A 288,358-nucleotide genomic window follows, 5' to 3' on the forward strand; every position below is an offset into this window, starting at 1 on the left:
TACTAACGTCTTACTATTAACCTGATGGGTCAAACAGTTATATAAGCACGTGGTAGTGGTCTCGCAAAGTACACCCCACGTGGGTTGAACATAAAGAAAAGCATAAAGAAAAGTTGCTATATTAAAAAAAATATTCTCAAGACGAGACGTTATAATCTCACGCACATTCGGATTTAAGATTGATGAACTTAGTTAGAGTTACTGATCAACACGTGGTTCCACTTTACTCACAAAGTAGTAACAAAGCAACTACCGCAAAATAATCTGAATTTAACACGAGAATTACACTCCGCTGCACTTTAAGATAGCATTAGATATTTTAGAGCTAAACCTGAAATCAAGGTGATTAAATTTTCAGTTAGGCTGAACTTAAGAAATCCATTGTCCTACGGACTTAACAGACACGCGCTTAGCCGGAGATCTTACCACTTCAGACGCTCGCCACGGCCACACTGCAACTGCCCTACCGCCGAGCATGCTTCCTGGGGATGGCTCACAAAGACCAACGGAAGTGGCCAGAGGGGCAGCTTCCTATACCAACATGACAACGGACGGACAGGACCATCCTAAGGATAGAAACCTCTTTGCTTTTAGGAAGCGTAGCTACCTGTTCCGACATTGGTCCTACTGTTCTCTAGCAGACAGCCTTGTCTGCTACCCTCAAGCATGCAACTAGAAATACATATGCTCATTCATCCTCTCACACAAAAGGGAAGGGGGATGACAGTATCTTATCATATACAGTATATAAAAGAAAGCGGATGTAGGTTCCATATGAGACTGTGTGACATGAATTACATATAAGAATTACATATAAACTGTGCTTTAAAGTGTAGTAGTGTGACAGATCGTTCTTGTTTATGTGTAAAAGTAACACGTTCCACTGCTCAGTCTCCTCCCAGATAGTCAGAAACGCCACAGTACATTTAGAAGAGGAATTTATTCCATAAATGTCAACAGATTTAAGAAATTAAACATGAAAGGAATCCAACAGAGACCTTTCATAACCCCAACGCTCCGGGAAAAGACTGTGCAGGGAATTTTCTGGCCATGCTAGGACATTCCCAAGCAGGCTTCTCACACCCTACTTAAACCAAAAGTGTAAAAGAAAAGGCAAAAGGACACCAGCTACTTGCTAAAACACAATAATTTCAACACATCTTTAGAATCTACCAATTTCAAACAGAAAAAAAGAACACAATCTGTGACACCTATTTAAAAGGTAGTGTAGACCTAATTCGGTCAGCAAGTAAAAACAATGGTTCCTGTGTCATTAATATGAAAACAATTTCTGGTTGTTACCCTTATGGAGTTCACCAGTATTTGCTCATTGCAAGAGCCAACTGATCACAGGAAAATTTATGACTGTTTATTAACAAGCAAAATTTATGAAAATAGCAAAGGTGCCACAGCAATTAAAAAAAGAACATCAAATAACATCGGTATTAAAAAGCAGAACATAACAATGCACAATCTGCAAAAGCAACAAAATGATAAGAGAAAAAAACATGTTTCACAAAGTGGTTATCGCAAAAAAATTCTATATCGTATAAAACTAATAATTTGTAGAATTAAAATAACTATGTGGCACTCATTTAATCACTCTACTATATTTCAATTAGCTAGCAAACAATGAGCACTGCCATTATACTGAAACTACAATAATTATGTGATTGTTACCCTTAAGGGGTTCCTCACAGTAAATATGCCCCATGCAAAGGCTAATCGATCACAGTTCAATGAGAATAAAAAGCTATCTGACTGATAAACGAAGCAAGACCACAGCAATGAATTTACGAAACAAAATATCACAAATCTAATACATCACACAAAAACAAACATTGATAAATAAAACAGTACAATAGACAACATGTAAAACAAAAAAAACACCTATAAATAAAACACCTGCAAAATACAAGAGTCAAAGTCTAAAAAAGATAAATAGAACACCTGCAAAATACAAGAGTCAGTCTAATAAACACCAATAAATCGAACTCCTGCAAAACACACGAGTCAGAGTTTCTCTGACAGAAACACACGTATATGCACTGGACTAAGAACCGTATAATCACTGTTCACTGACACACTCAGTAGTTCCACTGTTCTGAGGCACAATATAAGGGAAAGGGGGGGGGGTTCGTCGCCGCAGCTGTCAGTAGGGATTTTTGTCCATCTGTTGCGTGCGATCCCGCCGTCTCTGCCCTCTCATGAAGTTTCTCTCGTGTCACGTACATCTCGATTTGGTTCCATGTTTGTATTGTCAAATTCGTGCGGTATCCTCGTTTGACACGCCAGGTTGATATTCTCGGGCAAGGATGACACTTCATGGCTCTTCTTTTGTGCCACCCTTAGCGACCAGAGAACATCGAACCAAGATTTACTGTCGCTTGACAGTAGGCATCCATCAGGAAATGTCGATAGGCGTCGTTGACGTCTGCAAGTTTCTCTGGGCAGTACCTGTCAAAAGGCTCCACGCCCCTTGTGTTGTTTCACCGCGGCCGTCTCGTCACGGTCGCGTGCGTGTGGTGCGTTGCCAGCAGATGGATTTCCGCACGGTGGACCGCTCGCCCATCTCAGGTCATCGCCTCGAGGAAAGGTCGCCCGGGGCGGCCGCCCATTAGCTCCAGGTACAAGGGAAAGTGTTTGCCGCTTACTCTCCTTTTGTTGTCGGCCGCGCTCCCAAAGTGGCCCGGATGACAGCGTGTCCCGCTGGGAAACCCGCCAGTTTACAACTAGTCTGGCTGCTACCGCTGTCTCTTAAGAGTTTCGCCGGTTAGCTTTCACGTTCTCAACTGCATTCACAGAAATTTTTCATCATCCTTATGTGATTACACAATGTCATACATAATACCACTTAGTATTGTCTTTCACAATTTTTAAGAACAAAGTGAGACTTAATATATTTTTTTTAAATAAAAAAATTAGATGAATCGACAATATAAAATAAAATTTAAATGACTTGACAATGTAAAAAAAATAAAAGTGAAATGACTTGACAGTATAAAAATAGAAATTTAAATGAACTGACAATATAATATTTAAATCCACATCACTAATGTGGTTCACTTACGTTTTAATAAATCAAATGCTATTTATTAATTCACTAAAATGAATAGGATTATGCCTTGCGCAAGTATAGGTCAGGACAGCATAGGGTTCACATGTTATTTACACACACATACATGCACACCTGTTGTCTATTCTACAAACTAACTACCCATAAACATGCATTACTCAATATTCTACTTCTATCCGCTACTAGTTAACCCAATAAGCTACTTCAATGCTATTTCAACACCGTGTATATACCACTACAACATTGTTCTAATTCGTCCTCTTCTTGACGCTCGTGGCATACGTCTTGTCACATGATAAATATGGAGAACTTTCCTTAAACACACACATTAAAAAGAACAATGGTTATTTACATGCCAAAACATTTATACCAGTTCGCACACCTGAAAAGAGACTCGCAATTATACATTTATGATACTCATATATTCACACACAAAACAGTAAGAAAATTTCACCTAAAATTACGTTATCACAACAATTAATCACGCAGATGACTCTGAGAAGGTTAAAAATATTTGCATTATACAGGTTATATTACATTTTCTTACCCATTTTGCTGCGATTTCGTTCCTTCTTTACGTTACCTTTCGCTTCCAAATCAGTTATTTCGCCTGTGGTGGTTATTCTGGATTCATTTCTCATGAATGGCAAAATTGTGGTCACCTCTATTCTGTAAAACAGTATCATCTTAACATATTGAACTTACAACAGACACAAAAGATCCGAATCCTCCTGTAGTTTAAATGACAAATGTTTTGCTTTATCCTTATTACCTTAAACCAAGCTTTCCTTTGTTCCCATAATCAAAATTATTTAATCATCCTCTACCTTCAAGAGGGAAATTTCCTCAGTACAAATCATATAGGCTGCAGTGCATCCCGCACCAGCGAAAACAGTAAGCTGTAATGCTCACAGCATCAGCAAAACACATAAACGTCGCTTTTCTAGGACAAGTATTAACGCAGAATAATTTTTTTAGGCTTTGGCTCAACATCAATCAAGACTACAAAAAGGATCCATATTTCCGTTCCAGTCTCCATTTGCTGAAAAGCTGCTCGTATTTGACTACCACAATAATATTTCAGAGCCACGTAAATTACACAAACCACAATTCTTCTTTCACCTTGAAGGGAATCAATATACTTACGAAATCCACAGACAGCACTTTACACACTCATCTATAAAGAACAAAAAATACATATATCATCAATATTAACATATCATCGCATATTGGGAAGCCATTGGTTAAACAATAGTATATCGCATCCTGTTTTCAAGATTCCAAACTTACTCATTCCTTTCTCAGAGTTCTCCTACCTTAAAATATTCATACAGCACGCATACTATAGTAAGAGATCCTCATTTATACTGACAGATATAGAATAGTAATAGATAGATAGTAGCACTGAAAACAGAAAATCGGAAACACGGCTACTAACAGCTGGGGACCTGGGTTTGCCAGTCCCATAATACCCACAGGTCGGATATTCCCCTGAGTTTATGCACTAATTCAGCAACGATCTTGCTTTCCTCAGGAGCGACTCTTTTCAATTTACACACAAAAAAAACATAAACAGCATTTTACTCGTTCACAAAGAAACATTTTATCTTCACGTTTGAATCAAACTAAATCCTAATTGCACAAGGAGAGAAAAAAATTAAAACATCACTTCAATACATCACACAGAAACATCTTTATCATTAATTTTTACCAACATATTATTCAAAATGCATTCGTCACAAATTTAAACTAATCAATTCTTTCTCCTCACCGTCCTCTCTACTTCTCACTGTCCTTTCTAGTCATTTGCCATGTCGCTCATTTGTTCCGATTGGGCGCCTTCTGCGCTGATCGTTTGTCATTGCCGGTTTCGTTCATTTCCATTTGCTGGATTATGTCTAGGGTTAGCCGGCCGAATTTCCACATCATGAGGTGCTCCGCCTACAGTCCTATTCCCACCGTATTCATCATAGTGTCGATTCTGGTTGCCGTACCTGTAGCGTTCACGATTCTGTCTACGTCCTCGATCATTTCTGTTGTTCCACCTGTGTTCGCGACTGTTACCCCAGTTTCTATACGGCCTGTCCCGATTATTGTTCCGTTCGCGTCGCGACGACCAGTCACGCCGTTGATTAGTACTACGGCCACGACTGCGATCGCGCTGCTGTGCCCCGTAATAACTTTGTGCCTGATTAGGCGGGCATTCTCCTGTATTGTATTCCAACTCTTGGAGAAGCGTCTTAAACGTTTCCACGTCCTCTTTGCATCGTCCCGCAAGAATGACGTGCCGCAAGTGCATCGGCAATTTGGTGATGCATATCCTAATTAGTTCCGCAGGCCCGTATGGGTCGTATAGGAATTGATTTGCCTGCAGCATGTGGTCGAATAGGCGTGCAGGGCTGCCGAAACCAGACTGGTTCAAATTTGGCAGCATAATTATGCCATGTTTGACCCTATCTTGTGCCGCTCCCGACCAATAGGCGGACAGAAAGGCTTGTCGAAACTCCCGAGTGGAGTTGCAGTGACGCGCTGCCGACCTCATGCGAATCGCCGGTTCGCCTTCCAAATAGCCACACATATATTCTATCTTATGTGAACTTGCCCAGTCGGGAGGAAGACAGAACTCAAATTGCTCGAGCCATGCTCGTGGATGTATTCCTTTTTGCGAATTTCGGAATATTTCAAACTTTCTCACCGTAAGGAAATGTTTGAAATCAAATCCCCGCATTTCCTCCTGGCGAGGCCCTTGAATGTTTCTATTATTCTCATTTCTGCCCCTCAAATTACATTCTTCCCTGTCGTCAAAATCTCCCTCGTGGCCGGAGTCCCTCTCTGCACTGTTCGTACGGCTATTTTTAATGCTATTGACGAGTTCGGAATCACACGCCATGCGGTTTTCCAGATGCGCCACGCGTTCTTGTAATTCGCCTGTTACAGCTCTGTTTTGCCTGTTCACTTCGAACTGTCCCTTCTGAAATCTCAGAAGAGAACGCACTTCTTCGGTCTCTGCGGCCGCTACCGGTGTAGTATTGTTCTCGCTTTCCGTCAGCTTCATCGTGCCTACAGTGTCCGCTAATGCCGCAATCTTATCATCAATTTGTCTCTTGTCCTCCGCCCCAGTCTGCTTCAATTGTTCTATTTGCTGTTCCAACGCGTGGATCGCTAAACTGTTGTCCGCTATTGTGTTGCTAACGGACGTGGGACAATGCGTTTCCGCCTCTTGGACCATCGAGATTACCTGCTGGTGTTCCCTTTGGCATTCTTCCCTCAGCTCTTGGAAATTCCTAAGCAGCCGTTCTTCGCTTTCTTTAGATTCGGCATCGCCCCTTCGCTTGCTCTGTTCTAAGGCTTGCAGACGATCATCGATTTGTTCAAATGTACGGCCTAATTCTTTCATAATATCACTTTTTATCTCACTTGCCAGATTGTTTATTCTTTGTGAGATATCATCGGACACTCTCTGCATCGACTTGTCGACTTTATTTGTCTGCTGGATTAGTTTTTCGTCTATTTGTTCCCCTAGCTCCCGGATCGATTTTTCAGATTTCTGCGTCATTTGTTCGCCTAGCTCGCGGATCGATTTTTCGGATGATTCTTTTTGTTCTCGGAACGATTTTTCTGATTTCTCTGCGTTTTCTTTATTTTGTTGCAATAAGGCTTTCATAAGTTCTGCTACATCAATTTGGTTAGTTAGAGGCAAATTAATTTCTGGCTCTGATGTGAGCCCGTTCGTGCTGTTTTGCATTTCGTCTGAAGTATTTCCCATTGTATTTTCGGAACTGTCCGACGCATTAATATTCGAAATCAAATTATCCCCTTGGTCCATGTTGCTTATGTTGTTGGACCGCTTACTTTTAGCTTGGTTACGTGTTTGCATTAGTGCAATTTATACTCAGTACGCAACACACTAATCACAATAAAAGTGTCCCCCAAAAATTACGACAGTCACACGAAAGATACCCAACCTAGTACACACTTTTTCACACGCAAAACAAATTTTTATCTTTGATCGAAACAGTAGAATTTACAAGCGAGAAGAAAAAAAAAACACACAGACATATAAAACACACAAATATAAAAAACAAAACAAGACAAACAACGCAACGCCGATCAACAACGCCGTGAATCTTTTGAAAGTCTGCTCGGAAACAACGCAGAAGTTGTTTGAGCGCTGTAGGGAAAAAAAATTAAGATTATAACACGCTCGCAATCTAACATTTCAGAGATTCCAGAGTCTAGCGGAATCACAGAACAGGGTCGCCATGTGTAATATTGTAACTTTAATTTTCTTAGCTGAAGTGTAATGTTGTAACTTTAATTTGGTATGCTGAAATCGGTGCTAATTGACAATGAAAGTGGGTTAAAAGCCGTGATCTGTCTGGGGACGTTAACCGTGGATTACTGGGCAACTGTTTCATCAGATATTTAGTCTAGGTTTACCAAGTAGACTAACATTAATGATAATCTTTTAATAGTCATACAAAACCGGTAAAATATATATATATAAAAAGGAGAATTTAAATAAAAAGAAAGAAATCAGTTTATATTTGGAAATTTATTTTAAGATTGTTCATTGAAATTTCAGCATATTATACGTGAGTTATAACTGAGCTGGTGCCTTATTTACGATTGAAAAGAATGTGAGATTGTAATCTTACGGAACACATAAAATATGGAGCCAAGATTTGGAAAACTGCATACAACACTCCATTCATAAAATAACACACGAAGAACATTGAAACATAAGCAAGAAGAAATTAACCACAACCAACAGATTCAGTTTTTACCCAAAGAAATTACGTTCATACCACAATCCTGTCCGTCATGTAATTACCACACACACTGGTATACTAAATTCATATTAACTCTTTGTGAAGTCTTCGCAAAAAGAATAGCTGAGGGCTACTTTGATGATTACACCACATGCTCCACGTGGTCAACTTGGTTTACACAAAGCGTACAACTCCACAATAATTTTGATAATTAAAATACATTAGATCGAAAAGCAATTGACAAAAGAAAAACCTTGAACTGGTTACTAACGTCTTACTATTAACCTGATGGGTCAAACAGTTATATAAGCACGTGGTAGTGGTCTCGCAAAGTACACCCCACGTGGGTTGAACATAAAGAAAAGCATAAAGAAAAGTTGCTATATTAAAAAAAATATTCTCAAGACGAGACGTTATAATCTCACGCACATTCGGATTTAAGATTGATGAACTTAGTTAGAGTTACTGATCAACACGTGGTTCCACTTTACTCACAAAGTAGTAACAAAGCAACTACCGCAAAATAATCTGAATTTAACACGAGAATTACACTCCGCTGCACTTTAAGATAGCATTAGATATTTTAGAGCTAAACCTGAAATCAAGGTGATTAAATTTTCAGTTAGGCTGAACTTAAGAAATCCATTGTCCTACGGACTTAACAGACACGCGCTTAGCCGGAGATCTTACCACTTCAGACGCTCGCCACGGCCACACTGCAACTGCCCTACCGCCGAGCATGCTTCCTGGGGATGGCTCACAAAGACCAACGGAAGTGGCCAGAGGGGCAGCTTCCTATACCAACATGACAACGGACGGACAGGACCATCCTAAGGATAGAAACCTCTTTGCTTTTAGGAAGCGTAGCTACCTGTTCCAACAATGGTCCTACTGTTCTCTAGCAGACAGCCTTGTCTGCTACCCTCAAGCATGCAACTAGAAATACATATGCTCATTCATCCTCTCACACAAAAGGGAAGGGGGATGACAGTATCTTATCATATACAGTATATAAAAGAAAGCGGATGTAGGTTCCGTATGAGACTGTGTGACATGAATTACATATAAGAATTACATATAAACTGTGCTTTAAAGTGTAGTAGTGTGACAGATCGTTCTTGTTTATGTGTAAAAGTAACATGTTCCACTGCTCAGTCTCCTCCCAGATAGTCAGAAACGCCACAGTACATTTAGAAGAGGAATTTATTCCATAAATGTCAACAGATTTAAGAAATTAAACATGAAAGGAATCCAACAGAGACCTTTCATAACCCCAACGCTCCGGGAAAAGACTGTGCAGGGAATTTTCTGGCCATGCTAGGACATTCCCAAGCAGGCTTCTCACACCCTACTTAAACCAAAAGTGTAAAAGAAAAGGCAAAAGGACACCAGCTACTTGCTAAAACACAATAATTTCAACACATCTTTAGAATCTACCAATTTCAAACAGAAAAAAAGAACACAATCTGTGACACCTATTTAAAAGGTAGTGTAGACCTAATTCGGTCAGCAAGTAAAAACAATGGTTCCTGTGTCATTAATATGAAAACAATTTCTGGTTGTTACCCTTATGGAGTTCACCAGTATTTGCTCATTGCAAGAGCCAACTGATCACAGGAAAATTTATGACTGTTTATTAACAAGCAAAATTTATGAAAATAGCAAAGGTGCCACAGCAATTAAAAAAAGAACATCAAATAACATCGGTATTAAAAAGCAGAACATAACAATGCACAATCTGCAAAAGCAACAAAATGATAAGAGAAAAAAACATGTTTCACAAAGTGGTTATCGCAAAAAAATTCTATATCGTATAAAACTAATAATTTGTAGAATTAAAATAACTATGTGGCACTCATTTAATCACTCTACTATATTTCAATTAGCTAGCAAACAATGAGCACTGCCATTATACTGAAACTACAATAATTATGTGATTGTTACCCTTAAGGGGTTCCTCACAGTAAATATGCCCCATGCAAAGGCTAATCGATCACAGTTCAATGAGAATAAAAAGCTATCTGACTGATAAACGAAGCAAGACCACAGCAATGAATTTACGAAACAAAATATCACAAATCTAATACATCACACAAAAACAAACATTGATAAATAAAACAGTACAATAGACAACATGTAAAACAAAAAAACACCTATAAATAAAACACCTGCAAAATACAAGAGTCAAAGTCTAAAAAAGATAAATAGAACACCTGCAAAATACAAGAGTCAGTCTAATAAACACCAATAAATCGAACTCCTGCAAAACACACGAGTCAGAGTTTCTCTGACAGAAACACACGTATATGCACTGGACTAAGAACCGTATAATCACTGTTCACTGACACACTCAGTAGTTCCACTGTTCTGAGGCACAATATAAGGGAAAGGGGGGGGGGGTTCGTCGCCGCAGCTGTCAGTAGGGATTTTTGTCCATCTGTTGCGTGCGATCCCGCCGTCTCTGCCCTCTCATGAAGTTTCTCTCGTGTCACGTACATCTCGATTTGGTTCCATGTTTGTATTGTCAAATTCGTGCGGTATCCTCGTTTGACACGCCAGGTTGATATTCTCGGGCAAGGATGACACTTCATGGCTCTTCTTTTGTGCCACCCTTAGCGACCAGAGAACATCGAACCAAGATTTACTGTCGCTTGACAGTAGGCATCCATCAGGAAATGTCGATAGGCGTCGTTGACGTCTGCAAGTTTCTCTGGGCAGTACCTGTCAAAAGGCTCCACGCCCCTTGTGTTGTTTCACCGCGGCCGTCTCGTCACGGTCGTGTGCGTGTGGTGCGTTGCCAGCAGATGGATTTCCGCGCGGTGGACCGCTCGCCCATCTCAGGTCATCGCCTCGAGGAAAGGTCGCCCGGGGCGGCCGCCCATTAGCTCCAGGTACAAGGGAAAGTGTTTGCCGCTTACTCTCCTTTTGTTGTCGGCCGCGCTCCCAAAGTGGCCCGGATGACAGCGTGTCCCGCTGGGAAACCCGCCAGTTTACAACTAGTCCGGCTGCTACCGCTGTCTCTTAAGAGTTTCGCCGGTTAGCTTTCACGTTCTCAACTGCATTCACAGAAATTTTTCATCATCCTTATGTGATTACACAATGTCATACATAATACCACTTAGTATTGTCTTTCACAATTTTTAAGAACAAAGTGAGACTTAATATATTTTTTTTAAATAAAAAAATTAGATGAATCGACAATATAAAATAAAATTTAAATGACTTGACAATGTAAAAAAAATAAAAGTGAAATGACTTGACAGTATAAAAATAGAAATTTAAATGAACTGACAATATAATATTTAAATCCACATCACTAATGTGGTTCACTTACGTTTTAATAAATCAAATGCTATTTATTAATTCACTAAAATGAATAGGATTATGCCTTGCGCAAGTATAGGTCAGGACAGCATAGGGTTCACATGTTATTTACACACACATACATGCACACCTGTTGTCTATTCTACAAACTAACTACCCATAAACATGCATTACTCAATATTCTACTTCTATCCGCTACTAGTTAACCCAATAAGCTACTTCAATGCTATTTCAACACCGTGTATATACCACTACAACATTGTTCTAATTCGTCCTCTTCTTGACGCTCGTGGCATACGTCTTGTCACATGATAAATATGGAGAACTTTCCTTAAACACACACATTAAAAAGAACAATGGTTATTTACATGCCAAAACATTTATACCAGTTCGCACACCTGAAAAGAGACTCGCAATTATACATTTATGATACTCATATATTCACACACAAAACAGTAAGAAAATTTCACCTAAAATTACGTTATCACAACAATTAATCACGCAGATGACTCTGAGAAGGTTAAAAATATTTGCATTATACAGGTTATATTACATTTTCTTACCCATTTTGCTGCGATTTCGTTCCTTCTTTACGTTACCTTTCGCTTCCAAATCAGTTATTTCGCCTGTGGTGGTTATTCTGGATTCATTTCTCATGAATGGCAAAATTGTGGTCACCTCTATTCTGTAAAACAGTATCATCTTAACATATTGAACTTACAACAGACACAAAAGATCCGAATCCTCCTGTAGTTTAAATGACAAATGTTTTGCTTTATCCTTATTACCTTAAACCAAGCTTTCCTTTGTTCCCATAATCAAAATTATTTAATCATCCTCTACCTTCAAGAGGGAAATTTCCTCAGTACAAATCATATAGGCTGCAGTGCATCCCGCACCAGCGAAAACAGTAAGCTGTAATGCTCACAGCATCAGCAAAACACATAAACGTCGCTTTTCTAGGACAAGTATTAACGCAGAATAATTTTTTTAGGCTTTGGCTCAACATCAATCAAGACTACAAAAAGGATCCATATTTCCGTTCCAGTCTCCATTTGCTGAAAAGCTGCTCGTATTTGACTACCACAATAATATTTCAGAGCCACGTAAATTACACAAACCACAATTCTTCTTTCACCTTGAAGGGAATCAATATACTTACGAAATCCACAGACAGCACTTTACACACTCATCTATAAAGAACAAAAAATACATATATCATCAATATTAACATATCATCGCATATTGGGAAGCCATTGGTTAAACAATAGTATATCGCATCCTGTTTTCAAGATTCCAAACTTACTCATTCCTTTCTCAGAGTTCTCCTACCTTAAAATATTCATACAGCACGCATACTATAGTAAGAGATCCTCATTTATACTGACAGATATAGAATAGTAATAGATAGATAGTAGCACTGAAAACAGAAAATCGGAAACACGGCTACTAACAGCTGGGGACCTGGGTTTGCCAGTCCCATAATACCCACAGGTCGGATATTCCCCTGAGTTTATGCACTAATTCAGCAACGATCTTGCTTTCCTCAGGAGCGACTCTTTTCAATTTACACACAAAAAAAACATAAACAGCATTTTACTCGTTCACAAAGAAACATTTTATCTTCACGTTTGAATCAAACTAAATCCTAATTGCACAAGGAGAGAAAAAAATTAAAACATCACTTCAATACATCACACAGAAACATCTTTATCATTAATTTTTACCAACATATTATTCAAAATGCATTCGTCACAAATTTAAACTAATCAATTCTTTCTCCTCACCGTCCTCTCTACTTCTCACTGTCCTTTCTAGTCATTTGCCATGTCGCTCATTTGTTCCGATTGGGCGCCTTCTGCGCTGATCGTTTGTCATTGCCGGTTTCGTTCATTTCCATTTGCTGGATTATGTCTAGGGTTAGCCGGCCGAATTTCCACATCATGAGGTGCTCCGCCTACAGTCCTATTCCCACCGTATTCATCATAGTGTCGATTCTGGTTGCCGTACCTGTAGCGTTCACGATTCTGTCTACGTCCTCGATCATTTCTGTTGTTCCACCTGTGTTCGCGACTGTTACCCCAGTTTCTATACGGCCTGTCCCGATTATTGTTCCGTTCGCGTCGCGACGACCAGTCACGCCGTTGATTAGTACTACGGCCACGACTGCGATCGCGCTGCTGTGCCCCGTAATAACTTTGTGCCTGATTAGGCGGGCATTCTCCTGTATTGTATTCCAACTCTTGGAGAAGCGTCTTAAACGTTTCCACGTCCTCTTTGCATCGTCCCGCAAGAATGACGTGCCGCAAGTGCATCGGCAATTTGGTGATGCATATCCTAATTAGTTCCGCAGGCCCGTATGGGTCGTATAGGAATTGATTTGCCTGCAGCATGTGGTCGAATAGGCGTGCAGGGCTGCCGAAACCAGACTGGTTCAAATTTGGCAGCATAATTATGCCATGTTTGACCCTATCTTGTGCCGCTCCCGACCAATAGGCGGACAGAAAGGCTTGTCGAAACTCCCGAGTGGAGTTGCAGTGACGCGCTGCCGACCTCATGCGAATCGCCGGTTCGCCTTCCAAATAGCCACACATATATTCTATCTTATGTGAACTTGCCCAGTCGGGAGGAAGACAGAACTCAAATTGCTCGAGCCATGCTCGTGGATGTATTCCTTTTTGCGAATTTCGGAATATTTCAAACTTTCTCACCGTAAGGAAATGTTTGAAATCAAATCCCCGCATTTCCTCCTGGCGAGGCCCTTGAATGTTTCTATTATTCTCATTTCTGCCCCTCAAATTACATTCTTCCCTGTCGTCAAAATCTCCCTCGTGGCCGGAGTCCCTCTCTGCACTGTTCGTACGGCTATTTTTAATGCTATTGACGAGTTCGGAATCACACGCCATGCGGTTTTCCAGATGCGCCACGCGTTCTTGTAATTCGCCTGTTACAGCTCTGTTTTGCCTGTTCACTTCGAACTGTCCCTTCTGAAATCTCAGAAGAGAACGCACTTCTTCGGTCTCTGCGGCCGCTACCGGTGTAGTATTGTTCTCGCTTTCCGTCAGCTTCATCGTGCCTACAGTGTCCGCTAATGCCGCAATCTTATCATCAATTTGTCTCTTGTCCTCCGCCCCAGTCTGCTTCAATTGTTCTATTTGCTGTTCCAACGCGTGGATCGCTAAACTGTTGTCCTCTATTGTGTTGCTAACGGACGTGGGACAATGCGTTTCCGCCTCTTGGACCATCGAGATTACCTGCTGGTGTTCCCTTTGGCATTCTTCCCTCAGCTCTTGGAAATTCCTAAGCAGCCGTTCTTCGCTTTCTTTAGATTCGGCATCGCCCCTTCGCTTGCTCTGTTCTAAGGCTTGCAGACGATCATCGATTTGTTCAAATGTACGGCCTAATTCTTTCATAATATCACTTTTTATCTCACTTGCCAGATTGTTTATTCTTTGTGAGATATCATCGGACACTCTCTGCATCGACTTGTCGACTTTATTTGTCTGCTGGATTAGTTTTTCGTCTATTTGTTCCCCTAGCTCCCGGATCGATTTTTCAGATTTCTGCGTCATTTGTTCGCCTAGCTCGCGGATCGATTTTTCGGATGATTCTTTTTGTTCTCGGAACGATTTTTCTGATTTCTCTGCGTTTTCTTTATTTTGTTGCAATAAGGCTTTCATAAGTTCTGCTACATCAATTTGGTTAGTTAGAGGCAAATTAATTTCTGGCTCTGATGTGAGCCCGTTCGTGCTGTTTTGCATTTCGTCTGAAGTATTTCCCATTGTATTTTCGGAACTGTCCGACGCATTAATATTCGAAATCAAATTATCCCCTTGGTCCATGTTGCTTATGTTGTTGGACCGCTTACTTTTAGCTTGGTTACGTGTTTGCATTAGTGCAATTTATACTCAGTACGCAACACACTAATCACAATAAAAGTGTCCCCCAAAAATTACGACAGTCACACGAAAGATACCCAACCTAGTACACACTTTTTCACACGCAAAACAAATTTTTATCTTTGATCGAAACAGTAGAATTTACAAGCGAGAAGAAAAAAAAACACACAGACATATAAAACACACAAATATAAAAAACAAAACAAGACAAACAACGCAACGCCGATCAACAACGCCGTGAATCTTTTGAAAGTCTGCTCGGAAACAACGCAGAAGTTGTTTGAGCGCTGTAGGGAAAAAAAATTAAGATTATAACACGCTCGCAATCTAACATTTCAGAGATTCCAGAGTCTAGCGGAATCACAGAACAGGGTCGCCATGTGTAATATTGTAACTTTAATTTTCTTAGCTGCAGTGTAATGTTGTAACTTTAATTTGGTATGCTGAAATCGGTGCTAATTGACAATGAAAGTGGGTTAAAAGCCGTGATCTGTCTGGGGACGTTAACCGTGGATTACTGGGCAACTGTTTCATCAGATATTTAGTCTAGGTTTACCAAGTAGACTAACATTAATGATAATCTTTTAATAGTCATACAAAACCGGTAAAATATATATATATATAAAGGAGAATTTAAATAAAAAGAAAGAAATCAGTTTATATTTGGAAATTTATTTTAAGATTGTTCATTGAAATTTCAGCATATTATACGTGAGTTATAACTGAGCTGGTGCCTTATTTACGATTGAAAAGAATGTGAGATTGTAATCTTACGGAACACATAAAATATGGAGCCAAGATTTGGAAAACTGCATACAACACTCCATTCATAAAATAACACACGAAGAACATTGAAACATAAGCAAGAAGAAATTAACCACAACCAACAGATTCAGTTTTTACCCAAAGAAATTACGTTCATACCACAATCCTGTCCGTCATGTAATTACCACACACACTGGTATACTAAATTCATATTAACTCTTTGTGAAGTCTTCGCAAAAAGAATAGCTGAGGGCTACTTTGATGATTACACCACATGCTCCATGTGGTCAACTTGGTTTACACAAAGCGTACAACTCCACAATAATTTTGATAATTAAAATACATTAGATCGAAAAGCAATTGACAAAAGAAAAACCTTGAACTGGTTACTAACGTCTTACTATTAACCTGATGGGTCAAACAGTTATATAAGCACGTGGTAGTGGTCTCGCAAAGTACACCCCACGTGGGTTGAACATAAAGAAAAGCATAAAGAAAAGTTGCTATATTAAAAAAAATATTCTCAAGACGAGACGTTATAATCTCACGCACATTCGGATTTAAGATTGATGAACTTAGTTAGAGTTACTGATCAACACGTGGTTCCACTTTACTCACAAAGTAGTAACAAAGCAACTACCGCAAAATAATCTGAATTTAACACGAGAATTACACTCCGCTGCACTTTAAGATAGCATTAGATATTTTAGAGCTAAACCTGAAATCAAGGTGATTAAATTTTCAGTTAGGCTGAACTTAAGAAATCCATTGTCCTACGGACTTAACAGACACGCGCTTAGCCGGAGATCTTACCACTTCAGACGCTCGCCACGGCCACACTGCAACTGCCCTACCGCCGAGCATGCTTCCTGGGGATGGCTCACAAAGACCAACGGAAGTGGCCAGAGGGGCAGCTTCCTATACCAACATGACAACGGACGGACAGGACCATCCTAAGGATAGAAACCTCTTTGCTTTTAGGAAGCGTAGCTACCTGTTCCAACAATGGTCCTACTGTTCTCTAGCAGACAGCCTTGTCTGCTACCCTCAAGCATGCAACTAGAAATACATATGCTCATTCATCCTCTCACACAAAAGGGAAGGGGGATGACAGTATCTTATCATATACAGTATATAAAAGAAAGCGGATGTAGGTTCCGTATGAGACTGTGTGACATGAATTCCATATAAGAATTACATATAAACTGTGCTTTAAAGTGTAGTAGTGTGACAGATCGTTCTTGTTTATGTGTAAAAGTAACACGTTCCACTGCTCAGTCTCCTCCCAGATAGTCAGAAACGCCACAGTACATTTAGAAGAGGAATTTATTCCATAAATGTCAACAGATTTAAGAAATTAAACATGAAAGGAATCCAACAGAGACCTTTCACTTGGCAGTTGTAGACAGTCTCCGCCGTCTTACGTCTATGAGGGATATTGTGGCTTTAGCCAAGGGCTTAATAAACACCGTAAGGCTAGGCGCAAATTGAGACGCGTATAGCACGTGTGACGTGACACGACACTATAGCGCTACACGCACGTGCCGCACGGGTCGCGCGGGTCCAGCGCATATTGCGACGCGTACACCACACTTCGCACGCGCCGACTGTCGACGCTCTGCGCTGACAGAACCGAAGCACGTGCAACCTGTTATCTTCCTCAAACGATTTTACAGAAACTATTCACTGAAAATATTTGATTTTTGCCTTACTTGTAGCGTTATATGTCAGCTTCGTGGTGAAGTGTCCATCATCTCGCTAACGACCATTCTTATAGTGGTGTACACATTTTAGTAAGACACTACGCAAAACTCAAAAAGTTTGCAACGAAAATTAGGGGTCGGTATGATTTTGCGTAGGGTGTTTGAGGTTTGCTGATGACATGGTTCTTCTAGCCACAGTGGAAAAAGAATTACAGGATTTGGTGGACACCATTGCAACTAACGGAAAAAAATATGGAATGAAAATTAACACAAATAAAACAAAAGTATTGGCACCAGGAGGAAATAAGGAAATAAAAATTATGCTGAATGGAGAAATACTAGAACAGGTGCAAAATTTTAATTATCTTGGAAGCAGGATAGACACCGCCTGGAAGTGCACCACAGAAATTAAAACAAGGACAGCAATGGAAAAAGAGGCGTTTTATAAGAAAATGAGAATTTTCTGCAGCGGTCTGGACAGAGAACTCAGAAAGAGACTCATAAAATGTCTTGTATGGAGTGTTGTTCTATATGGCGCTGAAACATGGACTATGAAGAAAAAAGACAGAAAGGCTGGAGGCTTTTGAGATCTGGACATGGCGGAGGATGGAAAGAATAAGTTGGATGGACAGAGTAAAAAATGAAGAGGTACTGAGAAGAGTGGGAGAGAAAAGACAGTTACTAGATGTAACACAGAAAAGAAAAAGAAATTGGATTGCGCATATATTAAGAAAGAATGACAGACTGATAAAAACAGTTTTAGAAGGTTATGTAGAAGGGAAAAGGAAGAGAGGAAGGAAGAGATTCCAGATATTGGATGACATGATGGACGGTACAACTTACAGCAGCCTTAAGCAGGAAGCAATGGAACGCAGAAAATGGAGAGGAAAGGACCTGCTAATATAGCAGATAACTGATGATGATGATATGATTTTGCGTTTGGTGCGTATTACACCATATGTTGCTGCGTATGAAATTTAGCTAACACGTTGAATTTTTGTTTAGGCTTGGGAGGAGGGTTCTATCTGCCTCCGATCTCGAGAAAATGGATCCTATGTAGAGCGCTCGCTTCCGATCTCACGCCCGCGAGAATGAAATACTCGCAACATCTCTCATGTCTCCTAAACCACTCGAGACATCGAAACGAAAGTTTGGCGAATGATAGCACACAGGGAGGAGAGTGTTTTGCCAATTATTAAACACGAAACTTTCTTATCTACGGTGATATATCAGTACTTATACTTCACTTTTTATTTAGTTCATTCCAGCGACTGTAATTTTTTAAGAGTTATCGACAGCTAACGAAACAAGAGCTTCCTAGTATGAAAATAAGCATGAATTTTCTTCTTTTATGTAACTTCAAATCGACACTATGAGGTTTTTCGTAAGCTATTGAGCTCTGTGATTGCCAATTACTTGTTTAATGAGGCACTCTCTTTCAGAATTTTTTCACAATAGCTGCTGTGAGATGAGTTTGTGCAAATACACTGTGTTTTGACAAAGGAAGTACAATTAAACCAGTCACCAAGAGAAATGTGGCCGTTACTCCCAAACGGTGATGCTTCTTCGAATGAGAAAAGGGTAACAACTCACACAAAAATACACTCCTGGAAATGGAAAAAAGAACACATTGACACCGGTGAGTCAGACCCACCATACTTGCTTCGGACACTGCGAGAGGGCTGTACAAGCAATGATCATACGCACGGCACAGCGGACACACCAGGAACCGCGGTGTTGGCCGTCGAATGGCGCTAGCTGCGCAGCATTTGTGCACCGCCGCCGTCAGTGTCAGCCAGTTTGCCGTGGCATACGGAGCTCCATCGCAGTCTTTAACACTGGTAGCATGCCGCGACAGCGTGGACGTGAACCGTATGTGCAGCTGACGGACTTTGAGCAAGGGCGTATAGTGGGCATGCGGGAGGCCGGGTGGACGTACCGCCGAATTGCTCAACACGTGGGGCGTGAGGTCTCCACAGTACATCGATGTTGTCGCCAGTGGTCGGCGGAAGGTGCACGTGCCCGTCGACCTGGGACCGGACCGCAGCGACGCACGGATGCACGCCAAGACCGTAGGATCCTACGCAGTGCCGTAGGGGACCGCACCGCCACTTCCCAGCACATTAGGGACACTGTTGCTCCTGGGGTATCGGCGAGGACCATTCGCAACCGTCTCCATGAAGCTGGGCTACGGTCCCGCACACCGTTAGGCCGTCTTCCGCTCACGCCCCAACATCGTGCAGCCCGCCTCCAGTGGTGTCGCGACAGGCGTGAATGGAGGGACGAATGGAGACGTGTCGTCTTCAGCGATGAGAGTCGCTTCTGCCTTGGTGCCAATGATGGTCGTATGCGTGTTTGGCGCCGTGCAGGTGAGCGCCACAATCAGGACTGCATACGACCGAGGCACACAGGGCCAACACCCGGCATCATGGTGTGGGGAGCGATCTCCTACACTGGCCGTACACCACTGGTGATCGTCGAGGGGACACTGAATAGTGCACGGTACATCCAAACCGTCATCGAACCCATCGTTCTACCATTCCTAGACCGGCAAGGGAACTTGCTGTTCCAACAGGACAATGCACGTCCGCATGTATCCCGTGCCACCCAACGTGCTCTAGAAGGTGTAAGTCAACTACCCTGGCCAGCAAGATCTCCGGATCTGTCCCCCATTGAGCATGTTTGGGACTGGATGAAGCGTCGTCTCACGCGGTCTGCACGTCCAGCACGAACGCTGGTCCAACTGAGGCGCCAGGTGGAAATGGCATGGCAACCCGTTCCACAGGACTACATCCAGCATCTCTACGATCGTCTCCATGGGAGAATAGCAGCCTGCATTGCTGCGAAAGGTGGATATACACTGTACTAGTGCCGACATTGTGCGTGCTCTGTTGCCTGTGTCTATGTGCCTGTGGTTCTGTCAGTGTGATCATGTGATGTATCTGACCCCAGGAATGTGTCAATAAAGTTTCCCCTTCCTGGGACAATGAATTCACGGTGTTCTTATTTCAATTTCCAGGAGTGTAGATTGCCAATTCTGTTGGAATTTTGGTGGAAGCCCCGTAACCCATCGCAATTTTAACACTGAGCGACTGGAAAGGAGACTTACGAAGGATTTTATTCCTTCTCTTGATCTGAGCAGTATTAAAATAATGACGAGCGTTCCTTCAGGCAGAATGATAGGCACATGCCAGATTTTGGTTACTTACCTACGGCTTGCCAAATTGACAATGTGTGATCGCGAATAAAGTAGTTGTTATTGAGAAAAATAAACAATTGATCTGTCGCACAACACAATGTCAGTGTATTGTCAGCAGCGGAGGATAATGCGTACGACAGGAATGCACAAGCTAGCCATGTGTGCCTTGTGAGTTGGAGTTCAAGTAGATCTGCCTTTGTCAGCAGTACATTCCAATAAATTAATTATATGTAATCATGAGACTCTTTTAGGATATTCCTACTTTCGTAATAATACCGACCATTTTCTTCATTTCTGTAGCCTGTTGTATCATTAGTTTATTAATGCTGATAATAAGCATGCAACAACTGAAATCATTTTTCTCATCACAACGAACCAATTAAAATATTGTTATTTGTGATTGATTTTCGACTGTTTCTAGCTTGCAGTGGAAATGTGATGTTCACATGCATGTAGTACAGTGTGTCGCATTAGATTATTACATCCACATCCAAGTAATCACAGTGAGACTTCTATACTTCAGATCTTGGACGCTTTTTACCAGGAGCACACACATGTGGAGATTATCCTTTTCTAAATTTTTGTAACAGATCGTACAGATACGCCAGCATACTAGGCAGCGACAAGATAACCTTATTCTACTTTCCTCCCTTGCTTCTTAATCACATGATTTTATAATATTCCTTGCTTCCTTATTCACTACCCTCTGTCCCTTCTTGCGATCTGAAAACATCGCAGAGGAATATGATACAATTCCAGCGGCCAATGGCTCACCAGTTACTGAAGTATGCATTTTTCTTGACACAAGAAAAACAAAACAAAACTAAACAGATATAAATAACAAAAATGTATAATGTACTAACGAAGAAATCTGGAGCGTTTAAATGGCGAAAAACGAAACATTGGGCCTGGCCCGCCGGACGCCCCAGCGGCCGCTCCACACAGGACTGATCCCAGGTTGAAGACCCAGGCTATGGCACCGGTTCATGACAGGATAGAACGTCAAGAACGACGATCGACAGGCGCTATTCGACCGCAAAGACTACACACCACACGACGAAACCGTATTCGGACGTCGGCCATACGTCACATCACGACGGACGCAGCAATGAAGACGACTGCCAGGACTACGTCAGGAGACTCGATATATGTCGGTAGGAGGACAAAGAAACGCTGAAGGACATACAACGCCTTATCCGCTATTCACGAGAAACACAAGAGCAGGATAACGACACATGTCTGGCATCTCCATCTATGGACTCAGATGTCTAATCACCGACGACACGGAGATGGCAGCGGCCTTTCCAGCAGAAAACGACAACGACTCCCCACATGCGGAGGGGGACTTTATACGCTCGTACACAACAAACGGCGCAGAAGCAACGCATTAGCCAAGGACTTAGCCAACCCGGCTAAGAGACGAACAAAGACCATCCCCACGACGAACCGATTCGCCCCACTGTCACCTGAAGCTGCGCCTCCCTCACCCACCAACAAGCCACAGGCACAAACTTCTAATGCCGCAGAAGCCGTGAACAGACAAGAATGTGCTTCGCACAGTGCGCCCAGTCACTATTTATTACACAAAGGATTACGTTCACCTCAATGAAACGCTCAACGGACTTCTAGAGGGCAATCTTAAAGCTACATACCAAAAGGACCGCATCAAAAACCACTTTGAGTCCTTCAAAGACCAAAGGCGTGCAATAAAATACTTCACGAACCACAGTTTCTCCTATTTTACGCATCAAGCACCAGACGACAGGGAACTGAAAGTAGTTGTCAAACGCCTACCGGCGGAAGTTACCGAAGAACAACTTAACTATGCCCTCAAGGAAGAAGGCTTCAAAGTGCTACAAGTCTACCAATTTAAGGAACGCGACGAGAAGACGAAACAACTGATACCGCAACTTGTGTACCGAGTCACCCTCCCACCCGGAAAAGACAGTGACAAGATATATGTCAAGTGCCGGTTCTACACACGAGTGATAATAGAAACCTATAATAGTAAAGGAGGACGAGTCCAGTGCCGACATTGCCAACGTTTCGAGCATACAGCGAACTACTGAAGCATGCCAGCCCGCTGCGGTGGCTACCACAAATCATCGAATTGTACCCATCCTAGGACGGCGCCCCCAAAGTGCGCCAATTGTGAACAAGAACATCCAGCGACCTACCGTGGCTGCCCCAAATTTCAAGAACTCCTACGGAAATATACTAGAAGGACACCAAAGAAGTCGACCCCACAACGGCCTATAATTGTTAAGAATCCGGCCATGGCAGCGTTTCCGGCCACCCAACAAGCGGTACCTCTCCCTGTGGAAACAATGGCTTCTCGACCACAACCGGCATCCAGAGTGATTCTACGACAGACAAGACAACAGCGCCCTTACGCCGAAGCAATAAATGTCCATCCACCGACGCCAACGCCAGCGGAGACATCATCTGCCTGGTCGACCACCTTTACACCAGCGTTAACAGAAACTCAACTACTCACCGTCCTCCAGCAGAAGCTGACGTCTATCCTCTCGCTTGTAGAAAGCGTACTGACAGCTTTTCAAACACCATAAATGGATAGACGGCATCACACGAGGAATCTTAACTTCTGCATTTGGAATGCCAACGGCGTGAAACTGAAGAAAATAGAATTCACGGACTTCTTACATCGCCACAGGATAGCAGGATAGACGCAGCATTTGTCTCCGAAACACATCTCCGCGAATCAACCGACCTCCGCTTGAGGAACATGCACAGCTACCGGACGGACAGACGGGACCAACGGGGTGGAGGGACCGCAGTTACGATCAAAACATGCATTCGTCACCACCAATAACATTTACCCCAACTCCAGACTTTAGAGGCCACGGCAGTAACAGTCCACACGACGCTCGGAAACATTACCTGTTATGGGACTTACCTTAGCCCAAAGAAGCCTCTCCAACCAGAAGATCTTTATGCTATTACGGAAGGTTACGACAAAATCCTCCTGGGAGGGGATCTTAATAGTAAACATGTTGCCTGGAATTCCCGTAAGACTAACCCAAAAGGACATATGTTGTTTGCACTGGCTGAGGATTTACATGTTTCCGTCCATGGCCCACGGGAACCGACGAGGATACCTTACGTCCAGACACAAGACACTGATGTTCTAGACATCGCCATAATCAAGAACATCAACCCGAATCTCCATCTGCGGACGCTGGATGATCTTTCGTCGGACCACAGACCGGTGTTAGGACTCATAGAGAGGGCTACTTTGCAACTCCCACTGCCGACGACAAGAACTTACGACTGGCAGCAGTTGCAAACGTACCTCAACAACAATGTGCGACCAACCCAGGTTGTTACTACCACAGAAGTAATTGATATGGCAGTCGCAGTACTCACGAAGAAGATTAGCAGTGCGAAACAACGAGAACTCACGGAGCGCCTGCAACCAGAAGTCAATTGTGACGAGTTTCCACCACCACTGCAGGAACTTAAGACAAGGCGCAATCGATTTCGGAAACGATGGGTCCGTTACCGCCATCCGGATGAAAGACCCACAGACTAACCCGGCGGAAGGTTCAGGACTGTAAGCAACACATGGGATAACTCCGAATGGACAACTTTCTATTACGCACCAAAGATGAATGGCGAATAGTTAAAAGTCTCAGACAGCAACAACCCCGCAAAAGGGCAATTCGAGGACACCATGGCCTCTTGTACGACTCACCGGCACAGGCGGAGCTGTATGCGGACACATACCAACGACAGATGACCACGCCCCCCACGGAGGATGGAGATGATGCACTCCACCGTGCAGAGGAGGACACAGCGGCGGAATGGGAAGCTATTCGGGACGCCCCGACTAACACTATGCCCCGGCTGACAACGCCGGAGGAAATTCGTAGGATTACCAAGTATAGCAAACACACCTCACATGGAACAGATAGAATCGGCAATACGGAATTGAAACACCTACCGAGAAAGTCTGTTGTGCTTCTCACCCGGATAGTGAACAGCTGCCTGAGGACTGGATACTTCCCAGAGGCATGGAAGATTGCCAGAATAGTGCCAATACCAAAACCGGGCAAGGATCTCTCACACCCTGACAGCTACAGGCCCATAAGCTTACTGCCGACGCTGGGAAAGGTACTGGAACGTGTCCTACTGAAACGCATGCTGGACATCCTTGTGGCACACATCATCATCCGACCGGAGCAGTTTGGCTTCCAGGCGAAGCTATCGGCTGAGTTACAACTACTACGCATCACGGAATCTATCCAAGCCAATTTCAACAAGAAAAAATATACCATTGGAGTCTTTCTCGATATAGAGAAGGCTTACGATAAAGTATGACGACGCAACTTAATCGTGAAGCTCCGACGTACCACTCCCCTACCAGACCACTATTTAAAACTTCTCTACAATTTTCTTCAGGATCGCAGATTATATGTTCGCATTGATGACAAGAATTCAACAACACGGCTTATCCTTGAAGGACTTCCACAAGAATCGGTCATCTCTCCACCGCTGTTTAATTTATATATTAACGACCTCCCGACGGTGCCACATGTTACTGCCAGTTTCTATGCCGACGACACAGCGCTCCTGACTGCAGGCACCAGAATGGACCACCACGTCACACGGATGCAGCGCCAATTAGATTTAGTGGACCACTGGACCCACAGGAACAAAATAACGGTCAATGCATAGGAAACCAAAGTTATTGGCTTCACACGTCGGAGACCCATTGTCAATGAACGCCTACGGATATCAGACCAGCCACTCCCCTGGGCAACAACTGTAAAATACCTTGGAGTGCATCTGGACGCCAAACTGCTGTATAGTCATCACATTATGGAAAAGAAGACGTCTGGCCTCAAAATGCTGGGAGCTCTCCTCCCATTTCTGAAGAGATCGTACCTCAGCCAACGCACGAAACTCCAGTTGTACCACGCCACAGTCGAACCATCTATTTAGTATGGATCGACCTCTTGGGGTACTACGTGTGCCACTAACTACAAGAAGTTACAGGTTATACAAAGCAGATGCCTACGATGGATCACAGGAGCCCAATGGTGGATCCGAAATCATGATATTCATCGAGCCTTAAGCGAATCTTACCTCTCAGACAAGGTCAAGGAGAAGGCACGAACCTTACTTCGGAAGTTGGACATGATACGCGACAGTACAGCACAACTCACCACAGTAGGTACGGTAGAACCCTTACGCAACCACAAATATAAAGTACCGAAGGCGATAGCATTTGAGCCTCCATAAATGTTATCCCTCCGTAATTCTCCATAATTTAAGGACATAAAGTCCTTTAGCACTTCTACCCACATGTTTTCAAACACACACGAAAAGCAGAGAGTTAAAGGACCCTTCTGTGTGCCCAAACTAAAGTGAAAGAAGAATAAATAAATAAAGCGAAAATTTTTTCCCTTTCCATTCCCTACAGAAGAAAAATCAACGAAGTTCATCAGACTTCACCACCACCACCACAAAAAAAAAAAAAAGTGGTCAGACGAAATTTCATTCGTCAGCGCCATCTACTGTGTCAATGAGCATTTCCGGACACATTCATTCATAGGATCTTCTTTCCTCCATTCCCAGTCAGGAATCCGTCGCTACAGTTTGTCGGTTTTATTCATTTTCACCCTGTATACCTGCAGTGTGTGTGCGTTCCATATCAATTTGAGATCTAGTAGTATGAGTGGCGGTCTGACTGAGCGTACTTATTAACCCCGTCACTGAGTTTATGATGGAAAATGTAAATAGCAGCAGCTTCAATGTTATTCAATACATCTCCGGCGGCACTCCGCAAGGATACCGCCCTTCGATTGTGCCATTCCAGCACTAATCGAGTCGCTAGGTTTCAGGTGCCAGCCAGCCAGCCAGCCAGCCAGCCAGCGTTCCAGCCAGCGCTCCAGCCGAGCAGCAGTCGTCCCGGCCAGCAGCAGCGGTCCCAGCCAGCGGCAGCGGTTCAGCAGCAGCGGTCCAGCCAGCAGCGGCAGCCAGCCAGCCCTCCAGCAGCGGCAGCGTCCCCGGCCCCGGCCCCGGCCCCGGCAGCAGCAGCGGCAGCATTCCTGCCGCCCATCGTCGAGTAGGCGCCAGCGCCAGCAGCGTGGGACTCTGGTCTTCGTCCGTCCTCGTCTTCCTCCGTCTCCGTCTTCTTTCATTCTCGTCTGTCCCCAGTTTTTGTCCTTTCTTTTTCGTTCTGTGCGTTTTTGTTTCTCCCCATCGTCATGTCAGCCCCCACCACCACTACCACCACTACTACCACAGCCATCGTTTATACTTCCCCCTCCGCCGCCACCACCACCATAACATGGTGTGCCCAGTCACACCCCCCTGTTTCCATCCCGCCTTTTCTCACTCTCCCTTCGCCCTCGCTCTTTGTCGCCCCCTCTCCAGCTTCTTCCTCCCGCTCCTCTCGATCTGATCCTTTCCCCCCACTCCCCCAGCCGGTCACTGCAGCTCCGGCTAGGGTGGTGGCCCCTGTCCATGCCCAGCTCTCCCCATCGCCTTCGCCATCACCGCCGCCACCGTCACCGTCGCCTTCACCGTCACAATCTCCAGCGCCGACTGTTGCGTCCACACCGGGACGTGTCCTTTCCCACCACCTCCCTATAGCTCCCGTCCCTCATATCACCATCCGCCCTTCTGCCGCCATTAAACGCCCTAGTGGCACCAACACCTCCTCCGCACCCAAAAATGCCCCGCCCCGTCCTCCTTCCTCCCCCCGGGTGCCATGGATGTCTCCCCACCTGGCCCTGCTCCCTCCACCTCTTCCTCCTCCTCCTCCTCCCCCCCCTCTTTCTACAAATACCTCCTCTCCCGTCCCGATCCTTCCCTTCTTGAGGCCCGGAATCTCTCCCTCCTCCTCCGCCAACACTTACCTGGTGCACCCATCTCTCTCCTCACTCCCAGACGGGATTCCATTCTCATCTCCTCCCCCAGCCTAACCCTCCATACTGACATCCTCTCCCGCCTCCCCATCACCCGTTTTGGCCCCAACGCCTCCCTCACCCCTGCTCCTTCCCGTTCTCCTATCCGCCAACCCCAACCCCCGCATTGCCCACCGAACCTCACCACCGCGATCACTCGGCTCAGTCCGTCGATCATGCAGGAGGAGGTGTTGGCGGAGCTCAAGGCGCATCCCACGCTGGAGGTGCGGGCAGTCCACCGCATTTTCAACTCGGCTGGCCCCACCCGCCTTATGCGGGTTTTCTCCGAGGATGCCCCCTCCATTGACCGTCTCCTGAAGGAGGGTGCCCTCCTCTTCAACCAGCACTACAAGGTCGACCCCTCCCGTTCCCCTCCTCAATCCCTGCGCTGCCAGAGGTGTCTGCACTATAACGCGCACCCCACAGCTGAGTGCCGCGAGGCCCCCACCTGCCCGCATTGTAGGCAAGCGCACTTCCTCCGGCAGTGCCCTAACCTTCAATCCCCATCCTTCCTGCAATACCTGCAATCTCCCTCATCCAACCTACTCCCAAAAGTGTAAAGCCCGACCCCCTCCGAACAATCCTGAACTCACCGTCCCTGTCCATCCTCTGGACGCCCCCACCCCTCCTGGAAATTCCCTTCGTCCCCCCCCCCCCCACCACTGAGGACATCATCAGGTTCCTCACTATCGTACTTCAGAATGTCCATCCCTTTCAGTGCCCTCACACCCTCCAACAGGTATCCCTCGCCGCCCGTTCCATTTTCCAACTCAAAATGTACACCACCTACTCCAACAACCAAGCCCATTTCACCTTCTCCCGCCTTGACACCCTCATCTAAATCCCTATCATGGCGCGACAGCAACGTATCCTTTTGAACAATATCCGCTCCCTTACCGCCAACAAGAACCTCTTCCTGCACACCCTTGCCACCCACCGCGTGGATGCCTTCCTCCTTAATGATACCTTCCTCCAACCCCACCACACCATCCACACTTCGCCCTATCTCCTCCACCGCTCCGATAATCCCCTCCCAATTGCACGTGGCAGAGTTGCCATTGGTCACCACCGCCAGATCCCCGTTCAGCTCCAACCTCTCCTTCCCGACCCCACCGAACACCTGATCCTTAGTCTCTTATATCTCGGCCTTACCGTTACCTGCGCCAACATCTATGTCCGGACCAACGCCCCTATTCCCTTCGACTTCCTATCCCACATCGACCGTACCTTCTCCTCCTACGTGATCGCCGCCGACCTCAACATCCATAGTCGTTCTGCTGCCCAGTTACGGCGGTGGCATCAGTTCCTCTCCTCCCTTCAAGGCGACCTCATCCCCATCCCCCAGCACACCCGTCCCAAATCCAACTCCACTCCCGATGTTATCCTCTCCTCCCCCAACCTCCTTGGCCGCATAACGGTGGATGTCCTGGAGCCTATTGGTAGCGACCATCTCCCTGTCCACCTCTCCAATTCAGACGGTCGTCGCCCCGCCCCGACCCTCGAAATGACCCTCCCCCTAAGTATGTCCATGACTATTCCTGTGCCAACTGGAATGCCTACCAGGATACCCTCTCCACCCAGGTCGATAGCCACCCTTTTACCTACCACCACCCCGACGATGTCACACATGCCACTTCCTTTCTCCAGCAGACCTTGTCTGAGGCCGTGGAGGCCAACGTCCCTACTGTCGCCATCCACCCCCACCGTCCTACCTTACCCCTGCAGGCCGTCCTCCTCCTCCTCCATGAATCCCGCCGTCTCTACCGTGCCTTCCTCTGCACGCGTGACCTGGACACACTACGACGCCACCGGCAACTACAGCGACACATTCGAAATTTGCTCGCAGCTAAGAAACGCCGGGACTGGCGACAGACATGCACCTGTTTAAATGCTACCCTCCCTATCAACTCGTCCAAGTTCTGGTCAGACTTCCGTCGCCTTACCGGAACTAAACCCTCCCCCTACTATCCTCTTCTCCATGATGATCGCCCCTTCCCTGACGCCCAGAGTAAGGCCAATCACTTTCCCTCCTACCTCTCCGATGTATTTTCCATCCCCGATGATCCCCAGTTCGATTCCTCCCTCTTCCCGGATATCCGTGATCGAACTGTCACCTCTGTCCATCCCGCGCTCCTGGTTTCCAGTACTTGGACAACATTGCACACACGGAACTCAATGCCCCTATCACTACACAGGATCTCCTTGCTACACTCCGCACAAAACGCACCACCGCTCCTGGTCACGATCGTGTCACCTACCGTCACCTTCGTGAAGCTCCTGTCTCTTTCCTCTGCATCCTGGCCAGGCTCTACAATGTAGTCCTGTCCACCGGTTACTACCCCGACCTGTGGAAAACCTCCCGTATCCTCATGTTCCTTAAACCTGGCATACCGCCGTCCGCTGTCTCCTCCTAGCATCCCATCAGTTTTACCTCGGTCTTCAGCAAGGTCCTGGAATCTATCCTCACCCGCCGCATCCACCTGCATCTCTGCCAGCACCGCCTCCTTCCCATTACCCAGTGTGGCTTTCGGCCGTCCTCTTCCGACGACCTTCTCCTTTACCTCACTCATCTCCTTTCCGACCAGCTTAACTCCCGTCGCTCCGCCATCTTCCTCTCCCTGGACCTCGAACGTGCTTATGACCGTGTATGGCATTCTGGTCTCCTCTTCAAGCTCCAAACCTTCGCCCTTCCCATTAACTACGTCTGTCTGATCGGCTCCTTTCTCTCCTGCCGTCCTTCCTATGTCACCATCCATAACACAGATTCCTACACCTTTTTGCCCTCCGCCGGTGTGCCCCAAGGCTCCGTCCTCTCCCCCCTTCTGTACCTTTTGTACACGGCGGACATGCCGCCGCTGTCACCCCCCGTCCACCTCCTCCAGTTTGCCGATGACACCGCCTTCCTTGCCCTTGCCCCCACCCTGCAACGCTCCCAACACCTTCTCCAATCCCATCTTGACCGGTTCACCGCTTGGTGCAACCAGTGGTTGCTCAAGGTCAATCTCTCCAAAACCCAGGCGATCATTGTAGGCAAAACCACCCCTTCCTTCCGCCTCGTTCATTTCTATCTCACCATCTATGGCCGTCCTATCGCCATCGCCCCCACCCTTAAGTACGTTGGCGTCACCCTCGACCGTCGCCTCTCCTGGACTCCCCACCTCCGGACAATCCAAGCCAAGGCACGCTCTCGACTCAGTCTCCTCAAGCTCCTCTCCAGCCGTACATGGGGTCTGGACCCCTCCACCATCCTCCACACCTATAAATCCCTCATCCGCCCTATCCTTTGTTATGCCCATCCGGCTTGGATCTCCGCCCCCCCCTACCTTTTACAAATCCCTCCAAATCCTTGAATGTCATGCTCTCCGCCTCACCTATCGCATCTATCTCCCCTCCCCCACGCGATTCCTGTACGATCTCATCCCCTTCCCCCACCTCCTCCTTTTCCTTGAAAGGATACGGATCCTGTACACCTCCCGAAAACTCGAACCTCCTCACCCGCTCGTCTCCCCGATCCTCTCCCACCCCCGCCAGCTGCCGCACCTGTATTCCCACGTCCCACCCGGTCTCCATCTCTCCACCCTCCTTACCCTCTCCCAGGGTGGTTTCCGCCAGCTCCCTCTCCCTGATGATGCCCTCCTCCCCTCCATCTACCCCTCCTACCAACTTTGATCCTCCCACCCTCCTCCTGTGCTTGCTCCTCTGGGCACCCTCCCTCCTTTCTCTCCCTTTTCCCTCCCTCCTCCATTTCTCCCCGCTCCTCCCCTGGGCTTCCCCTCTCCTGTCCCTCTCCTCCTGCCCCCGTATCCTCAGCCATTGGCATCCTTGTTCTCCCCTCTCCCCCACCTCACCCCTGTTCCCCTCTTGGCAGGTCCCCGGACTCGCACACGCTACGTGGACATTCGCGCGCCGGAGATCACCGACATCAGTGTCTCGTGTGTGCCGTCATGCTTAGTGTTCAGTGTTCACCGTCACACTCCATCGTTCACCAGTGCCATCGTCTTCTTCAGTGTTTGTGTGTCGTATCAACAGTTTGCAGAGTGAATTCCCGTCGAGTGTGAACGGCTTCGTGTTTGTCTTTATGTGTCTCCTGTTTTATTGCCCACCGTTCTGTAACTTATGTGTCTTCTCCGTGTTTATCTCTCATTGTGTACCCTATGGCTGAAGAGCAGCGTAGAATGCTGCTGACAGCCTGCGTGTTGTGCAGGTTTAAAATAACAATAAAGAAAAAAATGTTATTCAAAATATGGATTTCATGTGAAGAACTAACTAAGGATACCTATTAAGCCCATTTTCTTTCCCACCTTAAATATAGGGACATATTCTGGGGTAATTTGGCAGCAATTGAGTGAGTTTTCAGAATACAAGAAAACCTTTACCGTGTATTTACATTATGGTGACATCCGTGTTTTAAAGGTAACGTAATGGGCAACGAATAGCAGACTACTTAAACAATGAGTCATCACCACATGTGTTGTTGTCGTCGTCGTTGTCTTCAGTCCGAAGATCGGTTCCTACAAACAGCGTGTAGAACATTTTAGCCCCAGTGTAGTGCATGGCCCCAGTACGAGGTGGAATCCAAAATTTTCGGGATTGGTGCTGCCATCTGGAAAGTAGGAGTAGTAGATCTTTGTACCGCTAGGTGGCGAGAGCTGCATATCTAATGAGTCAGTGTGCGGAGTGGTATTCAGCTGGGTGAACGTGTGTTTGGTGCGGCGATTTTACGATGGATCCGCGAACAGAACAGCGCGTGTGTATGAAATTCTGCACGAATCTCGGGAAAAGTGCTACGGAGACTCTTGCAATGATTCAACAAGTGTTTGGGGGACAAAGCATGAGCAGTACGCGTGTGTTTGAGTGGCATGCTCGCTTCAGGGTCTGCCGTACGGATCTCGAAGTTGATGCTCATACTGTAAGGCCCGTCACCAAACTTCAACAACTGGTTCGGGCGGATCGACGACGCACCATTCCAGACCTTGTGGATGAAGTGGGTATTGGTTATGGGAAATGTCAACGAATGTTGACTGATGAATTGGGCATGCATTGTGTCGCTGCAGAATTTGTGCCAAGGATCTTGACTGCCGATCAGAAGGCACAGCGTGTTGAAGTGTGCACGGACCTTCGTCAGACCGCATCTGATGATCCAGCCCTCTTGTCAAAGGGTTATCACTGGCGACGAGAGCAGGATTTACGGTTATGACCCAGAGACAAATCAACAATCGTCCCAGTGGAAGAGCCTGGGCTCTCTAAGACCCAAAAAAGCGACACAGGCGAAGAGCAAAGTGGAGAGCATGATCATCGTTTCCTTTGATACCAAGGAATTTGTGCACAAAGAATTCGTCCCGTCCAACCAAACAGTGAATTCGCGTACTACTGTGACGTTTTGCATCGGCTCCGTGAAAATGTGCGGCGGTGACGGCCCGAGCTTTGGCGTCAAGGGAACTGGCAGCTGCATCACGTCAACGGGGCCCTGTCACACGTCCTTGTTCACCAGCACCTTTTTGGCAAAAAACAACATGGCGGTTGTACCCCACCCGCTGTACCTTGTGACTTCGCGCTATTACCAGAACTGAAACTCAAGTTGAAAGGCCGTCGGTTCGACACTCTAGAGAGGATTCAAGAAGCATCGCTGGCGGTGATAAACACCTTCAAAGAATAAGACTTCCAGAAAACGTTTGGCCGGTGGCAGAAGAGCTGGGACCAGTGTGTACGCGTGGATGGGAACTACTTCGAGGATGATGGTGACCATTACTCCAAAGGTAAGGTTTTCAACAGATGGCAACACCAGTACCGAAAATTTTGGATAGCACCTTGTATGTCACAGGAAGAACTCTGCAGAAATATTGAGCCCTGCTGCTTCTATAACCATCCATAACTGCGAAAGTGTTGACGGTGCATAATTCCGTGCATGAATTGACCTCTCGATTATGTGCCATAAAAGTTCGATGGGATTCACGTCGGCCGATCTGGATAGTCAAATCATTCGTTGAAATTTTCCAGAATGTTCTTCAAAAATGGAAATGAACATATGACATCGTTGGCTGGGGGGCCCATCCGGGGAATTTCGACCGTAGCCCAAAAACGCCAAATTTGTCCTAACGGATAAGTTCATCGTATGTCCCAAACTGATTTCTGCGGTTATTTCATTCAGACTGTGTGGCTTGTCTGTTAGCATAATCGCCGTTGTTCTCGGTCGTCCAGTGAAGCCCATTGACCACAGAATTGTTCATGATGAGAGGTAATCCCCGAAATTTTATATTCTCAGCACACTCTTGACACTGTGGGTCGTGCAACATTGAATTCCCGAACAATATCTGAAATGAAGTGTCACTGAGCATGCGTCAGCTCTGTCCGCTGGTCGGCCAGATCGCAGCCAGGACGTTGTTTTGTTGGGTGTCTAATTGCTGTTGTGTTGCTTACATCTTGCGTACGAGAAGATTGTGGTAGTTTTTAAATGGGTAGTGAAAGCATTGTGCAAAAACTATTACGCAGTTCTTTTTCCTTACTGTCTTACACAGAGAAGAAGCAAATCATTGATAATGGCGGATCATGTCCTAACTTAACAGTGCCAGCGTATGTGAAGGCAAAATGTGGTTCTATTGGGAAGGGACCTAGAGTAATTTTCGTAAGGAGTTGTACGAGTTATCAGGGTCTGACACGCAGTTTTCTTGGTTAAAGTCATTATTCTTTATACACGTCTCCAAGAATCGAAACATACATAAATTAGTTACAAATGTATCCTGTCGTCCGTGACCACTTTGCGCCGCAATTTTCTACCTACACTCGGGAACAAGTTTTACATTTAACGGCACTGGACCGGGAGCCTCCCAACATTTAACGCTATTTAGCATCACAGATGAGTTTCCTCTGATTTTCACTACAAGAGGGCTAATGTGTAAAGCTTAATAGAGTATTTTCTCTTTGCCAATACCTTAAGATCCAAAATCAGAAGAAGCCATTGTTTAGAACTGGCCAACAAGAGGTGCTGTGAATCACAACAAACAGTATAATGATTTAAGAATCGGGAGCTGCGGCTAAACCAGTTTGACCGAGCTACCAGGAGCAGATAGAAGGCTTTACGTCCGGAATTTCACCTGCAACAGACTCTTCGTGACTGACACCGGCTCCACGGTGAGGACTACACCCGCTCGTTTTTTCTTTATATCGACGCATGATTGTCGGACGAATAACTACGCACCGCCAACGACACCCTCTTCAAACATTTCGGGAGTGTGGAACAGACAATAGATAAAGGTTCAAAACTGGTTCAAATGGCTCTGAGCACTATGGGACTTAACATCTTAGGTCAGCAGTTCCCTAGAACTTAGAACTACTTAAACCTAACTAACCTAAGGACATCACACACATCCATGCCCGAGGCAGGATTCGAACCTGCGACCGTAACAGTCCCGCGGTTCCGGACTGTAGCGCTTAGAACCGCACGGCCACCGCGGCCGCAATAGATAAAGGGCTATATGGGACAGTTATTTGGCAGCTCGTTACATTCGACGTGTGCGACCAACACAGGGGACGGACATCCTACGGAATCCCTCGACTTGGCAGAGGATTCCTTTACTAGACCATTAGCGGAGAATCCGTGTGAAGGCACGTCTGTTTCCCTCCGACTGGCGAAAGGGTTACTACCCTTCGCGACACACAACGCGTGCTAGAATACGACCTGCAGAATATGATCATGAAATACGAGGAAAGTAAAAGAGATTTTCTGTGCTCACTGAAAAATCGGTCATGAAAGAAAAATTACGTCTGTTGCAGACAAACTTCAACAAACGAGCTCACGTCGCACAGTTACAACAATCCTAGCAGTTACAACAGCATCACGTTCATCAGCATCATCTACACCACCAGAATCAGACAGTTTTTCAGCAACTGTAGCATCATCAACAACGGCAGTAGCACCTGTCCCCGAGTCCACAGCAACAAAATTGAAAAAAAGGCGACACACACATCACCGAATGCTTAGGTCAGTTCTGTGTACGACACTACTAGGGTGCATGCTACTCCCGCCAGTGAAACCCCTAGCACTCTACATCTGGATCTACATTTATACTCCGCAAGCCACCCAACGGTGTGTGGCGGAGGGCACTTTACGTGCCACTGTCATTACCTCCCTTTCCTGTTCCACTCGCGTATGCTTCGCGGGAAGAACGACTGCCGGAAAGCCTCCGTGTGCGCTCGAATCTCTCTAATTTTACATTCGTGATCTCCTCGGGAGGTATAAGTAGGGGGAAGCAATATATTCGATACCTCATCCAGAAACGCACCCTCTCGAAACCTGGTCAGCAAGCTACACCGCGATGCAGAGCGCCTCTCTTGCAAAGTCTGCCACTGGAGTTTGCTAAATATCTCCGTAACGCTATCGCGCTTACCAAATAACCCTGTGACGAAACGCGCCGCTCTTCTCTGGATCTTCTCTATCTCCTCCGTCAACCCGACCTGGTAGGGATCCCACACTGATGAGCAATACTCAAGTATAGGTCGAACGAGTGTTTTGTAAGCCACCTCCTTTGTTGATGGACTACATTTTCTAAGGACTCTCCCAATGAATCTCAACCTGGTACCCGCCTTACCAACAATTAATTTTATATGATTATTCCACTTCAAATCGTTCCGCACGCATACTCCCAGATATTTTACAGAAGTAACTGCTACCAGTGTTTGTTCCGCCATCATATAATCATACAATAAAGGATCCTTCTTTCTATGTATTCGCAATACATTACATTTGTCTATGTTAAGGGTAAGTTGCCACTCCCTGCACCAAGTGCCTATCCGCTGCAGATCTTCCTGCATTTCGCTGCAATTTTCTAATGCTGCTCACCCTCCGTGTGACCAACTAAACAACGTGGAGTGATTCTCGACACTGTTCATAGAATCAAAATCACACCCGAACCGCCTTCGTAATCGAAGCGCAGTGCCAGGCGCTTAAGAGAATACGCGCCGGTGGAAACACAACAGACGAAATTCTACGGGTGGATATCGTCAAGCTATCAAAGAGTTCATGCTTCTCACCCGTCCACTTGATAACAAGGGAGGACGGTTCTTGTAGACTTTGCGGTGACTATTTTTTCGCTAACACACTCACGATACCCGAACGGTACCTAGCTCTTTGGCCGGCACAACCAACTTCAGCGCCTTAGATTGCCAAAAGGCGTATTTAACAGATTCCAACGGCAAGTGAAAATGTGCCAAAAATGGCTTCAAATGGCTCTGAGCACTATGGGACTTAACATCTTAGGTCAGCAGTCCCCTAGAACTTAGAACTACTTAAACCTAACTAACCTAAGGACATCTCCCACATCCATGCCCGAGGCAGTATGCGAACCTGCGACCGTAGCCCAAAAATGTGTCCAGAACTGCCATAACAACAACGTTCCGATTATATGAATTTCCCTGGATGCCGTACAGTTTCAAAGGTGCTGCCCAAACTTGGCAGCATTTTATAGACAAGGTACTACCACAATTCCCTTCTGCTTTTCGTATCTCGACGACGTCTCTGTTTTCTCGTTACGCCCCTAAAACATGAGATACATCGTAACCGTGTTTTCGACACACCAGGAAAGCACCGTTTTGTGATAAATAACGACAAATGTCATCTCTGACAGAAAGAGGTTATGTTCCTTGCTCACTCCGTCAAACAGGCCGGACTTTGCCCGATAGTCGAAGGGACTGAACTATTACGCTCACTCCTGCGTCGAAGCAGCTATGAGCTATTAACTTATACAGAAGGCATTTACCCCAAACTGCAGCGAAACAAGTTACCCCAAACTGCAGCGAAACAAGTTTCGATTACGGACGCACTACTGAGGAAAACTCAAGCACGACAAGAAAGCTCTTACATGGACAAAAGAGATGCAAAGAGCATCGGCAATATCAAACGGTGTCTGCAACAAGCCGTCACCTTCGATCAACCTATCGAGGACGCTCCAATAGCTACCACAGCTGATACCAGTGAAACTCTCGTGGGTGGTCCTGAAACAATTGGTAAACGGACAACAGCTATCTTTACGAGTTTTTCCGCAAAAACTTACTCTTGCACAATGCAAACGGTTTGCATTTATCCGGGAGCCTTTGGTCATTTGCAGGGCCGTGCGGCACTTCAAAGCGGAGGTGGAGGGCAGGCTGTTTACAATTTATACGGACTACCGTCCATTCGTGGATGCCACAAGAAATCCGAGTAATGATTGCCCTCCTAGACCCTATCGCCACATCGATTATGTCAGCCAATTTTCCATCGACGTTCAGCACATGAACGGTGCTAAAAACTTACAACAAACCACCGCAGTGCGAAGCCGCAAGTCCAATCTTTAGTAAGGGCCATGTTAACAATTGGGAGAGGAAAAATATTAGCTACTAATATCTCACTCTGTGCATCAGGAGGGCGACAAAAGATGAGAATCCGGGAGATGCTGAGATACATCTTCTATAGGATATATGTATTACACTCTACAAAATGGGTGCTCGTCGTCACACAAGAAATGTTCGGACCAATCATGAACACTGAATGGAAAATGGCGGGCCACAGTGATCACAAAGGTTCGCACCATCAAGATCGAAGGCGAACTCCTTGGGAGTTACATACCATGCAAGTATCCACTCTTAAAGAAAGCATGGGATGCGGTGAGATGAGATTGTTTATCTCATCTAAAACTTTTCAGGCCGATTCCCCGTTTCCTGTTGAAACCTCCCCTTAGAAAAATTTTGAATTACTATGCTGGTAAACCCCTTACGTTATTTGATTTTTCAAACAGCTGAGCAAAACTGAACGTACTCAGACATTTCTCTCCTTACTTATTCTGATCATCACTAAACTGACACACAATATTTTTAGCGCAACGCAACCTGACTTTCAAAAATCCCTACAAAAGAATGGCCCTGACTAACAATAACCTATACCTTTCATGAATGACATACCTCACAAAACTCTTCGTTACTGAAACTACTGCACTGAGCGAGGTGGCGCAGTGGTTAGCACACTGGACTCGCATTCGGGAGGACGACGGTTCAATCCCGCGTCCGGCCATCATGATTTAAGTTTTCCGTGATTTCCCTAGATCACTCCAGGCAAATACCGGGATGGTTCCTTTGACAGGGCACGGCCAACTTCCTTCCCCATCCTTCCCTAATCCGAGCTTGTGCTCCGTCTCTAATGACCTCGTTGTCGACGGGACGTTAAACACCAATATCCTCCCTCCTCCTCCTGAAACTACTGCAATACAGCGTGCGCCAATACTGCCACCTGAATAAAAGCTACTGAAGGCACTAACTGCTCATAGGCATAGTTAGCAGATGAAAGATTTTGATAGACAACAAACAATGTATTTACCCTAATAGTGTTCAAAAGTCATTATATATATATATATATATATATCAGTTTATGACATCCAGTCTTACAAATTTACTGTCTCACGGCCAGATAATGCGCTATCAAAACTGCGCCATCTCTCTCCCCACATCCACCACTGCTGGCGGCTCACCTCCAACTGCGCAACGCTACGCGCTGTTAACAGCCAACTGCCCAACACTACAATAGCTACTATTTCAACAATGCAAACCAGCCACAGACTGCAAACACCACAGTCAGTGATTTTCATATAAAGCGTTACGTGGCGTTACCAACATAAAAACCTAAACAGCCTACTTACATAGCCCCCGTGCTCCCCACAAAAAAATTACAAATTGTTTTGGGCAGTGGCGAATGCAGATTTGAAAAAAAAAATTATAATTACAATAACAAAGATATCCAATGCACACACTTATTGATGCAATGTTGGTCAAAAGCAAAAATTGTTCTCATAAAGACAGTCCTTCTCGGCTTTTTCCGCTGTCGGATCTGCTTCGTCACCAAGGCTGCCCGCAGGCCAACGATTGGCGAGTATAAGGACCACTCGGCCCTTCTCCGCCACTTCAGAGGCTGCACGACCCGGAAACGACTCCCGTTTTCGAGTGCGAGTTTTGCGGCCAACGCGACCCGCGGCTGAAGACGCTGTGCGCCCATCTGCGGATCTGCCACGCAGCATCCGCTACCCCTGGCGCTGCCGGTCGGGGGAGAGTAAGTATGGGACACGATGCCATGCCCGGCACTCTGGGACACCCAGAGAGGTCGGCCGGCGGGAGGTCACAGGCGAGGGCCCCAGAAGCTAGTAGGACAGGCCCTTCGTCCTTAGTGCTGAGCGAAAGCCACAGGCGACAGCGGCCCGGAAGTTGGTACCACAGGCCGCCTGGCCTTAGATAATAGAGAGGGGCTATGGCCACAGCCCTGTCCGGCCCCGAAGCTAGTAGGACAGACCGGCTGGACTTGTCCTGACCCGCAGCAGCGTGGTGGGCTCACAGGCTGCCTTGCCCTCACCATGTGTGTGTGTGTGTGTGTGTGTGTGTGTGTGTGTGCAGGCGTCTGCGACACCCAGGAAGGCGGTGGTTGCTGCCCCCGAATCGTGCGAGCCGTGTGTGCGCACGCCGAGGAGGTCTGGCATCCCCCTGCCGATACGCTCTGTGACGTCAGCCGCGTCGCCACGAGTGCCGACCGCAAGTTCGGGAGGTGAAGGCAGCACGCTGCCGACGCCTGCCGCCGAACGCGTCGCTCTGGCCAGAGCCGCGACTCGCCGTTGCTTGCGCCGGCCTCTGTACCCAGTGGTGTACGCTGGCCACGTTGTGCGGCTGCTGCAAGCGCCTCCCGCCCGCCATCTGTCGGGAGCATGGGTACCGGCCTGGGACTGCCGCCCGCGCTCGCTACGCTGCCAACAGGTGGCTCTGCGATGCGGGTGGACAGTGGCAAGCAGGCTGCCTCGCTCGCCGCGACCGGTGGTGCTATCACTCGCGGCGCAACCGCGCCGCTGATTGATACATCAAAGGACGCGCGCTCGGCTGATGCACAGGACGGTATGGCGCTTGTGCGGTCGCAGACGTACACGCGCATTCCCTTTGCCCTGCCGACGGTTACGTCGAGTGGCCCCAGTCACTCCGTTTCCGCTCAGGCAGGGAGTGCTATTAACAGAAAAGCCTCTGTTACAGATAACGAGTGGCACATAGTCACCCCACGGAGAGACAAACGCCGTACTGCAGGCCGCAGGCCACTGTCTCCGGACCAACGGCGCATCATACCGCCCAGTCCGCGCAACAGGGGTCCGGCGCGAGCCAACGCGTTCGGCGCGGGCTACACCTCGTGTCTCTCGCGCCGATGGCAGGGCGCGGGCGACCGCTGGGCCATCTGTTGGCGGCGCGGCGACCAACAGCCGCAGTACGCCGGGTCCGAGCGCCAGGCCGGCGCGAGCTACACCGACCACCACTGCGCCACCTGCTAGCGATCGTCAGGCACCCAGTCCGCGTAACGCCGTACACCACAACTCACCACAGTATAGTCTGATTTAAAGTAGTTGTCACTTGACAGGCAACGGGCTGCAGGGCTCCCGCCACCAATAAACCAATGGCAGCCGGCGCTGTCGGCTGCCACTGCGTTGCCACTTCGCTCTGCTGAGCTGACTAAGGCATTGTGCCAGCCAGTTCTCAGCGAGCCGTTGTAGACGTGCGGGTGAGAGATTTGAGTGACTTGTAGCTTCGCGTGTTTACGATGTCTCATGAAAGCAGTCGCAAGAGAGGGAGGCCGAGGCTGCACACTCCTCGGAAACCAAAAAGTGGCGGACATGGCGTCGTTATACGCAGTCAGGCGTGTGAATACGTGTGTTCTTAAGTGAGTATTTTGAGAGAGAGAGAGGGATGCAGGAGGGCCTCTCGTTCCTTTGGATAAGGTGGTGGAGCAAACTGCAGCTGCTCTGCAAGTTAGCGAACGATCAGTAATAAGAATCTGCAAAGAGAAATTCACGAAATAAGGCTCAAGTGAATCATCTAAATTGGAGACACCTGGGAAAAGAGGCGACTAGAGAAGAGGGTCACAAAACTTGACTCTTTTCAGGAAGATGCCATGCGTCGTCAAATATATGCATTTTATTCGAGCAAGGAGTATCCAACACTCAAAAAACTACATGCTACCCTCACAGCGGCTGACCTGTTTCAGGGTAGTAAATCGTCTTTGTTACGAGTCGTGAAAATCTTAGGATTCCGCTATAAATCCATCTCTGGCAGAAAGTTACTAATGGAACGCCAAGATATAGCAGCCTGGTGATGCCACTTTCTTAGAGAATTAGTGGGGACATATTTTGATGATATCGTTTGGCTTGATGAAACGTGGGTGAATGCAGGACACAGTTTAAAAAAAGGCTGGACAGACGGCACCATCAGCGGTAGTATGGCAGCTCCGATCGGCAGAGGAAAAAGGATAATTGTAGCACATGCCGGAAATTCAAATGGATTCATTCCAAATTGTCTGCTGCTATTCAGTTCAAATAAGACCTCCGACTACCACGAAGAGATGAACCACAATACTCTTGTGAAATGGTTTGAAGACGGTGTGCTCCAGAACTTAATAAAAAACTCTATCATTGTTATGGATAACGCTCCTTATCACTCAGTAATACAAGATAAAGCACCCACAAAGGCAACGAGGAAAAACGACATTGTTAGCTGGTTACAGAAACATAAGGTACAGTTCGACAGTAATTTGACAAGGGCAGAATTATTAGAACTTGTATCGCAACACAAGCCAAAGAACCCGACTTACATTGTTGATGAAGTAGCAAAAAAATACGGGCATAAAGTGCTCAGATTGCTTCCTTACCATTGCCATTTCAACGCAATAGAGCTGATTCCATTTCAACGCAATAGAGCTGATTTGGGCTCAGGTTAAACGGCATATTGCTGCAGAAAATAAGAAATTCACATTAACAGAGGTGGAACGCCTTTTGAAAGAGGCAGTTGAAATTGTGACATCGGAAGACTGGCAGAAGGTAATGCATCACGTGAAAGGAGTGATACAGGACGCATGGAACAATGAAGGTATCTTACAACAAAGTGTCGAAGACTTGATTATATCTGTCAATACGAGCAGCGACACGGATAGTTCCACTGACTCTGATTCTGAATTAAGCGGTGTTTTCGCATTGTCTAATTAGTGTGTAGTGTACTTACTGCCATTAAATATTGTGTTTGTGAATTTATTTCGATTAATTCTTATTCTTGTTGTGAGACTAAGAAATACTGTTTGGCCAGCTCCCGTCATCTCCTTACGGTAAGTTAGACTGAATTTTAATTCTATTTCATTTTGTTTATACACCAAGATGTTATTCAATGTGTGTAATAGTTTTCGAGATTTGCAATCTAAAGAAGAAAAATTTTCCGGACACGAAAATTTCTCACACTACAATAGTTAATGTGACAACGGCCATAATTAAATTTAAGAAAAGATATTTGATATGCTTATAGATACCACTGAGACAGATACTGTATGTAAATTACAAAATGTTCACATAATATTTGTAGGAGATAGAGATTTTAAACGTCATACTCGTTTCGACTTCAGTACTGATAGGGTTGCTTAAAAACGCTGTTTTCAGAAATTTGTATACAGGAAACGTAATGCACTACGAAAACTTTGAAGGATTCTTTGCCGAGTGCATTATTTTGGTAATGAATGGAAAAAAATATTTTGCTGTGACACTGATACTTTTTCAGTAATGACGTGATAAGTTAGAAGCTGTTTGCGAATTCGAGAATTTAAATGGTTTCAAACAAATTAACGTAACTCTTGTCCTAATTAAAATTAAGAATAGATATTTGGCAGATTGAGAGACATTGTAGAGATATACATCATATGTGGGTTTGAAATTTTTTACTTACTTTTTGTAGGAGATACAGGCTTTAAAACGATTTTCTATCGCCGGGGGTTGCGATGCGCTGAGGCGGCTGCCTCCAGCCAGTGCTTGACGTGACAACGCCGCAACTTCGCAGCGCAAACGTCAAGTGACAACTAGTTTAAATCAGACTATAGGTACGGTAGAACCCTTACGCAACCACAAATATAAAGTACCGAAGGCAATAGTATTTGAGCCTCCGTAAATGATATCCCTACGTACTTCTCCATAATTTAAGGACATATCGTCCTTTAGCACTTCTCCGCACATGTTTTCAAATACACACCAAAAGCAGCGAGTTAAAGGACCCTTCTGTGTGCCCAAACTAAAGCTGAAAGAAGAATAAATAAATAAAGAGAAAATTTTTACCCCATCAGAGGGTTGGATCCCCTCATTCGAAGGCGTCCGATTCCAAGGCCTGGGATACTCCCTGGTTGGAATCTCCGCTTTCGAAGTTTGTGTTCGTCTGTCTGTCTGCCTGCCTGCCTGCCTGCCTGCCTGCCTGCCCGTCGCTTCCTGCTGTCGCTGTTCGTCCGTCTGTCCGCCTGCCTGCTCGCTGTCCACCGCCGCCGCCGCTGCTGCCTGCTGTCCGTTCGTCCGTCTGCCTGTTCGCCGCCATCTGCTGTTCGTCCGTCCGTCTGTTCGTCGCCGTCGCCGCCGCCGCCGCCGCCGCCGCCGCCATCCGGTGCCGCCTGGTCGCCGCCGTCGCCGCAGTCCTGACCTTGGTCTACGGCCGTCTTCGTCTTCCTCCGTCTTCGTCTTCGTCTTTGTCTGTCCCCAGTTTCTGTCCTCTCCTCTTCGTTCCGTTCGTTATTGTTTCTGTCTACCGTCATGTCCGCCCCCACCACCGCTGCCACCGCTACCACCACCGCCATAGTTTATACTTCCCCTTCCGCCGCCTCCACCACTATAACTTGGTGTGCCCAGTCCCACCCCCCTCCTTCCATCCCACCTCTCCTCACTCTCCCTTCACCCTCTATCTTTGTCGCACCCTCTCCCGCTTCTTCCTCTCGCCCCTCTTGTTCTGATCCTTTCCCCCCACTCCCCCAGCCTGTCACTGCAGCTCCGGCTCGGGTGGTGGCCCGTCGGGCCACTGTCCACGCCCAGCTCTCCCCGTCACCTTCGCCATCACCGCCTCCACTGCCACCGTCATCGTCATCGTCGCCGTCGCCTTCACCTTCACCTTCACCGTCACCATCTCTGCCGCCGACTCCGGCCCCGGGACCTGCCCCTCCCCGCCACATTCCCGTTGTTCCCGTCCCCCACACCTCCTCCACCGCCGTCAAGCGCCCCAGTGGCACCCCTGCTTCCTCAGCTTCCAAAAAGGCTCCGCCTCATCCTCCTTCCCCCACCCATGATGCCATGGATGTCTCCCCGCCTGTCCCTGCCCCCTCCTCCTCCTCCTCTACCCCCTCCTCCTACCGCTACCTCCTCTCCCGTCCTGATCCCTCTCTCCTTGAAGCCCGGAACCTCACCCTCTTCCTTCGCCAGCATTGTCCTGGTGCCCCCATCTCCCTCCTCACTCCTCGCCATGATTCGGTCCTCATCTCCTCCCCCAGCCCAACCCTCCACACATACCTCCTTTCCCGCATCCCTGTCACCCGCTTTGGCCCTCATGCCTCTTTCACCCCTGCTCCTTCACCACCTCCCTCCCACCAACCCCAACCTCCGCATCGCCCACCAACTCTCACCGCCGTGATCACTCGGCTTAGTCCAGTGATCACGGAGGAGGTGTTGGCGGAGCTCCAGGCGCATCCCCATTTGGAGGTGCGTGCGGTTCGCCGCATACATAACGCTGCCGGCCCCACCCGCCTTATGCGGGTTTTTTCTGAGCACGCCCCCTCCATTGACCGTCTCCTGAAGGAGGGTGCCCTCCTTTTTAACCAGCGGTACAAGGTCGACCCCACCCGTTCCCCTCCTCAATCCCTGCGCTGCCAGAGGTGTCTGCGCTATAACGCGCACCCCACAGCTGAGTGCTGCGAGGCCCCCACCTGCCCACATTGTCGGCAAGCGCACTTCCTCAGGCAGTGCCCTAACCTCCAATCCCCTCCTTCTTGTAATACCTGCAATCTCCCCCATCCCACCTACTCCCAAAAGTGTAAAGCCCGACCCCCTCCAACCACTCCTGAACTCACCGTACCTGTCCGTCCCCTGGACGCCCCCACCCCTCCTGGCAATTCCCTTCGTCCCCCCCCCCCACCGCTGAGGACATCATCAGGTTCCTTACCATCGTCCTCCAGAATGTTCATCCCTTTCAGCGCCCCCACACCCTCCAGCAGATCTCCCTTGCCGCCCGTTCCATATTCCAACTCAAGATGTACGCCACCTACTCCAACAACCAGGCCCATTTCACCTTCTCCCATCTAGACACCCTCGTTTAAATCCCTGTCATGGCGCGACAGCAACGTATCCTTTTCAACAACATACGCTCCCTTCCCGCCAACAAAAACCTCTTCCTGCACACCCTTGCCACCCACCGCGTGGATGCCTTCCTCCTCAATGAAACCTTCCTGCAACCCCACCACACAGTCCACACTTCGCCCAACCTCCTCCACCGCTCCGATAATCCCCTCCCGATTGCGCGTGGCGGAGTTGCCATTGGGCACCACCGCCAGATCCCCGTTCGGCTCCAACCTCTCCTTCCCGACCCCACCGAACACCTGATCCTTAGTCTCTTCTTCCCTGGCCTTACCGTTACCTGCGCCACCATCTATGTCCGCCCTAACGCCCCTCTTCCCTTCGACTTCCTCTCCCACATTGACCGTACCTTCTCCTCCTACGTGAACGCCGCCGACCTCAACATCCATAGTCGTTCCGCCGCCCAGTTACGGCGGTGGCATCGGTTCCTCTCCTCCCTTCAAGGCGACCTCATTCCCATCCCCCAGCACACCCGTCCCGAATCCAACTCCACTCCTGATGTTATCCTCTCCTCCCCCAACCTCCTTGGCCGCATAACGGTGGATGTCCTGGAACCTATTGGTAGCGACCATCTCCCTGTCCTCCTCACCGTTTCAGACGGTCGTCGCCCTCGCCCCGACCCTCGTACTGATCCTCCCCCTAAGAATGTCCACGACTATTCCCGAGCCGACTGGAATGCCTACCAGGATACCCTTTCCACCCAGGTCGATAGCCACCCTCTCACCTACCACCACCCTGACGATGTCACCCATGCCGCCTCCTTTCTCCAGCAGACCTTGTCTGAGGCCGTGGAGGCCCACGTTCCTACTGTCGACATCCACCCCCACCGTCCTACCTTACCCCCACAGGCCGTTCTCCTCCTACGTGAATCCCGTCGTCTCTACCGTGCCTTCCTCTGCACGCATGACCCGGACACACTACGACGCCACCGGCAACTCCAGCGACACGTTCGTAATTTGCTCGCGGCTAAGAAACGTCGAGACTGGCGACAGACATGCACCTGTTTAAATGCTACCCTACCAATCACCTCGTCCAAGTTCTGGTCAGCCTTCCGTCGCCTTACCGGAACTAAACCCTCCCCCTACTATCCTCTTCTCCATGATGATCACCCCTTCCCTGACGCCCTTAGTAAGGCCAGTCACTTTGCCTCCTACCTCTCCGATGTTTTCTCCATCCCTGATGATCCCCAGTTCGATTACTCCCTCTTCCCAGATATCCGTGATCGAACTGACACCTCTGTCCCTCCCCTCGCTCCTGGTTTCCAGTACTTGGACAACATTACACACACGGAACTCAATGCCCCTATCACTACACAGGATCTCATTGCTACACTCCGCACAAAACGCAACACCGCTCCTGGTCACGATCGTTCCACCTACCGTCACCTTCGTGAAGCTCCTGTCTCTTTCCTCTCCACCCTGGCCAGGCTCTACAATGTAGTCCTGTCCACCGGTTACTACCCCGACCTGTGGAAAACCTCCCGTATCCTCATGTTCCTTAAACCTGGCAAACCGCCGTCCGCCGTCTCCTCTTACCGTCCTATCAGCCTTACCTCGGTCTTCAGCAAGGTCCTGGAATCTATCCTCACCCGCCGCATCCACCAGCATCTCCGCCAGCACCGCCTCCTTCCCGTCACCCAGTGTGGCTTTTGGCCGTCCTTCTCTTCTGACGATCTTCTCCTTCACCTCACTCATCTCCTTTCCGAACAGCTTAATTCCCGTCGCTCCGCAATCTTCCTCTCCCTTGACCTCGAACGCGCTTATGACCGCGTCTGGCATTCCGGTCTCCTCTTCAAACTCCAAACCTTTGCCCTTCCCATTAACTACGTCCGTCTGATCGGTTCCTTTCTCTCCCGCCGTCCTTCCTATGTCACCATCCATAACACAGATTCCTACACCCTTTTGCCCTCCGCCGGTGTGCCCCAAGGCTCCGTCCTCTCCCCCCTTCTGTACCTTTTGTACACGGCGGACATGCCGCCGCCGTCACCCCCCATCCACCTTCTCCAGTTTGCCGATGACACCGCCTTCCTTGCCCTTGCCCCCACCCTGCAACGCTCCCAACGCCTTCTCCAATCCCATCTTGACCGCTTCACTGCTTGGTGCAACCAGTGGTTGCTTAAGGTCAATCCCTCCAAAACCCAGGCGATCATTGTAGGCAAAACCACCCCTTCCTTCCGCCTCCTTGATTTCTATCTCACCGTCTATGGCCGTTCTATCGCCCTCACTCCCACCCTTCAGTACCTTGTCGTCACCCTCGACCGTCGCCTCTCCTGGACTCCCCATCTCCGGACAATCCAAGCCAAGGCACGTTCCCGCCTCCATCTCCTCAAGCTCCTTTCTGGCCGTACGTGGGGTTTGGACGCCTCCACAATCCTCCACACCTATAAATCCCTCATCCGCCCTATACTTTGTTATGCCCATCCAGCCTGGATCTCCGCGCCCCCTACCTTTTATAAATCCCTCCAAATCCTTGAACGCCATGCTCTCCGCCTCACCTATCGCATCCGTCTCCCCTCCCCCACGCGGATCCTGTATGATCTCATCCCCTTCCCCCACCTCCTCCTTTTCCTTGAAAGGATACGGATCCTGTACACCTCCCGTAAACTTGATCCTCCTCACCCGCTCGTGTTCCCGATCCTCTCCCACCCCCGCCCGCTGCCACACCTGTATTCCCACATCCCACCTGGTCTCCATCTCTCCACCCTCCTTACCCTCTCCCAAGGTGGCTTCCGCCAGCTCCCCCTCCCTGATGATGTCCTCCTCCCCTGCATCTACCCCTCCTATCAACTTTGATCCTCCCCCCCCACATCCTGTGTCCTTTCCTTTAGGCACCCTCCCTCCTCCCCCTTTTCCTTCCCTTCTCTTTCCTTTCCCCCCTCCCTCCTACCCTCTCCTATGGGCTTCCCCTCCCCCTTCCTCCCTCCCCCTCTCTCCTTTGCCCATGGTATCTCTGCTCTCCCCTCTCCCATCTCCCCTTCCTCCTCCTCCACCTCCACTCTTGGCAGGTCCCCGGACTCGTACACGCTGAGTGAACATTCGCGCGCCGGAGGTCATCGCCATCAGTGTATCGTGTGTGCCGTCGTGTTTAGTGTTCAGTTTCGTCGTCACACTCCATTGTTCACCAGTGCCATTGTCTTCTTCAGTGTTTGTGCGTCGTGTCAACAGTTCGTAATGTGGATTGTCATCGAGTGTGAACGGCTTCTTGTGTTTTTATGTTCATGAGTCTACTGTTTTTTCCCGCCGTTTTTCTAAGTGATGTCTATTCTCTGTTTATTTCCTTGTACTCTCTTCGGCTGAAGAGCAGCGTATTGTGCTGCTGCCAGCCTACCTGCTTGCTCAGGTGTCAAAATAACAATAAAGTAAAAAAAAATTTACCCCTTCCATTCCCTACAGAAGTAAAAATCAACGAAGTTGATCAGACTTCAGCACCACCACACACACACACACACACAAAAAAAATCACTGCTGTGAAAGTTGTTACCATTTGACACTTCAAATTCTTTTTTTTTTTTTGTGGTGGTGCTTAAGTCTGATCAACTTCGTTGATTTTTTACTTCTGTAGGGAATGGAAGGGGTAAAAATTTTCTCTTTATATATTTATTCTTCTTTCAGCTTTAGTTTGGGCACACAGAAGGGTCCTTTAACTCGCTGCTTTTGGTGTGTATTTGAAAACAAGTGTGGAGAAGTGCTAAAGGACGATATGTCCTTAAATTATGGAGAAGTGCATAGGGATATCATTTACGGAGGCTCAAATACTATCGCCTTCGGTACTTTATATTTGTGGTTGCGTAAGGGTTCTACCGTACCTACTGTGGTGAGTTGTGGTGTACTGTCATGTATCATGTCCAACTTCCGAAATAAGGTTCGTGCCTTCTCCTTGACCTAGTCGGAGAGGTAAGATTCGCTTAAGGCTCGATGAATGTCATGATTTCGGATCCACCATTGGGCTCCTGTGATCCATCGTAGGCATCTGCTTTGTACAACCTGTAACTTCTTGTAGTTAGTGGCACACGTAGTACCCCAAGAGGTCGATCCATACAAAATAGATGGTTCGACTGTGGCATGGTACAACTGGAGTTTCGTGCGTTGGCTGAGGTATGAGCTCTTCAGAAATGGGAGGAGAGCTCCCAGCATTTTGAGACCAGACGTCTTCTTCTCCATAATGTGATGACTATACAACAGTTTGGCGTCCAGATGCACTCCCAGGTATTTTACAGTTGTTGCCCAGGGGAGTGGCTGGTCTGATATCCGTAGGCGTTCATTGACGATGGGTCTCCGACGTGTGAAGACAATAACTTTGGTTTTCTCTGCGTTGACCGTTATTTTGTTCCTGTGGGTCCAGTGGTCCACTAAATCTAGTTGGCGCTGCATCCGTGTGACGAGGTGGTCCATTCTGGTGCCTGTAGCCAGGAGCGCTGTGTCGTCGGCATAGAAACTGGCAGTAACATGTGGCACCGTCGGGAGGTCGTTAATATATAAATTAAACAGCAGTGGAGAGATGACCGATCCTTGTGGAAGTCCTTCAAGGACAGGCCGTGTTGATGAATTCTTGTCATCAATGCGAACAAATAATCTGCGATCCTGAATAAAATTGTCGAGAAGATTTAAATAGCAGTCTGGTAGGGGAGTGGTACGTCGGAGCTTGACGATCAAGTTGCGTCGCCATACTTTATCGTAAGCCTTCTCTATATCGAGAAAGACTCCAATAGTATGTCGTTTCTTGTTGAAATTGTCTTGGATAGATTCCGTGATGCGCAGTAGTTGTAACTCAGCCGATAGCTTCGCCTGGAAGCCAAACTGCTCCATCCGGATGATGTTGTGTGCCACAAGGATGTCCAGCATACGTTTCAGTAGGACACGTGCCAGTACCTTTCCCAGTGTCGGCAGTAAACTTATGGGTCTGTAGCTGTCAGGGTGTGAGAGATCCTTGCCCGGTTTTGGTATTGGCACTATTCTGGCAATCTTCCATGCCTCTGGGAAGTATCCAGTGATGAGGCAGCTGTTCACTATCAGGGTGAGAATCACAACAGGCTTTCTCGGGAGGTGTTTCAACTCCGTATTGCTGATTCTATCTGCTCCAGGTGAGGTGTGTTTACTATACTTGATAATCCTCCGAATTTCCTCCGGCGTTGTCAGCCGGGGCATAGCGGTAGTCGGGGCGTCCCGAATAGCTTTCCATTCCGCCGCTGTGTCCTCCTCTGCACGGTGGAGTGCATTATCTCCATCCTCCGTGGGGGGCGTAGTCATCTGTTGTTGGTATGTTTCCACATACAGCTCCGCCTGCGCAAGTGAGTCGTACAAGAGGCCATGGGGTCCTCGGATTGCCCTTTTGGGGGGCTGTTGTTGTCTGAGACTTTTAACTATTCGCCATTCATCTTTGGTGCGTAATAGAAAGTTGTCCATTTTGAGTTCCCACGTGTGTTGCTTCCAGTCCTGAACCTTCCGCCGGAGTTCGCGGGTTAGTCTGTGAGTCTCCCGTCTATCGTCCGGATGGCGGTAGCGGACCCATCGTTTCCGAAATCGATTGCGCCTTGCCTTAAGTTCCTGCAGTGGTGGTGGAAACTCGTCATAATTGACTTCTGGTTGCAGGTGCTCCGTGAGTGCTCGTTGTTTCGCATTGTTAATCTTCTTTGTGAGTACTGTGACTGCCACATCAATCGCTTCTCTGGTAGTAACAACCTGCGTTGGTCGCACATTGTTGTTGAGGTACGCTTGGAACTGCTGCCAGTCGTAAGTTCTTGTCGTCGGCAGTGGGAGTTGCAAAGTAGCCCTCTCTATGAGTCCTAACACCGGTCTGTGGTCCGAAGAAAGATCATCATGCGTCCGCAGATGGAGATTCGGGTTGATGTTCTTGATTATGGCGATGTCTAAAACATCAGGGACTTGTGTCTGGACGTAAGGTATCCTCGTCGGTTCCCGTGGTCCATGGACAGAAATATGTAAATTCTCAGCCAGTGCAAACAACATATGTCCTTTTGGGTTAGTCTTACGCGAATTCCAGGCAACATGGTTACTATTAAGATCCCCTCCAAGGAGGATCTTGTCGTAACCCTCTGTAACGGAGTAAAGATCTTCTGGGTGGAGAGGCTTCTTTGGGCTAAGGTAAGCCGCAATACAGGTAATGTTTCCGAGCGTCGTGTGGATTGTTACTGCCGTGGCCTCTAAAGTCTGGAGTGGGGGTAAACGTTCTTGGTGGTGACGAATACATTTTTTGATCAGAACTGCGGTCCCTCCACCCCGTTGGTCCCGTCTGTCCGTCCGGTAGATGTGCATGTTCCTCAAGCGGAGGTAGGTTGACTCGCGGAGATGTGTTTCGGAGACAAATCCTACGTCTATCTTGTGGCGATGTAAGAAGTCCGTGAATTCTATTTTATTCAGTTTCAGGCCGTTGGCATTCCAAATGCAGAAGTTAAGATGCCTCGTGTGATGCCGTCTATCCATTTAGGGTGTTTGAAAAGCTGTCAGTACGCTTTCGACAAGCGAGAGGATAGACGTCAGCTTCTGCTGGAGGACGGTGAGTAGTTGAAGAATATCTGTTAACGCTGGTGTAAAAGTGGTCGACCAGGCAGATGGTGTCTCCGCTGGTGTTGGCGTCGGTGGATGGGCACGTATTGCTTCGGAGTACGAGCGCTGTTGTCTTGTCTGTCGGAGAGTCACTCTGGGTGCCGGTTGTGGTCGAGAGGCGATTGTTTCCACAGGAGAGGTGCCGCTTGTTGTTGGGTGGCCGGAATCGCTGCCATGGCCGAGTTTTTAGCAGTTATAGGCCGTTGTGGGGTCGACATCTTTGGTGTCCTTCTAGTATATTTCCGTAGGAGTTCTTGAAATTTTGGGCAGCCACGGAAGGTCGCTGGATGTTCTTGTTCACATTTGGCGCACTTTGGGGGCGCCGTCCTAGGATGGGTACAATTCGATGATTTATGGGATCCACCGCAGCGGTCGCAGCGTGCTGGCATGCTGCAGTAGTTCGCTGTATGCTCGAAACGTTGGCAATGTCGGCACTGGACTGGTCCTTCTTTACTATTATAGGTTTCTATTATCACTCGTGTGTAGAGCAGGTATTTGACATCATATATCTTGTCACTGTCTTTTCCGGATGGGAGGGTGACTCGGTACACAGGTTGCGGTATCAATTGCTTCGTCTTCTCGTCGCGTTCCTTAAATTGGTAGACTTGTAGCACGTTGAAGCCTTTTTCCTTGAGGGCATAGTAAAGTTGTTCTTCGGTAACTTCCGCCGGAAGGCGTTTGACAACTACTTTCAGTTCCCTGTCGTCTGGTGCTTGATGCGTAAAATAGAAGAAGCTGTGGTTCGTGAAGTATTTTATTGCACGCCTTTGGTCTTCGAAGGACTCAAAGTGGTATTTGATGCGGTCCTTTTGGTACATAGCATTTAGGGTGCCCTCTAGAAGTCCTTTCAATGAGGTGAACGTAATCCTTTGTGTAATAAATTGTGACTGGGGGCACTTTGCGAAGCACATTCTTGTCTCTGTCCACGGCTTCTGCGGCATTAGAAGTTTGTGCCTGCGGCTTGTTGGTGGCTGATGGAGGCGCAGCTTGAGGTGTCAGTGGGGCGAATCGGTTGGTTGTGGGGATGGTCTCCGTTCGTCTCTTAGCTGGGTTGGCTAAGTCCTTGGCTAATGCGTTGCTTCTGCGCCGTTTGTTGTGTACAAGCGTAAAGTCCCCCTCTGCGTGTGGGGAGTCGTTGTCGTTTTCTGCTGGAGAGGCCGCTGCCATCTCCGCGTCGTCGACCGTTTGGTGGGAGTGCTGTGATTCGACATCTGAGTCCACAGATAGAGATGCCAGACAGGTGTCGTTATCCTGCTCTTGCGTTTCCCGTGAATAGTGCATAAGGTGTTGTATGTCCTTCAGCGTTTCTTTGTCCTCCTCCCGACATATTTCGAGTCTTCTGGCGTAGTCCTGGCGGTCGTCTTCATTGCTGCGTCCGTCGTGATGTGATGTATGGCCGACGTCCGAATACGGTTTCGTCGTGCGGTGTGTAGTCTTCTGCGGTCGAATAGCGCCTGTCGATCGTCGTTCTATCCTGTCATGAACCGGTGCCGTAGCCTGGGTCGTGAACCTGGGATCCGTCCTGTGTGGAGCGGCCGCTGGGGCGTCCGGCGGGCCAGGCCCAACCGACCGACCAGCGGCTGACTCCGGCGCGTCCGAGGCGGCTGCCCCGGCCGCGCGCGCTCCGTCCTCGCTCTTCGGCATCGCGAACTCGACTGACACTTCAAGTGACACTAGAGCCCCTAGCGGCCAGGAAGCTCGCCTTCCTTTGACGGCAGATGTGACGTAAAAATAATGTTTATTTTTAATTCGTTTTGTACGTAATTTACAAAATAGTTAGTATATTTTTACGTCACAAATGTTAGGAGAACAGCGAGAGACGTAAATGATCGTGAAATATAAGTAAACAGAGCACAAACTACTGAATGAAGTTACATAAGTTGCAACATATTCTTGAAGAAATAATGAAGAAGCAGCATACAATCGCACTTATTCCACTGAAAGTAAGAGAATACACACTGTATATCCCACATATGAAGGATATAGATGCTCTTCCTTGTGTAAAAATGAAGCGACATATCACTTTTCATTACGTTCTGTTTTGCAGGAAGCCTGCTTCCAAAAATACAATTTCCATCTTATTCTTTGTGGTATCAGGTTTTCTCAATAAAAAGCATGACTGTTTTAAAACTTTATTATATCCCATTGATACATTTACAGAAAATAAAATTAAATGAATGAGGCAGTCCCTAACACTTTAGCAACCCAAATGAGCCAGCATCATCACTTTTTTATTTCTTCTCTTCCTCCTACAGACTAAGTCTGGATTCCTGAACTGAATAATGTAAAAGAGCCTCACTTTCACAAACAGCCTTATTAACAGCAGCTTGGTTTCAGCACAGGACCCAGGTGTAAAATTGGGCATGTCCATCAACATGTTCACAAAGAAAGCACCACAATTACTTATGTGAGCATATTCATCAAGAGTGGAAGTCATCTTAGTCTCACAATGAGTTAAAAGTTCTTTGACATCATCTGTACAAATAAAAAGGATTCCAAAGTTGCCTTCATAACGTTTAAAATGACAAACTTTGTCATTTGCATCTAAGTCTTGGCTGCCATCTACAAGTACTGTCCTACGTTGATATCAGTCATGAGCTGTAAGCAGTTTCTTTAATACATAACCAAACACGTACCTCATGCAGTTTGCCTCACCGAGGTCTGTTTGAACTTCCACATTTGGTAGTCTGATCACTGAACTCGTGTCACTGATGTCCAACAGTGGTGAAACAAGTCATTTGGGCGCTGCTTTCATATCTACTATTGCCTGACGTTTTCCAGTGGTTCTTGATTAATTTTGCGTGTTAATAAATATAACGTGGTTCCATCCAAAACATCATCAACAAACAAAGCGCTTATGTTACCCAGAAGTCCATTAACACACTTAATCCTAGATGAAAAATCCTTCCCATCAACGTCTACAAATTTCCATGACTGTATCCATTGCTTCATTGTCTTTAATATTTTCAAATGTCTTGAGGCACTTGTAATGCAGTTCCTTAACGATACAGGCCCTTTAACACTGTATGCATTAAATATGTCAAAAATATCGTTTACTTTTTGGCAAAAATCTGCAGTAGCAGTAGCAAATGACGATATGGCGCCACAAGCAACAAGTGTCTCAATGCCTGTTGCTACTGTATGACTCAACACACGAACTGCAGTGCTTACCTTCATTTTTGGAAATGCTGGCAGTTGGACAGCTCTTTTAGTGAGCTTGGGGGCCAACTTGTACTTCCTTTCACAATCACTTGAGTAGAACAGACAAATGTCATTCCATGAAGCAATGCCAATCCATCCTTCATCTGTTGTGTGGATAATGTTATACTTGAATAAATTATTACGTATGCTTTTTATCAAGTGTGGGGTATCATAAGAAAAGTAGATCTTACTCCCTTCGTGTACTAAGCATGGATTAACTGGTGTGATGCCCAGTCTGTGCCTCCACTCCACAAATTTCGAGCCTTGGTCAGTCACACATGTTTTTACAACCAAACCAATCACTGTGAGTTTTTTGACTACTTCAAAATATATGCGCGTCAGATGGGTGGCTCCTACTGGTCCTTTGGAGAAATAATATACTAATGGCTGTTTAAAATTTGAGAATATGCCATTAATCATTATAACTAATGCAGTATTGGCAACCACAGATATACGTATGAAACCCATGTCTTCAAATCCAATAACACGATCCCTAGACCTGTTACATATCAAATCTTCCATTAGTGACATCTCATCCAAAGACAAATCAACAATTATATCTTTTCTGGTAACTGCTGCACTTTCTGCTTTAAAAGATGAAATATGTTATTTATACCACAATTTAATTGTATATCTTCCACAGACCTTTGTAAGGTACGTACTGATGGAAGGCTAAAACAGTGTGATAAAAAACTGTATGCATGAGTACTATAATACAACAAATTAAGTGCAAATAATTTAGTTTCATATTTCCATCTCGTACCACGTTTTCCATTCAGTGGTATACTGATTTGGCTTATCAATAAATCGAGAGCATCTTTTTTCAAGTACTTGGAACTAATACTTTTTAAAATGAGCTTGTCCTTTTGTACTTGTGTCCTGTGACGTTGTTGTTGCAGTTTGCTATTACGATGGGCACTTTCCTTGTCACGTAGTAATCTTGTACTAAGTCTAATGATTTGCACGTTTTTACATTTCACACAATTTTCCAACAGGCGAATAATTTCACGTAATCTAAGCATTTCATCTTATAAAGATGTCTGTGTTGCAGATTCCGTTGTTACTGATTTTATATATGTCTTTCGTGTAGGAACACTTGTGGTAGCTGTTTCTTCTGTGTCAGGAGACAGTTTTATTGTTTTTGCACTTTCACGTTTGTATGGCAACTTTCTCTTCATCGTCACTAGTTGTGGCTTATTCGGCACGTCAAATAACGTAGGAACTTCATTCCATTCCAATGTCTTCGTTTCCGCGCTCATGAACTGGTTTGACTCGAAATGTAACGCACAAAACTTCACGTTATTGTGCAAATAAAGGACATCTTTTTGCAGCAGGTCCTGTCTTCTACTATTTATTAACCATTTCTTGCTCCTAAAAAAGAAAAACAAATTCAGTAATTCAATACAGTTTTAAAAAGGTCGTAATTAAAAAGCGCTATAATGTGAAGTTTCATACCTACCAGGGTCCTTAGGAAACCTGAAGAATGACAAATGTGGTGTCTTCTTCCTATTATTACTGCAACTGACTGCGCTACATACGTTGCCTTTCGTAAAAGCCATGTTAAAAATTAATATAAACGATACTGTTTACATTTACTGAATACCGTATTCAGCAGCGTAGCTTCTCCAGCGCTTGGGGCGCTGTTGTCGCGGTGTATAACAAAAATCAGCGAGTTATTTTTTTTGAGATATGTTACAATACAGCATCACCGGTCTATTGCGGTCTAACTGTGTTGGTGAGGCAGTAAATTTATCCACAGGGCAGTGACTGCGTCACTGCAACTCACTTTGGAGGTGTGGCGGTGGGACTTGTAGTCCCGTACCACCCTCTGACGGTGACAGTACTACATGAGTCAGGCAGAAAAATTTAGCCTAACGTGGGCAGGTATGATTGGAAAGTATTGGACGTAGAATGGGGGCTAGTCCCGCCAAATGATGCGTCCGTGGTGGGCGTGCCAGACCTATCGTTAGCCATGGTCGGAATCCGATTCCTCTAGGATGGTTAGGGGAACCGGATGTCGATGCCAGCGGCGTGGAAGTGTGGTCCCAACGTGGCGTAACCCATGGACAGTGTCCCACAAGGCATCCACTTTCTCATAGAGCCGCCGCGCGTTGTTGCGTATGGTCGTCTTGATGAGGACGATATCCGCTTCCTCGTGGAGAGTGACAATTCTCGTGAGTGGCGGGGCGTGCAGGCTCCACCTGAGCACCTTGTTCTGCAGGCGCTGCAACGTCCGCATCCTAGTGACACTAATCGTGGCCCATGCAGCAGATCCATACGTGAGGGCAGGCAGGATAACTGTTCGGTAAATGCGGAGCTTGGTATGCAGGTTAAGTTCCCTATTTCGGAAGAGTGGGTACAAAGCCCTGGTTAACTTTTGCCCCTTGTTGGTGACATACTCCGCATGACAGTGGAAGAGCAACTTGTGGTCCATCTGGACCCCAAGATAGGTGGTTGTCGGGGACCAGGGCACCTGCACACCTGCAATCGAAATATTGCGGCGGAGGACTGGGCGCCGTTTCGTGAAGTAGACTGCCGTAGTTTTGGCGGCATTGAGTTCTATTTTGTTTGTCCGGCACCAGGTGTTGGTGGCGTACACCTGTCGCTGGAGGCGGGCGACGACGGCGTCAGTAATGCGGCCAGTCGTGTATAAGTGCTGTGTCGTCAGCATATTGTGCAATGTGGCACTCGGGGATGACCGGCATATCATTTATATAGATATTAAAAAGGATGGGAGATAGCACCGATCCTTGTGGAGTGCCTGCCGACAATTGGCGAATGCCAGAACGCATTCCCTGTTGAGCCACTAGGAAAGTCCTACCACGGAGGGAGTCGTTCACGATCTTGACATAAATATCCGGTATAGGGGTCTGTGTCAGCATCTTGTGTACGAGGTAGTCTTGCCAGATCTTGTTGTAGGCGTTTTGCAAGTCCAGAAAAACGGCAGCTGTCGACTTGGCAGTGTTGAAGCCTTTGCTGATGTGTTCAGTGATCCGTAGGACCTGAAGTTCGGCAGAGAGGTGCGAAGTGAATCCAAACTGTTCAGGACGGATCGTCCCAGCTGCCGCAAGAGGTTGAGAAAGTCGGTGAAGGATCACAGATTCAAGGACCTTCGCCATAGTATTTAGGAGGCTGATGGGCCTGTTGTTGGTGGGGACCGTAGGGAGCGAGAGTGTCGCGACTGTATATTAATATATACAGTCGCTACACCTGAGGTCGCGGGGCCGGCGCGAGCTGCGCCGGCTACCGCTGCGCCACCTGTCAGCAACGCGGCGACTGAAAGCAGAACTGCGCGACCCACGCCAGATGGCAGCACGGCACCACCACCGACGCAGACGACGGAGCGGCGCGACATGAACGGAGGGACTGCAGTTTAGAGGTGGGCCAAACGGTTATTCTGGAGTAACCGTTATCTCAGTTCCAGTTATTCTCTGATAACCGTTATTGTTAACGGTTATTAATAACTGCCAAGTTATTTTTCGCTAGCGAATACCGAATACTCCGAGAGTTAAATAACGACATAGTTGGAATCCATCAGTTTAGTTATCAGTATAACTGCGAGTAGTGTGAAATGGCAGGAATGTCGTATGAATCGTGTCATAAGGTTAGCTTATTAACTCCGGGTACATTTTAGTTGTTGTTAGAACGATTATTAGTGTTTCATATTATATGTTTGTAGGTTATCGGTCGCTATTAGAAATATTATCTTCGCAGCTGCATCAGAAAGTACGCAGAACTTCGCCACAGCACTGTTTAAGTAAAATGTTAACAACGTGCGTTTTTAAGTATGAAGTAATATGTAAACTTAGTACTGTAGGTTAAATTCGAAGCTTAATTTCTTGTGCTGCTCACATAATAGAATAAAGTGTACAGCCTTGTAATACAACAAAAAATCTACGTAATGTGACAGATTCGTTTACTTCTGTGCTGTAAAAGATAGTCCTATTGGGGAAAGTGTGAGTACGCTAATCCAAGTTTTATGTGAGATTTGGAAACTGCTCGATTTCTCCAGCTACAGCACGTTTATAACATATGAAGACATGCAGATCGAAAAGGTTGACAGTTTTACATTTCTGGGACTACAACTCGATAATAAATTCAGTTGGAATGGGCATACCACATTTTTTCACTCTATTATTTCATAATGCAGCATATTCTGTGGTAACTCATCAACCATAGCAAAAGTTATTTGCTTGTAAAAGCGTGTAATAAAAATCGTTTGTGGTATAAGTTCAAGAACATCATGTAGGAACCTGTTCAAGGAACTTTGTATTCTAACCACTGCTTCCTAGTATATTTATTCCTTAGTGAAATTTGTTGCAAGTATTTCCAACCAATAGCTCAATACATAATATCAATACTAGAAATAGGAACAGAAATCTACATAAAGACCTAAAATCACTTACCTTGGTCCAAAAGGGGTCGAATATTCACGAAGATGCATTTTCAATAAACTGCCAGAGTCAGCAACCATTAAAAACTTGGTCTCAGATAAAGCACGGTTTACAGTGTGTTTGAAAGACTTTTTGATACAGAAGTGTCTGATTCCACCCGTCATCAATATGCCGGAAATGGCTATTTTAAGTGTGTCCATGACATCACTACACACACACACACACACACACACACACACACACACACATGGCAACAAACACGAAGATACATATAAATAATACAATAACATCAACCACCAAAAATACAATCAAACCAACGGGACAACTGCGGGAAGTTGGGGGTTTTAGGATGAGGACAAGCTAGTAAAAAAAACACACCATGATCCCAAAACACAAAATGAAGAACAAAAAGAAAAAAAATACAGCATTCTGCTACACCAACAAAAATCTGCAGGAATCAGACACTTCCCTTGAACACTATAGGTCAACCATAGGTGACCATACCAAAACACCAATACCCACAACTAAAAGCACGAAAATTGGAATCGGACATTTCCCTTGACCTACATAGGTAAACCCCAGATGACGATAGCAAAACATCAACACGTACAACTATGAAAATGGGAATCGGTCATTTCCGGTGACCTATATAGGTCCACCACAGCTACTGATGCCAAAAAACCAACACCTACAACTGCGAAAAATAAATCCACAATCCCAAAAGTCCACAAATCAATCATCCCTACGTAAATTAAATCACATTCAAACTCCATAAATACACAAAACATCACAGCTAGAAAAAAAAATTAATTACCACCAGCAAATTCCGGCACTGCCAACTAGATCGGCCAGCCCCCCGCCCCCCACCCACACACACAAAAACCAACTCATAAACACCGTGCCGTAATGACATTCACACACCACAACACGTTTTTACGTCGAAGCAGACGGGTGGAATCGGACGCTTCCACTGACCCCTCCTTCTACTCTGTAGATGAATATCTTAACAGAGATTAATAGACCAGCTTAGGTAAAAATTCTGCTATATTTCAGTTTTGACAGCACTTGGTTGCAACAGTCAAGATCGGGTATTCTGTGTATGATAAATTTATTAAAAGTGCGTAACTGTGTTTCATTCTGACAGTGTATCACTTCTGTAAATATTAGCAGTTACTGTAATATATTCACATATTTTGACAATCTCCTGACAAATGATGAGGATAATAATTTTTTTTTTAATATGTTGTGGTGCTGAAGTCTGATCAACTTCGTTGATTTTTACTTCTGTAGGGAATGGAAGGGGTAAAAATTTTCTCTTTATATATTTATTCTTCTTTCAGCTTTAGTTTGGGCACACAGAAGGGTCCTTTAAGTCGCTGCTTTTGGTGTGTATTTGAAAACATGTGTGGAGAAGTGCTATAGGACGATATGTCCTTAAATTATGGAGAAGTACGTAGGGATATCATTTACGGAGGCTCAAATACTATCGCCTTAGGTACTTTATATTTGTGGTTGCGTAAGGGTTCTACCGTACCTACTGTGGTGAGTTGTGGTGTATTGTCACGTATCATGTCCAACTTTCGAAATAAGGTTCATGCATTCTCCTTGACCTTGTCTGAGAGGTAAGATTCGCTTAAGGCTCGATGAATGTCATGATTTCGGATCCACCATTGGGCTCCTGTGATCCATCGTAGGCATCTGCTTTGGACAACCAGTAGCTTCTTGTAGTCAGTGGCACACGTAGTACCCCAAGAGGTCGATCCATACTAAATAGATGGTTCGACTGTGGCATGGTACAACTGGAGTTTCGTGTGTTGGCTGAGGTATGAGCTCTTCAGAAATGGGAGGAGAGCTCCCAGCATTTTGAGGCCAGACGTCTTCTTCTCCATAATGTGATGACTATACAACAGTTTGGCGTCCAGATGCACTCCCAGGTATTTTACAGTTGTTGCCCAGGGGAGTGGCTGGTCTGATATCCGTAGGCGTTCATTGACGATGGGTCTCCGACGTGTGAAGACAATAACTATGGTTTTCTCTGCGTTGACCGTTATTTTGTTCCTGTGGGTCCAGTGGTCCACTAAATCTAGTTGGCGCTGCATCCGTGTGACGAGGTGGTCCATTCTGGTGCCTGCAGTCAGGAGCGCTGTGTCGTCGGCATAGAAACTGGCAGTAACATGTGGCACCGTCGGGAGGTCGTTAATATATAAATTAAACAACGGTGGAGAGATGACCGATTCTTGTGGAAGTCCTTCAAGGACAGGCCGTGTTGTTGAATTCTTGTCATCAATGCGAACATATAATCTGTGATCCTGAAGAAAATTGTCGAGAAGTTTTAAATAGCAGTCTGGTAGGGGAGTGGTACGTCGGAGCTTGACGATCAAGTTGCGTCGCCATACTTTATCGTAAGCCTTCTCTATATCGAGAAAGACTCCAATAGTATGTCGTTTCTTGTTGAAATTGTCTTGGATAGATTCCGTGATGCGCAGTAGTTGTAACTCAGCCGATAGCTTTGCCTGGAAGCCAAACTGCTCCATCCGGATGATGTTGTGTGCCACAAGGATGTCCAGCATGCGTTTCAGTAGGACACGTTCCAGTACCTTTCCCAGCGTCGGCAGTAAACTTATGGGTCTGTAGCTGTCAGGGTGTGAGATATCCTTGCCCGGTTTTGGTATTGGCACTATTCTGGCAATCTTCCATGCCTCTGGGAAGTATCCAGTCCTGGGGCAGCTGATCACTATCAGGGTGAGAAGCACAACAGGCTTTCTCGGGAGGTGTTTCAATTCCGTATTGCTGATTCTATCTGCTCCAGGTGAGGTGTGTTTGCTATACTTGATAATCCTCCGAATTTCCTCCGGCGTTGTCAGCCGGGGCATAGCGGTAGTCGGGGCGTCCCGAATAGCTTCCCATTCCGCCGCTGTGTCCTCCTCTGCACGGTGGAGTGCATCATCTCCATCCTCCGTGGGGGGCGTAGTCATGTGTTGTTGGTATGTATCCGCATACAGCTCCGCCTGCGCAAGTGAGTCGTACAAGAGGCCATGGGGTCCTCGAATTGCCCTTTTGGGGGGCTGTTGTTGTCTGAGACTTTTAACTATTCGCCATTCATCTTTGGTGCGTAATAGAAAGTTGTCCATTTTGAGTTCCCACGTGTGTTGCTTCCAGTCCTGAACCTTCCGCCGGAGTTCGCGGGTTAGCCTGTGAGTCTCCCGTCTATCGTCCGGATGGCGGTAGCGGACCCATCGTTTCCGAAATCGATTGCGCCTTGCCTTAAGTTCCTGCAGTGGTGGTGGAAACTCGTCATAATTGACTTCTGGTTGCAGGTGCTCCGTGAGTGCTCGTTGTTTCGCATTGTTAATCTTCTTTGTGAGTACTGTGACTGCCACATCAATCGCTTCTCTGGTAGTAACAACCTGCGTTGGTCGCACATTGTTGTTGAGGTACGCTTGGAACTGCTGCCAGTCGTAAGTTCTTGTCGTCGGCAGTGGGAGTTGCAAAGTAGCCCTCTCTATGAGTCCTAACACCGGTCTGTGGTCCGAAGAAAGATCATCATGCGTCCGCAGATGGAGATTCGGGTTGATGTTCTTGATTATGGCGATGTCTAGAACATCAGGGACTTGTGTCTGGACGTAAGGTATCCTCGTCGGTTCCAGTGGTCCATGGACGGAAATATGTAAATTCTCAGCCAGTGCAAACAACATATGTCCTTTTTGGTTAGTCTTACGGGAATTCCAGGCAACATGTTTACTATTAAGATCCCCTCCAAGGAGGATCTTGTCGTAACCCTCTGTAACGGAGTAAAGATCTTCTGGGTGGAGAGGCTTCTTTGGGCTAAGGTAAGCCGCAATACAGGTAATGTTTCCGAGCGTCGTGTGGATTGTTACTGCAGTGGCCTCTAAAGTCTGGAGTGGGGGTAAACGTTCTTGGTGGTGACGAATACATCTTTTGATCAGAACTGCGGTCCCTCCACCCCGTTGGTCCCGTCTGTCCGTCCGGTAGATGTGCATGTTCCTCAAGCGGAGGTAGGTTGACTCGCGGAGATGTGTTTCGGAGACAAATGCTACGCCTATCTTGTGGCGATGTAAGAAGTCCGTGAATTCTATTTTCTTCAGTTTCAGGCCGTTGGCATTCCAAATGCAGAAGTTAAGATGCCTCGTGTGATGCCGTCTATCCATTTAGGGTGTTTGAAAAGCTGTCAGTACGCTTTCGACAAGCGAGAGGATAGACGTCAGCTTCTGCTGGAGGGCGGTGAGTTGTTGAAGAATATCTGTTAACGCTGGTGTAAAAGTGGTCGACCAGGCAGATGGTGTCTCCGCTAGTGTTGGCGTCGGTGGATGGGCACGTATTGCTTCGGAGTACGAGCGGTGTTGTCTTATCTGTCGGAGAGTCACTCTGGGTGCCGGTTGTGGTCGAGAGGCGATTGTTTCCACAGGAGAGGTGCCGCTTTTTGTTGGGTGGCCGGAATCGGTGCCATGGCCGAGTTCTTAGCAATTATAGGCCGTTGTGGGGTCGACTTCTTTGGTGTCCTTCTAGTATATTTCCGTAGGAGTTCTTGAAATTTTGGGCAGCCACGGAAGGTCGCTGGATGTTCTTGTTCACAAATGGCGCACTTTGGGGGCGCCGTCCTAGGATGGGTACAATTCGATGATTCATGGGATCCACCGCAGCGGACGCAGCGTGCTGGCATGCTGCAGTAGTTCGCTGTATGCTCGAAACGTTGGCAATGTCGGCACTGGACTGGTCCTTCTTTACTATTATAGGTTTCTATTATCACTCGTGTGTAGAGCAGGTATTTGAAATCATATATCTTGTCACTGTCTTTTTGGGATGGGAGGGTGACTCGGTACACAGGTTGCGGTATCAATTGTTTCGTCTTCACGTCGCGTTCCTTAAATTGGTAGACTTGTAGCACGTTGAAGCCTTTTTCCTTGAGGGCATAGTAAAGTTGTTCTTCGGTAACTTCCGCCGGAAGGCGTTTGACAACTACTTTCAGTTCCCTGTCGTCTGGTGCTTGATGCGTAAAATAGGAGAAACTGTGGTTCGTGAAGAATTTTATTGCACGCCTTTGGTCTTCGAAGGACTCAAAGTGGTATTTGATGCGGTCCTTTTGGTAAGTAGCTTTAAGGGTTCCCTCTAGAAGTAGGTTGAGCGTTTCATTGAGGTGAACGTAATCCTTTGTGTAATAAATTGTGACTGGGGGCACTTTGCGAAGCACATTCTTGTCTCTGTCCACGGCTTCTGCGGCATTAGAAGTTTGTGCCTGCAGCTTGTTGGTGGTTGATGGAGGCGCAGCTTGAGGTGTCAGTGGGGCGAATCGGTTCGTTGTGGGGATGGTCTCCGTTCGTCTCTTAGCTGGGTTGGCTAAGTCCTTGGCTAATGCGTTGCTTCTGCGCCATTTGTTGTATACGAGCGTAAAGTCCCCCTCTGCGTGTGGGGAGTCGTTGTCGTTTTCTGCTGGAAAGGCCGCTGCCATCTCCGCGTCGTCGCCCGTTTGGTGGGAGTGCTGTGATTCGACATCTGAGTCCACAGATGGAGATGCCAGACAGGTGTTGTTATCCTGCTCTTGCGTTTCCCGTGAATAGCGGATAAGGCGTTTTATGTGCTTCAGCGTTTCTTTGTCCTCCTCCCGACATATTTCGAGTCTTCTGGCGTAGTCCTGGCGGTCGTCTTCATTGCTGCGTCCGTCGTGATGTGATGTATGGCCGACGTCCGAATGCGGTTTCGTCGTGCGGTGTGTAGTCTTCTGCGGTCGAATAGCGCCTGTCGATCGTCGTTCTATCCTGTCATGAACCGGTGCCGTAGCCTGGGTCGTCAACCTGGGATCCGTCCTGTGTGGAGCGGCCGCTGGGGCGTCCGGCGGGCCAGGCCCAACCGACCGACCAGCGGCCGACTCCGGCGCGTCCAAGGCGGCTGCCCCGGCCGCGCGCGCATCGTTCTCGCTCGTCGGCATCGCGAACTCCTCTATGTGTGGATAATAATTATTATATTCAACTGTATTATGTTATTCTTCCTGACACGTTATTTGTCATTCGCGATGGCCAGCGGCTGTTTCCGAAGAAGTACGTAAATATTTGTTCGCTCCAGTAACTATCGTCTCTGAAATATCACCGGGGACTAAGACTGGAGTCTGTGTCAGGAACACAACCACACAGTTATTTCGTTACCAACTTCCAGGTTACCTGTAATGGTAGCCCGATAACTGCGAGAGAGCGAGAACTGTGAGCCAATAACAATAACTGCCAGAGGAAAATACCGATCTGTGACAGTTATTTCCATAGTCGCTCGAATTCCTTATGGTACCTCTCTTTATACTACCCGTCCAAGCTAAATTGACATATGAGGCGGTGGCTTAAGGGAACGACCGTACTTGTTAATGCCTGTACTGCAGCTCCTATCAGCCACCGCTCAGACATTAATTTTATTTAATTGTTTGTGCTAAAAGTAACGAAGACGCACTATATAGTACACAGTTCTTATCAACAGATGGCGCGCAGTCTCACAGTTATTCCCATGGCCTATAGAACGCCTTCCAAATGGTCTACCCTCTCCCTAGTTCCTAGTCAGATCTCCGATGAGTTGACGGGAAAGCGTAGTACGATCTTCGGTCAACAGATGGCGCGAGGCACTGTTGACATTAGACAGTTATTGAAATAACTGCCTGTATCAGAGGAACGGTTATCGCAGTAACCGTTAATTCTCAGTAACCGGTTATTTCTATCAGTTACGTTATTTTTTGCCACCACTACTGCAGTTGCATCTCCGAGACCCGGCAGCAACAACAGGAGATGGCGACGTCGTGCTAACCGACCCCGTCCCAGTCCCAGTCCCGACCTTCCGACGCAGAACGCCCGTCCACCGAACCCGACAGACCCTTCTGTACCCTCCCAACAGAGCTCGACCGAGGTAGCTCCGCCCTCCCCTCCTCTGGCCGACGCTCGGCTAACGGAGAGGCAGCGGCGCTGGCTGGAGGCCCCGGACAGCGTCCACGACCAGCCATGGGACGCATTCGCCGGGATCCTCGAGGACTTCATCTTCGAGATCGCCGAGACGAAGCCGCAACGCCAGGCAGCCGGAAGTCTACAGGACGGGCAACCAGCAGCAGCACACCGCGGCCAGAGCCGCGCCGGCGCTGCTGCCATCCCCCTCGCCCTGCTCATGCACGCGGCCACGGTAGGTGGCGCGGTGGACGTGGCGCACGGCGTGCGGCAACCGCCGAGCGTTCTGCCGGCACGGTAGCTCAGCGTGTTCGGTCAGAGGGTTAGCTGCCCTCTGTAATAAAAAAACTGAGTTAATCGATCAACAACGAACCTAAACGGATGTCTTACGACGTCCGCCCCGAGCAGATGCAACGAACGAAACCGAACAAAATGACATTTAAAAAAAAAAGCGTAATGAGTAGCGTCAAAAAAAGCGTCGGTACGATGCGAATGCAGCGTCTGAAATTCAGAAACTGTACCGCGCGGACCGGCGCAAGGCGATGCAGCGCGTCCTTGGCGAGACGTCGCCGTACTGCCAAATCGATGGCAACGTGCTCGCGGAGCACTTTAGAAAAACCTACACTAAGACTGATTTCTCTGTTTCGGATGCACCAGCCGCTGTCCCGGATTTTGCCGCCACCACGCCTCCTGATGTCAGCGAGGAGTTCCTGCCGCCGATAACCGCCACAGAGGTGCAACAGCGGCTCCAGAAGGCGAGCACTACTGCTCCTGGGGCAGACGGAGTCACCTACTCGGACTTGCGACGTGAGGATCCTGGCTGCCATGTGCTAGCTAAGATCTTCTCGCGCTGTTGGAATGAGCGTAAGACTCCAGTGGAGTGGAAAGTATCCACTACCGTCCTCATCCACAAGAAAGGGGACGTCTCGGACGTGACGAACTGGCGGCCTTTAGCACTGATCTCCACCATCTCTAAGTTCTTTGCTGCAATCTGGGCAGAGCGTCTGAGCCTGATCTCCCCAGAACAGAAGGGTTTCCGCACTTTCGAGGGCTGCTATGAGCACAACATCATTGGGCAGACGACAATTGATGATGCAAGGCGCAGGGGAGGCCAAGCATGCTTTGCTTGGCTTGATCTGGCGAATGCTTTCGGCTCAGTGCCTCACGCTCACCTCCCCGGAGTACTGAGCAGGATGGGACTACCAGAGCAATTGCATCAGCTAATTGTCCATATCTACAATGATTGCTCCACCCGCGTCCGTACATCTGACGGGCTAACGGAGGAGATAGAGATTCAGGCAGGGGTCAAGCAGGACTGTCCACTGTCGCCCATCGTCTTTAATCTCGCACTGGAGCCTTTTCCATATCTGTGATTATATGATGTCCAGACAGCCATAGTACATTTATTCCACCTTCAGTTTTTAAATCTTCTAAACAAACAAGAAGCTCATCTACCTTGTTTTTTAATCCCCTGATATTCTGATGCAATACGCTAACATTATTTTTCACTGTACTTTTATGAGAATCCTGTGATAATTTAAAACTTCTGATACCTGCCTGTCTGAGGTTCTCATTAAGCTTAATTTCATTCAGTGTTGAATCACTGGACACTGATCTTAGCCTAAAAGAAAGAGGTACTCCCATTAGTTTCAGTGTCCCCCCTCCCCCTTAAGTATTTTGCTATCATCCCTGCCAATTTACCCTTTCCTTTCTCACTTAGATGCAGGTCATGTCTTGTGAATTCCCACGTACCAATAGTAGCAACAGGTTTGCGACATTCTGTAGGAAGCCCTGGCGCAGTCTGCACATGCTAGAATATTGAAATCGTGGAGATAAGTAGTTAATTCTGAAATAACTGTCAATTAAGTTATTATTACACCGTAAGGAAGTTAAGTAGAGTCTGCTTCATTTTATCTATTGAATTTTTCGCTTGTTTCAACTTATTTATCGAAAAGAAATACTAACGGCAGGTTTCCACGTACTTTAGACGAAAGTTTTCATAGAAATTTAAGTCATTTGCGTAAGTATTAAGCCAAGCATTTAGGTTGTTTTCGTTACACATGTAATTAGTAGTCCAGTATCTACTCGGGGAATTAAAGGTTTTAAGTTCTACTTTTTATTTCTTTTCAAAACGCTTAAATTCCATATTGCTCATACGCGATGTTTGGCCTAATTTTTTGGGTATACAGGTTTTGAGTTTTAACGTTGTTTTAAGTGAATTACGTTACTATATTAATACTATACAAGTATATTCGTGTTCCACATATCTTTAATGACTAGATAATTTTTGTAAACACCATGAAAGAGAAGTGTTTGATCTGCCACAGGAAATTTAGTTCTAGGGTTCTATGCACCTGTTGTAACAGATGGTTACATTGGTAGGAATGCAGTGGCATGGGAACTGGCGAAGTAATTGGGTGTCTTATATTGTACTACAAAGTATGTTTATGGAAAAGGAAAATAGCTGAAGAGGAAGGGGACATTAGAGCCCGTAAGGCTGAAATGGATAGTGCTAGGGAGGAACTGAAGAGGTTAAGGGGAGATAAAGGTGGAAATAGGTGGGAATTGGTAGCAAAGAACAGGGCCACAGAAAGAAAACAGTATCTGACAGTTTCATCATTGGCATAAACAATAGATTTGCCTTGCTGCCGCAGCTAATGAGGAGGCTCAAGCAGATGCAAGTTTAGTTAATACTCAACAGACTTTCACCAGGAAACCAACTGTTTAAAAAAAGTAGAAAGTAGGAGGAAAGATCTGTTGTTAGGTAGTAGCCATGAAAGAGATGTGGACCAAATCTTGCAGGAAAAATTAAGTGACAGGTACTAGGTCACAAGTATTTTTAAGCTCAGTGCCTCTCTCAGCCAAGTGATAGAGGATGTAGGATCATTGAGTTAGGGTTTCACAAAGCAGGATCATGTTGTGATAGTGTGTGGAGCGGTAAACAGTATTGTTAGGGATTAGGGCGACAATATTGAATGTGACTTGGATAAAATAGCCTCTACAACGAACACTACAAATGTTGGCTTGGTTCCTGTTTTCATGCAGTATGATCGGCCCCAAGTGAACAGTTCTGTCAGAAGGGTCATTATGGAGTTAGATCAGCTGCTTCGGATAGATACTCTGTCAGACGTGGGTTTGGTTCCTGTTAGCTTATTTCTCTCATTGTGACAATGAGATCGTACAGTCTGACACGTTATTCTGTTAGGGTAAAAATTTCCATTTGCGCTTTTTAATTTGTATTCATCAACAGGGGTTCTGGAGTTCAGTACATCAAATCCATTTTTTATGACTTTTACAACCGAACTCAGGAGTGTTGTGATAAATGGCATGCGCTACAGTGATAGAAAGCAACTCATCTGGTTTCCTTACGTTTTGCCTTTCCATAGCAGCAATAAACAAATGCTTCGTAGTTACTGTATGGGTATAATGTAAATCTACGCCAGTGTTTTGAAGTTCAGCTACCTTAATGAACGGTTATTTTGTGAGCAAACTTCCAGGTTTAATCGATAACCATAGTAAAGCATATGATTCCGTAAGAATTTTAAGGCATAAGGCGGGCCACAAAAACCCTTACTTTCCTTTTTGCCTTGATGGATTTTCTATCCCTAAGTTATCAAATGTAACTTTTAGATTCTCTATAGCTCTTCTGTTTGATGGTCCCAGATCACGCACAATTGCTCTCACTTTAAATTGAACATTTTCTATTACTTGAATTGTTTCAGTCAACAAGTTTTTAGAAACGGCTTTGTCAAAGGTATAGTAAATGCATAGCATCCAATTTCCTACCAAACTTCTGATGGCCATAACTTCAGCAAAGTTGTGTGGTCCTCTGATAATGTCCTAAGCCTGGTCAAAACATAGATCAGCGTTTACTTTCATTTCATCACAGCTAAGAACTAAGTCTTTTTCAAATTTTGTTATCAATTTTGATTTAGTTTTCAGAACATTGAGGCTTAAATCAGTAAAAACTTCTCTTAATAGCGACTTCATTAGGAAGAGAATATTTCAATACGACGCTGGCAAAACATAACACTTCATAAGATAGGCAACGTAAAGTCGCAGCCTTTAGAATATCTTCAGATGGCCGGTTAGTATATCATCCTTTCATAACCACTTGTTTATGACAGTCAGTAAAAGAGCCCAGCGTCACTTTTGGAACATGTTTTAATCTCAGTAACTCAGCTCTGCATCGATACAGACGATCCTATAAAGCTGTATTCTTTTGCCTAAATCTTTTATTGCTCTTTCCATAATTTCGACTGGTGGCGAAAGCACACATTGTCGCATTCACAGCAGTGTTTGTTGTCAAGGCTTACTTTTTCTCTAGTAGACAGTGCTTCATTAGTTAGTAATATATATATACCCGTGAAATATGTTCAGTTTCTTTACGGCAGCTTTGCCTTTCGAAGGAATATTCAACAGTTCACTTTTCAAATCCCTTTCATAACGCGAATCAGTAAAATGTAGCGGACACAAGCATTTTCAACTGAAAACGAATCTACACGTTTAAAAGCGTTTATCCATTTACGTTTCGTCTTATTTTTTCATTTCTTTTCTTTTTTTTTAGGAAATATATGAAACCTATCTTCTTTAATTCCTAACTTACTTTTTTGTCTGTTATGATTAGTACAACTGGCGATCGTGCAGGAGACCATTATTTTTTACTTAAACTCTTACTCTAAAAATCCCTCAGTACACTGATAATTACAACATAACTTTGTACTCAATCACCAGTCACTAATAAAAATTCGAACTACCGTAAGCAACGAATAAAGTCTTCTCCGTTTCCAAGCAGCGTCAGTTCGAAATTGACGCGGCTTGAAAACCGAGAATATTTTATTCAGACATGCCGCCGCAAAAGACCCCGAGGACACATGCCGTAAACGCGCTCGCAAACGCGATCACAGCATAATACTCTATGGTAATTGCAGGCTACTGAGCGCTGATCGGGTTCACTCTAACGTCATTGGCGCGGTTTGCTACTGCGCCCTTACCTATTATCCGTAGTGTGATCTAACCAAGAGTTCTATACAAGTACATGCGTGACGCCATTTATTTTGAAACATTTTGCTATAAGATAAATGTGATGAAGAACACACTGTATTGCTAGTATTTTCTGCGGAATATCAACTTCTTCCAACTTTTATCTCACCAAAGCAACGACACCGGGCTTGTGACCAGTCATTGCTGGAGCTTTGTTGTGATCTAGGAAAGTCTTTCCTAACAAAGGTCATGTTTGTCATTCTAATTTCTAAGCAAGAAAATATATCATCAGTCATGCCATGCACTGGGGTCAAACCAAGGAGTTCCTCCATCACATTTAACTCAGTGTCAACATCTTTCACAAACATGGTAGATCACTAGCAATTTCATTTATCCATGACACAAAATTCATGTAATACACCTGTCACTCTTTTCTCTGACACCTACTTCACCGAATAATATATATTTGTAACTTCCTGGCAGGTTAAAGCTATGTGACTCTAAATCGGGGCCTTTGCCTTTCACGAGAAAGTGCTCTACCGACTGAACCAGCCAAGTACGACCCACGAGTCGTCCTCATAGCTTTACTTCCGCCAGTACCTCGTCTCCTACTTTCCAAATTTCACAGAAGCTCTCCTGCGAAACCTGCGAGACTAGCATTCCGGGAAGAAGGGATACTACGGAGACACGGCTTACCCACAGCCTGGGGGATGTTTCCAGATTGAAATTTTCATCCTGCAGCGGAGTGTGCGCTGATATGAAAGTGTCATATCAGCGCACACTCCGTTGCAGGCTTAAAATTTCATTCTGGGAACATATATTTTTGAAATTTTTTGGGAATGAGCTTCCCATTTTCTTGGTGTAAGGGATAGTTTTAATCTATCTGATGAAACCCTTCAGTATTTTCCACTTCTGTCTGTGTTGAAAATCAGTAACTGGACTGTGACTGTATGTCATATTATGTCGCAGCTTGTGCATGGTATTTTTATATAATTAGTTACCAAACAAGTTTCATATTAGTAGTTAATCTATACTTACGAGATTTTCAAGAAGGGAAAACAGTTAAGTGAAGTGGTGTAGGTTTGCTGAATTTGTCATTCAAATTGTCTCTTGTGGATTTTGAGATTATCTGTAACATCCGCAATGCAGCTGAGCTAATGTTCCATGACTAATCCCTTCAATTGCAATGATGAATTGAAGTCTAACTTTTCTCTTTCACACTGATTTCAAATTCAGAGGCAGATTTCAAATGCCTGTCTAGTCATCAAGATTAAGATTTCCGTAAACGTTAACCTCAAATGCCAAGATGATTCATCAAGAGAGGACATGGCTAATTTATCTGTCCTTGCCCTATCTGAACTTGTGTTACACATCAACAGGACATTGAGAAGGTAGCCGAGAATATTTACCATTACATCCTCATACTTTTTCTTTCTTATGTGCATTGTTCCACAGAACATTGCTCTCTGCCAAAGCAATAGAAATGTTTACGTGCATTATGCCAAATACAAGAATGGAAACCACTACATATTATAAAATCTTCCCACACGATGTAAATGCTTAATTTCTAGCAAGTCAAGTGATTTCTTTTCAAAACAAAATGATTGTAGTTTCTATTTGACTGATCTTGAAACTGCAACTGATTGAGGGAAAATGAGTTTACCAAATAAATTATCATCATAAACAGTTTTACGTTTTTCAAGACCAAATAATTTAAGGTTACTATAATGTATTTTGTAGATGTGTTACCATTTGTAGATGAGTTTTTGAATGCACATGTACCAGTTTTGTATTACCGAAAGCACACCAGGCGATTTTTATTCTTCTGTTTATTTCATTCCCTCTCCATCCAGTAATCTTCAACTCAACTAAGCCGGCCGGACTGGCTGAGCGGTTCTAGCCGCTACAGTCTGGAGCCGCGCGACCGCTACGGTCGCAGGTTCGAATCCTGCCTCGGGCATGGATGTGTGTGATGTCCTTAGGTTAGTAAGGTTTAAGTAGTTCTAAGTTCTAGGGTACTGATGACCTTAGAAGTTAAGTCCGATAGTGCTCAGAGTCATTTGAACCATTTTGAACTCTACTAAATAACAAAACATCAGCTGGATAGACTTCATTGTTGGTTTGTTTCCATTTCCTTTTCGGTGTATTCATAAATTATTTAAATCACGTAATTGTTGACTTAATGGACCTTACTCTGTTGTTCACCACCCACAGCTGTTCATTTTCTAATTGGTGCACAATTCTAATCGACAACATGATTAAATGGCACGGAAGGGTATCACACTCTTATAGTTCTCTCCTCCTGCGCCAAGTGCAACATTTCTATGTATCCCCAACTCTTTCGTGTCATTGTACGCATAAGAAAACTATCTTTACTTGGTATATTTGTTGTATTATTTCCAGAAGACTTAAGTACCATTCCTTTGTCTTGATTGCATCATAATCTCGATAAATTAGTTTTAGAAAATACTGAAAGCCAGAGAAAAAAGATATTGTTAACTATGTGTGTAGACCACATTCATTTTATTATCAGATTAGATTTGGTAAAACACACTTCATGTTTCATAGATTCAAGATGAGGAGATGCTAAAGGATTTAGAACTTCTCATAAAACGAGAATACGCAACAGATATCCACAAAAAACAATAGATTTGCTTGTGTCCCTTCCTCAGATCCTAAGTGTAGTTATCCTTATGGATTTGGAATAAGTCAAAAAATCTTAAACATATTTTCTCTAAGAAGTAATAACAAATGTGTCACAAAAACATGTACATGTACAATACATTGAGTTCCATGCGATAATTCTGCGGCTGTTGTACGCACTCACCATCAAACAGAAATCAGTTCACAACACTTGTTTACAATGATCTTATTACTGCACTACCGCAAGTCAGATTTTACGCAGTTACAAGAGGGAATTGTGCGACATAAACAAAAGTCTGTAGGCGTGTTTCTACATCAGAAATATGATGTTGTTGTTGTTGTGGTCTTCAGTCCAGAGACTAGTTTGATACAGCTCTCCATGGTACTCTATCCCGTACAAGCTTCTTCATCTTCCAGTACCTACTGTAATCTACATCCTTCTGAATCTGCTTAGTGTATTCATCTCTTGGTCTCCCTCTACGATTTTTACCCTCCACGCTGCCTCCCAATACTAAATTGGTGATCCCTTGACGCCTCAGAACATGTCCTACCAACCGATCCCTTCTTCTAGTCAAATTGTGCCACAAATTTATTTTCTCCCCAATTCTGTTCAGTACCTCCTCATTAGTTATGTGATCTACCCATTTAATCTTCAGCATTATTCTGTAGCACCACATTTTGAAAGCTTCTATTCTCTTCTTGTCCAAACTATTTATCGTCGATGTTTCACTTCCATACATGACTACACTCCACACAAATACTTTCAGAAACGACTTCCTGACATTTAAATCTATACTCGATGTTAACAAATTTCTCTTCTTCAGGAACGCTTTCCCTGCCATTGCCAGTCTACATTTTATACCCTCTCTACTTCGTCCATCATAAGTTATTTTGCTCCCCAAATAGCAAAACTCATCTACTACTTTCAGTGTCTCATTTCTTAATCTAATTCCCTCAGCATCACGAGATTTAATGTGACTACATTCCATTATCCTCGTTTTGATTTCGTTGATGTTCATCTTATATCCTCCTTTCAAGACACTGTCCATTCCGTTCAACTGCTCTTCCAGGTCCTTTGTTGTCTCTGACAGAATTACAGTGTCAACGGCGAACCTCAAAGTCGGATTTTAATTCCTACTCCGAATATTTCTTCTGTTTCCTTTACTGCTTGCTCGATATACAGATTGAATAATATCGGGGATAGGGTACAACTCTGTCTCACTCCCTTCCCAACCACTGCTTCTGTTTCATGCCCATCAACTCTTATTACTGCCATCTGGTTTCTGCACAAATTGTAAATAACCTTTCGCTCCCCGTATTTTACCCCTGCCACCTTCAAGATTTGAAGAAGAGTATTTCAGACAAGATTGTCAAAAGCTTTCTCTAAGTCTACAAATGCCTTTCCTTAATCTATCTTCTAAGATCATTCGCAGGGTCAGTATTGCCTCAAGTGTTCCATAATTTCTACGGAATCCAAACTGATCTTCCCTGAGGTCGGCTTCTACCAGGTTTTCCTTTTCGTCTGTAAAGAATTTGCGTTAGTATCTTGCTGCTGTGACTTATTAAACTGATAGTTCGGTAATTTTCACATCTGTCAACACCTGCTTTCTTTGGAATTGGAATTATTATACTCTTCTTGAAGTCTGAGGGTATTTCACCTGTCTCATACGTCTTACTTACCAGATGGTAGAGTTATGTCAGGGCTGGCTCTCCCAAGGCTATCAGTAGTTCTAATGGAATGTTGTCGACTTCCGGGGCCTTGTTTCGACTTAGATCTTTCAGTGCTCTTTCAAACTCTTCACGCATTATCATATCTCCCATTTCATCTTCGTCTACATACTCTTCCATTTCCATAATATTGTCCTAAAGTATGTCGCCCTTGTATAGACCCTCTGTATACCACTTCCATCTTTCTGTCTTCCCTTCTTTGCCTAGAACTGGCTCTTAATGTTCATGCAAGTGGTTCTCTTTTCTCCCAAGGGTTTCTTTAATTTTCCTGTAGGCAGTATCTATCGTACCCCTCGTGATACGTGCCTCTACATCCTTACATTTGTTCTCTAGCCATCCCTGCTTAGCCATTTTTCACTTCATGTCGATCTCATTTTTGAGACATTTGTATTACTTTTTGCCTGCTTCATTTACTGCGTTTTTATATTTTCTCCTTTCATCAATTAAATTCAATATTTCTTCTGTTACCCAAGGATTTCTACTAGCCCTCGTCTTTTTACCTACTTGATCCTCTGCTGCCTTCACTATTTCGTCTCTCAAAGCTGCTCATTCTTCATGTACTGTACTTCTTTCCCCCATTCTTGTCAATCGTTGCCTAATGCTCTCCCTGAAACTCTCTACAACCTCTGGTTTAGTCAGTTTATCCAGGTTCCATCTCCTTAAATTCCCACCTTTTTGCAGTTTCTTGAGATTTAATCTAACTGAAAGATGATGTCTGTTCAAATTTCGGAGCAGTCATATAAGAGTGGCGCTAGTAGCGTCATTACTAGGATGAAAATCAGGTTTGCTATAAATACACGCTCTAACGGTCATGAGCGTTAGTTACCTTTAAGATTGGACGTGGTGAGTTGCTGTCAGTCACGAATGCCTTTAAGGCTACAAAGACGCTGTTAACCCACATCACCGTGTTTGAAGAGGCCACATAATAGGGCTCCGAGAAGCTGGATGTTTCTTCTGCGATACTACAGAAAGACTTGCGAAGAATGTTGTCATTGTACACGACTGCTGGCAGTGGTGTTCACGAGAATGTACGGTCGCTCCGGACGGTCATGTGGCACTACCGAGAGAGAAGACCATCGTGTTCGGCGTATGTCTCTGGCGCATCGTACTGTATCTCCACTAGCAATCTGAGCAGCAGTGGCACCATAGTGACACAACGAACTTTTACAAATCGGTTACTTAAGGGATAGCTCGGAGCCAGACGCCCTGTAGACTGCATTCCACAGACCCCTAAGCACCTCCATTTGCGACTTCAGTGGTATCAAACGAGAGCTCATTGGAGGGCAGGGTGGGGGTCTGTTGTGTTTTCTGATGAAAGCTGGTTCTGCCTCGGTGCCAGTGATGGCCCTGAGGTGGCTAGAAAAAAGCCAGTAGAGGGCCTTCAAGCAACCTGTCTGTGTGCTAGACACACTGGACCTACACCTGCAGTTATGGTCTTCAGTGCGATATCATATGACAGCAGGAGCAATCTCATGGCTATCTGGTGATTCGACCTGTTGTGCTACTATTCATGAACAACGTTCCAGAGGCTGTTTGCCAAGACGATAACGCTTACCCATATACCGCTGTTGTAACCCAGGATGCTGTACAGAGTGTCAACATGTTGCCTTGGCCTTCTCGGTCTCCAATCGAGCACGTATGGGACATAATGAGAGTACAACTCCAGTGTCATCCACAAACTGCATTAACCGTACCTCTATTGACCGACTAAGTGTAACAGGTATGGAACTCCATCCCACAAACTGAAATCCAGTACCTGCACAACACAATGCATGCACGTTTGCATGTTGGCCTTCAAAATTCTGGCCGTTACACTGTGTATTAATGTACAAGTCTTTCACATTTGCAATGACATATGTCGCGCTTACATTAACCTGTAATCTTGCAACAGTAATCAGTTAAATATGTTGCCTAGACAAATGTTCTACCGATATTTCATTACTCTATGTTAATTATTTTTTGGAGTTTCAACTTTTTCCCGTCACTGTATTATTAATCATAAACCGAAGCGCCAAAGACACTGGTATAGGCGTGAGTATTCAAATACAGATATATGTAAACAGGTAGAGTACGGCGCTGCGGTCGGCAACGCCTATATAAGACATCAAGTGCAGTTGTTAGATCGGTTACTGGTGCTAGAATTGTATTGTAATTCTATTGTATTGTATGGTGTTGAACTGGGGACCTAGAAACGACGGAGAGGCTTCGTCCCCGCCGTAGCCCTCAGTGGTTCACAACACCACAACAGGCTACAGCAGTCCACTCACCCCACCGCCGCCACATACCGAACTCAGGATTATTGCGCGGTTCGGCCCCCAGCGGACCCCTCAGGGAACGTCTCACACCAGACGAATGTAACCTCAATTGTTTACGTGGTAGGGTAATTATGATGTACGCGTACGTGGAGACAGTGTTTGCACAAAAATGCCGACATAGTGTAACTGAGGCGCAATAAGGGGCACCAGCCCGCTTTTGCCGAAGGAGATGGAAAACCGCCTTAAAAACCATCCCACAGACTGGCCGGCACACTGGACCTCGACACCACGGACCGGCACGCCTTCCCGCTCGGAAAGCAGTGCGTTAACCGGTCGGGCGCTGCTAGAATGGTAGGTTATCAAGATTTAGGTGAAGAAGAACTTAGTGTCATAGTCGGCACACGAGCGATGGGAACAGGGACACAGCATTTCCGAAGTAGCGATGAAGTGGGGCTTTTCCCGTACGACCATCTCACGAGTGCACCGTGAATACCAGGAATCTGGTAAAGCATCAAATCCCCGACATCGTTGCAGCCGGAAAAAAGATCCTGCAAAAACGGGAGCAAAGACTACTGAAGAGAATCGCTCAATGTGACAGAAATGCAACTCTTACAAGTGTCAGCGTGGGAACCATTCAACTAAACATCGATATGAACTTTCGGAGCCGAAGGTCCATTGTGCACCCTTGATGACTACACGACACAAAGCTTTACGCCTCACTTTGGCCCCTCCACATTGACATAGGACTGTTGATGACTGGAAACACGTTGCCTGGTCAGACGAGTATCGAGCGGATGGACGTGTAGGGGTATGTAGGCAACCTCATGAATCCTTGGACCCTGCATGTCGGCAGGGGACTTTTCAAGCTGGTGGGGGGCTCTGAAGCGGTGTGGGGTGTGTGCAGTTGAAGTGACATAGGACCCCTGACACGTATAGACTCTGACAGGTGACACGTACGTAAGTATCCTGTCTGAACACCTGCATACATTCATGTCCATTGTGCATTCTGATGGACCTGGGCAATTCCAGCAGGACAATGTGAAACCCCACACGTCCAGAATTCCTACAGGGTTGCTCCAGGAACACTCTTCTGAGTTAAAACACTTCCGCTGCCCACCAAACACCCCAGACGTGACCATTATTGAGCACATCTAGGATACCTCGCAACGTGCTGTTCAGAAGAGATCTCCATTCCCTCGTACTATTGAGCATTTATGGACAGCCCTGCAGGACTCATCGTGTAATTTCCCTCCAGCAGCACTTCAGACATTAGTCGAGTCCGTGCCGCATCGTGTTGCGGCTCTTTTGTGTGCTCGCGTGGGCCCTACACGATATTAGGCAGGTGTACCAGTTTCTTGGGCTCCAGTGTATATACATATGAATTGGTTCTACCAAGAAATTCATCAATGGAGTAGCAGTAGTTAGCTCTTAATAAATGGCTGACCTTCATTAATAGATAAACTTCTTGTGCCTATTGAATAGTAACTGAAAAAGATTTTTCATGAATAATAGACACGCTTTTGGGACGAAGTGAGAGAATTTAAATCTTTATGTAAATTATTCTTATTTTTAGCGAGCTGAGCTGTTAGTCTGAAAAAAGAGATATATTATTTATGTTGAATTTCATTAAGTAATATAGTATATATATTGCAGAGCAGTTGGTAGCATTCCCAGTTCCTTGAACAGGCATTGTAGCACGTTCTTGATTTCACATCACAAATAATTTTTATTGTATGCTTTTGGAGTCTGTAAACTATAGCTAGACTTGATAACTTATCCCCAAAAATAGATTGCATATAATAAACAGGGAACATATCAACCAAAATACCATTTCTTGCCTTCTGATCACAAAACAAAATATTATTAAACTACAGTATACAAACGATTTTAAGCTAGAAGCACTACACTTGTGTGGCTGTTTTACTGGAAAAAGAAACCAGAGAAGTGTGCTCAACCAAGATGCACACAGAAATTACCCCATCTTATCTTAGCCACTGCAAGAAGGAAGACAAGCCATTGTGTTCCATCTAATTACATTGTCCTGTCCTCCCTCACGTCCAGCCACGATTTCTCCCAGCAAAATAACAACCTATGCCTGAACAAGATTGTAGCATAAAAGGTGGCAATACAATATGCTGCAAAGTCTGCCTGCAAATGCACTTATCTGTTAATTCCTACATAGACTATTACCCAACATAATGACTCCTCCTCCTATTGACTTTGTTCGCACAAACGTTAGTTTCATACAATCTGAGCTAGTTGCCTGAAGGGCACTGAAATTTGTAGCAGATGAGAAATTTAGTGGTACAGTTGAACTTCATTTGCTGTTTAAATGCATTCCGACTTGCTTCTTCCTGTAACCCAGTGAATGGAAAATAATTTTTTGTCCCCTTATAAACCATATTGCAGAATAACTGAACCTACGATCTAAAACAGTGATTTAATCTGTAACAAGTGCCAATATGCAGTGTGTTGTGTGGAAAGCTGCTCACAGATGATTTATGAAAGCTTGCTTAATTGATGGTCAAGCAGTAGTAGAAGAAGGCCTCGTTACTATGGGATATATTACTTGTAGAAACTCATGTGTCCACCCTGGGCATGTCGTATGTTCTCCACAATATTTCGGCAAGCAGAGTCATTGCCATCTACAGGTGGTTTCCAATGACTGCTGGTCCACTCTGGTCGCCGTTCTATGCAGATATTTTCCTTTAAGGTTTTTCTTTCAGACATGTCTGAAAGAACAGACACCATTCAGAATACACAGCTTTGAATCATTATATGTAAATTGGAGGGAGACCACTGCTCTCAGCTGCAGCGGGTCATTAAGCGGAATCAGCGGCGACGAGGGAAAATGTGTACCGGACCGAGATTCAAACCCGGCATCTACTGCTTACTAGGCATGTGCGATAACCACGGCGCCATCCGGGACACAGCGTTATTTCAACTGCGCGAACTACACTACTGGCCATTAAAATAGCTACACCAAGAACAAATGCAGATGATAAACGGATTTTCATTGGACAACTATATTATACTAGAACTGACATGTGATTACATTTTCACGCAATTTGGGTGCATAGATCCTGAGAAATCAGTACCCAGAATAACCACCTCTGGCCGTAAAAAAGGCCTTGATGCACCTGGACATTGAATCAAACAGAGCTTGGATGGTGTGTACAGGTACAGCTGCCCATGCAGCTTCAACACGATACCACAGTTCATCAAGAGCGTATTGTATACCACAGTTCATCAAGAGCGTATTGTGACGAGCCAGTTGCTCGGCCACCATTGACCAGACGTTTTCAATTGGTGAGAGATCTGGAGAATGTGCTGGCCAGGGCAGCAGTCGAACATTTTCTGTATACTGAAAGGCCCGTACAGGACATGCAACATGCGATCGTGCATTATCCTGCTGAAATGTAGGGTTTCGCAGGGATCGAATGAAGGGTAGAGCCACGGGTCGTATCACATCTGAAATGTAGCGTCCACTGTTGAAAGTGTGGTCAATGCGAACAAGAGGTCACCGAGACGTGTACCAGTGGCACCCCATACCATCACGCCGGGTGATACGCAAGTATGGCGATGACGAATACACGCTTCCAATGTGCGTTCACCGCGATGTCGCCAAACACGGATGCGACCATCATGATGCAGTAAACAGAACCTGGATTCACCCGCAAAAATGACGCTTTGCCATTCGTGCACCCAGGTTCGTCGTTGAGTACACCATCGCAGGCGCTCCTGTCTGTGATGCAGCGTCAAGGGTAACCACAGCCATTGTCTCCGAGCTGATAGTCCATGCTGCTGCATACGTCGTCGAACTGTTCGTGCAGATCGTTGTCGTCTTGCAAACGTTCCCATCTGTTGACTCAGGGATCGAGACGTGGCTGCACGATCGTCACAGCCATGCGGATAAGATGCCTGTCATCTCGACTGCTAGTGATACGAGGCCGTTGGGATCCAGCACGGCGTTCCGTATTACCCTTCTGAACCCACCGATTCCATATTCTGCTAACAGTCATTGGATCTCGACCAACGCGAGCAGCAATGTCGCGATAGGGTAAACCGCAATCGCGATAGGCTACAATCCGACCTTTATCAAAGTCGGAAACGTGATGGTACGCATTTCTCCTCCTTACATGAGGCATCACAACAACGTTTCACCAGGAAACGCCGGTCAACTGCTGTTTCCGTATGAGAAATCGGTTGGAAACCTTCCTCATGTCAGCACGTTGTAGGTGTCGCCACCGGCACCTACCTTGTGTGAATGCTCTGAAAAGCGAATCATTTGCATATCACAGCATCTTCTTCCTGTCGGTTAAATTTCTCGTCTGTAGCACGTCATCTTCGTGGTGTAGCAATTGTAATGGCCAGTAGTGTATTTCAGCACGCTTCACGGCCGATTCACACTCCCACCAAGCGCCACCTTCCGCAGTACCTGTCCATTTTACTCCCTTTCGCTACTCAGAGATTCCAACAGGAGATCGGACGTATTTGTGCATTCGCACTGAAGAAAGTGGATCCATGTCCGAAACAACAGAAACCACGCATAGTTATAACTGATAAGCCTAGCTGGGCAGAGGTAGTCCGCCCAGTTGCGATAATGCTGTGTCCAGGATGCGCCGTGGTTACCGCGCCTACACATTTTCGCTCGTCGACGCTGATTCCGCTTAATGTCCAATTTACATATACCTTTAAGGTTTTGTATTTATACCTTTAGAACGATCAAACTAACTCTCTAAGCAAAGAGAAGAGTAATGAACGCTGGGAAACAGATAATATTATAATTGATCAAGTGCTACAGGACCTTTTCTACACAGCTAGTGTAGCGCACAAATCGAAAAGGATGATTTCTCTCTCCTTAAATTGTATGTTTTGCGACATACTGTATTGGATATGGTCATTTCCAGGAACAGTTTCCAACTCTCAGACAACGCAGAATCTAGTTTTTAAAGTGTTTTTGGAACCTATGCTGTAGCCATCTCTCCATAAAAATTACTGGAGATAGGACGATGGATCCTGAATTTTTGGTGGCGATATTTGGTTTATGTTCTCTAGTCTGCAGTTGCACGCAAATGATTGATGATTCCACAGTTAGTTTGACAATATACATTTATTGCAGCCTCGCCACAGAAAACTAATGTTCCACCTATGGCAGTAATAACAGAAATGACAGAATGTGAGCGCAAGAAATAACATATGGAACTTCAAAGAATGTCAATCCAATATTCATTGTAGCACAATTAAACAGTAGCACTGAGTGCCAAGGAAGGCTGCTGGTAGCCGCTGTGCGACGTAACGTAGCGTTTCGGCTTGGTGCAGAGGTCGGCTGATGCTGTAACAGACGGGTCGCCGTAGGCACCGGTGCGAATTGTCTCAAGCGGAGCTGCATCTGCAACTGGCTGCTGGAGTCGCAGTCACAGTTATGGGCGACCAAACAAAACTCGACCTGTCACAGGGTAAGCGCCGAGGTGCTGTTCCTGCCTTTCTTGTCGTGGTAGGGGATCGTGGCCTATCGTGCTGGATCGGTCGCAAGTTATTCGAGGAGGTTGATCCTCATGCAACTGCGGAGAGTGTCACTCTGGCAACAGGTGCAGCCAATGCATAGTCAGCCGGTGATTGTGTTGGTGCCCCACGCTGCTGAAGAGCCGGTTGCGAGAGAGGCCTGCCTTTTCATAAAATGTATGGGCTGTTTGTCGGAACCCCTCAAACTACAATGGGTGAACCGCATCCTCATGGAGCTGGTGCGTGGGGTAAAGCAAGGGAAGGTTTCGGTAGGATAGAGATGTGGGAGTCGACAGCTTACGCCCGCACCACTGTCGCGTTCTACAACACTGTACGAAGCAGTGTCACATAAAGTGTGAGGCCATGTAGAGGGGAAAGCGTCGATTCGGGGTCGCGCAGCGGGTAGAGCGCGTGTAAACGCCTTACAGTCCTGTCTATGATGTCGCGTCTATACGGCAGCCAGGTAAGACGCTAATTGATTTTTACTCCGAGGTAGGCAGCCGTCTTGGTACACATGATGGGGCCTCCCATGATGACTGATGGTAGAGACGGCGGCACCTTCCATCTGCTAAAGACGACGGCTTGAATCTTCCCAGCACTGATTTTGAGCCGCCATTTGGTGGCCCAGGCGTCCAACGCAGCACATCCAAGCTGGAGGCTGCGTGCCATAGTGCGACGTTCATACTGTGGGTGAACGGGGCCGTGTCGACAGCATAGAGTGCCAAACACACGTATGCAACCGACGGCGCGTCGGCGATGCATAGTAAGGGGCCGAGTACCGACTGCTGCTACACCCCTACACATATGGTTTTCGCAGTCGACGTTGCTTGTTTCGCCCTAGCATAAAAGGTCATGCCAGAGAGGTAGGATTACAGGAAGACTCCGAATGACGTCGAAACCCCGTGCACAGAGAGTTCGTACACGAGGCCGTCATGTCACACCAAGTCGGAGACCCTAGACACATCCAGGAGTACCGCCCCGATGTACTCTCTCGTCTCCAGTGCTCCCATGGCTAGATCCACCAGGCGCAGCAGTTGGTGAGAGGTGACATGACACTCCAGAAACCAAACTACTCATCTGGAAGTAAGCGTTACTGCCTGACGTGCTCCAGTAGGTGTTTCATGCATGGCCTCTTGAATATCTTCGAGAGGGACTGGAGCAAGCTGATAGGCCGGTAGTTCGACGCCAGCCGAGGCTTCTCGTTCGTCTTCGGGATACCGACCACTTCTGCGTGTTTCCACCCGGAAGGTTGGGTCCTCCAAAGGAAAACTTGGTTGAAGATGTCGGCCAGAAGCCGATGGACCCCCTGAGGCAAATTCTCGAGGAAGATGTTTGTGATCCCATTGCTTCCTCCCGCCCTTCTGGTTTCGAGAGACTGGAGTCGCACTGCAACTTCCTCGTCTATTATTGGCGCGATGGTGTTATTAGTGCCCCAGCGGCCAGGAAGGTAAGCAGCCATTCGGTGACGCACCGAACGTGGTCGTCATCGACGACGTCAGCCACTGGGGATAGCTGCTGGAGGTTGCACCGCGGCCGCAGCCGAGGAATATCCTTGGGCTCTTGATGATGATGTTTGGTTTTGTTGGTCGCTCAACTGCGCGGTCATTAGCGCCCATACGAAGTTCCAATTTTTCACACAGTCCAATTTCTTTACTCAGTCCAATTTAGCCACTGTCACGAATGATGATTATGCTGAAATGATGAGGACAACACGAGCACCCAGTTCCTGGGCAGAGAAAATCCCCAGCCGGGAATCGAACCCAGGACCCCGTGATCCGGGGGTAGCAAAGCTATCCACTAGACCACGAGCTGTGGACTTGGGATCTTGATGACCACTTGCCCCGCGGAGGGAGGGTGGAACCCGATAGCAGCGCTGTCGTAGTTGCTGCGTTGCTACCTATGAACGATGCTGATGGTTAAGCCTGTAAACAGAGCTTCTGTAATCAGTCAAATCCAAATACTCGATGTACTAGCGAGGTGCGTAAACTGTCTCCAAAGGAGGACCAGCAGCCCGCATGGTGCAGATGTGTCAGAAACAGGAGTGACTGGCTACGTACGGGCCCGTCCCTGCGCACGCTACAGTTTTAAATGAAATATTTTGTAGTTGTTTTGGGCAATGTCTCCGAGGTATTTTTTGGAGACGTCCCTGAATGCAGCAGTTATTGTTGTGCTGCCATCTTACTGATGACTTTTCACAGCTCTATCAGAATAACAAACCCCCCCCCCCCCCCTCTATCAGAATCATCAAGTCCAGAAGCACTTGCTATGACCTCTTGTAAATTTCCCTGATTTTTTTCTGTTCTTCCATAGACAGAAGATATGTAATGTTCTCTGCTGATTACCAGCAACTGAGCTGTTTAAATGCCTCATGCCTAAGCTCAATCAAAATGCTGAAGTATATGAGACTACGTGTATAGAAAAGATAAACTCCTCTGTCAGCTTCAGATTTCTGACAGTGCAACCCTTGGAGCAGATAGTCATAAAACCCCAGGCCAGTAACGTCTATTCAAGGGATATAAGGTAAGCACTGCTTTCTGCGTAAATTGGAAACAATAACGAAACTGAAGGAAAAATTAAATTTTAAATGCGTTCCTCACATGGACTGACAAAAGTTATGTTTTTTTTCCCTTTTTTTGGATTTGTACTGCTAATTTTTCAGAACCGTTAGCAAAATTCGTAAGTTCGCGCTTTCTATAATTTAAGATTTAGGTAAGGTCTAATGTTTTCTGAACAGGGTGTACAAATGGCAACTGGAGCTCCGAGATGTGTGGCTGACCACCAGCTTACCATGTCTCGCAGTGGACCGACTGGGGATCTTAGTGTGGGGTTGTAACAGTTAAATGTTGTAATAACTTTCCTGGTGCTACGGAAAACATACCCTAATTTCACATGTGGTTTGTAGGTTCATGTTACGTCAACGCTATGAACAGCCTTAAAAGTTTATAATAGCCATCACACAGGCGTGCTGTTGTTTGCGATAGGATAAACAAGCGGGCCCGTTTCGTATCGTACACTGAGCAGCAGAATCATAAAAATCGAAGCGGGGCAGTCCAGTGTGATTATGGGACTCCGCTGAACAACTTTGCTGTCCGCAATTTCCAAGAGGCGAATGATATAATACAAATGGATAGACTTACAACTGAATCGTGCATAATAACTAGAAATCTTGTATATGGTATTTCATTGCATAACTTTACAACAGCAACGAGTCGCTTTGAGGACGCCCTAATACGCAAAATCTGATTAAACAACAATTATGTTGAACTTCTGTCGCGTCTGAGTGAAAAGCTGAGCCACGCGGGATTAACCGAGCGGTCTTTGGCGCTGCAGTCATGGACTGTGCTGCTGGTCCTGGCGGAGGTTCGAGTCCTCCCTCGGGCATGGGTGTTTGTGTTTGACCTTAGAATAATTTAGGTTAAGTTGTGTGTAAGCTTAGGGGCTGATAACCTTAGCACTTAAGTCCCATAGGATTTCACACACACACATGAAAAGCTGAAACACCATTTATCACATTCTTCTGTATTTACAGAACTGTCAGACATACTACAAAATGACTTGACTGTCTCTATTTCAGACACAGTCGTGAATAAAATAAGAAAGGAGAAAAGTCAACCAAATATTCCCTCAGTTAATCTGGGTGAAGCAGCTGATGTGTGTAATTTCTCGCAGGTTTCATCGATTCTCCACTATGTCACAGCTGTTAGTCAAGTTCGTTAAATGATTCCAAAATTCACGAACATGCTCACAGTTACGATGGAACGGTGTTTGGCTCGTCATTTGATTGGACTGTAATCGAGAGCGATAAACATTTTTTGTGTTCGTTCACTGTTTAGTTCATCGACTAAATTCAATACTATCGTATGCCGTGTCAAAAATCGAAGAGTGCAGAAATTTTTCTTCGCTTCGAATAGTCATGCTACTATTTTTTTTCAAGTCAACAGAAAGATCTTGGACTCTAGAACAACAGTAAAGAAATGGTTCTCTGGAGTATATGCTAAGCAGTGGAGTTGTGCATCCCTTCTCGTTAAAATCTAATGGTACAGTGAACTAGTTCCACTTTTAAAGGCTGTGATAAATCAAAATATGTGGGACGAAGTAGCATATATTGCTACTTGTGGATTTGAAATCACGATGCAGAATGTAAGTTTAAATTTCATTCTACACACTTTTGCAGATAATTGCCCTCTTACTGACATCTTATTTGATATATTTCAAACCAGGGCTTATTACATAGGCTATTGACTAACAAAATTAATGAATCCGAATAAATGTTAAAGACAAAATGTAACGGATCTGAAAGAATGTAGGAAAGAGTCATTCATGACTAGCATATGTTTGAACCAGCAATTAAACATCCTAGGAATAATAACCCTACTGCAGTCAGTTTGGAAACAAACTTCGGAAGAATTGCCCGTGAAATTTTGTACACAGTGCTGTGACAGTTACAAGATGGATACAGTAACTTGGACTCTTTGTTATTTTTGCAACTTTTAAGTGTACGTAATTTTGATCAGTATAAACAATACCCTGAACCTGGATTAAACCCACTAAAAGACTGCTATGGATTGGTTTCAGGTTTTTCCTGTTTAGTACCACAGCTAGTGGTTGCATATATTTCCAGAGAAATGCATCATAGAAGTGTTGGTGATTTATAGAAATTTATTGTCAAATGTACCCAGATTGCATACTGTGAAATTGTAAAACTCTTTGAAGTTATTCTGATTATTTCTGCATCTAGTGCTTGACCTGAGACCAGCTTTTCAGACATAAAAAAAGATAAAACACTTTATGTATGCACTTTATACTCTCAATAATAGCTCTGACATTAATTGAAAATGATCTCCTGTTGCTGTTGAAGTATCTTACGACACGATGATTGACGAATGCGCCAAAAACGTAAATTAATATTAAAAAATGACATCGTATTCTATTGTAACTGCTTACCTCAACGAGAACTTCAACACACGCCACTGCACTTTGTGTATAAGGCGCACTAAAACCACCTATGAATGCGGATAGCATGAGGAGATTTAAAACCGGATCATTGTCTTGCTGTGGAGAGCTTCTTAGAATGGAAAATGTTATAAACTGTAATATTAAATAGAATGTGCACTTGTATAGCAACATCATAAGTGTTAGATCATCCTTCTTTCAGTAGTGGTTGCGTCGCAACATAGCAGTGCTGACGCTGGGTTTGAAGGGTCTCCTGCAGACAAAAGCACAGTGATCGTTCTGATACTGAAAGTTGCAATTGCTTTAGTTTCAACTATAGAATGGAAATAGTTTGCTGAATAGGTTTATTTTCTCTCCATGTCTTCTCCCCATTCTCTCCTTTGAGACGGAAGATCAAGCTGTTATCGAGAAAAAAGTAAACTGAATGGATGGCAACATGGTTTCGTCCAAAAATTTGCCTGAGATTTCCAAACTGAAATTCCAAATTTCCCTGAACTAGTTTTGGTTGAATGTGAAAGATAGGTTTGGTTTCCTGTTTCTATGGCTGCAAATAAAAATGTTTTGACTTGCCATATCACGTACTAGTCATTATTGCAATTTCAGGTATGATTTACGTACTGTATTATCAACATTTCTGTAAGTTATCACCGCGCGGGACTAGCCGAGCGGTCTTAGGCGCTACAGTCATGGACTGCGCGGCTGGTCCCGGTGGAGGTTCGAGTCCTCCCTCCTGCATGGTTTGTCCTTCGGATAATTTACGTTAAGTAGTGTGAAAGCTTAGGGACTGATGACCTTAGAGGTTAAGTCTCATAAGATTTCACACACATTTGAACATTTTTTGTAAGTTATAAGCTCTTGGTGCCTATGGGAATTCCTTCGTTATCGTCTGTTACCACTCCGTGCCATACCTAGTCACTGTGTGATAACCTCAAGCATATGTCAAATCCTTGCCGGAATTCGTTTCAAACTGTTGTTACTGGAACGTAATATTAACAGATTTCGATAACAGTGACGTATCACGTTCCAAACTAGATGCTCTACACAGTATGGCCACTGTTAACTTGAAGAATGAAAGTGTGAGAAGGTAAAGTATTAAAGCAAACAGTCGTTATTTCGAAATTGGGTAAACCGAACATTTGATTAACCCATAATTACATCGAAAAACCTACCGCTTAAACCGAATTTCAGATGTTTCGTACTAAAAACAAAAATTTGGTCTCCACATTACGTATTACATATCTTATTCTTCGTCTAAACCGGATAAGTATGTACGAGGGGCGTTCGAAAAGTAATGCGACTCACTTTTTTTCTGAAATCGGGTTGGTTTTATTCGGGATTCCAGTACACCATATTATTCCTCACCCTTTTGGCGACAAAACGCTACTTTTCAACATAACCTCCGTCAGTGCGACGGCCTTACGCCATCTTACTGGGAGAGCCTGTATGCCCGCATGGTACCACTCAACATCGGAGTCAACGTCTTGCTGCATCAGCAACCTCCCCATAAACCCGATACTGCTTCCCGCGGAGTGCATGCTTCATTGGGTCAAACATATGGAAGTCGGACGGTGCGAGATCCGGGATGTAGGGTGGATGAGGAAGAATAGTCCAATGAAATTTTGAGAGCTTCTCTCGCGTACACAGTCTTGTGTGATGCCTTGCGTTGTCATGGAGAAGGAGGAGATCGCTTGTATTTTCGTGACGATGATCACGCTAAAGTGATTTCTTCAATTTCTTGAGGGTAGCATAATACTCTTCATATTTGGTCGTTGCTCCATGAGGGAGGACATCAAACAGAATAATCCCTTCAGAATCCCAGAAGACTATCCCCATGAATTTACTGGCTGAGGCAGCGACTTTGAACTTCTTCTTCAGAGTAGAGGTAGTGTGGCACCACTCGATGGACTGCCGTTTTTTTTCCGGTTCGAAGTGATGGACCCATGTTTCATCCCCTGTCACGATCAGCCACGTAATGCGCAAGAAAATGTGTGCAGATGGTCCTCCGTTGCTATTTATGGTCTTCTGTTTGGCGCCGAGGAACGCAGGGGGTACACACCTTTGAGTACCCCAACTGGTGGACGAGTGTGTCGGCACTACCAACAGAGACGTCCAGTTTGTGCAGCTAGGTGTTTGACTGCAGTCTGTCGATCATCTCGGATGAGAATGTCGGTACGTTCCAACATTGCAGGAGTGTGCGGCCAGCCGGTACGTGGGAGGTCGGACCGGTTTGCGCGACCTTGTTGCGTTGATGACAGACGCCTTGCTCAATGACTCGCCGTGCTTTTGTTTACTGCCAGGTCTCCGTAAACATTCTGCAAAGGTCTATGAATATGAACGATGCTCTGGTTTTTCTCCAAAAGGAACTTAATGGCAACTCTCTGCTCGGAACTCACTTCCGTTCAGACGCCATTTTGAAGGTTACATGTCGTGTCACCACCTATCGGAACTTCATGAAACTATTAGGTCTGAAGCGGGAATATTTCACGATATTCCAGAATAAATTCCGCATTTTTTCAACCGAAATTGGTCAAGAAAAGAATGTGTTGCACTACTTAATGAAGGGCCCTTGTACATATGTAGTGCCGTGCGCTGCGGTAGTTCCCATTATGCATTTCACATACTTTTTCTTATTAATGTACTGCAGTGTAATTCCGCAACAATGACCCGACTGCCTGGTTGCTGGTCACGTGTCACTACCACAGCGTAAGACGCAATGGCGGAGAAAGAGAGGAATTGGTAAGAAGATTGCACACAATGTGTGACACTCAACAACGTGAACGGTGAATGTGTTTTCCGTCCTTTCGCTCCACCACTCACAATATGCCGTCGAAACAGAAACGAGCTCTGACTGTAAAACAAAATCAGAAAATTACATATCGTCGACAATGGAGTGGAGATTTAAAATACAGGTTGCAGAACACTCTCATATTTCGAAGTTTACTCTGTCATCGAGAATAACTGCAAGACGGAAATTATAGGCAAGTCCTGCAAGCTGTTCATTTAGCGGCAGTAGGAAGCGCATGAGGTCAGCCAAACATGAGGTAGTGGAGGATTCTCTGTTTGAATTGTTCCAAAACATACACTTACAGCAAATTCTATTGTCCAAGCTTCAAGAAAAGGCTCGGGAGACCATCCAGAGAAAGGGCATTTCTGTGTCTGTGTGTTCCGAGGGCTATGGCGTTTTCAGAAGAGGCATAAAATCAGTGCTGTCGGTGTCAGTGGGGAGGCACATAGAGTAAAAGAGAATGTATCACCCGAGAGATGTGTTTAATATGGCTGAAGCTGGCCATTTCTACATCTTGATGCCCCTAAAAAACGTATGTTGAGAGCGAAAACCGTCATGGAGGAAAACGCAGCTGGGAGAGACTGACGGTGGTCTTGTGTTGTAATTCACATCGTTCTGATTGTCAGATGCAAAAATCCACGTTGTTTTAAAAATTTCAAGCTATTCAATCTACCATGCCACTCCGAGAATAGTAATAATGCTTGGATGACCAATTCTCTCTTGATAGTTCAACAAGAAATGGCTGCGAAGAAGAGAAATCCTTTGCTAACTTTTGACCGCTGCTCTGCCCATCAGTGTAATCTAACTACAACAAACAATTTCACATTGGAATGTACTGCAAGCTATCTGTAACGTATCTCCTGCCTCGGATGAAACCATAACTAACTGTTTAAAGAAGACCTGGACAGCAACTGATAACGTAGTTGAAACTGAAGAGGAAACTTATGATCCAACTTTTGAAATTATTCGTAATGCGGATACAATTTTGGATTCATATGCTGCTCTTCTGCTGGCTTATACCGGGCTGGTGCCCTCTTATATCGTCAATATGGAAGTATCGACGCAGGCTGACAACATCTTTGCTGCCGAAGAACCGGTCATCAGCTCTGACTATGATAGAGAAGAGAATGATAATGTTTTGTTTTACTGCTATTTTCTGAGGAGGAACATGAAGATATGACACCGGAAAGTCGCGCTTAAGTGGCAGCTGCAGCCGCTGTTCTCCAGAGATTTGTTGCCTCCTCTGATATCTCTGTGCCATTTCTGATGTCTCCATGGCATTTCAGGCTTCTCCGGATTTGGTATCTTCAGAGAGTGCCATAGTATTACGACCAACAATCCAACAAATAATAATTAAGATTCCTTTCCCAAAATTAATGTATACAAGTAAAATGTGTAATGTATAAGAATTGTTGTAAACTAAAGCATGTGTTCTGATTGTAACTTAGTGTGCTGAAGACGCAGCACTTACAGCAAATTTTATTGTCCAAGCTTCAAGAAAAGGCTCATCAGACCATCCAGAGACAGGGAGTTTCTGGGTCTGTGTGTTCCTAGGGCTGGCTATGGCGTTTTCAGAAGAGGCATAATATCAGTGTCTCTTAAGATTATAGCTTTTTCTATTACATGATGCACTAGTTCGATGGATACAATACTGTTCCACAATATATGTGTAGGCTTAACTGCACTGTTTACAAAAATGATAACAAGCATTTGACAATATGTACATATACTTCATCAGTTACACAAATGCCAGAAATACTTTTTGTACATGTACAGTGTAGTTATTTTCATTAATTTCTTAGAGCTTATGGAAACAGAACACCCTCTTTCGTTGGTGCCCATAGGAAGACAGAAAGTAAACTGAACAGTCGTATATTTTTACCAAAAAAATCGTTAATTTAAACTTTGTTAAACAGAATTGACTACATTCTGGCCTCTTGAAATTAGGTTAAATGAGCGCTACTGTACTTTGTATTGAAAATGGAGTATTCAACACTGTTCTAGCGAACGTTCGTGTTCGAATACCTGACCGTATTAATATTTTTTAAAAATAACATACAAAAATCACCTTTGTTTTTGAGCAAATGACGAATTAAAAGTTTAAAGATAAATTCTCTTAGGCTTGTTACACACCATCAGAGTCTGTCATGCAATGAGAAATGTAGCTGGAGCCCGAGAACCCATGGACAGTTGCGAAGATTGGCAGAGATGATTGACGGCTCGATCGAGCAACGTACATTACAACAGTTCAATGCAATTTCCTTTTCCTTACTTGACTGCGTAACCGATTGTTTCTGAAGTAGACAATCTGGGTAATGTGTAATAAAATAAATAAGAACATTTCTTTTCATCAACAAACAGTTCAACACCTCTAGACTTTCTCAGAATCCAGCTATCCTGATGTGAATTTCCATAACTTTTCCCAAATCACATGAAACAAATCCTGGGATGGTTCCTGTTAACCGTTGGAACTCCAGTGGCTTCTGCCGGAATTACCATTTTGTTAAAATTTTGTTTTGAACTATCAGTGCCAGAGAGAGAGAGAGAGAGAGAAAGAGAGAGAGAGAGGCGGCCCAATGGTCCTTTCTGTGCGGAAACACACACACACACACACACACACACAACACACAACACACACACGTACACCTAAACTCCTAAGGGAATCAGCGATGGCTACGAGTAATGAGCGTAATGGGCAGGGGCACTACGTTAGTACAGCGGAACCTCGCGTACTGAGATAATTACTCGTAGTGCGGAACACTTGTTAAGTGCAACAATTTATCCCATACAAATTAATGTAAAATACGACAATGCTTCCCATGCAGAAAAAGTGCTAAAAGTTATATTTTATTCATGCCGTTTATTCGAAGAAAATTACACATACAGTATTATGTACTTTATTATTCACGATACCAATTAATTCTTTTTCACTAGAAAGCTAGCTACAGCCTTTTGTTCTGCCGACGCTTTAACACTTGCAGAAAATGCGACAGAGTATTATCGTCAAATAAATTTCTAGCGCGCATAGCCACTGCTTTAGTGGGATGATGACTTTCAATGTACGATGCAACTGTTACCGCCTCCTCCTCTCCCTCTGAACAACTCCTCTCCACAACGTCCTGCTGTGAAACACACTGTACCTCCATAAGCTCTTCGGTTGTCATTTCTTGGCTGTGATCTTCCACAAGCTCATCGATATCATTGTTATCCACTTCTAGTCCCATGCTCTTGGCCAAAGATACAATCTCGTGAACTACAGGTGGTCTTGTAGGCCTGGAGAATGGGCAGGACTGTTGTCCATAACAAGCAAGAAAAGTTGGGTTGGGTTGTTTTTTGGGGGGGGGGGGGGGGGAGGGGCGGGGGAGACCAGACAGCGAGGTCACCGTCCTCGTCGGATTAGGGAAGGACGGGGAAGGAAGCTGGCCGTGCCCTTTCAAAGAAACCATACCGGCATTTTGCTGGAGCGATTTAGGTTCAAATGGTTCAAATGGCTCTGAGCACTATGCGACTTAACTTCTGAGGTCATCAGTCGCCTAGAACTTAGAACTACTTAAACCTAACTAACCTAAGGACATCACACACATCCATGCCCGAGGCAGGATTCTAACCTGCGACCGTAGCGGTCACGCGGTTCCAGACTGAAGCGCCTAAACCGCACGGCCACACCGGCCGACGGAGCGATTTAGGGAAATCACGGAAAACCTAAATCAGGATGGCCACACGCGGGACTGAACCGTCGTCCTTCCGAATGCGAGTCCAGTGTGCTAGCCACTGCGCCACCTCGCTCGGTAACAACCAAGACATGGGGTGTCAGATTTATCTCAAGCAATTGCCACAGAGTCACATTCGACAACGCACTCCGGCCAAAGCTTCTTCGAAACAGAAATGAGAGTTCTCTTGGCGGAGGCAACGATGTTGAAGTATTTCCAAAACTCTCCGAGGGTAAGATTGGTAGCTTCAGTCAACTGAAAGCAGTGCTCGATGAGTGTAGAGCTTCTTAAAGTTAGAAATAATCTGCTGGCTCATAGTGTGGAGTAACGGAGTGATGTTGCGAGGCAGAAATTGGATCTTGATGAATTGAAACTCTTCAAGGAGGTGGCGTTGTAGGCCTGGAGAATGGGCAGGAGCGTTGTCCACAACAAGCAAGACATGGGGTGGCAGATTCATCTCAAGCAAATATTTTTTCACCGAAGGATCAAACACTTCACAAATCCAAAAAAAAAAGGAAAAATCACCTGTCACCCAAGCCTAGTTGTTGAACTTCAACATCACATTTAACACGTTCTTCTGTACTTTACACTTCTTGAAGGCTCGTGGAGTTTCCGAATGGTAAAGAAGTAATAGTTTAATTTTCAAACTGACGCTTGCATTGGCACAGAATAGAAGAGTGAGACGGGCTTTCATTGTCTCGTGACCGAGCAATGCATTCTCCTCCGCTGTTATAAATGTACACTCTGGCGTGTTTTTCCAGAATAGACCCGTCTCGTGACAATTAAAAACCTATTGTGGCAGATAACCCTCAGAATCTACGATCATCTTGAAGTGGCTGACGAAGTTCTCTGGTCAGAGCTGGCTACTTCGCCGTGCCTCACAACGCTGTGGATGCCGGTTTTTCTCTTTAGCCGGCCGGTGTGGCCGTGCGATTCTAGGCACTTCAGTCTGGAACCGCGTGACCGCTACGGTCGCAGGTTCGAATCCTGCCTCGGGCATGGATGTGTGTGATGTCGTTAGGTTAGTTAGGTTTAAGTAGTTCTGAGTTCTAGGGGACTGATGACCACAAATGTTAAGTCCCATAGTGCTCAGAGCCATTTGAACCATTCTTTTTTTCTCTTACACTTGTTGAAACACCCACGGCTTCTTCGACCGCTGATGATCCTGGAGTCTTCTTAACGAAGTCGGCGAAAGTCATTCTCGCCTTTTCACAAATGATGTTCTCGTTAGTAGTGCCGCCGTGCAATTGCTTTTCATTTATCCATATAAGGAGCATCGTCAAAAATACGAAACAGTTGTTTAGATACTCTCGTCACTCCCTTTGAAACATCTGCCTCCTTAATCTTGTCCTTGTTCTTGAGGATAGTGCAAATAGTTAATGCAGACCGATTGTATGTGCGTGCTAAATCAGCAACGCTCACACCACGTTCACGTTTTGCAGTGATTCAACGTTTCATTTCTAGGGTAATTTTCTTTCTCTTATGGTCGTCTACTTGCTGCTTTATATTCGGGGACATTTCTACGAAGGTTATTAAAATTTTCACACAAAAACCACTGTGTAAACACGAGTTTAGAAAAATCACAAGCTGCACTATGATGGTAGCAGGAAGAGCGCTAAACCGAGATTGCCGTACGCACAAAAGACGTTGGTCATATGCCGCTGCCGACAGTGAAAGGTGTTCATATTGTTGAACGTTTCCCCCAGCACGCGCGAACGGTTGGAGACGCCACACTAAATCGTCGTCACTCGTTTTGCGATACAACGCTGTTAATGAAGTCATTTTTTTTACAATTTGTTTTGATCGTTATGGGAATTGGGCGTTATGGGAGGTGCTCCTTAAGTGAGGTTTCGCTGTAGTGTGTCGTAAAGTCGTAAATAAGGGTCGGCCAGGTTGGTTCAAACGGCTCTGAGCACTATGCGACTTAACTTCTGAGGTCATCAGTCGCCTAGAACTTAGAACTAATAAAATCGAACTAACCTAAGGACATCACACACATCCATGCCCGAGGCAGGATTCGAACATGCGACCGTAGCGGTTGCTTGGTTCCAGACTGTAGCGCGTAGAACCGCACGGCCATCCCGGTCGGTCAGGGACCGTGTCCGGACGGCCTAGGCTGTAATGGTGACCGTCCACGAGAAACGAAGAAATCTGTGTTCGGTCTCGGTCCGGTACGAATTTTCTAACTTCCCACAATGCTGCAGTCCGGAACCGCGGGACTGCTACGGTCGCAGGTTCGAATCCTGCCTCGGGCATGGGTGTGTGTGATGTCCTTAGGTTAGTTAGGTTTAAGTAGTTCTAAGTTCTAGGGGACTTATGACCTAAGATGTTGAGTCCCATAGCGCTCAGAGCCATTTTTTTCCCCACAATGACATAATTCATTTCGCAGTAGCAGCTACTACCATTATTCCTTTGATTAACTGTCGTATAAGGCTGCAGGATCAAGTTTGGTGTCTGCTCTTTCAGGCATGTCCGAAAGAACATTCACCACATATACGTATACAAATTCAAGCAGTCTGCCAAAGACAATGTCGCCAAACTTTTACTTCGTTTGGTTTCCTCAAACTGAGCAACCGTAGCTTTTGCTCCCGTAGTTTAAATTTATGAACTGATTTGATGGAACTACATTTTGTTGGAGACATATGAGCCTCAACGTAATCTGTCATAAGAATAGAAGGTGAAGTAATGAATTAAAACTTGCCTTACGGCTGAGACTTGACCCTGACTCTCCTGCTTACTACGCAGATGTGCTAACCACTACATCTCTGTGGCACTCTGGCTCAACAGTTGCACGGATTATCCTAGTCTAATCCCCTCCCTAACACAAACCTAAAAAAAAAAAATGTTCAAATGTGTGTGAATTTCTAAGGGACCAAACTGTTGAGGTCATAGGTACCTAGACTTACACACTATTTAAACTAACTTATACTAAGAACAACACACACACACCCATGCCCGACCGGCGGAGGTTCGAGTCCTCCCTCGGGCCTGGGTGTGTGTGTTTGTCCTTAGGTTAATTTAGGTTAAGTAGTGTGTAAGCTTAGGGACTGATGACCATAGCAGTTAAGTCCCATAAGATTTCACACACATTTGAACAACAACCCATGCCCGAGGAAGTATCAAAAATGGTTCAAATGGCTCTGAGCACTATGGGACTTAACATCGATGCTCATCAGCCCCCTAGAACTTAGAACTACTTAAACCTAACTAACCTAAGGACAGCACACAACACCCAGTCATCACGAGGCAGAGAAAATCCCTGATCCCGCCGGGAATCGAACCCGGGAACCCGGGCGTGGGAAGCGAGAATGCTACCGCACGACCTCGAGCTGCGGACCCCGTGGGAGGACTCGAACCTCCGGCGGGAGCGGTCGCGCAGTCAGTGACATGGAGCCTCTAACCGCGAAGCCACTCCGCGCCACCACACAAACCCTTCAGCACATTTTCCACTTCTTTAAACGCCAGTATTGCCGATGCTCTCTGATATTGGAATAGCACCCCAGCTTTGTACGTAATGGGGAATCCCACCTGTACCACAGGGATAGGTGATCTATTGATCTGATGGAATTACATTCTCCTGCAGAGATATGAGTCTCAACTTTATCTTCGATAAGGATAGAAGCTGTGTGAGCCACACTGCCACGATGGTATAATGGTTAGCATATCTGCCTGGTAAGCAGGAGACCTGGGGCTTAAGTCCTGACCTTGGCACAAATTTTGATTCATTAATTCAGTTTCTATCCTCATCGAAATTAAATTTAGCGTTTTCGAAAAAGGCACATTTTAACTCATAATGAGCGTTTGAACAAGTGGTAACTCAGAGAGCCCCAGATGTCTGGGTATTAACGTACTTTAGTGCTTAAACTTGGTCGTGCAACGCCGGCCGGTGTGGCCGTGCGGTTATAGGCGCTTCAGTCTGGAACCGCGTGACCGCTACGGTCGCAGGCTCGAATCCTGCCTCGGGCATGGATGTGTGTGATGTCCTTAGGTTAGTTAGGTTTAAGTAGTTCTAAGTTCTAGGGGACTGATGACCACAGATGTTAAGTCCCATAGTGCTCAGAGCCATTTCAACCATTTTTTTTGGGCGTGCAACGACCTGATTGTCTAACTTCAATGCTATATGACTCATAAACGGCACAAAGTACTGATTTTTTTTTCTTAAGAGTTACGTCTCAGAACAGTTCCCCTGCGCCACCGTTAAAAGCTTTTCAGACTATTTCTAAACACTCTGTGCAGAAGGCAGGAAAACCCTGTCTGAAAAACATGTTTCTCTCAGAAAGTTTGAGACAAATCTTACTAGTCCAATCATATCTGCTAAATAAGGAAATTTGAATGTGTTACATCTAAGCACTGATGGCATGTCCAAAAAATTAAAAACTTGCTACAACAGTAACGTCAGCGTTAGGATGCCGAAAAGACAAAACTGACCACTTTCCTCAGCGGAACAAGACAAGAGGATGGTGCAAAATCTGCAATAAACATAATATTTTTGTCAAGTGTAAAAAATTGTAAGGATTTTCTTTTCTTCAGCAAAGGTAGGAGCTGCTTTAGAGGATTCAGTTACTAAAAGAAACCTCTATACATAATTGAATTGTTACATTATATACTGTGTTCTTTAGCAAATCGATTCTGAACACAGAAATTTGATTGTACATTAATCTTACCCGTGCCCGTCCCGTTACTGTGAACCTAAATGTCCATTTGTGTAACATATTATAAAAACCGGACTAAAAATGAAAACGCTGATAAATATTTATTCGTGCTCCACTCTATAGTTAAATGTAAATAATGCTCTGCTAATAACAATCTAAAATAAATATTAATTGTTGTGGTTCCCACCTGGAAGTTTAATGTTAATTTGATCACAAGAAAAGGGGAGTTATTGTGGATATTTACTGCTGTTTAAATTTTGCGATTAACTCACAGACTCAGTTGCTCTGGGCCACGTAAGTCGAGAAATGTAATCACTCAGTTCCTTTCAGTTTTATTCTCGCACAAATCAACTCAAATATGCCACCAGATTAACCTGAATAGAGTGATGGAGGTTGGTGTCAAAAAGGAGTCATGTAAAGAAACCTGATCTGCCTCTAACATAGACAAACAGATCAAATGATTTAACTAACAAGACTTCTCCGACATTAGGCGCAACTGAAAAAGTGGTTATGTATTACTTCTGGTGTTGTGGCGTAGCAAGACAGCCACACCACTCGGAGGTAGCCGAAATGCACGCTAACTAATGCAGACGGGCGTGAAGTCTGAAACAGGATAACTATTGAATGGTAGCAAGAAAAGTACGTAGTTGCTTTATACTTAACTTTTATTCTCTGATGAATACAGCGTTCTTCTTGAGACATTTATACTATAACTCTCAAAGTAGGTAAGGCTAATGGCGCCTTGCTAGGTCGTAGTCATGTGCTTAGCTGAAGGCTATTCTAACTGTCTCTCGGCAAATGAGAGGAAGGCTTCGTACGTCTAGTCGCTAGCAATGTCGTCCGTACAACTGGGGCGAGTGCTAGTCCGTCTTTCTAGACCTGCCATGTGGTGGCGCTAGGTCTGCAAGTACTAACAGTGGCGACACGCGGGTCCAACATGTACTAATGGACCGCGGCCGATTTAAGCTACCACCTAGCAAGTGTGGTGTCTGGCGGTGACACCACATCTGGAATGGGTGATAGCAAATGGGAAGCAAGTGAAGCATTGCAGGACTGTGTTGATACTTACTGCACGGGAATACATCCTGTACCAATGCTAGTATACACAAAGGAAATAAGAACATTGATTAAGCCCATAAATCACACTCATTAAAACAACTTCACCTTACAGTTCATAGGCAATGGGCAACATATCATGCAAGTAATATTGTACTGGTATCCGATGCGTAAGGAAAATCGAATTAAAGAATTTTAGGAGGCACTCAGTCATACTACGTCAGTTGGAGAAAAGACTCACTAGGCTAATACGCGGGCTAGGGGATCCTAGTAACAGTTACTATCTCGGTACAGGAAAAACAGGAAAAGCATGCATTCAAATCTGCAAAACATCGGTCGTTTCTCCGATCGAACTGATCAACACTATCTGATCAAAAGTATATGGACATCCGTATGTAATGCGGAACTGACCGTTCGATCAGATGTCTGCATGTAGAGATTGTGCTCGCTCGACTTGCTCGGTGCATGTAGTTCGGCAAAAGTGAAAGTCCGGCAGATGTCAATAAAGCCACTTCGCGCTCGGGGAGCAACTATACTCCCCCTTACAGAACAACATACTATACTCTACTTCCCCGACGCTCGTTCGAGCAAGCCATGCTCGAATGGCCCAACCGAGTATGTGAGGACTGTGGCAGGGAAGGCAAATGGTCTACTTCGGTTTACTGGGAGAATTTTAGGAAAGACTGGTTCACTTGTAAAGGAGACCGCATAAAGGACTCTGGTGCGACCTGTTCTTGAGTTCTGTCGAGTGTTTGGAATCTGTACGATGTCGGTTTGAAGGAAGACATCGAAGCAATTCAGAGGTATGTTGGAACAACACGTGACCGTTGCGGAGAAGCTTCGGGAACTCAAATGGGAATCGCTGGAGGGAAGGCGACGTTCTTTTCGCGAAAGACTATTGATAAAATTGAGAGAACCGGCATCTGAAGCTGACTGCCGGACGATTCTGCTGCCGCCAACATACATTGTGCGTATGGCCCACGAAGATATGCTACAAGAAATTAGGGCTCACATGGAGCCATATAGTTAGTCGTTTTCCCTTGCTCTGTTTGCGAATGGAACAGGATAAGACGTGACTAGTAGAGGTACAGGGACCCTCCGCCATGCATCATACGGTGGATTGCGGAATATCTATGTAGATGTAGATAAAGACAAACTGGTGACAAGAATTCGATACAGACAAGCTTGAAGTTTAGACTCAGTGGAACAGCTTCTTTAGATTGCTACATTATGTACCGGGTGATCAAAAAGTCAGTATAAATTTGAAAACTGAATAAATCACGGAATAATGTAGATAGAGAGGTGCAAATTGACACACATGCTTGGAATGACATGGGGTTTTATTAGAACCAAAAAAATACAAACGTTCAAAAACTGCCCGACAGATGGCGCTTCATATGATCAGAATAGTAATAATTAGCATAAGACAAAGCAAAGATGATGTTCTTTACAGGAAATGCTCAATATGTCCACCATCATTCCTCAACAATAGCTGTAGTCGAGGAATAACGTTGTGAACAGCACTGTAAAGCATGTCCGGAGTTATGGTGAGGCATTGGCGTCGGATGTTGTCTTTCAGCATCCCTAGAGATGTCGGTCGATCACGATACACTTGCGACCTCAGGTAACCCCAAAGCCAATAATCGCACGGACTGCGGTATGGGGACCTGGGAGGCCAAGTATGACGAAAGTGGCGGCTGAGCACACGATCATCACCACGTTCAAATGGTTCAAATGGCTTTGAAAACTGTGGGACTTAACTTCTAAGGTCATCAGTGCCCTAGAACTCAGAACTACTTAAACCTCACTAACCTAAGGACATCACAAACATCATCAAGTGACGCGCGCAAGAGATCTTTCACGCGTCTAGCAATATGGGGTGGTTCTAATAAAATCCCATGTCATTCCAAGCATGTGTGTCAATTTTTACCTCTCTATCTACATTATTCCGTGGGTTATTAAGTTTTCACATTTATACTGACTTTTTGATCACCCGGTATTCAGACAGTGCAACAAAAGCAAGGAATTGCTTGTGGAGAAGGACGTCTTTAAAAATCTTATTGGTTACGATAATAACACTGTAAATGAAGTCGTGACGTTTTTAGAGCCATTCAAAGATGCAATAGAAGTACTCGAAGGCAAGAAGCAACCTATAGTCAGTTTGTCTCGTTATGGGTGCGTAAAATGAAAACTCATACTAACGCAGTGTCTGAAGATACATAGGCACGTTTAAATTACTGTAGAGCCAGGTTTCTAGTCTAACACACGCTGTGTGTCCTGCAAATGAAAGTTGGACTTAACTGCTAAACTCTGTTTCACTGTAATTGGTATTTTGTCAATATACCAGAACTGTATTATCGTCTATTAACTGTAGATAGTACGAGCACCGACAATGTGCTGTCTCCGTTTCATAGAGGAGACAGTCGTAATTCGGAAGTTACACAATATAGTATCATCTTTGTGGCTGCCCTTCAGATTATGGAAAATTACGTCCGTTTGTGATAAAGATGAGATGTTAAATATTGTGCTTCAAATCTGTGATGAAATATCACTTCCAGATCCGCTAGAACAAAATTATAGCGACACAGTAACGTCTTACTCTGTTTTGTGAGAGAAGGTCAGTCGAACTCACGAGGAAAAAAAATATATAAAAGGTATGTTTGACCATCAGATGCTTTTTTATGTAAAACCCAAATATCGACCGGTTTCAGTTACAGACCATCTTCACGGATTAGGGTTAAAACAGTTTAAGCTATAACATAACATCTGTCATTACATAAATAATGGCCATGTCTTATGGTTAGAGCACGTCATCAATTCCAGCATAATACACAGGACTTTGGAAGACATCCGTACTAATGACATGCATAAACAGAGCAGTAATCAACTCCATCCAATTGCAGGTGTGCCCCAAGGTTCTCCTGTCCTGCATGACATCTGTACCGCCGATATGCCTCTGCCCTTTCCCCCTCTCATCTCCAGCAGAATGCCGTTGACTCCGCCTTCCTCCTCCTCTATACAACTTTACAGAAATCCCAACGATCCCTCCAGTTGCTGTTGTTGTTGTTGTGGTCTTCAGTCCTGGGACTGGTTTGATGCAGCTCTCCATGCTACTCTATCCAGTGCAAGCTTCTTCATCTCCCAGTACCTACTGCAACCTACATACTTCTGAATCTGCTTAGTGTAGTCTCCCTCTACGATTTTTACCCTACACGCTACCTCCAATACTAAATTGGTGATCCCTCGATGTCTCAGAACATGTCCTACCAACCGATCCCTTCATCTAGTCAAGTTGTGCCACAAACCCCTCTTCTCCCCAATTCTATTCAATACCTCCTCATTAGTTATGTGATCTACACATCTAATCTTCAGCATTCTTCTGTAGCACCACATTTCGAAAGCTTCTATTCTCTTCTTGTCTAAACTATTTATCGTCCACGTTTCACTTTCATACATGGCTACACTCCATACAAATACTTTCAGAAACGACTTCCTGACATTTAAATCTATACTCGATGTTAACAAATTTCTCTTCTTCAGAAACGCTTTCCTTGCCATTGCCAGTCTACATTTTATATCCTCTCTACTTCGACCATCATCAGTTATTTTGCTTCCCAAATAGCTAAACTCCTTTACTACCTTAAGTGTCTCATTTCCTAATCTAATTCCCTCAGCATCACCGACTTAATTCGACTACATTCTATTATCCTCGTTTTGCTTTTGTTGATGTTCATCTTATACCCTCTTTTCAAGACACTGTCCATTCCGTTCAACTGCTCTTCCAAGTCCTTTACTCTCTCTGACAATTACAATGTTATCGGCGAACCTCAAAGTTTTTATTTCTTCTCCATGGTTTTTAATTCCTACTCCAATTTTTTCTTTTGTTTCCTTTACTGCTTGCTCAATATACAGCTTGAATAACATCGGGGGGAGTCTACAACCCTGTCTCACTCCCTTCCCAACCACTGCTTCTCTTTCATGCCCCTTGACTCTCATAACTGCCATCTGGTTTCTGTACAAATTGCAAATAGCCTTTCGCTCCCTGTATTTTACCCCTGCCACCTTCAGAATTTCAAAGAGAGTATTCCAATCAATATTGTCAAAAGCTTTCTCTAAGTTTACAAATGCTAGAAACGTGAGTTTGCCTTTCCTTAATCTTTCTTCTAGGATATCCTAGAAGAAAGATCCCTCCAGCTCCTTCTCAATTAGTTCACCTCCTGGTGCAACCAGTGGCTCTTCGAAATCAACCGTACCGGAACCCAGGCAATAATAATTGAGCGTACCACCAGCAGATTCCATTCCGACAACTTTTATCTTACGATTTACAACCGCCCTATCCAGTTAACTGACACACTAAAATACCTCGGACCAACACTGGATCGCCGACTAAAATGGAAGCCCCATCTACTAACCATTCTACAGAAAGCCCAGAGCAGACTAAAATTACTAAAACTACTATCCAGCCGAAGATGGCGATTGCATCTTTCCACAATCCTCCATAGCTATGTCGCTGATCCGACCCATTGTCTGCTATGCAAATGTGGCATGGACTTCCGCTCCTCCTTCCTCGTATCACGCCCTACAGATCCTAGAACGCCATGCACTCTGCCTAGCCTTTCGAATCTGCTTACGCTCCCCGACCCGCATCCTCTACCAATGTATAAAATTTCCCTCCCTCCTCTTCCATCTTGAACACTTCCGAATACCCTACATTACCCACAAACTCGACACTCCTCACCCCATAATTTCACACTGCTCACTGCTCCTGGTACTCTACTGCACCTCTAACACCACATTCCCCCAATACTACACATCCACACTCTCCACATTGTTTCATAACGAAATTTTAATCGCCCTCCCTTACACGACTATGAAATACGCCCTAATATATACCTAGCCTTCCTGATCTAAACAGAAACCAACGTGCCTCATCTGGTCAGGAACCCCTCCCTCTTCACTCCTCTCCACCCACAGCCTACGAATTGGTGCGGAACGGCATCCGTCTTCACTCTCTCGCATTCCTCTTCCAAACATCCGCATACACAATCACGCTCTTACGCACTACCCCAGCTGCTAAATTCCCATGATACCCTTCTTCTTGGCAGTCTAGGCTCACTAATCATTCCACTCATGTATGCCTATATTCAACGGAGAACACACCGACTTTTTACTTTTTAACTTTTACAACTGTCCCTCTGTGGCCGAAGAGCGGCGACTTCTACCCGCTGATAGCCCACTCCGCCTACATCCCGCCCCGCCCCCCCCACCCACCCCCACCCCCCACAAATACTAGGCGAGGCGAATGAATGACAGTAAAGGAAAAAAAATGAGTACACGGTGATAACAGAATGGCATAGCCAGGATACAAAGTCACGAAGGAGGTATGCGACCATGTCGAAATATATGTCTAGTCTGCAAAATACTGAATAAGTCGCTGAAGGAAACGTCACTGACTGAATGCAAAATGACTTTATATTAATCCAGTATTACGCGTTTCAAAATGGTTCAAATGGCTCTGAGCACTATGGGACTTAACATCTTAGGTCATCAGTCCCCTAGAACTTAGAACTACTTAAACCTAACTAACCTAAGGACATCATATACATCCATGCCCGAGGCAGGATTCGAACCTGCGACCGTAGCAGTCCCGCGGTTCCGGACTGCAGCGCCTAGAACCGCATGACCACCGCGGCCGGCATTACGCGTTTCATCCGTTAAAATGTAATAAATCACAGAACAGTATATGAAATAAAAATCGGCTACAATAGTGTCATATACGTCTAATAAAACAGTCACAATCATAAAACGACACGTACCCTGTAACTTCAAGTAACCAGTGGACATAACAGTTACGTTATATTGGTAAAACACATGAGCAGACTGATAAGAGATTATTGACAATTAAACGACTACACAAATGTTGAACACCAGATGGCGTAGCAAAAGTGGGGGAGGCGCTGTATAGCGCCATCATATCAATTACACTGAAGTGACACAAGTCATGGGACAGCGATATGCATATATACAGATCGCTGTCCCATGACTTGTGTCAGCGATATGCATATATACAGATAGCGGTTGTATCGTTTACACAAGTTATAAAAGGGATTCACCTGATTCATGTGAAGGGGTGTCCGCCGTGATTATAGGCACACGACTGGAACTAACAGACTTTGAAAGCGGAATGGTAGTTGTAGCTAGAGGCATGGGACATTCTATTTCGGAAATTGTTAGGGAATTCGATATTATGAGATCCATAGTGTCAAGAGTGTGCCGAGAATACAAAATTTCAGGCATAGCCTCTTGCCACGGACAACACAATGGCCGAGGGCCTTCTCTTAACGACCGAGAACAGCGGCATTCACGTAGAGTTGTCAGTGCTAACAGACCAGCAACACTGTGTGAAATAACCGCAGAAATCAATGTGACACATAACGTACGACGAACGTGTCCGTTAAGACAGTGCTGCGAAATTTGGCGTTAATAGGCTGCGACAGCAGACACCCGATACAAGTGCCTTTGCTAACAGCTCGACACCGCCTGCAGCGCCTCTCCTGGGCTCGTGACCTTATCGGTTGGATCCTAGATGACTGGAAAACCATGTCCTGGTCAGATGAGTCCCCATTTCAGTTGGTAGCAGCTGATGATAGGGTTACAGTGTGATTCAGATGACACGAAGCCGTGGACCCACGTTGTCAACAAGACACTGTGCAGGCTGGTGGTGCCTCCATAATGGTGTGGGCTGTGTTTACATGGAATGGACTGGGTCCTCTCGTCCAACTGAGCTGATCATTGACTGGAAATGTTTATGTTCGGCTACTTGGAGACCATTTGCAGTCATTGTTGGACTCCATGTTCCTAAATGACATTGGATTTATTATGAATGACAATGCCCCATCTCATCAGGTCTTAGTATTGCTGGACGATAATGCTCGACCTCATAGAGCACGTGTGGTTGATGTTTTCCTGGAAACGTAAGATATTGCACGCATGGCATGGCCTACTCGCTCACTCGATTAGAATCCTATGAGATGCACTGGAGACACGGGTTGCATCACGTCAGCATCCACCAACCCACTTCCAAGACTTACGTGCAGCTCTGCAGGAAGAATGGGCGTTATTGCCTCTCCATGACATTGATGACGTCATTCACAGTATGCCCCGTCGTTTGTCATGTCTGTATTTCTGCCAAGGTGGTCACACCCCATATTGAGCACATTAACCAGTTGTCGAAATGTGTGTGTAAATTCCTAATGTTGGCAAAAAACTGAAAAACTTTTTTTGTCCACCGGTGCCCTTCCAAAGAAATCATCTTGGCATTTGATTAAGGCAAATCACGGAAAGCCTAAATCAGGATGGCCAGATGCGGGTTTGAACCGTATTCCTTCCGAATGCACGTGCAGTATGCTAACCACTGCGCCAACTCGCTCTGAGTTTACGTTCTGTTTTCTTTATATTGTCTCTACTTTACTATCATCTGATTATACTGTTTTGCGGAAAAATAGAAGCAACCTTGCAAAATTTCTGTTTGTTGGTTTAATTTTGGACACCAGTGTAGTTATGTCTACGGCTTTCATTTTTAGTCTTGACCAGGAACCTCTGGTCGTTTTAATATTGTCTTGTTTGTTATACCTAAAATGTTACACAGTGTCTGTTCTGATTATTATGGTTAATTTCAGTTGTACATGTTTCTATAAACGTTTCTTATTTTGTTTTGTTGTGATAATATGTCAACAGTAAATGTTTAATTCTTTGTAACTATTTACGCCATGCAGCACATGAGACTTTATTAGCATTTAGGTACGCTACTTTTTGTTTAGAACAGGTAGAGAACTGTACTGTTCATGTTATTTGTTTTATTTATTTTTTGCTTGTCATCTGCAACCCATGCTTATTTCTCATAGTGAATGCCCTTACTTTTTAAGTAGTATACTTGTATATACCACCAATTAAAACTGTGCCACTATGTAGCGTCGTACTTTTACGTGCAACACCCTCTGGGGTCCAACACGTGTATCCTCGTCAATAGACACACCGGGAATGCTGTAAATTATGTTGTGTAATTATTTTAAATTACGCTTATCTTCTGTAAACTTTTCTCACTTTTATTGTGAATTGCTTTGAATTATCTTGGTTTAATGTTGTTTGTAAGTCATATGAAATTCATACGATGTTGCTGTAGAGCGGCATACCCACTTTTATAATCTTACTCGTGTTTGTTACCAGTATAACATGTAACTATTATGTCCATTGGTTACTTGAAGCTCCAGGATACGTCTCATGATTTTAACGTTTTTATTGTATGCCTATGTTGGTTTTGTAAACTACACTCCTGGAAATTGAAATAAGAACACCATGAATTCATTGTCCCAGGAAGGGGAAACTTTATTGACACATTCCTGGGGTCAGATACATCACATGATCACACTGACAGAACCACAGGCACATAGACACAGGCAACAGAGCATGCACAATGTCGGCACTAGTACAGTGTATATCCACCTTTCGCAGCAATGCAGGCTGCTATTCTCCCATGGAGACGATCGTAGAGATGCTGGATGTAGTCCTGTGGAACGGGTTGCCATGCCATTTCCACCTGGCGCCTCAGTTGGACCAGCGTTCGTGCTGGACGTGCAGACCGCGTGAGACGACGCTTCATCCAGTCCCAAACATGCTCAATGGGGGACTGATCCGGAGATCTTGCTGGCCAGGGTAGTTGACTTACACCTTCTAGAGCACGTTGGGTGGCACGGGATACATGCGGACGTGCATTGTCCTGTTGGAACAGCAAGTTCCCTTGCCGGTCTAGGAATGGTAGAACGATGGGTTCGATGACGGTTTGGATGTACCGTGCACTATTCAGTGTCCCCTCGGCGATCACCAGTGGTGTACGGCCTGTGTAGGAGATCGCTCCCCACACCATGATGCCAGGTGTTGGCCCTGTGTGCCTCGGTCGTATGCAGTCCTGATTGTGGCGCTCACCTGCACGGCGCCAAACACGCATACGACCATCATTGGCATCAAGGCAGAAGCGACTCTCATCGCTGAAGACAACACGTCTCCATTCGTCCCACCATTCACGCCTGTCGCGACACCACTGGAGGCGGGCTGCACGATGTTGGGGCGTGAGCGGAAGACGGCCTAACGGTGTGCGGTACCGTAGCCCAGCTTCATGGAGACGGTCGCGAATGGTCCTCGCCGATACCCCAGGAGCAACAGTGTCCCTAATTTGCTGGGAAGTGGCGGTGCGGTCCCCTACGGCACTGCGTAGGATCCTACGGTCTTGGCGTGCATCCGTGCGTCGCTGCGGTCCGGTCCCAGGTCGACGGGCACGTGCACCTTCCGCCGACCACTGGCGACAACATCGATGTACTGTGGAGACCTCACACCCCACGTGTTGAGTAATTCGGCGGTACGTCCACCCGGCCTCCCGCAGGCCTACTATACGCCCTCGCTCAAAGTCCGTCAACTGCACATACGGTTCACGTCCACGCTGTCGCGGCATGCTACCAGTGTTAAAGACTGCGATGGAGCTCCGTATGCCACGGCAAACTGGCTGACACTGACGGCGGCGGTGCACAAATGCTGCGCAGCTAGCGCCATTCGACGGCCAACACCGCGGTTCCTGGTGTGTCCGCTGTGCCGTGCGTGTGATCATTGCTTGTACAGCCCTCTCGCAGTGTCCGGAGCAAGTATGGTGGGTCTGACACACCGGTGTCAATGTGTTCTTTTTTCCATTTGCAGGAGTGTATTTTTATTTCATATGTAGTTGTGTGATTTATTTTATTTTAAAAGATGATGGCACACCCAAAAACGTGCAAATTGGGTTAATAAAATCACTTTGCATTTAGTCAACGATCTTTACCTCACCGATCTATTCGGAATTTTGCAGACTACTCGTAAAGAAGAATAGATCGGTCAGTATTGCTCAGTGACTTCGAACGTGGGCCACCCGAACAGCAAATCCGTCAGGCCTCTAAAGTTGACCATTAGTGATTTTGAAGTGGAAACGTGAAAGAACAAATACAGCCAAACCGAGAGCAGACATACATAGTGCACCGACAGACAGGGACTTTCAGGCTTTGCAGACGGTGTTTGTAAAATTTGCACGAATCAGCGGAAGGAATCACTCGTGAGTTCCAAAGCTGTAACTGCAGTCCATCTAGCGTAATGACTGTGTTTATGGGGTTAAAAACAATGTGGTACAGTGGTATAGCAGCTTCTCATAAACCTCACATATCAGTAGCCGGTGCTAAGCGACACTTGGTGTGGTGTAAGGGCGTCGCCACAGGACAGTGTATGACCGAAAACAAGTGATTTGTAGGGTTGACTCATGTTATATCCCGTGGCAGTCCAATGAAAGAGTATGGGTTCGGCGAATGCCTGGACAATGTTACGTGCCATCAGTGTAGTGCCAACAATGAAGTACGAAGGAGACTGTGTTACGATATGGGGTATTCTTCGTTGGTGTGGTGTGGTCCCCTTATCGTGCTGAAACTGTTAAGTATGGGAGAATATGAACACATTTTACAGCATTGCGTATAATAGAGGAACAGTTCGGCGACTATGATTGTTTGTATCAGTACGACAATGCGCCCTGACATAGTGCAGTACTGTGAGGCAATACGTTTTGGACAATAACGTTGCGAAAATGGAATGCCTTGCCCAGATTCCAGGCATAAACCCAAAGGAACACCTTTGGGATGAGTAAAACGATTGAGGTTGGCCCAGACACCAGCGTCCAACACCACTACCTACTCTCGTTTCGGCTATTGAGGAAGAATGGGCTGCCGTTCTTGCACAGACATTCAGACATCTCGTTGAAAGTTTTCCCAGAGGGATTAAAGCCGCCATATTAAAATCTCCGCCGGAACAGGCCATGAAGGCCCAACGGTACCGACAGCTGGCAGCCCAAAGGCATCACTGGATGCAGATACGGAGAGGCATGTGGTCAGCACACCACTCTCCCGATCGTATGTCAGTTCACGAGACCGGAGCTGCTACTTCTCAGTCAAGTAGCTCTTCAGCTTGCCTCACAAGGGCTGAGTGTACCCCGCTTGCCATCAGCACTCGGCAGACCGGATATTCACCCATCGAAGAGCTAGCCCAGCCAGAGAGAGCTTAACTTCCGTGAACTGTCGGGAAACGGTGTTACCACTGTGGCAAGGCCGTTGGCAAGCCATCATAAAGGCGAAAGGTTTTAATGTCCAGAAATGACCCCATAGTGCATTACGCTTTTATGGCGTGTGGGACCTTAATAGAGATTAATTTATGAAGTACGTCGGCACGTTAACAACCAACGAGTTTCATGTCTTCTATGGTACCAGTATCATGCGAGAAACAGAAACGTTAAATTTCTACTGAGAAAGTGTTCATACTACTATGTGTGTGGACCCAGAGTTCGTAAACAGCAATGTTTCAAAGTTACACTACCACAATGATACAACAGCACATTCTGGCACTGCATCATCAGGCCATGAACAGGAAGTCGTGTGGAATAATTGGCTCAGAGATTTCAAAAAATGGTTCAAATGGCTCTGAGCACTATGGGACTCAACATCTGAGGTCATCAGTCCCCTAGAACTTAGAACTACTTAAACCTAACCCACCTAAGGACATCACACACATCCATGCCCAAGGCAGGATTCGAACCTGCGACCGTAGCGGTCTCGCGGTTCCAAACTGTAGCGCCTAGAACCGCACGGCCACTCCAGCCGGCTCAGAGATTTCACACGGTTATTCAGTCTCCTACTTGAACGGAATTTCTTATTTCGTGTGTATTGACATCTTTTCTCTTTTTCGCGCATGCGCGTGTATGTGTGTACGTATCTTTACATTATAAACGTCTGTGGTGAGAGACGGACTGTAATGACGTAGTAATAAAACATTGGACTCCTATTCATGACGTGCGCTGTTCAGATCCTAGCCTTTTTTCTTTTCCAGTATTCCTCCCGTTAATGACTTTTTTATTGGTTTATTTTATTGGTGAGGGAGAAGCCCAGTACAATTATTGAGTTGGTGCATAAGTACGTAGCGTTTTTCTATAAGTTTAATGAACACAACAGATACATATAACATAAAATTTAGTCATCAATAATTTATTCTCAGTCTGCCAATACTGGGGTAACTTTTCGATTCCACGACTGTAGGTATCACGTGATTTGGAGGCGAAGAACTCGTCGAGCCACGTTCGGAGCGCATTGTTATTCGGGAAGGAAGTTCCTTGAAGATTGTTCGATATCGAACGGAAAATGTAAAAATCTCGCGGCGCAAGATCAGATGAATAAGGTGGGTACGAAATGGTTTCCTAACCCAAATCCCGAATAGTGTTTTCGTCACACGAGCAGAATCGTGGAGTAACATCACTACACTCATCCTTCCTCATTGTTGCTCCCGGATTGCGTCTGTAGACGCCTCATTCGTTGACAATAACAGTCAGCAGTGATAGTTCGACCTCGGGGGAAGCAGCTCATAGTTCATCACACCATCGCTGTTCCTCCAGTTGCAGAAGATTGTTTATTGTGGAAGCGCGCAGGTCTTTTCACGGTGAGTTGCTGCTTTGTTTGGGCTCAACTATTCCTTTCTTTTCCTTATATTAACATAAAGACACGATTTCTCGTCACCATTAATGATACAGGATAGAAATGGTCGGTGAGCCAATAGATGAAGAGTAAACAGAGATGCACAAATCACCACCCGCTGATTTTGGCTTAGTGCTAATGTTTCTGGTTGTCTGCACTCTACTGAACGCAAACAGAAGAATAAGTCGGAAGCGTTCCGGTATTTCCACGTGGTTGGTTGGTGAATTTGGGGAGGGGACCAAACAGCCAGGTCGCAGGCCATCGGTCCCATCGGATGGGGGAAGGAGGGGGAAGGAAGCCGGCCGTGCTCTTTCAAAGGAACCATCCCGGAATTTGCCTGAAGGGATTTAGGGAAACCACGGAAAAACTAAATCAGGGTGGTCGAACGCGAGTTTGAACCGTCATCCTCCCGAATCCAAATCCAATGTGCTAACCACTGCGCCACCTCGCTCGGTATTTCCTCTTGGCAACCATTCTATGACGTCGAAAGTTTCCCTCACTGTGTCCAAACGACAATATTTAATCTCATATATCAACAGCGAACTATAAATAAAAGACGATAATCGATAAATGAACCTATAGCCACCGCAATACCTACATGCAAAACAAAAACTTATATACCAACCTAATAAATAGCCTATACCTCTCGTACTACTGGTCCCAATGCAATTTTTGAGTCACCAGCGACAGTTTCACATGGCCTTATTGCATGAGGAGATGTCTGAGAGTGAAACCCGGTACCTGACGCACAGTCCTGCTATCCAAGTGTTGGTCGTGATAAACTCTACAACCACCAGGATGAATTCAGTGTAAAGAATCTCCTGCTTACCAAGCAGGTGCGTTAAGTACTGCGCCTCCAAGGACACACTGCTCAGCGCAACTGGGCGGACTACCTCAGCATGCCTCACGGTCGACCCAGGTTCCCACCGAGCGCCACGTATCCCCAGTCCGTGTCCATTCCCTCCATGCTCGCTACTCTGAGATTCCCGCAGGAGGTCAGACGTACTTGTGCATCCACCCTGAAGGAGGTTGATCCATTATCCATCAAGGCGAATCAATTATATGAATATTTCGGACACAGGATTGTCAGGTTCAAATGGTTCAAATGGCTCTGAGCACTATGGGTCTCAACATCTGAGGTCATCAGTCCACGTCGCGGTCGCGCGGTTCCAGACTGAAGCGCCTAGCCGGCCGGTGTGGCCGTGCGGTTAAAGGCGCTTCAGTCTGGAACCGCGTGACCGCTACGGTCGCAGGTTCGAATCCTGCCTCGGGCATGGATGTGTGTGATGTACTTAGGTTAGTTAGGTTTAATTAGTTCTAAGTTCTAGGCGACTGATGACCTCAGAAGTTAAGTCGCATAGTGCTCAGAGCCATTTGAACCATTTTGAAGCGCCTAGAACCGCTCGGCCACTCCGGCCGGCAGGATTGTCAGAAACAGTCTGAAAAGCTTGTAAGGGCGTTGCAGGGGAGATTGTATTGAGGAATAGTTGTTAAGATCAAAATTCGATGCGCTGCGCCGTTTCTGAATTATTTAGCGCCGAAGTTAGCCAATGAGGAGTTGCACGCTCAAATTCAGACACGGGCACCCGCTATAATGCGGTAATACGCAGATGTCTGTGGGTCCGTGAGTTATCACTTGTTGAAATGCTCTTTACTAGTTATAATTTGACTGTTCAGACGTGTTAAATTTAAGGTGGATCAACAAAAGCTCCGTTTGTTCAGTTTGAGGAAACCAAACTAAGAACAAGTTTGGCGACACTGCCTCTGACAGGTGCTTGAAGTGTGGTGTCACCGCCAGACACCACACTTGCTAGGTGGTAGCTTTTAAATCGGCCACGGTCCGCTAGTATACGACGGACCCGCGTGTCGCCACTGTCAGTGATGGCAGACCGAGCGCCGCCACACGGCAGGTCTAGAGACAGATCCTAGCACTCGTCCCAGTTGTACAGCCGACGTTGTTAGCCATGGTTCACTGAGAATTACGCTCTCATTTGCCGAGACGATAGTTAGCATAACCTTCAGCTACATTTGCTACGACCTAGCAAGGCGCCGTATGCAATTGATATTGAGATTCTATTAATGTATCATCAAGAGCGATGTTCTACGAATGTGGGTTAAAGTTAAGTATTCCAGAAGCTACGTACTTTTCTTTATAGCATTCATTACGTATCCTGTTTCAGACCTCACACCAGCCTGCGTGAGTTTAAGCGCGTGCCTTTCGGCTTCCTCTCATTGTGTCTAGGCTGTCTTGTCTAGACACAACATGAAGTAGCTCGCGCGACTCCTGATTTGATAACTTCAGTGTTAAATAACTCTGAAAGGCGGAGCGTACTCAGTTTTTTCTTAACAATTATTTCTCAGCACAACCTTCTCCTGCAACCTCTTTACAAGCTATTCGGACTGCTGCTGAGCACTTTGTGTATGATTACATGTACGTTACACTTGATAAGGGCCATGCGATCGGCCAGTACACTTATATGATCACCATTGATGACCTGCAGCCATCTAGAACGAAATAATATTTAATTTAATACCTTCAGCTGCTGACGGGCGTTGATATATATCACCGAAGACAGGTGAAAATGTGTGCCCCTACCGGGACTCGAACCCTGGATCTTCTCCTTACATGACATACGCTCTATCCATGTGAGCCACCGTTTGCCCAGAGAACAGTGCGACTGCAGGGACTATCTGCTCACGCCTCCCGCTTCCGAAAGAACAGACACCATATCCACATAAGTATATAGTTTTGGCAATACCAGCCATGACCTTCTTCTGTGCGGATGCAAACATATTCCCCGAACTCTTATGGGACTTGGTAAGAATGTCTTTCACGAGTAATGAGTGTGTTGGGGTTTGACACTAGGAATGTAGTGTGTGGACATACAAGGTGAGACTGTGGGTCTCGCGGGAGGCGTGCGCGACATAGTCCCTGCAGTCGCACTGTACTCTGTACTCTCGGTGGCTCAGATGGATCGCCGGCACGGTAGCTCAGCATGTTCGGTCAGAGGGGCTCCTCGCCCTCTGTAACAAAAAACTGAGTAAAAGGAATCAACGATCAACTTGAACGGATGTCTTGTGACGTCCACCCAGACAAAACGAAACGAACAAAAAAAAAAAAAAAGAAAGAAAGAAACATGTTATTCGAATAAGACAGTCCTGGTGGAACCATCGCCTCTTTTAACGGAGAAAGCTGAGACTAAAATAACACTCACACACTACGCACAGTCCGCCATACAGCTCATGGTGACTTGCGTGTATGAATGGAGATACCGAAATATTTTATGTTACACAGACTGCCACAATAAAACATTGAAATTACCTGATAATCTTACTTTAAACTGCTCTGGATCACATTTAGCTCTCATACAGCTACAGTCCATTGCGCGATGGATGGATATACTACGTGATGCCATTTTTAGCATTCGTTTGCGATTCTCTACTTGGCTGCATCAGCGACGAAGTAAGAGAAATATACAATAGATCTCGTGTGGTGAAATCTACCACACACTCTCAGTAATATTGAATTCGGGATCCTGGGAAAGGTTGGGTAAGGTTTGGAGGTTTATTCATACGTTCATCATACCATGTCACAACACACGTGTTAATGCGATACAGGTGATTTTCAGACAGGCACCGTTGCCACAGGACATTGCTTAAAAGGTATGAAGCACTTTAGCACCTGAAATACTCACGTAAACCCGGGCCATAATACGTCCATGGACAGTAATAATATAATTGACGGCATGGCACGCAACTTTTATTCAGCACATCACAGAACCACTTCTATATTAAAAACTAGGAAAAAGTTAGTTTGGTGCATAATTATCTCCGGGAATACAGGATTCCCCACATACATTAACCATTTATCGATTAAAAAATGGATGAGGTCTCCTCCAATTGTGTTATTCTATTTCAGCTGACAGTGGTTCGTGGTGTGAAATTTCGACAGAACGACAGCGAAAAGTCTGCCACTGTTTCTTTTCTGGAATTCACGTCTTCTGTGGTTGCGGAGAACGTATTTATGAGGTGTTTCTCGATTCCTGACATCGCTTTAATTATCACTGTGACGCTCCTTTTCAGTAGTTGGCAGTGACCACTCCAGAGGACTCGTTTACCGCGGACAAATCAAGATTATCCCACTCGCAAACTTTAAATAGAATAGAAATCAAAGCATAGTTCCTGAACACGAAACTGACAGAATTACAGAAGAATCCAAAGTTTAACCAAAGGTCGAATCACAAAAAACTGTTTCCACTACGTGAAATTACATAACTCCTGTGAAATACAGCTTCTTTTATTTCCACACTAAACCTTTCGGACAGTAAATGCAGTTTACAGAGAGTTCCACCTTTCTAGATTTATGAAAGGCCATCGACACAAAACCACATAATCGGCTAACATCCGAGATACACTATGTGATCAAAAGTATCCGGGCACCTTCTTGAAAATGACTTACAAGTTCGTGGCGCCCTCCATCGGTAATGCTGGAATTCAATATGGTGTTCGTCCACCCTTATCCTTGATGACAGCTTCCACTCTCGCAGGCATACGTTCAATCACGTGCTGGAAGGTTTATTGGGGAATGGCAGCCCATTTGTTACGGAGTTCCGTACTGAGGTATCGATGTCGGTCGGTGAGGCACGAAGTCGGCGTTTCAAAACGTCCCAAAGGTGTTCTTTAGGATTCAGGTCAGGACTCTGCACAGGCCAATCCATTACAGGGACGTTATTGTCGTGCAACCACTCCGCCACAGGCCGTACGTTATGAACAGGTGCTCGATCTTTTTGAAGGATGCAATCGCCATCCCCGAATTGCTCATCAACAGTGGGAGGCACGAAGGCGCTTAAAACATCAATTTAGACCTGTGCTGTAATAGTGCCACGCAAAACAACAAGGAACGCAATCGCCCTCCATGGAAAACACAACCACACGATAACATCACCGCCTCCAAATTTTACTGTTGGCACTACACACGCTGGCAGATGACGTTCACAGGGCATTAGCCATACCCACACCGTGGCATCGGATCAAAACATTGTGTACCGTGATTCGTCACTCCACACAACGTTTCCCCACTGTTCAATTGTCCAATGTTTACGCTCCTTACACAAAGCGAGGCGTCGTTTGGCATTTACCGGCGTGATGTGTGGCTCATGAGTAGCCGCTCGACCATTAAATACAAGTTTTCTCACCTCCCACCTAAATCTCATAGTAATTGCAGTGGATCATGATGCAGTTTGGAATTCCTGTGTGATGGTCTGGATAGATGTCTGCCCTTTACACATTACGACCCTCTTCAACTGTCAGTCAACAGACGATGTCGGCCTGTACGTTTTTGTTCTGTACGTGTCCCTTCACGTTTCCACTCCACTATCACATCGGAAACAGTGGACCTAGGGATGTTTAGGAGCGTGGAAATCTCCCGTAGAGACGTATGACACAAGTGACACCTGACCTCGTTCGAAGTCCATAAGTTCCGCAGAGCGCCTCATTCTGCTCTCCCACGACGTCTATTGACTGCAGAGGTCGCTGATATGGATGTATGGATTACTTGGCAGTAGGTGGCAGCACAATGCACGTAATAAAAAATACGTATGTTTCTGGGGGTGTCCGGATACTTTTGATCACATAGTGTATGTTTATATGGAGAATCTCCCTGCAGATTCTCGATGAGAACTTCGCTCGATGGAAACTTCACTACAGAATCCAGTAAGTTACATAGCTGTGAATATGCAACAGAATGGAAATTAACACCGTTGTGCCCCAAGAAAGCTTAATACGGCCCGTAACGTTCTCAATATACATAAAAAATTGTCACGGTGAAGATCAACATTTGGGAGGGGGAGGTGCTGGAAATTGCCCTGATGAAGAAGGTGGAGGGTGTGCTGTGAAGAATGTCAGCCATCGTTAAAAGTCGATAAAGGTTAGATAATGGCCACACAGTATCAGTTTATCCTTTAACGATAGTGTCGTCAACAGGAAAGCGCCATAGCAACGCGATCTTAAGAAAATGCAGATATACTCTGAAATATTTTCCACTTGCTGTAAAGATATTTTTCCTTTATTGTAATTTCCAAAAAAGGCGGGACATAAAAGAAAGCATACAAAGCGGCGACTGTAAAGCGGAGATGAAAATATAAAATGTACTTTACACAAAAAACACACAGTAGGTTGAAAGGCACAAGGCAAAGTACGACCGAAGCATAAAAAGTCGCAGAATGATTAAAACAGCCACGTGTCGGACGGTGTAGCACGGAACAGTCATGAACGTTAAATAGGTCGAGCACACAATTTAAACCATATCACTAGATCACACTGTATAATGGCACCGAAACACAACACCAACGCAGCACACTGATAACGAATAAAAACCTGGGAGGATCTACCAGAGGGATTTGGGGGGGGGGGGGCAAGGGAAAAGAGAAGGGAATAGGAGGCGAAGAGGAGAGGAGAGAAAGGGGGATGAGGTGGGGGGCACGTCGAAGGAGGGCTGGGGAGGGAAGGCACAGGAGAGGAAAACAGATGAGGAGAGGGTGCAGGGACTCAGGGAGGTAAGGAGGAAAATCGACTCTGGGAGAAAGAGGGGAAAGAAAAAAGGGGGCCCTGGAGAGGGGGGGGGAAGAAGGCCAGGTTACAGTTGGAAGGAAGGGTAGATGTCACGGCGAAGATCAACATTTGGGAGGGGGAGGTGCTGGAAATTGCCCTGATGAAGAAGGTGGAGGGTGTGCTGTGAAGAATGTCAGCCATCGTTAAAAGTCGATAAAGGTTAGATAATGGCCACACAAAAAGGAAGGCACCAAACAGTATCCTTTTACAAGATTAGTGGGAAATTTCTTGAGCTCGTCACACCATATAAATACGAGAGGCGTTTATCAAATAATGCAACACATTTTTTCGGCTGTTTCCGATTGAAAAAAAAAATGCGGAATTTGTTGTGGGACATCGTGGAATATTCCCTCTTCAGCCTCTATAGTTTCATGAAGTTCCAACAGGTAGCGGCGCAATACGTGTTCTTCAAAATGGCACCTGTAACGGACGTGCATTCCAAGCAGGGAACTGTCACTGAGTCCCTTTTGTCGGAAAACTAGGCCATCGCACATGTTCATAGATCCCTGCAGAATGTCTACGGAGAGCTGGCAGTGAACAAAAGCACGGCGAGTCATTGGACTAGGCGTCTGTCATCATCGCAAAAAGGTCGTCCAAACCTATCCGATCTCTCGCGTGCCGACCGGCCGCACACAGTTGTGACTCTTGCAGTGCTGGAACGTGCGGACACTCTCATTCGAGGTGATCTATGGACCACAAGCAAACAATTCGCTGCTCAACTGAAAGTCTCTGTTGACAGTGCTGACACAGTAGTCCACCAGTTGGCGTACTCACAGGTGTGTGCCCAATATGTTCCTCGCCGTCTAACAGAAGACCGTAAAGAGCCGCGAAGGACCATCTGCGTGGAAGGGCTTGGGCGTTACGAGGCTGATCGTAATGATCTTTCATCGAACATCGTCACAGGCGATGAAACATGGGTTCATCACTTCGAACCGGAAACAAAACGGCAGTCCACGGAGTGGCGCCACATCATCTCTATTCCGAAGAATCAGTTCAAAGCCGCATACTCAGCCTGTAAAGCCGGTCATTGTGGCCGAGCAGTTCTAGGCGCTTCAGTCCTGAACCGCGCTGCTACTACGGTCGTAGGTTCGAATCCTGCCTCGGGCATGGATGTGTGTGATGTCTTTCGGTTAGTCAGGTTTAAGTAGTTCGAAGTCTAGGGGACTGATGACCTCAGATGTTAAGTCCAATAGCGCTTAGAGCCATTTGAACTATTTGAGCCGGTAAAGTCACGGCGATTGTTTTCTGGGATTCTGAACGTGTTATTCTGTTCGATGTGCTCCCTCATGGTGCAACGATCGCCTCCGAAGAGTACTGTGTTACACTCAGTAAAATGAAGAAACGACTTCAGCGTGTTTGTCACCACAAAAATGTAAACGAACTTCCCGTTCTCCACAATAATGTAGAGCCTCACGGAAGTCTGCTCACCCGGAATGAGATCATAAAACTTCATTGGACTGTTCTTCTTCATCTATCATACAGACGAATCTCGTACCTTACAACTCCGACCTGTCTGGCCCAAAGAAGGATGCACTCCGCGGGAAGCAGTATTTGCGTGATGGGGAGGGTATTGATGCAGCTCGTCGTTGATTCCGACTGCCATCACGCGGGCATACAGGCTCTCCCAGTACGGTCACGTAAGTCCTTCTCATTGAACGGAGATTATATTGGAAAATAGGGTTTTGTAGCCAAAAGTGTGGGAAATAATATGGTGTATTGGAATTCTGAATGAAACCAACCTGCTTTCAGAATAAAATGAGTTGCGGTACTTACTGAACGCCCCTCGTATTTAGCGGTAATACTAAGAAGTGGTATGAAATGGGGCGAAAACTTACGCTCAGTATTAGAGAGATAGATTTCTCGGAAAGGTTCTCCGAAAGTATACTGCATCTTTAAAGGAAAACGTAAATTATACGAATATTTCCCAATGAATTCTAGAGTATTGTTCCAGCATTTGGTGTCTTTATCGAGTAGGCGTCATACCAGACATTGAACAAATTCAGAGACACGTTGCTAGGATAGTAACAGGTCGGTATAGCCCATACGGAAGTGTAGCGGAGAGAACTTACATCGAAATCTTCGGAAGAAAGACGACGCTGTTTCCGGGAATCCTGTTTGTAAATCTGAAGAAGATAAGTTCGAGAACGACTGCGACCAATCTGCTAGCTCCATCGTATATCCCACGTTAGGGTCATGAGAACAAGATAAAGCTCATGGCACATACAAATGCATACAGACAGTAATTCTTGGCTTGCTCTTTGGGTGAATGGAATTGGATAGAAAATCTCTGATATTGGTACAAAGTACCCTCTGCCAGACTCTGCATACCGGCTGACGCAGTATACAGGGTGATTCAGCTGTCCCTGTTTTTGGGTTTTATGTAACCTGCAACGCCTTCGGATACCACGCACAAGATCTTCATATTCTCTTGCTCGCTACACGCAAACTCTTAGTCCAACAGAAAAAATGAACAGGACCTTTTTGTAGGAAGTTTAATGTAGTTAAATTTTGTACTATGTTTTCGCCAGATGCCATAGTAATCCAGTTATTCAAGAAAACCTACAAAAGTAACCTTAAAATGTGCTTTTGCAGAATAACTCGAAAACGTACCACAGTATAAAATTTAGCTACATTAAATTTCCTACAAAAGGGTCCCCTTGATTTTTGATCCAGGACTAATAGTATGTGGGTGGCGAGCGAGAGAGTATGAATATCTCGCAAGTGTTTTCTGTAGGTGTTGCGTGTTGTTTAAAACCAATCCATAGTGGCAGCTTAATTATCCTGTCTATGTAGCTACAGATATTGACGACCAATACATCTAACATATTTCTTTACCCACGATAGGTTCATTTACTAGAATAGCTTGATACGGGCGGTGTTAATGTCAATGAAAGAAAGTCTCATAGGCCACTGCTGTACCTGACCTCCATATCTCGGACAATTTACAGCGCATCTCCGGCTCTAGCAAGGACGTGAAGCTTCGTATAAGTGCGTATTCGACGGATGGGGAATGGGGAGGGAGGTCACGAGATTATGGGATAATGACTCTTCTCTCTCCAAAAACCAAAAGAAATGTACTCAGCACTGATGTATTATATTTGATGGAGAGAGAGGGAAGTGAGAGAAAAGAGACAGGGGGAGGCCACATCACCCCTACCGCACCCTTCAGAACCTGACCAGGGGCCTGCACCTTCCTCCGTACGTTTATACATATGATTATTCCTTCCACACGGATCCTATCACTGACTGCTGTCTTTAGCCTGTATTCTTACGTCTGTACCAGCTACCAGTTTCGCTTCAGGCATATGTATGGAGGGAATCATTCTGTTTCCTGGTGCAGGATTCATCTGTCAAAACTATCATTTTCCAGTCGTGTGTGGTCCAGTCTCTAGATTCTTAGATTCACTATACATGGCTCTGTCATTTCAACGCTGTGAGAAGCATTCAAACTGGTATAAATCTGCTCTGCACACTTCGAAATCTGCAGCTCCTGGGGCAACTTTAAGCTTTACAGGCGTTATTGAATCTCTCAATGTAGCTACGATCAGATGTTGTCCTGTTTATTATCTTACACCAACTTGTAACAAACATTCGCTGTATCTTGGAAGCGCTACGAAAACCTTGAAGTGACCCTATACTGAAATATTACGGATCTAATGCACTGCTATCCGTTGTCTTTAGATCTCGTGCCTATTCGAGACAAGAAGTACTCCATTCTTCTTCGAACAACACATTTGAGGTTTACAGAGAAATATTAACGATCATTTACAGCGATTTATCACGTCTGTTCTATGTCCTCTTGGATGGATGTGTAGCAGCCCATTCTTCTCTTACGTTTGCAGTCAAGGTGGGTGTGGATATTCGTGGTGATGCATAATCTCGCTATTCCCAGAACATTCGAGAAATGTCAGGTTGTATTCGAGTCAGGATTTCGACACTGCCATCCTGCTACTTGCATTAAAAAAGGATACTATACAGAAAGCAGCTAGGAATTAAAGTATGCTCCGTTATGCTGTTGAATACAGTGATTTTCGACGAATATGTTTTCAGTGTGAATCAGCCATCAAGCTTTCAAATGATCCATGTAACAACCGGCACAATATTGTCACATAGAACAGATTTCTGCATGAGAAATGAGAGCACAAACTCCTGCCCTACCTCTAAATTTTATTGTGAGCTTTATAAAGGACAGAGAATTACTTTTAGCCGCTGTTTTCCAAATCAGTATTATACAGTGTGTCAGTTAGTGAAATGGTCTCCACGAGCAACATGTGGCATCGAAGAGGATTTCACGGCGAGGGGTATGTCTTAGACGTAGATTTTGGAAAATGGAAGCTACGTTTCCTTGCAGCTAGCTGAGTAATCACGATTCCATGAATATCAGCACAGACAAATGATGCATATACGCAAATGTCATTGATTCTGCACATCTTTCATGCGGTGTAGAAAATACATGCGCTGCTCTAGTACGCTGCGCTTCTCAGGCGTTTCCGAGAAATCGAGGTTCAAAGTTTTACGAGGCTGTCGAAAATCATAAACGAGCAAACGGTTCTGTACAAGCGCTTGTGTTTCTACAGCTACTGCAGTTATAGCCTTTAAAGGCGTAGCGGCTGGTCAATAGAATTTTTTTCATCAGAATGAGTACTCATTTCATATCTTAACGGTTTCCTTTCCGCCAACTGTCGTCAAACGTGTTACAGCTGTACAACTCGAGGCCCAAATAGGACAATACACGAACATTCGTCTAGAACTTCTCACCTGTATATTAAATGCGGCTTTCTTCTATGCTGCAAGTGGTTATGAATCAAGGATTTTCTGTTCCTGTACTTATACATTAATTAAATTTAATGGCATTACATCAAATATTAGAGATAGTGCCATCACCTGCTTACTGTGTAGATTTTGTGGGTAGGTTCTTTCTCTGTTTGTCAAAGGAAGCGTTCAATGTTGTGAAGTACACAACAAAGTCAGTTATCTTTTGTAGTGTGTTTCACATAATATATTTTTCTCTATAACATACAAAACAATGGGTGACAGAAAATTTTTTGTAGATAGGTAAAAGTAAGAATCGCTGCTTTTTCTTCAGAGCTATGAAAAAAGTTTATTTAGCATTTTAATTAACTGAACTGCATGTTCTTGGTGGAACATTGTATATTTATAAACTTATCGAAACACGGTTTTTTGCCTTTATTTACAAACATTTATTTTCGTGCGAGCTAGGTTTCAGGTTGTAAGGGAATTTTCTAGTAAGGTGTAGTCTTCGACCCTTACATCTACGTAAGTCCTCTTCTCAATAAATGGACAAAAAACTTGCGAGATTAACGTCATTTTTTCCTTCTGGTTAAAAATAAGAATGCTATTCATGTTGGAGTTCCATGTACAGGGCGGTCATAAAATCTCGACCAATTTTACGAATGCATTTAAGTAATACCCATGTACGCTGATGAGCCAAAACATCATGACCACTTGCTTATTAACCTGTATGTCCGTCTAGGGAACAAAATACATCACGGATTCAACAGCTCATTGGTATGTTTGTGGAGGTGTGTGGCATTAGATGTCTACGCACAGGTCATGTAATTCGCTTAAATAACGGGCCGCTGATTTGCGTACGCGGTGATGGCGCCCGATAGCGACCCAGATGGGTTGCATAGGATTTATATCAGGCGAAATTCTGTAGCTCGGTTCTGGCTCCGAGACGCAGACAATTACATTGCTGAAAGAGGACATCGCCGTCGGGCAGGACATTAAGGTATGAAGGTGGTTTGGCAGCTGTCAGCGCGTATTCGATTACTAATAGAGGTTCCATGCACGTGAAGGAGAATGTCTCCCATAGCATAATACGAGGAGCATTCAAGTTCTAAGGCCTCCGATTTTTTTTGTAATTAACTACTCACCCGAAATCGATGAAACTGGCGTTACTTCTCGACGTAATCGCCCTGCAGACGTACACATTTTTCACAACGCTGACGCCATGATTCCATGGCAGCGGCGAAGGCTTCTTTAGGACTCTGTTTTGACCACTGGAAAATCGCTGAGGCAATAGCAGTACGGCTGGTGAATGTGCGGCCACGGAGAGTGTCTTTCATTGTTGGAAAAAGCCAAAAGTCACTAGGAGCCAGGTCAGGTGAGTAGGGAGCATGAGGAATCACTTCAAAGTTGTTATCACGAAGAAATTGTTGCGTAACGTTAGCTCGATGTGCGGGTGCGTTGTCTTGGTGAAACAGCACACGCGCAGCCCTTCCCGGACGTTTTTGTTGCAGTGCAGGAAGGAATTTGTTCTTCAAAACATTTTCGTAGGATGCACCTGTTACCGTAGTGCCCTTTGGAACGCAATGGATAAGGATTACGCCCTCACTGTCCCAGAACATGGACACCATCATTTTTTCAGCACTGGCGGTTACCTGCAATTTTTTTGGTGGCGGTGAATCTGTGTGCTTCCATTAAGCTGACTGGCGCTTTGTTTCTGGATTGAAAAATGGCATCCACGTTTCATCCATTGTCACAACCGACGAAAAGAAAGTCCCATTCATGCTGTCGTTGCGCGTCAACATTGCTTGGCAACATGCCACACGGGCAGCCTTGTGGTCGTCCGTCAGCATTCGTGGCACCCACCTGGATGACACTTTTCGCATTTTCAGGTCGTCATGCAGGATTGTGTGCACAGAACCCACAGAAATACCAACTCTGGAGGCGATCTGTTCAACAGTCATTCGGCGATCCCCCAAAACAATTCTCTCGACTTTCTCGATCATGTCGTCAGACCAGCTTGTGCGAGCCCGAGGTTGTTTCGGTTTGTTGTCACACGATGTTCTGCCTTCATTAAACTGTCGCACCCACGAACGCACTTTCGACACATCCATAACTCCATCACCACTTGTTTCCTTCAACTGTCGATGAATGTCAATTGGTTTCACACCACGCAAATTCAGAAAACGAATGATTGCACGCTGTTCAAGTAAGGAAATCGTCGCCATTTTAAGTATTTAAAACAGTTCTCATTCTCGCCGCTGGCGGTAAAATTACATCTGCCGTACGGTGCTGCCATCTCTGGGACGTATTGACAATGAGCGCGGCCTCATTTTAAAACAATGTACATGTTTCTATCTGTTTCCAGTCCGGAGAAAAAAAATCGGAGGCCTTAGAACTTGAATGCACCTCGTACTGTTCCCACCAGCCTGCGTCTGCGGCGCGCTGCACGTTTCGAGCCGCCGTTCACTTCGATGACGGCGTTTGTGGAGACGACCGTCTACCTAGTGTAGCAAAAATTTATTTATCCTAAGAGCCGGCACGTTTCCATTGATCGACGGCCCAATCGCGTTGATTCCGTGACCACTGTAATCGTAACTGAAGATGTCGCTGTGTCAGCTTGTGACCACGTAGGGGTAGTCTGTTGCGGAGCTCCAAGTTCAACAATGTGCTGTGATTCCATCTTCTTACTGAAGCTATGGTTCCAGGAATTATTCCAGCATATCACAGTATATCCTGTAACTGACTCTTTTGCAACAATTGAGGATCCACGAACTGTGATTTTTTGAATCCTAGTCACACATTCACTTTTCGTGTGTCTCTTTGCCTTTCAGTGATAGTGTGTGGTGGCCCATTACCTCATATGTAGCAGATATGTTAGTTAACTTTGCCGCAGATACGGAATGTGACCTCAGAAAACAAAATGCGATGCATGGCGTGTTCGCTGGGTGCAGCTTCTATCAGATCGTAACACACAGCTTTGCCGGCTACGTAATCTTTGTGGTCTAATACGTGAAGCATCTGAATATGGTAGCTTTTTTCTTTAGCGTTAAGTGCAAAGCTTTCGGCGTCATTCATTTGGCCACCTCTAACTCGTTCATGAAAACGACTGGTTGATGCATTCTGACTTCTTGGTATTTCTCCTCTGATTCGCTGAACCGTCTTGTGTGGAACAAGATGTCTCCAGAGTGTGATTCATCGGCAATGTTTCCATTTCTTTGGAACTTATTTTCAAGTAAGCGAATGTTTGCTCTTGTTTCTGCTGGCATGTAAAATTTTAGAGCGAGCCATATAAGATAAGCCGCGCAATCGGAGACTAACACCAGCCACACGATATTTTATCGTAAGTATTCTTCTTGAATATTCCGAAAAAAAGTAGTTAGCCAATGATATCACTAGAATGGATTATAATTATCTATTGCGTAAATGAAGCCATTATTTCTTAGAAATTGATCGAGACTTCTGACCTCCTGTGTTATGGAAAGCGACGGTAAAGTAAGCCCTTTGTTCGAAGACCAGAACTATTGTTCTTACAAGGGAACCTCCCTACCGCACCCCCCTCAGTTATAAGTTGGCACAGTGGATAGGCCTTGAAAAACTGAACACAAATCAATCGAGAAAACAGGAAGACGTTGTGTGGAACTATGAAAAAAATAAGCAAAATATACAAACTGAGTAGTCTATGCCCAAGATAGCCAACATCAAGGATAGACTGAACTCAAGAGCGCAGTAGTCCTGTGGTTAGCGTGAGCAGCTGCAGAACGAGAGGTCCTTGGTTCAAGTGTTCCCTCGAGTGGAAAGTTTAATTTTTTATTTTCAGACAGTTATTATCTGTCCGTCCGTCCGTCCTATGCGAGGTAACTGCGCCGACTGTGAAACTGTTGCATTCATTTGTTGCAGTTTATGTGACAAACTGTTGTGTTTTCATCACTTTTTTGGGAGCGATTATCACATCCACAAGGAAACCTAAATCGGGCAAGGTAGAAGAGTCTTTCTACCCCTTTCGCCAAGTGTACAAGTTAGGTGGGTCGACAACATATTCCTGTCATGTGACGCACATGCCGTCACCAGTCTCGTATAGAATATATCAGACGTGTTTTCCTGTGGAGGAATCGGTTGACCTATGACCTTGCGATCAAATGTTTTCGGTTCCCATTGGAGAGGCACATCCTTTCGTGTACTAATCGATCGGTTTTGCGGTGCGGTCGCAAAACACAGACACTAAACTCATTACAGTGAACAGAGACGTCAATGAACGAACGGACAGATCATAACTTTGCGAAAGTAAAGAAAGTAAACTTTTCACTCGAGGGAAGACTCGAACCAAGGTCCTCTCGTTTCAGAGCTGCTCACGCTAACCACGGGACCACGGCGCTCATGAGCTCAGGCTCTCCTTGATGTTGCCTATCTTACGCATGGACTACTCAGTTTGTATATTTTGTTTATTTTTTTCATAGTTCCACACAACTTCTTCCTGTTTTCTCGATTGATCTGTGTTCAGTTTTTCAAGGCCTATCCACTGTGACAACTTATAACTAAATCTGAGGGGGGTGCGATGGGGAGGTTCCCTTGTTAGCAGAAGCTCATCGAGGCGCTCTTTGATTCATTTTACTCCCTAAATTATCTAGTGTGTTCACAGGATTATCAGAGAACAATTTGGGTAGCGGAATACACAATAGGCTCCGAATTACAGCTGAAGAGGTCAGCGCAAAATAATACCAACGCAACCAACAGTACTGCCGTAACTGGCCAGTGACGCCGGGCGAACGATAATAGCGCGGGAAGTCGGAACATGCTCCCCTCGCTGCTACTATAGGTTCAACGATGCAGCACGTTCTAGGCTTCCAATCTGGGGACGTCAGTGGTACAGGAAGGTTTTTCAGATTAGGTGTTTCTATCTGTAATTTACAAAATAATAAGAACCACAAGCTGATAAAGATAGGTGACTACCATGTAGGCTTCAGAAAAGGAAGGTCCTGTATTGAACGGTTTTGGAACCTGCGAACGCTCCTGAATGTCAGACAGACGAATAACACTGTAGTCACATTTGTGGACTTTAACAAGGCCTATGACTCCATAGACAGGCAGGTCCTCTTTGTCACATTAGAAGAATATGGTATAGATAGAAAAACTAGGACACTTATACAACGCGCTACGGTCGCAGATTCGAATCCTGCCTCGGGCATAGATGTGTGTGATGTCCTTAGGTTAGTTAGGATTAAGTAGTTCTAAGTTATAGGGGACTGATGACCACAGCAGTTAAGTCCCATAGTGCTCAGAGCCATTTGAACTTATACAACATACACTTACAGATACCATATCGAAAATAAAATTTATTGGAGAAATCTCAAACCCATTCGAGATACATATAAGGGTCAGACAAAGAGATGCTCTCTCACAGCTTTTATTCAACATTGTCTTATTATTATATAAACACACACACACAGGCTCACAAACATGATCACAAAACGCAGACTTGGACACATACACAGAATGAACAACAGACTCACAAGGAGGATTTTTTATGTAGTAAACAGTTCAATCAAAAAAACATAGTTTACAGAAATAGAAGAAGGCCTAAAACAAGCAGGGATCTGTATAGAAATGGTAAATGAAAGAGTAAAATTCAGAAAGAAAATTATGAACACAAAAACTGAAGTAAAAGAAAGGAAGGAAAAAGGTAGAATTCGGAGAGAGCAAGGGAAACAGGAACACAGCCAAAGAATGAAGAGGTTTCGGGAAGAGAAAAAGAGAAGGAAACAACAACAAAAATGAATAACAATGTAACATTCAAGTTAACCACTGTACCAGAGGCAAAAATGTGTAATAATTATATTGATAATTTAGGTAGGTAAATGTAAGAAAAGTTATTTATTTTATGGGGTTATGAACATAGTGTATTGAATAGCTCAGTGGATTAGAGATAACAACCAACCAGTTGCAAAACATAGTTTTGTTAAACCTTCACCATGGTCTCGATGGTTTTAAAATCGTCTTCTTCAGAAAACGTAGGACTTACTAACAAGTTAACGACATTGCGTGTCGAACAAAGATCGTAAAATAACAATAAGCAAAATTACAGGAAATGTTACAAAATTTTTTTAGAGAAGAATACTCACGTAAAATCCCATTGTCTATAGTGAATGTGGAAGTCGTTGACTCAGTCTAGTACATGTCATGTACTTAATAACCATTTAAAAAACATTATATAAAGATAGTGCCCATCTATTGTAGCACCTTGTCTTAAAACTTACATTTCTTTTTTCTATACATCACATATTTGACGCAGGATACAACAACATATAGTATACCACTTTAAAGACTTGTATAAAACTGAAATTTTTTAAAAGTTTTAAGACAAAGCCCTGCAGTGGACCGCTACTACTTTTATATAACGTACCATAAATGGTGATTAAGTGTATGGCATGTACTAGCGTGAGGTAACGACTCCCACATTGACTATAGATAATGTGATTTTACGTGAGTATGCTTCTCTAAAAGTTTTTTTGTAAGATTTCCTGTAATTTTCCTTATTGTAATGCTACTATCTTTGTTCCACACACAATGTCGTAACCTGTTAATACGTCCTACCTCTTTCGAAGAAGACGGTTCTAAAACCTTCAAAATTATGGTCAAGATTTAATAAACCTGCATTTTGCAACTGATAGGCTGTTATTTCTAATCCATTGAAGCTCTCGCATGCACACTAAAGCACAGCCATGTTCAAAATCTTGATAGTGTATTTAGTTATTTTCCATAAAGGTGCAGCAACGAGTTACAGTTTTTCTTATCATGTAGCTGATGTACGGGTTGCCCATAACTAAAGTTACAGTTTCAAAACGCTGTAGAATGAGCACCACTGCTCAAATGACGTCAAATTTAACAGTGTATTACTGACGTAGGGGGCAATGTCAAGAAACAAAACAAAACAAAAAAAAAGAAGGAAACGAAAATTTTAGCAATTGATAGCGTCTTGTCGTAAATGAGGTCACCTACAAATGAAAGATCAATCGCAGTACGATGAATATGGTTTGAGTTGCACATTACAGCATCCGAGTAATTCAATGTGAAGTCAACAGTTGTGGCACAATTAGCTAGATACGCCTGTCCACCATGGCAAGGATGGTTCCTCTGAAAGGGCACGGCCGACTTCCTTCCCCATCCTTCCATAATGCGATGAGACCGATGACCACGCTGTCTTGTCTCCTTCCCCAAAACAACCAACCAACCGCCATGGCAAGGTCGTACCACATCCGACGGCAAAAGTAGTTTTCTAAGTGTCCTGGGACCGAAAACCGCATGAAAAGCAAAATGACATCGGCTTTTAATTGTCCTGCGGCCAAAAATCGCATAAAATGCAAAATGACATCGGTTCCTAATATGTTCAATACGTCTAGTATTTACTGCTACGTACTGAAATCGAGAGAAAGCTTGTTTCTCAACATACCGAAGTGTCTCGAGGGTCACGTTTTTAATGCGATGTGCAATGTGTGCCCTCAGTTCAGCTACGTTCGTAATTGGATTATTGAACACAACATCATGTGATATCGGTGTCCAACCTGTAGGAAAATGACAGGTGGTGATTCCAGCGTTACCGAAATGCCTCTGCAGTAGCCGCTTCACTGGCTGTGCGACATGCAGAGGAGCGCAATCTTGCATAAAAATGATCCTACCCACACATCCACGCTGTTGAAGGGTTGGAACGACGACGGTGGGCAAAAGACTCGCGTTTACCAGTGACGGTACAGGTAACAAACACGACCCACAGGACTCATCTCCCCGAAAACATACGGCTCTGCGATAAATGGTGCCGCCAATCCGCACCACACAGTCACCTTTGCAGAATGAAGTGGTACCGGTTGATGTTCGTGCGGATTTTTCGTTGTTCATATGCTGCAGTTCTGCGCGTTGGCATGTCCTTGGACATGGAAACTGGCTTCAACTGTCCACAGATTCTTCCATGCTCATTCATTGTCTACTTACCTGCGAGCAAGAAATTCCAGAGCGAACATTTGCCTAGCTGGCAGGTCAGCTGGAAGCAACTCCTGAACATCTGTGATTTTGTGTTGATAGCAATGCAGGATGTTTCGTAGGACTTTATGCAGTTTGCTCGCAGGAATGTCGGACATTCAGGCAATTCCCCTTGCACTGCATGTTTGCACACCACCATTCGACCCCTCCTGCAAAGCTCTGGCCTTATCTTCGCCCGACGTCGGATCAACTGCTCTCCTCCCTTTGTCGCATTATACTTCAAAAGAACCTGACTTTTCGAATTTTACAATCATTTTCTCCAGACCGTTAGCAGACATTGTACCAATGCCATTTTTCATACCCTCGAGTGTCCAGCACTTCGGCAGGGCTACTGGCGCACAGTCACCGCTCGCAGAACGCGCGATGTTTCATGGCGTCAGTCATGTTGGGCATCTCGGATGCAACCTGAGAAACAGCCGTGATGCTGATGATGATGTTTGGTTTGTGGGGCGCTCAACTGCGTGGTTAGCAGCGCCCGTACAACTACCCAATCTTTGCTCAGTCCAATTTCGCCACTTTCCTGGATGATGATGAAATGATGAGGACAACACAAACACCCAGTCACCTCGAGGCAGGTAAAAATCCCTGACCCCGCCGGGAATCGAACCCGGGACCCCGTGCTCGGGAAGCGAGAACGCTACCGCGACACCACGAGCGGCGGACAGAAACAGCCGTGTACCGCGTGTCTGTCTGTGTACACATTTTTCGTTCAATGCCGTTTCCCCTTGCGTCAATAAGATGCTGTTCAAATTTGATCCATTCTGAGCAACGGTTATCTTTCTATAGCGTTTTGAAACTGGAACTTTAATTATGGGCACTCTGCATGTAAATTAGCTGTACACATATCAGTTTGAACCGAATTTCTATCAATTTTATTTAGAGAGCCAGAAACGTTCAAAGTTTTAGGGCTGGATACAGCACGTTGCACATAATTTGCTGCGTTCAGATGGATGATCAGGTGCCAGGATGTTCATTTAAACCTGTTGGTTAAGGGGAGAAGGAAGGCAATTTTTATCCCTACTCTGCCAATGTTATTTTACCCTTTGATTAGGTACACTTTTCAAAAGAACTATAAGTGATAAAACAATGAAATTTTTACTGTGTATACATAACTATATGCCTCAACTTACAATGAAAATGAACATAGTACCTCTTTTGGTTTTGAAGAAAAAAAGTTTTATTCTTTCACTACTAAAATTTAGCTTTCTTTGTTATTAACTTATTACCACCTGCAATACAAATTTTAAAAATATTCATGTTTCTAACCCCATTAGTTTATCAAATCATGGTACCTGAAAGTAAAGTTGCCGGCCGGGGTGGCTGAGCGGTTCTAGGCGCTACAGTGTGGACCCGCGCGACCGCTACGGTCGCAGGTTCGAATCCTGCCTCGGGCATGGATGTGTGTGATGTCCTTAGGTTAGTTAGGTTTAAGTAGTTCTAAGTTCTATGGGACTGATGACCTCAGATGTTAAGTCCCATATTGCTCAGAGCCATCATTCATTACTGATGCAAGTAAAGAGTGTTTGTGGTCGTATTTGGCACTTCTCCTGTACTTGCACCAAGTGTCAGGATCATTCGGACAAAGACCGTGCACTGGATTATCATGCTTATGGGAATAAATAGCCCATACAGCTTTTTTTATATTTTCTAAATTCCCTTATTTTCTTCTTATGGCCAAGCCATAATAGTTCTGTAATCTATCTATTTCAATATTTATCAGGTGACCTTTACCACCTATCTCCTTACCATCTTCTAATACTATTTTTGACTTTTCTTTCAATAATCTTCTCAACCTGGACCACATTATCTTTTGGACATGCCCAATGCACTTTAATTTAGAAATTGTGACATTAGAACCATAGAGTTGTTCTGCACATACCCGGTCATAAGCCTTGCTGTCACCTTCCCCTAAATACTGTGTGTATCTGACACCTCTGTTTGCTACTGAAAGATTAAAAATCCTGAGAACTCCTGCTGCTCCCATCCCAACACTTGGACCACTATAATTCATTTGACAGTTATGTTCATGCTCTTTCTCAGTTCCACTGCCATAAGTTTTACAGTACTTAGAACCGCTACATCAATTACCATTTAGTGAAGTGTGTCCACGTTTCTGCCAGCTCATATCAAAACATGCATAAATATCACCACTTTCACTATCATCACTTTGCTTGAGTGCTTCTTCAGCTGCTTCTTCCATTGATATGTTACAAACTTCAACAACAGCAGTACTCATAACGTTATTGTAAGTCATAAATTTTGCAGGAGGATTTGGAATGTCAAGTAATGCACATAAGAGTTTGCCTGCCTCCATCCCTTTACCAATAGATCTGGGACTATAAACTAGCCTTATGTTGTTCTCATACAAATTATTATTTGCCATTTTTGATGTCATTGTTGTAGCAACTGCACCGATTCTCAGCCATAGATACGTCACCACCACATATTCTGCACACAGTATTTTTGGAATTGAATCACAGAGTATGCTAAGGTTCACCATAATATTTCCAAACGAATGTTCATCTCCACAAGCTGACCGGGAGGAAATGCCTTGAAGACACTGCAGTTTCTTTCTTGATGTGCTGATTTTCTTTATGTCTAACATTCTTGGGTCCTTTGACCCACTAACCTCATTTACCTTTACGTATTTACTTCCTCTGAATTTTAATTTAGGTGAGAATTTCTTTATTCGCGGCATTTTTATGAAAACACGCGGAACCAAAGAAAATACAAATCAACGCGTACTTCACTCGCACCAAACTTCACTAAGTACAACCATTAACGCTCGAAAACAATAACAAACACGACCGTAAAAAAGAGTATCGATAGTAGATACAGGTAAGGAAACACTGAAGCGATAAAACAATAGAAGCATGAAATAATATACAAGGAGTAACAGAAAGCTGTGCATTATCTCTACATGGCGCAAAAAGGAAGGCGTGGCATTTAAATGGCAGATTGCACAAAGCGTCAGTAAAACCATCATATCTCACAAAAAAGTTGTCGTATTTTTATAAAAGAAAAACTGTCTCACGCAGGAAAGACCAGGCATTTCAAATATGCTAAAATCTAAAAATCGAATTTTTGAAGCCCACTTGCCTTCCGTCTCCTCTTTAACGGGTGCCCATTTTCCTGAATTCATAGCATAATGCGCCTTCTAAATGACCTGCAACGATAAGTAAAGCTTTTGGTGTCACAGAGCGCCTCGCTGGTCCGCCCACACCCCCACAGCCACTGGGCGGTCACGCATCGAGGAAGATGTGACCAACGGATATTGTCGAGCACTCTTCAGTACTTAGAACTAGCACTCAGCAATGTGACCGGATGCGGAAGTTGGCGATTTGCACCGCCATTCTTCTGTGCGATATGCAGCTTACGGTCAAGTTCTGTAGCCCCTATCTAGAAGAGCATGTGGACCATTCCACCACTCGTCTGACACATTTCGGCAAAAAGGCATGTAACGAATCCTCGCGTAGCTGCTGAAGTGTATCTTTATTTTTATTATAGTGCTTCCTTAACTGTATGCATCTCGGCCGACAAGCCACAGTTCTGGGTGCAGAATTGCTAGCAAAACCACCAGAAATGAAGAACAGCAATGAGCTAATGCCTAGACAGACTACTGTATTAATGAGGTCAATTCACGGGGGAGACCATAAGTCGATCCGGATGTAAGCAGGAGCGTCTTCATTTTTATAGTGTTCGCGCATATATTATTCGCAAATCTGTAGTGGTTCAAATGGTTCAAATGGCTCTGAGCACTATGGGACTTAACATCTGTGGTCATCAGTCCCCTAGAACTTAGAACTACTTAAGCCTAACTAACCTAAGGACATCACACACATCCATGCACGAGGCAGGATTCGAACCTGTGACCGTAGCGGTCACGCGGTTCCAGACTGAAGCGCCTAGAACCGCACGGCCACACTGGCCGGCAAATCTGCAGTGGGCAGCCTACGATGTTGTTCTTGAGGAGTAGATGAAGCGAACTCCACAAGACGACTTTTGCAATGCCGGCACTATACGCGGCACTTCATGTATTTATCCACCCCATCGATACACAATTCCACCCTAAGAACTCACAACACTAAATGAGTTATCATTTATTAGAATCTCCTTTGTAACCAGTGACGCACTTAAGTGGTTTCATACCCTCCAACAAGTCACAGTGGCCGTCCATTGCGCATTTCATTTAAATTCCATCGACAAATACTCTCAGAACCACTCCCATGTCTTATTCCTGCGTAGATACCTTTGTGTAACACCATTCTCACAAAATACTGCTTAGCATATTCGATTCTACAACCTTCAAATCCCATCATAAACCCAAGAAGATCCTGTCAGATTACGACAATCCTCGCAAATGCTAGCTCTTCTGTACCCATACACGTACCCCTAAAATCATTTCGGTTTTCACACCCAACATACACCATCTTTGTCACGTTCTCATTCCACACACTTAATTTACACAGATATGCTTGACGAACAGCAGTACCAATGTCAATATTGTCAACATCAACAACACGAACATCACAACGGACACAAATGAAGTCTTCATCACTACATCATGATTATCAGGTCATAATTATATAAGCCAGAGTTTACTATATTTTAATGTTTTAATGCACGCTTTTCAATTAGTGTAGCGTGTGCGGACCAAGAATGGCACTCAACGAGTGTCGGCCGCTCCATAATTGCAAGAAATATAATAATGGGGTAAAAAGGAGACGCATAATGGACTGGAGCTAGTCCCTTTCCTACGTATTGTTAGATTGACACAGCTTGCACATGACTTTAATGACGTATTGTTCATTCAAAGTCGCGCGGAGTGGCCTTGCGGTTAGAGGCGCCATGTCACGGATTGCACGGCCCCTCCCGCCAGAGGTTCGGTCCTTCCTCGGGCATGGGTGTGTGTGTTGTTCATAGTATAAGTTAGTTTAAGTAGTGTGTAAGTCTAGGGACCGATGACCTCAGCAGTTTGGTTCCTTAGTAATTCACACACATTTGAACATTCATTCAGGGTCTGTAAACAATATACTCATATAAAAATAAACACAATTTTGCACAAAAATTCGTTTCTAAGAGGAGTTTGGAAAATTAAAATCGCCAAGAAGCCCTTATTTTAATTCACACCCACACATGTGATTGACGTAAAGAATTCAAAAGTAACTAAAAATTGGGCACGTTACTTGTCAGGTAAGTCTAACCAGTATGCTAATAGTAAAGTCGGCTATCTTTCCTGAAAGAATGCTGTAAACAGGGGTTCGATAAAAAATGGAAACACCGAAAGAAATGCACGCTTGACCATATTCAAGCCTGAGAATGGTGCTGTTGCATTTGACCCCGAACGACACCTTTGCAATACCCTCAGCGTGTTCCAAGTGTCAGTCGTGGTCACAGCCGTGTTCTGCATGGTTGTGAGTGCCTTATGTCGGAGCTAAGTGTATTCCAATGTAGGAAAATTGTTGGTGCTCGTATGCTAGGCGCGTCTGTAACCAAGGTAGCCCAAGTGTTCGGTCTTCCAACAGGCACCATATCAAAGATCTATACCACGTCAGGGAAAACGGGAAAACGTCACCCGCTAAATCACAATGCGAACGAAAGTCTGTGTTGAGTGATCGTGACAGTCACTGAAAAGTATTTCCACAAATAATAAGGAGACGACAGCTGTAAAAACCACGGCAAATTGTCAGCACCAAAACAACGAGAAGAGAGCTTCATAATCAGAGGATTGTAGGGCGAGCTGGCTTTCAAAATCACACAGCAGTGAAGCAAGTGCCAGCAACAGGAAAACGTGGTGCTGAAGGTATGATATGACCGTGTGACATTGATGGGCGGGAGGCCCCATCCAGGGAAGTTCGACCGCCAAGTTTTAAGTCTTATTTCAGGGGCGACTTACGTGTCGGTAATGATGAATATAACACAACACTTAGTCCACGAACAGAGAAAATCTCCCAACCCGTCGGGAATCAACCCGAGCCTGCTGCATGGGAGGCAAACACAATACCATTCAGTTAAACAGGTGGACTATGGAACAGCAGTAGAAAGGCATTGGGCCGGATGAGTCTGGTTTCACAATGTTCCTAACTTACGGCCGAGTTTACATCTGGCGTATGCCATTCCAAGACTACGATGTACACTGCTTACTGCCAAGAGTGAAACATGGTGAGGGTTCGGTGGTGATTTGGGTAGTGATATCAGGGTATTCCACTGACCCATGGTTACTCTATAAGGTCGCATTACTGACAAGTATTGTTGTTGTTGTGGTCTTCAGTGCTGAGACTGGTTTAATGCAGCTCTCCATGCTACTCTATCCTGTGCAAGCTTCTTCATCTCCCAATACCACTGCTGCCTACATCCTTCTGAATCTGTTTAGGGTATTCTTCTCTTGGTCTCCCTCTACGATTTTTACCCTTCACACTGCCCTCCAATGCTAAATTTCTGATCTCTTGATGCCTCAGAATATGTCCTACCAACCGATCCATTCTTCTAGTCAAGTTGCGCCAAAAATTTCTCCCCAATTCTATTCAATACCTACTCATTAGTTTTGTGATCTACCCATCTAACTTTCAGCATTCTTCTGTAGCACCACATTTTGAAAGCTTCTATTCTCTTTTTGTGTAAACTATTTATCGTCCATGTTTCACTTCCATACATGGCTACAATCCATAGAAATACTTTCAGAAACGACTTCCTGATACTTAAACCTATACTCGATGTTAACAAATTTCTCTTCTTCAGAAACGCTTTCCTTGCCATTGCCAGTCTACATTTCATATCCTCTCTACTTCGACCATCATCAGCAACTCCTTTACTACTTTAAGTGTCGCATTTCCTAATCTAATTCCCTCAGCATCACCCGACTTAATTCGACTACATTCCATTATCCTCGTTTTGCTTTTGTTGATGCTCATCTTGTATCCTCCTTTCAAGACACTGTCCATTCCGTTCAGCTGCTCTTCCAGGTACTTTGCTGTCTCTGACAGAATTACAATGTCATCGGCGAACCTCAAGGTTTTAATTTCTTCTCCATGGATTTTAATTCCTACTCCGAATTTTTCTTTTGTTTCCTTTAGTGCTTGCTCAATATACAGATTGAATAACATCGGGGAGAGCCTACAACCCTGTCTCACTCCCTTCCTAACCACTGCTTCCCTTTCATACCTCCCGACTCTTATAACTGCCATCTGGTTTCTGTACAAATTGTAAATAGCCTTTCGCTCCCTGTATTTTACCCCTGCCACCTTTAGAATTTGAAAGAGAGTATTCCCGTCAACCTTGTCAAAAGCTTTCTATAAGTCTACACATGCTAGAAACGTAGGTTTGCCTTTCCTTAATCTTTCTTCTAAAATAAGTCGTAAGATCAGTATTGCCTCAAGTGTTCCAACATTGCTACGGAATCCAAACTGATCTTCCCCGAGGTGTGCTTCTACCAGTTTTTCCATTCGCCTATAAAGAATTCGTGTTAGTATTTTGCAGCCGTGGCTTATTAAACTGATTGTTCGGTAATTTTCACATCTGTCAACCCCTTCTTTTTTTGGGATTGGAATTATTACATTCTTCTTGAAGTCTGAAGGCCCTGTCCCAATGCATCTTGCTCACCAGATGGTAGAGTTTTGTCAGCGCTGGCTCTCCCAGTGCTATCAGTAGTTCTAATGGAATGCTGTCTACTCCCGGGGCCTTGTTTCGACTTACGTCTTTCAGTGCTCTGTCAGACTCCTCACGCAGTATCATATCTCCCATTTCATCTTCATTTACATCCTCTTCCATTTTCATAATATTGTCCTCAAGAACATCGCCCTTGTATAGACCCTCTATATACTCCTTCCACCGTTCTGCTTTCCCTTCTTTGCTTAGTACTGGGTTTCCATCTGAGCTCTTGATATTCATGCAAGAGGTTCTCTTTTCTCCAAAGGTCTCTTTAATTTTTCTGTAGGCAGTATCTATCTTACCCCTAGTGATATACGCCTCCACATCCTTACATTTGCTTAGCCATTTTGCGCTTCCTTTGTATCTCATTTTTGAGACGTTGGTATTCCTTTTTGCCTGCTTCATTTACTGCATTTTTGTATTTTCTTCTTTCATCAATTAAATTCATTATCTCTTTTGTTACTCAAGAATTTCTATTAGCCCTCCTCTTTTTACCTACTTGATCCTCTGCTGCCTTCACTATTTCATCTCTCAAAGCTACCCAGTCTTCTTCTACTGTATTTCTTTCACCGAGTCTTGTCAATCGTTCCCTAATGCTCTCCCTGAAACTCTCTTCAACCTCTGGTTCTGTCAGTTTATCCAGGTCCCATCTCCTTAAATTCCCACCTTTTTGCAGTTTCATTAGTTTTAATCTATAGTTCATAACCAACAGATTGTCGTCAGAGTCCACATCTGTCCCTGTAAACGTCTTACAATTTAAAATCTGGTTCCTGGATCTCTGTCTTACCATTATACACTACTGGCCATTAAAATTGCTACACCACGAAGATGACGTGCTACAGACGCGAAATTTAACCGATAGGAAGAAGATGCTGTGATATGCAAATGATTAGCTTTTCAGAGCATTCACACAAGGTTGGCGCCGGTGGCGACACCTCCAACGTGCTGACACGTGGAAAGTTTCCAACCGATTTCTCATACACAATCAGCAGTTGACCGTCGTGGCCAGGTGAAACGTTGTTGTGATGCCTCGTGTACGGAGGAGAAATGCGTACCATCACGTTTCCGACTTTGATGAAGGCCTGATTGTAGCCTATCGCGATTGCGGTATATCGTATCGCGACATTGCTGCTCGCGTTGGTCGAGATCCAATGACTTATCAGAATATGGAATCGGTGGGTTCAGGGGGGTAATACGGAACGTCGTGCTGGATCCCAACGGCCTCGTATCACTAGCAGTTGAGATGACAGGCATCTTATCCGCATAGCTGTAACGGACCGTGCAGCCACGTCTCGATCCCTGAGTCAACAGATGGGGACGTTTGCAAGACAACAACCATCTGCACGAACAGTTCGACGACGTTTGAAGCAGCATGGACTATCAGCTCGGAGACCATGGCTGCGGTTACCCTTGACGCTGCATCACAGACAAGAGCGCCTGCGATGGTGTACTCAACGACGAACGTGGGTGCACGAATGGCAAAACGTCATTTTTTCGGATGAATCCAGGTTCTGTTTACAGCATCATGATGGTCGCATCCGTGTTTGGCGACATCGCGGTGAACGCACATTGGAAGCGTGTATCCGTCATCGCCATACTGGCCTATCACCCGGCGTGATGGTATGGGGTGCCATTGGTTACACGTCTCGGTCACCTCTTGTTCGCATTGACGGCCCTTTGAACAGTGGACGTTACGTTTGAGATGTGTTACGACCCGTGGCTCTACCCTTCATTCGATCCCTGCGAAACCCTACATTTCAGCAGGATAATGCACGACCGCATTTTGCAGATCCTGTAAGGGCCTTTCTGGATACAGAAAATGTTCGGCTGTTGCCCTGGCAAGCACAATCTCCAGATCTCTCACCAACTGAAAACGTCTGCTCAATGGTGGCCGAGGAACTGGCTCGACACAATACGCCAGTCAATACTCTCGATGAACTGTGGTATCGTGTTGAAGCTGCATGGGCAGCTGTACTTGTACACGCCATGCAAGCTCTGTCTGACTCAATGCCCAGGCGTATCAAGGCCGTTATTACGACCAGAGGTGGTTGTTCTGGGTACTGATTTCTCAGAATCTATGCACCTAAATTGCGTGAAAATGTAATCACATGTCAGTAGTAGTATAATATATTTGTCCAATGAATACCAGTTTATCATCTGCGTTTCTTCTTGGTGTAGTAATTTTAGTGGCCAGTAGTCTATAATCTGTCAGAAACCTGTCAGTATCTCCAGGCTTCTTCCATGTATACAACCTTCTTTTATGATTCTTGAACTAAGTGTTAGCTATGATTAAGTTATTCTTTGTGCAAAATTCTACCAGGTGGCTTCCTCTTTCATTCATCACCCCCATTCCATATTCACCTACTACGTTTCCTTCTCTTCCTTTTCCTGCTATCGAATTCCAGTCACCCATGACTATTAAATTATCGTCTGCCTTCACTATGTGAATAATTTCTTTTATCTCATCATACATTTCATCAATCTCTTCATCATCTGCGTAGCTAGTCGGCATATAAACTTGTACTACTGTGGTAGGCGTGGGTTTCGTATCTGTCTTGCCCACAATAATGCGTTCACTATGCTGTTTGTAGTAGCTTACCCGCATACCTATGTTTTATTGATTATTAAACCTACTCCTGCACTAGCCCTATTTGAATTTGTATTTATAAACTTGTATTCACCTGACCAGAAGTCTTGTTCCTCCTGCCACCGAACTTCACTAATTCCCACTATATCTATCTTTAACCTATCCATTTCCCTTTTTAAATTTTCTAACCTACCTGTCCGATTAAGGGATCTGACATTTCACGCTCCGATCCGTAGAACGCCAGTTTTTTTTCTGCTGATAACGACGTCCTCCTGAGTAGTCAGCGCCCAGAGATCGGCATGGGGGACTATATTACCTCCGGAATATTTTACCCAAGAGGACGCCATCATCATTTAACCATACAGTAAAGCTGCATGCCCTCGGGAAAAAGTACGGCTGTAGTTTCCTCTTGCTTTCAGCTGTTCACAGTACCAGCACAGCAAGGGCGTCTTGGTTAGTGTTACAAGGCCAGGTCAGTCAATCATCCAGACTGTTATCCCTGCAACTACTGAAAAGGCTGCTGCTCCGCTTCAGGAACCACACGTTTGTCTGGCCTCTCAACAGATACCCCTCCGTTGCGGTTGCACCTAATGGTACGGCTATCTGTATCGCTGAGGCACGCAGGTCTCCCCACGAACGGCAAGGTCAATGGTTCGGGGGGGGGGGGGGTGACAAGTACTATGCGATCGTTTGGCTGATCATGTCCATCCCATGATGGTACAATGTTTGTTCCCTAATGATGATGCCGTATTCCAAGACTACAGAGCCCTCGTTCACACAGCTTGAATGTCCCAGTAGTGGTTTTGTGAGCACGAGGACGGATTTTCACATCTCCCTCGGCCACGACAGTCACCATATATCAATTTTATTGAGCCTTTGTGGTCTCCTTTTGAGGAAAGTAGTTGTAACCGCTATCTACTTCTGACATCGTTACCTGAACTTAGCACTATTTTGTAGGGTAAATGACATAATATTCCCTTGGAAACCATACAGGACCTGTATTTATCCATTCAGAGTGTACTGGAGGCTGTTGTAAACGCCAACGCCAACGCCAACGGTTTTCTTATTCCGTAATATGTTGGTTGGTTGATTTTGGGGAGGAGACCAAACAGCGAGGTCATCGTCCCATCGGATTAGGGAAGGATGGGGATAAAAGTCAGCCGCGCCCTTTCAAAGGAACTCTCCCGGGATTTGCCTAAGCGATTTAGGGATGGCAGGACGCGGGCTTGAACCGTCGTCCTCCCGAATCCGTGTCCACTGTGATAACCACTGCGCCATCTCGCTCGGTGCCGTATTAGGCATGCTAATGTGGTGTGTTTTGCGTGCATCCACATTTCTGGCCACGCCCTGTATTTCTAACTCTAACTCTCTACATTAGCAACCAAGGCACATTAACACTAGTGATATAAAACAGCAGTTCCATTGTGTTTTGAACTGGAAGCAGCGGTTTCCGTAAATTATGTGTAGTTACTGAATTGTGCGATAAATAAAATAAACAAAAAAATCCAGCACCATTATTACAGAGGTTTCATAAATCAGAGACGAATGAAGTTCCGCATGTGACTGCATAATATTGTCAGCATTTTGAATATAAATTGACTTTAAGCCATATTTCTGACGCTGTTCCTCATTAGAAGGAGACGGTAAAGGCGAAAGAGAAAGTTTTTATTATTTTACTTCTTTTCGTTCAACATCAGTCGCGCCATGTCAGTGTTCGAAGCTTTATTGGTTTCTGATGTCATTCCAGAATAGTTAGGTAAATGCTTCTCTCGCACATCATCGCTTTGTCTGAGAAAATGGCTGCTTCCAAAGGGCGTGTTTGAGAGTATGAACGGGCAGGAATTTCTCGGCAGCCCAATTATGGAGTGACGAAGCAGGGAGCAGAACTGCCGGAAGCAACAAAGTTCTCAGTATGAATCATTCCGCCTCGCTACACCGGCCCTGCCACACAGCTGCCTAGAAGCTTAGCTGTGAATCATCGAAGCTGCAGAAACCCTGATGTCGCTGTACGTGACATTCCGACGAAATCCTCGAGTACGGTACCCGTCGTTCTCTAGACCTGCGCGTAAATGACGCGAGAAGTCGGGAGCTACGATCCTAACCACGCTTGTCAGTTGACGAGTCTGTTGTTGCTGTCACGCCTCACGCATATTTGATAAAATTTTGTGACTTATTTTATCAATAAGCAGTACTATGGATTAAATAAAATTCTACCGCCAAGCAAAATGATGTTATTATAAACTTCATTGCGTTGGAACTCAGTGTCGGTGGGAAATGTTCATGGAATATGTCAGTTTGTATCGAGAACTTAAAAAAAGAAAAATATAAGAATAATAACTTTTTATTACTTAATGCCAAATGATAAAAACCATGTGGATAAATTAACAATCATATTCAGTTAGTACCTTAAGATATGTTTCACTTTCCAACGCTTAGCAATGACCAAGGTAGGGCGAATGTATCGATCGCGGTCTATCAGTAGCAGCTATGCTCTTATTTTGCTGGAGTAATCTGTGAGAATCTTCCTACACGTCGGTCAGGCTCATACTATCCTTTATCTTCCCCTGCTTAAAGGCTATATGAAATATAGAGGGGCATGAAGATGACGTAATATATCGTCGTAACTCGAAGCCAACTAAAATAACAATATGGAAATTTAAACGGTTGAAAGGTGTTTGATTTGACGTTCTAATCACTGAAAAGGCCTAACTTTCCCTCCACTGAGAGCGCTGACGTCGAGCCCGATGTCTCCCACCAACAATTTAGAAACCTGAAAGCCAATCAGGAACGTTCCAGAAGGGAGTAACTGCTGCAGATACAGCTCTCCTAAAAGAGGGGTTATCTTTGTAAATATTAGGGCCAATACAGTTCAGTAATAATTCGGTCTGTATGTTTCATTCGAAAAAAAAATTGTGAAATAGCCCATATTCCAATTCAGCTTTAAGGCAAACAGTAATTTTGTCCCACCGCCCCACCCCTTACTTTCTGACAGAGAGGTTGTCCACCAGTACCGTTTCTTCTTCTTTTTCTGATGATCATCTTCTTGCAGTAAAATAAATGTTGCACATGCAACGACTGCTAAATCCTCTTCTTCCCTCTCAATATCGGTCGGTGAAATTGTAAATAAAACGCTACCTTTATGTTGTTGTTGTTGTGGTCTTCAGTCCTGAGACTGGTTTCATGCAGCTCTCCATGCTATTCTATCCTGTGCAAGCTTCTTCATCTCCCAATACCTACTGCAACCTACATCCTTCTGAATCTGTTTAGGGTATTCATCTCTTGGTCTCCCTCTATGATTTTTACCCTCCGCGCTGCTCTCCAATACTAAATTGATGATCCCTTGATGCCGCAGAACATGTCCTACCAACCGATCCCTTCTTCTAAACAAGTTATGCCATAAACTGCTCTTCTCCCCAATTCTATTCAATACCTCCTCATTAGTTATGCGATCTACCCATCTAATCTTCGGCATTCTTCTGTAGCACCACATTTAGAAAACTTCTATTCTCTTCTTGTCTAAACTATTTATCGTCCATGTTTCACTTCCATACATGGCTACACACCATACCAATACTTTCAGAAACGACTTCCTGACACTTAAATCTATACTCGATGTTAACAAATTTCTCTTCTTCAGAAATGCTTTCCTTCCCATTGCCAGTCTACATTTTATATCCTCTCTACTTCGACCATCATCAGTTATTTTGCTCCCCAAATAGCAAAACTCCTTTACTACTTTAAGTGTCTCATTTCCTAATCTAATTCCCTCAGCATCACCCGACCTAATTCCATTATCCTAGTTTTGCTTTTAAACGGGAGCAACGTCGGCATGTTATCAAAGCCCAATGTGACTCCACATGGTCCAATCCCTTGGCCCCAAGTCCTTCGTTTGGTGTGGATGAGAAATCGAAAGCCATTGCATTGGCGACGAACTTTCTGCCGAATCCAGTCTCTGTAATTCGTTGGCCTTCGTTAGCCTAGTCTGTATGCATTTTAACAGCTGCCATCTGCAACCCATGGCCCAAAAATCAGTTCTCTTCTCACATCTAGCTTACAGTATCTTTGTTACATTCTCATTACACACAGCTATATTACACGGAGAAATGCTTGTATCGCACGTCTCCACTTTGTATGAGAAAGTAGCTGCTTCCGAAGGTCAGTGAGGGTGATAATGCAAAGATGGCAGGAAGTCTTACGGCTGCCAAATGACGGAGTGACAAAGCAGAGAACGGAACAGAGAAAGCCACGTAATTCACAGTATGAAGTCATTCTTCCGTATCAGCACAGACTGTTACGGCCCAAATACGCAGCAACCCAACAGCTCTTACTGGTCCGCCGCTCGTGGTCTCGCGGTAGCGTTCTCGCTTCCCGAGCACGGGGTCCCGGGTTCGATTCCCGGCGGGGTCAGGGATTTTCACCTGCCTCGAGATGACTGGGTGTTTGTGTTGTCCTCATCATTTCATCATTATCATCCAGGAAAGTGGCGAAATTGGACTGAGCAAAGATTGGGTAATTGTACGGGCGCTGATAACCACGCAGTTGAGCGCCCCACAAACCAAACATCATCATCAACCCAACAGCTCAGCTGTGATTCATCGAATTTGTGGTAACCCTGCTGTTACAGCACTCGGCGTTCCAATGTGTCATGTGCCTTTCGTTCTCCACAAACACTAGTAAATGACGCTGGAGGTGGGGAGCTACGATCCAATGCCACGCAAGTCAGCTAACGAGTTCGTTATTGTGCTCAGTGTTAACTGCCCTTCTGACCTGCGGTGTGTGGGAGTCATTTCGTAGATCATTTTCTGACTTAAGCCAACGAATAAGTTGTATCCTTGATTCAATGAAAACGCAGAAAATCTTAAATGGATAGTGAATTCGACTCTTACTTTATTGCCGAGATAAATGACGCAGTTATAAAATAATTGAAGCGGGTGTTATTTATTTTACTCCATCACAGCTCATTGGCAGTACTGGTCATAGAATACTTGAGTAATGATTACAAAACCAGCGGCTTTATTTGAATCTACCTCCGTTTATTCTTTTTAATACGTTATATCATCTTCGAGCCCCGAACGTAACCTGCCATCCACAACTGTTTTTATGTGCTGGCGGCCAGCACACAATCCAGTCACAACATTTTTTCATGGTTGTGCAACATACTAGAAATTATTACCGGTGGGGCCTGAGTAGAGAGTGACAGTTGCAGCTCGGTTTTGTACGTTTTTCTTGAATAACTCGCAAGCTGTGGTCTCTAGCGAAAACGTATCCCAGTACAAACTTTAACAACGTTAAATTTGGTACAAAAAAGATACCGTTCTTTTTCCTGTAGGACTAATAGCTTGCGGGTAGCGAGCGAGAGAAAATGAAAATCTCGCGCCTGGTTTTTGAAGGCCAGGCATAACATTACGGGCTGCATAAAACTGTATCGCTAGGGTGGCTGAATTACTCTGCCAGTCAGTGACTTTCCAGACAGTATTAGACATTGGGAAAGCAAACAAACAGAATGCACTTCAGCTTAAAGAGGGAACAAACCTCCGTTACACTGAGTATAAATGGTAAATTTATAAATTGTGCAACAAACACAAAGTTTTTAGCGATGAATATTAATTGTCAACTGGCATGAAATGAACACACAAAGAGGCTGGCAATATGAATGTCATTAGTATGTTTTGCTCTTATGTTTCTCTCATCAGTTTGTAACAGTCTTTGCCTTATATTTACGTGTTATTCCTATGTACACTCAGTCCTTAGCTATTGGATTCTTTTCTGGGGATCGAAGTCACAAAACCCGGATATAGTTTTAAACTGGCGAAAAGGGCCGTAAGAATAGTAACTTAGAGTTGGGCTCATTGTAAAAACTATATCTTTATTGCAGCAAGTGAGTACATCTTCCAATCTGATCTGCATATTAGGGAAAACAATACTATGTACTTCACTAACAGTTATACACATAATCATTAATGAAGAGCCAGTTTGGACATTTTACCAAGGAAAAATAAACGGAAAGTACCAAACAGCAAACAATGAAATTGTATAATAAATTTCAAGAAGAGATTATAACGACTACTAAAATACATCTGTTTAAAAAGGCAGCTGAAACGTTCTTCATATGTAATGCATACCGCTCGTACACAATCAGACATTACTTAGAGGGTTCAGAGTCGTTGTTACTAATGACAGCTACAACACCTTGCTATATTACCATATAATAACGCTTTTGCAAGAAAATCATTTGCCATAGCTACAGTGCATGACAGTAACGTCTCGGCATTCTGTTGAGTTCAACATGCCACTCTTCACACGAGAAGCTGACTCATTTTTCAGGTGGACTGACGGGAGAACATGAAACGAGCTTGTGGAATAATGGCATATTTACGGGCATAATGGACTAGATTTAAATGGTTCAAATGGCTCTGAGCACTATGCGACTTAACTTCTGAGGTCATCAGTCGCCTAGAACTTAGAAATAATTAAACCTAACTAACCTAAGGATATCACACACACCCATGCCCGAGGCAGGATTCGAACCTGCGACCGTAGCGGTCGCTCGGTTCCAGACTGCAGCGCCTAGAACCGCACGGCCACTCCGGACGGCGGACTGGATTTAGTGTAAGGAACATAGCAGCAAGTTCATGATTCCGGAGTCACCAGTGGATGTCCTTGATGTGAGAGAAAAACAGTACCAACCGAATGAGACGATGCAACTGTTAAGACACTGAGCTAATATTCGGAAGGACTGAGCTTGATTTCTCTGGCCATCGTAATTTAGGTTCTCCGAGGATTTCCTAGATGATTTCAGGCAAATGCTGGGATATTTCGTTCATTAGGGCTCGATTGACTACCTGTCCTCTCTTCCACTTTCGTATTAATATTATTGTAAGATAATTCCTAGATGAATAAACAAATAAATGAAATAATTAAAATATCAGCTTGGCATGATTTACGATTCCTAAGAAATTTTTTGCTCCTTGATTGGAAATTGTTTCTCATGAACTGTCGTTGCAAAATGATGCAGAGCAATTGGTGTTTGTATATGAGGACCTTTTGCGTAACTCATTTGACATGAAATCTCAGTAATAACATGCGGCAGTTTTAGGTACGTACAAAAAAAAAAAAGAAAAATTTGAATCACTTTAGCACTAATTCTTCTGGCGATTAAAAGACGTATTTTCAAAATAATTGCACTCTTTTAATTTAAGGACTCCGCTACGCTCGATAGAGGATTACCAATTTTTTACCTGAGCACATTGATGTTGCTGCAGCACTAAAACCCCCAAACTGCAGCAAAATTCAAGTGTTGTTTTGAATATTGACACCAAATGTTGCTTCGAAGTTGCGTTTCTCAGATAAATACAAGCATACTTGAAAAATTATCAGGCAACAACAAAGAGTGACGCGTTTGCTACTGAAGATTGTATGGGGTCACATTTCACACAGGTACCCAACCGGTTTTACCTCGATCTTTGCAGAATGGTACAGTTTCTTTTAGAGGGACCGTGGACTTGCAACCATCCGTGGCCACCGAATAGGCGCACAGCTACTGTTGTGTATTGGAGTTCTGGGTCGCGTAAAATGCCTTTCCATTACACAGGAACAGCTATTAAACTCATTTTTTCAGTAAGTTCACTACTGCACTGCATAAGGTAGGTTAGTCAACGTGCGCCATCGCCCAGTGTATAGAGAGTTCAGATCGGACTTCGAAGTGTCGTTGGATGCATGAGGACACTGATTGATATGGATGTAACTGCTTCACTGTGTGCCATTATTAACGCAGTGAGAGAAAACACTATTGCCATGCATTTGCCAAAATATACTCTAGCATTCCAGAATCAATTATGTATCTTTCTACGGATATCCGCCCGCGATAGCCTCCATCGGTGGCAATGAGAGTGTACATGCTCGGAAGCGTTATTCTGTGACACACTGTCGCCAGTACCAGTTCTGTATTGCAGGTGAATAAATACGTGTACGCGCTGCCAAGTGGTACGGTAACTTTTGAAGTGACCTAGGTGCCAGACGGTTGTGTTACAAAAAAAATCTCACGGCATCTATACCATTTACGACGCCGATAAGCTCCCAAAATTGCGTGGTTTCCCCAAAGTAAATAGATGCTCTGAAATGAAAAGATGTTAACGGATTGGTGAAAATAAACCTAAGAAAACGTACGGACGATTTTTAGTTTAATTCTACATTGTCAGTCCATGATAAATTAGAATCAAATGCAGTAGAATTTGACAGAGTATAGTTTAAGGAATGAAATCAAAACAAAGACATTGTCCTCAATCTGAGATGGTCTGTATGTTTTCAGGCGTCCGGCAGTGATTGTCCCGCATCCACACGTGTATGTGTGTGCGGGGGGGGGAGGGGGGGGGAGCAAGGGGGGGGGGGGGGCAGTACAGGACACATGCCCTATACTGAAATACGACGGGTATAGACTTTTTCATTCATTACAAATTCCTCACACCGGTTCCCGTGAGATCACCGAAGTTAAGCGCTGTCGGGCGTGGTCGGCACTTGGATGGGTGACCATCCAGGCCGCCATGCGCTGTTGCCATTTGTCGGCGTGGACTCAGCCTCGTGATCCCGATTGAGAAGCTACTCGACCGAATAGTAGCGGCTTCGGTCAAGAATACCATCATAACGACCGGGAGAGCTGTGTGCTGACCCCACGCTCCTCCTATCCTATCTGAGGATGACACGGCGGCCGGATGGTCCCGATAGGCCACTTGTGGCCTGAAGACGGAGTGGAGTACAAATTACTCACACATTTCCAGCAGTGAGTTTCTGCGGTTCTACTAAACCGCACATTTAGCATTGTCCACCGAAGTAGGAAATGCTGTGACTTTAGAAACCTCTGTATCGTTGTGAGCGGCGTTACCTCCAGGTGCTGCTATAAGGTTAACGTTGAAACTTGAGACAGATAAATATGATATGGTAGCGGAGCTTGTAATGGGCTCGGTTCTTAAGGGAACTGTCGGAGATAGGAAATCCCAAGTGACCAACGCTTGCAGATGTTGCGGCTTCTGTCGGTTCTCTTTTAGAAGAACGAACGTAGCGGTAGAGGCGGTAGATACTGAATTGGCTGAACGAATTCCGATTCTCAATCAACAGATATTAGGTTACTGCATAATTGCACAGGTTTTTGTTTTGCATATTGGTATTCCGGTTGCTATCGTTTATTTATCGCAAAAATGGCTGAAATGGCTCTGAGCACTATGGGACTTAACATCTCAGGTCATCAGTCCCCTAGAACTTAGAACTACTTAAACCTAACTAACCTAAGGACATCACACACATCCATGCCCGAGGCAGGTTTCGAATCTGCGACCGTAGCGGTCGCGCGGTTCCAGACTGAAGCGCCTAGAACCGCTCTGCCATACTGGCCGGCTATTTATTGCATGTCATGTTTTTATTTGTAGTTCACTGTTATGTTGTCCTCCCCCAGTAGCGCCGGCGCGGTAGCTCAGCGTGTTCGGTCAGAGAGCTGGATGGCCTCTGTAATAAAAAAAACTGAGAGGAAGGATCAGCAAACGAATTTCAACGGATGTCATGTGACGTCCGCAACGAGCAAACTCAACGATCAACAACGAACAGCCGGCCATTGTGGCCGAGCGGTTCTAGGCGCTTCAGTCTGGAACCGCGCGACCGCTACGGTCGCAGGTTCGAGTCCTGCCTCGGGCATGGATGTGTGTGATGTTCTTAGGTTAGTTAGGTTTAAGTAGTTTTAAGTTCTAGGGGACCGATGACCTCAGATTTTAAGTCCCATAGTGCTCAGAGCCATTTGAACCAACAACGAACAAAATGAAAAAAAAAAATGGTAGCAGAATGGTCAGCGTGACGGATAGTCAATCTTCTAGACCCGGGTTCGATTCCCGGCTAGGTCGGGGAATTTTCTCTTCCTAGGGACTGGGTGTTGTGCTGTCATCATCATCCTTTCATCCTCATTGACTGCATGTCGCCGAAGTGGCGTCAGATTGAAAGACCGGCACCCGGCGAACGGCCTGCCCGACGGGGGCCCTACCCATACGATTAAATCAATAAACTGTTTTGTTGATGGATGAGTTTACATATTGTCGTTTCCCCATTCGGAGATAGTGAGAGGAGCTGTCGACTCTAGAAAATGGAGTGCCAAGTGGAGAAGTCGAAATATTTCCGACATATTCTTCTATTTGACTTCAATCGAGGGGTGATAGCAGCGCAGGCAATCATAGGCATTTACACAGTGTATGGGGATTATGCTATTGAACACAGCGCGGCAACAAAATGGTTTTCTCGTTTTAAGGTTGGTTTTGGCGAAGGAGACCAGACAGCGTGGTCATCGGTCTCATCGGATTAGGGAAGGATGGGGAAGGAAGTCGGCCGTGCCCTTTCAGAGGAACCATCCCGATCCCAGCATTTGCCTGGAGTGATTTAGGGTAATCACGGAAAACCTAAATCAGGATGGCCGGACGCGGGATTGAACCGTCCTCCTCCCGAATGCGAGTCCAGTGTCTAACCACTGCGCCACCTCGCTCGGTTTCGTTTTAAGGAGGATCGTTTTGACATTAGTGACTCTCCATATTCAGGAAGACATTCGGGGTTTGATGAAGATCGTTTAAATGTATTAACCCACAATGATCCATGTTAGTGTACTCTACAAATGGCAAATGTGATCAACTGTGATCATACCACCACCGTGCGATAGTTCCATCCTATGGAGAATGTTCAAAAATCGGGTGTATGGGTACCAAATGCTCTAAGCCGAAATCACAAATGTCAGCTGGTGGTCATATATGCATCTCTGCTTGCTCGTCAACAGTTGGCTCGTGAACAACACTAATTGTTTCTATCTTGTATCGTTATTAGTGATGATAATGGTCTCTTTATGCTAACATAAGGAAAATAAAGGAGTAAATGAGCCCAAACAAAGCAGCAACTCCTCGTCCAGAGACCTGCACGCATCCACAAAAGATAATCTTATACCGATTGTGGAAAGCGACAGTGTGGTATACTACCAACTACTTCCCCGAGGTCGAACTATCACTGCTGAATGTTATTGTAAACAACTGAGACGTCTTACAGACGCAATCCAAGAACAACGCCCAGGAAGACTGCGTGAAGTAATGCTACTCCACAATAATGCCCGCTCTTATTCTGCCAGACAGACACAAAATCTATGCAGGAGCTGGGTTGGGAAGTCATTCCGCACCCACCTTATTCACTTGATATTGCGCTCTCGGATTTTCACATTTTCCACTCTCTATCGAACAACCTTTTTGGATGAAAATGCGCCGGCCGGTTCTAGGCGCTACAGTCTGGAACCGCGCGACCGCAACGGTCGCAGGTTCGAGTCCTGCCTCGGGCATGGATGTGTGTGATGTCCTTAGGTTAGTTAGGTTTAAGTAGTTCTAAGTTCTAGGGGACTGATGACCTCAGCAGTTAAGTCCCATAGTGCTCAGAGCCATTTGAACCATTTTGATGAAAATGCGCTCCGAACTTGGCTCGATGAGTTCTTCGGCTCAAAACCAAGTGATTTCTACAGTCGCAGAATCGAAAGGTTACCTCAGCGTTGACAGACTATTGAAGATGGTGAAGCAGAATATATTATTGACGACTAAAGTCTCTGCTATATGTATCTGTTTCTTTTTTTTTTTTTTTTTTTTTTTTTTACGCTGTGAACTTATGCTCCAACCCAGCACGTTTAACCTTACCTGCTAGTCTTCCGCTTTCTTGGCCGTGGCCAGCTTCAGACATCACCTCTTCTAGCAGGGTTTCTGATTATTGATTAAAGGGTTGTAGGAGGCAAAATGGGACTTCTGCAGACCAGAAGTTGGACAGATCTGGTAAAGTCTTGCATATATTTCCATAAACACACACATGGAAATGCGAGGTAGCCTACTATAATTAAACTTGCTGCAGGAGAAGACAAATGGAACAACTGTGTGATATAAACAAGGGTTGTGTTAGCTCGTCCAACCCTTGATCAGAAAGGAAAGAGAGCAATGACGAACAAATTGTAATGATTATTATCCACTAGATGTCCGCCTGCTTAGCTGGGTGGTAACGTGCTTGCCTCCCATGCAAGCTGGCACGGGTTCGATTCCCGGCCGGTTTGGAGATTTTCTCCGCCCAGGGATTGGGTGTTGTGTTGCCCTCATCATCATTTCATCCTCATCACTGGCGCGCAAGTCGCCCAATGTGGCGTCGACTGAAATAAGACTTGCACTTGGCGGCCGAACTTCCCCGGTTGGAGCCTCCCGGCCAACGATGCCATACGCCCATTTCATTTCATCCACTAGAAAGGTTAAACTGAAGCACAGGCAGGGGCAATACAAAGCAAGATCGCACAGGTTTGTAGCACGTCCCCGATGTTATTCTATCCTCACAATGAGCAAGCAGTAAAGGAAACCAAAGAAACATTTGAAGTAGCAATTAAAGTGCAGGGAGAAGAACTGAGAAACGATGAGGTTTGTCTATGGTACTGGAATTATTTTAGAAACAGCAAAGGACTTGGAAGAGTAGTTGAAAGGGATGGGCTGTGTTTCGAAAGGAGAAAATAAGATGAACATCAACAAAAGCAAAAAAAGGATAATGGAATGTAGTCGAGTTAAATCAGAAGTTGCTGAGGGAATGAGATCAGGAAACGACACACTAATAATAGTAGATTAGTTTTGCTATTTCGGCAGCAAAACAACTGATTCTGGACGAATTATAGAGGACATAAAATGTAGGCTGGCAATTGTTAGAAAAGCGTTTACTAAGAAGAGAAATTTGTTAACATCGAATATAGACTTAAATGTTAGGAAGTCTTTTCTGCAGCTATTTGTGTGGAGTGTAGCCTTATACGGAAGCAAAACGTGGATGATAAACAGTTTGGACGAGAAGAGAATGTAAGTTTTGAAATGTGGTGTTACAGAGTAATCCTGATGATTAGACAGGCTGATCGAGTAACTAATGAGGAGGTACCAATTGGAATTGGGGAGACAAGAAATTTGTGCTACATCTTAACTAAAAGTAGGGATATGTTGATAGGACACATTCTGAGACACCAAGGGATCACCAGTTTAGTATTTGAGGGAAGTGTGGGGGCTAAAAATCGTAGAGGGAGACCGAGAGATGAATGTAGTAAGCAGATTCAGAAGGATGTAGGTTGCAGCAGTTATTTGGAGATGAAGAGGCTTGCACAGGATAGAGTAGCACGGAAAGCTGCATCAAACAAGTCTTCGGACTGAAGACTATAACAGCACCAATTGTCAATGGTTACCGCATGCTCGTCTGAAAATCCAGACTAATTTCGAGAAATGAATAGCATATTAAAGTGGCCATCAATTCGCTTTTACAGGGAGACCTTATTAAAGAAACTATAGCAGCTATCACTTGAAACGATTTCGAGGTCAAAACAGCAACTGTTTCAGAAGAGTTGATTCAATATTTGTTTATAGCATTAACAGACTAATTTTTCCACTTATTCCACTGAGCCAATTATAGCCATTGCATATAACTAGACACGTTCGTGTCACAGTTATTTATGCACCATGAAGAGACTATTCCAGCGTCTTATTTGATAGTGCACTGTGTTCTTTAGAATATCAGTATTATGTGACTGTCCTTTGTTTTACTCCTGGTGGGAAATCCACTAATTACTCCAACAAAAAAGTAAAATAATCACCACGAATTAAAAGTATGTATTTTTCCTAAGACGTTATTTTGTCAAGGATAAATAACTGCTAATTTGCTTTTGTGAATTTTTGGTTTCTATTTGCTTTTAGTCTCATCATATAAAAACAAAAAGAAAATGATACAGTTGTATTTTTGTGTATTTCAGTTTGTTTATAGTGGCACGGTATATTGTAGATACGTTTCATTTATCGTAGAAAATTACCTTACTTTCTGTGTTGCACAAAATTTCACAGAAAGCCGGTCCAATTCCGTAATGGAAACAACCCTGTTTTCATATGTTTATATACGAGTACATACAGATACGTGCGCACTTGCTGCAATGTTATTTCTTTGTAATATAGACAGCTTAAAAATAATCCAAGGTAAGATAATAATCCAGCTGTACGTGTAATGGATTCCTAAAACGAACAGAAGAGTCTAATTAAATATATTCAGTCTTTTTACGCCCAATAAATTGTTTCGGTTTGCAATTTGATCAATAAATTTCACTTTTTTTGACTATCGACCACTGCCAATTAAGCTGACCGACAACTTGACTGATTTTTACAGTCAAGATTATTATGGGATTGGATATGGACACTACAAAGCATGTGTTGGCGTTGTTCTGGGGGCCCTGCCTGAGCTTGCCCCACCCTGTAGCTTCCCCCACCATGTAGCTTCTCCCACCACGACTTCTCCCACTACTGCCCATGAGCCCCCACTATACGACTCCTTCTACAGTACGAAGAACGCAGTTGACATTCAGTTTCAGTGAGACCTCGGTGAATAGTGCGACTAGTCTTAGCTATTCGAAGGGCGTCTTAGTGCTTTGCTCGAGTTCCAGTCGGTTTCATAGTGTCAGTTGGATCACTCTACAGGGCATTATGTCGTCTGAGCCTGGCAATGAATTAGGATCGAACGCAGTTATGTGCTACTTTCCTTGGCTTCCATACTACCTCAGATATCAGATTGGGTTTGATATACTTGTTAACCCTCCTGATGCACAAACGGATCCAGCTGTGGCCGGTCAACCTCCGCGTTTGATCCATGTTGAACTTTACTTCCCAGATGGTATTATCTGCAATCCTGCAAACTTCGATGAAATGCCAAATCCTTTTTCATTCGGAGGTGGTGTGCCACATTTCTACCCTCCACTCCCTGATGTCCATCCACCAATGCACCCAGATAATCCACATCCAACCCAGTCGTTTTATCGTCATCTACTCCAGCAAGCTATGATGTTGCAAGAACAACTTTATACACGTGTGCTTGTAGATATCATAAATGGCCAGCCTGGAGAATTCATGGTAATTGATGACACACTATACGATGTCATTCCTCAGTATAGAGAGTACAATGAGTTTCACATAGAGCCAGAACTTGTTCACATGGAACGACCCCGAGGTGTTCCAAAACGCAAGCGCTCAAAGCAGTCGCACAAACAGTCAGGGCGTTCACATCAGCGTCCATCAAAGTCCAGATCCACAGGTGAGCAGGACACATCACATGCAGCACCACACACAGCCGGTGAAAGTGTCACCACAGGCCCCAGTGAGTATAATATAATGCTTTTGAAAATTATCAGATAACAATTTAAGCATATTACGCTACATATTATCTGTGGATGTCTTTGTAACGCTTCCCGAAATTGTATTATTATATTCATGACTTGCACTAGAGATCTGCCAAACTAGTAAATTTCGATGCTACTACCTGGAGACAACTAGTGAATACATTGTCGCCAACAAGATTTGAAGTAGTTGTGTTATGTGATCGCTGAAAACCTTCCTTAATCACTAAAGAAATTTGTATTTTTGAGAGAATGTGGTATGATTTCTAAGTCTGCTTTATGATTTTGGATTCGCAAGATGTACTAATCGCTTTCGAGTGTGATTCAGACTGAAGAAATGCACACTTACGATTTCAAAATACTAAAGCAAACTAAGAATCGTAAAGTATATATTTCTTATATTTGTAGTGTGTTATTCTGAAAGAACTGCATCATAACCCAGAAACTGATATTTCCTGCTCATTCCAGTTTGTCTCTCTCTTTCAAAATTGAGTATACTATTTCCTATATTTTACACCCATTCACCTCTAGTTTTCACCTCTGTGACGAAATTACAATGATATGAAGTTATGTTCATATTTAGTGAAAAACCACCATGTTATTTATTTATGATATTCGTTTGCTTTTCTGCAACGTGTAACAACAATACCTTATCTAACATTTACAGAGATAAGTTCTGTTAGAGACAATATGAAAACATATAACAAAATACCTGCCATCACACAGTAAGTGGTATCTAATTTTAAACTGCACTACTAGTTGTGGACTTGTACTTATTAAAATACCGTGCTACCTATTACCACTCAGTAAGTGGTACCTAATTTGAAATTGCACTAATAGTTCCAGCTACATACCGTACATGAATTGCTAATTCAAGTTAATGAAAATATCTGAATTTCCAGTTAGGAAACCTTAATGAAACTGTGAAAAGTCATAATTGTCAAGCCTCTATGTTAAGCTTTATTTTGGGAACTCAAAATCCCTCAGTGATTAACAAATAATTCGCACAAAATATGAATTTTCACATATGAATGTTACTAGTTCATGAGTCACAGAGGGACATCAACATACTTCATTTAATTCTTTGCTACAGCCCAGAAAGAATATAAAAGGAAAATACAATAATTTAACAGCATTGCAGAGCATAGAGAATCTGAGAAATATTTATTTACTTGTAATTTTATTTTTTTATTCTATGCTTAAACTTTTTCATTCTATGCAGTCTTACTAGGTGTGATGTACTAAACTAGTTATCAGTGAGTTACCTGTAGTAAAGGATTTGTTAGAGGTCTGTGTTTGATAAGCAACTCATACAGAAAGTAATGGAGTTGCTCACAAGAATGATAATAGCTGCCAGTCCTCACTTGTTTATCAGTCTTGAACGGACCTTATAATGTGTCATTATGGGAAAATAAGCACAGTACGTCATAGGCGGCTTTACAAACTGTGTCTTTGAAGTGTCTTGCAGTTAGTATATTTTTGCTATATTTGCCCACAGATTTTATATGCCATTTATTGCAATAACTGTGACATAAGTTAGTCCTGTGCGTTTCTTTTTTTTTCAGAAAAACATCTGCAAAAGCGCAAAAAGCGTACATTGCCTCAACAGTTGCCAGAGGAACATGAGTTACATGAAATAGCGACTGGAATACAAAACGAAAATGTTTCCTCCCAGGCTGCTGTTGCAACCACCGAAAAGGCAATGGAACGTTTGAATATACAAGGTAAGAATAATGAGGGCAATGTAGTTCAGGACAATGAAAAGCTTTATGCAGATGCAAATGTTGATAACGACAACTAGATTAATGCAAATTTAGCAACATGGCGAGTCTTGTCACGCATCCTGCACTCAACGTCATGAGGAATTTTATTTGTATTTTATGTTGCCCGTCAAGTCAATTGTGTTGTGAAACCAGAACTGACATTTTGTCTGCGCATTTCGGTGTTAAGTATTTCCCTTTCAGCATTGTGTAGTTAACACTATTTCCTATGTTTTATACACATTCAGCTCGATTTTTCTGTTCTGTGATGCAATTACAATGATGTGAAGTAATGTCCATAGTTAGTGAAAAACAACCAAATTTCTTTGTTTGCTTTTCTGCAATATACAATAGCAAATACTTTATACAACATTTAAACAGATGAATTATATTAAAAGCAGTATGAAATATCTGCTGTCACTCAGTAAGTGGTGTTGTCCCTATTTGAAATGGTACTGCTAGCTACTGACTTGCACTCATTAGTTGCAGCCACGTGCATAAATTTCTAATTCAGGTTAATGAAAATATCTAAATTTCCAGTAAGTAAATGTTAATGAAACTGGGCACAGTCATAATTGTCAAGCTTCTATGTTCATCTGTATTTTGGAAACTCAGAATCCCTCAGTGAATCAGAAATAATCTGCACAAAATATAAATTTCCATACATGAATGATATTAATTCATGAATCACAGATCCACATCAACATACTTTATTTATATTTTTGCTGCAGTTCACGATACAACATAAACGGCAATTTCAACAATTTACAGCATTATGGAGCATACAGCACCTGAGAAATATTTGTTTACTTGCAATTCATTTTTTTTCTACTAAGCTTAACTTTTTTCATTGTATGTAACCTTACTAGCTGTGCTATAGTAAACCAGTTGTCAGTGAGTTACGTGTGGCAAATGATTTGTTGAAAGTCCGTAAAATCTTCTATGTTTGACTTGTGACTCAGAGAGAACAAAATTGAGTTTCTCACAAGAATGATAATAACTGGCGGGCGTCACTTGTTTTTCAGTCTTGAAAGAACCTTATAATGTGTAATTATGAGAAAATAAGTGCAGTATGCTATAGGCAGCTTTACACAGTGTATTCCTAAAGTGTCTTACAGTTAATATATTTTTTGTATATTTACCCACAGATTCGACACGCCATTTATTACAATAACTGTGATGTACACTAGACCTGTGGTTTCTTTTTTCAGAAAACAATCTGCAAAAGCAAGAAAAGCCTACATTGACTCAACAGTTGCCAGAGGAAGATGGGTTACATGAAATAGCAACAGGGATACAAGACAAAAATGTTTCCACTGAGGCTGCTGCTGCCACCATAAAAGATGAAATGGATCGTTCGAATTTGCATGAAGAGCATGATGATGGAAATGTCGCTCAGGACAACGAAAAGCTCGGTGAAGATGCAAATGTCGATAACGACAAATAGATGGATGCAAATTTAGCAACATGATGACTCTTTTCACTCATCCTGTTCTCAACATCATGGGAAATTTTATTTGTATTTTAGACATTTTGGCAAATTACGGCCTCTAAAATAATGTACGTAACTTTATTTACCACACAGGAGGCGGTTCAGAGATTTATGTAAGCATGCATGTGGTGTCTGGCTCAGGTTTCCAACAGAGATAGTCATAGCATTTTTATGCGTTATTTTTTTAAATTTAAACATGAAAAATTCATTTTTACACTGTGAGTAGAGTTTTGTAGTGTAAAGATTGATTGAAAGCTTTTCAGATGACGATAGAATATTTATCAAGTAGAAAAAGTGCTCAGCCATCTGAAAGTAATCTACCAGGTGTCTACAGCGTCAACTAGTTGTTTATTAAGATGACGTGTAGCATTTTATACTAATGTATACTTATTGCCTGGTACCTGCATTCTGTGGTGGGTATGAATAAGAAGGTTCTCCAACCATAGTTATTGTGATTTCTATTGTACAGGGATCTTTCAACAGTGGTTACATCATTTTCCACTGCTGTGTAAAATACTTGTGATTTTAACATGTGTGCTTCACTCATACCAGTTAATGAATTAAAAACCTAAGTAAAATGTTCATTTACAGCAGGAAACATATGATACAGAATTGCTATGTTACTAGAATTTTGACAGAATACATTACTGTTTGACGAACAAGCTTAATATGGAAACTTGTATTGGAGTTGTAACTGCTGTTAGATTATTGTTATTGTAGAATTATTGTAGGTAGATAAGGGAATTATAGAAAATTATAGTTGGAAATAGAAGTAGATATTTCAGTTAAATAGACTGTTGTAACCATGTAAGTGACCTTTGGATGTGATAGATAATATCTGACTGATGTAGCTGTGTAGTTTCTGTGCTACAATTGGGTATGATTACATGAATTATCAATTTATTGGTTGTTATAAGTGACTTGTAAAATTTTTGTGAGAATTAAGTAAAAAATAGGTGTCAATACCATTTTTTATACAATGTGAGAAACGAGTGTTTAGCTTCTATATTACATACAGTATCATACATGACAGTTAATTATAGCCCTTTATGGTATAACCAAATATACTGATAAATTTCTAATTGGATAAAGATAAATTTGTGGGTAATGTGTTTCCTCTAAATATATCATGTGTATATTACTATGAATCCTAAAAGATAACTAATGAAATTTTAGTATTACACAGTTCTACTTACCAGTAATCATTTTTCTATGACTCTTCTAAAAACCGAAGTTGCTGAGCACCTGTACTGCTATAAGTTTGCTAACAATGTGTAAAACATATAGTTTGACACTTGTTCATATATAGAAACTAGTTATCATTGAAATATTTGTGAAAATACTTATGGAATTGGAAATATCACTTTGAGATGTATTTTTTCTAATTAGTTTTTTCTTATAATATTATATTATATCTGTATGTTTTTCATTAAATAAAGGATCAATACCTTGAACAAAAACTCTTTTGTGTAATTATTTTCTTATTGCTTTTTAGGCAACTGGTAAGCAATAACATATCTAAATTAAAGCTGGAAGGCCTCTGCAGCATATGCTGAGGGCTATCACAGAGCAAATTAATATTCGTACTAAGACTGTAGACCAAGTGAGGTAACGCAGTGGGTAGCACACTGGACTCGCATTCGGGAGGATAACGGTTCAATCCCACATCCAGCCATCCTGATTTAGGTTTTCGTTGATTTTCCTAAATCGCTCCAGGCAAATGTTGCGATGGTTCCTTTGAAAGGGCATGGCCGACTTCCTTCCTCATCATTCCCTAATCCGATGAGACCGATAACCTTGGTGTTTGGCCTCCTCCCCCAAACAACCCAACCCTACTAAGACCGTAGATCCCCATGACTGACACAGTTCGGTGGAGTGAGATGTAATAACATATCCTAGTAAGTGCAATTTCTACATTATTCATTTCATTATGAACAATAATTAGTGTTTGCGTTAAGATGCTACCATAAACGTAGTGTCAGGATTTTCTGCAGTATTAACTAAAATTATATACGCAATATTTTTTACATAAGCAAAACAGAGATAAAAACGTTCATAGATAACTAGTAAAGTTACTCGGTCAGAGAGAACAGCTGCTATTTCTAGAAACTTTTGCAGGTATGTCTTCACATCTGCAGTACATATTTAATGTATATATATGCAGAATAAAAAGTATATCTTTTCTAGCTAATATAACGATCATCAAGAATATATGTAGATTTTCTTATACTGTGTTGCTTGCAAGACTCAGGACAAAAATCAAAAAAGTAATCTTTCATTAAATGACTTTTAGCACCAAATAATTAGACCAATATCTAAGATAGAAGAATAATGTTAAAATCTTTTATAACATGAGTTTATCAGTTTTGTAAGAGAAAAATTACCGTTCTTTTGGTTTAGTAATTTCATGAATCTCATGCTGAAGGTAAATGAAGAAAATATATTTGTAAAACACATTATGATTTTGGTGGCACATCAGTATTAAAGTAGTATTAAAGTTTCAGTGTATTCAGCAAGCTGTTACTTCATTATCTTTCTTACATGCTTTGATTAAATTTGTTCTTGTATGCCTCTGTCATAGTTTTCACATTACCATTTATATAACGAGATTTGGCTGTAAAACTTGCTCAATTGCTAATATTGTCGTGAATGGATGGGGGTCACTACGTTTCTTGAAACTATGCTTACTGAATGGAAGTTTGTTATGTCACTGAGAAGAGGACACCAATTTTATTACTACGACGTGACGCATAATAACACAAAAATCTAAAAAATGAATACCATACAGTTCACAAAAACTGTACCTGTTGTAAAAAATAGTCTCTCTCACTGAAAAAGGCACCTCTTACAACAATTCACATTCATTTCCAGTGCTTTTTTCAGTACAAATTCAATACAGTCACCAACGCTGTAGATTTGACACACACATTACTCTTAGAATTTCCTGTTCACTAAAACACATATTTGCTCAGTTACTGGATTCTTAGCAAAAATTCTGAAACATAAGTCACCTCATATGGTAAACTGATACTATACAAGATGAAATAATAGAAAGTAAATAAAAGGTGCGCAGGTCCATCACTTAGAGGCAAACAACGAGAACGCTGTAGTGGTTTTCTCAACAGCAGTAACACATTTTATGAACATATTTGGGTCTATTTAGAAAGTTAAGAAATTCTGATTTACAATCTATAGAAAATGTTTTTAATCGTTCAAGCAATAAGTGACCAAGGAAACGTCAGCCACTCGCATTTATACCTCGGGTCCACATTCATAGAGCTGATGTGACAGTTGCCACATAAAATCGTGTAAGAGGCTCACAGACATGTTGAAAATAAACAGTAGCACTATATAAAGGCTGGACTGGTCACAATTAAAAAATCATGTTTGAAAATATAATGACTTTATTGCTCGTAATATGATGTGTTTCGGACTTTGCAGTCTTTAGATATCTGTGATAAAGTGCCAAAGATACATGGAAATTGCTGGCCGCGGTGGTCTCGCGGTTCTAGGCGCGCAGTCCGGGACCGCGCGAGTGCTACGGTCTCAGGTTCGAATCCTGCCTCGGGCATGGATGTGTGTGATGGCCTTAGGTTAGTTAGGTTTAAGTAGTTCTAAGTTCTAGGGGACCGATGACCACAGCTGTTAAGTCCCATAGTGCTCAGAGCCATTTGAACCATTTTTTACATGGAAATTACAAAACCGAATCAGAACAATAAACTACAAGAACAAAGCTCAGTTGTTCACACAAGGTGCTTCAGGCAAAAACATGCCTAGCAGCATGATGCTGCACGTAGATATAAAGCTTACAAGATGTATACATGACAATCGTTAGCAGACTAGTGTCAAAATCTTTAACATGAAACTTACAGGTGAACATTCATGCCAGATGTCAGCATAGCAGTGATGGTGGCGCCATACCTCTTCGTAATTCACAACAGAGTCCAAAAAATTAAATCATAAAAATACAGTGGGCAAATATGCATGATAAAATTATAACAGGAAGCAAGACTGCAAAAGATTTTTTAGTTTATAACGAGGACAGAAAAGAAAAAGCTGCATGGCTACCGTCAGGTGGCAAAGTAGTAGCAAATATGATGACGTACTTTGTCAAGATTTATAGTGAATTTTATTTATGAGAAGTACTAGATATGAGTATGTAGTTCAACAACAAAATAATGAGTTACAAACTTTAAAATGTAAAATAAAAACCAATAAACGAAGACGTATTGGCTGTTATCAGTTAGCAAAATAGTAGCAACATTGACGCTGTACATCGTTGTAGCTGAAAATGGCTATATTAAAAGCTAAACAAAAAATAATACATAATCACAATGCAAATAAAAAACGAATGAACAGAGTCATATTTACTGACGTCAGCTTGTAATAAAAACTAACAGATGAAAGAAGCACAAGAGCTATGGCGAGCGTCCTTACAAAAGTTGTAAATGCATAGAAATAGAACAAAGTAAACAAATATACCGTCATACAAAGACGCGGACCTTTCTAAGAAACATAAGGTAGCAATCTGTTACTGCTAGTATAAAAAGTGAAGACGTATGAATATGGGAATAAGATACAATTTATAAGAAAAAAGAACCAGTGCATCAAATGCAGACTATTATCTACCTGTCAAAGGTTTTAATTATATAACGAGGAAATAATGTTGCACAGGAGGAGCTATCACGTCATGCTGCATATCATTGATCTACTTTTGAATGTTAATCTCCAATTTGTAACTAAAGTATTTACTCTACGCATATGGAGAAAATATTGTACTACTCCACTGGCGTTACTATGACGTGCTCTAGAAACAAAGACAAACCTTTACTACTCACCAAACCGTCAACACGAGGCCTGTAAGCATTACGAAGCATGCTCTGTGTCCATCTTTTACATCGTCATGCCAGAAAGCAATACTGAAAGAAAATAAAATTTCATTCATGTACAACTTAATTCGTCTTGCTACGTGATATCTCAGTAGGCACATAGGGCACACGTTGTCGAGATCATGCTCCCCTTACTCCAAAAACTGCCATCCGACCTAGCCATCATAACTCGCCTTCTAGATGGGTAAGAAGAAACGTCTTTTAATAATTCTTTTTTTTCAGTGAGCTATTCAAGTGTAGAATGTGGATGTGTGAAGAAAGTTACCACTAGTGCGCAATAATATTGGGGCACTGTGCTGGCTATGAATGTTGTAAATCGGCCATGTGGTAAATTAATATTGGCCTCTGGTTTTGGAATGCCGAAGTAATTCACATCCTGCACCCACGTATGTTTTAGTACCACATCTCAAAAAATGCCTATAATTTTACATAGAGAGACTGCATATCACCAAGGTATGTGAGGAGGTGCTGCGTCCCCTGACTCTCTCAACCCGACACACACACACACACACACACACACACACACACACACACACACACACACACAGAGAGAGAGAGAGAGAGAGAGTGAGATAGAGAAAGAGAGAGAGAGAGAGAGAGAGAGAGAGAGAGAGAGAAACATCACTAGCCCTGATGATGCATGTCAGATACCACACATAACTAGCACACATCTTGACGCAGTGCATTATCGTCACAATTTAGTGATATACTACACTGAGACTGAGGGAGGTGGCGCAGTGGTTTGCACACTGGACTCACATTCGGGAGGACGACAGTTCAAACCCACATCCGGCCATCTTGATTTCGGTTTTTCGTGATTTCCCTAAATCCCTTCAAGCAAATTCCAGGATGGTTCTTTTGAAAGGGCACGCCAGACTTCCTTCCTTATCCTTCCCTAATCCGATGGGACTTACGACCTCGCTGTTCGGTCTGATACCCAAATTCAACTAGCTATAGTGAGATGACAAAAGTCATGGGATAGCATATATAAAGATGGCGGTACTATAGCGTATGCAAGGTATAAAAGAGCAATGCATTCGCGGACCTGTCATTTGCACTCAGGTGATTTATGTGAAAAATTTCCAAAGTTATTATGGATACACGACGGGAATTAACAGATTTTTTTTTTCGTGCGTTTGACTTGTTCACCTACTTTGGACTGCCTCTACAAATATGACTTAATAATGGTCTAAAAACTTTTAGCATTGTACTTGATAATGGCATAAAAGCCGAAATCTGCATAGTACAGAAGATAAATGTCATAATACAGTCAATTGGCTGTTTACTCTCTTAAGAAGTATTGTATGACTGTGGCTCAACGCCATCGAAAATTCATCAGCCATTGCCAGACTTTGAATGCGGAAAAATAGTTGGAGATAAACTCAGGGGACATTCTATTTCGGAAATCCTTAGGGAATTCATATGCTCAGATCCACAGTGTCAATAGTATGCCGAGAATAGCACATTGCAGGCATTACCTCTCACCACAGGCAACGCAATAACCGACGGTCTTCACTTAACGACCGAGAGTAACCTCAGCAATCAATGTGGAACGTACGACAAACATGTCTGTTAGGACAGTACCGCGAAGTTTGTTGTTAATGGGATATCGTAGCAGGCGACAAACGCAAGAGCTTTTGCTAACAGCACGACATCGCCTGTAGTGCCTCTTCAGGGCTCGGGACCATATCGGTTGGACCCTAAATGGCTGAAAAATTGTGGCCTAGTGAAATGAGTCCCGATTTCTGTTGGTACTGTTCGAGTATGGCGCAGACCCCCCCGAAGCCATGGACCAAGTTGTCAACAAGGCTGTGTGCAAGCTGCTCGTGACTACGTAATGGTGTGGGTTGTGTTTATATACAATGAACTGAGTCCTCTGGTCCAACTGAGCCGATCGCTGACTGGAAATGGTTACGTCGGCTACTTGGAGACCATTTGCAACCATTCATGGACTTCATGTAACAACGACGGAATGTTGTTTGCGACCGGTTTGAAGAATATTATGGACAATTCGAGGAAATGATTTGGTTACCCATATCGCCCGACGAGGGACATAATCAACAGGTCACTTCGTGCACAAAATGTTGCACCAGTAACACTTTCACAGTTATGGTCGGCTATAAAGGCAGCATGGCTCAATATTTCTGCAGGGGGCTTCCAACGACTTGTGAAGTCCATGTCACGTCGAGTTGCTGCACTACGCCAGGAAAATTGAAGTCCGACACGATATTAGGAGGTATCCCATGAATTTTGTCACCTCAATTTATAGTGACAGACTGTAAGTCTCAGGACATTTATTAGAGAACTAAATCGATTGAAGACTTCATAACAAAAACAATCCTTATCAGTTTTTTTTCAATCGTTTCCGCGATTTCAACGCGATCTTGTTTTCATCACCAAGACTCACAATTTGTTCTAACCAGATATGGCTGAAACGTCCCTTGTCTTGAGTTCTGCAGCTCAAAAATGTGATGTTTCTACAAAAACAGCCCGTATCAAAATAATATTTGACAAAAACAGCCTTTGTCTTTTGACAAGGGCTATTTTTGTATGAAAGCAGGCGACAATGCAACCTCAATGTTCATTGTCGCTCTCGATGTAGTTGTCTGATTATTTCAATCTACTCTTTGGAACGTGACGCTTCAGTGTCTGAGATTCTATTATGAATTCCTAAGACTGTGTTCAGTGGCCTAAAATGCAGAAACTTCAAGAAAGAACAAAAATGTAATAAAGAAGAAGAAACTGATGGGTGAGCAACACATGAACTACGTTCACAAAAGTATTCCCGCGAAATGTGTTGGAGATGGCTGCAAGTAAGCACGGTTTACATTCTTTATTTCCACCAGAGGTATGCAGGTGACGTGACGTCCGCTCCCTTTGGCTGCAGATGCAAAAGACCTTTTTAAAATCTTATCATGTTTAAGCTCAGAGAAACATCTCACAAATTCATCGTTATCATAATCGTTGTCGTTATAGTCATCGTCGTCGTCGTTGTCGTCGCAAAGTAATTCCGCCAGAATTTTAAGACATTTTGCATTGAGAAAAAGAAACCCTTGAAAGCTTGCTTACGACTAACAAGAGAAGCAAACATGATGTACAAAAATATATTCATAAATAATTCCATTTACTTACATACACTCCTGGAAATGGAAAAAAGAACACATTGACACCGGTGTGTCAGACCCACCATACTTGCTCCGGACACTGCGAGAGGGCTGTACAAGCAATGATCACACGCACGGCACAGCGGACACACCAGGAACCGCGGTGTTGGCCGTCGAATGGCGCTAGCTGCGCAGCATTTGTGCACCGCCGCCGTCAGTGTCAGCCAGTTTGCCGTGGCATACGGAGCTCCATCGCAGTCTTTAACACTGGTAGCATGCCGCGACAGCGTGGACGTGAACCGTATGTGCAGTGACGGACTTTGAGCGAGGGCGTATAGTGGGCATGCGGGAGGCCGGGTGGACGTACCGCCGAATTGCTCAACACGTGGGGTGTGAGGTCTCCACATCGATGTTGTCGCCAGTGGTCGGCGGAAGGTGCACGTGCCCGTCGACCTGGGACCGGACCGCAGCGACGCACGGATGCACGCCAAGACCGTAGGATCCTACGCAGTGCCGTAGGGGACCGCACCGCCACTTCCCAGCAAATTAGGGACACTGTTGCTCCTGGGGTATCGGCGAGGACCATTCGCAACCGTCTCCATGAAGCTGGGCTACGGTCCCGCACACCGTTAGGCCATCTTCCGCTCACGCCCCAACATCGTGCAGCCCGCCTCCAGTGGTGTCACGACAGGCGTGAATGGAGGGACGAATGGAGACGTGTCGTCTTCAGCGATGAGAGTCGCTTCTGCCTTGGTGGCAATGATGGTCGTATGCGTGTTTGGCGCCGTGCAGGTGAGCGCCACAATCAGGACTGCATACGACCGAGGCACACAGGGCCAACGCCCGGCATCATGGTGTAGGGAGCGATCTCCTACACTGGCCGTACACCACTGGTGATCGTCGAGGGGACACTGAATAGTGCACGGTACATCCAAACCGTCATCGAACCCATCGTTCTACCATTCCTAGACCGGCAAGGGAACTTGCTGTTCCAACAGGACAATGCACGTCCGCATGTATCCCGCGCCACCCAACGTGCTCTAGAAGGTGTAAGTCAACTACCGTGGCCAGCAAGGTCTCCGGATCTGTCCCCCATTGAGCATGTTTGGGACTGGATGAAGCGTCGTCTCACGCGGTCTGCACGTCCAGCACGAACGCTGGTCCAACTGAGGCGCCAGGTGGAAATGGCATGGCAAGCCATTCCACAGGACTACATCCAGCATCTCTACGATCGTCTCCATGGGAGAATAGCAGCCTGCATTGCTGCGAAAGGTGGATATACACTGTACTAGTGCCGACATTGTGCATGCTCTGTTGCCTGTGTCTATGTGCCTGTGGTTCTGTCAGTGTGATCATGTGATGTATCTGACCCCAGGAATGTGTCAATAAAGTTTCCCCTTCCTGGGACAATGAATTCATGGTGTTCTTATTTCAATTTCCAGGAGTGTATAAATCAATACATATTTCGCCGCGCGGGATTAGCCGAGCGGTCAGGGGCGCTGCAGTCACGGACTGTGCGGCTAGTCCCGGCGGAGGTTCGAGTCCTCCCTAGGGCATGGGTGTGTGTGTTTGTCCTTAGGATAATTTAGGTTAAGTAGTGTGTAAGCTTAGGGACTGATGACCTTAGCAGTTAAGTCCCATAAGATTTCACACACATTTGAACATTTTTTCAATACATATTTCATTCGACATTCTGGAAGCTGTACCATGCGGAAGAAAACACTCACTCGCGCCGGGTTACTCACGATAAATGCATGCAAACACTCGTGTCGGGTCAGTCGCACACCTGTGGCAGTTTAACGTGAAACAATAATACCAGAAACTACTCCGATTACAGTATTTTAGACATGTAGACAATTAAAGAAAAGAAATTGTTTTGTTCAGAAGCTATTTTAGTGGTAAAATTCTCGCACGCAAACGGTTCGGGTGTAGTCCACGAGCTCTCTAGTTGTCCGCCCCCTTCTATAAGTACCAGGAGTGAAACGATGAAAAAAAATATTTTTTACAGCCCCTACCAGAGGACCTAACAAGTTTTGCCGCCCCTGTGGAGCTGATACCCGATTCGGCCCGCACCCCTCTTACCCCCCATTGCTACACCACTGCTTGTGTGGGCAGTGCATCATTTGGCATGGAGAAAGCGGGAGCAGCGATAATGATCTGGGCGGCGACTCACTCGTGTTCGATAATATCGTCGATAATCTGAACTCCTTCGATATTAATAAACGTTTTAAGGCTAGTCTCGCATGTGACTTCGTAGAAGTCCCAAGTTGTGCTAAGAAGTGAATAGCGCCAGCGAAATTTGAGAATTTGTGATAAGTTCCTATGGGACCAAACTGCTGAGTTCATCAGTCGCTAGGCTTACACATTACTTAATCTAACTTACGCTAAGGACAACACACACATCCGTGCCCGAGGGAGGACTCGAATTTCTGACGGGGGGAGCCGCGCGAACCGTGGCAAGGCGCCTAAGACCGCGTGGCTACACCCGGAACAATAATGTTAGTTTGATGACAGAAACGAGGCTACGCAATTTTGTTGCAAAGTAGATGAATTAATGGTGCAATTTTATTAAATGAATTTAGTAGTCAGTGGAACTGACAATTAGTGTTTAATCATGCGCCAGCTTGCATCAGGCTGATACTTCTTGTGATTGGAAGATCGCTCTGATAGATGTTGAATAGAATAAATTCTAATTGAAGCTCAAAGCGATCCAAGTGTCGCCTAATTTATTTAGATTGGTGCATATATTTGCTGAACGTTCTATCCTTTTCAGCTAGTTGCTGCTATTTTAGGAGCAGAATATTACGGATGTGCGTGGGTACCCATGGGCAACGCAGAACAATTCTTCCGCGCAGCCATATGTTTCGTCGTACTATGGGAAAGTGAAAACGTAGGGAGCAGTAGGTGTTCCTTATTTTTGATCCTCTAAACCTCGTTTGTGAAGTCACAAGGGTAATACTAAAAAGTCATAGGGTATGATAAGGTCACGTAAAATCAGTATTACGGAAAGCAAATGGAATATTAGATTTGTTGGAAGAGATTTAGGAAAATGCAATGATCCATAGAGGAAATAGCATATAAGTTGCTCGTGTGGTCAGTTCTATAATATTGTTCCATTATCAAGCAGCCATGACAACCAACGAACGAATTCGAAAAGTGCTTTTAGAATCGTAAAAGATCGGCATTGGCCATATGATACTACGGCGTGTTCCATTTATATGATGACCGCACATGCATGGTTGTGTTTGCGCGCCACCGGAGCCGCGCAGGCCAGTCGAATGGGTCACACGTCTCCCTATTAACACTGAGTTGGGTGCACCCCAAATAGGCGCATGGATAGTCGTACCTGTATAGTCGCTATGGATCTGAGAGATCCACACGAGGCAAATGGATAATTTTATTTTAAAAGAAGTAAAGTTTTCATTCAAAGGGTGGAACATGAAGCATGACTGTCTTTAAGTGTACATACAGGGTGTTACAAAAAGATTCGGCCAAACTTTCAGGAAACATTCCTCACACACAAATAAAGAAAAGATGTTATGTGGACATGTGTCCGGAAACGCTCAATTTCCATGTTAGAGCTCATTTTAGTTTCGTCAGTATGTGCTGTACTCCTTCGATTCACCGCCAGTTGGTGCAATTGAAGGAAGGTAATGTTGAATCTGCACGCAATTGTGCAATCACGTCATCAACACAGATTTTCTGTGAACGTTTGGGCAGGCATTGTTGGTGACGTCTTGATTGGGCCCCACGTTCTTACACCTACGCTCAATGGAGCACGTTATCATGATTTCATACGGGTTACTCTACCTGTGCTGCTAGAACATGTGCCTTTACAAGTACGACACAGCATGTGGTTCATGCACGATGGAGCTCCTGCACATTTCAGTCGAAGTGTTCGTACGCTTCTCAACAACAGATTCGGTGACCGATGGATTGGTAGAGGCGGACCGATTCCATGGCCCCACGCTCTCCTGACCTCAACCCTCTTGACTTTCATTTATGGGGGCATTTGAAAGCTCTTGTCTACGCAACCCCGGTACCAAATGTAGAGACTCTTCGTGCTCGTATTGTGGACGGCTGTGGTACAATACGCCATTCTCTAGGGCTGCATCAGCGCATCAGGGATTCCATGCGACGGAGGATGGATGCATGTATCCTCGCTAACGGAGCACATTTTGAACATTTCCTGTAACAAAGTGTTTGAAGAAGTCACGCTGGTATGTACTGTTGCTGTGTGTTTCCATTCCATGATTAATGTGATTTGAAGAGAAGTACTAAAATGAGCTCTAACATTGAAAGTAAGCGTTTCCGGACACATGTCCACATAACATATTTTCTTTCTTTGTGTGTGAAGAATGTTTCCTGAAAGTTTGGCAGTACCTTTTTGTAACACCCTGTATATTGACAAAATGCAACAAAAAATTGGAAATTTTGTGCTTCACCAGTTGTATAATTTTCCATATTTTCCATGAATCTGGGAGTTAGCTATTATAAATTGACTGACTGCTAACTTTTTGATAACATGTATATGAAAATAAATTCCCTGATACCATCTTAGGAATACAAATGACACAATGTATAAACGATAACACTAGGAATAATCAGTTTCAAAGCGATCAAAGTACAGTTATTATGAAAGTTGAAAAATTCAATCAATATTGAAGTAATATGATGACTGGCCCGCCCGGTTGGCCGTGCGGTTGAAACGTCCCCTTTGAACAATTGTACATATGAAACGTCCACTTAGAACAATTATACAAGCCTGTGCTTAACCTGGCACACAATAATTTTTAGCGCAACGCAATCTGACTTTCAATAACCCCTACAAAACAATGGCCCTGACTAACTTTAACCTATACCTTTTACAAATCACTTACCTCACAAAAATCTTCGCTGCTCGAACTACTGCAATACAGCGAGTGCCACTACTGCCAGCTAAATAAAAGATTCAAACTACTGGAGGCACTAACTACTGATAGGGATAGTTAGCAAATGAAAGATATTAATAGAGAACAAACAATGTATTTACCTTAATATTCATAATTGACATCCAGTATTACAAATTATCAAAACTCCGCCATCTCTCTCCCCACATCCACCACTGCTGGCGGCTCACCTCCAACTGCCCAGCGCTACGCGCTGTTCGCATCCAGCTATAGCAGTTCATGACAACAATGGCAGACAACAATTCAAACTTTTCATATAGAGAGTGCTACGTAACGTTGCCAATAAAAAAACATAAACAGCAAACTTACATAAAGAAAACATAAACAGCCTACTTACATAAAAACATAAACAGCAAACTTACATAGCCCCCATGCTCCCCACAAAAAATTTTTACAAATGGTGTTGGGCACTGGCCAATACAGATTTGAAAAAATTTTTCATAATTACAATCACAAAGATATCAAATGCACACACTTATTAATACAATGTTGGTCAACAGCTAAAATTTTCTCACAGTCCATAAAGACAGTCCAGATTGTTCATCATAATAGTAATTACAGTTTCTCATTAGTAAAAGAAATTGCACACAGAAGTAGTGGATTTCCATGTAGTATTGAAGAAGTAGTGTTGTCCTTCCAACGGAAAGACAGTGCTGACTCTTGAAATGCTGACAGGTAATGGGCCACAATGGAGCAAACCCACAGCAGAGTCATTCGAAGTTCTGACGAATATTGGTAGATAGGTCATCACAGAGCAGACCAACTGCAGTCCTGGTAGAGAGTATGGTATTGGTGGGCCACCAGAGGTGCAGACCCACTGCAGTCCTTGTAGAAACTGTGGTACTGGTGAGTCAGCAAAGGTGTAGACCCACTGTAGTCCTTGTAGAAACTGTGGTACTGGTGTTGTTCCATTGTGTCTAACTTTTTAAGATTTTGTTCCATTGTGTCTAACTTATTAAGATTTTGTTCCATTGTGTCTAACTTTAGGAGATTTTGTCCCATTTGTTGCATTAATTGTAATAACAATGCATTAGTGTCTGGAATCTGTTCCTCTACGCTTTTCGGCAGTGCATTTGCACCAGCAACATTCACATTTTGACAAGCAGAAAATGTGTCTTGACTCATTTGAGAAAACGGTGAGGACGCAAAACCTGAATCTACAGTATTTGCAAAATTGTGTCCTATCATTTCGGATTCCTGAGGCGAGCTGTTGCCGACCGATCGATCGATAATGCTTCCCTGTTCACTACCTGTTTGACTGTCTACGCCATTGTTTGACGCCCGCTCCATTTCCCTATGCACAGTTACCAAATTACTACTTTGAACATTAGTTAACTCATTACACAGTGGCGCTAACACATTGCTTTCGTCTTCACTGTCGTTTCTCAGTTTACTTTGGAGCCGAGTGTTACGTTTTTCACACGCCATTATTGTGACAATATTTCACACGATAACACAGAAAAGCACAATTTGAATAGCAAAAATAAGAGAACACATTAACATAGCACTGAAAATAATATGTAGTTAATTACAAGCGCAGCTGCGAAATACTTGTTGCAAATCTACATGCATGCCACAACTGTTTTACATTACAACAATGAAAGACTGCAACTACAAAGGAGATTCTCTCTACAATTACGCGCTAGCAATAAACAAAAGCTACACTAAATACACAAACTACAAGAAAAAATCAGAAGATTCCAGTGAGGTATCCTGGCAGGGTCGCCATATGAAACGTCCCCTTTGAACAATTGTACATATGAAACGTCCACTTAGAACAATTATACAAGCCTGTGCTTAACCTGGCACACAATAATTTTTAGCGCAACGCAATCTGACTTTCAATAACCCCTACAAAACAATGGCCCTGACTAACTTTAACCTATACCTTTTACAAATCACTTACCTCACAAAAATCTTCGCTGCTCGAACTACTGCAATACAGCGAGTGCCACTACTGCCAGCTAAATAAAAGATTCAAACTACTGGAGGCACTAACTACTGATAGGGATAGTTAGCAAATGAAAGATATTAATAGAGAACAAACAATGTATTTACCTTAATATTCATAATTGACATCCAGTATTACAAATTATCAAAACTCCGCCATCTCTCTCCCCACATCCACCACTGCTGGCGGCTCACCTCCAACTGCCCAGCGCTACACGCTGTTCGCATCCAGCTATAGCAGTTCATGACAACAATGGCAGACAACAATTCAAACTTTTCATATAGAGAGTGCTACGTAACGTTGCCAATAAAAAAACATAAACAGCAAACTTACATAAAGAAAACATAAACAGCCTACTTACATAAAAACATAAACAGCAAACTTACACGGTCTAACGCACGGCCTTCCGGGCGGGAAGGAGCGTCTGGTCCCCGGCACGAATCCGCCCGGCGGATTTGTGTCGAGGTCAGGTGGATGGTTTTTAGGCGGTTTTCCATCATCCTCGGCGAATGAGGGCTGGTTCCCCTTATTCCGCCTTAGTTACACTATGTCGGCGATTGGTGCACAAACAAGTTCGCCACATACGCGTACACCACCATTGCTCTACCACACAAACATAGGCGTTACACTCGTCTGGTGTGAGACGTTCCGCCGTCCGGTATGGCCGCACAAATCAACTCATATATGCCACCAGATTAACCTGAATAAAGTGATGGAGTTTGGTGTCAAAAAGGAATCATGTAAAGAAACCTGATCTGCCTCAAACATAGACAAACTGATCAAATGATTTTACTAACTAGACTCTTCCGACCTTAGGCGCAACTGAAAAAGTGGTTATGCAGTACTTCCGGAATGGATGATAGCAAATGGGAAGCAAGTAAAACATTGCAAGACAATGTTGATACTTACTGCACGGGAATACAGCCTTACACAAAGGAAATAAGAACATTGATTCAGCCCATAAACTACACTCATTAAAAAAACCTCACCTTACAGTTCTTAGGCAATGGGCAACATATCATATAAGTAATATTGTACAGGTATCCGTTGCGTAAGGAAAATCGAATTAAATAATCTTAGGAGGCACTCTATCATACTATCTCAGTTGGAGAAAGGAGTCACTAAGCTAATACGCCGGCAAGGGGGTTCTTAGCTACAGTTACTATCTGTGTACAGCCGGCCGTGGTGGCCGAGCGGTTCTAGGCGCTTGTCTGGAACCGCGTGACCACTGCCGTCGCAGGTTCGAATCCTGACTCGGGCATGGATGTGTGTGATGTCCTTACGTTAGTTAGGTTTAAGTAGTTCTAAGTTCTAGGGGACTAATGACCTCAGATGTTAAGTCCCATAGTGCTCATTGCCATTTGAACCATTTGAGACCTTCCCTGGGCGTTCCACCGGAGGCCGAACCGCACAATAACCCTGGGTTCGGTGTGGGGTGGCGGAGGGGTGAAGTGGACTGCGGTAGTCGTCGTGGGGTTGTGGACCACTGCGGCTGCGGCGGGGACGGAGCCTCTCCGTCGTTTCTAGGTCCCCGGTTAACATACAATACAATACAATATGATGGCTGGAACTAAAGAAAATATGACTCAGTTATAGGAATATATGTTGTATGTTCTTTCGCACACATCGAAAGAACAGACAACACATACTCGTATAACGACTCGGAATCCGCAGCCGTGACTTATTACATATAAATTGAAGGTGGAGGGAGAGAACAGAAAAGAAAGATTCAAATGGTTCAAATGGCTCTAAGCACTATGGGACTTAACATCTGAGGTCTTCAGCCCCCTGGACTTAGAACTACTCAAACCTAATTAACCTAAGGACATCACACACATCCATGCGCGAGGCAGGATTCGAACCTGCGACCGTATCAGCAGCGCGGTTCTGGACTGAAGCCCCTGAAACCGCTCGGTCACAGCGGCCGGCGAAAGGAAAGGGAACGGATTAGTGATGTCAGCTACAGGGTGATCAAAAAGTCAGTATAAATTTGAAAACTTAATAAACCACGCAATAATGTAGATAGAGAGGTAAAAATTGACACACATGCTTGGTATGACATGGGGTTTTATTAGAACAAAAAAAAAAAACAGCAAAACTGCTACCGTGACGGGTGAGAGGTACGCCGATATGTTACAGAGTTACATCATCCCCAGCCTGGCTGATATACACCTGCTGGAACGTACGATGTTTATGCAGGATGGCGCTCCACCCCATATTGCTAGACGCGTGAAATATATCTCGCGCGCGTCGTTTGGTGATGATCCTGTGATCAGCCGCCACTTTCGTCATGCTTGGCCTCCCAGTTCCCCAGACCTCAATCCGTGCGATTATTGGCTTTGGGGTGATCTGAAGTCGCAAGTGTATCGTGATCGATCGACATCTCTAGGGATGCTGAAAGACAACATCCGACGCCAATGCCTCACCATAACTCCGGACATGCTTTACAGTGCTGTTCATAACATTATTCCTCGACTACAGTTATTTTTGAGGAATGATGGTGGACATATTGAGCATTTCCTGTAAAGAACGTCATCTTTGCTTTGTCTTACTTTGTTATGCCAATTATTGCTATTCTGATCAGATGAAGCGCCATCTGTCGGATATTTTTTGAACGTTTCTATTTTTTTGGTTCTAACAAAACCCCATGTCATTTCAAGCATGTGTGTCAATTTGTACCTCTCTATCTACATTATTCCGTGATTTATTCAGTTTTCAAATTTATACTGACTTTTTGATCACCTGGTACATCGGAACATTACAAGGAATCACTAGAGACGAATGTAAATGCGAGCCGGACCAGGATTCGAGCCCGAGATTTCTTGCTTACTAGACAGATGTGTTAACCACTGCGCCTCCAGGTACACAGTGTTCATCGCAACTCCACGGACTATCGTCCTTGGTAGCTACATTGAGATCCCTTTCCGAAAGAACAGACACTACGCATTCATATAACTGATTCACCTAGATGGGAAATAGAGTCACCTTCTTCACTGGGGACACACAAGTAAGTTCCACCTCCTGCGGAAATCCCAGAGTAGCGAGGAAGGAGGAGATGGACATGAACGGCGAATAGGTGTAGCTCGGTGGGAATGTGGGTCGGTCATGAGGTGTACCGAGATAGTCCGTGCAATTGCAATAAACACTGTGTTCCGGGAGGCGCAGGGTTTAAGGCACCTGCCTAGTAAATAGGAGCTCCCGGGCTCGAATCCCGGCCGGGGACACATTTTCACTCTCATCGCCAATCATTCGTGTAACGTCCTGATGCAGCTGACATAACGAATCCTTTCCTTTCCCTTTCCTTTCCTTTCTCCCCACTCTGCCTTCAATTTACATATAAAATATCACTCATTCGTCGTCCTTATCATAACCAACAGTTTCTTTTATTTTTCACAATCATAAGTACACACAAAGGCGCGAGCATAAACCGCACTGTTTGCAAATGTACTTCGTCAGTCTTCTGTTCTTAGTTCTGAGAGAGATGCGGCGGCAGTTCCGAGTACTCACTTCAGAAGAGTTGGGTTCAGCAGAAGTGCAAGTCGAAGAGGGATCAACTATTCTGGGTAGAGTTTCTGCAGTTCTTATACAAATGGACTATGACGAATTGGAGACCAACGGTCGCCTCACCAACTGTGCTTCCCAAGCTTCACAATGTGATCAAAAGTATCCGGACATCCCCAAAAACATACATTTTTCATGTTAGGTGCACTGTACTGCCAACTACTGCCAGGTACTCCATATCAGCGACCTCAGTAGTCATTAGACATCGTGAAAGAGCAGAATGGGGAGCTCCGCGGAACTCACTGACTTCGAATGTGGTCAGGTGATTGGGTGTCACTTGTGTCATACGTCTGTACGCGATATTTCCACACACCTAACATCCCTAGGTCCAGTGTTTCTGATGTGATATTGAAGTGGGAATGTGAAGGGACACGCACAGCACAAAAGCGTACAGGCCGGCCTCGTCTGTTGACTAACAGAGACTGCCGACAGTTGAAGACGGTCATAATGTGTGATAGTCAGACATCTGTCCAGACCATCACACAGAAATTCTTAACTGCATCACGATCCACTGCAAGTACTATGACAGTTAGGTGGGATGTGAGGAAACTTGGATTTCATGGTCGAGCGGCTGCTCATAAGCCACACATCACGCCGGTAAATGCCAAATGACGTCTCGCTTGGGGTAAGGAACGTAAACATCCGACGATTTAACAGTGGAAAAACGTTGTGTGTAGTGACGAATCACTGTACACAATGTGGCGATCCGATGGCAGGATGTGTGTATGGCGAATGCCCGGTGAACGTCATCTGCCAGCGTGTGTAGTGCCAACAGTAATATTCGGAGGGGGTGGGGTTATGGTGTGGTCGTGTTTTTCATGGAGGGAACTTTCATCCCTTGTTGTTTTGCGTGGCACTATCACAGCACAGGCCTACATTGACGTTTTAAGCACCTTCTTGCTTCCCACTGTTGAAGAGCAATTCGGGGATGGGCATTGCATGTTTCAACACGATCGAGCACCTGTTCATTATGCACGGCCTGTGGTGGAGTGATTACACGAAATAACATCCATGTAATGGACTGGCCTGCACACGGTCCTGACCTGAATCCTATAGAACACCTTTAGGATGTTTTGGAACGCCGACTTCGTGCCAGGACTCACCGACCGACATCGATACCTCTCCTCAGTGCAGCACTATGTGAAGATCAGGCTGTCATTCCCTAAGGTACCTTCCAGCATCTGATTGAACGTATACCTGCGAGAGTGGAAGCTGTCATCAAGGCTAAGGGTGCCCAACGCCCTACTGTATTAGAGCATTACGGATAGAGGACGCCACGAACTTGTAAGTCTTTTCAGCCGGATACTTTTGATCACATAGCGTAATTGTGAAAAAGTCGACGTCGTATTTTTTCATCGCTATTCGATAAATTAATTGTTTGAGAACAGATCACACTAATACTGAGAACTGAATAAAATACAACCATGCTACCTCTCCTCGTTCCTCTTTGAACGTTCTAGGATGAGCACATCTTATCAACAACTTCCAGTCCAGTTTTGTGCTGTTTGTCGTATTTTACCATCTCCTTTTTTTTTTTATCTGCAAAGAATCTCGTACGGATGACATAGTAATAAGCATCCCTGGAGTAGAGAAACAACTGGAAAAGTTGAAAACAAATAAGTCGCCAGATCCGGATGGAGACACAGTTCGGTTTTACAGAGTATTCTGTTGCATTTGCCACTTACTAGCTTGCATTTATCGCTAATCTCTCGCCCGTCGCAAAGTTCCAAGTGACTGGAAAAAAGCACAGGTGACTCCTGATTATAAGAAGGGTAAAAGAAAGAAACTGAAAAATTACAGACCCATATCCTTAACATCGGTTTGCTGTAGATTTCTAGAACATATTCTGAGGTCGAATATAATCAGTTTCCCAGAGACCGAAAAGGTTATGTCCATGAATGAACACTGTTCAAGGAAAATGTGAGAGGACCTCTGTTATTTTCTGTATACGTAAATGATCTGGTGGATTGGGTGGGCAGCAATCTGCGGTGATGATACTGTGGTGTACTGGAAGGTGTTGAAGATGACTAACTGTAGGAGGATACAAGATGATTTACGCAAAATTTTTAGTTGGTGTGAAGAATGGCAGCTAGATCTAAATGTAGAAAAATGTACATTAATGCGGATGGGTAGGAAAAACAAATCTGTAATGTTCGGATACAGCATTAGTAGTGTCCTGCTTGACACCGTTACATCGTTTAAATATGTGGACGTAACGTTCCAAAGCAATATGAAATGGAACAACCACGTGAGGATATTGATTAGGAAGGTGATTGGTCGACTTCGGTGAAGTGGGAAAATTTTAGGAAACTGTGGTTCTTCCGTAAAATAGATTGCTTATAGGACGCTTGTGCCAGTTGAAACTCAGAGGGAGACAATTACGGGCTGTATTGTGGGTAATAAAACATTTCCAATTGAAAACGATGCAGGAGCACCCTCATTGCCCCTGCAGAATGCGGCTGAGAATTGTCTTGAAGAAGAAAACGCACGACAGTTATGTAATGTTGGCTGCATACCTTCAGGCGAAATTTATCACCAGGCCCTCTTACTTGGCGGGAGACACTGTTGTTCTAGGTATCTTTATGTGCTCCCTGTGTGTTCAGAACTAAAGAGAACGACGTAATGCCATCGATGGGCATACTAGAGACACTGCCCAACACACCTGTGCAAAACTTCATCGGATTTTCACTGTGGTTTCCATTTTGGAACCGAACGTTCCTTACTTTCCCAATAACCCTCGTATATCAAGAAAGAAGATGTGACGTACTGGCGTTTTATAGACGTCGAAAAGAAAATTCAAAGGAAGACTATCCCCTGAAAACGACACAGTTACACTGAAGAGCCAAAGAAACTAGGACAACTTCGTAATATCGTGTAGGGCACCCGTACGAAAGCAGAAATGCTACAACACGACGTGACATGGACTCGACTAACGTCTGAAGTAGTGCTGGAGGGAACTGACACCATGAATCCTGCAGGGCTGTCCATAAATCCGTAAAAGTACGAGGATGTAGAGAACTCTTCTAAACTACATGTTGCAAGGCATCCCAGATATGCTCAATAATGTTCATGTCTGGGGTTTTGGTGGCCAGTGGAAGTGACTGAACTCAGAAGAGTGTTCCAGGAGCCACTCTGTAGCAATTCTAGACGTGTGGGGTGTCGCATTGTCCTGCTGGAATTGCCCAAGTCCGTCGGAATGCGCAATGGACATGAACGGATGTAGGTGACCAGACAGGATGCTTACGTACGTGTCACCTGTCAGAGTCGTATCTAGACGTATCATGGGTCCAATATCACTCCAACCGCACACACCCTACACAACTATCGAGTCTTCACCAGCTCGAATAGTCCCATGCTGACATGCAGAGTCAGGGATTCATGAGGTTGTCTCCATCTGCTCGATACAATTTTAAACGAGACTCGAATAACCAGGCAATATGTTTCCAGTCATCAACAGTCCAATGCCGGTGTTGACGGCCCAGACGAGGCGTAAGGCTTTGTGTCGTGCACTCGTCAAGGGTACACGAGTGGGTCCTCAGTTCCAAAAGAAAATATCTATGATGTTTCGTTGAATGGTTCGCACCCTGACACTTGTTTATGGCCCAGCATTGAAATATGCAACAATTTGCGGAAGGGCTGCACTTCTGTCACGTTGAACGATTCTCTTCAGTCGTCGTTGGTCCTGTTGATGCAGGTTCTTTCTCCAGTCACAGCGATGTTGGAGATTTGATGTTTTACCAGATTACTGATATTCACAGTGCACTCGTGAAATGGTCGTAAGGGAAAATCCCCACTTCATTGCTACCTCGGAGATGCTTTGTCCTATCGCTCATGCGCAGAGGTTACAATTCAATTAATCTCGATAACCTGCCACTGTAGCAGCAGCAACCGATCTAACAACTGCGCCAGTCGCTTGTTGCCTTATATAGGTGTTGCCGACTGCAGATCCGTATTACGCCTGTTTACATATCTCTGTATTTGAATACGCATGCCTATACTAGTTTCTTTGGCGCTTCAGTGTATAACCAGAGGTAGCCATGTTTGTATTCAAGTCGGAGCAGCAAATGAAGTGCGAAAACGATTTGTAAGTGCAGAAAAGCGGCCAAAAGAAACAGAGACTATAGTTTCATCAGCGTATGTCGAAGAAATAGGGCTTCAGTCAAGGCTACAACTTAATAACATCGTCACTATCCCATAGAAGTGCGGAGCAGTAACTGCAACGCATTACGAGAAAATACGAGTACATGGGATCTACGCAGGCTCCGACCGATTCTGCAGGAATATTGTTTCTAGAAAATAATTTATTATTGAATGATGGCATCAGATTTTTCTTGGCAGTTGATAACAGGGGACCGACTAAGAGAATATTGGTGTCTGTTTCTCAGTTTATGAAACATTCTTTGTGGATGGAACGTTCAAAAGTTCGAACAAATAGTTTGGACGATTGTATATGCTTTACACCTTATAGTGCAAGTTCTTGGGAGGAAACAAACACTATTCCAGTTGTCTGTCTTTTTCTACGACAGATAAAATGAAAAATATTATCATTTTATTTAACTCTTGAAACCTTGAATGGGCCCTTGTTTCTCTCATTGCGGACAATGAAGCTGCTACAGTCCAATCAGCTAGACGTTTGTTTCCTCAACAGAGATTATCGGTTGCAATTTCCTATTTAATCACTATCTGTGGATAGAAGTTCAGTGTTGCGGCCGTTTCCTGCCTACAAGGAAAGTAAAAAAATTACACTGTTACATAAGAAAGTGTTCAGCTCCAGCACTCATAGATCTTCCCCTGGATGTGTTTGGTGATGTTTGGCTGTCTAGTTAGGAGAGCAATTCTGAAAACCAAAAGTTTCAGGACTTACACGATTATTTCTGGACCAGTGGTTCTACAACATGCGTATGCCAAGAGATACCTATAACTGCAGTGGTACACCCCATCACACTAACAACGAAGGATTAATATATTATTATCAGAAATTCGTCCAAATGTTTGCTCAATAATAAATATCTTCGAGGACACTTGTTTGGCTGATTAATGTCAGATCTCGATGGGAAAAGAAAAAAAAGAAACTAAACTAAACTCTACTAAACTCCGTCGGAACTGGCCATGGAAGCCCAACGGTACCGACCGGCCGCCGTGTCATCCTCAGCCCATAGGCATCATTGGATGCGGATATGGAGAGGCATGTGGTCAGCACACTGCTCTCCGGGCCATATGTCAGTTTACGAGACCGGGGCCACAACTCCTCAGATTGCCTCACAAGGGCTGAGTACACCCCACTTGACAACAGCGCTGAGCAGACCGGATGGTTACCCATCCAAGTGCTAGCCGTGCCTAACAGCGCTTAACTACGTTGAACTGACTGAAACTGGTGTTATCACTGCGACAAGGCCGTTGGGGGGGTGGGGAGGGGAAGTCAGCAATTAAGACTGACGAAATTACTGCAAATGCTTTAAATGGCTCCGTATTGACGGTAACAGTTACGCCATCGCCAAGGTAGCCCCTGCGGGCCGGCAACACGTCTAACACCACAGAGGACCGAGGTTGTCTATGCCCAAGGTGTAAGCAATGGTAAAAATTGGCTGTTTTGGAAACAGACATTCCGCGTACTACTTCCTACAGAGGGAGATCGAGATGGCCTGCAGGAAGTGTTACTACACCAACATCTGATTGGCTGGGCAATACTATTTAAAGGCTAGAACCAGCACCGGACGTCAGTTCACGCCGAATACCGACCTCAAGGACGTCTCCACGGAAGACTACGTCTTCGCCATCGGAATAAGACTTGGAATTAAGTGTATGTGTGTTACCTCGGACTCTTGTGGGAAACTTAGAAGTTAACTTTTGTTGCCTATAGTAGGAAATTCTTACTGGCTTTGTGATTGCGACTTTTCGTTGCCAGCCGGTGTGGCCGAGCGGTTGTAGGTGCTTCAGTCCGGAACCACGTGGCTGCTACAGTCGCAGGTTCGAGTCCTGCCTCAGGCATGGATGTGTGTGATGTCCTTAGGTTAGTTAGGTTTAAGTAGTTCTAAGTTCTAGGGGACTAATTACCTCAGATGTTAGGTCCGATAGTGGCTCTGAGCACTATGGGACTTAACATCTATGGTCATCAGTCCTCTAGAACTTAGAACTACTTAAACCTAACTAACCTAAGGACAGCACACAACACCCAGCCATCACGAGGCAGAGAAAATCCCTGACCCCGCCGGGAATCGAACCCGGGAACCCGGGCATGGGAAGCGAGAACGCTACCGCACGACCACGAGATGCGGGCAGGTCCGATAGTACTCAGAGCCATTTGAGCCATTTGAACTTTTCGTTGTTATTCAGTCATTCCCATGAAGACTCACGTAAATAAAAGTAGTGTTGTAATAACTTTCAAATTGTCAGTTACAACACAAGTGGCGACGAATTTGTGCCTGCGTGTGTCTTCATCATGGCGGACGTAATGCTTCAACAGTTGATCCAAACTGTGCACGATTTACTACAAGGTCTTCAACAGTTTTGCCAGAAATCTCAGGATACACAGGAACGTTTCATTACGGAACTCTTGAAAAACCAACCGGTACCGCCGCCCCAGCCGTTTCCCTTTTTCAACGAGGATACTGAAGACTGGGAAACATACGTGAAGTGGCTCCTGCAGCATTTTCACATCCACTAGGTTATCCAAGAGGCTGCTCGTCGTTCCTACTTTTTGTCCTGGAACCATTCCACAGTGTATGTTCTCCTGACGAAATTACAACCTCGACCTCCGGATTCCTTACTTTTTCCCCGATTTGTGTAGTTCTCACAGCTTAATACCAACGACGGTTCCACATGTTGGCTGCCCGGATCGAATTCTACCAATGTCGCAAGAAGGCAGGCCACTCCTATCGCCAGTGGGCAGCGGAACTGCAAGGTCTCAGCCAGAAGTGACACTTCATCATATGAGTCTCCAAAGAATCTTACATGGACAAGACGGTCCGTGACCACCTCATCCAGGCCACCCCTGACGCGACTTTCCAACGCCACGCCCTCAGACTCGACGATCCTACTCTGGACCAGATCATTGATCTGGCATTCAAGTACGAAGTCTCTACAGCAGCCGTCAAGCGTTTGGAATCCTGGGTGGGAGTGGCGTCCCTCTGAGACCACGACGCCTCGGAGCCTGTAGCATCGCTGGCAGAGGTCGAAGACGTTGCATCTGTCTGTTCTGATGACTGACGCGGGCCGCCAGGTTCAGCACAGCGTTAGCAGGGCAGCCGCCCTGTCCAGGACTACGCACCCTCCACCGGCTCCGCGGGTCTGGCGCAGACCATCAGTGCACGGAGAGCCCCGCGCCCTCGTCAGTGCCACCAGTCCCTCCGGCTGCTGTCCTGACCAGGATGCTTTCAGGACCATGCACGTGAAGACTGCTCTGACAGGTGGGCATATTGTACAGTGTGTACCCGTAACGAAGATGTCAGTTCGGCCTGCCACTCTCGGCAGCCTGCTCCTCCTCCTCCAGCCAATGACGGTCGGGAGCTGCTACCCATCGACGTCAACCACGTGCAATCTTCGGGATCTTCCAAGCTGATGATCGACGTACAGGTCAACGGTCGACCGCCACAGATGCAGGCGGATACCAGAGCAGCGGTCTCACTGATCAAATATTCCTCTTATGCGAAGATTGGGGTGCCCCCCTGGAGCTCACACCTCGGCGCCTCCTTACATATAATAAGCAAGCGATCGCTCTCTTGGGTCAGTTCACGGCTTCCATCCTGTATAAATCGGTTCGCCGGGAAGTTATCTTCCTTGTTGTCAACAATGCAGCCACCGCGGACCTCTTTGGGTTGGATGCCTTCCGTGCCTCTGGCTTTGCCATCGACGACAATGTTCATGTGGTGTCTTCCCAGGTTCTGCTTCTGTATTCGATACCTTGTGCACGGAATTCCAGGACCTCTTCTCGCTGGGCGCCAGCTGTGCTCAAGATTTTCAGGTGTCGCTCCAGCTGAAACCGTCTGCCCACCTGAAGTACTTCCAGACTTGGCAGGTTCCCCTCGCCCTCCAGCATCCACTTAAACAGTAACTGGACCATCTCACTATGGAGGGAGTCATCACTCTGGTCCGTTACAGTAAGTGGGCGACACCCCTGGCCATCCTCAAGAGACCAGATGGGCGTCTTCAGGTTTGTGGCAACTTCAAGGCTGCACTAAACCCTCAGCTACAGGTTGAAGACTATCCCCTTCCCTGTCACCGAGCGAGGTGGCGCAGTGGTTAGACACTGGACTCGCATTCGGGAGGACGACGGTTCAATCCCGCGTCCGGCCATCCTGATTTAGGTTTTCCGTGATTTCCCTAAATCACTCCAGGCAAATGCCGGGATGGTTCCTCTGAAAGGGCACGGCCGACATCCTTCCCTAATCCGATGAGACCGATGACCACGCTGTCTGGTCTCCTTCCCCAAACAACCAGCCAACCAACCCTTCCCTGTCCCGAGGACCTTTTCTCCAACCTCGCTGGGGGACAATTTTTTTAGAAGATCGATCTTGCCGAGGCCTACCTCCAAATACCTTCTGATGAGCCTTCCACTAACTTGGCCGTCATCAACACACTTTTTGGCTGTTCCGGTTGAACCGTCTCATGTATGGCATCGGTAGTGCACCAGCCATATTCCAGCATTACTTGGAACAGCTCTTGCGGGATGTGCCCAGATGTATCAACTACCTCGACGACATCGTCGTCACCGGCTGTACCGTGGATGAACATCTCAGTCATTGTTCCTGTGCCTGCGGACTGCGGGCCTAAAATGCGACCTTGCTAAAAGCTCCTTTTTTCAACCTTCTATCTCCTATCTGGGTCACATCATTTCCCGAAATGGTGTATCTCCTACCTCCTCCTACATCACCACTATCTCGTCCGAGCGACGTCCACCAGTTGCGGTCTTTCCTGGGTACAATTGCGTACTATTGAAAGTTCATTCCCTCCGCCACTCACGTTGCAGCGCCCTTCCTTCGCCTATGCCGAAAGACTGTGCCATTTCATTGGCCCCGGCTTGTGAATCGGCTTTCCGAACCTTAAAGTGGGGGTTACGCTCGGCGAGTGTCTCACGCCGTATACCCCCTCTCTTCATCTTCTATTGTCTATGGATGCCTCAGACTATGGTGTTGGGGCTGTCCTTTCGCACCATCTACCAGATGGATCGGTAGCATACATATCTAAATCCCTTACAGAGGCCCAATGCAAATATTCCCAAATTGAGAAGGAGGCCTTCGCCATCATGTTTGCCTGCACCAAATACCTCCCATACCATTATGGTACGTCTTTTCGTTTAATCACTGACCATATGCCCCTTCTGGCCTTATTTTCACCAGTAGCCCAGTTACCCACGAAGACTTCCCACCGCCTGCAGCGATGGGCCCTATTTCTTTCACGATTTAGGTACACTATCCATTTCTGACCCACTGCCCAGCATGTCAACGCCGATGCCTTGTCTCGGCACCCCTCCAGCCAGGATTCGGCATTTGACTCATCGGACATCCTAATTTTTCAGGTCGATGAAAACATACAGGAGGCGTTAGTGGCATTCCGTGTCACAGCTGCGCGGGTGGCCGCCACAACAACTGCGGATACGCTCCTGCAACTGGTGCACCGCTATGTTATCCGCTGCTTGCCGACACTTCCTCCGCCTCGTATCCAGGCTGACCGCCGATTCTTTTTCTCCATCTGCCATCAACTGGTGGCTACTGATGGGGTGCTCTTCCATGTGGAACATGATGCCAATTCACGAGTCATCATACCAAATTCCCTGCAGTCCTGGCTTCTCAACGTCTTACATCAAGGTCACTGGGGTATTGCCCGGATAAAAACCCTTGCATGTCACCATGTCTTCTGGGTAGGCATGGCGGCGGACGTGAAACGCATGGTCTGGGGTTATCAGAAGTGTACCTAGGTCCTTCCTGCTCCACGCCGGTCGTTCCAATTCTGGCCAGCCGCTTCCCTCCCCTGGGAACGCATCCATGTGGATTTTGGGGGACCCTTCCTTGGCGCTTACTGTTTGTACGTCACGGTTGCCTGCTCCCACTTCCCTTTCATTGTCTGATGCTCCTTTATCACCTCGGAGACTACTATCTTGGCGCTGTCCAAAATATTTTCCATTGAAGGCCTTCCCGTCACCTTGGTTGCTGATAATGAACCGCAACTTCACAGCCAAGAGTTCGCCAAATTCTGCCACGATAATGGAATCCACCATCTGTTTACTCCGCCTTTTCATCCACAACACAATGGCGGGGCGGAGAGCCTTGTTCGCACATTTAAAACTCAGATGCAGAAGTACACGGAGGACCGTTCTCTGGAAGACGCTCTTATGTTATTTCTCATTTCCTACAGGTCCACGCCACTGTGTGACAAGAGTGCAACGGAACTGCTCCACGGTCGCCAGCCTCGGATTCTACTCCATCTCCTCCTGCCGTGGGTGGCACCTCGCGCCCGGTCCGGTGCTTCCAGATATTCATCCGGCTCCACAGTGTGACCGCGCGGTTTTGGGTACCGGCCCCGCTGGCTGCCGGGAGTCGTTCTCCGGCCCCGTGGTCGACAACTGTTCGACATCCGCCTGGACGACAGGATGGTTTCGCGTCGCTGCAACCAACTTCGTCCTCGTTTCCTCAACTAGCTGCAGCCCCAAACGCCGGCTTCTCTCCCGTTGCTGGTCCCTTCCATGAGGCCTCTGTTGCTGCCTTCTCCTCAGTTAGTGGGGGATCGTCCAGGAAATGCCAATAGCCGCCGGCTGCTAGCTCCGGGCCACCGCCGCCTCCTCCGGACCTGGGGCAACCCCGGTATCTTCCCCGAGATCCATTTCCCGGCCCCTCTTCGGCGGCGCCCCGGTTGGACGACGCGAACATTCCCATGCCACTTGCCCAGTGCACCGTCGCCTTGCAAGTGCCACCGCTTCGACGTTCCCTCCGCGGAAGACAGCGCCCTACTCACCGGCGACCGGTTTCCACAGCCTCCTTCAGGACGACTTAGTTGCTGATCGACCTACGGCACCAGGCTACATTGGTGCTCTGTCCCCCGCAGTCGCCCGTTCCGCTCCAGCTCTTCCAAGGGGGGAGGAGTGTTACGCCGTCGCCAAGGTAGACCCTGCGGGCCGGCAACACATCTAACACCACACAGGACCGAGGTTGTCTATGCCCAAGGTGTAAGCAATGGTAAACATCGGCTGTTTTGAAAACAGGCATTCCGCGTACTACTTCCTACAGAGGCAGCTCGAGGTGGCCTGCAGAAAGTATTCTACAACAACATCTGATTGACTGGCCATTACTATTTAGTGGCCAGAACCAACACAGTTCACACCTAATACCGACCTCAAGGACGTCTCCACAGAAGACTACGTCTTCGCCATCGGAATTGGACTTGGAATTGTGGTGTCACCGCCAGACACCACACTTGCTAGGTAGTAGCCTTTAAATCGGTCGCGTTCCGTTAGTATACGTCGGACCCGTGTGTCGCCACTATCAGTGATTGCAGACCGAGCGCCGCCACACGGCAGGTCTAGAGGGACTCCCTAGCACTCGCCCAGTTGTAAAGCCGACTGGTTCACTGACTACATACGCTCTCATTTTCAGAGACGACAGTTAGCATAGCCTTCAGCTACGTCATTTGCTACGGCCTAGCAAGGCGCCATATTCAGTTACTATAATTACTATCTTCAAGAACGTATTCTGAACAGATAATATTGTGAATCATGTACCGTCAAGAGCGACGTTCATCATTAATGGATTAAAGTTAAGTATCAAACTAAATACGTCCGCTTCCTGAATTCTCATTCAAAAAAAATGGTTCAAATGGCTCTGAGCACTATGGGACTTAACATCTGTGGTCATCAGTCCCTAGAACTTAGAACTACTTAAACTTAACTAACCTAAGGACATCACACACATCCATGCCCGAGGCAGGATTGGAACCTGCGACCGTAGGGTCACGCAGTTTCAAACTGAAACGCCTAGAACCGCACGGCCACACTGGCCGCCAATTCTCATTCCTTGTCATGTTCTAGACCTCACGTCAGTATAGTTCTTCCCTCCTCACGCCAGCCTGCGTGAGCTAAAAATCGTGCATTTCGGCCTCCACTCGTAACACGGTGTTGGCTCTTCTGCTAACACAAAAGAATTAAGTGTATGTGTGTTACTTTGGACTCTTGTGGGAAACTTAGAAGTTATCTTTTGTTGCCTCTAGTAGGAAATTCTTACTCGCTTTGTGATTGTGACTTTTCGTTGTTATTCAGTCATTTCCATGTAGACTCACGTAAATAAAAGTTGTGTTGTAAAAACTTGCAAATTGTCAGTTACATGAGTAACCTAAAATCATTTCTGACTTGTGTGACTTGTGCACATAAATTACAGTGAAGAAGAAAACGTCACAAGCACTGGAAATTACATAAACACTGAAAAGTATTTTAGTTCGCGTCATACTCTTTGGCTATCTTGTAAACAAGTTTGATAAGGGGCGAAATGAGACTACCTATTTATAGTTTTCCATTGGAAAAGACAGAAATGCGGAAAAATGTCTGTTGTGGTCCGTAAAGTATTCGCTAATGAAGACCGAAAAGAGCATCTTAAAGGACATGCCTCTCGTAGGAAATCATTTCGGCTTTCCCCTTGAGAGATTCTATGAATAAAAATCTCTCTGAGTGGACACCGAGCACAAAATCGTTGCCGAGGAAACACAGGGAAATGACAAGTAACGGCATCCATTCATTCTCTCTCCAGTGGAAAACCGCTTATTCCAGCAAGAGCCACAGGTTCCGTAGGACTGTCACTGTATACAATTGTCACTTCGTACAAATTCCAAACCCGCACTAACCTTTCTACTGCTTTTTATGCCGTGAGGTGGGGGGCGACTCCCCGGCTCTTACGTTGTCCATTCTGAAATGGTGCCACTCGAGCACACCGAGACAAGAGGTCTTACTTCGTGCCATTGTGGTCACAAAGCCAATGTGAAGCAAAAAGCTTATTTTCCTTCAATGGTCCACGCCATCTTGGGACTATATCTCTCATAATATGTTTAGTGGGCATCAAAATTATCGGAGCCTTATCATTTGATGATCCTATGCTTCAACAACACATCGGCCGGTCCGGAATCCCTAGCAAAATTAATGTCCTAGAAGAAATTTCCTTATTAAGTTTTCCAACTCATTTGTTATGCACGCTATCGATGTGTGATCGTAGTCTATGGTTTCATAATATCCCTTCTGTGCGAATCTTGATTGGATTTTATGTCAGCTGAATAATTCGACACTCTTCCGTTGTAAGGGCTGGATGAAATGGTCGCTAAGGCTTCTCCATGAGTTTGCGAAACATCTAAGAAAATTCTCAGATTCATGATTCTACTACTCTGTTAAAGAACTCTTTTGTGTATTTATTTATCTATTTCTTTATATGTTATTTATTTAGCCTGATCAGATTAGAACTTTACGGCCTTCTCTTACATCTGATCAGGTAATAACTGACACAAATAATAATAATGATAAAAATACTGAAGGTCCTTAAAAATTATATACAGGGTGATCAAAAAGTCAGTATAAATTTCAAAACTTAATAAACCACGGAATAATGTAGATGGAGAGGTAAAAATTGACACACATGCTTGGAATGACATGGGGTTTTATTACAAAAAAAAATTGCGACAGATGGCGCTGGACAGCAAAACTGCTACCGTGACGGGTGACAGGTACGCCGATATGTTTCAGAATCGCATCATCCCCAGCCTGGCTGATATACACCTGCTGGAAATTACGATGTTTGTGCAGGATAGCACTCCACCCCATATTGCTAGAAGCGTGAAAGATCTCTTGCGTGCGTCGTTTGGTGATGATGGTGTGCTCAGCCGCCACTTTCGTCATGCTTTGCCTCCCAGGTCCCCAGACCTCAGTCCGTGCGATTATTGGCTTTGGGGCTACCTAACGTCGCAAGTGTATCGTGATCGACCGACATTTCTAGGAATGCTGAAAGACCACATCCGATACCAATGCCTCACCATAGCTACGGACATGCTTTACAGTGCTGTTCACAACATCATTCCTCGACTACAGCTATTTTTGAGGAATGATGGTGGACGTACTGAGCATTTCCTGTAAAGAACATCATCTTTGCTTTGTCTTACTTTGTTATGCTAATTATTGCTATTCTGATGAGATGAAGCGCCATCCGTCGGACATTTTTTGAACCTTTATATTTTTTTGGTTCTAATAAAACCCCATGTCATTCCAAGCATGTGTGTCAATTTGTACCTCTATGTCTACATTATAATCGTGATTTATTCCGATTTTCAAATTTATACTGACTTTTTGATCACCTGGTAGATTAGTTTAGCACATATGATCCCATCCATTATAGAAGCGGATGGGATAAAAAAAGAGGAGAAGATGGAAATGGCAGAGAGAGTGGCTGTTAGGAAGAACAGAATTCAAATAAAGAACTCTGCTGACATCGGGGAGGGAGAAGGTTTGACGAGATTAAGCTGTAGGCTAGCATATGGAAGAGATGTCTATTGTGACAGAAGAAGGGGCCAATAACTGTATTTTGAAGTTTGGAAGAAATTTAATTTCTTGACATTTTGATGAAGATTTTCCGGAGAAAGCTTCCTAATACAAAAAATGACTTAGAGAACATGGGAGAGTTACATGATGGTACAGATATTATTTTAATTCGTTGAGAACGAATATTTCTGCTGTGCTTTTCAGGTAGCAGTTTAAGAGTTGGAGTTATATAAGGGGGAGTGCAGTGATTGAGAAGACGCTAGAGCAAACATACAATGTAACTACTGTGTCCAGACTAAGCGCCTGCAACTCTCGCTTCCCGCGAAGCAGACCGGTACAGCGGGCCCCGGACCGGGTAGGGGTCAGTCTGGCCGGTCGTCCCGGAAACATTGACGCTTCCCAGAGACCACCAGGAGGCGTCCACGGCGCCGCAAGAGGTCGCTACAGCCGCGGACCTCTATCCTTCCACTCGACACGTGACTGCAAATAGAGCCAGCTATATCCACGCGCCAAGCAGTATTTAGGCTGGCGCAGGAGCCTGGAGAGGGGCCGTATGTGGGGTCTGGACTCCTCCACCATCCTCCACACCTACGTATCCCTCATCCGCTCTATCCTCTGCTACGCCCATCCTGCCTGGATCTCCGCCCCCCCCCCTAACTTTTACAAATCCCTTCAGATCCTTGAACGCCATGCTCTCCGCCTCGCCTATCGCATCCGTGTCCCCTCCACCACGCGGATCCTCTACGACCTAATTCCAATCCCCCACCTCCTCCTTTTCCTTGAAGGGATACGGATCCTCTACACCTCCCGAAAACTCGATCCTCCTCACCCGCTTGTCTCCCCCATCCTCTCCCACCCCCGCCGGCTTCCGTGCCTGTATTCCCATGTCTCACCTGCTCTCCATCTCTCCACCCTCCTTACCCTCTCCCAAGGTGGCTTCCGCCAGCTCCCCCTCCCTGATGATGCCCTCCTCCCTACCATCTACCCCTCCTACCAACTTTGATCCTCCCTCCCTCTTCCTGTGTTTGTTCCTTTCGGCACCCTCCCTCCCTTCTCTCCCCCTTCCCTCCCTCCTCCATTTCTCCCCACTCCTTCCCTGGGCTTCCCCTCCCATGTCCCTCTACTCCTCCTCCCACCTCCTCAGCCATTGGCATCTTTGTTCTCCTCTCCCCCCCCCCCCCCCCTCACCCTTCTTCCCTTCTTGGCAGGTCCCCGGAATCGCACACGCTATGTGGACATTCGCGCGCCGGAGATCATCGCCATTAGTGTCTCGTGTGTGCCGTCGTGTTTAGTGTTCAGTGTTCACCGTCACACTCCATCGTTTACCTGTGCCATCGACATCTTCAGTGTTTGTGCGTCGTGTCAACGGTTTGTAGTGTGGATTATCGTCGAGTGTGAACGGCTCCGTGTTTGTAATTATGTGTCTACTGTTTCATTACCCACCGTTATGTAACTTATGTGTATTCTATCTGTTTTCCCATTTTCTATTAGATGGCTGAAGAGCAGCGTAGACTGCTGCTGACAGCCTGCCTGTTGTCCAGGTCTTAAAATAACAATAACGAAAAAAAAAAACCCTGGAGAGGCAGTTCACGCCGAGCGAGCCCACTGGTGCCATCGTAGCCGCCGCGTCATCGTCAACCGTCGCCAGCGTACCGGAGCCATCCTCGCAGGGCCTCTACTCGTCCTCGGACTCCGGTGACGGCAACGTGGACTCCACGCCGCTCTTCACGAGACGCCCGGGTCTTGGTTTGCTGAAGTTGTATGGTTACTACAGACAGTTTACGTTTGGAAGAATCTCTGATTTAGTTATTGGTAGGCTTGGAGGATCAGTCCTACCTCACGAGTATTGTTTTGTAAATTTTGAAGAAAGACTTTAGTTTAAATAAAAACGCAATAAATCACACTCTGAGGTTTTCCTATCAGCGGACGGCGGATGTATTAATAACTGTCTACACTTATCGGCACGCAGCCATGATAATTATTCATAGACGTGAGCAGGATGGTAGAAATGGCGTACGTCACAAATGTATCTCACACAAGCATTCATCGGCAGTTCTAGCCTGCGTGTGGTTTCGTACGTACGTTCTTGGAGAATAGCAACACCATAGTTCAGTATGGGGAGTATAGCTCGCCCGGCTAGCAGCGCGGTCTAACGCGCTGTTTCCTGTGCCGGAAGGCGTACCTGTCCCCGGCACGACTCCACCTGGCGGATTAGTGTCGAGGTCCGCTGTGCCGGCCAGCCTGTGGATGGTTTTTAAGGCGGTGTTTCGTCTGTCTCGGCGAATGCGGGCTGGTTCTCCTTATTCCGCCTCACTTACACTATGTCGGCGATTGCTGCGCAAACACTTGTAAGTAGGCTGTTTATGTTTTCTTATTGGCAACGTTACATAGCGCTCTGTATGAAAATCACTGGCTGTGCTGTGTGCAGTCTGTGGCTAGTTTGCGTTATTGTCTGCCATTGTAGTGTTGGGCAGCGGCAGCTGGATGTGAACAGCGCGTAGCGTTGCGCAGTTGGAGGTGAGCCGCCAGCAGTGGTGGATGTGGGGAGAGAGATGGCGGAGTTTGGAAATTTGTAAGACTGGATGTCATTAACATGTATATTATGGTTTTTCAACACTATTAAGGTAAATACATTGTTTGTTCTCTATTAAAATCTTTCATTTGCTAACTATGCCTATCAGTAGTTAGTGCCTTCCGTAGTTTGAATCTTTTATTTAGCTGGCAGTAGGGGCGCTCGCTGTTTTGCAGTAGTTCGAGTAACGAAGATTTTTGGTGAGGTAAGTGATTTGTGAAAGGTATAGGTTAATGTTAGTCAGGGCTATTCTTTTGTAGGGATTTTTGAAAGTCAGATTGCGTTGCGCTAAAAATATTGTGTGTCAGGTTAAGCACAGTCTCGTATACAATACTTCATAAGGGGACGTTTCACACTGTCTCCACGTACGCGTACACCATAATTGCTCTACCACGCAAATATTTGGGGTTACACTCGTCTGGAATAACCGTGGGTTTGGTGTGGGGCGGCGGTGAGGTGGGTGGCCTGTTGTGGGGTTGTGAACCTCTGAGGGTTACGGCGGGACGAAGCATCACCTTCGTTTCTAGGTTCCAGGTTAAATACACAATACACACAATGGGGAGTATTTGTGACTCTAAGACCTTGTTTTTAAGGATATTGAAAATCTTTTATATTGTGCAATTCCTGAGAGAATCGGGTTGGTACTTACTAATATCATTCTGGTAAGAAATTCCATATCTCATTTTCAGATTACGTAACACTGTCACGGTCAAAATTTGATAAACTTAAATTATATTCCTTGGTAGAGGTAACGTTTACTCACGACACGATCATGATTAGAAGTGTTTGTTTCCATTGTGACAAAAGTAGTGTTGTAGAGCTGGATTACTACAAGTTCTAGTTGCATGGTTACATTTTAGATATTCTGGAATCGGAATGCTACTCCTGTCTACTCCTGTGGAGTATGAGTCCTCTGGGTTAAGCGCTGCGGCACCTCTGTTGGTCTCTGGTCTCTGTTTATCTTTATGTAATGGAGGGTCACAATATTAGATTTTGGGCATCTCACAGAGGATATGTTGTAGTATTACAGGGCTGGAAAGAAAGACACACATCAGGATGTTACTTTTCATTAGACTCTTGCTGCCAGCCACAATGCCACTGCTAAACAAAAATGACGACTCTGCTGCCGGATTTTTCCATTCATCGAGCTGCCCGATTCACCCCGAGAGAGCGAGAGAACCCCACCTGGCTGATGTAGGTCAGTGCACCCTCGGGAAATCGATTCACACAAGGGTGTGAGCGACCCCACCACCTCCATCTCTGACTAACCTGTTGCGTACAGCAACAGGTCTGAGACAACCAGTGCCGAGGACACCTTGCTGTTTCCTGCCTTGCGTGATCCCGCAAACGATGACGTGAAACGGCTCCCTCTCTAGCTCTGCTGTGTCAGAGCTGAAAAGATCCTTGTTCGTATAATGTGACTAGCAGAGAAGCATGTGCTGTCCTGGTCAGACTATGCCACATATTTCATGTAGAGAGCTATAAATATATCTTAATGCTCACAGAGGAAGAGATCATGAAGCTTGGTAACGGCTACCAGCACTGCATCACTATACACGGTGAGTCACTAACTACTGTCACCTAGAATAACTCCGAAAGTATGATAGTAGCTGAAAAGTTTGTGGGACAAATGTTGCATCGGACAACGGGTGCCTCATAATGACGTTGGTTTTTTGTTGCTAGGTGGGGTCGCGTTAGAGATATGAAGGTCAACTTTGTTTTTTTAATGGGATGCTATAGTTTGGTAGTTTTTTTTCTGACAGCGGCTATCGAGACGAATCCAATGATGTGTAACGTAACGTCTTTGAAGGTCAACTAAGGTCAAAAAAGTGGCATGGACGTCCATTTACAGATGGTGCCAGAAGTGATGACCATTGGTATCAATGCAGTGCTGCAATCTTCTTATCATGGATGGAGTGGTATTCCTAATCACTTTGGCACTTATCAAAGCACATGCTCTGAGAATTCTCTGTCCTATATCGTGCATATTGTAAATATTCGCCGAATACGGCGTATCAATCTAACGTGCCACTGACATGTAAACATCATTCGACGGTTTCGCAATAGAACACTAATAGGAACGGTAAGACGTATCGTCGAATCAAGCGACTGTGAATGATGTATTCCTTCGAAGAACAAGTCGATATGCTTCTCATTTACGGAGAGTACCAACGAAATTCAGTGAGAGCTAGAGACTTATATGCTGAAACATATCCTCAACGAACTCACGCTACACGTCGTAAATTTAAATATGTGTACGATAAATTGAGAACAACTGGATCTTTAACGCATCGGAAATATATCGGGTAAAGAAAAGTTACTAACGAGGAAACAGAAATTGGTACTCTTGCCGCTGTGGTTCGAGGTCCTTTTGTTACTTCGCGTCAAATCACAAGGAGCTCTGGCATGAGCCAGAGTAGTGTTGTTCGTCTTCTGCATCGCCATAAATATCATCCTTACCGTATCTGTCTCCACCAAGAATTAAATGGTACGGATTGCATGCGTCGCATTAAATTCTGCCGATGGGCTTAACTTCCGATTCTGAGGGATGACAAATTTATTAATTTAATTTTATTTACTGACGAGGCTACATGTTAATTTGCATAACACGCATTATTGACAACTGAAAATCCATGTTGGCTGCGGAAAGTTGCACACCAAAGACCATGGTCGGTGAATGTATGGTGTGGGATTGCGGATGACAGATTTATAGGCCCCCATTTCATCGAAGGAAGTCCTAATGGTAGGAAGTATATCACATTGCTGTAAGAAACAGTAGGTCTGTTACTGGAAGAAACACCTTTAGGACCAAGGAACAGAATGTGGTATCAACACGATTGGTGTCGGGCACATTTTTCGCTGATGGCTAGAAATGAGTTGCAGAGACAATTCCCAAATTGTGGGACTGGACGCGGAGGAGATGAGTCGTAGCTGGCTCGCTCGCCAGACTTGACGCCTCTGGATTTTTTCTTGTGGGGATTCGTAAAAGACGTTGTTTATAAAGGCGTTCCAACTACACCTAAAGATATGCGATAGAGAATTTTCAGAACATGAGCTTTGATAAGTGCCGATGTGATAAGGAATACCACTCAATCCATGATAAGAAGATTGCAGCACTGCAATGATACCAGTGGTCATCACTTCGAACACCTTCAGTAAATGGACATTCATTCCACCTTTTTGACCTTCGTTGACCTTCAAAGACCTTACTGTTACTCGTCATTGGATTCGTCTCGATAACCGCTATCAGAAAATAAGTACCAAACTATAGCATCCCATTTGAAAAACAAAGTTGACCTTCATATCTCTGAAGCGACACCAACCAGCAACAAAAAACCAACGTCATATTATGGCCCCCATTGTGCCATGCTACTTTTGTCCCACAAACTTTTCAGCATCTATCATACTTTTGGAGTTATTCTAGGTGGCAATAGTTAGTGACTCACCCTGTAGACTCAGCATTAGAGGAAACAATGCACAGAGTAATATCGACTCACGTCAACGCTTGATGTGGGGCGTATGATGTTCGCAGGATGTACCAGGAACCTGGACAACAGATTTCGAGCCGACTACCATTGTTCATGGCTTGGTGAGCGCTCTGGGGTTATTGTGCAGTTCGGCCCCCCAAGGTTTTCGAGACAATCACTGTCTGCAGCAGTCGCCACAGTGCTCGGCGGTGGAAAATCACTTTAAGGCCGGTATCTAATGCAAAAATAGCATAAAAATTAATAGTTCACATAGAGTGTAGATTTATGTAGTTTCTCCCTATCCCTGTCTTTCTACAACCTTCATCGCACACTGCAGGGCACGCAAAACTGAACGTTACACGAATCTCCTGCCGCAATGATTGACTAAGAACTCGATGGTTTGCTCAGCGGCAGCACAGTGGTAGACGGCAATGCTAGACCCCCATTAGTGAACTCGTGGTGGGAAGAGCCCTACCCCATAGCCACCAAACGCCAACTAGTTTAAACCGGACTGTAGCGGCGGCCACCAGCAGCACTTCACCCAGTAGGAGACGGTAGTGCCAGAGAGGTATTGACAACAAGTCAATAGTCAGTGGTAGGGCGTTTATCCACTTGGAAGTAATTTCTGAAAGTATCTGCCGAGGTGTTTCCACTAGAGTCGTGACGTGAAATAGACTAGTGATACACCATATGATCAAAAGTATCCGGACACCCCCAAAACCATACGTTTTTCACATCAGGTACATTGTGCTGCCACCTACTGCCAAGTACCCCATATCGGCGACCTCAGTAGTTATTAGACATCGTGAGAGAGTAGAATGGGGCGCACCGCGGAACTCACGCACTTCGAGCGTGGTCATGTGATTAGTTGACATGCAATAACTAGTCCACATTCGAAGTCAGTGAGCCCTACTGGCCGACCAATTCTCCTATTACTACACTATGTGATCAAAAGTATCCGGACACCCCCAAAACATATGTTTTTCATATAAGGTGCATTGTGCTGCCACCTACTGCCAGGTACTCCGTATCAACTACCTCAATAGACATTAGACATCGGAGGGAGGAAATGGGCGCTCCAATGAAGTCACGGACTTCGAGCGTGGTCATGTGATTGGATGTCACTTGTGTCATACATCTGTACGCGAGATTTTCACACTCCTAAACATCCCTAGGTCCACTGTTTCTGATGTGATAGTGACGTGGAAACGTGAAGGGACACATACAGCACAATACTGTACAGGCCGACCTCGTCTGTTGACTGATAGAGACCGCCGACAGTTGGAGAGGGTCGTAATGTGTAATAGGCAGACATCTTTCTAGACCATCACACTGGAATTCCAAACTGCATCAGGATTCACTGCAAGTACTGTGACAGTTGGGCGGGAAGTGAGAAAACTTGGATTTCATGGACGAGCCGCTTCTCATAAGCCGCACATAACGCCCGTAAATGCCGAACGACGCCTTGCTTGGAGTAAGGAGAGTAAACATTGGACGACTGAACAGTGAAAAAATGTTGTATGCAATGACGAATCACGGTACATAATGTGGCGATCTGATGGCAGGTTGTTTGTATGGCGAATGCCCGGTGAACGTCATTTGCCAGCGTGTGTAGTGCCAACAGTAAAATTTGGAGGCGGTGGTGTTATGGTGTGGTCGTATTTTTCATGGAGGGGCTCGCACTCCTTGATGTTTTGCGTGGCACTATAAGAGCACATGCCTACAATGATGTTTCAAGCACCTTCTTGCTTCCCACTGTTGAAGAGCAATTCGGGGATAGCGATTGAATCTTTCAGCATGATTGAGCTCCTGTTCGTAATGCACGGCCTGTGGCGAAGTGGTTACACGACAATAATATCCCTGTAATGAACTGCCCTGCACAGAGTCCTGACCTGAATTCAATAGAACACCTTTGGGATGTTTTGGAACGCCGACTTCGTGCCAGGCCTCACCGGCCGATATCAATACCTCTCCACAGTGCAGCACTCCCTGAAGAATGGGCTGCCATTCCCCAAGAAACCTTCCAGTACCTGACTGAACGTGTATCTGCGGGAGTGGAAGCTGTCATCAAGGCTAAGAGTTGGCCAACGTCACATTGAATTCCAACATTTCCGATGGAGGGCGCCACGAACTTCCATTTTCTACTACTGAGGTCGCTGATATGGAGTACCTGGCAGCGGGTGGCAGCGCACTACACCTAATGTGAAAAACGTATTATTTGGGGGTGTCCGGATACTTTTGATCACATAGTGTAGGAACAGCAGAATTGGTCGACCAGTAGAGCTCTATGACTTCGAATGTGGACTAGTCATTACATGTCAGTTGCGTAAGAAATCTGTCGGTGAGATTTCAACCTTTTTAAAGCTGCCCAAGTCGACTGTTGCTGATATTATGATGAAGGGGAAACGCGAAGGAACAACCACAGCTAAACTAAGACCAGGCTGACCATATGTGCTGGTGGATAGGGTCCGTGGAGCATTGCGGTGGGTGGCCGTAAAAAGTCGCGTGAAATCCACAGAATGAATCACCCCTGATTGTGAAAGTTCTACCATCAGTCCAGCTAGCATTATGACTGTGCGTATGGAATTAAAAAGGTAGGGGCACAATGTTCCAGCAGCTCCTCATTAGTCAAACGTTTCTGCAGTCAGTGCCTTGCGTACGTTGAGATAGAGTGAAGAGTTACGTTACTGGTCGGGGTTGACTAGAAGTGAGTAATTGGGAGTGCTGAATCACGCTATACCCTGTGGCAATCAGATGGAAGAATTTGGGTTTCGCGAATGCCTGGAGAACTTTAGCCCACCAAGTTTTCCGATGGCGCTAACGCGCTGCTTCATGGACTCGGATAGGTGCGCCGGCCCCGGATCAAATCCGCCCAGTTGGTTAACGACGAGGGCCAGTGTGCCGGCCAGCCTGGATGTGGTTTTTAGGCGGTCTTCCACATCCAACTAGGCGAATACTGGGCTGGTATTCATGTCCTGCCTCAGTTACACAACTCGCAGATATTTGAAAACTTTCGCACTCTTTCACGGCTTCCACTGGACACAGACAGCTGGGGTACACTAATTCCGTCCCAGGGGGTTTGCAGTGGCGGCGGGAAGGGCATCTGGCCACGCCTTAAATTTAACCACGTCAAATCCGACCATAACCATGCCGACCTTTCGAGAACTACTGCACAAAGGAAAAGAAGAAGAGAATGCCCGGAGAACTTTGCCCACCATCATTCGTAGCGCTAACAGTGAAGTACAGAGGGAGTGGTTTTTTCAGTATTGGGATGTTTTTCATGATTTGAGAGTGGGCTTCTTACTGCGCTTAAGAACACGCTAAATGCGAAAGGATACGAACACATTTTACAGTATTTTGTACTGTGTGCAGTAGAGGAACAATCCGGAGGCACTGATTGTTTGAATCAGTATGACAATGAACCCTTTCGTAAGGCAGCATATGTGAGGCCATGGGTTTTGGACAATAAAATTCCTGACATGGACTTGTCTGCTCAGAGTCCTGACCTGACCTGAACCCAGTGGAACACCTTTCGGATGAGACAGAACGTTGACTTTGCTCCATACCCCCAGCGTTCCCGACAGAGTTAATGCCGTCATAATGGAAAATGGAGTAAACACCCCATATTAATATCCTCTAATAGTTGTTCAGATACTTTTGATCAGATAGTGTACGAGTGACCTACAATGGCCTCAACAGACAGCGAGGTCTATAATGCTACCACTACTATTGTAATTTAGTATGATTTTACCTAAATAACAGAAAACACTTTCTCTATCTTTCCACGTATAGCCCTCTTACTAAATTTAGTTTTGTTTCCAAATAAAGCAAGCTATGGGAGGATAGTCCTGTTAATAGGAAAAGCTAATCAACAGAGTTACTCTTTTTACAGGATCTGACCGTGTGTTATGTGTAGAGAAAAGTAAATCAGACTATTCAATTCTTTTCTTAAGATCTTACCCAGCGGTTAGAAAGAAACGCAGTATGAATAGTATTATATTGAAGCTAGGACAACTCAGTTCCAAGTTCATTTAGTGTTTTAAAACATGTACTAACCGTCGCCAGCCTATCCAGGTAATGAAACAGTGAAGAATTGGAAAAGCAGAAGTATGAATTTTGCCTATTTTCTTGCTTTCGTTTAAGTTGCTTCTTCAAATAAGTATTACTCCACTTAAACAATGTTGGACTACACCCTTATACATTACGTTTTTAAAAGAGAAAAAGCCCAGTAGATACTTCAAGGAAGCTAAAAAAAATTGGTCAGGGGGGACGTTTAGAAAAGCACTTTCCGTAATCAACAAACTCAAATACTAAAATACTTAGATACTAAGCACAAACGTTTTATACAGAACATTTCACTTCACGAAGACCTCTTGCTTACTGGAACTTAGTTTCAAAACCTATTATTCTTTGAACTAACTCTGTATAGTCATTTAACAGATTCTAGTAACTTGGTTTCACTCTCATTGAATTGTAAGTAAGCAAACTTTCATTATAACACTTTGCAATAGTTGAGAAAACTTTGTTATTATTAACACAAAGACAAGTCAAAATGGTGCCTCTTTATATTAACTTGGCAATTCATAAGTCTGTAAAAAAAAAAAAAAAAAAAAAAAAAAAAGAAAGGAAACTCGGATTAATCAAACACCAGGAAGGGACCCTATATTGGTGTATGATTAGGATGAAATAACGGGGTAAACCAGTTTCTTTAAAGTTGAAGTGTTTAATTGAAACACAATTTAAATTATTGGTCCACGCAGTACAAAAGTAAAATTTAAAGAAAAAATCTTATCTGTTGGCTGTAGGCTTGGGTGTGGGGGACAATTATGACGGCTACACTACCCAGAGTATGGCCTGCAAGTATCTTGCTGTATGGGCTCAGTTTCTCTTCTTGGCGTCGTTCAATTTTACATGCAATAGCCCAACAACTCGCAGCTATGATTTAAGCCTTTTGCAGTCTTCGTCCGAAGCATTTCTGTGCAAATTTGCAGGCAAAGCTTCTCCTGATCTAAAAGGGTGTTGCCTCAATCGCTGCTGCCAGACATTGTATGACTTACTTCGCACGCTTGCTCTAGGCAGCGCGCCAATCCGTCCTTACCACCTTTTCCACTCCTCAGAGTCATTTTCGTTTCAAACAAAAGCACACTGGCTTTTACATAACACCTATCTCTTAAGTTGTCCTAAGCGTGACCATTTCTTACAATTGTCAAATTTACATCAACATGAACAGTTTATACACACAAATATTTTTAAATGCAAATGTTATCAGAAAATTATTTAAGGTAAAAAACAATTTAAATAGTATTTTACATACATTAGCATAAGACATACATAGTATAAGACACTTTACATATACATAAAATATAGTACCAATATGCTAAAATTTGAACCATAAACAGATACTATTGTAAGTCCCCAACGAAACTGCAGCCGTCAGCAAGCAAGTGTCCCGCAGCTCCTACATGAGGATCCAGTACGTTAATATTTTGTTTTCTATATTAAAGTCTCGTAATTTGTTATTCTGCCAATACCTGTCTGATACTTTCCAAACCACATACAAGCTTTTCTGCATACCTTGTTACTTTAGCACCCTGCCATAAAGCTCCATATCTGCAAACACACTACTTTAAAGTAAATGATTCATTTTAATAGCAATCTTCCCCATCACTGAGAATGGTACTGGCAGTATTAGACCCTCCGGCAATAGGCGTGACTGTATTATATGACATGGAGATACACTATACTGCCCATTAGTTCCTTTAACAACTGGAAATCGAAGAAAGAGATTCCGTCTCATGGTGTCTGGAAATGTCAGTTTGTACAATGATTAATCAAGGCTAACCATGGGAATGTCCATGAACAGAAAAGGCCGACCATACTATAGTCGTAAACCTGATAAGAGCTCATATTTCACACGATGACTGAAGTCCAGCGCGCGCCAGATTTACATACCATCAGGTTTCTCTGGATAACAAAAAATATATTTTAAATGCAAGCTTACAAGTTTATATCTTGTGATATTTTCAGTGGCACGAGAAACACTGAGCGATAGTGGAACTTAGCTAGTCTGTAGGTAGCAGTTGACTCCGGGTTGCCGATTCATCTCTCGATTAAATCACGAAGTCGTTTTGTTCCATGATCAACATGAGATGCTCTTACTAATTCTCTGAGTGCATACGCTCTCACCTCAAGACTATGCCAACGAGGTTCATTGCGGTGGATACCTACTCCACGACCTGAACTTTAAATTCATCTGCCTTAAAAAGCCAATAAGAGCGTTCCTGACGGGTCCTGTTTAATAACTCGCTTCCAGAAATAAATGATACTGTAGTCATTGGTATTAATTTCATTTACAACCCTAACTGGACGTTACTACAAGAAATCGTTCACTTTTACAGGTGAGGTCTGACGGAACTCTGCATATCTGTTAGATTTCCATTGTCTGGGTGGCCCTAATCGTCTACGTATCTTTACGTTCGTGGTTTTCTAATTCACAGAAAGAGACTGCTTAACGATTACCATATTCTTACTGAAAATTAATAATTGCGAATTAGAGGAATTACATGGTACTAAGATCACCCAAAAATACTTTCATACGTAACGAATTACACTGTGTGGTTATAATTAAAGTTAAACTTTCAAACCGCTGTAGAAAGAACACCACTGGTCACAATGACATAAAATTGCGACGGCATATTTTCGGAGAGGGAGAAAACGCATGAAAAATAAAACTAAACTCCTCCCACACAGGCCATGAAGGCCCAAAGGTACCGACTGGCCGCCGTTTCATCTTCAGCCCACAGGCGTCACTGGATGGGGACATGGAGGGGCATGTGGTCAGCACACCGCTCTCCCGGCCGTATTTCAGTTTCCGAGACCGGAGCCAGCCGCTACTTCTCAATCAAGTAGCTCCTCAGTTTGCCCCACAAGTGCTGAGTGCACCCCGCTTGCCAACAGCGCTCGGCAGACCTGATGGTCACCCATCCAAGTGCTATCCCAGCCCGACAGCGCTTAACTTCGGTGATCTGACGGGAACCGGTGTTACCACTGCGGCAAGGCACAGAAAATGTATGGCAGAAGAAAAATAAATAGTTACAAATCAAGCAATAGATGGCGCTGAATGCATCATAATTTTATAGTGATCGACTACAAATGACAAATGAATCATACAACAATGGCCAAGGTGTAAGTTTGGCGTTAAACAAATCGGTGTGGATGGGTGTACGGGTGTTATACTGTTAGTTACGTAAGCCCATCCACCACGGCAAGGTCATATCACATCACGAAGAAACTTGCCCCCCCCCCTCCCCTTCTTGCAGCGGTGTACCGTAGGTCTCTAGAAGAGCGTAGCGTTCCAAAGGATTGGAAAAGGGCACAGGTCATCCCAGTTTTCAAGAAGGGACGTCGAACAGATGTGCAGAACTATAGACCTATATATCTAACGTCTATCAGTTGTAAAATTTTGGAACACGTATTATGTTCGAGTATAATGACTTTTCTGGAGACTAGAAATCTACTCTGCAGGAATCAGCATGGGCTTCGAAAAAAGACGATAGTGTGAAACCCAGCTCGCGCTATTCGTCCACGAGACTCAGAGGGCCATAGACACGGGTTCCCAGGTAGATGTCGTGTTTCTTGACTTCCGCAAGGCGTTCGATACAGTTCTCCACAGTCGTTTAATGAACAAAGAGCATATGGACTATCAGACCAATTGTGTGATTGGATTGAAGCGTTCCTAGATAACAGAACGCAGCATGTCATTCTCAATGGAGAGAAGTCTTCCGAAGTAAGAGTGATTTCAGGTGTGCCGCAGTGGAGTGTCGTAGAACCGATGCTATTCACAATATACATAAATGACCTTGTGGATGACATCGGAAGTTCACTGAGGCTTTTAGCGGATGATGCTGTGGTATATCGAGAGGTTGTAACAATGGGAAATTGTAGTGAAATGCAGGAGGATCTGCAGCGAATTGACACATGGTGCAGGGAATGGCAATTGAATCTCAATGTAGACAAGTGTAATGTGCTGAGAATACATAGAAAGAAAGATCCCTTATCATTTAGCTACAATATAGCAGGTCAGCAACTGGAAGCAGTTAATTCCATAAAGACGGCCGGTGTGGCCGTGCGGTTTTAGGCGCTTCAGTCTGGAACCGCGTGACTGCCACGGTCGCAGGTTCGACTCCTGCCTCGGGCATGGATGTGTGTGATGTCCTTAGGTTAGTTAGGTTTAAGTAGTTCTAAGTTCTAGGGGACTGATGACCATAGATGTTAAGTCCCATAGTGCTCAGTGCCATTTGAACCATTTGAATTCCATAAATTATCTGGGAGTACGCATTAGGAGTGATTTAAAATGGAATGATCATATAAAGTTGATCGTCGGTAAATCAGATGCCAGAGTGAGATTCATTGGAAGAATCCTAAGGAAATGCAATCCGAAAACAAAGGAAGTAGGTTACAGTACGCTTGTTCGCCCACTGCTTGAATACTGCTCACCAGTGTGGGATCCGTACCAGATAGGGTTGATAGAAGAGATAGAGAAGATCCAACGGAGAGCAGCGCGCTTCGTTACAGGATCATTTAATAATCGCGAAAGTGTTACGGAGATGATAGATAAACTCCAGTGGAAGACTCTGCAGGAGAGACGTTTAGTAACTCGGTACGGGCTTTTGTTGAAGTTTCGAGAACATACCTTCACCGAGGAGTCAATCAGTATATTGCTCCCTCCTACGTATATCTCGCGATGAGACCATGAGGAATAAATCAGAGATATTAGAGCCCACACAGAGGCATACCGACAATCCTTGTTTCCATGAACAATATGAAACTGGAATAGAAGGGAGAGTCGATAGAGGTACTCAAGGTACACTCCGCCACACACCGTCAGGTATGGATGTAGATGTACATGTAGATCGGATGGGAAAAATAGGTTATTAACTGTCCTGAAGCCAAAAACCGAATACAAAGCATCAATCAAAATCAAATCGGATTATTAATTTGCCTGTGACTGGTGCAAAACATGTTCAGTATACTGTCCACAGTTTTCTGCAACAAGCTGAAATCGAGAAACAGCATGTTCCACAAATCATCGAAGTGTTTCCGGGGTCACTTTCAGAATGCGTTGCGCAATGCATGCCTTCAATGCAGCTAATTTTGCAATCGGAACTCTGAACACATCTTTCAGACAGCCCCACAGACAGAAGTCACACGGATTAAGATCAGGTGATGGGAACGCCCAAGCAGTAGGGAAATGGTCGCTAATAATTCTAGTATCTGCAAAATCACGCTTCAGCAGCTGATTAACTGAATTTGCAATGTGCAGAGGTGCTCCATCTTGCACAAACATGATCCCATCCACACATTCACGCTGTTGGAGAGATGGAATGACGTGGTTGGGCAAAAGACATTCACAGCGCTTACAAGTGACGGTATAGGTAACAGGACCGGAAGCACCTGTCTCTTCGAAAAAAATGTGGCCCTATAATAAATGATGCCGTAAACCCGCACCACTCAGTGACCTTTTCAGGATGAAGTGGTACTGGTTGATTTGCGTGTGATTTTTCCGTTGCCGATATTCGACAGTTCAGTGTACTGACGTATCGTGTCAGATGGAAGTGGGCTTCGTCTGTCCACAAAATCTTCCACGGCCAATCATTGTCCACTCCCATGGGAGCAAGAAATTCTAAAGCAAAGGTCTCTCTTGCTGGTAGGTCAACAGGGAGCATCTCGTGCACATGGGTAATTTTGAATGGATAGCAAAGAAGAATGTTTCATAGGATTTTACGCACCGTGCTCACGGATAGGTCCAATGTTCGGGCAATTCTCCGTGCACTACACATTTGCACACCGCCACTCGTCTCCTCCTTCATTGCTGTGGCCACTGCTTCCACTGAGGTCGAATAAATTTATTTCCGCCGGCCGAAGTGGCCGTGCAGTTAAAGGCGCTGCAGTCTGGAACCGCAAGACCGCTACGGTCGCAGGTTCGAATCCTGCCTCGGGCATGGATGTTTGTGATGTCCTTAGGTTAGTTAGGTTTAACTAGTTCTACGTTCTAGGGGACTAATGACCTCAGTAGTTGAGTCCCACAGTGCTCAGAGCCATTTGAACCAAATTTATTTCCTCCCTCTACCAGGCTGCACACCAGAAGAACCCGTCTTTTCGAATTTCCGAATCAGTTTCTCCAGACCCACGGCAGTCATAGGACCAACGCCTTTTTCAAACTCTTCAGTGTCCGAAACTTCTGCAGAGCGACGAAAGCACAGTCATCATTCTTGTAATACAACTTTACAAGCAGAGTGCGACCCTGCATTGAGACTGTCATGGCGAACGTCCCAGAAGCGAAAGGAGGAAAAACCGAGTGCAGTGGGTCGTGCGCATGACAGATGTTTTCATTCACACATTCTGACACGTATAGCGCCATCTATTGATCAATTTTCACACTATTTTTTCTTCTGGCATACGTTTCCTCCATTCTCCGAAAATATTCCGTTGGAATTTGACGTCATTCAGACCAGTGGTTTTATTTCTATAGCGTTTTGAAAGTTTAGCTTTAATTATAATCATCCTGTACACTCCAAGAGATAAAAAAATGGGCACCTCGAAGGAGTTATCCGAATGGGCCGGAAATCGCTAGATGTGTTTTACATGTACACAAAAACAAATAATTACAATTTCAGAAAAAATTGGTGATTTATACATGAGAATGATCTCCACAAGTTGATGAAGTCAATAATGTGTTGGTCCAGCTCTGACCCTTATGCAATTAGTTATTCTACTTGACACTGACTGATGAAATTATTGGATTTCCTGCTGAGGGATATCGAGTCAAATTCTATCCAATTGGCGCGTTAGATCGCTAAAATTCCGAGCTGCTTGGAGGACTCTAGGGGGGTTGCCTATAATGTTCAAACTTTCTAAACTTGGGAGAGATATAGCAAACTTTTTGGTGAAGGTACGATCCAGCAAACACGAAGACAAGCAGTAGAAACTCTCGCCTTATGCGGATGGTCATTACGTACCTGAAATGTAAGCCCAGGATAGTTTGCCATGAAGGGCAACAAAATTGAGCATCGAATATCGCCGACGTACCGCTATGCTGTGAGAATGCAAGGGACAAAAACCAAACGGGTCCCGCTGCGAAAAGAAATGGCCATGGGGCGGGCGGCAAACAGATTGGTATGCCGCCGCTATCCAGGGTATCTCCAGACACATATTCGGCCTGTAATCTCTTGGACTGGAGTATAAATGTTTTCCCAGTGAATCCCGCTTCCAACTGACAAGTGAAGACGTGTCTGCAGTCAGGAGTGATGCTCTGGGATACGATTCCTTTCCGTAGCAGGATAATTTTGGTTGTCATCCGCGTCCTTACAGTACAGCGGTACGTCGACGACATTCTACGCCCCGTTTTGATGTCCTTCATGGCAAGCAATCCTTGGCTTACATTTCAGCAAGATAAGGTCCACCCGCACACGGCGAGAGTTTCTATCTATTGTCTTCGTGCTTACCAAAGCCTACCTCGGCCACCAGTATACCAAGATCGCTCCTTAACTGAGAACGCTTGGAACATTATGGGCAGGGCCCTCCGTATAGCTTGGGATTTTGACGATCTAACGCGCCAGTTGGACAGAATTTGGAACGATGTCCTGCAGGTCATCCAACAACTTTACCAATCAATACCAAGCCGAATAACTGTTTGCAGAAGGGCTATAGGTGGATTAACTTGCTCAGTTTGTGAAGCTCTTTCTCCTCAATAAAGCATCCATTATTTCTGAAGTGGTAATCATTCGTTTGTCTGTACATGTACATCACATCTAGCGATTTCTGTCCCATTCGGATAATTCTTTCGTGCTGCGTCGCTCTTTTTGTCTTATAGCGTATTACCTGATTTCTGTTCGTCTTTCGTCTCGGGAACATTTTGCTAAAGATTATTAAAATTTTAGCACTAATTAATTAATACTTACTCTTTTAACAAAATATCACACTTCCATTCAACTCCGTGTACCTGCACCTTGGCAGCACAATAGCATTAAAATACAGGGGACAGGCAAAATAATGTGAACACCTGTACTTACTTGGGAATGGTTTATTAATAAGGGGTTGGACATCCATTTTCCTGTAATACAGCTGCAATTCTTCTTGTATTAATGGCATATAATGACTGTATAGTATCTAGTGGAATGTTATGCCACTCTTCAATTAGAACCTCTTCTAACTCCTGTAGTGACGAGGGTGGCGGAAATATGCTCCGGAGTCTGCGCTCCGACATCGTCCACAAGGGTTCGATGATGTTCAAGTCCGGGTACTGTACTGGCCAGGAAAAACGCTGCAGTTCAGTTTCATGCTCCTCATACCACGACTGTACTGTCTTGGCTGTTTGAATGGATGCGGGACAACATTAGAATCATGGGGTGCACCTGATCACCTAAAATGTTCACATAATCGTTAGCTGTAACACTGCCTTTGAGAGTAATGATGGTACCGCCAGAATACCATGATATAGCTGCCCACACCACTACGCTTCCACCTCGATGCTTAACCGCCGGACTCATGCAATCACGATCGTAGCGCTTCTTTTGGCGTTCTCCAGACGTAAACCCGGCCCGGTGTTGTAAATAACGAAAACGTTGACTCGTCGGAGTATATGACGTGTTTCCATTGATCAGCCGTCCAGAATTTATACTAGTGACACTATGTTTTACGCTTCTTTGCGTTGGTTGTCGTCACTAATGGGTTCGATGTAGCCGCCCGTCCGTGAATGTTTGCTTTATGGAGTTTTCGGCGGACAGTGTTGATAGATATGGTGTCTAGCAGATGGCTATTGAGCTCTGAAGTCATTTTAGCCGCCGTAATTTTGTGCTCCTTTGACGCAATTCGTGTTAGGGTACGACAATCTCTATCATTTAGTTTTGTATTGCGCCCACTATTACGTTTACACGGTAAGGTCTTTAAGTTTTTTTAATTTAGGCTGTCTTTGTTACTGATGCTTCAGCTAATCGGGCCCCCACAGCCCGCCCTCTACGGAGCTCTGTTAGGTCTTTCATTGCACGTCGTCCTCGGCCTCTGAATGCAAATACGAGGTATGCACTATTCGTCAACAACCTGCACTGAGTCCTAGTCCGTATTGAACACTCAAAGTCCTGCGCGACACGTTCCTTACCTGCGTTGTTGACCGTCAAACACAACCATCCCATTACAACCCCTGTTCACATTGATTTGCTTATCTCCTGTACGCACGCCTTTTGGTGTCACACTACAGACTGCTATATTAACAAACGCCAGCAGCATTTACGGCATGGAATAGTATATTGTTTCATTATGCTATTTTCATCAGAATAATAAGTATACAGGTTGGTCCATTGATTGTGACCAGGCCAAATATCTCACGATATAAGCGTCAAACGAAAAAACTACAAAGAACGAAACTTGTCTAGCTTGAAAGGGGAAACCAGATGGCGCTATGGTTGCCCCGCTAGACGGCACTGCCGTAGGCCAAACGCATATCAACTGCATTTTTTAAAATGGGAACCCCCACCATTTATTACATATTCCTGCAGTACGTATAGAAATATGAATGTTTTAGTTGGGCCATTTTTTTTCACATTGTGATAGATGTCGCTATTTATGACAGCAGTTTGCGCTACAATGACAGTCTCATATAAAAAAATTTCACAGGTCGAGAATTTGCTTTACAAATGTGTAGAAACACGTCTTGTTGTAAGATAATCTCTGTTATTACTTAAGGGTAAAAAAGTGCCAAGTTCTATATAAGTCAATGTACTTATCTCATAATAAACAAAAGTGAAATGATATGCGTATAGATATCGTAGTTATTACGTACATTACCGCGATGAAGTAAGTACTGTACTATAACGTATTGTTGTGCTACAGAAAAGGCTGTCTCATTGTAGCTACACCACAAAGTTACTAATAAAACATGTTTTACTTTCCAGAAGAATTCAGAAAAAATGTGCAGATATAAAACAGATACAGCGCAAAAGCGATAGTATAAATTGCGTCACTCATTAGTAGTGTCGTGATATAATCGTGTAGCTGTCAAAGAAACTAAATACTAAGTCATCTTTAATCCCACAGAAAGTACTTTGAATATAAAATGTCTTTCCAAGTAAACCAAAATGTTGCATCAACATCTCATTAGCAGTACCAGTATATGTTCTAAGTATGTAGGCCTTATAGTCATTACATAATCGTGCAACTAACAAGCAAGAATGTACACACACAATAACACTGTGTCCTCTGTTCACTATAACAATGCATTCGTAATTACTGTCTAAATAAGTTCTGTAGGTTCTTTACTGGATAGTTAACTTTAAAACATTGTTGTATGTTAGTAGTTTCTAAGTGTGAGAAAGCGTACTAGTAATGTGAAGTGAAAAATTTTATGGCAAAGTCTAAGTTAAAAAGCAGATTACCTCTTAATAAACGGTTTTACATGTGAAATGTGGTGCAATCTCTTACCCTTTCTAGTGCGCAGAGTTTCAACCTCAAAGCAATTATCATGTTGTATACGTCGGTAAGGAATGGTAAAATTTTTCTCAAGATTAGCGTCTATGTTATTTTTCTATAACCCAGCCGGCGCACGTGGCTGCCTGCGGTGCGAGTCTGATTCTGTCTCTTTGTTGGTGGGCATCGTTATTAGGATTAGGAGACCTAACTTCTACAAATTCACCCTGTCGAGAGGGCCCTGCCCTATTTGAATCCCACCAGTTCTGCTGAAATTCAGGTCTGTCGTTACGATTATACCGTCTGTCGTCATGGTGGTAGATTCCATAGTTTCTTTCTCGTCGATCACGTGGCGGAGAATTTCTCCCTGAATCGTAACTGCATGCTGAACTGCTGCGTCTGAAGTTATTCTGTCTCCCTTGATAATAATTGTTTTGGTTCCCACATTGTCTGTTTCTATGGTTGTCTCTGTCACATTCATTACTATGGAAATGCGATCTTTCTCTGTAACTATTATTCTGCCAACGGTTGTCATACGGGTGGTGTCTGTTTTGGTCACGATTTGCGTTGTAAGGATAGCCTTGTCGTGTCCAGTTATTATTTCTGTCATCGCAGAATTGTGACGGATGTGACCTGTAATTGTTGTGTTCCTGTTTTCGCGTCCCGCGATTGTCAGTATCAATTTCAAATTCTTCTAATAGTCCCTGAAAAGCTTCAATGTCGTCTTTGCAACGTTCTGCCAAAATAAAATGTCTTAAATGTTCAGGCAATTTGATTAAGCAAATGCGGATGAGTTCTGAGGGGCTGTATGGGTTTGACAGGTACTGATTCTTATGCAACGTGTCTTCAAAATATTTGACAAGAATGGAAAATTCAGATTGATCAAAGTGTTTCATCATCATGATGCTATGTTTTACGCTATGTTGAGTAGCTTCAGACCAATATGCTGACAGGAAGGCATGATAAAAGTCTCCTTCACTGTGACAATCGTGAATGACCGATCGCATTCTTAGAGCTGGTTCATTCTCTAAATAGCCACACATAAATTCTAATCTGTGCTGTAATGACCAGTTGGGAGGAAAACAATGAGAGAATTGATGAAACCACAAGCCAGAATTCTTAAATGTTTTGAATTTACGTGTAGTAATGAACAGCTTATAGTCAAAGTCATACTGTCGGCGAGTCGCATGTCGGTCATTGTTACGTCGTGTCGGCGGTTCCATCTCAAAATTCGGTGCACCTTGCCAATTTCTTTCATAATTTCCGAAATGCCCTGTGTTATTATTTTGAAGTTTTTCCGTATTTCTAAGTCCCTCATCCCGTGTTGGAGCGCGAGTGTCCTCTGAAATACGTAATTCTTGTATTACTTGTGCCAACTGATCTTGTACTTCCCGGATTTGTCTTTTGTGTTGCGTATTAATTTGATATTGATTTTGTTTAAATTTCTTAATTTGTTCATACTCTTCTGTGTCAGTGAAGGATACGGATCTTGTATCGTTTAGATCATCATCTACCTTTGTAGATAAGTTAGTGAACTGATCCGAAAGTTCGGCTACTTTCTCCGATAATGAACTGATTTCCTCAGTGTGTTTTTCTGAACCAAGTTTCAGAGTGTCCATTTGTGTTGAAAATGTATCTACTGTGTCCTTTAAGTTTTCCTGAGTTTTTGCAAGTTTCGTAACCGCATAGGTAGATGCAACTGAGTTAATTTTAGCTTGCAGGGTGTCGTGATTTTCATGAACAATAGTTTGCAATTCCTTTATGGCTGCTTCGTGGTTCTGTAATGCATTTTCATGACTCAAAAAAATAGGTTTGAAATGCTCACAAATTTGTGTTTTTACGTCATTACAGACTTTTTGACATTTATATTCGATTTTAAGTAACTCAGCAGTTAAACCTTCACGTGTTTGTTCAAGCGTTTGTTCCAACGAGTCTACCTTTTAAAGCTGTTGCTGTGTTTGTCTCTGATTTTATTCCATTGTGTCTAACTTTTGAAGTTGTTGTCCCATTTGTTGCATTAATTGTATTAACAATGCACTAGTGTCTGAAACATGTTCCTCTGAACTTTTCGGCAGTGCATTTGCACCGGCAACATTCGCATTTTGAAAAGCAGAAAATGTGTCTTGACTTGATTTAGAAATGGGTAATGACGCAAAACCTGGTTCTACGATATTTGCAAAATTTGTCCTGTCATTTTGGATCCCTGTGGCAAGGGGTTGCCGACCGACCGATCGACAATACTACCCTCTTCACTAGCTGTTTCACTGTCTACACGATTATTTATTGCCTGATCCATTTCCCTATGCACAATTACCAAATTACTATGTTGAACATTAGTTAATTCATTACACGGTGGCGCTAACACACTACTCTCGTCTTCACTGTCATTTCTCAGTTTACTTTGGAGCCTAGTATTACGTTTTTCACACGCGACAATTGTCACAATATTTCACACAGTAACACAGAAAAGCACAATTTGAAGAGCAAAATAAGAAAACACATCAACATAACACTAAAAATAATATCTAATTAATTGCAATCGCAGCTGCGAAATACTTGGTGCAAATCTACATGCATGCCACAAATGTTTTACAGTACAACAATGAAAAATTACAACTACAAAGGAGATTCTCTCTACAATTACGCGCTAGTAATAAACAATAGCTACACTAATTACAAAAACTGCAAGAAAAAATCAGAAGATTCCAGTGAGGTAACCTCGGCAAAGGGTCGACATATGAAATGTCCCCTTAGAAAAATTATGAATGACAGTGCTGGTAAGACCCTTACGTTAATTGATTTTCAAACAGCTGAGTAAAACTGAACGTACTCAGACATTTCTCTCTTTGCTTATTCTGATCAATACTAAACTGACACACAACATTCTTAGCGCAACGCAATATGACTTTCAATAATCCCTACAAAAGAATGGCCGTGACTAACAATAACCTATACCTTTCATGAATCACTTACCTTACAAAAATCTTCGTTACTCGAACTACTGCAATACAGCGAGCGCCAATACTGCCAGCTAAATAAAAGATTCTAACTACTGAAGGCTCTAACTACTGATAGGCATACTTAGCAAATTAAAGATTTTGATAGAGAACAAACAATGTATTTACCTTAATAGCGTTCAAAATTCATAATATATATATATATATATATATATATATATATATATATATATATATATATATATATATATATATCAATTCATGACATCCGGTCGTACAAATTTACTCTTCCTGCTGAACACACGTCCAGATCATCCGCTCTCAAAACTCCGCCATCTCTCTTCCCACATCCACCACTGCTGGCGACTCACCTCCAACTGCGCAACGCTACGAGCTGTTCACATCCAACTGCCCAACACTACAATAGAAAATATTCCAACAATGCAAACCAGCCACAGACTGCACACAGCACAGCCAGTGATTTTCGTACAGAGCGCTACGTGGCGTTACCAACATTAAAACCTAAACAGCCCACTTACACGTCTTGCGAATATGGATTCGATAGTTTGAGAAGGGCCATGCCGTACTTTCTATGTACGCCTGCATGACTACTCTCAGTTCATACCCAAGTGCCTGACGTTCCAATTTAAGTTGTTCGCAATTATGGTCCCTAGGTATTCAGTTGAACTGACAGGCCTTAGATTTGTGTAATTCACCGTGTAACCGAAATTTAACGAATTACTTTCAGCACTCATGTGGATGACTCACACTTTTCGTCAGCTATCACTTTTGTCTCCATACAGATATCTTCTCTAAATCATATTTCAATTGATTTTGATCTTCTGATGACTTTACTACACGGTAAACTACTGTGTCATCAGCAAACAATATATGTGTGGCGCTCAGATCGTCTCCTAAATCGTTTGTATAGATTAACAATGGAAGGGAGCCTATAAGACTGCCTCGGGGAACGCCAGATATCATTTCCATTTTACTTGACGACTTTCCGCTAATTATTGAATACGATGACCTTTCTGGCGGAAATCACGGAACCACTCGCAGAACCGAGGCGATACTCCACGTGCAAGTGGTTTAATTGAGGGATGGTGCCAAAAGCCTTCTGGATAATCTAGTAATATGTAATCTATTTGAGAGGCCGTGTCAATAGCACTCATTCATTGCTTGGTGTGAATAAAGAGCCAGTTGTGTTTCACAAGAATGGTATTTTCTGAATCTGTGACATGTTTCGATAGATTTCTTCGAGGTAATTCATAATATTCGAACGCAATATATGTTCCAAAATCCTACTGCAAATTGACGTCAGTGATACGAGTCTGTAATTCAGCTGATTAAACATATTTTCCTTTTTTGAGTATTGGCTTGACCGGCGTAAGTTTCCACTCTTTAGGTACGAACCTATCGTCAAGTAAGCGGTTATATATGACTGCTAAGTATGGAACTATTATATCAGTATAGTCTGAAAGGAACATAACTGGTATACAGGCTTGGCCGGCAGACTTGCCTTCATTATGTGATTTCAGGTACTTTGCTACATCGATTATATCGACTTCTGATTGTTGCAACTGCACTTGACTAGAATGCCGGCATATTTGTTTCTCCTTCCTTGGTGAAGGAATTTCAGCAACTCCTCCTTAGTTGGAGTCACACGTTCCAATACCACTGTTAATGCGCAGTGGTGTTACTGATCGTGCCTTGCCATTGGTACACTTTACATCAAAATCTCTTTCGATTTTCTGCCAGATTTCGAGACAGATTCGTGGTGGAAACTATTAAAAGCATCTTACATTGAAGTCAGCACTAGAGTTCGAGGTTCTGTAAAACGTCACTATCCTTGGAGATTTTGCCTCCTTTTAAATCTGCCTACCGGTTTTCGTTGCTTCTGCAGGAGTCTTCTGACCTGTTTTGTATACCATGCGGGATCAGTCCGTCGTTTATAAAATTATTTTGTAGAAATCTCTCAGTTGCTGTCAATACTACTTCTTTGAATTTAAGCCAAGTTTAGTAATTGATTTGTAAGGAGTGAAGACTGTCCCTTAGGAAGGCGTCAAACGAATTTTTATCTGCTTTTTTTGAAATAGATACTGAAAGCCATTCAGGATGCTAACGGCCCCAAATAACTAGTGCCCGAGAGGACAACGATTTTTCTATCGCCTGTGCATGATCGTACTGCCTTGTGACATGCTTTGAGTCAGGCAGTGGGCTTGTTAGCAACAACACAAGTATCAGCACCGACAACTCCACGATATCTGGAGCAGCACGGACTGTCAGCACGGCCACCATTGTTGCAGCTTTCCTTTGATGTGGTTGATGAGAGAGGCACGTTGACATGGTGCTGCCAGAGGCAAAACTGGACGCAGGCGAGGCACAATGTCGTGATTTTAGATGAGTCTCGGTTCTGCGTACATCACGTTAGACGTGTGCTTGTGGAAAGCTACGATTAGAACGAACGTTACCATATTGCATTCGTTATCGTCATATGCGCCTAATACCTAGCGTGGTGGTATGGAATAACACTGGATACACTAAATGATTTACTGTGGTTTGCATAGTTTGTAATGTGGTTCAGTGGGCGCTATATTTGAGATGTTTTGACGCCAGTGGCTTTGCCTTATGTTGCCATGATTTACTGACCTACTTATATCGCTCCTGTCTAGAGCCTGTGTATCGTAAGAATGATTCATGTGTGCACAATGACAGATGGTCTGAAGCGGGTTCTGTCGAGTACGTACTTCTTATTTTCATCCACCAGAGTATAGTAGCGGACAGAGACATTCAAGAAATAGGTCAGGATAATGTTTCTGCGAGTTATTCTGTTTATTTTTTGAAGTTTTTTTTGTTTATTTATGTTTGTACAGTTTTTTATATGCTTTTAGTAGTGTGAATGATGCGTGAATGTGGTCTGAAGGCCGGCCGGGGTGGCCGAGCGGGTGTAGGCGCTACAGTCTGGTAAGAATCCTGCCTCGGGCATGGATGTGTGTGATGTCCTTAGATTAGTTAGGTTTAAGTAGTTCTGAGTTCTAGGGGACTGATGACCTCAGAAGTTAAGTCCCATAGTGCTCAGAGCCATTTGAACCATTTTTATGGTCTGAAGTAAATATGTAGATCATTGTTCTACTAATCAACGCTGTAGTGTGAGAAACTTTTAAGGCAGTGTGAATGCAGACGTCAGGAAATTTTCTATCATAACATGTTAAGTAAGTTTATCGTAAAAGGAAAGCTATTTCGAGTGCAAATGAAAATAGTTAATAACGTAAAGTATAAGCAAAATATCAGAATTTTAATTTTTATTTCGGGAAAAAGTACAGTTCCAAAGTGTTTTATTTGTTGATTGGTTAGTCATGAAAAGCGCGGACTAACGCGGGAGTATAATGTTTTTCTATTGGCCTTAAAGAAAACTGACCAATCAGAACGGAGTATTCTTCGCGCGTCTGTTCTCTTTGAGATATAGAACGATTATAGCAGTCTAAAGTAGTCGTAGCCCTGCCTTTCAATGGTACGGTCGTGTGAAGTATGAGCTCCAAAGGATGTTACAGTTTGCCGGTTTAGTTGTGCTACATGCCTCAAAAGTGCTTTAAAGTGCAGGCATATTTATTCCAGCGTGTTTTTTTTTTAGAAAGTACGGATTTTTAAAGTAATTTTGTGTATGAGAAAAGACAGTAATTCCGCGTGGCATATTGAGCAGTTTGGTGACTAACAACTTGAGTGTATTAGACACCGATAAACGAGCATTTTCATTTAAGAACAATCCGTGCTTAGTAGCTGTTCAGATTTCGGGAAATACGTTACCATAAACTTAATAACGTGAATGAAAGGATTTGTGGATAACTGTGTTAGGATTAGAACGGGCTTAGCAGTGAACTTTTTATTCTCGACTTCAGAATATACCGAAGTTTTGCCAGTATTTCCAAAAATGGTTCAAATGGCTCTGAGCACTATGGGACTTAACATCTGAGGTCATCAGTCCCCTAGAGCTTAGAACTACTTAAACCTAACTAACCTAAGGACATAACATACATCCATGCCCGAGGCAGGGTTCGAACCTGCGACCGTGGCGGTCGCGCGGTTCCAGACTGAAGCGCCTAGAACAGCTAGGCTACAACGCTAGTATTTCCATCTTTCATTCAAAATTAAGATCTTTTCCCGATTTATTGAACAGTTACGTTGTATGCAACCTGGTGCGAGTTGCAGTGCGATAGGTTTCCGCTCGGCTTTCCTACCGGCGATTTGCTGCAACGAGGTGCAAGTAAATGGATGAAAGGAACGGCCCGCCGCACTACTTAGATACATATGGTGTAAAACTGTTGCTCTGGCTAGCACGTTCTCCACAGCTGTGACCCACTGAAGTAGTCATGGGTTGCTCAAAGACTATCACACCGCCACTCACAAGCCACAACGATTGATGAACCGTGGCACAGAGTTGAACTAACATGGAATGACATACCTGTATCTGTCATCGAAGCTCATTTAGAGTTGGAGCCTTGAGAGATGTCAGCCCTAAACTACATTTCGCAACGTGTGTGCCACCGAAAGATCACCAATTTGAATCATTTATTCTTCCTACAGTACTGTACACGCAGAATGAATAACATTTCGTTATTTGGTATCATTTCTGGTGTTGTGATGTTGATGGTCAGCAGTATACCATCACAATATAATCTTGCTGTATAACATTCAAACTTACACGCATTCCGAAATTTTAAAAAAGCGAATTTAAAAAAAGAAAAAACGGTTTATGAAAAGAATGTAACTGAGAACGAATGCATAGGACGGGGACAGCAGAGGCAGGAAAGCGAGAGGAAGGAGACAGTCGGAGATGTACAGATGCTCGGCGGCTGCTGCGCAGTTTCTCGGTTTGTCGATAATCTGGGACGTTCCATAGCAAGGGGAGGATGGGAGTTAAAGGTGGCCCGCCTAACTGGTGTAGGCGCTGTGTAAACTCTGCAGCCTTAAATACTCATCGCCAAACTCTCAAGATTTCCGTCTTGTGCTGATCTTTAACATTGCTGGTCCTCTCCTCTTCCACATCTTCCTCTGCAGGTTAATCGTGGACCACCTTCAAAAAGCTTAGTCAGAGATATACTTCCACCAACACTCCTTTAACTGCTATTTTTTTCTGTCTACTACCCTACGTGTAATTACATATTAATCAGCGCCCCTCTCTACGATATCATAAAAAAGGTGAGTCGCTCGACCTTCTGCTGCAGCGTGTCCCTTTCTGGTATGAGATCGCTTCTACTGATGAGCACTTACTTATCTTTCGTTTGACGGTTAGTTAGTTACATGTTTCACGGAACGTTTACACGGTACAAAAATGTAGCTGGATGTAACCCTCTGCCGCTAGACGACTCCGAATTGTAGCGTGTAACATAGCGGTGGTAACGTAACTACAGGTGACTAAAGTAATGGGATACCGATATGTACAGTCATGCTCAAAAGTATCCGAACGACCTGAATTGCATTTCGCCTGATTCGAATCCAAACCACATAGCGCAGCTGTCTAGCAGGTCCTCTAACAGCCCCTCGGTACAGTCGTTTGACTATTGAAAATGGTTTCAACAAGTCACCACTAGAAAACACTACTCTGTATCGCAATAACTCAAGATGTAAAGTAATACCAAGGTATTACAAATATCAGGGAACATCTTATCACAGATAAACGGTTCTTAGGGCTTGGAAGCTCACATTTATTACAATAAATGACATACATGAAATGTTACCACTCTCATTATTACGTCAGATATGTTATTCACTTAGTAAGTTCGTCGTATTCATGATTTCCTCTTAAAAATAACATACCGTACTTATTATTTAACACAAAATGACATTAAAAATTTAAGTTATTCACGAGCAGCTCGTTGCGAATATGTATGAACTTCAAATGACACGACGAACCGTCTCGTTCTGCATATGGATTCAAACCCAGGTCATGCAGACTAAGCAAAGACTAAGTGACTAACGGAAACTAACAGTCATTCCTGACTAGGTATACAGAGAGTGATATACCTTGATTTTAGACAGTATCAGTGAGCAAATATCAACTTTAAATTACATAACGTAAACATTTTTAACAGGCGCGAATTCCTACCCAACATCTATTGTCCTTGTTAACGAACTACGAGAGATGTTAAATATTGCTTCTTCACAAGTAACTTACTTGAAATGCCGTGAGGTAAAGCTTTGTGTTGGACAGGGATTCGAACCCAGACCATAATTGGATTGTCATCGAAGCACAATCAACTGTGACATATCGGATTTTCTCGGCAGTAGCTAGATGTTTTAACTGAAATGACGAGACGAAACATTAATTTTTTCTTTCCCAGGACTCCGACCTGGCACCTATCGCTGTTATATTCTAGAGAAAATGAACGTTAAAAAGGGGTTTGTTACACCAGCAGCGACATGTGAGCATGTTTGAACTAGAAATAATATGACGAAGAGTTCAGTGCTGACTGGGAATCGAACCCCACACATATCGTTGTTGACTGCACACAAAGAGACGTCAGCTACCGAATTTTTCTCGACCAGCAGCTCGGAATAACATCCTTGAATTTACAATGATTTCACAAACAGTTCTGTGTCTCACTGGGACTCAAAAACGTCAGATATCGTTAGTGTTGACAACGAATGAAAATACATTAAAAATCAAAATTATTACCCACCAGCAGATAGGTGTTCTCATGCTAGAGCTTGATAATACATAATGAAAGCTTTAGTGTCGGGCCAGAATTCGAACACTTTCACGCGCAATATGTGGAGATGTAGAGGAATCTGCAGTTCTGAACAAACAACAAATTGCAGTCGAACTGTATTGTCACGAAGGGATCAAATTTCACGTTAAGAGCGGTCTCAATTGCATTCCCAGTTCAGAACCAATTTTATCGACGTACAGAAGCTCAAATAAAAGATGGAATGAGAGTCCTGTGACCCTACATAATGTTCGTTTCGTCACTAGAAATAAATAACTAGTATAAGGAAAGTTACTGTTGACAGAGTTTCTACGTGTCGCGACTCCTGACTTTATTGTATTTCAATCTAACGTCTACTTGGTAGAGAAGTACTATCATGTTTAACATGAATGTCAGACCACAATGCCATTATACCTCCTTCACTTGGCGTAGCCAGAAAAGAACAGAATCTGTCTCTCCTTATCAAAAATCATCAGCAGAAGTTGGAATGGAACCCAGACCATAAGTATATGAACCTAGCATCATTCCAAGAGACCACAGATTTCTCTTCTCTATCACTGATTTTTGAATCATAACAATATTGCGCCACACTGGATGAGAATTCTGACACACAGGCTCCCTGTAGTGGTTTGCAGCATGTTCAGTACATTCATTTACTTGGTTGACCAAATCGCTATAAACTAGCTGCCTTTGCTACCCAGTGCATACATTCGACTCTATTTTGTAATCACCGAAATAAAATCACGTAAGTGACACCTACACAGAACTGCCAACAGTGTAGAATGCAGAAATTTAAATTGGAAGTGTTCCTTTCGACTTGAGCCACTCTATTGCTCAATCTGTTTGTTAAAAACGCCGTGCAGTGCAAAAGAAAAGCCGTAAATGTCTGTCTCTCAGAAGTCTAGATCCGGCCATGCGCATTATCTCACAGCACTGTGCATTGCGGAAGTTCTGGAAGAATTTTTGTTGAGTTCTGGAAGTATTGTAGCTATGTGTCAACTAGTAGTGTAACGGTAAGCGTCGTGCACTGTTTATAAGACGTCCCGAATTTGGGTACATTCACTGCTACATTTTTTAAAACGCCATACTGCTGTCTGCTGAAGTTCTCGATCTAGTGGAACTTTGAACATAATTCCCTTCACTTCTCAACCCAAAATAGTCGCATGTGGGAAAAGGGCTAACTTCTGCGACATTTTGTTATTTTCAGGTTTAATGGATGTCGAGGCTGCAGATGCACTCGAAACTTTTGTATTATGTATGGGGAGAGCGCGTTGTGTCAAAATACGTCAGAAAAGTATTTTCTACATTAGCTGTCGTGTGGCAGTGGCATTTTATTCTTCATCGAACCTTGTTTGACAGCTTTAACTCAGAACAAGTTTTCTACATGCATGTAATCAATAAACTGCATGTACATTGCCAGACTGTTATAGATAACATCAGAGAATTCGCATATATCGTTGATGATTAATTTCTCTCTAATGTTTTAAATACACTAAAAGAAACCATACGGAAATTGTGCACTGTATTTTAAGAAATGAAATAAAACTACCCACGGTAACCTTACGACGAAAGTCTGTTTCAATAAAACTGAGTATCTGTACACAAGCGTGCCTCTATCGGCACGAATTAGTAAAATACTACTCACTTAGATTTCGATTGGGTCTGTGTTGGATTGGTATGCTGTGTCATACTCAAGTGGTATGCAAATGTGGCATTTCACAAATAAAGTTATGTATTGCTAGAAACCCAAAATTTGCTTGTCAGCACCGGAAAGAGGCGTTACCTGTTGTGCAGCATTGTTAGTTTTTCACTATTGCACTATGAGCCGAAAGTATTTTCTTGCGATTCCTTTATCGACGTGTGATCTGACTGCTTGTAGCTCTTTCACAGAAGGGATAGAAACATTACAGTCAGCAATACTGGAACCGCAAACGATAACAGACGCTTTCTCACAGATTAGCACGTTTCCACAGAGCTACGGAAAAGGCATGCGTCTATACTTCCTCTTATGAGACCACTAGTGGCTAGAGCTCGTAAACCGCTATTTAAGGGACGAGATTAGATGCGATTTTCACGTGCAACAACTTTCCTGGGCTGAATTCCGTAAATTTACAATCTTTTGTTACAGCTCAAGCGTTAATAATAACTCAGATTATTTAATGGAAAAGTGAACTTTGAGGCTTAATTCCGTGCACACCAGGAAGTAACTCGTCGATCACAGAGTTGCCAAATATACCTTGCCTTGTTGCCAAATCTCAGCTACATTACCAGCAGGAAGAAGACGAACCGATGTGACCCTACAGTGGGCTGGGAAGTGACCATAGCTGACGTCTCAAAGTCGCGGCTGCTACGGCCTGGAATACGTAATCCGTCTGATTCGCCTTTCTGTAACTGGGTTTAGGGACGGGAGCGTAGTTACTAACAATATTCAGAACTGACTGCAAACTAAGCTTCACAAATCAGTAACTCTCATAGTTGTTTTTATATATCTTTCTTAAGTGTACACAAAAGTAAGAAATTCATGGACGAACGTTTTCGTGCCTCGCCGATAGTCGAGCACAACAAACAAATAATAAAAAAAAAAAGACTGTGTGTCTGTGTGTGTGTGTGACAGAGAGAGAGAGAGAGAGAGAGAGAGAGAGAGAGAGAGAGAGAGAGAGAGAGGGAGAGGGAGAGTGAGGGAGAGAGATAAAAATAAAAAAGAATGAGAGAAAGCGTAAAATTTTGTTGCAAAGAAACTGAATCATGGTATGTAAAGAAATCTTTCATTAAAATGACACATCATTATGAAATGTCGTATTCATGATCAATGGAACAAGTATTAATCTAATCTAATCTAAGCTAATCATGTCATATTGCTTACTAGTCATGAAGAGGCACGAATTACAAAAATTTTCCCCAATATCAGTAACCAAATCTAAACTTGAAAATAAAAGACGACAGTTTTTGTAATAAACCGGGTCTCCTGTAAAGAGCCTTTCGTCCCTGTTAACTAACCTCGAAAGATTTGTGATATACCTCCATTCAGAAGGAACAAAGTGTTGATGCATTTAAAGATGAAGCGCATGATGTGAAGTTCTGTGATGGAGATACGAACCCAACACGCAATCGGATTGTTAACTAAGTAAAATCAAATGTTATGTATCGGTTTTTCTTACCAGCTGCTAGATGTTTGAATCTAAAATAAGGATACAAATATTTGTGCCTGAGCGACAATCGAACCGCATACCTACCGTCCTTCTTTATCATCCACGAACATAGCTTAAGTAACACTTACTTACCCACCAACAGTAAGATGTGTGCGTGTTTGACCATAAATAACGACACCTATTGCGATTGTTGGCAACACATGAACAGACATTAAAAATGCACGTTAATTTTCACTAGCAGACTAGTATGCACGTGATAGGGCTTGAAATGAAATTATGAATATTTGTGCACTGGATCAGGATTCGGACCCACATACTTACCTTTGGAGGAGACATAGAGAAGACTGCATTCTCGGGAAAAGGAACGAAATGATTGAACTATACTGTTCCGAGAGATTCAGATCCTCGAAAGATGAGACACGCATTCGAATCACAGTCCAGCACCAAATTTTTCAACGTCTCTAGTTCAATCAAGCACAAGAAAAATAAGAGCCATGTTCCTTTAAATGGCTATCGTTTCATCAAATAAAATAAAATTTTATAATGTAAGTAAGTTTACTGGAGACAGTATTTCTGTTTACCATGACTTCCGCCTATGTCATTTCCCAACGTAAACCGGCTCTGCCCAATTGGTAATGAAGGAACGTGATGTTTAATGCGGATTGTGGATTATAACGTCTTTCTGTAGAGGTTACCAGAGGTAAAGTAAATCTGTTTGTGCCTCTCAAAAGTAAATGCCTGAACCCACGCACTGTTGGCAGTTCTGTGTAGGTGTCACTTACGTGATTTTATTTCGGTGATTACAAAATAGAGTCGAATGTATGCACTGGGTAGCAAAGGCAGCTAGTTTATAGCGATTTGGTCAACCAAGTAAATGAATGTACTGAACATGCTGCAAACCACTACAGGGAGCCTGTGTGTCAGAATTCTCATCCAGTGTGGCGCAATATTGTTATGATTCAAAAATCAGTGATAGAGAAGAGAAACTGTGGTCTCTTGGAATGATGCTAGGTTCATATACTTATGGTCTGGGTTCCATTCCAACTTCTGCTGATGATTTTTGATAAGGAGAGACAGATTCTGTTCTTTTCTGGCTACGCCAAGTGAAGGAGGTATAATGGCATTGTGGTCTGACATTCATGTTAAACATGATAGTACTTCTCTACCAAGTAGACGTTAGATTGAAATACAATAAAGTCAGGAGTCGCGACACGTAGAAACTCTGTCAACAGTAACTTTCCTTATACTAGTTATTTATTTCTAGTGACGAAACGAACATTATGTAGGGTCACAGGACTCTCATTCCATCTTTTATTTGAGCTTCTGTACGTCGATAAAATTGGTTCTGAACTGGGAATGCAATTGAGACCGCTCTTAACGTGAAATTTGATCCCTTCGTGACAATACAGTTCGACTGCAGTTTGTTGTTTGTTCAGAACTGCAGATTCCTCTACATCTCCACATATTGCGCGTGAAAGTGTTCGAATTCTGGCCCGACACTAAAGCTTTCATTATGTATTATCAAGCTCTAGTATGAGAACACCTATCTGCTGGTGGGTAATAATTTTGATTTTTAATGTATTTTCATTCGTTGTCAACACTAACGATATCTGACGTTTTTGAGTCCCAGTGAGACACAGAACTGTTTGTGAAATCATTGTAAATTCAAGGATGTTATTCCGAGCTGCTGGTCGAGAAAAATTCGGTAGCTGACGTCTCTTTGTGTGCAGTCAACAACGATATGTGTGGGGTTCGATTCCCAGTCAGCACTGAACTCTTCGTCATATTATTTCTAGTTCAAACATGCTCACATGTCGCTGCTGGTGTAACAAACCCCTTTTTAACGTTCATTTTCTCTAGAATATAACAGCGATAGGTGCCAGGTCGGAGTCCTGGGAAAGAAAAAATTAATGTTTCGTCTCGTCATTTCAGTTAAAACATCTAGCTACTGCCGAGAAAATCCGATATGTCACAGTTGATTGTGCTTCGATGACAATCCAATTATGGTCTGGGTTCGAATCCCTGTCCAACACAAAGCTTTACCTCACGGCATTTCAAGTAAGTTACTTGTGAAGAAGCAATATTTAACATCTCTCGTAGTTCGTTAACAAGGACAATAGATGTTGGGTAGGAATTCGCGCCTGTTAAAAATGTTTACGTTATGTAATTTAAAGTTGATATTTGCTCACTGATACTGTCTAAAATCAAGGTATATCACTCTCTGTATACCTAGTCAGGAATGACTGTTAGTTTCCGTTAGTCACTTAGTCTTTGCTTAGTCTGCATGACCTGGGTTTGAATCCATATGTAGAACGAGACGGTTCGTCGTGTCATTTGAAGTTCATACGTATTCTCAACTAGCTGCTCGTGAATAACTTAAATTTTTTATGTCATTTTGTGTTAAATAATAAGTACGGTATGTTATTTTTAAGAGGAAATCATGAATACGACGAACTTACCAAGTGAATTACCTATCTTACGTAAACATGAGAGTGGTAAAATTTCATGTATGTCATTTACTGTAATAAATGTGAGCTTACAAGCCTTAAGAACTGTCTTATCTGTGATAAGATGTTCCCTGATATTTGTAGTACCTTGGTATTACTTTACATCTTGAGTTATTGCGATACAGAGCAGTGTTTTCTAGCGGTGACTTGATGGAACCATTTTCAATAGTCAAACGACTGTACCGAAGGGCGGTTAGAGGATCTGCTAGACAGCTGCGATATGTGGGTTGCATTCGAATCAAGCGAAATGCAATTCAGGTCGTTCGGATACTTTTGAGCACGACTGTACACTCGACAGCAAAAAAAGTAGGTCACGCCTGAATTCCAACGTGTTGGCTGCACCTGAATTTATGCAACCAACATAGCATATCTGTGTTGCACATCGTCGCAACCCCCACTGTACAGTCGTTGTAAGATACACAATGGGTACCGCTAGAGAGTGCTAGATAACACCGGTCTCTGTGACAGTGCGTCCAGATGTAAAGTAACACCACGATAGTACAGAAGAGATCAGACAGTCCTTAACGTTTGTAAACTAAACTTAATTACGATAAGTGACATTTGAAATGTTATGGGACAACTAATTTTGTCACATAAACTGTTCAGTAATCCTTAGGCACAATTAAATATTTGAGACAGTATATGGATTTATAAAGTTGTATGGCAATTGGAAACACATTCTTTGCTGTCTAAAAGGTTTACCCAACACATGCTGAACGTCGTTCAACGTTCAACGGGGTGTGGTTTCGCATCAACTTTATGTAATACTAAGAAGTTAAAAGAAAACGTGATTAACGGCGGCAAGCACTCTACGGAGATCCCAACATTAACAGCGAATCACAAGTACTTAAAGTGACATGACCAACGTCTTCGTTCTGGATCCAGATGCAAACCCAGAACGTAAAGCCATTGTTAACCAAGCAAAGCTTTTTGCCTTATCGAGACTCGATCACTAGACAGAAACGAACGTCAAATATTGATGTTAGCACCAGTATCAGTTATCAGTTCTCAACTTGAACGTAAATGACGATAATGTTTGTACGAAACCAGGAACACTAACATGACAATTACCTTCTTGGTAATTAACCTCGGCTCGCATTCGGGTGGACGACGGTTAAATCCCGCGTCCGGCCATCCTGATTTAGGTTTTCCGTGATTTCCCAAAATCGCTCCAGGCAAATGCCGGGATGGTTCTTTTGAAAGGGCACGGCCGACATCCTTCCCCGTCCTTCCCTAATCCTATGAGACCGATGACCTCGCTGTCTGGTCTCCTTCCAAAACAACCCCCCCCCCCCACAACCCCCCCTCGAGAGACGTTGTATATTGTTGCATTGTCAAGGAACAAAGGCTGCACATGTTTAAAATTGAAATGCCATCATGTAGTGCTGGTGACAAGGATGCGAACCCAGCACCTAATCGGACTGTTGTTTAAAATTGAAATGCCATCATGTAGTGCTGGTGACAAGGATGCGAACCCAGCACCTAATCGGACTGTTGAATAATTACGTAAAATCAGAGTGTAGATATCACAGTTTGTCACCAGTAGTGAGGTTGGAACCTGAAATGACGACTGAAGTTGTATTGCCTGACGGGGATTCGAACCCGGCGCCTACCGCCGTCGTTGTCTAACCAGGAACAGACGAGAAATATCCTATGTTCGTCCACCATTAGCGAGATGGGCGCACGTTTAACTAGAAATAAGGTGACGAAAACGCCTATGCTGACTGAGAGCCTAACGCCGCACTCATGGTTATGAAGACACGTTAATAATCAAATTCTTCTTCAGTAGTAGCCAGGAGTAGCATGTTTAGTTGCAAACCTTAAGACCTTTCTCGTCCCTAGTAACGTGTTGCCTAGTATCTGCGATATCACGGTGTTAATTTACAAGTGGATTGACTGCCGTAAAGAGCAATGTGCTCTAGTAGTCCTGTATCATTGAGATGTAAATGAAGTGCCTCAGCAGAAAGTATTTTCCGTCGTGCACCACGTATTGTTTCAGAGACACTGAGTACATGTTATAAGTGCACAAACGTGTATTATACAAGGTGCTACAAAAAGGTACGGCCAAACTTTCAGGAAACATTCCTCACACACAAATAAAGAAAAGATGTTATGTGGACATGTGTCCGGAAACGCTTAATTTCCATGTTAGAGCTCATTTTAGTTTCGTCAGTATGTACTGTACTTCCTCGATTCACCGCCAGTTGGCCCAATTGAAGGAAGGTAATGTTGACTTCGGTGCTTGTGTTGACATGCGACTCATTGCTCTACAGTACTAGCATCAAGTACATCAGTACGTAGCATCAACAGGTTAGTGTTCATCACGAACGTGGTTTTGCAGTCAGTGCAATGTTTACAAATGCGGGGTTGGCCGATGCCCATTTGATGTGTGGATTAGCACGAGGCAATAGCCGTGGCGCGGTACGTTTGTATCGAGACAGATTTCCAGAACGAAGGTGTCCCGACAGGAAGGCGTTCGAAGCAATTGATCGGCGTCTTAGGGAGCACGGAACATTCCAGCCTATGACTCGCGACTGGGGAAGACCTAGAACGACGAGGACACCTGCAATGAACGAGGCAATTCTTCGTGCAGTTGACGATAACCCTAATGTCAGCGTCAGAGAAGTTGCAGCTGTACAATGTAACGTTGAGCACATCACTGTATGGAGAGTGCTACGGGAGAACCAGTTGTTTCCGTACCATGAACAGCGTGTGCAGGCACTATCAACAGCTGATTGGCCTCCACGGGTACACTTCTGCGAATGGTTCATCCAACAATGTGTCAATCCTCATTTCAGTGCAAATGTTCTCTTTACGGATGAGGCTTCATTCCAACGTGATCAAATTGTAAATTATCACAATCCACATGTGTGGGCTGAGGAGAAACCGGAAGCAATTGTGCAATCACGTCATCAACACAGATTTTCTGTGAACGTTTGGGCAGGCATTGTTGGTGATGTCTTGATTGGGCCCCATGTTCTTACACCTACGCTCAATAGAGGACGTTATCGTGATTTCATACGGGATACCCTACCTGTGCTGCTAGAACATGTACCTTTACAAGTACGACACAACATGTGGTTCATGCGCGATGGAGCTCCTGCACATTTCAGTCGAAGTGTTCGTACGCTTCTCAACAACAGATACGGTGACCGATGGATTGGTAGAGGCGGACCAATTCCATGGTCTCCATGCTCTCCTGACTTCAACCCTCTTGACTTTCATTTATGGGGGCATTTGAAAGCTCTTGTCTACGCAACCCCGGTACCAAATGTAGAGACTTTTCGTGCTCGTATTATGGACGGCTGTGATACAATACGCCATTCTCCAGGGCTGCATCAGCGCATCAGGGATTCCATGCGACGGAGGGTGGATGCATGTATCCTCGCTAACGGAGGACATTTTGAACATTTCCTGTAACAAAATGTTTGAAGTCACACTGGTACGTTCTGTTGCTGTGTGTTTCCACTCCATGATTAATGTGATTTGAAGAGAAGTAATAAAATGAGCTCTAACATGGAAAGTAAGCGTTTCCGGTCACATGTGCACATAACGTATTTTCTTTCTTTGTGTGTGAGGAATGTTTCCTGAAAGTTTGGCCGTGCCTTTTTGTAACACCCTGTATACTATGTATATACTATTCTTTGGAGAAGCTGCCGCCAAACCTGTTTACCTTTACTACCCGCTTAGTTGTCGTGGTTGAATACACGTTTTCTTAAGGCTACATCTAATGCAGAGCGCTTACAAGAAAGAATAGTTTCCTGCGTCATCCTATTACTAGCTAGGTGAAATATTTTGTGGTAGCTATGTTTAAAATGAATGTATTTTTGAGCGTATGGAAAAAAGAACACATTGACACCAGTGTGTCAGACCCACCATACTTGCTCCGGACACTGCGAGAGGGCTGTACAAGCAATGATCACACGCACGGCACAGCGGACACACCAGGAACCGCGGTGTTGGCCGTCGAATGGCGCTAGCTGCGCAGCATTTGTGCACCGCCGCCGTCAGTGTCAGCCAGTTTGCCGTGGCATACGGAGCTCCATCGCAGTCTTTAACACAGGTAGCATGCCGCGACAGCGTGGACGTGAACCGTATGTGCAGTTGACGGACTTTGAGCGAGGGCGTATAGTGGGCATGCGGGAGGCCGGGTGGACGTACCGCCGAATTGCTCAACACGTGGGGCGTGAGGTCTCCACAGTACATCGATGTTGTCGCCAGTGGTCGGCGGAAGGTGCACGTGCCCGTCGACCTGGGACCGGACCGCAGCGACGCACGGATGCACGCCAAGACCGTAGGATCCTAAGCAGTGCCGTAGGGGACCGCACCGCCACTTCCCAGCAAATTAGGGACACTGTTGCTCCTGGGGTATCGGCGAGGACCATTCGCAACAGTCTCCATGAAGCTGGGCTACGGTCCCGCACACCGTTAGGCCGTCTTCAGCTCACGCCCCAACATCGTGCAGCCCGCCTCCAGTGGTGTCGCGACAGGCGTGAATGGAGGGACGAATGGAGACGTGTCGTCTTCAGCGATGAGAGTCGCTTCTGCCTTGGTGCCAATGATGGCCGTATGCGTGTTTGGCGCCGTGCAGGTGAGCGCCACAATCAGGACTGCATACGACCGAGGCACACAGGGCCAACACCCGGCTCATGGTGTGGGGAGCGATCTCCTACACTGACCGTACACCACTGGTGATCGTCGAGGGGACACTGAATAGTGCACGGTACATCCAAACCGTCATCGAACCCATCGTTCTACCATTCCTAGACCGGCAAGGGAACTTGCTGTTCCAACAGGACAATGCACGTCCGCATGTATCCCGTGCCACCCAACGTGCTCTAGAAGGTGTAAGTCAACTACCCTGGCCAGCAAGATCTCCGGATCTGTCCCCCATTGAGCATGTTTGGGACTGGATGAAGCGTCGTCTCACGCGGTCTGCACGTCCAGCACGAACGCTGGTCCAACTGAGGCGCCAGGTGGAAATGGCATGGCAAGCCGTTCCACAGGACTACATCCAGCATCTCTACGATCGTCTCCATGGGAGAATAGCAGCCTGCATTGCTGCGAAAGGTGGATATACACTGTACTAGTGCCGACATTGTGCATGCTCTGTTGCCTGTGTCTATGTGCCTGTGGTTCTGTCAGTGTGATCATGTGATGTATCTGACCCCAGGAATGTGTCAATAAAGTTTCCCCTTCCTGGGACAATGAATTCAATTTCCAGGAGTGTAGCATAATAGCTGTAGCTGCGTTAGTTGTTCTGTACTATCCGCGGCTCGCGAGCTACGGGCCAGCCAGGCTGGCCGAGGCGAGACGGAAGTGAGCTAGCTGGCGGTGGCGTTGGTGGGCCAACAGCCCGGGACGAGCCAGCACGGCTGCGCCGCATGCCCCTGCCTCTGCCGCTCCGTTTGACGTAAATATGTTCACCTCCTCTCGTGGCATCAGTATAAGAGCGGCAAGCAGAAATACACATCAGGCTCTCTGCCGTAATGGCTCACTGGGAGAGGTCTATTTGAGATAGAGTCGTCGCTCTAATTGAAGAAGGAGGATGTTCCATCAGAGAAGCTGGCAGACGGAATGGCGTACCACATACCACTGCAACGAGATGGTGGAAGATCTGCCTTGAAAGAGGCACCACCAACAGGGCTCCTGGCTCAGGCAGGAAGAGAGTGAGCTGACAGCAGGAAGACAGGGACCTAGTGTCTAGGAACAGAGAAATCCCTTCCCGAACGCGAAGCAGTTGCGGCGGGAGACCAACTTCCCCGTCTCCAGTGACACGATTCGCCGAAGGCTGAGGGACGCTGGACTGCATGCACGACGATCCACCGTGAAGAAGGAGCTCAGCGAAGACAACGTTTTATACCGGCTAGCAGTTGCGGAGCTCCATCTGAGGGCGTCGTGGGACAACATCATTTTCACTGATGGGAAGGTGTTTTCCACCAGTAACGACGGTCCACGAATAGTTTACAGGCCGCAAGGGACTTCTTCAGGCTGTTACGTCCGACGGCTTATACATTCTATGCCAAGATGCATGATAGAAGTACAAAATAAAGAAGGATTCTGGATAAAATATGAGAGTCCTTAAAATGTTATGTTATGTCTTCTTTTTCGTCATTTTTCCTCATTGTGCTATTGGAAGATCCCGTGGCAACAGAAAAGATACAATATGGGTTAGTTTTCCTTTGAGTTGCATTTTTAATTCAAGTGGATTTCTTTTGAATATACAGTTTGTTAAATATTCTATTTTGATTTCATTTTACCCTGTCTAGATACTTACAAACTAATCAGCGTAGATGGACTCTGTCATAGTAGTTTTTGTTATTTCAAATACATCTCCCTTCCCCTCCATCCATGAATACACCCTCCGTCCTCCACACAATACGCAAACGACTTCATACTATGTTTACTCGTTGTTAATATCTCCTCTATTCTCTCTTACACTCTCTCTCTCTGACTCCATCGCCGCAAGTACCCTTCTATTCCATTTCCCCAAAACTTTATAAACAAATCTAGCGGATTCCACTGACGCTACATTTTCTCTTTTAATTGCTGCTGTCTTTAGTCTCTATCACTCCTCTCAACACTTATGAAACAGTATTCTTTGATCTCCCCTTCCGTATAACCCATTCTTCGTTCTGAAAACAGTCCTTCCTTATCTCTCGGTCCTAAGATAAAACGCACTGTGGCACACATCTAAGTAAGCAATACTTTGCAAGCATTTCAGGCTTATATTTTGCACTTCTGTAGTTCTGTCCATTCCCAGATCCCGCCCTCCTTCCTGTTACCCGTCCCTTGACATCTGCATCTACATCTAAATGAATACTCTGCAATTCATAATTATGTACTTGGCAGGGGGTTCTGTGGTCTGGTGGATTAATCTTGATGTGTAAAACGTGTAGGTTCACATCTCACGTCAGGCGTAAATTTTTAACACACTCAAGTAACTCTCCTCCAGCCCTAGTAACGCCAAGTGCAGAACGTCAGTAAGCTCCGTAGTTCAACATCCGCAGTAAAGATAACTTCCCTTCGTTGCCGACTGGGGAAGAGCGGCATTCGTTTGAGCTGTGACAGATGGAGAAACCCCGGAAGGCAGAGACTCTGTCACCAGCAAGCTGTCGTAAACTAGAAAACTAAGTTCACAAGGCTCTTACTTTATTTGAAACTGAGACGTTGAAAATTGTGGTGCTGGACTAGGATTAGAATTCGATTTCGCTGTGTTCCCCGAGATTGCAAACTCTTCTAGGCCTCCTCGAAAGGTACCTATCTCATTTCGAATCCTGATCAGCACAAAATATTCATTATTTCATTTCAAGCCCTAGCCATGTGCACTCTGAACTACTAGTGAAAAATAGTTGCATTTTCAACGTATCTTCGTGGGTTGTCAGCTGTAACGTGTTCGTTTCAACTCACAGCCACGCGATGAGCTTTTTATCACAACATTACGAGATCAAACGTTTCCCTACATCTTTCCAAGTGCAAACATTCCTCTCCATCTTACTGGCGAAAACGGATTTGGGTTTGACGTTGTGTTCGTTGTGATCACCAACGACGATATCCGCGACTCGTGGTCTTGCAGTAGCGTTCTCGCTTCCCGCGCGCGGGGTCCCGGGTTCGATTCCCGGTGGGGTCAGGGATTTTCTCTGCCTCGTGATGGCTGGGTGTTGTGTGCTGTCCTTAGGTTAGTTAGGTTTAAGTAGTTCTAAGTCCTAGGGGACTTATGACCACAGCAGTTGAGTCCCATAGTGCTCAGAGCCATTTTGAACTTGTGGAGCGGCGGCCGATCCGCCCCGCGAGGGGTCTCCCGGCCACCAATGAGATGCGCTCATTATTATTACCAACGACAATATTTTGTGGATTCAACTTCTAGCCAGCAGAGTATTTTCCATCACATCATTGAAAGTACTCCTAGCTATTATTGGAAAAGAATTTGATAGTTAAAGTGTCTTCATAACCACGTGTGCGGGGTTTGAATTCCATTCAGCACAGAACTTTTCGTTGCCTAATGTCTAGCTAAACATGCGAACATCTCGCTGCTGGTGAACCAACAATTGCTATTTATCGTCTGTTCCTGGCTAGAAAACGACGGCGCTAGATGCTGGGTTCGAATCCCAGTCAGGCAAAAACAATTATATCGTCACTAAAGGTTACAACATCTCGCTATTGGTGAAAACATTTAATACTTAAGTTCTGATTCTACGTACTTTGTTAACAATCCGATTAGGTGCTGGGTTCGCATCCTTGTCACAAGTTTTACATGATGGCATTTCAATTTTAAACATGAGCATACCTTGTTCCTTGTGAGTGTCACCATATTAAACGTCGTTGGGGGTAGTTCCCAGGAAGGTAACTGTTATGACAGGATTCCCAGTTAAGTACAGACATTTTCGTCATTTATTTTGAGGATCTGAATTGATAACAGATACTGGTGCAAAAGTCTATACTTCACGTCTCTTTATGCCTAGTGATCGGGTCTCAATAAGTCACAAACAAAGCTTAGCTTAAAAAAATCTCATTCTGGAAACATCCCCCAGGCTGTAGCTAAGCCATGTCTCCGCAATATCCTTTCTATCAGGAGTGCTAGTTCTGCAAGATTCGCAGGAGAGCTTCTGTAAAGTTTGGAAGGTAGGAGGCGATGTACTGGCAGAAGTAAAGCTGTAATGACGGGGCGTGAGTTGTGCTTGGGTAGCTCAGTTGGTAGAGCACTTGCCCGCGAAAGGCAAAGGTCCCGAGTTCGAGTCTCGGTCCGGCACACAGTTTTAATCTGTCAGGAAGTTTCATATCAGCGCACACTCCGCTGCAGAGTGAAAATCTCATTCTGAAAGCTTAGCTTAGTTAGCAATGGGTATAGGTGCTGGGTTTGAATCCAGGTCCAGAACGACGACGCTGGTCATGTCATTTAAAGTTCAAATTTGTGTGAACGTAGCTGTTGATGTGTTATGAGAACAATGATATTACTGGTGATTCGCTGTTAATGTTGGGATTTCCGTAGAGTGCTTGTTGCCATTAATCGCGTTTTTTTACTGGTTCGTCCAATATCCAGTTTCCAGAGCTACTCGCCGTTGAGCGACGTTCAGCACGTGGATGGAAAACCTTTTAGAGAGCGAAAAACTTTTTTCCAATTGCCGTACAGTGTTGTAACTCCATATATTGTCTCAAGTATTTAATTTTGACTAAGAATTACTGTACGATATATGTAAAATAAACCGTTTTCTCAGAACTTTTGGAATGTTACTTGTTGTAATTAAGGTTAGTTTATGAGTGTTATGGGATGTCTCATCGCTAAGGACGTGTTTTCGAAAATGTTTTGCATGACGATATTACTTGACGCTTAGACTGGCTGCCATAAAGACCTTTGGTCTCTAGTAGTCTCTTGCGGTACCCATTGTGTGTAGTCAAACGACTGTACCCCACGGGGTTTTGGTGTTTAGAGGACCTGCAACACAGCTACGTTATGTTGGTTGTATTCAGCAGTGACCCACGTTTTTTGCTGTCAAGTGTACATACACAGAATCGTGTACGCAAGGTATAAAAGGGAGGTGCATTGGCGGAGCTGTCATTTGTACTCAGGTGATTGATTTGGAAAGATTTGCGACGAACGCATCCGTCAGGACAAGGCGCTGAAATTTGGCGTTAATGGGCTACGGCAGCAGATAACCGAGGCGAGTGCTTTTACTAACAGCACGACGTTGCCAGCAGCGCCTCTCCTGGGCTCTTGACCATATCGGTTGGACCATAGACTGGGAAACCGTGGCCTAGTCAGATCAGTCCTGATTTCAGTTGGTAAGAGCTGATGACAGAGCCCAAGTGTGGCACAGACCCCACTAAGCCATGAACCCAATTTGTGAACAAGGCACTGTGCGAGCTGGCGGTGGTCCCACAATGGTGTGGGCTGTGTTTTTCTGGAACTGACTGGGTCCTCTGTATGTTCAGCTACTTGGAGACAATTTACAGCCGTTCACGGACGTCATATTCCCAAACAAAGATGGAATTTTTTTGGTTGACAATGTGCCATGTCACCGGGCCACAATTGTTCGCGATTTATTTGAGAACGTTCTTGACAATTCGAGTGAATGGTTTGGCCTCCCTGATCAGCCGACATGTATCCTATTTAACATTTATGGGACATAATTGAGAGATCAGTTGGTGCACATAATCTTGAATGGTCAACACTTTCGCAATCATGGGCGGCTATAGAAGCAACATGCCTCAATATTTCTGCAGGGGACTTCCAACGTCTTGTTCAGTGCATGCCACGTCGATTTCTTTGCCGTCAATAAGCATGTCCGAGACGATATTAGGAGGTACTCCATAACTTTTGTCACCTCTGTGCATGTGGGTGCGTGAGAAACAGCGAGCAGTAATCGAAAGTACGAATTCGGAGAGTTCGTCCACACACGGATCACCCTCTCCCTCAAGGATGATAATACCAGACCATGCGCGAGCGCTGCGACATCTGCATCAGCGACACTTTGGGTTCACTGTCACCGATCATCCACCATCCGATCTCCAGCTGTTTCCGAAACTTAAAAAACACCTTCGAGGCCTTTACTTTGACAGTGATGAATCGGTGCAAGCAGAGGTGACGTTGTAGCCCTGTTAACAAAGTCAAACCTTTTTTTAGTGACGGTATTAAACGAAGTGGTCTCTCGTTGGGAGAAATGTGTTCCATGCCAGGGTGACTATGTTGAGAAATAAATATGTAGACGTGAAACATAAAGAAGCAGATGTTAATAACGTTTGTTTTATTTAAAAAGCATTAAGATTTTTCACATTATTTTCAGCACGCCGTCGTAATCAACGTTAGCATCGCCAAGTATATGCCCTATATTTCACTTTATGTAATACCGCAGATATTTCACATCAAAGGTACACGATATAATAGTTCTGCCGCAACTTAATTCAGTCATATTTTAGTAAATGGTAACTTCAGAGGAAAGTGAAGAAAGTAATTTTTTCGACTACCGTCGTCATTAGGGTAAAGAGTACGTTAGCCAAACAGTCTTGTGAGTTCCACATATAATAGCATTTTCTGCTCTAAAAGGGAGGTAAGTTAATAGGACAGCATGCCCGGTGCAAGCCGAGATAACGATCTTACCACATTCAGTGTCATATACCACATCCAGTGGCAGGTGACACACTTGGGCTCCTTGATGCCCCCACTCCTTCTCCCCTGGGGAACCACTAGGAATTGATCAAGGTCACCCTGGGGAATCACCCAGGCCGTTGTGCAACTTTATTCAAGGTCATGACGTAATTATATAATAGTCACGTGTTATAAAAACGGCGGAACACTCTTTCCCTCCCCTCTCCTCCCCTGTCCACCCCTCCCCTACCCTGCGCTTTCCTTCCCTTCCCTTCCTTTCCCTTCACTTGCCTCTGGAACAATGATAACTGGGACACTTGAGTGAGACGAGCTATCCTGTAGCTGGACAACATAGGAAGAGGATGTGTTTATTTGTTAATAACAATATTACGTGACACCGGCAGAGACCACATCCAGGCAGATCTGTAAGCACATTTTTATGTGATTTCCAATGTTTTCGTCAGTTTTAGTATTTTTACCGGTTTTTCCTATTTTGTAACTGGGGAGGGCACTCTGAAGCTGGGGTGCATAAGGAGAGGTCGAGTCTATAATTTAACAACAAATTACATCACTCTAGGTCCATTTGTTAATAACAATTTAGTAGTACGTAGCACCTGCAGAGACCACACCTTGGTAGATATGTAAGTACTCTCGTAATTCCATATTGTAGCGCATTTTACACATTTTGCCCCTTTTAGTATTTTTTCCAATTAGGCAAGATGCACCGTCTGTTCCTGACCTCATGATGATCCCAGACGGTCTCAACGCAGCTAGTGCCTGAATTAGATGTTAGCTATATTGAGACACACGTTCCCCACCTTCATCTTTTATAACTGGGGCACCTGAGTGCGTACCACAGGCTGTAGGTTGTGTGTTTTGTTAATAATAAATTAGGTCACTAGAGGTATATTTGTTAAAAACAAATTAATATTTTGAGACACCAACAGATAGCACATCCAGGCAGGTATGTAATTATTCTCATATTTCCACAATTTTACCATATTACCCGAGTTGGATGTGTCAACATTGTGTCACGACGTCCCATCACCACGTAGCATCATGACGCCCATCGTGTCGCATAGATGTGATGATGCTCTCAGCATTGCCCACATTTATGTTCATTGCTAAGCCACCACTCCATTAGTAGTGTGTGACGTCATGGTGTTATAAACGAACACATTGGCAGAAAAAGACGTCATGTCGATGACGTCATAGAGAGTTCTATAACTACTACTGATTTCTTAACAAAGACTTTGTGTAAGAGATACCACACTACATAACAGGTTTGTGTGACGTCATAGAATAATTAGGATGTCGCCAACCTGCTGTATTTGTAGCATAGCACTGCAAAATACGTAACAACTCTAGCGAAAATTACGTCGTCTGCAGAGTAGCCCGTCCCCTCAGACTGCGACGTGTGGCTGTGTAGTCGTGAACGTAGAAGCTTGTGGACGCAGTGTCAAGCAATGGTCGATAAATTTGCGATATAATGCACACCTGTCTGGTGCCTGACACTGCTGCTATATCAGTTCTGGATTATGGATCTCCCGCCCTCGTTGATAATGACAAACACATCTCAAGAAGTCAGTGAAAATATCAAAGTCTTGTGCAAATAAACATCACTCTCCCAAAAATGGTTCAAATGGCTCTAAGCACTATGGGACTTAACATCTAAAGTCATCAGTTCCCTAGACTTAGAAGTAGTTAAACCTAACTAACCTAAGGGCATCACACACATCCATGCCCGAGACAGGATTCGAACATGCTACCGTAGCAGCAGCGCGGTTCCGGACTGAAACGGCTAGAACCGCTCAGCCACATCGGCCGGCTACCGCTCTCCCCCCCCCCCCCCGCCCCCCCTTATATTCGCTGGATAATGCCAGTATGGTATGCAACTCATCGTACGTTCGTGATCACCAGATCACCTATTAAGCGGGTGAATTCTCCATAAAACCAGTAACGTAATGGTGGACTTGTTACTGATACCGTCAATCAACATGCTAGAAAACACAACTGAGAATCGACATTCAGAATCAACGTAAGATAAGAGAAAATAGAGCGATCCTCTCTCTAGCACCGTTTTTTCTGAGAGGCTCCTATACTGTGTGTGTGTGTGTGTGTGTGTGTGTGTGTGTGTGTGTGTGTTTGTGTGTGTGATAGAGAGAGAGAGAGAGAGAGAGAGAGAGAGAGAGAGAGATTTTGTTCTGAATCATACATATGTAAGCACTGGACGGTCAGTAAAATAGGCTTCTGTGGAACTTGTCTTGCGGTACACATAGCCCACATCCGTTAAACCAACATGGTAAGGGTCTTAGACTATCTATAAAATATCGTAGTTTGTCGTAACACACCACGGCAAGCCTAAACATGTCACGCATGCGATAAATAACTATTGAATCATCGTAGGTAACAGCATACTGACTTTAGCACTGTGTAGTGGGACCATGACATCTGAAAAGACCACGCTTCCGCGAGGTATAGCTGCGAGAGCATGTCAAGCTAGTTTGGAGTCTTGGTTCTAGAGGAGAAGACTGTGTCATGTGGAAATTCAACCATTCCAAAATAGATGCAAGTATAACTATTTTGTGTAATCGATTTCCACGTAAAAACTATAGGCACACAGCACCTACCTGTATGAGCCATTATAGGTTCCGATTGTCTTTTTTTAAGTATAGTATCGAGATATGGTATTAGATCCTGCATTGGATTGCCCGTTCGCCCAACTTGAATCCCATCGAGCAAGTGTGATATGCGCTGGGGAAATGTACTCGTTCTGCAGCACCTCCACATGGGCCAACAACCATCCATCAGCTGTCGACCGCCCTGGTGGAGGAATGGAAAAAAATGGTTCAAATGGTTCTGATCACTATGGGACTTAACTTCTGAGGTCATCAGTCCCCTAGAACTTAGAACTACTTAAACCTAACTAACCTAAGGACATCACACACATCCATGTCCGAGGCAGGATTCGAACCTGCGACCGTAGCGGGAGGAATGGAATCCTTTACCACAAAAATATCTCACCAAACTTATGGCGAGTATGGAAACACGTTGCTGAGTATGGATTGCTCTGGCAGTCTGCGTTAGTATCGTAAAAGTGGTACACAAACACTGAATTGCGTCATAGCATCACAATATGACCACCAACAGCAAATGCTTTTTACTAACGATGATTATTCACTGTAGTAGCAAAAAAACATCGGGTACAGGTCATGATGGCGAGACTTCCTATCACATGATCTACTTGTGATTGAATTCACACTATGTAAGTAGGCTGTTTAGATTTTTATATTGGTAATGCCACGTAGCGCTCTGTATGAAAATCACTGGCTGTGCTGTGTGCAGTCTGTGGCTAGTTTGCATTGTTGTCTGCCATTGTATTGTTGGACAGGTGGATGTTAACAGCGCATAGCGTTGGGCAGTTGGAGGTGAGCCGCCAGCAGTGGTGGATGTGGGGAGAGAGATGGCGGAAGTTTTGAAATTGAACTGCTATATATGTTATGATTATTAAGGTAAATACAGTGTTTGATCTCTATTAAAATCTTTCATTTGCTAACTATCCCTATCAGTAGTTAGTGCCTTCAGTAGTTTGAATCTTTTATTTAGCTGGCAGTAGTGGCGCTCGCTGTATTGCAGTAGTTCGAATAATGAAGATTTTTGTGAGGTAAGTTATTTGTGAAAGGTATAGTTTAATGTTACTCAGGGCCATTCTTTTGCAGGGATCTTTGATAGTCAGATTGCGTTGCGCTAAAAATATTGTGTGTCAGTTTAAGCACAATCGTGTACAATTGTTCTAAAGGGGACGTTTCATATGTCGACTCTTAGCCGAGGATACCTCACTGGAATCTTCTGATTTTTTCTTGTAGTTGTGTAATTAGTGTAGATTTTGTTTACTGCTATTGCGTAATTGTAGAGAGAATCTCCTTTGTAGTTGCAGTCTTTCATTGTTGTACAGTAAAACAGTTGTGGCATGCATGTAGATTTGCACCAAGTATTTCGCAGCTGCGCTTGCAATTAACTACATATTATTTTCAGTGCTATGTTAATGTGTTCCCCTATTTTTGCTCTTCAAATTGTGTTTTTCTGCGTTGTCGTGTGAAATATTGTGACAATAATGGCGTGTGAAAAACGTAACACTAGGCTCCAAAGCAAACTGAAAAATAATAGTGACGACGAGCGTAGCTTATCAGCACCACTGTGTAGTGAATTAACAGACATTCGAAGTAGCAATTTGGTAACTGTGCATAGGGAAATGGAGCGGGCGGCAAACAATGGCGTAGGCAGTGAAACAATTAGTGAACAGGGAAGCATTATCGATCGATCGGTCGGCAACAGCTCGCCTCAGGAATCCGAAATGACAGAACACAATACTGCAAATACTGTAGACTTCGGTTTTGGGTCCTCACCGTTTTCTCAAATGAGTCAAGACACATTTTAAGCTTGTCAAAATGTGAATGTTGCCGGTGCAAATAGACTGCCGAAAAGCGTAGAGGAACAGATTCCAGACACTAATGCATTGTTATTACAACTAATGCAACGAATGGAACAAAATCAGAGACAAACACAGCAAAAGTTAGACACAATGGGACAAAACCTTCAAAAGTTAGACACAGTGGAACAAAATCTTAAAAAGGTAGACACCACACTTGAACAAACACGTGAAGATTTAACTACTGAGTTACATAACATTGAATCGAAATGTCAAAAAGTCTGGTAAATACAGTGTTTGTTCTCTATTAAAATCTTTCATTTGCTAACTATCCCTATCTGTAGTTAGTGCCTTCAGTAGTTTGAATCTTTTATTTAGCTGGCAGTAGTGGCTCTCGCTGTATTGCAGTAGTTCGAGTAATGAAGATTTTTGTGAGGTAAGTTATTTGTGAAAGGTATAGTTTAATGTTACTCAGGGCCATTCTTTTGCAGGGATCTTTGATAGTCAGACTGCGTTGCGCTAAAAATATTGTGTGTCAGTTTAAGCACAATCGTGTACAATAGTTCAAAGGGGACGTTTCAACTATAATGCGTGTGCTGTGACGTGGACACCCAAGAGTCGTGGGATAGGGGCGTGGAGTCCAGCAACGACGTGGAACATGCGTAGTGCTCCTCTGGACACCAAAAATGGATACTTATCGGTCTGTATTTATTAAAGAACCAGCCCACATGTCTATACAAATGTGAGATACAGCTCCCACGCCCGACAACCGTACAGAACAACCTGATAACGCTGTCCTAGGATCGTTATAGTATATGGATGACTTTCATACAGTTTTAAGTGGAAATAAGACGTGTATTTTGATGAAATGATACGTGTAATCTAGACTTAACCCTATCAATATCAAGATGTTTTGATAACGCGCATTATCAAGTGGGATAGGAGGTACTTTATGCTCACCCGAATAAAATTAAAACAAAAACAAAATTCCTTAATTGCTGACTTGTATTGGCATCATGTTATTTTAAAGAGCCACTGATCTGAAAGTAGGGTCCAGCACCTGAGAACACCTTTCAGAATACTCTTAGCAATATCAGTGCACGTTCAACAATGAGCACTACCAACATCGTGATCACCACAAAAAGAATTAAGAAATTCAAATGTAGTCCATTCTTGTTAACTTTTTACTCTAAACATACATTTTAAAGAGAAATTGGTGTGCAAGTAAAATCCTGAACCAGGAAATATTCAATATAGCATTCTTTGGTGAAAGTTAGATCTGCTATTGAGACTTAAATTTTTGTATTAACTTTAACAGAAAAGTATAAAATATGTATGGAATATGGTAGCAGAATCCTTAAAAAATATGTTTTCAAACTTTAGAATGTAAAATAACTGATTAGATTACAATATTTTCAAGAGGTAAGCAAAAAGTACCATCCCCACCCCCCTGGTATTGCGAGGGTTAACTCCTTAGTCCAATATTTACGCAACCACTGTAGTAGTCTTAAATGGCTCGGAATACATTTTTATACGAGCTTGAACCACCAGCACGAGATTGCGTAATCGATTTCCAAATTAAAATTATATACAGATAGATAATATCTTGTACACGTCAAAACCAGTTAGTTGATTATCCATATTTATAACAAAAACATGTTAGTAGAGAATCCAGATGACAGTACTTTTACGAGAATAGGGTGGATGCGAGTTTATTTTCAGTGCGCATAGCGGCATACTAGAGGAGGAAATTCACTTTAAAGACACCTTACCCACTTTATAGCAAGAGAGTAATTGCTTATTTTAATTATAATAAAACATGACGGTAAAATGTGAGACAGAATAGATACGGGAGGTCACAAACAGACAAATATAGCAATCGAGATGACCCGAACGATTAATTTCAGACTACCCAGCCACATAGCGTTAGAGCAATGGGACACGAAGGAGTATCGGCGCCGACGGCGCCTTAAACTGTCCTTCGCCGACACACTTTCGCTCTCCACCAAGACACTTCATTGTATATGTCTGGAAATCAGTAAATTTGACACAGTTGATACAGCCGGAGAGAACACTGTATGAAAAGGCTAAACGTATGATAAATGGCTTTAAAAAATAGACAAACACCAAGCAGTAATATTAGGAGCTAAGTCATGTACTATATATAAAACTAATGCTATACACGTTGCCCACAGAGTCCCTTTGTTTCGTCGTTTGTCAGCAAACTTCTCATGATTCGCCTATAGTAACGTCAACACGCTATCAGTGTGTTTTGATTCTGAAATGATACCAGTTTACACTGCATCCAACTATTTTTTTGATTACAAATGCATATAACGTGCAACTAGTATGTATTGGCCTGGAGAATGCCACAGCGTTCAGAATAAAGTAACACTACCGTTCCCTCACACACGCGTGGAACTATGGTAGTATGACAATTTCGTCTTGCCTCTCTAGATGCCTTCGTCGTCGGTGGAGGGAAGGAGTGGTGATACCTGCTGGAAACCAATAGGCAAACTGGCATAACTGTGTGTACATAGCAGAATAACGTCAACACACTACCTGCAAAAGCAATCCATTAACGTGTGTGTGTGTGTGTGTGTGTGTGTGTGTGTGTGTGTGTGTGTGTGTGTATGTGTGTGTTTGTGTGTGTGTGTGTTTCTACCGTTGGTAATGGCACTTAGAGTAGTCATTTGGAGGACTTTGGAAGACTAAGTATATACCCTGGCTGGGTTGGGGTCTGTACCGATGTTGGATGGCACAAAAAAATAGCAAGCTCTGTCTGGTCTTGGTTGGTTGATTTGGGAGAGGGGACCATATTTGCTCATGTAAGCAATAAGAACATATTTATATTTGTACACTTACACATGGAAAAAGTAGATAAACGTCAAAAATATAGAAAGGGTCAAAAATTCGGTAAATAATCTGGATATTAAATGCTCATACAGGAGATATCTGAATTTACACGTCCGAGAAACAACAGAACGATTCACACTAAGCCATCGGGCCACATCAGTTTGAGACTGTCCTGCTTCCGTTCTTTCTATGGCCATCCACCGCAGGGAGTCTGGTAGGTATCTTCCCTGTGCCATACTTCACCGTCTGTGACTGTGTATTGACGTAAGCAGCAGATCAGAGTGTCTGGAGATATGTCTTGGATGCTTAGCTAGAAAGCTCTGGATGAGTGGTCTATTACAACCATCACACAATCTGTCTCCAAATTAGCTGAGATCTGTGCTCAAGGTTGAGAGAAAGTGAACTCATTATAGATCAGTTTGAATATATTAAAGCAACATATCGTTATTTCCCCATCCTGTGTCTTATTCACGATATTAACGTACAAAATGTCAACCATATGTCCGTACAATCCTGTTCTCCACGGAAGATGGCATCCTGGTCAACGGAAAATTGTGCCAAAGATGACGTAACGGCATCTAACAAACGAGGTGCTGTTTGCCGGGTAGTCCCACATTCACAATCGCTGCGTACACAGTCACAGACGGTGCAGTATGGCACATAGAAGATGCTTACCAGATTGTCTGCGGTGGACGGCCATAGAAAGAACGGAAGCAGGACAGTCGCAAACTGATGTGTGAATCGTTCTGTTGTTTCTCGGACGTGCCGACAATTTATAGAGACCGAAACTGTATCCCGAAGACTAGGGCAGGACTGACCACGTGTGACTTCAGAAGAGAGGACCGTCATTTGGCTTCAATGGCACGACAGCACCGCCTTAGTATTGCACAGTAACTGGCATGTGAGCTAGCAGCATCCGATGGAGGTACTGTATGGAGTCAAACGGTGTGCAGAATGCTTCGGCAGAGTGGCCTTTATAGTCGGAGACCAGCTGTATGTCTACCTCTGACGCGTCTTCACATAAGAGAACGTCTTGGGTGGAGTAATTAACACGCCAACTGGGCGGTCGAAGAATGGGCCAATATTGTTCTCACAGATATGTCTCAATTTAGCCTGGTGAGTGGTTATCGATGGCTTTGCATCTGGAGGGAACGCAAAACACAGTTTCGGGACCCAGACAATGTGGAAAGAGACCGATATCGAGGAGCATCCCTAATGGTGTGGGCAGGGATTATGTTTACCACTCGAACCCCTATTCACGCAATTGTGCAGGTGAGTCGGCAAGCTTTAACTGCTGTCAGGTATCGTGACGAGATCTTGGGACCTCATTTGCTGTTGATGCGAGGTACTGTTGGCCCAGACTTCGTATTGATAGACGATAATACTCGACGTTACAGATGACGGGTGGTTGATGTTTTCTTGGAAACGGAAGATATTGCACGCATGGCTCGGCCTGCTCGCTCTCCCGATTTGAATCCCACAGAGCATATCTGGCATGTATCGGGGAGACGGCTTATATGACGCCAGCATCCACCGACCACTCACCAAGACTATGAGCAGCTCTGCAGGAAGAATGGGCGTTATTGCCTCAGCATGAGACTGATGGCAGCATCCACAGCATGCCCTTTCGTTGTCAGGCTCACGTTAACTAGTTGTCTAAATGTGTGTGCAAATCTGTTAAGTTGGAAAACACGAAGAACATTTTTTTCTACCGTTATGCATGTTGCAGTTGTTTACATACTGAATTGTTTGCGTTTTTTTTTTTACTTTACCGTCACCTGTTTATAGTGTTATGTGCCGAAATAAAAGAAGGCTTGCAAAATTTCAGTTTGTTGCTTTAATTTTGGACACCAGTGTATATATACAGAGGGAGGGAGAAACATAGCGTTACAGATATACGTAGGAAACAAAAATCACTATGCAGATGATGTAACAGGTCGAAGGGAGTAGTGACGAGTAAATATAAGAGGGGTAGTGACAGCACCTTTGCATTACTAGTGGAACGATGGTGCATTCTGGAGAGACAGGATGATATTATCATACTCCCATTAGTTCTATGTGAGTGTGTGAGAGAGAACGGTATCATTATTTTATTCTGAATGCTCTGGCAGTTTGCAATCCAAATACGTTTTAGTTGCAAGCCATATGTCTTGGAATCGTAAAAAATAGTTAGATGCAGTGTAAAGTTGTATCATTTTAGAATCGAAACACATTGATTGCATACTGGTATTGCTATAGGCGAATTATGAGAAGTTTGCTGATGAAGTATAAAAAAGGACTCTATAGGCAACGTGGGTAACACAAGTTTTATCTACATCTCTCAGATTAGCTCCTAATACAACTGCTTGACGTTTGCTAATTTTTAACCCAATTTATCGTACATTTACTCTTTTTGTCGAAAGTTCTCTCCGGCTGTTTCAGTTGTGCTTTCGAAACATATATAATGGCGTGTTTTCGTGGTGAGTGAAAGCGTGTTTGGTAAGGATGGTTTAAGACGCCGTCGACGTGGATACTGCTTAGTATCCCAGCGCTACAGCGCTGTATGGCGAAAGGGTGTAAACTTAATCGTCAGGGTCGTCAAGATAGCTACATCTGTCTGTTTGTGAGCTCCAGCGTTATTATAATTTAAATGAGCAACTACTTCCTTGCTGTAAAGTGGGCAGTGTTGTATTCTAAAACTGTTTCTTTAACGTAACTTCTTCTACAATACAATAGCTGGCTGTACAACAGATATAGACGTCCGTCGATCTAGCCGGATATGTTGTTCCTCTCTGTCGGCTGGTACTTCGATCGGCGGTGTAGTACAGCGGCTTCGGTGATATCTTCTCGGAGACTCTGCTATAGTGGTTGCCATTAGCAGCGGACGAAGACTGCTCTGCCTTCGACCGGCCGGGCCTATATAGTGAGCAGGAGCCACTAGAAACCCGGCGTAGGAATCCGTGGCCGGATATGTCGCGGCGACCTCTGCAAGGAAAGGTTCCTGTTAATCGACTGGAATCTTCGGCGTGTTTACCTGATGTCTTCGCCTGTTTGGCTGTTGGTTTGTTTCCCTCATATCGTGGCTGTTATGCGGTGCTGCCTGTCATTTAGGGGAACCTGATGGCAGACAGTACACACCTCACTTCCCGGGGGGGAGAGGAAGGCGACGTCGTCCTGGTCGGCCTTGGCGGCCTCGTGGAGGATGTGGTAAAAACTCGCCCCCGCAGAGTAGGGCGCGGCGTGGCGGGACAGACGGTCGGAGCTGAGTCGCGGAATAGGCAGGGAAGCTGGCCGCGGCGGCGCCAGGGGCATAGGGTCATCGACGTCCGCGGTATGCTGCCCGGAAAGTGGACCGTGCGGGCGTCGCTGGCTAGGCTGCGACATAGGCGGCGGCGGTGCCAAGGGCATGGGGACATCGGCAATGATGGCGGATGGCGCAGCCGGACGGGCCGGCGGAGGAGCCGGTGGAGCCTGCAGCCGCTGTGGAGACGACGGCTGTTGCTGCTGGACGGGGTCTGGCGCCCCTGTACGCCGACCATGGGAGGAAGGAACCAAATCCGGGTGACCGGAAGAAGGCGGCGGAGCGACTTGCCGGAAAGAAGAGGCGGTCGGAAAACCCTGATACCGGCGTCGGAGTTGGTTGCGGTGCCGGCGGACCACTGTGTCGGCGATGCGGACGTCAAATAGCTGAGGGCCTCGCGGCCGGACGATCATCCCCTGAATCCATTAGGATCTCGGGCCGAAACCTCGCGCCCAGATAAGGGATCCCGGAACAAAGGGACCCTGTGCAGTCGGAACCCGTTGTTTGGGTCCGGGCCGGAGGAGGTGCAAAGGGGTACGCGGTTGCCGGCCATGCAAAAGTTCCGTCGGACTACGGGAGCCGATGGCCGTCGATCGATAGGAACTGAGGAACAACGTCAGTGACGCGTCCAAAGTGTGGACGTAGGCATATTTCGCCATTTGGGCCTTAAATGTCCGGACGAGGCGTTCGGCCTCGCCGTTCGATTGCGGGTGAAAGGGCGGAGTGAGGACGTGTTGGATGCCGTTGGCAGAACAAAACGTCGCTAATTCCTGGCTCCGGAATTTAGGGGCGTTATTGGTAACAATTGATAGCGGCAACCCTTCCAAACAAAAAACTTTCTGGAGAGCAGCGAGGGTCGCTTCCGAGGTGGTGCTGGTACAACTGATAACGAACTGAAAATGTGAAAAGGCAACGGTGACGAGAAGCCTTTGGTAGCCGAGGAAGAGGCCAGCGAAGTCCAAATGAATGCGATCCCAGGGACACGCCGGCGTAGGCCAAGAGAGGAAGGTTTGAGGGGGCCGGGACAGCTGTTGCGCGCACGTGGAGCAATTCTGAACCATGTGAGTGACGTCCCTGGTAAGCCTGAATCAAAAGACGTGACGCCGGGCCAATGCCTTGGTGCGAGCGATTCCCCAATGGCCTTGATGTAAGAGACGCAAGACTTCGGTCCGTAGATGCTGGGGAACGACCACACGCAGAGTGGACGTACGGTCTACCCACAAAACGACACCATCCACCGCCGACAGCTGATGGCGGATAGAAAAAAAGAACCGAAGGTGCTGCTGGTCGCGGGTGGGGGCACAGCTGGGCCACCTGCGCTGAACATAGGAGTGGACACGGCGCAACAACGGGTCACGCGTGGTCGCAATTGCCACCGTGGAGGCCATGGTGGGAAATCCGCGCAGGGTGTCGTGGATCGCTGCATCAACTTGGAACATGAGGATGTCCGAAGAGTCAAACGCAGGGTCGGGACCAAGAGGAAGGCAGGAAAGAGCATCCGCGTTGGCGTGATGGGAAGTAGATTTAAAATGCAAGGTGTAACGGAATTGCGAGAGGAACAGGGCCCATCGTTGAAGCCTCTGAGACGTCTTCGTAGGAAGCAGGGCCTCCGTGGAAAACAGGGAAAGGAGGGGCTAGTGGCTACCTGGCTGAAAAAGGAGCACCCACATTAATTTTAAAAGCAGAACGGTTGGGGGTATTAGGGGGATTATAGTTCTGATTGGCCCAGGAAGAAAATTTAGTGGTGAGGGATATGCTTGGCGCTTAAAATGTTAGCAGCGATTATCCACAAAGGCGTCGGTGAGTTACGACAGGTTTTGCTGTGGTGGGATATCTTCTGCCTAGAATGACTGACTGTCATTTGTGCCAGCTACCATATCGGAGTTAATTACAGATACACCGTGCAAATTTCTCTACGACTCCTGGGGAGTTGTGGCACACTTCAGTTCACGATCTGGTGATCACGATCGTACGAGCAGTTCCATATCGGACCCGCATTATCCAGCGAATACTGGGGGGGGGGGGGGAGAACGGTGTGTGTTGCACCAGTCTATGACATTTCCACCTACGGCTTGGGATCTGTTTGCCGATATTACCGAAGCCGGGGGATCCCTCATTCGGAACTGCAGCAATGTCAGGCGCTAGACCAGTGGACTTACACCAGAACATTGCCGGACTCTGTGACCGCAAGCATTGGCGTTCGTATCTACATTCCCACACTTCGGAGTATAAGGGGAGGGCAATCCCGCAGACGGCATGATTTTCGTTGGAGTTGTTACAGATACTGAACAACTCTCTAGAGGTGCATTTTGCAACACAGCGCTGAAAATTCAGTACCTTTGACTGGAGGTATCAGAATTTTACTATGACGTCAGACAATCTAGTAATGTAGTGTGGCATTTCATATACAATACCTCTGGTTGGAACCGGTAGTGCTCATAGAATACTCTGTGATGCCATTGACACTACGTACCATTTCTGTCAGTGAGTTCGTTTCGGATAGTACAACGTCACACACTAGTAATGGTGTGGTGGCTTAGCAATGGTACATAAATGGGGATTTGTCGATTTGCTGTAGGTTTTGTGAACATATACTGTGATCGAACACCATGAAGTACCTCGAACAAAACGATTTATTGACACATAGTCAACACGGATTCAGAAAATATCGTTCTTGTGAAACACAACTAGCTCTTTATACTGATGAAGTAATGAGTGCTATTTACAGGGGATGTCAAATTGATTCCATATTTTTAGATTTCCAGAGGGCTTTCGATACCGTTCCTCACAAGCGTCTTCTAACCAAACTGCGTGCCTATGTAACATCGCCTCAGTTGTGCGACTGGATTCGTGATTTCCTGTCAGAAAGGTCACAGTTCGTAGTAATTAACGGAAAGTCATCGAGTAAAACAGAAGTAATATCCGGCGTTCCCCAAGGAAGTGTTATAGGCCCTCTAATGTTCTGATCTATATTAACGACATAGGAGACAATCTGAGTAGCCGACGTAGATTGTTTGCTGATGATGCTGTCATTTACCGTCTTGTAAAATTATCAGATGACCAAAACAAATTGCAAAATGATTTAAATACGATATCTGTATGGTGCGAAAAGTGAAAATTGATCCTGAATAAAGAAAAATGTGAAGTTATTCACATGAGTACTAAAAGAAATCCGCTAAATTTCGATTACGCGATAAGTCACACAAATCTAAAGGCTGTAAATTCAACTAAATACTTGGGGACTGCAATTGTATATAACTTAAATTGGAATGATCACATAGATAATGATGTGGGTAGAGCAAACCAAAGACCGCGATTAATTGGCAGAACACTTAGAAGGTGCAACAGGTCTACTAAAGAGACTGCTTACACCACGCTTGTCCGCCCTATTCTGGCGGACTGTTGTGCGGTGTGGGGTCCGCATCAGGTGGGACTGACGGATGACGTTGAAAAAGTTCAAAGAAGGGCAGCTGGTTTTGTATTATCACGAAATAGGGGAGATAGTGCCACAGACATGATATGTGAATGGAGTGGCAATCGTTAAAACAAACACAGTTTTCGTTGCGACGGGATCTTCTAATGAAATTTCAATTACTGGTTTTATCCTCCAATTGCGAAAACATTCTCCTACACAGGGAGAAATGATCATCACGATAAAATAAGAGAAATAAGGGTTCGTACAGAAAAATTAAAGTGCTTGTTCTTCCCGCCCGCCGTTCGCGAGTGGAACGGTAGAGAGACAGCTTGAAGGTAGTTCATTGAACCCTCTTCCAGGCAATTTATTTGAATAGCAGTGTGATTACGTAGATACAGATGCAGATGTAGAAGTAGATGTAGACGATACCGAGAGCATCATCACATCGACGCGACACGATGGAGCTCATGATGCGACGTGATGACGCTACGTCGTGGCACGATGTTGACACACATAATTCTGGTAATAGTATAAAATTGTGGAAAAATGAGAAAATTACGTATCTGTCTGGGTGTGCCGTCTGCTGGTGTCTTGAAATATTCGTTTATTATTAGCAAATAGACCTCTAGTGACGTGATTTGTTATTAACAAACAGACACAGCCTACAACCTGTGGTGCCCACCCATCTGTCCCAGTTGTAAAAGATGGAGTTGGGAGCGGGTTTCTGGGAGCATCATGACGTAAGGAACAGAGTGGTGAATCTTGTGTGATAGAAAACAAAATAAAATGGGTAAACTAGTTGAAAACAAAGAATTACGAGCGCTCTTACATTTCTGCCTTGGTGTGGTCTCTGGAGGTGCTACGTACTACAAAACTGTTATTAACTGAAACGTAAAGTGACGTGATTTGTTGTTAACATATGGACTCAACCTTCCCCCTTTGCTACCTAGCTCTAGAATGCTTACCTCAGTTATAAAATAGAAAAACCCATTGACAATACTAAAACTGAGGAAGACATCGAAAAATACGTGAAACTGGTATGTACTTACATATCGAGCTGGGTGTGGTCTCTGCCGGTGTCACTTAATATTGTTATTAACAAAAAGACACATCCGCCGCCCAGAGTGGCCAAGCGGTTCTAGGCGCTTCAGTCTGGAACCGTGCAACCGCTACGGTCCCAGGTTCGAATCCTGCCTCGGGCATGGATGTGTGTGATGTCCTTAGGTTAGTTAGGTTTAAGTAGTGCTAAGTTCTAGGGGAGTGATGACCTCAGATGTTAAGTCCCATAGTGCTCAGAGCCATCTGAATCATTTTTAGACACATCCGCTCCATATGCTGTTCAACTCCACAGTAACTCCTGCCACAAAAGTGTACTAGTTATAAAAGATGAAGGTGTAGAGAGGTTGCATGATTCTCATTGGCCCAGAGGGGCGGTAGGTGAGGGTAGGAGGACGACGGGTTGCCGCCACTTTTTTGACATCTGACGACTATATATTTACGTCCTTACCTTGAATATAAGTAGTACAGTTGCCTGGGTGGGTTCCCTGTGTGACCGTGATCAATTCCAGGTGATTTTCCGGGGGATATGAAATCGGGAAGCAAGGAGACCAAATGGATAACCTGACAGCAGATGCGTAACATGACACTGGATGTAGTAATATCGTTATCTTGGCCTGAACGACTGGTATCCTACTTACGTTTTGCAGGTTATCTTTCTGTATACATCCAACATGTATTCACAGAGTATTGCACAACTTTTATTACAGGCTTCTAGGTACTGTAGAGGAACCTAATAGATAAAATTTTGATAAGGAACCCATATAAGTTTGAAGATAGGATCACTTTCACGGAACGCACCCAGACGAAAAGTGAGTTCGTATCTGTGTCCTCTACAGGCGTCCATGATATGGCTAATTTTTCGATCACTAGCCGTCGGGTTCTCTTCTACATAACAAAGTACATCCTCTTCAAAGTCAAGACTGAGACGCGTCTGTGGAGCACCACGATCAACCCTACCACCTGCAGAAGTGTTAATTTCTCGAAGGCGTTGTTATAGACGGAGGAAAACAGTATGTGTTGTCATAATTACGACATAGACTGACGATGATTGGTTGATTTGTGGCAGGGGACCAAACCGCGAGGTCGTCGTTCCAATCGGATTGGGGAAGGATAGCGAAGGAAATCGGCCCTGCCGTGTCAAAGGAACCATCCCGGCATTTGCGTGAACCGATTTAGAGAAATCACGGAAAATCTAAATCAGGATGACGAGACGCGGGTTTGAACCGTCGTCCTGCCAAATGCGTGTCCAGTGTGCTCACTACTGGCCCACATCGCTCTAAGATTGACGACGGCGCCCTTTTCTGAGTTTATGTGGTAACAGAAACCGGGAGATGTGAAACCGATCCTATCTTCAATGTTATTTGACACCGCCTGACAAAAAAAGTAAAGCACCCAGAAGGAGAGGAGGAAACGAAATGAAACTTCACTGGCTGAGAAAGTACACTACTGGCCATTAAAATTGCTACACCAAGAAGAAATGTAGATGATAAAAGAGTATTCATTGGACAAATATATTATACTAGAACTGACATGTGATTACATTTTCACGCAATTTGGGTGCAAAGATCCTGAGAAATCAGTACTCAGAACAACCATCTCTGGCCGTAATAAGAGCCTTGATACGTCTGGGCATTGAGTCAAACAGAGCTTGGATGGCGTGCACAGGTACAAAAATGGTTCAAATGGTTCGTCGTTGAGTACACCATCGCAGGCGCTCCTGTCTGTGATGCAGCGTCAAGGGTAACCACAGCCATGGTCTCCGAGCTGATAGTCCATGCTGCAGCAAAGGTCGTCGATGTGTTTGTGCGGATGGTTCTTGTTTTGCAAACGTTCCCATCTGTTGACTCAGGGATCGAAACGTGGCTGCACGATCCGTTACAGCCATGCGGATAAGATGCCTGTCATCTCGAATGCTAGTGATACGAGGCCGTTGGGATCCAGCACGGCGTTCCGTATTACCCTCCTGAACCCACCGATTCCATATTCTGCTAACAGTCATTGGATCTCGACCAACGCGAGCAGCAATGTCGCGATACCATAAACCGCAATCATGATAGGCTACAATCCGACCTTTATCAAAGTCGTAAACGTGCTGGTACGCATTTCTCCTCCTTACACGAGGCATCACAACAACGTTTCACCAGGCAACGCCGGTCAAATGCTGTTTGTGTATGAGAATTCGGTTGGAAACTTTCCTGATGACAGCACGTTGTAGGTGTCATCACCGGCGCCAACCTGGTGTGAATGCTCTGAAGAGCTAATCATTTGCATATCACAGCATCTTCTTCCTGTCGGTTAAATTTCGCGTCTGTAGCACGTCATCTTCGTAGTGTAGCAATTTTAGTGGCCAGTAGTGTATGTGATGTTATTTCAGTGATTACGAACTCGTGACAAATTTAGAAATTACTCTGCAGGATGAGACCACCTATCAGTATGACGTTGCACCCTTCTCTGGCTAGGATGAATTCACTGATTCGTTTGCTAAGCCTTTGTATCCTCCTTGAGGCAAACTGTCCCACAGTTGTTGTAACTAGTCTTTGATATCCTCGATACTGAAACTGGGACGAAGTAGACGCCCGAACGGGTTCCACGCATGTTCCTTCGGGGACAAATCTGGGAGTGTTGTTGTCCAGAGCGTTACCTCAACACGACTCAGGCAATTCATACAGACACGAACCGTGTGTGGACGAGCATCGTCAAATTTAAAAAGGCCATCACGATGCTGTCGTACGACAGGTAATAAATTTGGACGCAGGATATGTGGGATGTACCGTTGTGCCTCCATAGATCCCTCAACAACTACTAGCTATGTCTTGGAGTCATACCTGATGAGTCCCAAAGCCGTAACGCCAGGAATAACACCGCCGTTCCTCTCCAAAGTATTGGACGAATGGGACCTCTTTCCAGGTGCCACTGTACTCGCCAATGCTGTTCGTCCGGTGTAGTGCAGAACCGCGATTCATGGCTGGACACAGTGCGACGCCAGTCATCCGTAATCCATGCTTCCTGGTCGCGGCGCCGCGGTTTCACTGATGCTGTGTTCTAGGCAGCCTTCACAAGGGGCGGCATTTCTCTAGTCCAGCTGCTTCTAGTCTCCGACCAGTGACACGGCATGACACGCAGTCTTGCTGCGAATCTATTACTTGTTCTCAAATGACAGGAGAAAATGTGACTGTGTTACTGTGTTCCTGGTGCACAATACGGCGATGCTCCCTGGTAGATGTCAGACTTCGTCAAGTTTTACCTTGACGACGAGGATGCTTGCCCTCACATTCCCATGCTGTCACCAATCTGGTCACTCTCACATCGGAATGCCTCACAAATCTAGATATTGCACGATTCGGTCATCCAGCCAAATCTATACCCACAATGAGGCCACTTTCAACTACCGGCAGATTATAATAACGCTGTCCTACAAGAGTACGCGGCATTTCCGCGTCCTCCATAGCAACCTCCCAAAATATGACGCTGTTCACGTCACATTGATACGGTACCAAACCTGTAACAACACTAAACACGAAGAACACTGATGCACACTTGAAGTAGTTCTATGTCACGGAAAACCGCAACTCTAATCTTTTGAATACCTGCCGACGGTGTGTACGTTGACGTAGTTACAATGACATCCGACCACGCATCCTGGGTCGTTCACTCTCTTTGTAAAGCAGTGTTTACCTTAACGGTACATTCTCAGATATGTGGTTCTCAACAAAATACTATCTACTGAATCACTTCTACAACCCCTGGAGCTGTATATTATGTTCTCGCATCTTAGCATGTTTCGAGCTTTTTATGTCCGTCGGGAAAGGAGAACCGAGATCAGAATCCACATAAACTGCGGAAAATAATGAGCACACGATGTAGAATACAAGACGAACAAACTTAAACCCGCAGTCGGATTCCACCACTTCTCAACTCATCTTTTTTCGACAACGAAAGCGCTGTTGCACTACGCTGTCTGAGTAGGTACAACATGGTGTCGATCGCAAAACATAGTGTCTCGTAGTAAAACTCAGAAAAAGAAGAATAAATCTAGAACATTATGGAAACAGCTTGTTATTAATTACCATTAGATGGTACACAGGTCTTCGACTGAGTAATATGTAACGCAAAAATTTTTCTGGAATTATGTGAGGTATATTCAGTGATTTAAGACTGTCTCCACTTTATCTAACTACATACCTTTGGACTACTAGCCGGCCGGAGTGGCCGCGCGGTTCTAGGCTCTACAGTCTGGAACCGAGCGACCGCTACGGTCGCAGGTTCGAATCCTGCCTCGGGCATGGATGTGTGTGATGTCCTTAGGTTAGTTAGGTTTAATTAGTTCTAAGTTCTAGGCGACTGATGACCTCAGAAGTTAAGTCGCATAGTGCTCAGAGCCATTTGAACCATTTTTTGACTACTCATAGAGAATAAAAGTAAGTAATATTTTGCACTTCTATTCATATTCAACTATTTAAAGCGGCCAGAACCTTTATTAAGAATTAACTTACTTTCATTCATTTGCTCTGATAGGTTTTATGACGTTGGCTATGACTGACAACTATTTTCCAAGATTAGGTGTGTGGAAAGAGAACACTGTTCCCGAATTCCATTCACATCTGTTGTGTCTTGTCCTTGATACTAAGGCTTTGTCAACTACAGAATCCAAATGCTTAACATATTTCTTTAGGAAACAGGGCTTCCGCACTGACATTAATATTTCCATAGCTGCGAACTATCAAATAAAAGAGGGTACTGCAAAATAGCTAGTGCATTAAATGTATTCGCACTTGAGAATAATGACAACCATCAGCTGTAGAATGGAATGACGACAACGAAAATTCGTGCCGGACCGGGACTTGAACCCGGATTTCCCGCTTATCGTGAGCATGCATGCACGTCCAAAGGAACTTTGCATCGTAATCACAATAACACAATATCGCAATAACTAGTGACTATACGAAAGCTCTTTGGGTTCTAGAGAAGTTTTATTCACTCAATTTCCGTATGTGAAAATGTAATGTCGTATGACATGGTTCGCTGGGATAGCCCACGAGGTGGGTTCAGCCGCCTGTCGGAAAGGGTGTTCTTCACCTGTGCGCCTTGGGCCATTTCCTTGTTGATATGTGAGAGATGTGTCGTATGTGCAACTGTAGAGTTCAGCATAAGGAATGTGTGTATCGCTAAGCGTGGGAGCGCTGTAATAAATATGTCTGCAGATAGTGCGCAGAATCGCGGTTTGAGGGAGGGAGGGGGGGAGGTCTTGGTGCTCGATATCTATTTGAGCTAGGGACATGGGCTGGAAAGTGTTTGGTTTAGCCCTGACCAGTGGTCATTTGTATGGCCATTCTAATACCTGACTTACTTTTGCTATGTTATAGTGTATTAAGGAAATTTTAGAACGACGAATCGGAGCTGGCGACCGGGAAAATTGTGCGAATCAATTAATTTCTTTTGCAGAAGATTTTAATTTCGCTGAATTTCATGCTCAGATAATGGCACCATTTGTATGTGGACCGCTCGGATTACACACTGAAGCGCCGAAGAAACTAGTATAGGAATCCGTATTCAAATACAGAGATATGTAAACAGGCAGAATACTGTCCTGCGGTCTGCAACGCCTATATAAGACAACAAGTGTCTGGTGCATCAGTTAGATCGCTTACTGCTGCTACAACGGCAGGTTATCAACATTTAACTGAATTTGAACGAGGTGTTACAGTTGGCGCACGAGCGATGGGACACAGCATCTTCGAGGTAGCGATGAAGTAGGGATTTTCCCGTACGACGATTTCACGAGTCTACCGCGAATATCAGGATTCCGGTAAAAGAACAAATCTCCGACATCGCTGCGGACGGAAAAAAAATCCTGCAAGAACGGGACCAAAGATATCTGAAGAGAATCCTTCTAAGTGACATAAGTGCAACCCATCCGAAAATTACTGCAGAATTAAATGCAGGGTGTGTAGGTACACGATGAAAGGCCCCAGGATGCCGTAAAATTAAGATTTATGAAAAAACATTAAGCACAGAACTACCAAAGAGTTAATTTTGAATGCACGGTAAGGCGCAAACAAATTGAAGAAAAAAACATTCAATTTTTGTACAGTTTTTTCGTTTGTTACTCTTACACTCTTTCGTGGGTAGAAGGACAATGAAACTGTGTGATTTCAGATATGAAGTATTGGGAGCTCTATGTATCATATGTGTGCGTGAATAATACTATATTGAACAACAGTATCAAGTATTTTTTTATTTATTGAAGTGAAGAGAAGAACATATAAGGAGGATTCTCTTGATTACGACAAGCGCCGGTGTTTCCAGAGTCCGCTGCCTGCAGCTACAATTAAAATGTAAGCGAAGTCCGACGACCAAAGAATACAAATAAGCACAGAACATTTTAATAACGTAATCGTATTATATTCTACAAAAATGTGTCTGCATGCGCATAGTCAAAAATATTTAAGTGTCAGCGTGAGAACTATTCAACGAAACATAATCGATATGGGCTTTCGGAGCCCAAGGCCTACTCGTGTACCCTTGATGACTGCACGACACAAAGTTTTACACCTCGCCTGGGCCTGTCAACACCGACATTGAACTGTTGATGATTGGAAATATGTTACCTGGTCGGACGAGTCTCGTTTCAAATTGTATCGAGCAGATGGACGTGTACGGGTATGGAGACAACCTCAGGAATCAGTGGACCCAGCATGTCAGCAGGGTATGTTCAAGCTGGTGCAGGTTCTGTAATGGTGTGGGGTGTGTGCATTTTAAGTGATATGGGACCCCTGATATGTCTAGATACGGCTCCGACAGGTGACCCGTACGTAAGTATCCTGTCTGATCACCTGCATCCATTCATGTCCTTTGTGCATTCCGACGGATTTGGGCTCACGAATGAAACATTGGAGACCGATTCGAATATGAATTTTGATAACATGTTATAAACACCACTTGGTCACAACACAAACATTAACTTGGAAAGTACAGCTGACAGTAACAACAGTGGTAAAACTGAAGCACTGCTATGGCAGTTATCTAACATAAACGTGAAATTTGATTATATGAAACACAATATGAAAACCAGATTCCAGTGATATGAAACAAGATATGAATACCAAAACTGATAGTTGGACACAATCTGAACACTCTCACACAAGATCTAAATATTATGAAACCAGAACAAAAACAGGTATTAAGGATTGGCAAGGCACGGTCTCACAGAAATTCGATGATATAGCCAAAAATTTTCGCACTGAAATCGACGAAAAATTGAATGATATGAAAACACAGGTAAAGCATGAAGTGCTTTCTGAAGTTAACAGTGACATTACGGAGTTAAAACAGAAGGTAGATTCTTTTAACAACCATAATGATCTAGAGAACAACAGATAAAGAAAATCACAGACGCAAACATAAACATTGAAGGCACACAAAATCAGTTGTGTTCGACTGTAAAAAAGGTAACCACTGTCGTTAACTAACTAAATAAAGAATAAGAAGGTGTATTTCTAGCTGTAGAAGAGCTTACTTTAAGGATAGCAACATTAGAAGTTGACTCAGCATGTGCTGAGAAGGAGAGACAGAAGATCAATGAAAATTTGAGTGATATCATTAGCCAAGCTGAAGCAGGTACGTTAGATAATGGTAATACCATTGCAGGGAAGTTAGTAACAGATTGTATGTTGTACACAGATGTGGTAGAAAAGGCTATTCAGAAAAAAGAAAACGAAATAATGAACAAGGTAAACATTAATCCACAAGCCGCGGAAAATAGGATCCACAATCTTTTAGAAGAAAATATTACCGGTTCTCGAAATATGCATGTAAAAAATACACAGGCTACCGTGAACAAACCACATCCTGTTGGTATTTATCCATAAATTGTCACGAGTCCCACAGCAGATACCAGTGACAGTTGTAGAGTGCAAAATGTAAACATACCCACAACTCCAATACCTGAACAAATACCAGCCGAATTACAGGTAACTGCAATAACCAACCAAGTGCGACCGAAAATGCCATATGTCTATCAACTATTTTTGTAGACGAAGGATTGCTGAGATATCGACAGTTTCCTACATTCACTGCCGAAGACAGAAGAATGAATCTCGTAGTATTTATCAGTGCTTTTCCTCAAGTATTTCTACGCAACTGGACAGAAGCACAGAAAATCAGATTTGTCGTGGGATATACGCTAGATGATGTGCTTTTATAGGCCACTCAAGTGGCCGAACGTTGCAGCACTTATATCCAATTTGAACGAGCTTTCCTCGACAAATACTGGTCTGAGGCAGTTCAAGAAAGATTCAGACGCGAGGTTTTCAACCCTGCACCATTCAATGATAAATACGGTAGTGTACGTGGATACTTTGAAAAATACCTGAACAAGACACGCTACTAGAAGAAACTCAATATCACAGGTAGACGTGTTAAAAATTTTGAAAAATCGTTTACCGTCGCACATAAGAGAAAAATTAGTCACAACGCCAGAGCACGACACTGAATATTTCCTCTCTGTGCTTGATTATATCGACATAATCTATGAGGAAAGACCTGTACCCAACAGAGCAACAGAAAATCAGGAATAACAACAACATAGTTATGTAAATCAGTCAGTAAAACATGATGTACACACACAGTAAGGATGGTACACATAACAGCAAAATTAAATACCAAGAGGTAATGAGTACGGCAACGGGAAAGGAAAAACAAACGATTTTAAAGACATTTCCAAAACAATAAGGGTAATTTCAACGCACGAGCGAATTGCAGTTCACCATTACAAGGTCCTATGCCGAACATGAATAGAAACAGTCAGCCGCAGCAGATGCCAACGCGCGGCAACAATGCCATGCCTTACGCTGTTCCGCAGCCTACCCTTGTGCAGCAAAATAACTGCACAGCAGCTAACAACACAAATTGCCAAAGTACCCACACAGTGCAACTGACTGAAATTTCCACAGCTAACGATTGAGTCACACTACGCCGTCGGAAAACACCAACCGGTCGTAGTTAAGCCCCAGGCTATCGACATCTTAGGGAGTGGGGGCAAGGCAGAACTACAAACATGTTTTATAAGGTTTGACAAACAATGTGACATCAAGGATGATTCGTATCAGCATGAGTTAGATATAGTAGATAAAGTCAAGGAAGAAGAAATACAAGCAATCATTAAGGTGATAATATTTAACACTGACATACAGTTAATTTTAGATACAGGTTCAACTACTAACCTAATGTCAAATGCATTTTTTGTGAATTGAAGAAGAGAGGCAAGTTCCCAACATTTGCTGTTCAAAATTTCAAGGTGCAAACTGCTACAGGCAGTAAGACTAAGTTGGTTAAACATCAGGCACTTATTCCATTTCAAATTGAAAATTTTATAGTGAAGTGCTACTTTATTATAATCGACGAACTTATAGTTAATTGTCTTATTGCATGGACACGATTAGAACATACAAAACGCAGATTGACATAGTTAATCTTAAATGCCACTTTGTTTTTTGTAAAGGATCAGATCTCTTCTATTGATTTAGTCAGAACACCTAATGAAAGTAACAAAAACAAACTAGAGTCAAATGTAGTGGTACAATATTCATTTCCAGCTGTATATTTCACATACAAATTTGATACTGAACAAGAAGCAAACACTGAGGTTACTTACGAAATGGTAGAGCAGAAACTAAGTGAATCACAGGTAGTAAATTAGATGCAACGACAAGACCTTTCTAACTTGCTATTTAAGTATGCCAATGTTTTCAGTAAGTAGCCAGGAGTAATCAAAGATTATGAATATAAATTTGAAGTCGAGACGCATGAAACATTTTGTGTAACGTTATATCCTATTCCATGGGTAAAACGAGAGGCAGTAAGGGAAGAGATCAATCGTACGAGTAAATGGGGAATTATACAACCTCCATTTTCACCCTTTTGTAGTCCTATATTACCAGTAAGCAAACCAGATGGTTCTGTAAGATTAGTTCACGATGCCAGAGGTATCAACAAGATTATAGTACCAGCACGCATAAGACCAGACAACTTGGACGAACAGCTTCTGAAGTTTGACAATACAAAATATTTTAGTAAACTAGATCCCAATATGTCCTACTTGCAAGCTCCACGAAGAAAGTGGAAAATATACAGCATTTGCTTGTGGTGGCAGAAGTTACGAATTCCGTGTTGTACCTTTTGGACTCAACATTAGCGCAGGAGTGTTTATACTTACATTGGACTGAGTTTTAGGGACAGAATTGCTTAGAAAGTCACTGTTTATGTCGACGACATGCTAATAGCCACACCCACGTGGCTAGAACATATCAGACGCATTGAACAGGTGCTTCAACGATTTGCAGATTACGGAGTAACAGCCAATGTAAAAAAGTCTAGTTTTGGTAAGGAGCAAGTCAAATTTCTCGGACATATTGTGTCAGAACAAGTTATATTACCTGAGCCGATGAAACTTGATGCCATACGCAATTCTCCAGCTTCAAGGAATAAAAAGCAACTAAAGGCCTTTTTAGGACTGGTTTCGTACCACAAAAACTGGTGAACAGTGGTGTAGTGCTCAACTTGTTACGAAAAAATAGGATTTGGTTATGGGATGACAAGTGTCACGAGGACTTTAATAACATTAAGCAGGCATTACTCAATGCAAAAATTCTTAGCTACCGTGACATGTCCAAGGATTTTTGTCTATGCACAGATGCCTCATCTCAAGGGCTGGGGGCATGCTTATTCCAGATGCGAGAGGAAGAAGGTAAGGAAGTACCCAAGGTCATCAGTTTTGCTAGTAGCACGTTATTAGAAGCAGAAAGATCTTACTCTGTGTCAGAATTGGAAAGCTTTCCTGTAATATGGGCATTTAAAAAGTTTGAATATTTTTTGTGGGGCCAGAATGCCAAAGTTTATTGTGACCATCAATCACTGTCATTTCTTTTAACATGTAAACTATTACACCGTCGATTAGCTAGGTGGTGTCTATATTTACAAGAATTCAATTTTGAGATCATTTATATTAAAGGAAGTCAGAATGTTATCGCGAATGCCTTGTCTAGGTTACCACAAGGTTTAGAGAAATTTGGTAAATTAACAGAGCAAGCTGCGGATATCAGAACGTTATTAATCCAAGATACAGCACAACAGTCTGATTACCATACGTTTTGCAAGCAAATGAAAATTATACAACAGCAAGATTGCAGATGGAGTAAAGTCATGCAAAACCTTAAGTAAGATGAAGGTGGAAAGGTAAGTAAATGGTATCAGGAGTACAAGGGCGTTTTGTTTCATAGGAAACACGAAAAGTCTAATCAGTGGTGTGTGTATTCCTGAAGATTATTTATAAGACACACATGAAGTATGGGGCATTATGAAGTAGGCAAATGTACTGAAAAAATTGCAACACTTTGTTATTTTCCAAATTTGAGAAAGCGAGACCTACAGGTATTAAGAAAGAGTGCCAAACGTCAAAAATCTAAACAGTCCAGTGTGTCAAAATATACTGAGCTACACCCAACACTCACAAAAAAACCTCTAGATGTAGTATCCCTGGACATAGCTGGTCCATATCTAAGAAGTAAAGGAGGAGTAAGATGCGTAGTAGCACTATATGCCATTTTCTCGTAACATATCAAAATGTATGCCATTAAAAATTCAACAGCCACAAATATCAGAAAAAGAACTGAGGGAGACTGTTTGAGAAGAGTAGGTAAACCAAAACTGACAATGCTTAATATTTTATTGGGCAAAAGTGGAAACAATTTATGATGTCACAGGGCGTAAAGCACGTGTTAGTAAGCCTTTTTCACTCAGAAGCAAGCCCAGTAGTACGAGTCTTTAAAGAATTTAACTGGTTTATTAGGGCATACACAGCTCGCAAACACACCTGATGGGTAGAATACGTAACTCCTTTCATGCAAGTGGTCAATAACCTTCCGCATTCTTCAACAGGTTTCACAACGAATGAATTGACGTTTCAGTCAAAACATACGAATGAGTGGGAGTCGCCTATACCAAAGGTACCCACTACAGAAATGACACTACAAGACAAAATCAAAGGAGCCACAGTTACACTAGAAAACAGGGCCGAGTATAAAAGTGTGGTGTCACCGCCAGACACCACACTTGCTAGGTGGTAGCCTTTAAATCGGCCGCGGTCCGCTTATATACGTCGGACCCGCGTGTCGCCACTGTCAGTGATTGCAGACCGAGTGCCGCCACACGGCAGGTCTAGAGAGACGTCCTAGCTCTCGCCCAAGTTGTACAGCCGACTTTGCTAGCGAAGCTACACTGACAAATACGCTCTCATTTGCCGAGACGATAGTTAGCATAGCCTTCAGCTACGTCATTTGCTACGACCTAGCAAGGCGCCATTTATCCTTTGCGATGTATCTTGTGAAGCACGTACTATCAGACCGATGTGCACCAATTATGGATTAAAGTTAAGTATTCCATCAGCTACGTTCTTTATTTGCTACTATACATTCCCTTAACTGTTCCAGACCTCACGCCAGTCTGCGTGAGCTTTAACGCGTGCCTTCCGGCTACCCGTCACTGTGGATTGGCTGTCTTGCCAGTCCACAACAAAAAGGAAAATTTATAACGAGAAACTGAAACACAAATTTTGAAGCGCAACGAGTCATCTTACGTACGCAACCTAAATCGACAAAATTTGGCAAACTGAATAAGAAGTGGCAATTTTTCTATTCAGGCCCATATGTAATTTCTAAAATACCATATCCTGGGACGTGCTGGTTAGTTTATGAGAAAACAGGAAGAGACAAGGGTCTCCACCCTGACAAAGATATAAAAGCCTTTACAAAATGGCGAAGCGTGGCAACAATTTTTTTTATCGCCAGATAATTGTAGATAGTGTACATAATTCTAAGTGTAATTTTTCTCCTGGAGTGTATTTTAAGATAAAGTAATGTGTATAGGCATAAGTAATTCTTTTGATTTGCACACGTAGGCATAAAAAATAACAGCAATGAGAAGTAACACATCACTTTATGTATAAACGATATTAGCTTATGGCTCACCGGTCGCACAAAAAATGGTTCAAATGGCTCTAAGCACTATGGGACTTAACGTCTGAGGTCATCAGTCCCCTAGACTTAGAACTACTTAAACCTAATTAACCTAAGGACATCACACACGTCCACGCCCGAGGCAGGATTCGAACCGCCGACCGTAGCAGCAGCGCGGTTCCGTGCTGAAGCGCCTAGAACCGCTCGGCAACAGTGGCCGGCGCGGTCGCACGCTCAACAATACACGCTGACGTCAGTAGCAGGAGAGGAGACACTGACCTGTGCGCATGTGCGACAGACTGTCAGAAGACGCAACCAAAATAGGAATTCAATATATACCTAACTTAAATACAAAGTAAACGGAAATACTACGCAAATATTTCAACTATCTAAGGACTAAGGAACCTATATATATTGTACACAAGGACTTAATGAAATACTAAGTTATATACAACTAAAACTAAGTATTATGAAAAACTACACGAGACGTGTAAGCTAAAGACTAACGACAAAATACCGTGAGAGAAGACAAATAATTTTCTTAGCAGAGTAAATGATCATAATGAGTAACAGAATAAACAAATGTCTATGAATTTCAACAAAATATGGAAATATCTGCGGACGCATGCAATGACCAAATGTATCAGTGGCCATCGAGCTATGTAATGCAATTAGTTTTAAGTTAGTTTCAAGTTTTTTCTTTCAGCGACCAGTGTATCGTCACATCGCAGAAGAAGAGAATTTCGTCAAGAGTAGCAGGTATCAAATGAAGAAACGCGCCGCACGTCGAGTAAACAATTTAGTTATAAGGATATTTGTACAAAGGTCATAAGGCAAATGAAAAATGAAATATGCATCGTCGCAGTGTGTCTCCGTGACACTTACCAGTTCCTATTCGCAGCAGAGTACACATAAACATTTAAGGATGAGATTTTATAAAAACCAGTTAATTTTTATAGTGTCACTTGAAAGCTTGAATACTGACATTTCAAGGTATTTGAGAAAGACAAATCTACAATCGTAAAAACGTCATGTTTCGCCCTAAGCTACAATTGAATTGAAGTAAACAGAACTAACACATGTAGAAACAACATGATACTACTTGGGTGATTAGTCAGTACACATTATTTCAATGAAGCAAAAGTTCCTTGGCAACTAGTCGATCGTTGTACAAGTAACATTTCCTCATAAATTCTTGAACCAGTAGATGAGTATTTCCCTTCTTCCCTCCCAGACAAAGGAGACGGCTCCAAATGTAGTTAGGCCAGTAGTGTGCAACGTTTTAGTTCTATTTCCAATTTTTCTCCTTCTTCTACCTTTGGAAGGAATGAGCTCCCATAAGTGATAAAAGCCTATCTACAAAATGAAAGATAAATGTATCATATGCTTATATTGTGTCATAATAATGTGATATGTAATTAATTTGTAAATGTGATGTGAACGAAGAGAAGTTGAAACTAACAAACAAACTGTAGTAACAGAAACAAGTTAATGAAAATTTCATGACTTTTTAAAAATTAAGAAATGTGTGTTCGTAATATAAGCGATGGATGGAACGTCAGCCATAGGTATAAGCTATCTTGTTATGTATATTGTTGTAACTCAATACTTGTATAAACTTTCACTGGAAACCAAACGCCATATGAAGAAATGATCTTCAAAGACCAACAATTTATACAATGTTTTGGACGGCTATATGTGTGTTTCAACAAGTGGACGGTCAAGCGTGGTGACATGAACATAAGTGTGCAACGAAATAACTTCTGAGTATCGTGACTCACAACGTTTGACACATTGACAAGTGAACTATAGTCATTCGAGCTGGTACTTACCTCATCGACGGATGCTGTTGGTCAGGGTTTCTCTACGCTGAAGATGCGTGTGCGACGGGTAATAATGACGCCCGAGTCGTAATAATGGAGATCTTCTGCCACAGCGTCGGATTTTGAACAGTAAGTACACACCCGCTGCACCGTGAATGAAGACAACCACCACAGCAATTCTTCAATATGTGATACTCAGGTGAAACTCGGGTACTCAATGTGAAATCTACACTAAGAAAGCGAGTGTAGGCACGTGCGACGGTAGCTTCTGGCACGTTGACCGTTAGCGTCTAGCCCTTAGCCGCCAAATCGGCCAGTGCGCCAGCGCGAAACCCGGCAGCGAGAATACATGCATACATACATTAATCCCTGTTCCATAGATCACGAATACGACATTTCGTAAATGTTCGTTGGCTATCGGTCAGACTTTTAATACTATTTGGCAAATGACCAAAGATTTTTGTGGCAGCATAATTCACCACGTTTTGTGCGAAAGTGAGATTTAATCCAGTATAGTGAAGATCATCCTTTCTTCTAGTGTTGTGGCTATGCACTTCGCTCTTATTTTTGAATTGGGGTGGGTTATTAGCGACAAATTCCATAAGTGAATATATGTATTGCGAAGGTACTGAGAATATCCCGAGTTGCTTAAATAAATGCCTGCAAGGTGATCTTGGATGGGCTCCAGCTTTTATTCTGATTACACGCTTTTGTGCAAAGAATACTTTCTCCCTTGATGACGAATTGCCCCAAAATATGATGCCATATGAGAGCAGTGAATGAAAATACGCATAGTAGGCTAATTTACTCATATGTTTATCATCAAAATTTGTAATAACCCTAATATCATAAGTAGCTGAACCTAACCGTTTCAGCAGATCATCGATGTGTTTCTTCCAATTCAATTTCTCATCAATGAACACACCCAGAAATTTTGAATATTCTCCCTTAGCAACAGACTTATGTTCATAGTCTATATTTATCAATGGTTTTATGCCATGCTGCCATTGGCTTGACAAGTCTTACGAAAAAATGCAACCCATAACTACACAGACATTGCAACAATCGTCTACCAAGATGACGTGGCCAATATATATATACAATTTACTGTACAGAATTGTTTAAACTGTGTTTTCTCAAAATTTAGTGAGAGTCCATTTGCAGAGAACAACTTAATAATTTTCTGAAAAACATTATTGACAATTTCCTCAGCTGATTCTTGCTTGTTGGGTGTGATTACTATACTTGTATCATCATCAAAAAGAACTAGCTTTGCATCTTCATGAATATAGAGTGGCAAGTTGTTAATATATATTAAGAACAATAATGGACCCAATACTGAACCCTGTGGGACACCATTCTTGATACCTCCCCAGTTAGAGGACTCTGGTGGTTTTTGTAGACTATCTGTACTGTTAATTTCAAGCTTTGCATTCTTCCAGTTGAGTATGAATTAAACCGTTTGTTTACTGTACCACTAATACCACAATAGCCGGCCAGTGTGGCTGAGCGGTTCTAGGCGCTTCAGTCGGGAACCGCGCTACCGCTACGGTCGCAGGTTCGAATCCTGCCTTGGGCATGGATGTGTGTGTTAGTAAGGCTTAAGTAGTTCTAGGTTCTAGGGGACTGATGACCTCAAATGTTAAGTCCCATAGTGCTCAGAGGCATTTGAACCCTTTTGAACTATACCACAATACTTAAGTTTATCTAATTGAATTTCATGATTCACACAATCAAAAGCCTTTGAGAGATCACAAAATATCCCAATGGGTGGTGTTCGATTAGTCAATGCATTTAATGATTGATCAATGAAAGCATATATAGTATTTTCTGTTGAAAAACCTTTCTGAAAATCAAATTGACATTTTGTTAGAATTTCATTTTTACAAATCTGCATCTACATCCATACTCAGCAAGCCACCTGACGGTGTGTGACTGAGGGTACCTTGGGTACATCTATCGGTTCTCCCTTCTATTCCAGTCTCGTATTGTTCGTGGAAAGAAAGATTGTCGGTATGCCTCTGAGTGGGCTCTGATCTCTCTGATTTTATCCTCATGGTCTCTTCGCGAGATATACGTAGGAGGGAACAATATACTGCTTGACTCCTCGGTGAATGTATGTTCTCGAAACTTCAACAAAAGCCCGTACCGAGCTACCGAGCGTCTCTCCAGCCGAGTCTTCCACTGGAGTTTATCTATCATCTCTGTAACGCTTTCGCGATTACTAAATGATACTGTAACGAAGCGCGCTGCTCTCCGTTGGATCTTCTCTCTCTTCTATCGACCCTATCTGGTACGAATCCCGTACTGGTGAGCAGTATTCAAGTAGTGGGCGAACAAGTGTACTGTAAACTACTTCGTTTGTTTTCGGACTGTATTTCCTTAAGTTTCTTCCAATTAATCTCAGTCTGGCATCTGCTTTACCGACAATTAATTTTATATGGTCAATCCGTTTTAAATCACTCCCATAGCCTACTCCCAGATAATTTATGGAATTAACTGCTTCCAGTTGCTGACCTGCTATATTGTAGCTAAATGATAAAGGATCTTTCTTTCTATGTATTCGCAGCACATTACACATGTCTACATTGAGATTCAATTGCCGTTCCCTGCACCATGCGTCAATTCGTTGCAGGTCCTCCGGAATTTCAGTACAATTTTCCATTGTTGCAACCTCTCGATATACTACAGCATCATCCATAAAAAGCCTCAGTGAACTTCCGATGTTGTCCACAAGGTCATTTATGTATATTGTGAATAGCAACGGTCCTACGACACTCCCCTGCAGCACACCTGAAATCACTCTTACTTCGGAAGACTTCTCTCCATTGAGAGTGACATGCTGCATTCTGTTATCTAGGAACTCTTCAATCCAATCACACAACTGGTCTCAGAGTTCATATGCCCTTAATTTGTTCATTAAACGACTGTGGGGAACTGTATCAAACGCCTTGCGGAAGCCAAGAAACACGGCATCTGCTTGGGAACCCAAGCCTATGGCCCTCCGAGTATCGTGGACGAATAGCGCGAGCTGAGTTTCACACGATCGTCTTTTTCGAAACCCATGCTGATTGAAAAATGGCTCTGAGCATTATGGGACTTTACATCTGTGGTCATCAGTCCCCTAGAACTTAGAACCACTTAAACCTAACTAACCTAAGGACATCACACACACCCATGCCCGAGGCAGGATTCGAACCTGCGACCGTAGCAGTTGCGTGGCTCCGGACTGAGCGCCTAGAACCGCGAGACCACCGCGGCCGGCCATGCTGATTCCTACAGAGTAGATTTCTAGTCTCCAGAAAAGTCATTATACTCGAACATAATAGGTGTTCCAAAAATCTACAACTGATCGACGTTAGAGATATAGGTTTATAGTTCTGCACATCTGTTCGACGTCCCTTCTTGAAAATGGGGATGACCTGTGCCCTTTTCCAATCTTTTGGATCGCTACGCTCTTCTAGAGACCTACGGTACACCGCTGTAAGAAGGGGAGCAAGTTACTTCACGTAATCCGTGTAAAATCGAACTGGTATCCCATCAGGTCCTGCAGTCTTTCCTCTTTTGAGCGATTTTAATTGTTTTTCTATCCTTCTGTCACGTATTTCTGTATCTACCATTTTGTCATCTGTGCGACAATCTAGAGAAGGAACTACAGCGCAGTCTTCCTCTGTGAAACAGCTTTGGAAAAAGACATTTAGTATTTCGGCCTTTAGTCTGTCATCCTCTGTTTCATTACCATGTTGGCCACAGAGTGTCTGGATATTTTGTTTTGATACACCTACCGCTTTGACATAAGATCAAAATTTCTTATTATTTTCTGCCAAGTCAGTATATAGAACTTTACTTTCGAATTCATTGAATGCCTCTCGCATAGCCTTCCTCACACTACATTTCGCTTCGTGTAGTTTTTGTTTGTCTGCAAGGCTTTGGCTATGTTTATGTTTGCTGTGAAGTTCCCTTTGCTTCCGTTGCAGTTTCCTAACTCGGTTGTTGTACCACGGTGGCACTTTTCCATCTCTTACTATCTTGTTTGGCACATACTCATCTAACGCATATTGTACGATGGTTGTGAACTTTGCCCACTGATCCTGAACACTATCTGTACTTGAGATAAAACTTTTGTGTTGAGCCGTCAAGTACTGTGAAATCTGCTTTTTGTCACTTTTGCTAAACAGAAAATTCTTCCTACCTTGTTTAATATTTATATATACGGCTGAAATCATCGATGCAGTAACCGCTTTATGATCGCTTATTCCCTGTACTGCGTTAACTGTTTCAAATAGTTCACGGCTGTTTATCACCAGCAGGTCTAATATGTTATCGCCACGAGTCGGATCTCTGTTTAACTGCTCAAGGTAGTTTTCAGATAATGCACATAAAAAAATTTCACTCGATTCTTTGTCCCTCCCATCCGTTATAAACGTTTGAGTCTCCCAGTCTATATCTGGTAAATTAAAATCTCAACTCAGAACTATAACATGGTCGGGAAATCTACTCGAAATATTTTCCAAACTTTGCTTCAGGTGCTCTGCAACAACAGTTGCTGAGCCAGGAGGCCTATAGAGATATCCAATTACCATGTTTGAGCCTGCTTTAACCGTGACCTTCACCCAATTAATTATTTCACATTTCGGATCTCCGTCCATTTCCTTTGATATTATTGCACGTTTTATCGCTATAAACACGCCTCCCCCTTCACTGTCCAGCCTGTCTCTGCGGCATACATTCCAATCTGAGTTTAGAATTTCATTACTGCTTACATCTGGTTTCAGCCAACTTTCCGTCTTTAGTACTATGTGGGCGCTGTGACCGTTTATTAATCAGAGCAGTTCTGGGACGTTTCTATAGACGCTCCTGCAGTTTACTATTACCACATTAATATTGTTATTACCTGTTGCGTTTTGCCTACTACTACCTTGTCGCGTCTCGGGAGGCGTCTTGTCGGGCCTAGGGAGGGAATTCTCTAACCTAAAAAACCCACATGTGCACTCCACACGTACTCCGCTGCCCCTTTAGCCGCTTCCTGCGTGTAGTGCACGCGTGACCTATTCAGGGGGACCCTAAATTTCTCCATCCGATAGCGGAGGTCGTGAAATTTGCACCCCAGATCTCCGCAGAATCGTCTGAGCCTCTGGTTTAAGCCTTCCACTCGGCTCCAAACCAGAGGACCACGATCGGTTCTGGGAACGATACTACAAATAGTTAGCTCAGATTCCACCCCACGAGCGAGGCTTTCCGCCTTCACCAACTCCGCCAACCGTCTGTATGAACTGAGGATGACCTCTGAACCCAGGCGGCAGGAGTCATTGGTGCCGACATGTTCAACAATTAATTTGCAGTCGGCTGCACCTAGTGCTCTCTATCGTCGCCGGCAGGGCCTCCTCCACATCTCGGATGAGACCCCCCGGCAAGCAGACAGAGTGAACACTGGCCTTCTTCCCCGACCTTTCCGCTATTTCCGTAAGGGGCTCCATCACCCGCCTAACGTCGGAGCTCCCAGTCACTAATAAACCCCTCCCCCCGTGTGCCTGCTCGGACCTTGTCGAAGGAGCGGCCACTCACAGGCAGAGCAGGCGATGCCACACGGCCAGCCTCCACATTGACCCTCCACCTCGTGCGACGCGAACGCTGCTGAACCCGCCACTCCCCTTGGGGAGAGGGTGGCCCAACAGCACCCGGTACCCACGAAGATGTCTTGACAGCAGGGACTGTGGGTGAAGCATGTAATACCTGGGGTGTACCATACGGCGCACCAGACTCCCCACTGCCGCTACACTCCGAGGCAGCATCCTGAAGACGGTTGACCGCGGCCATCAGCACGTTCAGGTGTTCGCGAACAGTGGCCAGCTCCTCCTGCGTCCGTACACAGCAGTCACACATCCTATCCATCCTAAGAAATCAACAGTTTACTGTAGAGAGTTAATCAACTTTTAACTAGACTGCTAATTCACTAAAGGCGGCTGATAGCTGACTAAACTGTGGTTACTAGACACTTTTCATTGGAAACAATGAAAATAAGCACTACCTCTCACTGGAATGTATTCAAAACAAACACGAAATCTATGGAACACTATTACTAGTACTCGAAAATTAAAGCTTCCTAAAGGCAAAAACACACGGAAAAAGAAGTGACAAATAAGAAAAACACAGTTAATACTTAAATTTACGTAGCTTGCTGCACAGCAGATGTGAAGCAGACGGCAGTTACGATGACACTGTGATGATACTCTTGAATACATTACTTTTTCAAGAATTTTGATAAAGCTGTCAAATGTGAGATTGGGCGGTAGCTGTTAGCATCTGGTCTATGAAGCAAACTGAGCATTATTGTTAGCGCGCTAAATTCAAACATGCAATGGACCGTCATGTTATGAATATAATCTTTTAATTTCTTATAAAATTCTAACATACATAGGGTAAGCTGACATGTCCAGTCATCAAATGAAAAAGGAAGTGGACAATAAAGGGCACCGACCCCTTGCATGGGGGCTTAATTAAATAAAAATAATGCAAATATTTTTTAGTAGCTGTAAGTCCGATTACGCAAGTCTCGTAAACGGCTGGCCCTGACTAGTATTAGTACGCAATCTGACTGCATAGAACAACAACAAAGAATGAAATGAAAATTTCAGTTAATACAATTAATTAATTAAGTCCCCAGCAACTATAAAACCTACGAAACCAACAAAGCACAAGTGTAGCTGTTCTGTATGTGGTAGTATGACTCAACGCACATCTGGCACGGTTCTTCTTCAACAAGACAAGAATTTTTAAATACCAATTATACTGACGTGATAAAAGAAAATTAGAAATACTATAATTGTGCAAGAAAACCAAAATTACACTCTAATACAAGAACACACGCCAGATGCTTTCTTGACTGAACCTGTAATGACACATTATTCAGGTCACTGAAAGAATAAAAGAAAATACCTCCATATATATTGACGAAATGCACTCTGACCATTACAATATCTCTATTAGAACAACATCTGCTATCTCTCCCATCAAACCACTGCATAAAACATGGAACAACACTCTCCACTACCACATCTCACTCTGACTTCACGACAAGCAGTGTCCACCACAACTTCTCGGCAAGCACTGCTTGCCGCTACGTCTCAATAATCACTGCCAGTGGAGGCGGCGGAAAAATACTCTCTGGCGCGATCTTTGGCGCTGTGGCTCAGTGTAGCCACCTTTCATATGCCCTTCCTCCACGGGCTAGAATTTGATGGTATTTTTGCCAGCATTGGTGGTGAAAATACCACCAAATTCGTCAAAAAAATACAGACAAAAATAAAAGATAATATTAATACGTAAATATCATATAACTAGATAAAATTTTGGCTTTGCACTGACCTTTCAATAGCCTAATATATAAAATACACTAAGCAATACAAATTCTTTCATACATGTGACTTTACATAATAGTTTACACAAGTATTATGTGGTTAAACAGTTCAAACAATAGCGTCAGCAATGACGTATATGTACAGGTAAGAGTCTCATAACTTTTCACAAACAGTAATACACAAAAAATCAGTTTATACAAATATTCACATAAAATGTTTTCACAACAAGTGGTTGACAGTTCCAGCAGTAGCACCCAGCAATGTTGAGTAGGTGCAGACACCATCAGGTGACATCATTTCAGTAGAAGCAGTCCATCAGTGGCACCCAGCATTGTGGAACAGGTGCAGACTCCAACAGGTGACATCATTTCAGTAGAAGCAGTCCATCAGTAGCACACAGCATTGTGGAACAGGTGCAGACTCCATCAGGTGACATCATTTCAGTAGAAGCAGTCCATCAGTGGCACCCAGCAATGTTGAGTAGGTGCAGACACCATCAGGTGACATCATTTCAGTAGAAGCAGTTCATCAGTGGCACCCAGCATTGTGGAACAGGTGCAGACTCCAACAGGTGACATCATTTCAGTAGAAGCAGTCCATCAGTGGCACCCAGCAATGTTGAGTAGGTGCAGACACCGACAAATGACATCATTTCCATAAAAGTAGCTCCATCTGTGCACCCAGTATTGTTGAGTAGGTGCAGAGAGCAACAAGTGACATCATTTTAATAAAAGCAGTTCCATCAGTTGCACCCAGTAATGATGAGCAGGTGCAGAGAGCAGTTCATCATATTCACTATCACTGATCACACTGTTCATCAGCAGAAATTAAACATGTCCTAGTGGCACCAATCATGTAGAAAAAGTACAAGTAACAGTCCATAATATTCCCATCACTAATCAGACAGTTCAGGCATGAACAATAGTTTGAATCCACATACAAATGCTTTTACAATGCTCTTACACTAAACATACAAATTCTAATAAACACACAAATGATATCAGATAATTGTCATATTACTATTACAAATACTCAAATATCAGTAAACCTATAATATTTATGAGTGTCAGTGCAAGCCACTACAAACAAATAAAATAATATTCAGGAGATAGGTGGGTAGGATTAGGGAAGGAAAACACACAAAACACACTCACTCATCTTTCATCCACATTAAGTACTATTGTGTAATTGAATAGTGTTAACTGTGTAAATTCAATTCTGTCAAAATTTTATGTTCAACTTGTGTATCAAGTAGTAGTGGCAGCAATGTATAACAGTCAATAATAGTTAAGTCAACGTCATAGTCATCATGTCAAGACCAATGTTTGCCAAGCCAGATCAAAATGTACGGTTGCTGAACAACTGTCAGTGTGCCAAGATATGCAATGCTTCCTCTCTCCAAAAAAAGGTACATACTGCTTAGTGATTTAACAAAGTGTGTGTAGACAATCTTCCTTCCATTTTAGTGTTCTAGTCTGCTATCTTCATCCTCCTTGTTCCATATAGACCAAAAAAAAAAAAAAAATATGCACCTCACTTACTTTACCTCTTATACACCAAAACTCCAATCAACTTCATATAATCTCAATACCTCAATAATACCTCTTCAATACGTCGATAAATATAAACCTTATTGCCAGTATCATTTCACTTCCATAACAACTCATTCCTCTAGTCAGTTTCCTCGAATAAGTACAGATAAAATCCTAATGCAAACCTCATCATCCCATACAATCCGAAGACACACTGTCAACACACTACCTCTGTGTAATCCATCTGAGCCAAATCTTCTACTCATTATGAATTATAAACAAAGAATGCATACATGACCTCTAACAGACTTAGTTCGAATAACTCTCAGTAATTAAGTACGATTACGGAGTGTGAATGATCCTAATATTTCACAGTGTGTACACCACTTCAAGAATTATGGCAAACAGAAGCAAACATGTGGAGTATTTCTTGTGTCAAGTGTCACTTCCTATTTCAATTGCTCACGAAAAATGCAGTGTAATAACTGTGTTGGTATGTCATGTCGTTAGCTTCCTTCCTATTGGCATACATGTATACAGCTTTCATAAAACCTCCAGCTCATGTGACTTCTATGAAGTTTCTTGTACTAATGTCGTTCGTCGAATTATAGCAGTTCATTTTCCTATCTTAAAAATATAAGGCACTGAGCGTAAGCAAAACAAGCAATAGCGAGTAAATATACCAGTAGAGAACAGAATGTCAACAAGTGGATGCAGCACAATTCTTACAACGAGGCTCTGCCAAGCAAACAATCTGTAACTAATACCATAGTGTAACCTAAACTCTATGTTCGTACACTGTACATCAGCATTGCTATATACCAAATTAAAGAGTGGTTGTGACGACAAACAGAAATGTATAAATATGCAATTCATACGCATAGCAGTAAACATATATCTTATGTAATAAACAGGTCAGTAGCATCATATCAGCGTAAGCAAATAAATGTTCATATGTAATCTTAATAAATAAACATGAAGGCACAAGCAGATAAATCACAAAGTATAACTTACATACCTAACCACATCAGCACAATTAATCAGGTGACAATTATAATTTAAATAAATAGGCACAGCAGGCATATAATTAAAAAATGTGACATCAGTGAAAAAGCAGTGCAGTCAAGCGATGCATAATATACACAAGTTACAATCCAGTTCATTAATAATCATTGTCAAAATCAGTTAACGTACGCAAACACGTCGCTTCACAAGTAAATTCATAGAACATGAAATTAGTACAAAGTATGAATCACGTAATCGCGAGCAGCAAATTACGTATAAAGTACGTACCTAAGTGGAAATATGTTACCTGAAAAATAAACTCAATTAATAGTTACCTTTTTTAGTTTATTAGTTTCTTCTTGGAAATTACATTCTTCCTGAAAATTTCTCGATAGCAAGTCGTCTTAACGTCGGACACGCACAGAATTTACCTGAAGTTCTTAAATATTTTATAGAACCGTATCCTGAAAAATACTGAATGTTAATAACATAATTCATCAAGTCATTATAGCTTTATACAGATTTTATTCGGAGAAAGACTGTGTATTTGTTTACGGCTGTCAGTGCATTCGCACCGAGCGCTCGATCAGCTGTAGGCGAGTTACGTAGAAAGCTATTGTTTGCGGTCCACGACTGCCTTGTGCGGCGCGCAGACTTCACTGTTGCTTTGAGTACGTGCCGCCGCGCCGCCAAAACACAGCGCGGTATCCTTGTATTCTCTGCATGTTTACGTAAACTGTTGGTTTCTCGAAAGTATGTCATTCCACAAAAATTTTAACGTTAGATATATGATGTATTCCCTTAGAGCGTCGTGATTTAAGAGTTTCTACTTCGACAGTGTTATCATGAATAATTTTGCGAATTCTATATGGGCCGTTATAAAGCAGAAAAAATTTGCGACACAAGCCTTTTCCTTTGTGAGACAAACGATGAGAATTAACACTTTCTGACCAACTGACAAGATTTTTAAACGACCAGGACGCTTAGCTGATTTCTCTCTTCTAGCAGCCGCAGATGTAATATTTCGTAGAGCCAGGTTGACAATTTCAGAATGCCGCAGTTTCCGTGTAGGCGGAAAAGGAACGATTTCAGAAATGCGATTTGTCGGTGCTTTGTTTTTTAATATCAGTAAAGGCGGTAAAGAAGTTGAATCATTAGGGAGTTCATTCAGAATGTTTTGAAAAATATGAAGATACTGATCCCATGTTCTGTGATTCTGATGACAATAAAGACGACACAATTTATTGATTTCCTTCATCCATCTCTCGGAAGCGTTAGATTGGGGGTGAAAAAGTGGAATGAAAATTGGTTTAATTTTACGACGCTGTAGAGTACGAAGCCAAATTTTAGAACGAAACTGTGATCCATTATCTGATATAACCTTATCAACATGACCCACTTCTTTAAGAAAATGTTTGATGAAAGCGTTAGATACTGAACGAGCTGTTGCTTTGCGTAACGGTGTAAAACACACATATTTTGATGTCAACTCCACTGCTACGAAAATGTATGCAAAACCATTAGTAGATCGAACCACTGGACCGAACAAATCGACTGCAGCCATGTCCTTTAATTTCGCTGGAATGATAGGAAACACCGGTGCTCTGTGAGAAACTGTTGGCGGCTTAGCCTTTTGACATAATTTGCATTTGGCCAGAACAGATCGAATACGTTTTTCCATATTACTGAAGTAACAATTTTCTTGTAATTTATGAAAGCATTTTCTGGGACCAAAGTGTGCATAACTGAAATGCGTTTACCAAATCAGCTTATTAACCCACTCATCAGGAATACAAACTAACCAAACAGAGTTGTCGACCGATTTTCGTTTGAAAAGAATGTCATTGCGAATTAAATAATGCTGTCTAATCGCTACGCTTTCCTTTCTCCTCCACTTCTCCTTAATGTCCTTCCAGATTGGATCCTTATTTTGCTCCTTAGCGATGTCCTGGAGCGAAGACGAAATAAAGTTCTCAAACGCAACACCTTGAATATACATCAAACAATAATTGTTTTCCTTGCAGTCCTCTTCAGCACTTTGTTTCAAACCCATAGGTGCACGTGATAAAGCATCAGCAACAATATTTGAAGAACCCTGTATGTAAACAATACTGAAGTCAAATTCCTGTAGCTACAACGCCCATCGTGACAATCTGCCATGAGTTAATTTTGTCGACATAAGAAATTCCAGAGCTCGATGATCGATGTAAACCTTAGTATGTCTGCCAAACAAAAATGTGCGAAATTTTGTAAAAGCCCAAACAACAGCCAAAGCTTCAAGTTCCGTAATCGAATAATTCTTTTCTGATTTCGAGAGAACACGACTTTCAAATGCAATAGTCTTTTGTACTACAACGCCGTTTTCTTCTATCTCTTGAAATAAATGTGCACCTAGGCCTTTGTATGATGAGTCCGTCGCCAAACAAAAATCTTTAGATAAATCCGGGTGTGAAAGAAGTGGAGCAGCAACTAAAGCATCACGAAGTTGTTCAAATTCTAACTGAGCTTCCTTATCCCAACACCAATTAGATTTCTTTCCGGATAGTTCACATAAACGAGGTGTGGCCAAATTGTCCAATCTAACAAAGCGTCTAAGAAAATTACATACACCAAGGAAACTACGAACATCACGTTTTGTGGTAGGAACAGCATAATTACGAATAGCGTCTAATTTTTCTGGGTCAGGAAGAATACCTTCTGTGGAAATAATGTGACCGAGAAATTTCACCTGAGAACGACCAAATTCAGATTTTTCCAAGTTTACTGTAATGCCAACTCTTGCAAAGATACGTAACAATGTATCCAAAATTTTGTTGTGCTCACTCCAAGAACGTTTAGCAATAAGAATGTCGTCAACATATGAAGTAATATTGTCACGAAGATAAACAGGTAAAATTTCATTTAGGCTACGAATGAATGCTGCTGAAGATACAGTAAGTCCAAACGGTAATTTCCGAAACTGGTAACAGTTACCAAAGGCTAAAAAGGCAGTATATTTTCTACAATCAGGGTGGAGTTCTATTTGCCAAAAACTCGCGCGCATATCAGTCGTGGATAAAACTTTAATTCCATGAAAATGTTGAAGAAGTTCATCTAATTTTTGTGGGCGGTCAGTTTCAGGAATGATGATATTATTTATCTGTCTGGAATCCAGAACCAAACGAATTGACCCATCCTTTTTAAGAAGAACGTGTAATGGGCTAGTATAAGGACTGACTGCAGGCTCAATAATGCCCTGATCTAACATGTACTGAAGTTCATTCTTAACCTTGTCTCTGTAAGCCAAAGGAATAGCGTACGTTTTCCCACGAAATGGTGTGTGTTCTTTTACTTTAAATAAATATTGTAAGCATTGTATAGTTCCTGTGTGATGTCTAAATACTGTAGCATGTGAAGTCAAAATGTGGTGCAGCTCTTCTCTTGCAACGTCATCTGGCACTTCAGCTTTCTTAACCTTTTCATTAATTAATTCTTCGCTATTAATTATATCATCCATCGCGTCTCTGTATCTATTGTCATTGTCATGAATAAACACACTGTCGTCATAATGCTCAACGAAAACATCAGAAGTAAGAAACCTTAAACATTTTGTATCTGACTCAGATCTTGTTAAACACTCGAAAAATTTCAAACATTTCGGCATTCCGGCAACAGTCAAATTCACACTTCCTTCTTTAAAGTTCAAAATTGCCTTATGTGCGTTAAGAAACTCCATACCTAATATAATTTGTGTACTGAGTAATGGAACAATAATAAAATTAGCAGAAAATTCGTATCCTTGACAATTGAAATTTAGGTTGGTCTGTTGTTTAACTTCTACACCTTTTCCAGAAATTGCTCCTCGAATTGTAGTTTTAGAAATAGGTAACACAGGACAGGCAATAGTCCTTTCACATATACGAAAAACTGATTCACTAATGACGTTCAATGGGCTCCCAGAATCTAAAACTGCAGTGAACTTATTCTTACCCACACATACTTCAATAACAGGATGTAAAAAAGCGTCTACATTATTTTCCTTTTCGTCTAACAAAATGTCTCTCATGTCTTCCAGGCGTGCGTAGTGTAAAGCCGTAGTGTCATTACTTTCTGAACCGTCTATATTGCTGCCAGAAGCCGAAGCTGCTAGTCATTGTCGATTGTTTGCGTCATGTCTTTGATTATTCGCGTCATTTCGCGGATCCATTTCTACGATTTGAACTTGTCTCTCTGAAGTTCTGTCACGTGGAGGATGCCAATTAGGTCCCTCCTGTCTGTTAGATACAAATTCTTGGTTGTGTCTGTTATTAAAATTTCTGTTTTCCTGTCTGTCTGCATAACTACTTCTTGTGTAATTTCTACTGTCACTTCTGAAATTATTGTTGTATCTACTACCCTGATTATTTCTGTAGTAAGAATTTCTATTACTGTATGAATAATTTCTGTCCTGATGATACCGATTACTGTTTCCGTATGATTGATCATCCCGGTACGAATTACCGCTATTATAATTGTCTGTGTAATTTCTGTTAGAACGTCTGTTATTGTCATAAGGCTGGTATCTATTGTCCTGTCTGTTACGTCTGTCATTCTCAACATTACCCATATAACGCCCGTTCCGATCACTATCTCTTTTCTCTGAAAATCTATTGTAATTACTGTTACTGGAAAAATTACAGGAAGTCCCGTCGTCATTGTCATACTCGAGTTCTTGTAGCAAAGTCTTAAAAGTCTCGATGTCGTCTTTACATCTTCCAGCTAAAGCAATTTGTCTTATGGATTGTGGCAGCTTAGTTAAACAAATGCGAATTAATTCAGTCGGGCTATAAGGGTTGGAAAGGAACTGATTCTTTCGAATCATGTCTTCAAAATATTCTGCCGGCGTGCGGAACTCAGACTGTTTGAAATTACGCTGCATAATCAGACTATGTTTGACTCTATCTTGCGTGTTTTCGGACCAATATGCCGATAGAAATGCATGATAAAAATCATTCAGATTATTACAATCTCTAATGAGTGTGCGCATCCGCGTCGCCGGTTCGTTTTCTAAATATCCACACATAAATTCCAGTTTGTGTCTTAGTGGCCAATTTGGTGGGAGTGCGTACATAAATTGATCTAACCATGAACATGGATGTATGTCATTCTTAGAATTGCGGAAGATCTTAAATTTCCGAACAGTCAAAAAGTGTTTATAGTCAAAGTTTTCGCCTCGTGGCGACAAAGACCTACCGCGTCTGTCCCAGTCACACTGACGATTATTGTTAAATTCACGCGCCTGGCGCTCACTTGTTGCATCCCGTAAATGAAACAAATTATTTTCTTCAAACCCCTCTGGTCGCCTTCAATCTGTTTGACTTGCTTTTTTAATGCCTCAACTTCCCTTTTAACGCGTTAATTAAATTTTCCCTGATTTTCAAATTGTTTATTTATGTTCTGGTACTCTTCGGTTTCTGCGAATGGTAATGGAGCTGTATCATCCGAATCTTTGTCCCCCTGTAAACTAAGATTTGTCAATTTATCTGATATCTCCTCAACTCTTTCCGCTAAATCACCTATTTTTTCTCTCTGTTTATTTACGTCTTCCGTAAGTGTCGCGACTCGGGTTTCAGTATTGACACATTTGGTAGTTAACTGTTCATATTGTTGTGTTAGATTATTTATTCTGTCATTTGGTACGGATTCCTCGATTCTCTCAAATATTTCTTCCTTATCTTTTGCACGTTGTAAATTTAACTCTGAAAATTTCTGTACTATCACGCGATCTCTTTCTTCCTGTTCTCTATCCTGTTCCCTTTGTCTAATCTCTACTGCAACTAATCTATTATTGTGAGCATTCAAAATCGGTTCTACTTCTTCTCTGATTTCTTTCTTTAATTCATCTTTCATATTTTTGAAACATGTCCCTATTCGTGAGTCTAACCGTGTTTCCAAAGTTCCCATCTCTGTTTTAATTGTTCCTATCTCTGTTTTTAATTCAGATCCTAACCGTGTTTCCATTGTTCCCATATCAGTTTTTAATTCAGATCGTAACTGTGATCCCACATTTAATATAGCACTCATCAACTGCTCCATAGTAACTGTTTCAAAATTCTTTTCACCCCTCACATTTCCCACTAAACCAGCTTCCTTCTGCATAGCCATAAGGCCATCTGTGATCGATACTATTCCAGAATCTTCTGTCGTTAATCTCGGATTCTTTGAATTTTCTGATTGAGAAAACTTTTGAAATGGTTCCGGACTATTTTCCCGACTAATTACATTGTTTTCCACTTCATTATCCATCATACTGTTTTCCTCTGTTGGTGAGTTCGCCATGTTAACAATTTCGTCATTCTCACTATTCATCATTTTTGCCTTTTTCATCGATCGCGTAATCATTTACAAAACATACAAAACTCATCACTATATGAAAATTACACACAATGACTCTTTATCTTCAACAATACCATTCACACGAAATATTTACCTCAAACACGATTAATCGAACAATTGAAATAATTGCACCAAATCGTCAAACGCGTATACAAGGCAATAAAAATTAAATTTTGAAAAATACCATTAGAAGAATGCCAATTACCAAATCTACACATGCAATATAGACTACAATTACTAAACTACATATTACTACAACAATACTACTGTCTACAATTTTTACAATCAGAAGAATTCCAAGGGACGATCCTGGCATGGTCGCCACGTGCATGGGGGCCTAATTAAAATAATGATATAAGAATGCAATGCAAATACTTTTTAATTTTCTGTCGCTGTATGTCCGATTACGCATGTCTCTCGTAAACGGCTGGCCCTGATTAGTTTTTGTACGCAATCTGACTGCATGGAACAACAACAAAGAATGAAATGAAAATTTTCGTTAACACAGTTAATT

The 288,358-nt window shown here is 44.0% G+C and overlaps 1 long non-coding RNA gene across 1 annotated transcript; it reads left to right on the forward strand.

The window, feature by feature from the left end:
* The first annotated feature begins 58,923 nt into the window (after positions 1 to 58,923).
* LOC126183582 (uncharacterized) lies at positions 58,924 to 163,234 on the forward strand. Its single transcript, XR_007536773.1, has 3 exons — positions 58,924 to 58,992; positions 160,184 to 160,342; positions 161,590 to 163,234. It is a non-coding gene; the product is annotated as an uncharacterized LOC126183582 (long non-coding RNA).
* Positions 163,235 to 288,358: the final 125,124 nt, after the last annotated feature.

This window comes from Schistocerca cancellata, chromosome 4 (genome assembly GCF_023864275.1).
Source record: "Schistocerca cancellata isolate TAMUIC-IGC-003103 chromosome 4, iqSchCanc2.1, whole genome shotgun sequence".
NCBI classification, from domain to species: Eukaryota; Metazoa; Arthropoda; class Insecta; order Orthoptera; family Acrididae; genus Schistocerca; species Schistocerca cancellata.